The sequence below is a fragment of the Lytechinus pictus genome, chromosome 11 (assembly GCF_037042905.1).
Source record: "Lytechinus pictus isolate F3 Inbred chromosome 11, Lp3.0, whole genome shotgun sequence".
Classification (NCBI taxonomy): domain Eukaryota; kingdom Metazoa; phylum Echinodermata; class Echinoidea; order Temnopleuroida; family Toxopneustidae; genus Lytechinus; species Lytechinus pictus.
The window spans coordinates 21,507,880-21,796,237 of NC_087255.1; the positions used below are offsets into that span (position 1 = coordinate 21,507,880).

At 35.5% G+C, this 288,358-nt stretch overlaps 10 protein-coding genes across 17 annotated transcripts; 6 read left to right on the forward strand and 4 right to left on the reverse strand.

Moving 5' to 3' along the window:
* Positions 1-12,953: 12,953 nt before the first annotated feature.
* Positions 12,954-31,141, forward strand: LOC129265305 (uncharacterized). Of its 4 annotated transcripts, none has more exons than XM_064107004.1 (5): positions 12,954-13,064; positions 26,246-26,908; positions 27,553-27,658; positions 28,123-28,347; positions 28,707-31,141. In XM_064107004.1, exons 2-5 carry the CDS (start codon positions 26,343-26,345, stop codon positions 28,896-28,898), a joined length of 1,089 nt encoding a protein of 362 aa, XP_063963074.1. In that variant the 5' UTR covers positions 12,954-13,064; positions 26,246-26,342; the 3' UTR covers positions 28,899-31,141. The 4 variants fall into 4 exon arrangements, with proteins under 4 accessions (XP_063963074.1, XP_063963076.1, XP_054759288.2 ...); XM_064107005.1 differs by lacking the exon at positions 12,954-13,064 and adding an exon at positions 25,739-25,931; XM_064107006.1 differs by lacking the exons at positions 12,954-13,064; positions 26,246-26,908 and adding an exon at positions 22,610-22,755.
* Positions 31,142-32,472: 1,331 nt separating this feature from the next.
* LOC129265306 (activating signal cointegrator 1 complex subunit 2 homolog) lies at positions 32,473-34,168 on the reverse strand. Its single transcript, XM_064107057.1, has 2 exons — positions 34,162-34,168; positions 32,473-33,453 (listed from the first exon to the last, which is right to left on the reverse strand). Exons 1-2 carry the CDS (start codon positions 34,166-34,168, stop codon positions 32,642-32,644), a joined length of 819 nt encoding a protein of 272 aa, XP_063963127.1. The 3' UTR covers positions 32,473-32,641.
* Positions 34,169-55,900: 21,732 nt separating this feature from the next.
* On the forward strand, positions 55,901-84,329 carry LOC129270989 (KN motif and ankyrin repeat domain-containing protein 1-like). Its single transcript, XM_054908334.2, has 12 exons — positions 55,901-56,100; positions 58,395-61,823; positions 65,219-65,383; positions 70,643-70,760; positions 71,308-71,638; positions 72,084-72,236; positions 76,571-76,783; positions 77,185-77,283; positions 78,033-78,134; positions 78,526-78,627; positions 79,075-79,100; positions 79,651-84,329. The coding sequence occupies exons 1-12, from the start codon at positions 56,016-56,018 to the stop codon at positions 80,321-80,323; spliced, it is 5,496 nt and encodes a 1,831-aa protein (XP_054764309.2). The 5' UTR covers positions 55,901-56,015; the 3' UTR covers positions 80,324-84,329.
* Positions 84,330-88,607: 4,278 nt separating this feature from the next.
* LOC129270990 (titin homolog) lies at positions 88,608-129,272 on the reverse strand. Of its 2 annotated transcripts, none has more exons than XM_064107008.1 (13): positions 129,081-129,272; positions 105,987-106,071; positions 101,709-105,261; positions 100,889-100,991; positions 98,930-99,273; positions 97,376-97,512; positions 95,193-95,261; positions 94,429-94,485; positions 93,802-93,831; positions 92,645-92,764; positions 90,336-90,532; positions 89,211-89,332; positions 88,608-89,171 (listed from the first exon to the last, which is right to left on the reverse strand). In XM_064107008.1, the coding sequence occupies exons 3-13, from the start codon at positions 105,220-105,222 to the stop codon at positions 89,089-89,091; spliced, it is 4,776 nt and encodes a 1,591-aa protein (XP_063963078.1). In that variant the 5' UTR covers positions 105,223-105,261; positions 105,987-106,071; positions 129,081-129,272; the 3' UTR covers positions 88,608-89,088. The 2 variants fall into 2 exon arrangements, with proteins under 2 accessions (XP_063963078.1, XP_063963077.1); XM_064107007.1 differs by lacking the exon at positions 129,081-129,272 and adding an exon at positions 114,562-114,719.
* A 2,379-nt stretch (positions 129,273-131,651) lies between these two features.
* On the reverse strand, positions 131,652-172,810 carry LOC129270991 (sodium-coupled neutral amino acid transporter 9 homolog). Of its 4 annotated transcripts, none has more exons than XR_010295181.1 (15): positions 172,572-172,810; positions 170,062-170,145; positions 166,016-166,160; positions 164,092-164,195; positions 161,325-161,482; positions 160,008-160,175; positions 156,162-156,290; positions 150,536-150,679; positions 148,675-148,779; positions 147,142-147,248; positions 142,356-142,460; positions 141,437-141,585; positions 136,408-136,497; positions 134,719-135,335; positions 132,570-134,337 (listed from the first exon to the last, which is right to left on the reverse strand). XR_010295181.1 is itself a non-coding variant. In XM_064107010.1 (14 exons), the coding sequence occupies exons 1-14, from the start codon at positions 172,655-172,657 to the stop codon at positions 135,164-135,166; spliced, it is 1,746 nt and encodes a 581-aa protein (XP_063963080.1). In that variant the 5' UTR covers positions 172,658-172,781; the 3' UTR covers positions 131,652-135,163. The 4 variants fall into 4 exon arrangements, 2 of the variants coding, with proteins under 2 accessions (XP_063963080.1, XP_063963081.1); XR_010295182.1 differs by lacking the exon at positions 147,142-147,248 and adding an exon at positions 143,189-143,295 and having other exon boundaries at positions 172,572-172,777; XM_064107010.1 differs by having other exon boundaries at positions 131,652-135,335; positions 172,572-172,781.
* Positions 172,528-179,468, forward strand: LOC129271564 (cyanocobalamin reductase / alkylcobalamin dealkylase-like). Its single transcript, XM_054908886.2, has 4 exons — positions 172,528-173,055; positions 177,323-177,526; positions 178,320-178,481; positions 179,006-179,468. The coding sequence occupies exons 1-4, from the start codon at positions 172,981-172,983 to the stop codon at positions 179,339-179,341; spliced, it is 777 nt and encodes a 258-aa protein (XP_054764861.2). The 5' UTR covers positions 172,528-172,980; the 3' UTR covers positions 179,342-179,468.
* An 8,516-nt stretch (positions 179,469-187,984) lies between these two features.
* Positions 187,985-200,388, reverse strand: LOC129270992 (phosphoglucomutase-1-like). The gene is made up of 9 exons (XM_064107012.1): positions 200,050-200,388; positions 198,805-198,967; positions 197,955-198,100; positions 196,934-197,048; positions 194,856-195,046; positions 194,041-194,195; positions 193,079-193,330; positions 192,451-192,643; positions 187,985-191,350 (listed from the first exon to the last, which is right to left on the reverse strand). Exons 1-9 carry the CDS (start codon positions 200,290-200,292, stop codon positions 191,126-191,128), a joined length of 1,683 nt encoding a protein of 560 aa, XP_063963082.1. The 5' UTR covers positions 200,293-200,388; the 3' UTR covers positions 187,985-191,125.
* Positions 200,389-201,574: 1,186 nt separating this feature from the next.
* Positions 201,575-211,881, forward strand: LOC129271565 (ubiquitin-conjugating enzyme E2 U-like). The gene is made up of 10 exons (XM_064107013.1): positions 201,575-201,744; positions 202,609-202,711; positions 203,244-203,328; positions 203,746-203,838; positions 204,738-204,835; positions 206,376-206,502; positions 207,149-207,340; positions 208,364-208,460; positions 208,915-209,036; positions 209,691-211,881. Exons 2-10 carry the CDS (start codon positions 202,646-202,648, stop codon positions 209,795-209,797), a joined length of 987 nt encoding a protein of 328 aa, XP_063963083.1. The 5' UTR covers positions 201,575-201,744; positions 202,609-202,645; the 3' UTR covers positions 209,798-211,881.
* Positions 211,882-217,950: 6,069 nt separating this feature from the next.
* LOC129271567 (keratin-associated protein 5-4-like) lies at positions 217,951-224,450 on the forward strand. The gene is made up of 4 exons (XM_054908891.2): positions 217,951-218,350; positions 219,936-220,045; positions 220,933-221,028; positions 222,172-224,450. Exons 1-4 carry the CDS (start codon positions 218,108-218,110, stop codon positions 222,482-222,484), a joined length of 762 nt encoding a protein of 253 aa, XP_054764866.2. The 5' UTR covers positions 217,951-218,107; the 3' UTR covers positions 222,485-224,450.
* Positions 224,451-253,651: 29,201 nt separating this feature from the next.
* Positions 253,652-280,724, forward strand: LOC129271966 (latrophilin-like protein LAT-2). The gene is made up of 26 exons (XM_064107014.1): positions 253,652-253,738; positions 255,208-255,396; positions 256,448-256,633; positions 259,320-259,406; positions 260,510-260,702; positions 262,149-262,255; positions 262,589-262,738; positions 263,872-263,972; positions 264,572-264,775; positions 265,089-265,160; positions 266,009-266,111; positions 266,781-266,924; positions 267,902-267,968; positions 268,568-268,703; positions 269,644-269,693; positions 270,185-270,299; positions 271,468-271,571; positions 272,020-272,122; positions 272,754-272,904; positions 273,505-273,574; positions 273,965-274,031; positions 274,745-274,836; positions 275,428-275,554; positions 276,412-276,585; positions 277,489-277,507; positions 278,257-280,724. Exons 1-26 carry the CDS (start codon positions 253,726-253,728, stop codon positions 278,418-278,420), a joined length of 2,988 nt encoding a protein of 995 aa, XP_063963084.1. The 5' UTR covers positions 253,652-253,725; the 3' UTR covers positions 278,421-280,724.
* Positions 280,725-288,358: the final 7,634 nt, after the last annotated feature.

The following is a 288,358-nucleotide window of genomic DNA, read 5'->3' on the forward strand; positions in this document are numbered from 1 at the left end:
TAGTGGTTGGGGGACCTAGTGATTGGGTGTAGGGTTCAAACTGACATGAGGGAATTTCCTGATTCATCCATGTTAGTGACAAAGCAGAGATGATAAAATATAAGAGAGGTGAGAGAATACTTTGGTGTAGTGGTCAATCTGACAGGCATGTTGTAAATGTGTGCATGGGGGGGGGGGGGGGGCAGCTGATATGTGGGAGGCATGACTCAAGATATCTAAAGTATCCTTTGGAGTTTGAAAAAAGGGTAGAATGGGTTAATTAAGTGTATAGTTTGTGAATCCAGTAAATAACTGCATAATGTTGGCAATTAATCTATCGAATAACATTAAGCAAACAAATCCTACCATTTAACATAATTTTACAGATTAACATGCATACACTAATATGCTACATTATGTTGGGAGTGTCGTTAAAACTCAGTCATACTATGCTGTTTATAGGTTTAGAATGAATATTGATACAAAATTTTGTACCCACTGTGCGTGAAGGTACCGTTGTCTTAAAGCTCCATAGTATCAAGTGACATTTCCCATGAACTTTCAGGTTATTGGAAATTGCAAACTGAGGCTTTGTGAGATTTCAGACCATATTTCCTGTGTTTGGACAAAGGGATAGTCCAGCTTTCAAGGCCAGCTGATGACATGTTAACTTGATTCTATGGAGGAAAATCCACAAGGTCATCCTCAAGACTATATTGCTAATCATACCAGTGAAAACGAAGGTGACATGCCTTACCTTAATCTGAAGAATAGGTTGATTATTGTGCGGTCATCTTGTCACAGGATTGATGGGAGATTAACCTGTCATGGCTAGCTCACACTCCTTATTCTTATGAGGTGTATTTAGACTGTCTTGACGTTTATGAGTTCAGGTATTCTAAATACCAGATAATTTTGCCAATGTGAAAGCAAAATACCTGTAATAACCCTGAAAGGAAATACTGGCTAAACGGTAGGTACTTGCCAAAATTGCGAGAACTTTCGCAAGGACTTTTCCAAGGTTGCAGGTATTTTGGCAGTGTGAAAGCAAATTATGAGAACTTTCTTAACACAGCGAGCAGTTGGGTACAAGGGCGCCGTGGCCTTGCTTGCTAATCATACAATACTCCTTGTACCTTTGAGAACTTACCCAGAAGCAGTGTACTTCGGATCGGGATGAATGCGAAAAATAATCATCGGGTATTTTCGAGCCTGAACAAGTTTTTGTAATTTAACGTGTACTCGGGTGATGGAGGCGGTCTGATTATACCCATAGTGATTTTTAAACCTTCGATGTGTATCTCTCAATGTTCAAGCTTAAGAGCCATTTATCAATCCCAGATTTTGTCCAGATTGCTACGTTTTTATTCCTGTCCACCATCTCAGTTTGTAAGCATGATTAGTCTGTGGATTTATTTTTAAAGTACAAATAACAACAAAGAGTTGAAGGTTAATCAGCACACTTGTTTATTTTTCCACATTTGGAAGTAAAATGGTATTTATAAATGTATCAAAAACAACAATTCATGGCAGCCCAATGGCTGAATTCCATAAAATTTATATTGATAGTGATTCGAATTTGATTATTTTCTATGAATAAATATGATTTTTTTTTATTCAATGCACAAAAGCAAACAGAAACTTCAATGGTGTATTAAAGATCATATACTCTCACATTTTCTCAACATTGTATTCCATATTTGTCAATTTCTGGCTGATGAGTACGTTTTAGCACTCCTGCTTATATCCCATTGATTATCATTGTATGGTTACTTTTAGTCCTCTTTGGAAATTCAAAGTTTCTATATGATGATTATTTTTCTGTTGATGAGTCTTGCTCTCATAGTCAGTTCTACTGCCCATGTTTTTAGTCCTGATTTCTCTCTCAATCCTCTATCTCCACCATCTTGGAACATCTTCCTTAAATGTCAGAACCTGGTAGCTGGCGAAGGAGGATGGATTTGGTGTCGCAAGAGAGATTCCGTTTGAAATCTCGTTTATTAATTGCATCCTGGATTAGCCTCAGAGAAAATCGCATTCAGAAGCGCTACTTTGCTCCGTAACACGCCGTCTTGTCCCTGTTGAAGATTATGTTGTCTCCTCCTTCTCAGTGGCTGATCAAGATTTTTTAAAGTCATATCTCGTAGAGAATGGTTGGTTGACCTTTAGAAACGTGAAGTAGACCGTCTTTTGAAATTATCTGCCAGGTTTTGACCTTGTAATGAGGTAGTTGAAGTTGTTACATACGCATATCATATGGGAATTAAGTCAAATTGATTAGGCACAGAATGAATGCATGTCGTAATATATGAATGCTTTTAAGAAAACTTGCAAAAACTAATTTTTTTAAATTTTTTTTTTAAATTTTGTCAGATTAGTTATCTTGACTTTTGCAGAGGTATTTTTAAAATGTAAGAATTTCAGTCTAAAAAGTATTTAGCAGTTGGCTATTTAGTAGGCCTATGATCTGTAATAGGTCCATGGCTATTCTAAATATACAAGAGCCCGCTACCTTAAACAGCCATATTATCTGCATGCTATCAATGGTAAATATATAGTTATCTTTACCATAGCTGGTAGTTAAAACTTAAAAAGTATTATGTGTTAGTCCTGTTTTGAAATATTTTTCTGTGTAAGAGAAAAGTATCAAGTATTTTGTTTTAATTACAGGGATTATTTCAAAGAAAACTTGTGATTTATAATTCCTCTCAACATTGTGTTTCGTTATTTTCTGTGTCATGTCCAAAATTTCGCTACTGAATAACATAGTGCTGATTATTAAATGGCCGCACTGGGGTTTTCTCTCTGTATTTGGCATGTTCATTTTCTGAATTCCGAGAAGAATATAATGCTCCCTTATTTTGGAATGATAAAACCCCAGACATGTTTACAATTGAATGTTATTCTCTGAAACCACGGTGCCAAATGATTTCAAAATGTGAGAAATACATGTATGTGAATTAATGTGCCCCCAACAGGATTAGAAGTCCCGAAGATGAACTTTTGATTGCAAATATGAAGAAGAATGTTTGACTGGCATGTTTTGGAAAGAATCTGAGGCTCGGCTAGACGCAGTTGACAAGTAAATAAGTGTGACTGATGGATCATGTAGACGACTTTTAAATGATTTGTTTTGAAGTTGTCAAGTGTGAATCTGACAGAGATGGATTGTAATGTCAGGTCGCTGGTTCATTTTGAGTTTGGAGTAACTCCTCTGAAAATCATTTTGTAAAGTACATGATTTCTCAGTCAAAGATTAAATACAGTGATCAGGGACGTTGCTCTGTTTCTGGAGAATATATTTTGGGGAATTATGTTTTTGTTTATGTTAAAGATGTTGGTAAGAAGTTAAATTTTGTTTCAGTGTTGCAAGCTGTTCAACTGATTAAGTGGATTTGTGAATGAAGGATTAGAAGATGCATCTTCATCATAAACTATTTTTAAAGATATTTTCTGTGATTTTTTGTTCTTATTGCAGCGCATTCTATTGATTTCGAGCAACACAAGAAGGGGGTAAATTGACTTCTGGAAATACTGTGTGGTAAGTGATAACCTGCATGTGTTTGTAAAACATGATTCTTCTTTCAAGTCTTGTTCCTTTGAACCTAAGAAATCCATTGACCCTTTGACAGATATCGCATTTGACTTCTGTTGTATTAGCATGGCATAACTGATCAGTGGCCTTTGGGTGAAGTGTATGTAACACCAGAGAAAAGGCGCCAGAAAATGGGCGCCAACTGAAAGGAATCATAGATGACACTGACATTCAGTCCTGGTTGCCCATTGACTACCAAACCCTTCAGCACCCATAGACATACTACAGGACACAGTAGTCTTTGGATGAAGCGTATGGAACACCCAAGAGATGGAGCCAGGAAGTAGGTGCCATCTTCAAGAAATCATGGATAATACTGTCACTGATCCATGGTAACCCATTGACTACCAGTCCAGACCAAGTCTTTTAGATGAAGCCATTGAAACAGCAGAGAGATGGAGTCAGGAAATAGAGATATAGTGCATTTGACTTCTGTTATATTAGCATGGCATAACAAATCAATGGCCATTGGGTGAATCAAATGAAACACCAGAGAGATGGTGCCAGGAAGTAGGTGCCATCTTCAAGGAATCATGGATGACACTGCCATTAATTCTTGGTAACCCATTGACTACCAAACCCTTAGACATAGTGCAGGAATCTATAGTCTCTTGGCCATATGAAATACCAGATATGTTATGAAATGGTTGTTATCTCCCAGGAGTCCAAGGATGACACTGTCACTGATCCTCGACAACCCCTGGACTCTTAAACCTTTAACAAGTGAAATCCTTAGACAAAGTGTAAGATTCATTGTGTTCCCACAGTCAAAAGGTTAATACATGTCACTGAGCGATGATGGCTCTGGAAATTAGCAACACTCTCTGTGGGAGCCTAGAAAGTACACTCATTTGATTTCAATTATAATATTGACCATTCCAATACATTTCAACCCTACGTCTCTCCTTGCCCTTCCATCACCAGGCAAGCACACAGCCATTCTGTCGATCAGTCCCTAAGTCACCCTGTCATAATCAAACTCTCCTGGTAGCGCCGAAATCCTCATTGACAGTTCTCGCAATCCAGCGCCTTAGAAATTCTGTCCTTCGATCTGTCCGAAGCCCCCATGCTCAAGATTCACTCCTCTGATTTTATCCAGATTTCTGGTGCATGCGGTTGAAAAAAATCTCATGAATCACTCTTCCTGTCACTTAGATGCCCCCTTTCCCTTTCTCGTCTTTGACCCCACGTTATGAAAATGATACTTCTTATACATCTCCGTTAAAGAAGAAAATGCTTTCTTTGCACCACCATCTTTTTATTTTACTGCAATGTATAATGTTAGAAATTGCTCCCAGACAGAGCAACACATATTTTCATATTTGGATGAATATAGTTGAAAGAAATAACTGCTTTACTGGTTGTAGCTTCTCTTTCCTCTTTAACAAACCAAGCTTTCGATATAGATTACCCTGATGAAGATAATGTATACTGTAGGCCTATATCGAAAGCTTGGTCTGTTAAAGAAGCACAGAGAAGCTCTGACCATTCTCATGTAGCAATTATTTTTACTAGGGAAATGTCTTCTAGACTTTTGGTATTAAGGTGCATAAAGGACAACCTGATTCCTCTTGTAATGGCAATCACATTGGGAAAACTTTTTGTTCCTCTAATCAAGTTTTTTGGAAGAGAATCCTTTCTCATTGCCATCGGCTAGACGGAGGAAATCTGCCCCTTCCTCTGTTTCATTGATCATTGTTACCCCTCCCAGTTTGTTCTCGACGCTTCCTGTCTCCTTCATAAAGTGCATGCTCATCTGCATAAACTGTAGGAGTGAGAGGGAAGGCTTGTGAATGAGATTAGACATCGACATTCAAAATTCACAAAGTGTCTTTTGTGGAGGCTGACTCTTCAAAGTTGCCCATAAGCTGGTACACCATGAGGATCTTTCTTTTTCAAACTCTGAAGGAGCTAGAGATACCATAATATCTAAGAACTCTGGATGTAATTGATTAATCTGAATTACATTTTCTTTATTCTGTATTCTTCGTTATTTTCTTGATACATCACATGTAATTAAACAAGAAAGTGAAAAGAGATCACAAAAACGATACAAAAAGATAATATTTATTTGAAAGGAGAGGGCCAGTTGATATTAACGAAACTCAAATCTTGTGGTTAATTGACCCCAAACAGTCATAAAGAGTTGAGGTATTTCTTTTAAAGGATTCACCTGATTCCAATAACCAGTGATTTATCAATAAGAGATATGCTTTTGGTTATCCTCAATTGAGTTTTTTGGCTTTTGCAAGAAAAGAAGAGAAGACAAACACATAACTTTCTTAAATTTCTACTTTTCAGTAGAAAAGGTTAGTCACCAATTTTTTTCTCATATATTCTCCTGAGATAATGGTATATTCATTCTGATACTGAGGTAGGGGCTTTTCAGTCTATCATATCAGTTTATGAATAAAATTTTGATTTATCAAGAGAAAACCAGTCACCAATCACCAATTTTCACAGATTGATACAAGGATTTCTTTCAAAATGGATTGAATAGAAATCAGAGTGAAAAGTCATCCTTTTAGATAATTTTACAGGTGATCATGATTCACAGGTAAACTCTGAAGTAATGGATTTTTTTTTTCCATTTCCACAAAACATTATAAAAATTTGTTTGTTACATTGCTTGATGGTACCAACATTGATATCACAAATCACAATTCTCATCAGTCATGTCAGTATAATATGTTTCCATTGGTTTTGTTTGAAATCGACCGGAACATGGTGGCTCAATGGTAGAGCGTCTGCCCCATGAACGGGAAGTTGTGGGTTCAATCCCTGGCTGAGTCATACCAAATACTTTAAAACTTTGACCTTCTGCCTTCTTGCCAGGCGCTCGATGATTCAGAACGAGGGAAGAGTAATAATAACATTAAATTATGCAGGGCCCGCTGAGAGAACAGTTGGTTACAGCTCAAGTGGTTACGCTGGGTGAATAAGAAGTATTATTTTCATTAAATTCAATAAATTGCCCAGCATAGCAACATCTTGTTTTCAAGATGTGTTTCATCCTCAATGCAAAAGTCACACCTTTGAAACCGACTCCAAGTTGTCCAATAGTATCTTATTGGTAAAAACGTAATAGCTTTGTCAACCAGGGGCCCGTAACACAAAGTTTAGCAAGCATCATAGAACATTTTTTGCGATTGCTTTCATTGATTACAATGTACAATAAATCGCTGATGTGGTTTACGGTACACCATGTGGGGTGTTATAGAAACAGTGGATAGAAGAAGAAAGGGAATGGATAGGCGAGAAAGTGGAGATTTGAGAGTAGAGTATTCTTTTTCTTGAATGTAGTCCTGAAAAGGACTGTAAACCAGAAGAGATTGATGAGTTGAAAGACAGCTTGAGTAGTAGGATGGATGAAGAGATGCTGGCTTGAGTCGGCGAGTAGAGATGATGAGTAGAAGCAGTAGAGAATACTCTACTCTCAAATCTCCACTTTCTCGCCTATCCATTCCCTTTCTTCTTCTATCCACTTTTTCTATAACACCCCACATGGTGTACCGTAAACCACATCAGCGATTGTACATGCCACCATGCAAACCTTCAAACAACAAATGTACAGTCAATCATGAAAATCAAATGTATGATTAATTGCTAACCTATTTGTGCCAGTGTAACTGTATCATTAGATGCTCAGTCATCAAACCTCTTTAAAATGGCTAGATCATCAGCAGAACAGCACCAGAAGTCTCCGGAAGTATCATCCATAAAATTGAGGACATTACTTGATGGCTCTCTTCAGCCATAGGAAACGAGCTACCTCATACATCATTGATAGTTATGGTCTTGTGCATGCAAAAAGGGCATTATCTGTATGTACACCATGACATTAATGTCTTTATGTTTCTCAGCGTATGATATCACAGAGAGGTACTATCCAGACCATGACATCATCCATGGACAATGTAGCATCGCTTGGGGATGAGATTCTGATGGCTTCTTCCTGCATAGACATTGTTGATGTATCCCTCATTTCCTGAACCTTTATGATCTAAATTATTATTATTGTTTTCATGACAGTAAGGAGGGGATGGAGAGAGAGAGAGAGGGGGGGGGGGGAGAAAAGAAAAAAAGAAAGATGGAAACAGTGTCAGACTTGTCAATACATGAAAAGTCATGTCCGATCTGAAAAGCATCTTCAAAATTTGACCAGAGACTCAGACCTACAAATGGACGAGTAATGTTCTTCATATTTCTATTATATCTCGAGGCCTTTATCCCACTTCTATTTTTCATATATTATTTGTATATTAGACATACAATGTTGCTTTTGATGTCCCCATGCTTCAAAAAGGCTGAAAGTAATGTAAGCATCATAAATTTTATTACATTTATTGACCTATTTCATGTGCTATTTTAATAATAATTTATAAAAACACTCCATGAGGCAGTTCCATGATAAAAATCATGCATTGTAATACATCTTTTTATTTTTGCAGGGCTGAGGGGAAATGAGAGTTCATATTTTTCTGGGTGACATTATGGTTTTATTTGCAATTCAACTGGTTGGTTTTACACCAAAGTTGGCTGTAACCTAGGCCTACATAATTATACAGAATGTCTCTAGAATTCCCCAAATGAATCCACGGAAATCATGAATGTTAAAGGAGTGGGGTGCCTTGGGCCTTCTTTATTGTAATCATGGCTAGACATCAACCTCTTCATGCATTTCATTTATAAACGAACCATTATAACGGTAAGTGAGTCCGCTGTGCACTAAATTGGCAACATGCCTTATTTCAGTTTTTTCGTTAATTTTGAGGAGAATTTTGTGACTTGAAAGACCATTAGATACAGCAGAAGATTGTTGAATATCAATGAAAAACTCTGCTTGAAGTTCAGTGGTATATAGGATATGAAGATATAAATTAGTTTGTATGTTGAAATTATTAATTCTCCAAAAAGATGATTACAGGGAAAAAATACACTGAGTTTTGAAATGATTGGACTTCTATTTCCACAAATGTTAGGTGGATCATATTAATGAACTTTGGCACACAGTCAGTCTGTGTTTTAGTCTGCATTTCTCTACTGTAATGCCACAAGTATGTGGTTTTATTCCACGATGGCTAAATTTTGTGTTGGTTACATAAATATTCATTTTGCCAGTGCCTTGACAAAGTTGGCCTGGGAATGTAGTGGTTCCTCTTTTCCTTTGTTGGCTTGTTGCAGTGTGTATGTCCAGGAAATACTGTCATGATACAAAAATAGGAAGAGCTGAAATGTTTCTGGTTTTTTTTGGAAATACATCAAGGTTGTCATTATGTCCACTCCTATTAAAGTAGGACTATAGTTCAATATTTAAAGTATACCTGGATATATCTAGTGTTTTTTTTGTTGTAATTACTGTAAACGACAAGTTCACACATGAAAATTTGTATATCTGACCAGATTTTGAGCATTGCAGCTAAGAACAATATGAGGTTAATAGGCATTTCTTTCTTTTTAGTGCTGGAAAGGGGGGGGGGGGCTTAATCAAGAAAACTTTCTTCTACCTTTTTCCCATTGTTCTTGAACAAGTGTGTACGGGGGGGGGGGCTTAATCATGAACAGTTTCTTCTCCTTTTATCCCTCATTGTTATTAAACAAGTAGATACTTGATAAAACAGGATATGATGTGGTATATAAAACCTTTTAGCACCACTTGGAGTTTCATCATAAGGTGATGAAGAAAATAAGTTTTCAAACTGCAATTCTTTGTTCTGGGTAAATGTCTATTGTTCCTGCTGTTACCAAGTGGATGAGGAATATTCATTCTCTTTCAGAAGAAAGGGTTTGACAGAAGACTTTTATTGCTTTCTTGCATTTGGTAAGCAAAATTCTTTTTTGGAGCATATTTTATATGAATATTTTGAAGCATATTTCACATTGGTTATGTTTGTAAGTTGCCAAATATCTGTATATTTCATTTATTTAATATGGAACTGACTAGTTTCTACTGTAACTCCCACCCCATAATAGATTCAAGCTTTTGCTAATATCATTGACACTGGTCGATGATGAACTAAGTTACATTCTATTTCAGGTGACACTCTCTTGAAACTCTCCCAGAAATCATTCATTTTTTCTTAGCATTATCGTAATATCATATCAATTTACCAGAATATTCTGTATCAATTTCCAAACATCATATGTGTTTTTTCTGTAAAAAAGTCAACATCTTATGAAGATAGTGGATATCAGAAACATATAGAAACATCAATCTTTTATCTAAAAACCAAATGCCATTTTTTTTTCAGGACGCAGTTGAGTAGATGATTGCCAGTGTAAATGCAGAGAATTTGGTTTCTGCTTTTCAATTACATCATACCTTTAATATTTACAATAACTTACAAGAAAGACCCCCTCCTTTTTAGTCCTTTTTATAACTGGTTTGGAAGGCTCTAAGCTTGAACATAGCTGTACATCATATAAAAATAAACCTCACAATCACAACTTAAGGATTGTAGATTCTTTTAGGTTTTCTCTTGGAGTACAATGCTTCATTCATTTGATTTGTTAATTTAATCTTACAGAACAAATTGTTTGAAAAAAATATATTTGATTATTTGAACTAGTTTGTAATGCAGATCTCACAGGTGTTTGATGATGATCACTTTGTAACTTCTAATTTGAGCATTTGTAATGCAATGTGTTAATTAATGCAAGCGACAGAATTGATGACAATTTGCAGGTCATTTCGATAATCAAGCACTCCTATTTCAATGAAACTCTTACTAATTACATAATTACCAACTGTTTTATTTAACACTTCTTTAATGAACACATTACGTGTACAATGCAAGCACACGCAAGTGGGTGCAGCTTTATTCTGTGTGTAAAGGGGGGCAAACTGCCAGAATCACATTCCTTTATGAAAGACAAATTATGGCTCGTAAAGTATAAATTGTTGAATAAAATAGACAAGTGAGGTTCTAGAAAGGGTGAGTGGAAAGGCCAATGGGGTGATTAATAGTCATGTATCGGTTGATAAATTGGCATGAAGTGAAACAGTCATAGCTGAATTGTAATAGGTACACCTGCCGTGTCATGTGATATGAGCTTACGAAATAGCAAGGAAGGGTCAGTGGGATAGGGTGAAATAATGACGTACTGGTGGGGTGAAGGGGGGGGGTGGGGGTTGGCTGTAGACCCCCCTCCCCCATTAAAAAAAAATTAATGAAGCAACCCTACTTCTTTCTTTTCAGTGCCATAATTCATAATAAATGTTGGATTAAGTTAATATGCTTACTGGAGCATACATTTTTAGACTTAGCCCATCTTTTTCTTCTTTTTCGGGGATAACTTCACTATGCCACTGAAAGATAAAGAGAGAGAGAGAGAGAGAAAGGGATAGAAGCATGAAAAATGAAAATGAGGGGGGGGGGATTGAATAAAATATTGACTCATAATTTAAGAAGAGAGACAACAGAACATTGGAGCTCTATTTAATAAAGTACATATGAAGTGTTCAATATGTGAGAGTTTTTAATAAATCTTCAATGCTACGTAACCGTCAGAGTAATTTCTGGGGCAGAAAAAAGTTTATGGAACAAAGTTGGAGAGAGAAAGAGAGAGTTGTGAGAGACATGTCTTGGAAAATTTGCAATGAAGGCCGACTTCCTGAGCTGAAAGCTGAGAGCACGTTGCCCTTGCGTAGCTCTCTCTCTCCACGCAACTCTAGCATTGCGTGACATGACGTAAGCTTGCCCCTTCTCTCTCTCTCCCAAGCTCACTCTCACCCTATGCACAGAACTCCCGCTGGCTCGCAAGGGGTAACTGTTACCCGATTCTTGGCACCGATTCAGTTTGATCTCAGGCTCTCGATCGCGTAGGTCGTTAAGTAACCTTAATCCGTTAGAAAGTCTCTTCCATTGGACAGTGGATTTTGTTAGTCGCAGCTCGGCCTGAACTATTGCAAGAGACAATGGCTGAGGATGGCTAGATTGGAATGGACAGTGGAATGATTTCATGATATTTATGAATGGATCTTCAAGTGGATACTGGCTAATAAAGGATTAATGGAGACAGTTATGGCGGGCAGAGAAGGTAATTCTTGGAATCCTCTTCTTTTAGAAAGAAATCGAAATCAATTAACTTTGTGTAAACAGGTTGTTTGTATGCGATTTCTCATTGAGTATAGACAGGATGTGGAATTTTTATCATGAATGATTGATAATAAAATAAAATGATTTTATTCAATGTGTGAAATTTATTTTATGATCTGCTTGCAGACATTGCATTGTCTTATACCTCTGAGAAGTTAATTAATTTTGTAGGAAAAGAAAAAAAAACTTTTGAATGCTGTAAAGTGGAATACTGTTTTGTATTAAGTTGTGTAGTTAATTAATAAGGCCCAAGTTCTTTCATACAACTTGTCATTAGAATGTCTATCTGTCTATAGTGACCACCTAGGGGAAACGCAAAATATGTCTGCTATAGACAGGTGGCCACTAACACAGGGTTGACTGTTCAGAAACCAGGGGGTGTTTCACAGATAGTTACTCTAAGCGTGACTCAAATGGCTCAAATGCAATTGTGCACATAATTTGTAACTCGCAAAGTTATTGATGAATTCACAGAAGCGCACGTCCACAAAGCATGATTTGACCAATGTACTGATGCCTTTTATACCTCATGAAACTGGGAATTTAAGTGCCACTCTAAGTCACACTTAATTAGTTGTGACACCCCCCAAGACCTTTGGATACTATATGACCAGATACTGTATACCCATTGAAGAAGATCACATTTTCCAATCATCAAAAGCCGGTCAGTCTTTATCAACGTCCAGTTTTAGCCAGTTGTCATAAGCTCCATTTCACGATTGTCTCGACAGGATTTAATCAACCTCTGTTTGGGGTTTTCATAGCAATAATCATGAAGTCCACCCCTCAGATAGTGTCACTTTGCCATAGATTACAGCGATAAAGGGCTCATAAAAGTCCACTCATATCAATCTCTGTCAATATTTGTCAAAGGGATTTCAGGATTGTCCTAGTAACATTTACATTTTCTATGATGTAATTAAAAGAGAGAAAGAGAGAGATTAAGGCCCTGTAACATCAAGTGATACAATTGATAAGTAATGATGGTAACTTTTTAAAAATGATTTGCATCAGACCTACAGATATACTCAATTGTGCAAAAAGAGAGAAAGAGAAAGAGAGGGAGGGGGAAAGGGATAGATTAAGACCCAATAACATCAAGCGACGTAATTGATGATAACTAATGATGGTAACTTTTTATACACAGTTTGCTATAGACAGACAATTATGATTGATTGTATCTTCTTCTTGGTCAACATGACAACAGGACCCAGTTCTCGTAATCTTTTCATTATATACCATGTTTGAAGTCTGTGACGTGATAGGTGTGCTGTATTTCTATAACTTGCTTGAACTGGACATGATATAAACAGGTCTTTGACCTGTTTAAATTGGAAGATTCTCACTTGGCATTTATTATTGATACTTAACACTATTCCTGAAGGAACTCAGTTGAGTATATGTTTCTTTTTTAATTTTAAGTGAGAAATAGATTGATAAACCAATCTTGCTTTAATTTGAATAGTTATTTTTTTTAATATACAACATTAAAAGATTTAATAGGGCATTTTCAGTTCAAACCACATTCTAAAGATCATCAAGTTCTTTTAAAAGGAAAATTTGTACACTTGATATATTATGTAGAAGCTTATGTGTAGTGTTTGATAGAGGGAGAATGAACTTCCTAACTTTTGGCAGTGCATTTGTTGAATAATAATAAAACACCTGTTGATTTATTGATTATGGATCAGTTGCATTGAGAGCATTTCCGCTCATGAGCGGAAATGCATATATGAATATGTATTGGAAAATTATTTCAGGGTAAAGGTTTTAAAAAAATTTCAGTATCAATATTGAACTCAATATCTACTCAGAGTAATAAACTTTTATGATATTTAAGAAGGTCAAAGTCTGTGGAAATTATGGATGTTGAATAATTTCTCTCTCAGATTTTAGTTGATACTGACTTTACAAATACAATATTATGCAACATTGTGGCTGAAACTCATAATTGCAGTGGATTTGAGATTGAGAGCTTCTAGTTGAAATTTCGAAAAGAGAGAGTTAAAAGTTGGATCTGTGCCATTTAAACCACAGAATAGTTCAGACAGCAATCTGGTGCTACTGTGGTTATATCTTTAATCGTTAAAAGCGCTAGGTCATCTCTATTGTCTAACCATTAAAGAAAGGTCATCTTGTATTGGCAATAGCAATTTCTTGTATGAAGGAAAGGCCGATTTCTTATAATGTTCACAATGATCTGTAGCCCAGGATAGAAGGATTTGTTGCATGAGTGTTGTAAATTCATTGAAAGTGAAACTATTCCTTTGAAACTATTCCATTCTTGTTGAAATATTTTCAGAGAGAAAATCTAATTGGGTTCTTTACTTTTTGTGTGAAATTCATTGAACTTAGTATTTAATTACCAAACAGAATTCATGTTTTTGCTGCTAGCATTTTCTATGACAGAACAGAATTTATTTCCATTTTAGATCAAATTTGAAAGAAAATTGAGTTTCAGATATGGAAATTGTCTTTTTTTTTAATCACTGTCCCTAAATATGGAGTGGGGAATCATTGTTCAGGTCATCTTACGATTCCTCATTGGCTCTACATTGATGAACCAACTAAGGGTGCGTTTATCCGCCACTTTTTTACCCTAGAATCATGATTTGAATCATGATTCAAATCATGATTCTGCAGAATCACGATTGCGTTTAGTCGAAATTGAATATAATCATGATTAGAATCACAAACATGAAACACGAAAAAAGGGGCGTTTGGAAAGACGTTTCTGCAGAATCACGTACGAAAATGTTCGAATAAACGATATCGTGATTACAATCATGATTATATGACCTCACTGTTGTGTCGGGCTACTTTCGGTTTGACTCTTGCCAAGCTCAAGGCGCTCTATATGCTCATTGTATGTACATGACTATGTACTATGAATTCATTTCTTGTCATGTTCAAGTTCTGTGTTGGTCATCGCATCGTCCACTACTTTTCATTTTTTGGTCATGTCTTCAACTTCAAGTTCTAGTCAATGAATTAACTGGACAGACAATGATAACAGTTGTTGTTGAGTATACAGTATCAATATCAAATTGGATCTACGCTGAAATTCACTTCCGAACACCATTTTGGATAAACTAACAAGATGAATAGAAGCATATGGACCCTTTATGATAGAAGTAAACAAAATGAGGTATAGACTGAATTCTGATGGAAGCAAAATAATTTTCGAGAGCCGAAACACGTGCGAAAAAACTTCCTCTGTCAAACTGCGCACTAGTGATGCGCACTGGATTGGCCCGAATCTGAGGAGAAACAGCATTGGAATGAAGGTCGTCTAAACGCTGATTCTGTGATATTGTGATTCATGTTTGTGTTTTGAATCATGATTCAAATCATGATTCAAATCATGATTCTGGCTTGAGGTCGCATAAACGCAGCCTAAACCAATTCACCTGTCCAGACTTTTGATCCCAGAGATTAGTGCTGTTGCCCTTGCTATACCTGGTTTATCCACCGTTCTCCTCCAGCTGACACCAATTTAATCCAGTGACAATTGGTCATCCAAAACTTTCAATCGTAATTTCAATCAGCATTAACATTTGGTAGAGTAATAGTGTGGATTAACTCATTCTGAATTACAAAATGGTATGTTATTGAAAATTGTGTTCTTTATGCATATTCTTACACAGTGTAATAATATCAATATCATGAGTGGCAAAGAATTTGATAATCAATACTAATTATGTATGCAGTCTTCAGTGAAACAGCTCAATTTTTACTCTGGAAGTCCAATAAAATTATCACTTATACCTAAATATACAGTGGTGTTCAAAAGTTAGTGAACCCCACCAGAAAATGCACTCCTTCATGCTGAGTGTTGAATTTAGACAACGACACTACAATGTCTGTTGAGCCCAGAGAAACAAACTATATTGAATGTAATATTTCATCACCTAAATTCATAATTGAATATTTAAAACAAGACAGAACTTGAACAGTTGAAAATTATGTTCATTTTCTGGTGTGGTTCACCAACTTTTGAGGTTCACTAACTTTTTAGCACCAAGTATTTGTGTGTATGTTCTTGGTATTATTGTGAGCTATATGTTGAAGACTTGTCAGTTGTTAACCAGACTTTCAATTTGTAATGGATTTACCCATTACTCGATGATGCTCAGAAGATAGATTAGGAATAGAAAGAAAGAATCAATATTTCATTCTCATGTATTTGACAATGTACAGAAATGCTGTGTTAGAATTATGGAAGTATCTTTTCATAGTGTCGCCATAATTAGAAACGGCCCATCTACTGTTCCAAGGTGTTTGATGTATATGGAGAATAACAAGAGGGGACATTAATGCAATGAATGCCACAAATCTAAACTATCTTTGTCGCATCTGCTCTGCTACTTCCCGACCAGACCAGCTGAGCATTTGCGCAGTTCAAAGTCACAACTCAGATGGCGTCAATACCTTAAATATAGCCACTTCCAAGGGAAGACCTGATGCAAAGAGGGTTCCGCCAGCGTTGGTAACGAGCAATCCCAGAATTTCATCCATCAGCCAAGGCGGGCCTGTGGGGAGCAGTTGCCAACCAATTAAAAGCCAATCCCCGTCATCACTGAGCAGCACAGGGAGAACATATCCAGCAGTTTTTGCAATAAATGATTTGTGATTCCAAATGATTTGATTCCTAGATTCGTCTCTCCACACATGTACAATTGTGGGAGTGAGAAAGGAAACGATTGGTCTTCTGTTGCTTAGAAGCCACTGTTGCCATAGCGCAAATGACTCTTCCTTTTCTTGATTTTGATCTTGATGAGATCATCATGGGAGAGGATGCCCTTTTTGTCTTGTAGGAGTCATCTATTTGTCATTGTCCTGATGCTAAAGCTTTGTTCCCTCTGTTAAGCACCAAAGTAGCAACATCTTTGTTGTTTCAACACCTCTTCTGGAAGTGTAAGATTAGAGCTTGAACGTTAAATCCTCAGATTTATCATGAAATGCACTTCCTACAAAAGATGAATCCATTAATGATTCTCGTACTGAAATGATTGTTGATTAAGTGCATATCCAATTTTCCATCATATATATTTTAGTCTTGCTGTGTATAGCAGAGCGCAGTGAAGAGTGTAAATGTTTTCTGAACACAATAGCTACTGATCGTCTAGATCTGCACTGGTATGCATCATATAATTACAGTGCTGTTATCAATCAGTAAATCCCTTATATCATTCATCTATTAAAACATGATAAATCTGGCGGACAAGTTGCAAATGTCTTTATACTAGGTGCGTGATAATTATTGTAATATTTATATTAATATTAATTCATTAATATGGATTGAATAACATTTCAATAAAATTACATTGCCTTGACTGGGATCCTGCATGGTTGGGGCAGAGCAATTTTCATTTGGTTTTTTAAATCCTTTATTTCAGCCCTACCCATTATGATAATACATCATAAATATTTCAGTGCTTACAATAATAATTTTTAAAATCATTATTGATACCCCTCCTGTGTCTGAATCTTTGACATTATGTACATGAGAATGTTTATCAGATGCAAGAACTGAAAATGATATCCATTGACTTAGATGTACTTCTTAAATGCAGCTTAAGTCAGTGTTACTCACAAGAAGTCAAAGATTCTTAGGGCGATTCCGCAAGTTTGTCCTTTCACAAAATATGAATCAGAATTCAGGATTGTTTTTTATGTTGGTCAAATCAGTTTTAAGATGGAGAAGAAAACAGAAAGAGAAGGGTGGGTGATATAGAGAGAGTTCAATGTGTACCATCAGATATTTCATTTCTGCTTTAGGGAGTGGTCATTATCGTGATTTTTTTATTTGCTGAGCATTTTCAGTATGTTTATTTATGATGGGTGCTTAATCTCAAGTCGAGAACTAAAGCAAATATACTTCAGTGCAAGTGTTCTTGAAACTCACACACCTTTCAATTGACATTTTATTTGTTGAACCAGGCATCTACGTTTCATTATTCCTTTGAAAAAATTATATTTTTATAAAGAAATTTCTAGGATGATTGATGAATGCTTCTACAACGATTGCACAAATAATGCAGGCTGTAATTCAATGTTGCTCAAATCTTTATATTCATTATACAATTACAACTGCAAAAGAATACATATTTCATGCTTTCATCACCTTGTAAAACGCTAGGTCTGTGATTGTGTTCATCTAAAATGCAAGTACATTGCTTTACCTTGTGTACGCTTTTCGTTACTACAAAACAAAACGAATCCCATGTTCATAAAAATTCAGACAAACAAATCTATGATATTGAAATTTACAAAAATAAAATTGTGTTATCAATATATTAATAACTACTGTACATTTGAAATTGGAAACATCTTATGAAAGATATTGTTGGATTCATTTGAAATAGACACTTATGAATCATTTCCTTTTTCATATGATTTTTTTTCATTGTTCCACATACAGCGTATTAAAGAAATAGAGTGTCAACTATATTATGGCTGCTGTCTTCTTTCAAGCATTCTGTTCATGATACCATTTCTAAATTAATATTTTCAGTATAACATGTGTTTTATATATGCCAGTGTCTTAAACCCACTATAGACTAAACTGTAAGGACTAATGCCGTCAACAAACTTGTACCCACACACAGATGACAGTCAAACAGGATTTGTAGGACTGTTTAGATTTCATCTATTAAATCCTATTTCACACCAAACTAGGTTTGTTTTGGTATCTATCCTTTCCGAATCTTGTAATTGGTTTAAGGATTGTGGTCACCGAGTGCTAGGTTTGTGGCTTAGGTATGTAGGTGTGTATTTGCATTGAACTTGTGGTTTTGAGTGGGTTTCTTGCATTCTAGAAAGAAGTGTTGGGCAGCAGTATCTCTGAACTTTAGGCCTATCTTTCCATTCCTTGCTTTAATCATGGACCTATTAGGTCCATGCTTTAATACACTGTTTCCCTCCCCTCTCCCCCTCTCCCTTCCCCTGCCCCCCTGCCCCCTCACCCTCCACTCTCCTCTCTTTTCTTGCCCCCTCTCTCATATCTTCATTCTCTCTCCCCTTCTCTCTGCCCTCTTTTTCCCTTTGTTTCCCCCTCTCCCCCTCTCACCCACCCTACCCCCTCCTGCCCCCCTCACCCTCCACTCTCCTCTCCTTGCTCTCTCATATCCCAATTCTCTCCCCCCTTCTCTCTGTCCTTTAATTTTCTTTCTACTGTTTCCCCTCTTTTCCCTGTCCCCCTCTCACCCACTCTCCCCTCTTATTCCCTCTTTACTCTGTCCCCTCTATCCCCTTCTCTCCCTCCCCTTTCCCTCTCCCCTCTCCCCTCTCTCTTTTCTTCACTCATCTTTCTAAAAATCATGAATCAACAAAAGATGAAAAATAACTTATGAAAATCAATCAGCGTATCAATTTAATTAGTGAATATCAATAAGAATCTTCATATACAACATGTTACATAATTATTTAAAAACCTTAGTCTCCGCTGCTCTAATTAAAACACAATCTCTCTTTAATTGACACCTATTGTTTACCTGCCATTTTCATCACATTGGTACTACATTCCTACAGAGTGTGAGATGGGTTATCATTAAATACACCTGTGACATGATCTTTATGAGTGGATCTATTTCTAGATCACATACAAAGCATATTAAATGTTTGATGAGTTAGGAAGTCTTATAACTTGATTAAGGATTATTACATTTTATTGCCTCAACCATATGGCCATTTTCACATTTTGCTTTAAGTTTAAATTAGATTCCTATGCTTTTTGACTGAAGTGTTGCTTGAAAGCAGCATTTAAACTTTTAATCTGATATATGTAGACCCCATTCTTTTCCTTAATTAAATTCAGGGAGGTTTATGATGTTGATTAGTTTTAGTGGATGTTATGATAGCAAGTCTTATTTATTAGTTTCTAAAGCATGAATTAGAAATTGATATAATTGATAATATTACTGGTTATTGTAAGTGGTTAAGGTAAAGGGGCCAACATGCTTTTTCCTAATACCAAGTAACATCTGTAAAGAATTAGTAATCAAAAGGTTATTAGATTACTTTGCCAGTATATTCATACAATGAAATATCACCACAAAACAGAATATCCTAGTAACTTAGGGCCTTTTCACATGTGAATCTTGAATCATCATTGTAATGATGATTGCTATTGTAATTGTGACTGTTATTAGCGTTCATGATTCTATTATAATCATGTTCTAGTTTGGTTTCACACGTGCTAAATATTCGTCATTAGCCTTATTTTTCACTGGAATCATGCAAATTACAATTTTTTTACTGTGTGAAAGGGCGGTTAGAAACTGGTCTCTTGTATTGAAAAATTGTTGAAAAATCAGATATTGAATGCATTTTATTGTTTGCCCCTGAAGTGAGATTTTGAGAATCCAAAATGATATGAAATTTAATGGTCATTGTCAATATAAGTTGAAGAGTTGCAATATTATATATTGCCCTCATAAATTTGTTCATGCATTCATTTTTAGTCAGATACTGGCAAGTTCATTGGTTCTCTTAATAACTAGCCACTTCAGTTATATATTGTTATACCTGCAGTAAATCATGTTTTTCCTTAATTTATTACTTGCTCTTGAGGTGAAGCTCCTGGAATCCAAACTGATATGCAATGTAATGGCCCATATCAATACAGTGTCTAGTTTAATATTATGTTGTCCTCATAAATTTGTATATACCTTAATTTTCATTTCAATCCTGGCAAGTTCATCAGTTCCGCTAATAACTATGACTTCCTGAATTGGCCGCTTTCCCCCGAAGGATCGTAGAAGCGATGCCAAGCCGCACTTTTTTGCTCCCTCAGTCCTCTCTCCGGAAATACCCTCCACACTTCCAAAACAAATCTTCTTGACCTTAAAATGATTTGAATCATAATAGGTGGTTTCAAACCGCCTCGATCACAAGAATCCCCGTTAAATTACGAGAACATTTTTAGGCTAAAAAATACCCATTAATTATTCCTGCATTCAGACCGCCCCGAAACATACACTTCGGGATAAATTCCTGAAGTTAGGAGCATGCGCAGTATGGTCTAATAAGCAGGCAAGGCGCGATATTCAAAACTACTAGCCCAGCAGCCACCCACGGCGCCGCACCCAACGACACGCTGGGCTAAAAGTTCCCGTAATTTGCTTTCACATCGCCAAAATACCTGCGACCTTGGAAAAATCCCCGCGAAAGTTCTCGTAATTTCGCCAAGTACCTACTATTTAGCGGGTATTTTCTTTCGGGGAAATTACGCGTAGTTTGCTTTCACATTACCAAAATACCTGGTATTTTCTGATCGGGGTAAATTTCCCGATCAGAGAATACCTGGAACTGACGAACTTCGACGCGGTCTGAAACCACCTATAATAATCACAATGGAAACCCCATTGGATGTCGATTTTAGGGATTTAGGCAGGATTTGGGACTTTTTGTTTGTGAAAGGTCGCTTTAAGGCTTTTATTTCTTGCATTATTTGATCAGCAAAAACCAAATTCATTGTTAAGCTTTTCGATTATAAACTCAATGTAATAATATAGTTTGCAGGTTTATGATGTGATAAACAGCGGCTAATCTTTAAACTTGGCAGTGACATGATTATTTAATGAGATCTGTGTATAATATTGAATCAGATTAATCATCAGAATCTTGTATGTCATCGACTCTGATAAATTATTTGTTGAATCTTAAAAGTGCAAATAGATCTTGAAGATGAAAATTTAACTTTTACCCTCTTAAAGTGGTGCCATGATAAAAGGTATCCTTATGTTTTATTTTGTGAAATACAGCATGAGAATTCTTGAGTCATGTGCTCAATTCTCTTATAAAAACCTCCCTTTAATTCGTAAAATAATTTATTCAAATTCAAAAAAAAAAATCATTTAACTTTCTATTAAATAAATATGGAGGTAGTCAGTGTTATATGGGCCTATATAAAAATATAAGCACCTTTTCTAAATTTGCTTTATTTCTAAATTACTAAATGATTCTTTATAATGTCGTTTCATTCTCATTCACGATTTTGTGCTACTGCTGTCTTAGGAGGGAAAAAAATTATATAAAATGTTTCATCAAATTTAGGATATTTCAATGGTTTCTGCAAAATACAGTCTACTCCTCAACAAGTAATAATTCATTTTTTATTTTTAGTTTTATTGGAAAAGCAATACAAAAATGAGTGTAATTGGAGATCAGTGATTGTTGGTCTGGAATATTAGAGGATAATTATTTCGGGCTAGGCCATGTCGGGCAGTGCCTCCGGATGTGTGTACATCAGAATCTTGTAGATTTACAAGAGAACTTTCCCCTTTAATTCTTTGTGTCAACCAATGAAAAAGGGTCCACTTCTGTACCATTGTCATGGCTAGGGCCAGATCACATTGGAAAGATAAATCAGATAATTATTGATTACTTTAGCAGTATTATCAATTATTAATATCTAGAAAAATTGAATTAGAAAGAAAGTTTATTTGCAGACTAATTGGGAAATTTTGTAATATTAATTGAAATTCAGGGAATTCGTTTAACATTAAAATATGGAGAAATAAGCTGGTCATTTATGCCTAAAAATGAAACCTTTAAAAGATTTATAACTCTGTTATGCTTATTATGTGTTGTTTTCAAGCGTACATTAGATTACTTCCATTTTTATCAGCATAAAAGACACTATCGGATTTTATCTTGATATTTGACATCAGGGGAGCGTTTCATGAAAGGACTTGTCGGACGTTTTATCCGACAAGTCCTGTTTTATCCGACAGTTACCATAGTAACAGTGCCTCACAGCCAATCAAAATCAAGGAAAGATGTCAGATCTGACAACTTGTCGGACAAAAATCTTGATGAAACGCTCCCCAGATCATCATTCAAGTGTGAACTGTGCCTTCCTCATTGTGTGGGTGGGATTTATCCCTGGTCAAGTGTGTCAACACTGGATATCAATTCAACCTGTCCAGTTATGTTTGACCACAGAAGAACGATTTGTATTGCTGTCAGTACCTTCAGGTGAATGGAACCTGCTGAAAGGCTTCCTAGACCCATTCTGAGGGCAAGAACTGGTGTGGTGATGACTGCTTCGCTTGGAGAGTTCCTTGAGAGACAAGAGTAGGTTCTTTATGCCTGTATCGTCTGAAACTTTGAAGACATATTTTGGAATCCATGCTTGATGATTGGGCAGTTGCTCTAGAGACAAGCATGGTCTCTATGCACCTGTATCATCTGAAACTTTGAAGACATATTCTGGAATCCATACTTGGACTTGGTCATTGGGCAGTTCCTCAAGAGACAAGAATAGTCTCTATATGTGCCTGTATAGTCTGACACTTTGAAGGAATCCATAGTTGATGATGGTTGCCCAAAGTTTTGTTGGGAACTTGTCATTTTCAAAATAGCTATTGCCTTTTACAACAGGAATTTGGATTAGACAGGTAAGTTCTTTTTGTTGGACTTATGAGGGAAATTACTTGGAGCAGGGAATTGTGAGTGATGTTTGGTTGAATGAAGCAAGGTGTGGATTATTAGCTACAAACAGCTTCCAGAGAAAGATGATTCAATTATATGTAGGCCAAGGCCTATGTCTTTGCTTCAAATCAATATTGAGTTCTCTGTTAAGATATATATGTATAAAGAGACAAATAAACATTTGAAAAACAACAAGCTTTTTTGTGAAGGTGGGGTTGAGGGATGGGATATGTTTTTATATTTCTAAAAGAAAGTTTGGTTAGGAGGCCTATTATAATAAAGCTCACCTCGTAGTTCTCATACACTCCCAGAAAATTATGAAATTTCTTCTGGAGACCATGAAATGATCTTTGAATGCAATGAAACAATAAACTTTCTACCCAAACACCCAATCTCCTATTTCCTCTCAAATAAAATCTTTTATTTTCTTTTTGGTCTAAAAGGACTATAAGTCTTATTTGATTGGCTACAAGTTTCTTATCTCTCTTCGACAATGCAGCTAGTGGTTAAAGTCCTTTGTTATCAGTTTCCAGATATAAGACTGTCTAGACTTTCACCAGTCTCTTGTCTGTGTTCCATAAAATTTCAACGGAAGAGAGGGGTGGAAAATTAAAATATAAACAGATTTCTGGTCGTATGAGTCATTTCAAGATAAAAATTGTTGATAGTTACTAGATTTTTACATTGGTAATTGTGTTTTACCATTATGTGGGAACAATTTGTATCCAGGAAAAGACCTGGATGCTGAAAAGATTTTTGATTCTCACCTAGCTTGGCTTGAGTTGCATTTGTCATTCATGGTAGAAATTTGGAAGGCTTCTGAAGGTCTGAAGAAAAAATATTTGTATTCCATGTTTACAGGGATTTTTTTTTAAATCTCAGTGAAGTTGTTAACATTTTTGTTTTACTTTATTTGTAATTTAACCCATAGATCACATAAGTAACATTAAGAAAGAAAATCCCACCATTTTATATAACTTTACAGATTAATATTGAGACATTATATGACACATTGTGTTGGTAATGTCATTAAACTTCCATCAATCTACTTTCAATTTGCATTATTTCTGTTTTTTTTTCTTCATCTTTTCCTCCATCTTTTTCTTCATCTCAAATATTTCATAATGTATCATTTCTTTTGTCTTTCTCAACTTCATTTTTTCTCCCCCCCCCCCTCTTTTCACCACACTCTTTTTGTTCATACAGACCCATTGCATCTCATGACTCTTTACTCATGGAGCTATTGCTCTATGCTTTACTGAGTGCTTCGCAGCAATCAGTTCTTCTGTCTTTTTCTGTCTCAGGTCAAATCTCTCTACTGATATAACTGTCCAGAGGATTAGGTAATCCTATAATTGATCCATCTCTATTATAGTGGCTGTGAAAAGCCTGTGATGGTGTATGCTGATGGTGTATGCTTTTGGTGTCTACCAGAACCAGGTGGTCCCTGTTAAAAAAAAACATTTGGTTTATTGTCGAATTCAACAATGAGAGGTTATGTCACCACAATTGCTGTTTGGTCAGTTTCCGAATAGGAGAAATAATAGAATCCAATCATTGGAAGTAGACAATTTTGAGGTATTTTCTGATTCACTACGTCCTATCGCTAGATCAATCACCTGCTCTAGGACTATGATCAACCAATAAAATTCTTCCAGATTTCCACTCTCAAGATCACTGTCTCCAGTACTGCAATATCCCTGTCTCCTGCAATTACCACCACTCATGAACTGATTGAACCTTGCAGTGCCTCGATCTGACTGTTTGCTAATCTTATAATTGATATGATGATTCTTAATGACCATTGCTTGGCCTGATGACTGCACAGCCATACTGATAACACATCATTGCTTCCTCAATGGTCATTGTACTTCTTCATACTGTAGTGTAGGCCTACTTTACTTATAAAATGCATGTTTTTTATCATTTACCATGGTATGGGGTGAGATCTTATAGGAAACAATATTGGAATAAAACGCTCTGTGTGATAATTGATATGCAATCGCTAAATTTGTAATTGTGGTTAAACCATTAATGAGAGAGGTTGTTGAATTTGATTAATGGAGAAAATTAAAATTTTAACTAAGAACCATTAAAGAAAAATGAATGATACAAAGGTCTCTACACTATTTGTAATATTGGAATGGTTGACTGATAGTTCAAAGACCTTTACTAAAGCTGTAGACCGGCTTTTGATACATGGACCACTTTATTTTTAATGTGAATATCTTTTTTGGCCTTTCTCAAAACCTGTGATTTTTTTTCTGACAGCAGGTAGGCTTAGATGATTTTTTTTGGTCATTAATCTGTAATAGATAAAACTTAAGTTTATTCCATTATCATGCGATCAACTCAGTGATTTTAAATTACACTATTACAAAATGATCAAATATGAAATAAGTGGAAGATTTTTTTTTTTAAATCTCGGTAGAACATTGGAGTATCCTAATTTGAACTTTAAATCATTGTTAAAACAGTTCAATTCAACCCAAACTTCAGTTTTTCCTTGACAAAATTAAGTCTGGATCAACGAGCTTAATGATCTAGTGTTAAGAACAATTGATTTCATTGCAAACACTAGTAATGTTATTGTAAGCTGATAAGCTTTGAGACAATGATCAATACCACAGCTAGGCTGCGTTTATCCGACCTCAAGCCAGAATCGTGATTTGAATCATGATTGGAATCATGATTCAAATCACAAACATGAATCACGATTACTACAGAATCAGGGTTTAGACGACCTTCGTTCCAACGCTGTTTCTCCTCGGATTCGGACCGATCCAGTGCGCATCACAGTGCGCAGTTTGACCCAGGAAGTATAGGTCAACTTATACGCGCGTTTTCTAAATGTAGCATCGGCTGCTGTTTTTTTTTTTACCGTGACCGACAGTGCTAATAATATGTTGCAGCCACAGTCGTATTTACAAGTAACGTTCGCTCGGCTCTCGCACAATTACAATCGATTATTTTTGTTTTGCTTCCAGAATTCGGTGTGTTATATATCATTTTGTTTTTATTTACCGTACTTGTATTCAACCTTCTTATTGAAAATGGTGCTGGGAAATGAATTATTGGCACTGTTAGCTCAACAGCAGCTGATGGTGATGGTCACGTTGTTCCTTCTCGACAGCGAAGGTGAAGCGACCGGGACCGGGGGTCAACGGCAGCTGCGTCTGAGAAGGATCCGTCGCCAACGTCGGGTGCACTTGCTAAAATTTTGTAAAAGAATGACATTTACTCTTGCCATGAATATTGACGCCCTAACGCAACACCGTAATGGTGCAAGACTTGAACGGCCTGGGTTATGGTGGATGCATGCATCAACCAATTTCTCACCGCAGGAGTGGAAGGAGAACTTCCGAATGTCAAGGGAGACATTTTCACTCATTGTGGAAGCTCTGAGGGGAGAAATTGAGAAAATGGAGACTGGGCTTGGCTGCCACTCAGTTGAGAAGCGTGTTGCCATTACAATTTGGAGATTGGCAACTCCCAATGCTTACCGCTGCATTAGTCAGCTCTTTGGGGTGGGGAAGGCTACAGCGTGGGGAATTACGCATGATGTATGCAGGGCCATCGTGCGGACACTTCTCCCACGCTACGTAAAATTCCCAGAAGGTGAAGAGTTGCAGCGAGTAAAGAGGGGCTTTGCAGCGATTGGAATGCCACAGGCTGTGGGGGCGATTGATGGAACCCACATCCAAATCAAAGCCCCCAAGGATTGCCCCCACGATTATTTTAACCGAAAGGGATTTTACTCTACAATTATGCAAGCAGTTGTAGATCACAAATGCCGGTAAATATAATTGTATATTTTCCTAATCTAAAATCAAAACATATTCTAGATAATAATATCTAACATTTTCAAGCCTAGTAATACTCCATATGGGGGGGGGGGGGGGGGGTCCATAATCCCCCCTCCCGAACAAGAATCGAAATGCCCAGGGACTATTAGGGGTTAACTCGTAAAAATGAACAAACACAATGAATGTAAGTTAGGTTAAACTGTCCCGCTTACCTATCCTATCTTTTCCCTTTTACCACACATTTTATTTGCGATTCGTAGTATTAATCGATTGTAAAATTTGAAAGTTATCCGGCATTGTTGATTGGTCTCATACACAGATGTACGTTTTGTGCAAAATACATGGCCTAATAGAATATAGCGTTAGTGTTAATAGGAGAAAGGTACATCTTAAAGTAGAAAAAAATATCAACCATTTTAAATTTTAAGTTAACAATGCATTTATTTAATATCGTGTATTTTTTTCTTTGGGGGGGGGGGGTGATTTAATGTGAAGCAAAATTGTAACTAACGAAATTAAAAGAGAAAGCTTATGGTAGCTATGGATTCATATCATACCATGTCAGAATTATGTAAGTGTAATGTTCAAACAGCAAGCATAAAGCTTAACATATTCCTTGCCTCATAACTAACAGGTTCACTGACATCTACATTGGCTGGCCAGGGTGTGTACATGATGCACGGGTTCTGGTGAATTCATCTGTGTACCGTAAAGGAGAAAATGGTACCCTCCTTCCACAGGTATGTCTAGTTTCCTTTCCAATTGTACTGAACTGCTGGCCTGTAAATGCATTTTTTCGGGGGGGGGGGGGGTGGGGGGTTGATTTGTTTCTTGAATGCATTTCCTACCTTAGAAATTTTACTATCACCAAAACTATTTGATTAAAAATGGAACAATTTTTTTTACTCAAAATTGGTATTCTCCAAAATTTATCACAAGAAATAACTAAATAAATAATAAAAAAATTAATTAATAAATTTTATGAAAAATCAAACCCAAGATATCCTTTCTGGGTATCTTCTTTCCAAGAAAGGGAGGGGAGGGGGATTGCGTGAACCACCAAAACACCTAGTCTGTATGGCCCTAAAATCTTGTTCAAACTGAAAGTGAACCCACTGCAGCGATATATATTCAAGGTAAATTCCAATGATGAAGTATTCCCCTCTACTTAATAATTATTATCTTTCTTTGGTCTAATCTTCAGGAGAGGCAGCTGATGTCTGGGGTTGAAGTACCACTCTTCATTATTGGAGATGCAGCTTATCCGCTACGCACCTGGCTCATGAAGGCATATCCAGAGACTGGAAGGCTAACTCCACGCCAAGTCAGGTTCAATCATCAATTGAGCCGTGTTAGGATGGTCGTGGAAAGAGCTTTTGGTCTTCTGAAAGCTAGATGGCGCTCACTTTCACGTATAAATGAAAGCAAGGTAGTGTCCTTATCTCCTGTATAGATAAATCCAACTTCAGATCACTGTAAATTATGACAACCATAACTGGGGGCTTCCAAAGAAGAACAAAAGCACTTTCAATAGGTTATGCAGTCAGCCAGGTTTTATCAAGTTTTGAAATAAATATTTTTGTATTTTATCCCTTTTTTTATTGCCAAATGTGAGAATTTATTAGATAAATGAGAGTCATCAATGACAAAAAAAATGAAAATTTCGTCTTGCCAATTACAATATAATACTAAATCAACCCCACTGTTAACTAAGTTTTACCCAGCAGAAGACATTTTGTTAACAGCTTATATACAAGTTAAAGCAAAATTTGTTCCTCTCTTTTTCAGGTTGAAAATATGACCCATCTCATTGCAGCTTGCTGTGTTCTGCATAACATTTGTCAGGACTCTAATCAAGATGTTGACATGGAAGCAGATATTCATCAGGAGCCTATTGTTCAACATCCTGATCCTGGTCTTGATGCAGGTCCTACTCCTCTGCAGTGCCGGGATGCCTTGGCACAGTTTCTTGATCAGTAGCACAGTCCTACTTAGCTTTTCATTTGAAACTCAAACCTGATCGCATTTAAAGGAAATGTGATTTATGTAAATCCAATCAGATACTTTTTGCGAAATGTACTTTAATTTCTAGAAGCAAAAGAAAGAGCTGTTACTATTTATACCTTTTTTCTGTTTTTATCTACAACATAGTACATATATGCATATTGTGTTTTGGCTCAATTGTTTTCAACAAATAACACAATTTAAATGAGAATGCTCGAATTGACTTTGCACAATAGTAAATTAATGACTGTTCTGTTCTAGTGCCCCTTTTCCAAAATATCTAAGTGCATCACTTATTGTGAGATTCTGTGATATGCCTATGGATATTTTTTTAATCCCCATAATTAAATGTTATTTAATACATTAATATTTTAAACAAAGTTCTTTAAAAACAAAGTACCGGTATGTACATTCCTTTGTTTGGATCATAATAGCATTAATTTGAGAGAATATGAACTTCCTCTTGCAGAGATTTTTTGTATTATTATTGTTCCTATTTTCTTTTGTGGAAGTTAAAAAATGAAGAAAAAAAAACCCTGATAGAATGAGAACAGTCAAATACTGAAAAATCAATGCATAACACAAAACGTTCATCAAATTTGGATTAAAAAAATAAGAGGTTTCACTAATTTTACAATGTAGTTATAATGCATATCCTGGTCGGTATGTATATGAGGGGAGCGATGACATTACCCATTCACTATTTCTTTTGTATTTAATTATGTATTTAAATTTTCTCATTACCATGTGAAACAATGTTTTATTCCTCCCATTAATATGGGGAATTACCATTGAACATTTTGTGTTCAACCATCAAATCTGTAAAGAAAGTAAATTAGGTGTAATTAAAAAAAAATCATGAGTGAATGACATCATCGAATCTAAATAAGCAAAAACTTAAAATGTTGTAACTTTATCATTTTAAATCTGATTTTGATGAAATTTTCAACTATGCTAGTTTGATTTTTCTCAGTAATAACCTTTAATATATTCATTCAGTTTTTCTCAAATTTGTTTTTTTTTAATACAATTCACCTGGTTTAAGGGTTTCATTCATATTTTGTACATGGTTTATACCTTATAGAAGTACTTGTTAGCATCGGTTGAAAACAATTGTCATGATGATTGTAAGGGGACAAGACCCCCCCCCCCCCTCTTAAAAAACACATGAAAATTGGTTATTATTTCGGCTTTTGTGGGGGGTGAGTTCAGTGGATAACCATGATGACACTTGTACCATTTTCAAGACAATAATGTATTCCAATAGTTTTCATTTCATTGTAAATGTCTGTAAAATTGATGCAAGATCATCATAACAGCACATCTAAGCCTTCAATCTCAGTAAAATACACAAAATGATAGAAAATTTATGGTGTAAATTGTATAACAAATTTATTTAATGAACACAAAACATGGCAAGCTGACTGACCCTTTTCCCCATGAGGTAGTAATCAACTTTTTTATATATGTATATATACAATTAGTCCTTACATGACTATGGACTGAAATTTTATCGGAAAATCCAGCCCATGATATAGTTGGCTCTAAAGGCAGTAACGAGCAGTATAGATGAAAGTTTGGAGTCTTTTAAACCATAAATTTATGAGTAAATAAGTAAGTTACCCCTACGCTTTAGACTGAAGAAAGTATAAATAGACAAGATGAGAAACAACTTCATCTTTCTGTTTTAAGTAACTTCACACACAATGTATAAAAATGTCAAGGTATTTACAACGAGGCAATGTACATTGTTGCTTATATTTGACATGCCCATTTCTTAACATGAAGGTCAATCGATATTGCAAAATCTTTGGTTATGATTCATGTAGTTGAAAGACCCTGTTGAAATACGGGGTTAATGGCACCTGCTTTAGGCAAGAATATACACAACGTTTAAGTTTTATTTTGTTCATATGTACTTTGAAAAATATTTACATATTTACAAATGCATTGTCCAAGATGGACAACCGCTTTATATTACATGCTTACATTTCATGCTAAATATATTGTTATACTTTCTTTGAAATCGCTTTTTTTGAACTATTTTTCTTCTCAAATTACTGTTACTCAAATTTTATATGCGTTTTGTATCTGTTATCCCAAGGAAATGTTCTGCTTCAGCAAGATTATTTGGAAAAGCTTTGCAAAGTGGATTGAATCATGTTTCTTCTCATATGAAGCATACTGGAATGCAATAAAAAAAAATAGTAGTTCAGACAGATGTACATGTATGTTTGCTTTTCTTTTCACTATTTAAAAAAAAATGGGATTCAATGAGGTTTGACATTTCCAAATCGCACCCATGATGCAGTTAGCTCACAAGGCAGTAAGGAGCAGCATAGACGAAAGTGGGGAGTCTTTTAAACCATAAATTCATGAGGAAATAAGTTACCTCTACGCTTTAGACTGAAGAAAGTATAAATACAAGATGAGAAACAACTTTATCTTTCTGTTTTAAGTAACTTCACACACAATGTATAAAAATATCAAGGTATTTACAACGAGGCAAGGTACATCTTTGTTTTAAGTAACTTCACAATGTATAAAAATATCAAGGTAATAACTATGAGGCAAGGTAAATTTGTGCTTACATGTATATTTGACATACCCATACCTTAACATGAAGGTCAATAGATACAAAAAACTTTGGTTATGATTATGATTTCTCAGTCTAATAGAGTTGTAGTTATTGTTTAATGACAGCTGCGTTCGGCAAGATTATACACATTATCTGATGCATTGATACTGGGTTCCAAAGTAACAAAGTATGACTTTAATATGTTCCTTAAATACTAGAAACTAATAAAACTGTTATATTCAACACTTAAGACATATTTACATGTTTCAGACCATTTGCTAACCTTACAGTACAATAATGCATACCTCCTACTATTTACACGTGTTTAGTAATTATGCACACAAGATTTGTTAGGGAAATGCTTGGAGAAACATAAGAAAAAACAAATGGTGAAAGTTGGAACAAAACTGACAAGCAAAAAAAAGTTCTGATTAAAAAATGAGATCATAAGACTATGTAAATTAAACAAGTGGAACACCTGGCAGTCTCGCATGCAATATGCAATTCAATATAGCAGTGCTGAAAAAAAAAACATGTACTATGAATAATTTTTCAAAAAAAGAAGGAAAAAAGTACACAAAGAAATACATAAAAAATAAAAAAACAATAAAATACATAAGAAATCGGTCTGGGTACCAGAATTATGTTCATTCACAATTGTTAGGAATGCTCTAAAGAATATTTTCACCAAAGATTAGCATTCAAGGAGCTTTATTTAGAGAATCAGAGCAAAAAGTATGATTTCAGGAATAGATTAGCATATATATAAAATATATGAATTCAGTGAAATTTACTAATGCGACTGCATAGATTGAGTCATTCTCACCCGTCATGCAAATTTCCGTTGTGATCACGCGATCAGCGGCTGTGAACTCATTTTGCCCCCCCCCCCCTCCCCAGAATGACAAGAATCAAAATACCCCGGGAGTCTTGGGGTTAAGTAGGCATACCTATTCTGTTCCATTGGGACAATAATCAAAATATAACACAGATACTATTTCAAATATTTAAAGGTTTTTAACTTTCTCATGTTCTGATGATTTTCAAACTTTCATTTATATACTAGTCTGATTTTTGTTCTAAAAAAAAGTTTTATTTGAGTTGGATTCCCTTTAACATGTGCACAAAATGCGAAACCGAGCTAAAGATGCATGTAATCTCTATCCTCCCTTTCAGGCTGATGTGGTTCCTGACTAGGGTGTTGCTGGTGTGGTTCTGGATGTTGGTGTTGCTGGTGTGGTTCTGGACGTTGGTGTTGCTGGTGTGGTTCTGGACGCTGGTGTGGTTCTGGACGCTGGTGTTGCTGGAGTGGTTCTGGACGCTGGTGTTGCTGGAGTGGTTCTGGACGCTGGTGTTGCTGGAGTGGTTCTGGACGCTGGTGTTGCTGGAGTGGTTCTGGACGCTGGTGTTGCTGGAGTGGTTCTGGACGCTGGTGTTGCTGGTGTGGTTCTGGACGCTGGTGTTGTTCTGGAGGTTGGTGTTGCTGTTGTGGTTCTGGACGCTGGTGTTGCTGGTGTGGTTCTGGACGCTGGTGTTGCTGGTGTGGTTCTGGATGCCATTGAGGTAGGAAAGGATGAGGCTGCTGAAAATTATACGGTTGATAATGGGGTTGTTGTGCCTGCTTGTTATATACTCCTGCATGTGGTGGTGCGCTGTATGACTGTGATGGACGATCACCCATCACTCTTGCCAACATGTTTGTTTGTCGTTCCAACATGGACATCATCGCCATCTTAAACTCTCTGTCCTCTCTCCTTCTCTGATCTTCTACAGCCATCCTCCTCTGCCAATCTCTCTCCATTATTGCCTCGTCTGCTTTTCTTTGCCTCTCCTCCTGCTCTTGAGTATCTCTCTTCATCTCTTTGTAAGACGTGTCTAAGGCAGCCTGAAGTTTGGAAGCACCTGTGACCTTGTCTCTCTTCCTTTTGGTAGCCTTTTTTCCTTTCTTCTTATCTGAAAAAGATTTTAATAAATAAATGTATAATTTTAGAAACATAAAAATGTAAATTTAAACAAGAAACAATCCAACAAAAACCCAAACCAAATGTAATTTGGATCAACATGATTCCAAATTTTGGAATGATAGCTGGAATTCCCTTCAATACTCTCCAATAGAGACAAAATGATAGAAAATCAATTTCAAAGATGGAACTCTTACAGTGTCAAAGGACAAATTATTGGGCATCATTATTATGTAAGTGCTACATTCACAAGTATTTTATTGAAACAAGGTGGTTCATGAACCACAAGCTTTAACCTGATTTCACGATTTTGATCCCTAAATGATTCCACTTTACTAACAAGTTGCCAGAAATGTCCCCTTTTTTGCACATTTTGTTTCTATGTGTTTTGGGGAATATATATTAATTGATTTTGATCAGTGCCAGTGTGAGCCGAGAACTTTGGGGAGCCCAACATGGCATGTGTGGGGGAAATTACTAAAAAAATGTGAGTGCATGAAGCAAGCAAATAAAACCTGTGGCTCCTTCAAAATATGGACAATTACATGTAATTTGGGGTTTGATTTTTGAGAAATGTTAAAAAATGTACATCACCCTTCACCCCTACTCACTTATCTTTTGATGAAGTAGGGGGAAACGGGTGGTAGGACTCCCCAGCCAGCCTAGCCAAAAGTTTTTATGTCTGGGATTTTTACACTACTTGACATTTTGGCTGAACTAATAAACCTGTTCACCAATTTGGGTGGTACTATACTCTGATAATAACCAATGTTTCAGACCACACATCTATGGAATGCTGGGTTTCATTGATTAAATATCTTATATCTTCCTATTCTTTGAATTTCATACCAATACACTTTTTTTGGCGACTTTTTCCGCAGGCTAGAAAATGTAATAGCTGAATAGGGGGGTGGGGTGGGGAAGGGTGGATATACTTAAGGACGGGTTGTTTTGTCTAGATACCAAACTATATTTTTCGATAACTTCGTATTTATTTTGTGAGTATTATTTCTCTCTCATTTATTTATTTTTTTTTTCTCATTTGATTACATATATCTGTATTTGTACTTTGTTATTTTGTTATTTGTTGAGGGGCCACATTGTACAAGCATTGCTTTTTAGTGGGTACCTACTTTTCCATCTTAATTTAATTTCTATTGAAAAATAGTATACATATTTAAAACCTACAATGTGTTGCCCAAATTGTCTAAGTGTTTTTTTTTCACAACATATGTATTATCATTTCTTTTTTGCAATTGATACAAATATTAATGTTTATATATGGTAAACAATTTTTTTTTTATGGAATTAAAATAAATAAAGTTGACATTTGATACTTCATAAAATTGTGGTCTAGAGATTAACACAGGTTTAAAGACCCTGACCAGTGTAAAAACAATCATGTATCAAAAGAAAGGTAATGAGTCATAGAATACAAATATACCAAAAATATTACACATATGTCCTTCCATATCTTTAAAATATTAAATAAAAATCAAAGAAACTGCTCCTCCCAAGTACGCTTCGATTGAGCACCCCCACGTTGCCTGGAAATAACAACGTCGCGTTGTGTCTGGAGGGTTACGATTCCATAGGTTTGTGTACAAAAGGACTGGATATTTTTTTATTTCCAGATTATGAATTCAATTTTTATTTCGTTTTCAGATGAAAATGGCACTCACAATTATTCAGGGTTCAAATGGATGGAAACCTACAACTATTCACTACCTTTTCTGTGATTTTTTTGTTCGGCTCTTATTGGGCCTAAATTGCTGTCAGAAAAGTTGTTATACATTAATTGACATCTGCACCAAATAAGCAGGAAATAAAATATGGCAAAAACTAGTTCAAAAATGTAGATTTCATAAATTCAAGCTTGCGGGAAAATGTGATATCACTCGGTGATAGAAGTGAAGAAAATGAAATTCTTAATCCGGAAAAAACAAATCACCCAGTTTTTCTGTGTACAAACCTATGGAATCACGAAGTTTCTTACACAACGCGACGTCACGGTCTCAAGGCAGGTGAAAAGCACAATAAAGCCTATTTTCTAAGCCGGGTTTGAAGCCCGATAATTGGAATATTCTTAAGCAAAATACTCAGCTGGGAAGCAGAGAAAATGCATAAAGCTTACATTGCTGTATTTAGTAGCTTATAAGCTTTCGATTGGTATATAATTTGTCAATTTCATTTTTGGGTCCGGTCTGGGTACAATGACTACCATAATAAAACCAAACATCATGTTACCTTCAGGCACGACCCTGTCATCTTGTTCATCGACCCTGTCATCTTGTTCATCGGTGTCAGCAGTATCCAAATCAGCTTTACCTGCAGTAAATGATCAAAAATTAACTGATAATATATATGTACAGACTATGGGTTGTAGTTCAATTTGGTTCGATTTGGTCGTTGGTCAGAATTTCAAGAATGTCAAATGATTTTTAGAGGTATCCTTTCTTTTAAAGAAGATGAAAAAAGCAACAATTACCAAATGACCCCACCCCCTTCCAAAAAAAAAGGTAGTAAGGCATGAATGTCTTTCCTCTTTGTGCCTCATTTTTGTATTAACAAAATATCTGTACAAGGGTAATGCAGAACATGTAAACTATTAAAGTGGTCATCAAAGTCAAATGGATTTAATTGAATTCTCACTTGAATTAAACAATAGGTTCTTTTGTCTAGCACATGAAACATTCCTGTATACTCACAATAGTTCAGGCTCAAGTCTACTCACCATTGCTATGTGTGCTAGATATATCATCGACATCGTCAAATGATCCATCCACAACAGAATCCTCATTAGGATTGCTTACAACTGAGAGAGGGGATGAAGTGGAAAGAAAAGTGAATTATTCTTTTAACAATGTTCACCTCTGAAAATCCAGAAGTTTTCAATGAAATGATTTAGAAAATTATTTTCCTCACAGAGCGATCGCATGCGATGTTATGAAATCGGCCGTGAATAATACGTGTGGGGAAATTGATACTGGCCCAAAATCACCAATTATGAGGATAACTGGAGGATGGAAACAGAGTGTAGAGTAAGATATTAAGCCATTCATCTTTCTCGTTATATTTTTTTCTATAATTTTTACGATAAACATGATTTCCATCCCACCTTTGTGACTCGGTATATCCAAAATGGTTCACGGTCCCGAAGTTCGGGTAGGTGGAGTGTAGTGTAGCGGTAGTGAAGTCGAGTGGAGACTGCACGAACTTTGCCCGAGGTAGATCTGACTCATGATATAGGCTTAACCATGCGTACTCATACTTTTTGCTCCCAGTTATATTACTAGCTAGATTCGCTCCAGCTCCAGTGCATTTTATGAAAACATTTTTTTTTAAATAAAGAAAGCAATGAGTGTCATTCATGTTAATTATTCCTACTGTAATGCTTCTAATCCTATGCCCTATCATAATCATGCCTAACGTTTAGATACTTAATTACTGGTCCTCCACTAACCTTCGTTGTCGACAGTCAGGAATAGCTCATCATCAGCGGAGCTTTCATTCACCGTGTCATCAACAGCCCCGGCACCCCCCGAGTCCAGGCTTGCAACGGGGTTCGTCGCAGGGTCCTTCGCTAGAACATCATCGACGATCGGGAACCAGAAGGGATCATCATCTTCCCTCCCGGTTCCCGATCGATGTCGCTTGTCCATGAGACTTCGATACTGGCTGCGTATTCTATTCACCTTATCCCGACAACTTGTACTTGATCTCCTGGGGAAGCCTTCCCCGGCTAGCTTCTCCGACAATTTCTCGTAGACCGTTTTGTTTCGATGCATCCCGTGTAGGGATGCTTGTGCTTCGGGCTGAGCCCATAGCACAAGCAGAGCCCTCAGTTCCTCGTCCGTCCAATTTGATCCTTTATATGAATTGGAAGTTGAGGACATGGTGATGATGAGCAGGAGAATGATAGTACTGGATGACGATGATGATGGTGATGAATGATGATATGAATTCGAATAAAGCTAGCTCTATTATTTCGATCACGTTGGACACTTAATTGGAGGTCGGCGACGTACATGTGATGTGACAACGTGGGGCGCGCGCCTTGGCAAGAACCGGAAATAGCTCGACACAATGACGTCATATAATCATGATTCAAATCACGATATCGTTTATCCGAACATTTTCGTACGTGATTCTGCAGAAACGTCTTTCCAAACGCCCTTTTTTTCGTAGTTCATGTTTGTGATTCTAATCATGATTATATTCAATTTCGACTAAACGCAATCGTGATTCTGCAGGATCGTGATTTGAATCATGATTGGAATCATGATTATAGGGTAAAAAAGTGGCGGATAAACGCACCCCTAGAGAGAAGCATGATAGGATGACCTTAAAAACCAATTGTCTCAACGACTCTGGGATGAAAAACTTGAATTTGGATTAGAGCAGATGCTTCTGTTTTGTCTCTAGACTTGTAGAGGCGATTTAGGATGCAGTTTTCCACTTTGTAGTCCATGGTGTTGGGATTATGGGTATTATTTTTTTAAACCCGCATATTTGTGATATGTGATACAGATGCCCTTGTGTGGTAATGTGAATATGGCTGAAGTTAATTATTTGGGTTTGGGGAAAATCAATTAATCATGCTGACTAATGATAGTTATTTTTCTCATTAATTCCTTGTTATTAATTCATTTCTTTACTTCTTGTTTACCGAAAAATGTAAAATTGCCTCTAAATTGCCTCGTACCCGACTGCCTATTTTTTGAGAGAGGGATGTGGGTGAAGGTTATATTTTATCAACCATTTGGTGATAATTTTGAAGGTTTTCAAGTCACAAAACTGATTTTTTTTTTCTGGTTGATATCAATATTTGACTAATTTCTTTCTATGCTTTTTATCTATTCCTTAGTATTTGGATTATTTCTCAGAACTTGAAATTATTTCATCCAATTAAAGTTACTGTAGGATATAGTCTGTACAATATATTTGGATATGCCATGGTAAGCATAAATTTGTATCCATATATTCATGTCAGGGAAGGTGGCAGTTGTTTCATACTAAAAATTACTAATGCTGTAGTCTCTGATATCAAATCCACCTGTATTAGGGGCATTACCTGACCCCCATTGGATTAAATTGGGGTACAGGTCACTACCCCCAGTGGAGGGCAGCACCCTTTGTGTCAGGAACAATCTAAAAACCGGTAAAACTTGGGAATAGGTGAACCTGAATGGCTTTAGCGGAAGGAAGTCACTTGTTGGGCTTTGTTGACCCAATTTTTCTATTCACATCGATCAAACATATGGTAAAATTATGATTAATTACCTTTGTACTGCATGGCATGTCACAGCACTAAAATCCACAAAGAGGTGTCTTTGATCTTAAAAGGATCATCCACACTGCCAGTCTATGTTCGTCTTTACCAAGGAGTTACTTGTCTTTACATATTACTTGCGTATGCATACATTATAAGTGATCTATTTCCACATTGCTACTGCCCACATTGAGGTGCTGTTGATGTTAAAGGGACCTTCGACATTGCCAAGATTTCTGATGATGTGTTAATGCATTTATGTTGTGTCCAGACCACTAGCGTACCTACGGGGGGGGGGGGGGGGGGGGGAGGGGCAGTCTGCCCCCCCCCTGACGAGCCACTACCCATGCATGTATCCCTGCCCCCCCCCCTGACGAAAATCCTGGAAAATCCTAGGTACGCCAGTGACTTGTGCCCATGTCGTGAGTGACCTATTAACGTGTCAGTACTAAAATTTACATGGCAGTGCCTTTGATCCTATAGGATCATCCACATTGCCAGTCTATCTCGAGCACATTCAGTCTATTTTAAACTTCTGGTGCCCAGCCCCTTTTATGCATTGATCAATTCATTTATTTTCTCTTTCAATCTTTTTACATTTACAATGATAGTTCAATATACATATTTACAAAATATAACATTTAAATCATTTCTATAATACAATAATACTCTGAAATCAACGATCTATTGACACATATCATACTATCTACATGTACATTGAGGCTCCTTTTATGTTGTTGGGATGAAAGACATCGACTTCTGCCGATTTGTAAATATGTTTATGTACAACCCAACCCTTTTAACTTCTTGAAGAAGAATTGATTTCACTAAAACATGCATTTTCCATAGACTTCAACAAAGAGATATCTCGTTCTTAGAACTTCTAGGTATTCGTTAGATCCCATTCGACCCTGTTTACAAGGTATTGTATAGATTTTGTCATTCATCTAAAGGGCATTGTAATTTTGTGATCTATTTTGTGTAACAATGTCCAATTTGTCAGACTTTGCACTTTGTCAATAGGTAAACTAGATGAGATTCATGACAATAAAGAATTAAATTTGATGTCGGTGTCTTCTTTTTGCTCAAAGAGTGCTGTAGTAATAAGGAGAAGATGTAACTTTGAAGGATTTCATATACCGCCAGAATTTATATGCCCACCACAAAGACATTGAAGGTAGGGAAACATTGATATGTATTTTATAGAGTGAAATGAAACAGAAAGGATAGAATGTAAATGTAGGCATGTATACTAAAAATATGTAAATATAGATTTACAAAGAGTAGAGAGTGTGGAAGAGATATTGATATACAAAATGGCAGATGTAAAAGGAATGAGAGAAATGTTAAGAGAGAGAGAGAAAGGGGGAGGGGTCGGAGCTATTTTCAAAATATCAATATTGTATGTGGGAGGTAGTACATGCAGGGGACCAGTTTACCAAATCCCTTCTATTTAAAGCTAAATCCCTGTGCCTAATCCTCAAATTTGTCAATAGATTCCTGATACTAGTAGAATATTCATATCAGTATAAAAAATATTTTCTTTTTGAAAATTTATTTGTATTAGAAGTAAATAAATAATAGAAAAGCACCTGGGGTGACAGCTGAAAAATGTTTAGACTGGTGAATAAGAAATATATGATGTGCTGACAAAACTCATGCAGTATAAAACATATAGGCCTATGTACACATATGTCATATATACACCGGGGGGGGGGGGGGGGGGTGTCATATGCCTCATTATCATTCAGTTTGTGCACAGTGCAGAAAGTAATCATTGTCCATTTGTATAATTTTCGTATGAACCGAAAGACTAGAATATGGGTAGTCTTTGTTTTTATGAATGTTTAAACATACATTTATGTTTGATTTTTACATCATTTTAAATGCTCTTCATTTTACGAAAAGAGGAAATAGAAACCTTATGGTGGAGTATGGACCTACTATGGGCAGAGAGAATACATCTGAAAATTTCATTGTTTAATATTGATTTGAGGAAATATTGCATATTTTGTGGTTGCCATGGTGAATTATATTTGATCAAAATGCTTTCTTCCAATATTTGTTCATTCTTTTGTTGCAGCTTGCGATTGTTTGATCGTTAGAAATGATGTCAACACACACCATAGGCAAGCTAATATGAGATAAATATTCTGGATGAATGAAAAAAAAACTTTCAAACATTACATTACTACTCGGCTTAGAGTCGGCCAATAGATTAATATTAAATCGGGAAAAAACACTCTATAGAAGTGATTGTGGTACATATGTCTGTTTAATCAAATGGAAGTTGTTGAAAATGATTTCTTGATAAATTATTTAATAAACATCATCATGACGTCAGTGAATGGATCATTAGTATTTCTTTTATATCACTGATACAGGTTTTCTGCTTTGTCGAGAAAATAACCTTCATTATAGTGGATCACTGAACATGTTTTTGGCCACTCATTTGAACTGCATGCAGGTCCATTTAACTCAACAAGCTATAACCCCTTGTAAACAATTAACTAGTGCACAAACGATGAGAAAATTATTATGTTTTGACAATTGTCAGATCACAGAACAGATAACTCCAAAACTAAATGTAGCATGGAAATCTGTTTCAATAGTCCGGTGTTTTTGTCTACTGCACTTTAAATCTAATTTTGCCTGTTGTGATATTTACTTGGTCATGATATAATGAAATCGACACTCAGTCCAACAAAAAATAATAATTAGGAGTTTGGCTTAGATATTTCTGAGTCTGTTTTTAAAATTTCTTTTGTGAGTTTTGATTTATTTTGAGTCACCTGAGAAGAATCCCAATTTGTTTCTGATTTCAATTTGGTTGTTATTGTTTTTTGTATAATTTTTATTTGTATGTTTGGAGTTAGTTTGTCAGTCAGTTTTGTGGGTCAATTTTGAGTAATAAATTTTGTTAATCTGTTGGTTTTGAGTATATTTTTTAATTAATCCTTGTAGCATTTGTCCCTCCTCCCCCGTCTTTTCTGTCCCTCTCTTTCTCTGTCTGCCTCTCTCTTTCTCTTGTTCTCTCTCTTGTTCTCTCTCTTGTTCTCTCTATCTATCCCCCTCTTTTTTGTTTATCACTGACATACACCCACCTGACTCCAATGTTTGTTGTATTTTATAAACTGAACACAATAGGGACTGGAGTGGAAGATTAAAAAAGGGAGACACATACAAATTGCCACTCTATAGTTTAGAGAGGTAAAACACACTTTGGAGTGCAATGGTGCTTATCCAAGCCTGATTTACAATTTACATGCACACTGGTGGCGAGCCTCCTATTCAATGAAATAATAGGCTGGCTAAACCTACATGTTATAATAGAAACCAGCAATCAGTCTTTGAATTTAGGATTCTGGCCCATTTTCACAGTACTAGTTGGGACCCATGTAATAGACCAGTTCGTATTTACACATGGGCAATTTTGGTCAAATGACCCTTCATTTCTTTCATTATGATAGGCAGATTTCAAAGCAAGATATTATGTAAGAATGCCTTACATAGCAGGATGAAGAAATTGAATAGACCAGGTGACTAGAATAGCACACCATTCAACACTCTATGAAGGTATTTGTTGCATTTCTAATTTGAATGCATATTAGCATGTTATACAATGTACTTTTCAAACTGTGAGATACCAGTCGTCCGTGGACGCATTGTTGTTTTTTGTGGATGTAAATGAAAAACACAATTCAAAAGAATACATGAATAATCAAAAATCAAAGTTGGTGCTTATCTCATTAAATTTTCAACCACCATGTCACTTTTGTACAAATGACCTTCGTCTGATCATGCGTAGAATCTTCCGATCATGCGCAGGGTGGAACTACGAACTGGCTTATTCCTTGTTACTTAAAGATTTGCTACAAATCACAATATGAATATGATAAACAAAATGATCAGAAATATAGTTTACATTAAAAATTCGAAGAAATAAATGAATTGATGAAAAGTTTTAGAAGAGCAAGTAGGATAATATGGAATAATTGATATGTTATTTTCCACCATGTTATTCATAATCAAAGCCTCTAAAAATAATTTCATTAATATGCTTCATTAAATCTGGCACAAACAGATATGAAATAGATTAGCCTCAGGCTGGCACGTTATCTGGTTTATCTCTTCCTTTTGTGAGGAAAAACCCAAATGCCTATGATATCAGTAGTCAAGTCTTGTTATTTCCTTCAAACTTTCAACACCTTTCTGTGGAAAATTCTTCAGGATGTGTTAAGTGAGCTGAAGTGTACCTTGTACACCTCTGTTTTACCTCATCCTTCCCCTTGAGTGGGAATCTGGGTCTGAAGATATGAGACTATTAAGCTTTTAGTTTGTGTGGCTCTGTGCACACTCCACCTACCCACCCTCTCCAATCTTGCGTTGAATGGACTCAATTTACATTGGATTGGCTTTGTGGAATCACTTTGTACTCCGTCCTTTGTCCGAGACGGATGGCTTCGCCACACATTGGACGCCAGTGCTAGCTTGATTCCACACCACTACCATCAGCATCGCTCCACCCCTCCAGCGGGCTGAGGATAGGGGGACGAGGGTCCCTCTTTCAGAGCACTGGATGGTGTAATAGGAATGCTTATCTCAAGGTCTTCATACCTCTCAGGATATCTTATATTGAAGGAATACTTTACCCAACTCTTTCACGAGCCACTGGAACGTCCTTTAACTGCTTCATCATTTTCGATTTATCTTCCTGCTCCGATCATCATCAGGTTGTCTGGCGGAAAAAAGGTACTGCTGATTGAGTAAGGTCTAGACTTGATTTGCTTTCAATTAATGTCAAAGCTTAGCCTCAGGCTTTTACCTTTTGGTTGTGGCAGATAATTTGTCCAAGTTGGTCATTTTTGCTGATTCATTGTTGAAAAGCCAGGCACGTGAAGATCCTTAACCTGAGCAAAATTGTAACTGAAATTTTTCAAAATTTCTGAGTGAAGTATGTTTTTTTTTTCATTTTTCTTCCTCCCTTTTTTTAAAGTGTTCTTTCTTTCAGACATTACAATATTTTACTTGGATTTGATATGATTTAAACACCTTGAAACGTGTTACTTGTACTATAAAGCGCAGAATGCAATTTCTTTTTTAAAAGTAATATCAAAGGTGCATTAAATACTCCCTACTTTTTGCTCAAGAAAATTGTAGGCCTATTTGAAAAAAAAAACCTGTAAATGAGGACAGATTCTGTTTGAATTGTGATTTTTTATTACCTCTGCTAAAGCCAGGGTAATACTATCAAAGTCCTTTGGAAACACATAGAGACGTTATAATCATTATGTGATATGCGCTATACAATAACTGTGTATAATTATTATTACTATTTTATTCGAGGATTTCTTGATCTGAATAGATGCATGTAATACTTCATATGTGAAATGTTTTGAAACAGAAACAAAATAGAAAGATTTTAACGTTAGTCTGGAATTCAGAAAAGTGTCATTCTGTTTTGATTCCTTAATATTCTTTCAGAGATTGATGAAAAAATAATAAGTTTGATTAATTACACAAGAAGGGAATTATAACTGCCCAATATTTGCATTCTTGCACTTTATTTTCCTTTTAATAGATAAGAATGAATGTTTATAAATCAGTTTTTGGATCATGTTGAACATTCTCAATATAATGTCATACATTCAATTTAGTATTGTTGCACATTTAAACATATCCCAGGGGTGAGATTATTTTTCTGTATTTATTGGACTTTAACCTCATGAAATCTGCAGTGATTTATATGTCACTCAAAAATTTGGACAATCATTTGCGGCTTATCAGATCGAAATTACTCCTTTTCCATCTCCCCTTTGAAGTTTCGTACTACTTCTTTGGCCAAGGGTGGAACTTTGAAGTGTTTAAATTATGATATTGTTGGAATTCAACATGCAGAATGCAAACATGGGAAGGTTTTTTTATTTGATTTGTTTTGTGATCGTAACAAGGCATCAATATTTACCTTATCGATGGGACTGCCTTATCCTGGAAGACTTGGACTCTGCTTTGGATTTTTAGAATAGAACTTTTCACCAGGACTATTTACAAACACCAATGTGAAGTGACGTTTTTAAAAGTTTGTACTCTGGACTACAAATTCAAAGGTTACTGTTGGCATGCACTTTGGGTAAAGAGGCCTGTGTTCATATGACTCTGTATAAGGTCTGCAGCACAATCATAGAAGCGTACTTATTTGCTTCATCAGTGTCTTTTGATCTGTAAGTTTTGCGTAAGCACAATATTCCTCATAAATTGTATATATTGTATGGCCCTGTATATTGCAGGGCCCTCAGTAAGAGCAGTTTGTCAACTGAAGAGGCTACCCTGTTGAAATAAAGCTGGAAGTAAAGGAATAAATAAATGATATGTAAAAAGGTGGAAATATACCTTGGATCCTCAAATCCAGACATGTATCTAAAACTGAACAGTCTGATGAGCATTTCTAAGGCCCCCCTCTCAAATGAAAAAAAAAAAACAATGAAGCAAACAAAACAATCCAACTATCATTTGTCTTCTGCAAGAAAAATTCCAAATTATGCACTTCCATAGCACTTTTGCCCACTCTGTATCTAACAAACACCAAGAGAAAATAATAAATGAAAATTACTCTGATCTTTTTGATGAATTCTATTCTGATTTCCATTATAAAAAAGGAAATGGAATCGAATTGACTGTCAATCAAAATAGGTGAATGTTCGGTTGATTTACAACTACAAAGTAGAGCAAAAGTTTACAAAAAGTTCCCCTTATTTGCAAGCGGAAGGCGAGGCAGAAGGACAGCTAAAATTCTATTCAAATGATTTTTTTCCCTCTCTTCTCTTGATATCAGTAGAACGCTTCATTCATGCTGATGAAAACAAGCAAATAAAACCCGTCACGCAACTTTTGAAAAGACATTGTGCGTGACTCTTTCTTTGGTTGGGAAGTTTTTTAAAACCCACCCTTTCAGCCTGAAAACCCCTATTTTTGCCAAAAGATCAAGCCAGATAGATCCAGGGGCCGGATTCACACTGGGGGAGAGAGAGTTGCGTAACAGTAAGCCCAGACTCTGTCAGGCTTTAGAAATATCTGATGTCTTTATTCATAGAGTGCTACATAAAATGGCTTCTTGTTACGCATGGTAACAATTAGAGTGGGAGTATAAGATGGTTTGACCGTTTGAATGAAATCATATGACTGCTCTTGCATTGCATGGATAGGGAAGGAGGTTATAGATGAATTTGGTTTTAAAACGTCACTGTAACCGGTACCAGTCTGTGGGGGTGGGGTGAGGGGGGGGGTTCCTAAAGAAAAACAAAACTTAAGTGGGTTTTGCAATCAGTTTAATAGGGGTCTTGCTTTTTTTATTTGGTGCTTATTTTTTTATGCTAGCATATAGGCCCATTATATAGCTCGGAAATGTATAAGAGTTTGAAGGGCCATGTCCTATAAAGAATGATCTATTAATTACACAATTGAGATTGATCTTATTTTGAGTTTGAATCAATCTCAACTCAATTTTAACTCTTGTAATATGGTCTGATGCCTTCCCCTGGTGGTCGATCAGCAAAGTCAATGATTATTTAACAAGCATCAGAACAGCAGTCTTTCTTTATGTAATGTGGACACAGCAGCCGATTAAGCTGTCTGGTTATTATGGCTCAGTTTAGATGGACCAATAATAATTTCATTAAGAAAGGGGTCTGTCGTGCTTTTGGTCCCTCCTTTCTGCATGTAAATTTCAGGCCATTGTAAGTTGTCCATGACTCACAGGTTTTATGATCATTGCTCAGATTGTTAGCGATCATTCATGTCATTAATCTTCAAGTGCAAATATTTTCTGAACTTCTGTAAAAATATTCTCATTATTCATTTGTATTTATCATCGGAACATGCATTTTCAGGTTTGCAGGGAGAACTGGTTTCAAGATAGTATCGACATTCTTTGATAAGAATTTATGAAACAAAATACTTTTGTCGCAAAAACAACTTTGCAGACAAGGACAAGATTGTGAATAGCCCCTCATATTGTTGGGCTATATTTTCTGTATTCATTTTGATATTAATTACAAAATTCTAAACAGCTTGTCTATGTCTATTCATGCCCATGTGCTCTGGTATGAAATCTGTTCTGTTTACATTCTGACATATGTGTGGGCCTATAGGTATATGTATATAAGGAATTAAGTCCACAAAGTCATATTCTCTTTGAGATAAGATACATGCAGGCCTATATATCTTATCTCTAGTTATTCATTGTTGAGCATACATGAACTGATGACCTATTAGATGTATAGACAACATAAATGATATCAAATCTAGATAGCATACAAGCATACAAGCACACAATGCATATGTACTTGAAGGGTGACCCATACATAGACAACATAATTGATGAAAAATCTATTCTAATAACCATACAACCACACAAATGACACAATCCATGTATACTTGCTTGGAAGTTTGTTGACAATATGCTCTTCAATAAACAGACATTCTGCAAACTTGATCATATGAGTTTGGCATCATTGTCTGGTAAAAGATTGTTCAGTATAGAGCACAGTTATTGTTCATCTGTTAAATTACAGTGTATTCTGAGAGACTTAAAACATTTATTTGCAAACATTCTGTGAATCACCCAGATGGACTTTGCTATTTTGATTGCTGTGCATTGTTCGGCACTTTCTATACAAACGATGATAAGATTTTAACACGAAAGTCAGAGTCAATTTGAAGTGCAATGTTAAATTCATAGACAAATTAACCCTGAAACATGTATTTTTGAAATAGAACATTTTTTTTGTAAAATTGTCTAAAAAAATTTACAATTGATTTTCACATAAAAAGTTTTTGTTTCTGAATAATTTTCTTTTCATTCTCTTTTGATATTATTTTACAATGTAAAGGTATTTGCGTCAAATGATTCAAAGTTAAGCTGTATCTCCGTGGACAATCTAAAAGCACATTTAAAAATACAGAAAAAAATTGCCTGTAAATACTAATTTATAATTAAAAAAATACATGTAACACAATTGTGATTTAAATTCATTAGAAATCATGATTTTGGCCTTATAATACTAACACCACTCTATTCGGAACAAACAATATTTTCCACTTATAACCTAGGCTACAGGCAGAATTGAGGAGTATCAAAAGAATAGATACAAATCAGGGATTCATATTAAATATCTTGGTTCATAATCGGTGACCAGTTACCAGGAAAGAAACAGAAGAAGAGAGCTCCTTCCCTCCAGTAAGCTCTAAGATTCTCTTTTTCCTTGGCTTTGATGTGATGAAAGATTATGGAAGTATCATTTTGCTTAGAAGGGAGAAGTATAGCCTAGATCTTTGATGTATAGGCCTTTGTATTCCAAATTCAGAGTAAAATCTTTTTATCAGCAGTAAGGCCTCCCCACAAATATTTGTTTGTTGTAACAGGAATAAAATGAATGCACGTCAGTTCGTATTCTAAGAAATATGTTTAGATATGATATATTAAAGCTCCTGGTTTGTCTACGAAGATTTAGGGCCAGTCAGACACAAATGTCCTCTAATCGGAATATTGATGATGTTCTACCAGCTTTATTCTTTTGAAAAAACATAGGAATTTTTTTTAAATTTGTACTTTCTTTTTCTTTCAAATTTCAATCAAAAGCTTTTGGGTTTTACTACAGTTGGTTGGGATACGACAATGAAAGTTATTTCCTCTTCTAAGGGATCGTTTTATCATTTTTTTTTTTTGGGGGGGGGGCTGGTACATTTTTTTTTTAATTGTTAGATGAGAGGTCAATACCATATAACTGTAGATATTGGTTTTCTACCAAGAAATATCAGCAAGGAGATATGTTGGTAATCCTGAATTCCTGTACACATCCTTTCACCTATTCTTTGCAGGAAGTTATTTAAAGGAAATTGAAAACATTAAATTCTTTATATCTTTACTTTGCCATGTTCAAATCATTTGATACGTTAAATGGTGCAGTGGGTCATTTCATGAGGTTAATGTTTCGAAATCTTTTCCTGTTTGGTCACATTTTAAAATGAATCAATACAAGTCGTTATCCTGAAAATGTGCAAGTAGAAAACATCCTGCAATCCGTGTCCTTATTTTATCCTTTTATTTTCTAGAGTAGGAAGGAACACAGAGAACAAGTTTCAGGAAATAATCATTCGTTTGTACCACCGCGACCAATGACCCTGTTAAACGGCATAATTGGTTTAATTGCTTCCCCATTTGCCAAATGAGTTTGGACTATATTTGACCCTGGGGAAAAAAACTGTTGCATCTACTCTCATAAATATTGGACAATGATATTGTATTTAATCAATCTAGAATCTCACAAGCGGTATCGTACTTGTTGGGAGTTGCAGTCATTGTTTGGAAATTAGCAAATGCTTGCAGGAATTCATTATTAGGAATGGGAAGTGATATGGCAGTCTTTTGTTTCTGGTTTTGGTTCAGTGCTTATTTAATTTCAGGAGAATGTAGTTTCAACCTTTGGTAGTGCAGTTCCATTGTCAATTTAGTTATTCTTTTTAATCCAATTATGCCATTTTACAGGGTCATCGGTTGCAGTGGTTCAAAAGAATGATTATTTCCTGAAACTTGTTCTCTTTGTTCCTTAGTACTCTAGAAAATAAAAGGATAAAATACATGTATGGACAAGTATCACAGGATGTTAGCTAGTTTCACATTTTCAGGATAACAACTTGTATCGATTCAGTTTAAAATGTGACCAAACAGGAATAGGTTTTGAAACATTAATATCATGCAATGACCTACTGCACCATTCAACGTATGAAGCAATTTAAACACTGCAAAGTGAAGAAATCAAGAATTTAATGTTTTCAATTTGACCAGTCCACTATGTTGCTGACCCATGTAAATTGTCAACACATATCCCTTGACTACAGTATTTTTTAAATTTTGTATTGTTATTATATGATTTAAAATAGACAAACCATGATTAGTAATAGGAATAGTCATTTATATTTCAATAGATGTAAATCTCTCTCACAGATAATATCACTTCTCTTTATCTGTATTTCTTTCTCTGTCTGCCTCCCCCCCCTCTCTCTCGTTAGTTTTCATGTACTTCCTAATGCCTTTAGTAACACTGGTGAAAATATCCCCAAGCTTCAGTAAACTGTTTATTATTTGGAGAACGTCAGTTATATGTTTTCTCCTTCGTGTTGCAAGGTCTATGTTTATTCCCACTTCTTAGATACAAACCTCTTTCTATTCTTTCATTTGAATTTCAAAGGATTCTTTTGGGATTGTCTCATGTTTCTTGCCCGGTATCCTTGCCTCCGATCCTGCACAGATCCTACCCTTTCTGTGTATCCGAACTCCACCTCTTTCTTGCTTCACCCCCTTCTTTTGTAAACATCTGCCCAGTCCTGGTGGGTGTAGACCCACGTGCAATTTTATCTATGCTGTTTTGTGTCATTCATCATCTACTCTAAAGTGCTAATTTAATGATCTTCTGCCGAGAAACATAATCCTGCTGCATTGTCCGAGGGACAATAGACCCCCTCCCCATCCAATGGGCCTATTAAGCGGAAGCAGCCCCCCTCAGGGTGGCAATATCCTCCCCACCAGCCCCTCCCATTGTTCCTCTGGTTGTGGTAATTGTCTTCTCAGACACTCACGTAATTTCCTTTGATCAAGGGGGAATGTTCCCATATCCAGAGAATTGTTTGATTGATCAGATCTCTCTTGATTCTTGATTAGTCTAGGATACTAAACATTTTCCCTGAATAGAATTTCACCCTTCTTGCTGCCTAATTGGTTTTTCAGAACTCTTAGTCTTATTGTATACCTGAATTATTTTTTAGCCCACATTCTCTATAAACTCCAAACAATATATGCAGGGCATAGCAAACTATGTAGGCCACAACAAATACACACATCTTGCAATTTGTTGGTGTTTTTTTAAATTATGCTAATGTTTTTGTTCTTGCTTACAAATATTTTGAAAATATACCTACCATTTTCTGGGTCATCAACAATTCTGATTCTAGAGAATTGAATGTCAATTGAAACAGAGAACTGGGATTATTCTCTGATTGACAAATTATAATTTTTGTCAGCAAAACAGTAACTGCTGGACAAACTACCGTACTACTTTACGAGTGCAAATTTGGAAGCCAATTCTGTTATGTCAACATATTACTGAGTACATGATATCCAGTGTTAGGTTGAAGAAAATGAATAAATTGTCTATGTACATGTAGTTTCTTTGGATCAATATTAGGATTAATGGATAAGGATGAATGGATAAGGATTATCTCATCAGGCAAATCAAAAGCCTGTTTGTTCATGACTAACTGTGTGGGTTGGTATTGTTTTGTCTTTTTTTTATTTGGATATGAATAAGAAGTAGTTAATGTGTACCTCTGTGGTTTTTCCCTTGCTTTTTTCAAGCTGTCAATTTGAAAAGAAACATTTTAATCCAGTCATGAATTGATAACTAGCCTTGATCTGAATTCTATATATTTTTTTTCTTTAAGAAAAGGCTTATGTGCTGTGTCCTTACTTTCACTGGTGATGTTTTTATGAATTGGATATAATTAACAAGAAAGGGGATTATAACATCTTACCTTCAGACAGGGATATATTCAGAAGGAAGGACAGACAGACAGACAGACAGACAGACAGACAGACAGACAGACAGACAGACAGACAGACAGACAGACAGACAGACAGACAGACAGACAGACAGACAGACAGACAGACAGACAGACAGACAGACAGACAGACAGACAGACAGACAGACAGACAGATAGATAGATAGATAGATAGATAGATAGATAGATAGATAGATAGATAGATAGATAGATAGATAGATAGATAGATAGATAGATAGATAGATAGAGGGAAGGGGTGAGGGAGAGAGAAGGAGAGATAAAGAAAGATAGAGAGAAGGGAGAGGGGAGGGATATGATCCCAGTAGTCAAATCAATAGTAATTAGTAATCATTCCTATATGTGTATACAGAGAAATAAAAAGAAAAGATTTTGACATTCAGTGACACTCTTTATGGGAGACAAATGGTAGAAACTCTGGAAGATACAATGAGGAAAGTGTTTTGAATTTCCATCTGATAATGCTATACGTAACTGATGCATTCAAATATTCCAATAAGGCAGTACTGAAATTCAGCAATGTTTCCACAATGTTGGTCTATTTCATAAATTCATAATGACAAAGTTTAAGTAGGGAAGTTGAATTGGGATTTTCTTCTCTGATAACTTATTCGTTTGTTTTTTTTTATCAGTAAACAGTCACTTTCATTTACCATATCAGCTATGATTATTTTGTTTTTTATCAAATGGAAACCGAACTCTGGTCAGAACCTCAAGGTTGGGGAGACCCTGTTGCCGCCAGTCAACAAAACATTTCAACGACAGGAGCAGAAAAACAGTTCCAACTTCGGAAATGAGTCTATCATAAACTACTTAATATCTGATGGTACTACAGATGGTAACATAAAAAGATATGGAATGGCGACGCGAATTCTCAGCATAGCACAGAATCAAAAGTAGACAATTGAAGTTTATGTGCTGGCTAGACTGCCGGACTTGGTCCCACATGTGCGTTTCCGTTAGGGGGTTGAGGAAAGCCTTTTCTGCCCAATAATTCAATTTTGTCTGTCATTAGTCTCAATTATCAAATTATGAAGCTGAATTTGCGAGGTGATAGGAATTCAGCCTTAGCCTTGCTGCATGATATATATGACTATATTTGAAGTTTATCTTCCATGCTTTTTTTTATTTGTTACATCTTGTAAATCATTACTATACCTGGCAATGGTATGGTAAGTTTAATACATATCAATTTTTTTTTTTTTTTCATTTTATTTTCATTGATGCATAGGCCTATAATAAATTGCACATTTATATACATTAGTTACGTTGATACATACTAAAATTGCAAAAGTTTTGGTTCCATATTCCTCTTTAGTTATTATGCCTTCAATATTTATGCTACCATTGTTGGAATTAAGAGCTCTCTCTCTTATCCATTTATCAAGGAAAGAAGGAACAGGTCATGGACCTGCTTGGCTGAATTATAACTTTTTAAGCGATATGAAAAAATAATGGATGCAACTTTTAAGTCAAGAACCTGAGGATAACTTCGATTTTGCAATCTTTATCACTTGAGTTTATACTACCTTGGAATTGACCATTCCTCTGACCATGTGCTTGACCATAATCAGTGACCTTATCTAAGGTCAGAGTCCAGGGATGCTCTGGTCTGACTCATTCAAAACCAGAGGAAATTGGAGAAATGAAGATGATTCCACGGAGCTTTATAACTCTAGTGTCATAAAGATTGTAATGCATTTAGTTTAGACAAGGAGTTACTATCACCCCTTGGTCTAGAGATCTTATTAGTAGCACCTACATGTAGCACAATACCAGTCTATTGAAAACGATCTTTGGTTTTTAATTGGTATTCAAGAAAGTAATTTAGTATAGGAAATCATGGACCTACTACAGTAGGTCCATGAGGAAATCAATGTATGGACTGGAGTATCATCGTCTGTTCAAGTGATGGGAATACAATATCCTTTCTGAAGCATTTTTGAAGAATTTTATTTTGGAATGCTGGTTGGATACATACTTTATGCTCTGATTATTGAGGGTAAGTGTTTTAGATCTGTGATTAGGAAGTGGATTTGCAGTGATTATGCTTTTAAATTATTGTTACACTATACATATATCTGCAATATGAGGAAATTAAATGATTTACAATATCCCTTGCACCATTTAGCATTTGAAAAAAAAAATTATTTCTGTAGTTATGTATATTTAAAAGTTTAATTAATAAACATTTTAAGTACGAACCATATGCCTTTGGCTAAATCATTATAATGTTGATATTAAAAGGAAGCGGACCAAGCAAATGAATATCACTATAATGAGGATGTGATCTTGTCCATTATTTTGAAAGGAAATACTGGCTACTGCTATGCATTTATCTGTTATCTCTCAAAATACTTGGTCAGTTAAAGTGACCATTGAATGGCAAATGTCCAATAACACTTCCTCTGATGGACAATACATGATTACATCTTGAGGTATTATGTTAGGCGAGATGAACTGTACGAAAATCCAGCAAATTCCAGCGATAATTCAACCCTGTAATTTTGATACTGTTGTGTTAGTCATGGGTCAAAAGCAATCAAAAGTTAGACGTACAGATGGATTAGTGATAGTAGACAAACTCTTGAAAGATGGATTGCAATAAAATCATACTGAGGGATGTGGCTTATATGATTGAAAAAAACATGAGAGTTACAAAAGAAGAAATTAAAAGGAAAACAAAGGACACATAGGGGAGGGGGAGGGGGGAGAGGAATGATAATAATGATGATGATAATAAAAACAATAAAATTAATAATAATTATTATAATAATAATGATAGTGATGATGATAATGATGATAGTAATTATAATAATGATAATAATAAATAGTACTAATAATAATTATAATTATAAGAGAGTGAGAGAAAGGAGGAGGTGAATATAGAAGATGAGGAATGATAAAGTAAAGTAGGAACCCACAGAAAAATATTAAAAAAAACTTTCAAGTAACAAAACCTACAAAAAACTTACGAAACTCAACTGAACAAGTTCAGCTGCAAAGCAGATGATCATCTATCCATCTTCTAATCTTTGAGCAGAGATCTAAGATGCTGGAACTTGAGATCGGGAGATTAACTGGAGAAAATCTCCGGCAGCCAACATACATGTATGACCCTTTAAATTTGAGCCAATATCTTTTATTTTCTGTCATGAAAGGTTCTAAGAACTTAATTGCGATTTCCTTTGTAAGAAGATCATTTCTGCATAGACCTGGACAAGTGAATGAAAATAATTGTTCTTTGATATGATACAATGTTTATCTGAGGGTATATGATATTAGTGATTAGGACAGGAAGTTATAAATGTACCTACTGACAAACCGCTTTAAAGTTTTGGGGTATTGTTTTCATTTTGATGTCCTTACAAGTACGGGTAGCCTTACTTGAATTCAGATTTATAATCTTCATCACATTATTTGAAATTATTTTTTTCAAAAATAAAATGCAACACCAACAGCAACAACATGATTGCATTACTTTTTATTGGACAACCATGACAGAATTTTTATCCTTTTTATGTGACTATCATTTGCTTTATATGAAGAGAGAAATAAAAAGATGGAGTAAAGAAAAAGATGGATTGAAGAAAGAGAGAGGATGGAACAAAAGATTAGTAGAATAATTGTAATAAGTAAGAAAAAAGGAGTGGGAATGTCGATATAGTTGAACGAGATGAAACTGTATTTTCTTGGGGGGCTGCTGTTGGATATAATGATATTTCATGTTGTATTATCATCATTATGTCTTTAAGAAACATGTTTATGCCTTTGCCGCAAGCATTTCGTTCTTGCAACAGGAATTCCCATTAATATTTTGATGGCCAGTCCAATGTCGATAAACACAGGTGCTTTGCCTTCCTGTGAGGAGTCATCTGTGCTTCAGGGAAACGATTTGACATTTTAAGGATCTGTCCACTCCCATCTTGCTTTCTACAGCAAGCCAGGGTTTATCAGTAAGGATTAAGATAACTGAAATCATCGGTTAGAAGAACCATCTTGTTTTTTGTAGACATATTGATCGATTGGTATTGAATTCGAACAAGGCAATTGGAAGAACAGGAGTAAAATTTTCAGTTGTTGAGAAAGTGTTTGCCTGGGACATGTTGAAAGAACAATTTGTCTCTGGAGTTCTGGTGTATGAGAAACTCTTTAAGAGCAAATAATTGCATCTTTCTGACTATCAACACATGATCCATAAGAGAGATGGTGATCAATATATCGCTGCTATCTCTATGTCTATGTTTCTGCTTTAATGATTGAGATTCTTTCCCTTTATATCAGAATTTTCATTCTTGGACAGCTCATAATTTCTACCCTGGTGCAATTTGCGTGCAGTTGAGAAGGAAACAATGTCTTTGACATTTATATTCATATGTATTTATTCTTGTCATTTATGTTTATATCTATCAAAATGTAATATTTTCTGTTTTATATTCTCCAGATGCAGATGCAATGATATTCTTCTTCTCTTCTTTTCAATTCCACATGATATTAATCATAATTTCTTTCTTGTTCTTATCCCTGTATCATTATTAGATGAGTATGCCGAGAGTAGACGCTGACTGGCCTATCACCAGTGTGTAGAGAGAGAGAGAGAGACAAGCCGGTATCACTCCATCTAGATCCAGCTCCACCCGGAGACGGTTACCATGGCGCAGGCAATGATGCGGGGGATGGCCGATGGTGGACCGAGGGAGGGGTACACCATTGAGAACTACTATGCACAGGCTCCAGGTGAGGAGAGAGAATATACTACCGTATTATCTGCCGTCAAATGATAAAAGGAAGTAACTCCGTGGAATGAGTAAATGAGGAAAATGTGTCATGCCTTATTTGGGAAAATGTCAAGTTTCTTGCTTATGAAACGTCTATATTTCAGAAATTGAGGTCTATGTGGCCCACAATTCCTTTAGCATCATGGAGAGCATATAGAAATTAACCCAAATCTAGAAAAAGTTGATTTTGAAAAAAATTTAGAGGTACTTTCTTTTGTCATGTGATGGCTATTATAATTGCCTACTGGAGCTAGTAGGCTTCTATATGAAGCCTTTGGGAATGACTAATTACGGTTGTTAATTGCGTAAGTAATGTTGGTTCTTCTTTATAGAGGTATGGATAGTGAAACGGTAATGATAGGGATGATAAGGTGGGTCGGGGAGGGGGGGGGGGCAAGGGAGAATTGGGAAACCATACAGGATATAGGGAGATAATAGGTGGTGGTTGAAGAATAAAGGATCGAGGGTAAGGCTAGGAATAGGATGTGAATTTTCAGTTCTTCACCACTTTACCACTTATTGAACTGATTGGATGAAAGACATGTATGTTATACTGCAAAAAAGCAAAATAGACATGGTGATGTTCATTGTTTGACATCATAAATCTCTATCACCATGTCTGATTATTTGTTAGAAAAGACCTCACAATTCTTTATCCATATCATATAAGGGGCTAAGAATTATGATTCATCTATTAATTGCAGGGGTCGGCTGGTGACCTTTTATGAAAAGAAAACAAAAAAGTCACGCCCATCGTTAATTCACTCTACCCCGGACCTTGTCACAATAATGTTCGTGCCAAAATAAGGTCACATGTTTGGAAAATTATGCTAATCCCCTGCTTGTCCACTATGACGTAGGCCTGGTCATGTTACTCATGCACAAATCTTTCTTGTCCCATTCCACCAAGAGATAAAGGGAAAGTAAGAAAAAGGAGATAATTAAATCCACTTGGTCACCGACGGGATGAAATTAGCTTAACCGTGAACCCACTAATCTAATTCATTCAAACACACAACTTGTAGCGTTATCCAAATTGCGTTTGCAGGAAATGTAGCCATAGAATCATATTCAAACCAAATTAGTCCCGTAGCTCCTGGCATTTTCCAGAGTGCTTTCGCCCGCGATCATCCTCATCTGTACGTGGATCAGTGAGTATTCCTCACTCAGAAACGCATCACAATTTTTGGAAAGCATTGGCTGATCATAGATTAAACAATCAGAGATTTTGGCTGAGGAAGTTTTAAGCGTGTGGGAGTTTCTCCGACTCCTTTAGTTTCAAGTAGTGTGGACATTTTATCTTGTGGTCGGTGACTGTAAGGGTCTGTAGGGCTTTCCTGCTCTTGTAAGGATTGGTTAATTTTGGGCGGAGAGGTTTGTGCAAGTGATCTTTCCCCATGGGTGCCATTCACCAATTCATTACTTAACTGTCGAGGAGTGCTGACAGGCCTGGAGAATAATGATATTTGTCAGTGTGTTTTAGAGTTTATTTATCCATGTCACATAGGAATACTATTACTCTGGTGAGTTTGAAATTTTGACTTGAGCTATCTTGTGTACGCATATTCAGTGTGAAATATAAACACAAAAATTGTGTTTGTGTAAAATCAAGTGGTGATGGTGTTTATTCCTCGCACAAGAGTCTAATTTTTAAAAAATGGAATGTGTTTTTAAAATGCACATGCGCTATCTTTTTATTTTCCTTCATTTGGATAATTACTTTTCGATTTGGTTGTAAGCATGTCTGTTCATCAAAATGTAACTTTTATATTAATTTATTTCAGAGAAGCCAGTCTTCAGGTATTTGCAATAATTTCAGGCCCTGACATAATCCCATTACAGGTTTTATATTGTACGTTATTAGACCCCACCATGGAATGGAATTGCATCCCTTTTTAATTTTATTACAAATGACTGATGTGTTATACTGATAGAGATTATGATTTTGAATGATAAATCCTGTTTTATCATGAATTAAAACTGTTTTATATTTATATTTGAAGTTTTCATTTCAGTACCAGGTTAAAAATCCACTCTTTATTGGAAACTTTATATAATTATATGTAATATTCAAAAATTTTAATTATATTTTTTATTCAATGATTTTATCACATGGGAAAATGAGTTGAGAGAATGAACATAATTTGAGAAAGTTGTAAATGTCCTATGCACATGTTTGATCTGGATTCATTTTATTATCAATACTTATCAACTTAATTTCTGTTTGTTTTTTCTTTTGTCATTCATATACAGGCCACCATCGCTCTCGCATACCAGTTCGTTATGGTTATGCCAACACCAACTCCAGCAATAGCAACAGTCTTGAGGTGAATGGAACCTCGGATGTTGATCTGTCTCAAGTCCAGCGGTGTGAATGCTGTCCGTACGGCTACCACATTGATCTTGACTTTGTCAACTTCTGCGAAGACATCTCTTCTGGTGCCAACTTGAAGAAGATTAAGAAGACAAAGCGATCTCGGTCACGCAATGCAGTGAAAAGCATTCGCCCCCCACCACCGCTCATTCCACCGCGGAGTAGCTCCCTGCCCCCCAAGAGGCCCAAGAAATCGAAGGAGAAGTTAGAACCAGAGAAGATCCTTGAAAAGGAAAATGCAGCATTTTGGAAGATCTACCAGCAGTTTGCAAAGCTGCTGCGGAAAGAGTCCAAGTTTGGGGATTTGAACCTGCCAGCAGTGGAAGCAAGTTTTCTGGATACCCAAAGTTTGCCACCCGAGGGTTATGACCAAAGCTTGAGTGATCTTGAGACGGAGAGTGTCACATCGCTCCCTCAGGGGTATCCTCCTGAGATGGAGCGCAGGAGTAGTCTTCCAAGCTATCAGATTCTTCAGGATGCTCTCAATAACAAGATGGACATCTACAATAGCAACATCAATGGTCCTCTTTCTATCTCCAACCTGATTTCCATGTCCCATCAGAGTGGCTCCACCAGTTCTCTCTCCTCTACGGGAAGTTCAAGTGCTTTCTCCCCCATTCCCAATGGAGGTTCTTACACAGATATTGACTACATGAAGCGGCCGTTGAGTAGCGCTTCCAGCATAGGGGAACTGTCTACAGCATCAGGGCGATCCACGCCGTCATCTGTCAGCACAAATGCATTGTCAGCTGTTAGACAGCAAATGGCTACAGCCCTGTTACGCCTAAAGCAGCTTGAAGAACAGGTCAAGGCTATCCCAGTCCTCCAGGTCAAGATCTCTGTTTTGAAGGAAGAAAAGCGGTTACTTATGTTGCAGCTGAAATCAAAGAGCAAGGAGAGGCACCTTCGACATGTTGGTGTCTGTGATGGTGTCGTTGAGGTCGATGGGGTGATAACAATCAATGGAGATTCGTCCACCCCATATTATGAACTTCCCAATACCGATATGATTCCTACAAGTGTAAGGTCACCTAAACCCACCCGCCCCTTCAGTCCTGGTAGCCCAGGTAGATCACCCTCTCCAAGGTTTGGCTTCCATGGTGGAAGGGCTAGTAGCCCTGGACCAGCGTCCCCTGGGGTAACACGTCGCACCAGTAGCCCCGGTCCTCTAAGCCCCACACCATCTTCCCCTCAACATAGACTCATGTCCCCTTTGAAATCACCACAGCACAGAACGCAGGGACCTCCCACATCCCCCAAGCCATCAATCCCAAAAGGGAAACCCAACCCACCCCCTGTCCCACCAAAGAAAGCCTATGTAACACCTGTTCCGAGGGCCAAGGCAGAAACTAGATCAGTGGGTGTGGATGCTAACATGATCACCGCATTGAAATCTCCCGAGACAAAATCCATCGGGATCAACGTGGATTTAATTTCAGAAGCGGAGAAACCAAATACTGCAAAGGTCATTGAGAGGAAAAGCAAGATGCAGCCGGTGAAATTGTCAAGCGTTCATTTACGCACCGTTCGCAGCCTGTCAGCCTGGGATAATAAACGGAGCGTGAATGGCTCAGGGGGCGGTGCCGATCCTAAGAAGGCTGGGAGCGAGGGAAATGGTTCATCAGCTGATGGAGAGGCAGGGGGGAAGGGGGTAATCAGGGAGGGTCTGATTACACCAATCAGGGTTAATAATGTCTCCTCCCCCTCACCTGGTTCTAACGCTGACTCAACCAGTGAACACCCAACTTCAACATTAACCAGCTTCACAACCTTGTTACCTCAATCACCCTCCACAGCTAATTCATTGCAGCAGGACTGCAATGAAAGACTTATTTCTCCCGCCACGCTAAATACACAAACCTACACAGCACCCCCTTCACACCATCAAGCCGTTGCCAAGAATGTTTGTGAACGTGGCACAGTGACGGACAATATCCAAACCAGGATTATGGGAACTAACACCAAACCACCTGTTTCAGCCAAGCGTTCGGATGCGAACGTCGGTACCGACCTGCAAGGCAGCTCAACATCGAAGACCGATGCGTCAGTTACTGCAAGGATACAACCAAGCAATATGCAATCTACTGAAACAGAAGTGATCGAGATGGTCGAGTTTGGAGCCAATACGTCGGTCAAATGTGAGGAAAGCGGAGTCAATACGGTCGGCATCTTGACCGAGGAGAGGGGAACGTGTCCTGGATTGTCTTTTGACAATGTCCGGTATTTTAAATCGGTTGTGGGTATAGACTCTGGGTTCAGTACTGCTGAGAAAGGTGTGGAAGCTCTCCCTGAAAGAAGCCCATGCCAAGATTCCTTTACCAGTACTGAAATCACCCAGGCCAAGGATAGTGATACAAACACTGAAAACGCTAAACTTGTGACAAGCTCATCCAATACAGACAGGCAAGCTGAATATGTGGATAGTTGCGTTGGGGATGATATTGACTTGAATGACATTATCTGCTGCCGGAAAGTAGATACACACACCATCGGTACTAATACCAGCCAAATGTTGGAGTCGAGGTTGCGTACAGTCGGCGTAGGATCATGCTCGGTGGCTGATAGCTATTGCGTTAAGTGTGATAACATCCAGACAAGAACAATTGGAATCGGGGGAGGGAGAATATCTGAGAGTAGCACAAGAACACGTACAATAGGGACGAATCACAGCGTGCTCTCAAAGACAATCGGCGTCGGATCCGACATCGTTTGTGATCCTAAATCACTGCTTGGTTCTGTCAATGTGGCAGTGGGAGACCGTGATGTGAATGATGCAATGTGTAATCTTTGTGATAAAAAACAGCAAAGGACAATCGGCTTGGGGATAAGGATACCCACTCGTGATGCTGCCATCGGAGACGGACCCGTCCCTGACCAAAGGAACATTGGTATTGGACTCTGCACTGTCATGGATAGAATCTGTGACAGGTGCGACAACCTAAAAACCGTTTCTGTCGGTATCGGTAGTTCCGATGTCAACCGATACACGCATTCGCGTTCCATCCAAGTCGACGAGGTTTCTCCAGACTCTGCAATAGTAGCTCCTCTGTGCTCAAGCCCAACCAAGTTCGGGCTTACCACGTTTGCGAGGCTCTACAGCGATGATAATGACTCTGTATTTTTGACGGAAACATCGTTGGACACGACTGTTGATGTTGTGACTGTGGAATCTAGTGTTGAAGATGTCGATGATGCTCCTCTAACGACAACCCTTGCGGAGATGATGGGTGAGGAGATAAAACCAGCTGACTTCCAACAACTTCACCATGCTTTTACACCAGTGTTCTCTAAATCTACACAATTGCAAGGTGAGTGGAATGTATGTTCGAATTTGAAGTAGTAGAGTGATCAAAATCAGAGAAAAATTAATGGCTAATGTTTATCTCGTTCCCTGTTTTCCTTCAAAATTGTACACTTTCAAGTAGACCTTTAAAGGAGAAATATATTGATTATGAATATGGCCTTATTATATATCAGTGGAGAGGTAAGGATGTGAGGATTACCATTAGGTCATTCAAAAATAACGAAAATAATACATAAGGTGGAAATCGCCAATTAAAAAGCGCTAAAATGCCTCTCCGAAATATGCCTCGCATCGGTCTCTGAATTGACTCGAATTTGATGACGTCACTGTCTGTACGAGAGGCGTGATTGGCTCTCCCACGTCAAGCTCCACTTGCATGCAAAACCTGTTGCGAGGGTACGTTTTCTCCACACTGACACTGAATACTTCCATCATGAAATGAAAGAAAACCCAGAAGTTTATCTAGATTTGGATTCTCAAATTGATGATTATGCAGATGAAGAGAATGATGATAAAGTTTCTAACTCTAGAAAAACAAAGTGACGTGGATGGTGGTAAATTAAGGGAATTACGCCGGTGATGATGAGTAGGACAATTCAACTTGCAAGCCGATTCGCTACCAACGCATGCAGCTGCTAGCTGCACCGCGGGTCAAATCCATGAAAATTAATTCCATGCAGCATGACCACATCCAGACAGAGTCTCTTTCCTCTATCAACAACATAATGAGAAGGAAAATAATAAAATAACTGTACTTACAAATAAGTAAATATATCCGAACCTAGGCTGAAGGTAAATCAACTCAAGGAATAGCAGCAGACGATATGCACCGACGATGAATTTCACGTGGCTGGAATAGATTGTCACTCGTTCTGTTAGATAAAATGTATATCTCATTATTTTGACTAAATTACGAAACTCGGAGAATTAGTATTCTACATAAAAATTAAGTAACACCTGGTACTATTTTTTGAATTACGATAAAATATTTTTGAAGCAAAGAAATTGAGGTAAATTAAAATAAGATATAAAGGATCATCCACTTAGCCGCATGCGATTGTAAACAAACAATCAAAAGCACATGGCCAGCTTGCTCCACTGAACTGAAAATACGTATTTTCAGTTCAGTGGCTTGCTCGCCCATAGAGTTGGATAAAGCGTAGCTTTATCCAACTCTATGTGCTCGCCTTGCTGATTGTTTACAATCGAATGCGAGCTAGGCGGATGATCTTTTATATCTAATTTTAATTTACCTCATTTTCTTTGCTTCAAAAAGGTTTTATCGTAATTCAAAAAATATAGTACCAGGTGTTACTTAATTTTTATGTAGAATACTAATTCTCTGAGTTTCGTAATTTAGTCAAAATAATGAGATATACATTTTATCTAACAGAACGAGTGACAATCTCCCAGCCACGTGAAATTTATCGTCGGTGCATATCGTCTGCTGTTATTCCTTGAGTTGATTTACCTTCAGCCTAGGTTCGGATATATTCACTTGTTTGTAAGTACAGTTATATCATTATTTTCATTCTCATTATGTTGTTGATAGAAGAAAGAGACTCTGTCTGGATGTGGTCGTGATGGAATTCATTTTCATGGATTTGCATGACCCGCGGAGCAGCTATCAGCTGCATGTGTTGGTAGCGAATCGGCATGCAAGTTGAATTGTCCGACTCATAATCACTGGCGTAATTCCCCTAATGTATACCTCTATCCACGTCACTTTGTTTTTCTAGAGCTAGAAACTTCATCATCATTCTCTTCATCTTCATAATCATCAATTTGAAAATCCAAATCTAGTTAAAATTCTGGGTTTTCTTTCATTTCGGGATCGAAGTATTCAGTGACAATGTGGAGAAAACGTACCCTCGCAACAGGTTTTGCATGCAAGTGGAGCTTCACGTTGGAGAGCCAATCACGCCTCTCGTACAGAAAGTGACGTCATAAAAAATCCCCAATTTCACGGACGTAATTCTGCGTGTTTGAAGCATTCAGAGAGAGAACTTTAAACTTTCAATTAACTGAGTTCCATCGGTCTCCATGATAAATGATTTACACTATCGTGTTCTCCTTATTTTCTCCTTTAATTTGATATATGATTCTCCATTTTTACGATTTTCAATATAGTTCTACTTTAATGGAGATGGACCATTCATTCTTCAAAAAAATTGTTGTTGGAGTGTTTATATATGTGTATTTATGAAAATTAAGTTATGTATTTGTGAAAATTATGTTCTAATTTGGGTATTCACACCATAAATTGTAAGAAGTCCCCTTTTTTTTTCCTTCACATATTTCTTCTCTTAATAACTTTTATAAGTGTCCAAGAATAGGATTGTTAATTTCTTTATTTTTCGTCAGAAAATCAAAATGATGTCTTTGTTTAATCAAGAAGGGACCCATCTTAAGATTACAAGTTAATAGCATGGCTTACATTCTTGGCAGGTCCTACCATATATTTACACCACACTCTTAAAATAGAAGCCACTACTGTTTAAGAATGCGGTTTAAAGTTGTCTTTGTTTCATCAATCCTATTCACGTCCCTTCCAATAGGCAGTATAGAGCAATAGAGGAAGTGGACAATTTGGACCAGGCTCGAGGCAGCTTCCAGGCATGGAAAGCCGCTCGCAGCTCTTTGCCTTCTGAGCATTAATCACAAGCGTGTTAATTAAAATACTTGCCTATATCCTTCACCACCTTCGTCATAAGTTTGGGATGGGTCCACTTAGTGGGCTTGCTCAAGTTGAATGATCGGCTGATACAGAGAGCGAGAGGCATTTAGTTCTTTGTTGTGAAGAGAGGCAAACAGGAATCCAGTATTGGACAACGAATTGGGAGGAGAGGAAAAGGCAGTTTGGGTTTTTGTTTCTGTAAGAGTGGTTTTAGTATTGAATGGTGTTTGTCCTGATAGCCAGTGTCCTGTCGGAGTTTTATCGCCACATTGTTCTTTTTGTTATGCCTCTGGTTTCTGTTGGTAAGAAGATTACTGTTTTTTTGTCAAAATGATTGGATTGTCCTCGTTTAGTTTTGTTATTAGACATAACATGTTCGAGCATAATGTTAGTTTGGTATTTAATGTGTTTTTAATTACCGCTGTGGCTCATTTTAACCATGCCATCCAGTATTGTTTTGCTTGAGATAAATTTTTGAAGTGTGAAGTTGTTCACAACTGAATACAGCTTTTAAAAACTTCAGAGGTATGTTTTTAACATTTGTTCATCAACGAAAACACTCAGTATGTTTATTCTAGCATATTTTGTGAGTGTACTTTGATACGTTTTTCAAGAGAGGATAAATTACCGGTAGTGAATATTTTGAACAATTTTATTTTCCTCTTCTGATTTTTTTTTCATGAAGTTTTGTCAAATATTTCTTCCATCTTGATGTCATACAGAATCTGAAGATCTTCCAAGAAACATGGCACCCCATCGTGAGAATGGATCCTCCCCGCCCGACGGTACTGTCTCCACAGGATCACTGGACTATGAGATTCACGTTACCATGGATGAGCAAAGCATGCTGGGAAATGGATTTAGTAATCCCCACGCTATACTAGCCGGTAAGAATTAATTTACGGGGATAAATATCATACCATTACCCAAAGCTTACTCATAATTTTTTTTCCAATTACTATTTGTAAGTTAAAGTTTTTTAATTTTCTTCAGGGGCCTTGATGTAAGACTATGTTTTATGTTGATTCTTATGTTTTCCTGAATAAATATATTCCAATAAACAAGTAGATGAATAAATAAATAAAGTTCAGTTTCCCATATATTATAGGAACCTGCTCATAAAAATGGCTTGCTAGATGTCTTAATAGACAGGTTTGACTCTGCCCTTGGACATAGATTACCATTGCTTACAACGCTCATAAGTATGTTTTCCTTTGTTTAGAATTAAAAAGTGTTAAATATACATATAACACACTATCATAAGATCTGGTATGGAATGACACATACACGCACCAAGCTTATGACCTGAATTGAATCCATATGGTTTTAAGTACCATGAGATATATATATATAAACCACATAATCATGGATACAGGCTTGGCACATACAGCTTAGTCATGCAACTTATACTCTCCATATGTGCGAATACATTTTATTTAGCACTTATAGACTTAACTGAATTTTGAAATACCTAGATTTTATTTTATTATTCCTTTTTTTAATAAACCAGACATTGATTTTAATATATTTTGAACACTAGCATCATGCAGACTACAATGATTTTAACATAGTCTGCTAAATTGAATGATATATTGCTAAAGTGTCCTGTTTGCCTATTAAGTTTGCATTGTACTCATTATACTCAGCTACCCCAGGAATTCCAAAGTTTTATAGCTATCTATTTTTGCTTTTATGAATCACCTCTTGGTAAAGATAAATTATATAAACAAAGGTGATAGAACATATGCACCCAAGATGTATGTTCTTAATGAACAATGCAAACATAACAAATAAATGCAAGAAACATAAATGTTAGGTACAGATACAATGCAAGAAACTTCATATCTTAAGAAAAAATAACACACATGTTTTTAAATGGTAGTGGAGAAGTACAAAGTTTCTTCAGAACAGCATTAATCATCATGGGATGTCTTTGTTAATTAGTCGTACTCAAGAAGAAAATATTTACTGGATATATTTCTTTGCTTTGCAATTATTTATTTTTAAATCTGACATCCATGCATGTTTAACATTTTGTGGTTCTCAAATATTTATGTAGCATTGTTCATGGGAAACAGGAAAATGTCATGGAACATGCATGCCCTTGTTATGAACAATCAAGCTGGTCGAATCAATTAAATTCAACCATATGTAATACATTATGGTACAGTTATTAAGGTAACTCAAGGTTCAGACTTTGTTCAGGCACATAAATATCTTCAAGAATGCAGTGGGATATACAACATGGTATAGGAGAAACTCATGCCAATCATAATTACAGTCGATCATTACTAGCTCTTGCATTCCTTATCTTCAAGAAACATGACATAATAATTACCATGGCAACGATTTCTGCGATCGTAAATATTCAATCATGAATCAGAGTCCAGAGCCATTTTGCAAAGTGCAAATTTGGCAGAGGTAATCTAGCCTGTCAGCCGACACCTACGGGTTTGCGAGATACGGCCCAACCCCAGTTGGTGAGAGGTGCTATTTTAGATCAAGCCGTAAGCTAGACTGCAGGCTCACTGAACAGCAGTGCTCAGTCTAGTTTCCTTGTAACACATGGCCGTGAAGTTCTATTTCTTGAGGGAACGGGAAGTCAAGTATTGAGATAATCAAAAAGTTTGGTTAAACTGTTTTGAAGAAGTTGTAGTATGTGTAAATGGGATAACTTGTTGACGTTGACTATTAATTGCATTTCCATGTTTATTTGTAGGTCACCATAGAAGACCATACTGCTCTCTCTGTCAATACCTGTAGATAAATATGGGTCTGAATTAAAGAGAACCAATTCTGTAGCTTTGGTTTGGTTGGTGGGATTTTCTAAAATAGATATACTTGGGTAAAGTTAAAGTAAAGTTACATGTAGGTGTTGACTTATTTCTATGACAACAACCTTGAGAATGATTGATACCTGTTTTTGGTCAGGTTCTATGATTATGATATTTTTGTCCATGATTTAATTGTAGTATATGCACAAAATTTTGTTCATTTCAACTATGAATAGTATGGCAATGTTTAGCCTAGAATTCTTATTACATACGTTTAAATTTTTGTGGACTATCTTCCAATGGTCAGATTCGGTAATTAATTTTTTTTTTCCAGGTTAAATGAGGTGCATGATATATAATACTAACCTGCCGATGAAAGATATTCTTTCATATTACATTTTATAAGGATCTGTTAGTGCTAGAGGTTTAGCTGTGTGTTCATACAATATCATGCAAGGGATCAAGTTCAAATCATAACTTGAGTCTAGACCTCCCTTTCCGTGTGAAATCCTTGGTGCCAAAAACGTAGGCTTATGGAAACCAGAGCTTTTGGGCAGCTTAGAGATTGGCGATGATGTCATGCGCATTAAAAAAAGAGGGCTCAACTTTGCTGATACTGCAGCTGCTTACATACATGTAGCAATGCTGTCTTTTACTCATTGGATATATTTTCAGTTTCGGATTCCATTGTGATCAAAGTAATCTATGTTTTTTTATATGTTTTTCTGTTTATATTTAAAGGAAGTTGTATTCAACTTGCAGTTATTGTAAAAATCGTTTTGGTTCACAATCTCTTTTTTTTTCATCTTACACTTTGCAATAAATGTGATGAATATTCAATCACAATGTGATGAATATGCAAAATCACAGTGTGATGAATATTCAATCACAAGTTCTCATGCTTCAATGTTGATTTAGCTCTAATAAAGCAAGGTTACATAAAAGTAGAGTGACATTTTTCTTAGTATTATAGATTATGTTACACATCCATATAAAATTTCTAAGAATGTCCATTTATTGAGATTTAAACTTTCATAAAAGTCTAATCTTAATCTCCTTAAGGTGTGGGCTTATGGAAATTTGATATACACAGTTGTATATATTTAGGATTTTAGAAACATTAAATCTACTAAATGCATCCATTCTTGATTTCAAGATAAAAATCTATAGGGAAAGAGATATCAAGGATAAGGCTTTAAGTTCTTGGTAGGAAGGTGTTGATTCAGTATGTTTTCATATATACATACAAAATACTTTAAAACTACTAAAATAATACATTATTCATATTGAATGAATAGGGATATACATATACATATATACATGGTGGTATGCAAAATTGGCAAAGCTGATCTCCTAATAATTATAGCTGAAAAATAGGAAAGATTGTGTCCTACCTTAATACGCCTGAAAGATATAGTCAAGTCACTACATTATCATTATATACATATATATTTCCAAAAGATCATTATTGCACATAATCATAGATGTGAAATAATATTCCTTTTAGAAATGAAAACTTCAATGTCTTTTGTTATCATATCTCCAAAGTACCTTAAAGACCACACATTTATAATGAGAACTATACTACAATATCATAAATTTCAACACGTACTTTCATCAATAAGTCATTTTATTTTTATGCATGTATGGGTATATGTAAAGAGAATGTTATTGTATATAAACTAAGCTTTGTAATCTGGACCAACTTTTAAGCGTTTAACTATTTAGAGTGCACTTAAATGCATTCGCTAAAGATACAGGAATAATATTTGCACCTATTATACCACAGAAATCAATTCATATCATATATGATACATGCATATATTTTTTTACCCTCATTTAAAAAAGAAATTCAATCACAAGCAGTCATATCTCTATATCCTTGGTCTTGAAGGATACACGTATATGCCCCGCCTGGTCCCCATGATGTGATAGACACACAGCTCAAAATTCTTTTGTGTCTCTTCTTTAATACTTCATTGAGCGCTAATCCCCATCCCTAATCTACCCCCTCTCTGGCTAATCCACAACCCCCTCCAAAAAAAGAGGGTGACTCCTCTGGTGTAGATTAGGGTTGGATTACCGAAAACGAAACGTGATCATGTTACGGTCTTTCCAACGAACAGGAAAAAAAAGTTAAAAAGAGGGGGAAAAAGCAGCACATGTGCGGGGTGAGTCAGGAAGCATGTTTAGGAAATAATTATTCATGCTATAAACACCTGAACATGTGCATCAAACAAATGTGACCTGGTGATCACTTGCTCATAATTAAGAGCGTCAGTGGTATATTGCCACAACTCTTGATCTTGCTGATGGCAATTAGGAATGCAAAATAAGTTCTTCATTGTTTGGTATATAGGAAAGGATGGAAGAAAACTTCTTTTAAATATTTAGCAAATGTATCCACTGTATGTGTTCTTTCCTTCCTTGTTTTTTGTTTTCCAAATTTTTTTCATTTTGTTGTTGTTGCATTTTTCATTTTTCTTCTTTTTCATTTTCCATTTTTTTTATGGGGGGAGACTAACATGCACACCTAGGGTCAATTGCATAAAACTACTAAATGGAAACTTTGCAGTCTTATGGTAACTTCGATACCTGAAATTCTGGATTGGGATTGGCTGTTGAGCATGCATGAAAACATAATATTGTCTAATAATTACTTTTATGCAACTGGGCCCAGGTCTGCTATACAAAACAGCCTTGTGCAGGTCTCTAGAAAAAATTATTGAATATAATTTTCTTGTGGTGATTGTGGTTTGAGGAGGTTTGTCTATGAGTTACAACTCTGGGTTCATGAGCAAAACATGTTAATGAGATAAGCTGCTACTTCCATGGTAGCCCCTTGTATTTGTAGCAACCAATAAGCTGCATTTTTCTCATAATTGTTGTATCATTCTCTAGAAATGAGAGTCATACATGTAGTAGCCATTACAAAATGGAAGAAACAATGATAAAATTTGCAATCATTTCACACTTTCTTTTACTCAAAACATACCAGCAATCAATTTATAATTGATTATAAGTCTTATAATTTATATTTTTGCGATTGGTTACAAGTTTCTCGGAACATCCAAAGATATAGTTTTAATAAAAATGTTCACATGAAACCTTTTTTATTGATGAATGATTTATGAGATGGTATGTTTTGCAATATGTAATTTAGTATTTTGCAAGGATGAGGTGCAAATTAATAATGGGTAAACATTCTTACAGTATTATCTATTATGATAATTGCCTCTGATATATTAGTGAAAAAGGAAAGAGATTGCTAAACTTCTTTCTTATTCTCATTTTAATTATTTCATGATGCAAAATGCCTAGATCTTTATGATCATTTTAATATCATACCAAATTCTTGTTTCTTTTTATTAGATGAGAGTCCAGGTGCTACTGCTCCCAAGACTACTCTGGCAGCTACCATTATGAAGAGGGGAAGTCAAGACTCTGGAACGGAGGGACATCTGAGTGAGACAGAGCACCCAGAATTGAAGTAGGTTTTTTTTTTTATTTTTGGGTTTCCTGTATTTGAAAAAAGAAGTTAATACCATGTTTAGATGTTTTTGTCTTTATACAGTCATGATCAATAGTAGAGTGGGAGATGTGGTCAGTAGGTCATGTATTTAAAAACATTTTCTTGATGCTTGTAAGAAGCGGAAAACATTCTATACTCCATTACATAATAAGTTTTGATAAAGAGTTTAAGTTTTCCTGTGACACCATTTTCACAAGGGAACAACTTGCTCTTAATATGGATGATGGCCGCATTACTCACATAGTTTTGTAGTATCAATAATTGAGCTCTACAGCATTTGCCTAGTCCTCCTTACACATTATTACAATGCAGTTTACCTGGAAAATCAATGTTATTAAAAAGAACTTTTGTATGATGCTACCACAGATTGAAATGCATGAACTGCATTTGGGAAAGAGGTTTTACCTTGGCGCTTCAACTGTGGTTGCATGATACAGGAGGTATACGTAAAATAATCCTTAAATTTACGTAAGTTGTAATTTTTATTTGATTCATTTATTTCCAGGGTTTTAAACAGCTCAGTGGTGAGCTCCAGTAGCTCCAGCAGCGACTCCTCTGAGACGGACTCTGACAGCTCCAACACCACCAGCTCCACCTCCTCCAGTGAGGACCTCGGCTCCTTGCCTGGATCCCCTCCCAAGAGCTCCTCCTCCACCAGGAGCAGCAGGAGCAGTGGGAAGAGGAAGGGAAAGAAGGAGGTGGAGGGACAGGAGAATGCAGGAGTGAAGAAGAACGGGGCGATGGAGACGATGGTTGGAGAGGAGACGAGGCTTGCTTGTATCTCGTTGGGGAAACTGATGCTGAAACCAGGAGACAGTCACACCAAGGATCGACTGGTGAGACTCAAAGTCATTTTATTCAGTTTTCTCTCGTAGACGACGGATTAGATTTTATTCATCAAGTTATAGTACTAAAAGCTAGTACTTAAAATTATGCATAAGTTTGTGTTACCAACTTGCAAGTATTAAAGCTATGTTGGTTTCTGGCTTCAAATCAAATATGGATAAAATACAAATGTACAACAAGTAATGATTTTTTGTTAAAGTTGAAGCATCCAGGAAAATTATTTACAATAAATTGTGAGCTTTCTCTGAGTGAATAAGGATTCAGGTCAGCAGTCTTCATACACAATATCTGTACGGTTTGGTCTTAAAGTTGAAATTTGAATAAATTAATTTTCCTCATGATTTCAGATTTAATATTTGTCTTCCCTGTAATGTTTCTATTGAAAACACAAATTCTCTTATTTTAACATTCTGTTTGTTTCATATATGTGCATAGACATCTTGCATGGCGACGGTCACAAAGGACTGGTTCCGCATCACAAGCCAGAAGTCATCTGACCCACAGCAGGTCAAGGGTTTCCTAGAGGTCATCGCAAAGGATGCTGGGAAGGCTGTCCTGGAGAGAATTGTCAACATTGCTGACAGCAATGTAAGTTTAGAGATTGGAACTTATGATTTGGATACTGAATTTGTCCATGTATGTTGCATCTGGGCAATCCCATAAAATAATCTACTTTTTTTACATGCACCCCTACCTCCCCCTTTGTCACCTTTCTTCGAAGTCAGACCTACCAAGTTTAGGCGTGAGACTCCCACCTTTAATTGGGACTCTTGCTCATCCCCTCAAATCCCTTTCTCTCTTTCCTATCAACGTAATTATACACAATGTCTGTGATCTCTTTGAACTTTGTATCTCTGCATAAGTAATACAAATCTAGACAAATCATTTTAGGTAGGTTTCACACATAGGGTGTTGGACATACTGTACTTATCTTCTGGAGTTGCCTTTCTATGTCCCCATTTTTAAAGTATTCAAACCATTGAAGTTGTATTATAAAGTTTTGAGGAAGTATGCAGCGATTTCAGTTTCATCACATGTGCAACATCAATTTTCTGTGAGAGATGAAACTGCACTGCTTCTAAACTCTCAACGAGGCATGAACTTCGGTCATAATCTCCATTGGCCATTAGTCACTATGTCCATGACTACCAAACCAAACAAAGTCTTTGAAAATATCTCCAAGTCATTGCCCAGTTAACTCAAACCGTGGTCATGCTCTGATCTATCATATTCTTTTAGTCAGGCTGTTGCCGTGCTTATGTCATAGTTATGGCTGAGGCCCCTGTAAAGTTGAATCAGAAATGTGCTTTGGTTGTCACGAGGAAATGGAGAGTTCATACAGATGTTCAGTGTAATGTGCATAAGTTATTGAACCCCTGTACCTTGGTTTGACTAGTAAGCATATTTAGGATTTTCTGCCTTGTCAGGAAAAAAAATCCCAAACATAGTGATCCGGTATGAATGACCCCCTGCTCGTCATTAATCTATATATAATGAGAATAAGGTATGTTCACATTATGCAAATTCAGTCAGGTTTCTGTTTGGACCACACTGCCTCACAAAAAGCACATTGGCTAGGAAACCTGGGTATAAGCCTCTGGAATAAAAATCAATTCAGTTTTAGACAAAGTAAAGGCAAACTTTGATGGTTAGATGTGTAGTAGATATGTGTTTGTAATACTGAAATTGAAAATTTGTACACCAACTATTAGGGCACCCTATACAGTTGTTTTAAGTGAGAAATAGCTTTGTTGAAGAACCTTTGTTGAACAATTTATGAATACATAACACAGTGTGATACCGAAAAGTGTTGAAACAGAATCTTCCAATTAAGTTGAAAATGCAAAAGTATATTTAATGAATTCATATTCTAATCTTACACACTAACAAAACCTTCCCCAAATCCAACAAACAAACAGAACTGATCAACTCTTTAGTAGCAAACATTTGGTTTATTGAGTGCACCTAAATAAAGGACCTCCATTATTTGCTTGAAGCTTTGGAGAATTGGAAATGTCCATAAAATTATGTTGAAAATATCCCCACAAATATTGAGAATCTGTAAAAATATATTCTTCTGGGGATATCCAAGATGTTGAACCAGGTAGGAAATAATCTTTATTTTTTAGGGACCATCTTTTTTACCACATTGGGGCGATTGCAGAAGTTTGGGGACTATTTCTTTCATTTTAAGGGCTACTTTGGAGGGGCAATTAGCAATTATGCAGTAAAAACAAATATCACTACTCTGCCATAGTTAGAATATTGAATCTTAAATATTGTTTGTAACAGATCTTGCGGGGAATGGTCGCCCAAAAGCATGCATTTTGGGGGACATTTACTGACAATTTGGGCTGTCATGAGGCTGAAATCGCCTGTCGCCTTCATATATTTCCTACACTTTGTTGAACCAGGAGCTGATGATGATGTATAATCACGCATGAATTTATGACCTGCAAAGTGCAGGTGGAGTCATCGAAGTATCTTGAAATCCCAGCTCCTTTTTACGTCACTCCATCATTGATACTTGATCCTCAACCAAGGTTAGAGAGTGACTCAATGACAGGGTTGAGCTAGGATTCACCTTTTAAAAAAATCTCAAAAAGAACCAGAAAAAGAAAGAAAATCATGGTTATATATAGAATCTGGATTTATGTGAACGGTCGTGAGTCAGGGTGCTCTAAAAGAAGTAGAGTTCGTCAGAATCAGTGATGTCGAGGAATAATGAAATGTGAAGAGAGATTATAAAAATTAGGTGATTCGATGGTAAGAAGTAAATATGTTCATGGTCTTCCCATTTGGTTGTTCATGTATGGAAGCAACTCTATTCTTCTTTTCTTTTCCTAGCAAATATTTGATTAGCAAAGAAGGAAATTGTGATTGAATGTTTATTTACAACCTACCCTTTGTTGACTTAAATAATACAAACATTCTAAACCATGCACATTCAGACATATGTGTATTTGCAGAAAAATACAAATTTACATATGTTTAGATTAAGGAATGAGAAAGTTGAAGCACAGGACGCTGTAGTTTGAACTTGTGAGTAGGAAGCAAAATAAGGGAATGTTTGATAAACTAATTATGACTTGGAAATCGAAAGAATTCAATGCCTTGAAAAGTTTTGAATCAGTTTAGTTCAGATATTTGTGGAAATTAACAGAAGGGAACACAATACATTTTAAGGTTAACAAACACTTGCCTTGAGTGAAGATAAACTATACATTGAATTGATTATGAGAATGAGACACTATAATCATATGTAATAATTGAATCACTTTTTGGTAACACAACATGTTCATCTTGGGAACAGCAATGTGTATACAGCATTGATCAGATTAGCTAATCTTCTAATGTTAGCCTTGTTAGAAAGTACACTCTTTTGATAAAGGATAGAGGAGCGAGGGTGAAGATACTTGTAGGGGATGGAGGGATGTTTTTTTAGAGAGGAAAGATATGTTATGGAAGAAAAACAAAACTTATGAAAATGATCAGGGGAAATTGACATAAGAAAACAGAAGATAGGGGATGGAGGGATTGGAGGGATATGTTTGAAAGAGAGGAAAGCAATGGAAGAAAAACTTTTGAAAATTGATATAAAAAGCAGAATGATTTCTATCCAGAGCTTTGTTACATGTAAATTCATGTTTTATGGTTGAATGAAGAGGATAAGCTAAGGATGTCTTATAACGTACAGCTAAAAATATTCTGTTTCTGTATATTTTTCAAAATTAAAACAGAGTGTGATAAATGAAAGGGGGGGATACATGTAATTACACCGTAGGGCAGGGCTTGTTCAATGCAGTGATACTTGCTCAGGAAACTTTCACAAATTGGCAACTCTTTCACACTAAAGTGATGATGAACGTTCATTGGGCCTGGTTATGATGACCAGCTATAGGACTTGGACCAAGCCCTGATCTCAGGGACGATGGAGTTCAGGAAATTCGATATCTGGCTGACTCACTCCTAGTAAAACAAACTTCAAGGGCATGACGTACATAAAGATTGGGATTCTCTGTCAACAACTATATTATAAAATTGAGATATGGGGAGAGATAATGAGAGAGAGAGAGACAGGGACAGAAAGAAAATGAGAGAAGAGAGCAAGAAAGAGAGAAAAAAAGAGAAAACAAGTAAAAGCAAAAAGAAAGGCGAAAATTAAAAGAAATGAAATAAAAAAGAGAAGAGAAGAACTAAAAAAAGCAAAAACAACAAATAAAGAGAAGAAATAGTAAAGAGATATACAGTGGTGCTAAAAAATTAGTGAACCCCACCAGAAAATAAACATATTTAAAAGTATTCAAGTTCTGCCATCTTTGAGAATATTGAATTGTTAAGTCAGGTATACATTCAATAAAGTATGTTTCTCTGGGCTTGCCGGACATTGTAGTGTTGTTGTCTACATGCAACACTCTGCATGAGGGAGTGCATCTACTGGTGGGGTTCATTAACTTTTTAGGACCACTGTAATAATGAGGTGGATTTACCCTGCAGTAGGCATATGTAGCCCACTATGTATATGAAAAGTATACATGTAATATGGATTGAGAGAAATGAGAAGATTTCTTCATTGTTTTTGATAGTTTGGAGGACTAATAGTGCACCTGACCATTTCATCCCACGGTATATTTAGTTTGCTATTGTTATAATGTTTTATATTTTTGTTTCTGCTATATTTTTGGTGCACAATACTTCACAAAGTTGCCTCAAGTTGAGAAATTCATTCAAGTGATTTTGCCTGTTGCCATCTGGAACCAGGTATTGCTTGTACAAATTCTATTGGAATTTAAACTGAAATAGCTGATGCATTATTGTTATTAGAAATTTATGAAATTAAGTTTGTTTACTAATTTTGAGTCATCAGAATCATTTGGAAACTATAAAAAGTTCATTTTTTCTTGTCTTCTCTCATCATGTAGGGTAACACGGCTCTCCACTACTCCGTCTCCCACGGCAACTTCGACATCGTCCTCCTCCTCCTCGACACCGAGGTGTGTCAGACAGACAAGCCCAACAGGGCGGGGTATACCACCATCATGCTGGCGTCCTTGGTTCCTATCCAGAATGAGAAACACGCCAATGTGGTCTCCAGGCTCTTCAGAGAAGGCGATGTCAATCAGCGGGCTAGCCAGGTATGGGCAACCATTTTGAAAATGATGATAAAAATGGGAAATGATGATGATGGTGGTGATGATAATTATGATGATGATGATGAAGATGGAGATTACAATGATGATGATGATGATGATGATGATGATGATGATGAAGATGAAGATGACAATGATGATGATCATGAATTCATGATGACGATGATGATGATGATAAAAGTTATCTTGGAGTTGCATATTTAAACCAAAGAAAATGTCATCCCATTTGAGTCAAACTCTGATCAATGGGTGTTTTTCATTTCATTCAAGTTAATGCACTTATTACCTCATCTGGTTAATTTGATCAGTAGTATTTAATCCAACTTTAGGGCTGCGATGCTTATTTTCTCCAGTTAAAACTTATCATCTTTCTCTTCCTTCATTAGGCTGGTCAAACTGCTCTGATGTTAGCAGTCAGTAAAGGTAGACTGGACATGGTCAAGCTTCTGTTGACCTCTGGTAGTGATGTCAATACACAAGATGAGGTAAGAAATGGATAAAGATTAATTGAAAAAATGAGTTTCTAATGATAAATGTTTTCTTGAATGAATGATTTTAGGATAAATTCTAATCTCCTCCATGAATGAACAATCTTTACAAGGACCATGTTTATTTCTAGAATGGTACTGGCTCCAGCTGTTTCATGATAGTTACATAATTACATAAAATTAACCTCAGACTTCTATTTTTCTCCATTCTTACATCACTTCATGAAATTCCAAATCAATGCAATGCTATGACAACTTTTCATATGGAGTAGAAAACAGACAAAAAAAATGATTTCAGGATTTTATGTCCCACATATAGAAATTTTGAAGTACATATTCTATGGAATTACAATGAATTGAAATTAACATCGAATTTACAACTGCAAAATCAATTTGCCTGACTTCAGATACTTCAGTGATAACAGGCTTTAAATTGAATCAGGACTGTTCATGAGCATTTATATGGCATCCATATTGGAGCTATATACAAAATTAATACAGGTGCATGTATGCTAAATAGGGATCTCTTGCTTAATACATGTCGATTTCTATGTTCTCTCCACCGTCTCCTCTGCATCATTCTTATGAAAACAACAAAAACATACTTGTCAAAATAAAGAGTTATAGTGGCCCACAAAAGAATACATGATGTACTGTGAAGCTTCTACACTGATTCATATTTATTTAACTGTGAAAACCCTTGGAAGTTATTAAATTCTATTTTCATTGATGTTTAATTTTGTCAGGATGGTTCTACAGCCTTGATGTGTGCCAGTGAACATGGTCATCTTGATATTGTTAAAGTTCTACTCGCTCATCCACAGTGTGACCCACACCTAGAAGATAATGTAAGTACAACGCAGTTCTTTATGCTTGGGTCCATTCAAGTGCTACTTCATGGAATCTACAGACAAGGCTACATATTTATGGCTTGGCATAGTATGAGCTGTTACCATACGATAATTGTTTCTTGTTTGTTTCTTGCATTTGGATGTTGTTAACTGTATATACATGTATTAAGCTCACTTATTATCTCGTCTTGATGACAGATTTCATGATAATGCAATCCCTTTAAGTTTGAGCTACTGAACAATTGATGTAGAAACTATAAAAAAGGCACGATAATAAAAATAACAATTATAGCAGTAGGAAGAATTACGTTTTATGCACAGAGGATGATTATTTTGTGATTTACAAATGATTTGTGAGGTTAAAGTTTATTTTTTTCCTCTTTTTCAGGATGGAAGCAATGCCTTTTCTATCGCTATGGAGGCTGGGCATAAAGACATTGGTGTCTTACTTTATGCTCATATGAATTTTGGCAAGCAATCCAGCTCATCGGTAAGAATTTTATCATCCTTAAGTGTTTAAAATAGATATGAGTAAAAACAATATTGAACGATAAACAGCATGAGAGACTATTAGAAAACTATATGCACTGGAATAAAAACTGTTTTATGATATTAAGATTATCTTAGGAGATTCAATGTAATAAAATAACTATAATAATGATGATGATGATGATGATTTATAATACTGATTTATGATGATGATATTGATAATAATAATAATAATACACATTTATTTGGTGCATTACAGATATCATACTTGGTAGTTGGTACTTACTGTTTATTCCTCTTCAGTATTCCAAAATACTCCTGTTGTGATTTTGACTGGAGGTTGTAGTAGTAAACAATTTTTATACATTGTTAGATTAAATTATGTACTTCTTAAAGTGACAAATGCATTTAATACCTTTTTTTCTTCTGTCTCGTTTGTCTTTTACAGAAAAAGAAATCACCTGGACCTTCAAGGTGTGTATCTAGTATTTTTTTTTATTATATGATGATATTAGCAATAATGAGATGGGTCATGTATAATGAATATTCTGTAAAACATTAAAAAAAATCATTTCTAAGAACCAGTTTATGTGGGTCAGAGGATACTCCGGTAGGCATCTTGTTAAAAGTCCATGCTGCAACTTCCCTGCGGTGAACTAGCAAGCAACATTTCATCACCAATTCTCACATATTCATCATAGATACAACAATGGGGTATCGAGAAAAGCATCTGCAATGCAGGATTCCTGCTATAAAAAGGTGTTTCACAGACTTGTAACAAGGTGCCTATTGTTTCAAGTCCATACTTACAAATGCATATTTATAACATGAGTGGAGCAAAAAGAATCAATATGAAATGCATCTGTTGACTACAACCCAGAGGAGATGAATTGCAATTTACAATCGTATTCAAGTACTAAGATGGATAGATATGACTTCAGATTATTTTGAACGATGCATGTAATTGAATCTCACTTTGTAGTTGGAGGTTTACAATTTCAACTTTGTTATATTCCATGTGCAGCCCTCAGCGCCACATGTCATCAAGTGCTATGAATCACCCTCGCAGTCACTCCATCAGCTTATCACAAGGCCCTTCAAGAAGCACATCTTCCTCCAGTATTTCAAGCCTACCAGCACAACCTACCACCAGTCATCAAGAAACATCCTCCACCATGAACAAGAGAGGGCGCTCCATGTTAAACCTCAACACGGTTGCCAGCTCCTCCAGTCCGGCAAGCGGGGGCACGAATGGGTCGAGCGCCACGACGACGAGCCGATCGCAGACCACCTCACCTACTACCGAAGATCTTCCACCCGCGCAGCTCTTCCGAAGTCGATCGCTGAGCCCGTCGTCCCGCACCCCATCGTTCAAAGCACTCCAACTCCCAAAGGGACCGAACGCCGGCCACTCGAGTCGCATTCCTACCCCACCGAGTGGTTCGCCGAAGCGCGTCGCCGCGATCCTGGCAGCCCAGCGATCGTCGTCTGCACACTCCGCTCACCGCAACTGTGGCTCGCCTGCCAATGGTGGGGAGAGTCCTGCTGCCCAGCGCAGGACGTCTCCCACCAAGAAGACGTATGGTGCACAAGGTAAAGCCAACAGCACAGGGTCTAGCAGTGCAAGGAGTAGCCCAAGACAAACTCCATTACAGAAGAAAGGCATCAAACCAGCCAGTAAATATTCAACTGTCTGAGAACGGGAATTGTTGATTATTGACTTTCGTGCAACATGAAGCAATGATAATGATGATAATACTACAACAAATAAGGGTATGGGAATTTTTTGTAATGATGTCAACTGCAATACTCTTTTGATAAAATGAGTATTCTTGAACTGTTTGTCCAGAACATTAGAGCAGCATTCTAATACATGAAAACCTCTGGTGCTATCTCTCTTTAAAGTAATGACTATTTGAAAAAAAAAAGGATAATACTATTGTATAGAATCTTCAAACTTAAGGTGCTATAACCTACTTGAACAAAGAATTTCCATGAAAAATTGCTATGCAAGATGTATTTAAAAAAAATCATTTTTCAACAAAAATGATTCAAGACTTCAAGAGATTTGTGAAGAAAGTACATAAATGAATTAGTTTTTTCCCATTAAAATGAGTTGAAGATGTGGAAGCAAGATTGAAAGAAGGCATATCAGTAAAAAAAAAAACAAGAATTTTATGGATACTGCTATGATCTTGAGGGTAAAAGAATTAATTAGGAACAAGATTGAAAGTATCAATCAAAGAATTGAAATAAAGATTGGATACTATCTTGTAATTAAAGACAATGGAGCAAAATTCAAATACTCTCTTGAAAAAAAGGGGAAAAAAGACAGAAGTATAGAAGCAAGATTCAAAGTATCAATCAAGAAATCAAAATATAGATTGGATACTATCTTGTAATTAAAGTAAATGGAGCAAAATTCAAATACTGTCTTGGAAAAAAGAAAGAAAAAAAGACAGAAGTATAGAAGCAAGATTCAAAGTATCAATCAAGAAATCAAAATATAGATTGGATACTATCTTGTAATAAAAGTAAATGGAGCAAGATTCAAATACTGTCTTGAAAAGAAAAAAGGCAGAAGTATAAAAGCAAGATTCAAAGTATCAATCCAGAAATTGAAATATAGATTGGATACTATCTTGTATTAACTTAAATTTGAGCAAGTTTTGGATTGTCTTGGAAAAAAGGAAAAAGAAAGAAGTAAAGCAAGATTTAAAGTATCAATCAAGAAAATGAAATACAGATTGGATACTATCTTGTATGTTAAATAAGATTTAAATACTTTCTTGGAATAAAAAGAAGAACAAAATTGACATATGTAAAACAAGATTCAAAGTATCAATCAAGAAATTGAAACATAGATTGGATACTATCTTGTATAGTAACTTAAATTTGAGCAAGATTAAAGTTCTGTCTTCGAAAAATAGGAAAAGAGAAACAAGTAAAGCAAGATTCAAAGTATCAATCAAGAATTAGAATATAGATTGGATACTATCTTGTAACAAAGGCAGAATTTAATCGTTTTTTAGAATGAAAAAGTAATAAGATGATATTATGAAGTTACATGAAGTAGACCAAAGTGAAAATCTGCCAATTAAAAAATGAAGAATATATCAAATCAAGATTCAAAGTATCAATCAAGAAAAAACATGTAAAATTTGATTGGATACAATCTTGAAATTAAGTTGAAAATGGAGGATTGCACTTCAGATTTTGTAAATTACTAAAGAGGAGCATGAAAATGGCAGTCTTGTTCTGAAATAGAATAATTACAGTATGTGAAACGAATGTGTAGTGGTTCCTTGAAGATGTGCTCCAGAATTGGGCTTTAATGCCTAATTATAGTTTAATCATGAAAACCTGAAAATGAAATTCTTGTTGGCTGTTTTGTGAAATATGTAAGAACAGATGATCATGGTTATTCAGAGAATTTACATGTACACACCGGATTTCCATTTATATTGTTTAGCTCCTAAGAAAGGATCACCAGTCATTCGTAAAGTTGCTCATAACTTATGAACAGCTTTATGTTCTTTTAATTAACAATTATGAATAAAATGGAAGATGAAAAAGAAAAATGTTTTAAAATCAAGATGACTGAGGGAAATCACCAAACGTTTATAATAGAAGTCAGAGTTTGAAGAGAGAAATATAATTATTCATGATTTAAGGATGCTGCCATATGTTCTGGACTTTGAATAAGAGTATATGTTCACTGAATCATGCAGCATTTTTCATCAAGGGATAATACTGAAAAGTGTACAAACAAAATATGTATTCTTCACCATAAACTTTCAATTTTAGATTAAAAAATATACCGGTAAGCAGCTGTGACTGGAAAGGATTACTGGTAATAAGGTCACAAAGTGTTCATTTTGTCACCAACAAGGGATGTATATTTTTGTAAGAAAGACGATTTTGTAATTCCATATATTTCAAAAATAAAAGTTGTATAATAGATTGATCTTGAATGTTATTTATGTAGTATTTGCTGGTCATATACAGATTTATTGCATGCACATTTTTGTTATGGTCATCATTCATGACATTTTTATACAATGAGCTCATGAATATGTTTTTTGATCAAACGGAAAGATTAATGAATTGAAAAAGAGTGAAGGATTGCAGAAAGATCACTGTAGTGAGATAATTGATGGATTTGTAAATAAGAAGTTAATGATTTGGTAAAATTTTGGTATTGAATACAAGAGTGTGAATACATTTACTATGTTATGTGTAAGGTTATGTTGTGGTGCAATAGTAACCTAGTTTTTATTTCTTCATGGATAAATAATGTTCATTGGGTAGGAGTTATTTTAACAAAATTTGTTTTCAGCACTTTTTTGGATACAAATCCTCATAAATTCTTATCCTATGAAACACAAACATATTCAATACAAAATATGGAAGATTTATGTCAATTTTTATATCTTACTGAATGTATAAGGAGATGTATATGATATGTTTTTGCAGGCATAAATATATTAGTTTCTTTTTAGCTACAATGTATTTGTCTCAATATACTGCAATGTATTATTTCATGCTTTGTGATTTCATGATGTATAATGTGGAAGCGTGTAGATTTATTAATTTATTGCGTGATAATTTATATATTTGTGTGTTAGTGATTATGAGTGCAAAACGTTGAATATTTTCTTTTTAACCCCAAAGCAGCAACACTTATGCAGTTTTATTGTATATAGTCCGTATATGTTATATTTTCTGTAGATTCAAACAATTAATCATATGATTTACAGAATAGATTGAAGTTCATTATGTGTTTGAAATTTATTGGTATATCAATGTTTTGAATTGTTTTCCCCATGTTTATATGACTGTATTAAAAGATACTAGCGTTACATGTATATCTGAATATTATATGCAAACAGAAAGTTAACATTATTCTGTGTTGCGTAATATATCAAACAAGAAACAATGTCAAAACAAATATTACTTTGTTGGAATAGTAGCAAAACATCAACTCGTACTGGTAAAATACATTGGCATTTTGATATGTTAAATATCTGTTTACTATTTCATTTATTTATATTTCATTCATTTTATCGTTAGTTTATTATATTCAGTGTGCTGCATATTATGTATGTTTATAACGGGTCACTAAAATATTAATATATTTCTTTGAAGCATTATACACTATGTTACAAGAGATATTATTACCTTTCTGTTTTCTGCAATGATGCATGTTATGTATCCACCCCAATATCATTTTGATATGAAGATGAAATAACAAAAAAATGATTACAATATATACCTGCACTGACTACAAGGCCTAAATTTCTTTAGAATCCATGGCCATTGATGTCTATTTTAATTTTTGTCATTTGAGAAAGATAAGTTTGGTATAGAAAAGTGGCCTTGCCCCTACTTTTTTTTTAATTTAAGGCCTATGAATTGTCGAAAGCAAGTTGATTATGTTTAAGAACTCATACCTTTGTCATGATCACTGCCATGTAAAACAACATAAATCTTTCCTCACACATGTTGCGAATTATGTTTTTAGTATTTCAAAGAGTTATAATTGCAGAAAGTTTCTATTTTAAAATTGCCATTTTACTCCTACCAGAATAATATTAATTTTTCCTGATGTGGATTGATTTTTGGAAAAGGAACGGTTTCTTCCCATGTGTGTAATGATGTTGAAAGGGAATAAAAAGTGACAAATTTTGTATACAAAGTAAAGTGCCTGTGATGTTGCAATATTTTGTATAACTGTAGATGTATCAAGTGTTTGATGAGCTAAATGGAAATAGGGCAGAGTTGGGGGGGGGGGGGGGAGAAAGGAAGACAGAAGGGGGGGGGGTAAAGTGAATGTATATATATGTGAAAGAGAGATAGAGAAAGAAGGGAGGGTGAGGAATAGAACAGAGGGAGAGAGAGAGGAGGATAAAAAGGACAAAGAGAGAGTGAGAGATGGAAAGCAAAAGTGAAGGGGTGAAGAGAATGTGTGTGCACATGAGCGAGAAAGAGAGGGGGGACAGCCTGGGGTGACGGGCGATTTTGTCCTCGTGACAGCCCAAATCGCCCCTAAATTCACCCAAACGCATGCTTTGGGACAACCATTCTTGATAGAGTCGCCCTGAGATCCGTCACAAAAAATAAGACTATTTAGAAAACCATTATCCTGACTGGCAGAATGACATTTGCTTTGCCTTTTACTGAATAATTGCTTGTTACCCCTAAAAAAAAATTTTGCATTCAAATTCATAAATGACAAGGACCTACATGTATTTTTTAGGTGTCAGAAAAATAATGAATGTCTTTTTCATTCGTGCAATGGACAAAATACTTCAATTCAGTGAAAGATGAAATGAGTGAACCATTCAACTTGGCTACGCTTTGTTGAATGGATCATTTCATCTTTCACCTCGTGAAGAATTCTGTCCATTGCACGAATGAAAAAAACATTCATTATTTGTATAATATATGGGGGAGCTGCTTGCATACGACGTAACCAATCAATATTTTTGAAATTTCATAATTCACTTATTCTTTTATGAATTTTCATCAAACTTTCACCAACATTTTTCTCTGATTTTTCTGCTTTTAATAGGACCAACTTGGTGTCAGGGTGAATTTCCACTTTTAATGGAGAAACTGACACATAGAGAAATGGAAAAAGTAAATTTACGAAAAATGATAAACTCTTTTACAATCCATCTGACCTGTACATTATTTCATATGTACAACTTGAAAATTCCTTTTGGTTCCACATGACACCGTATAAACCTCAAAATTCACAGAATAATGTCTATACCAAACTTGTATTTATTTCTTTATCTCACAAAGATTTCTTGATATCTTTCTTCCTTTACAACATATCTCATTTACATGCACAATGATTCCTTTCATTTTTTTCTTTCTTTTTTTCTTCATTTTTTAATACAAAAACATACACATTAACTACTGAACTTAATCTCTAGATTAATCTCTAGATTGCAAAGAGAGAGAGAGAAAGAAAGGCTTTGATCACTTTTTAATACAAACAGACATTAACTACTAATCTATAGATTGCAGAGAGAGAGAGAGAGCTAGGGGGATAATGAAAAACATGATTAACTAGAAATATCACTTAAAATACCATGATACTTAACATCATCCTTCACCTAAAAGAAATCTACGTAATTTGTGAACTTTGATTTTAAAGAATATTGTTTATTCCTCAAGTTTCAAAGACTTTGCATCTCACCTTTCCCCATAGAACTTCCATCAACTTAGTTATTATGCATACAGTATCTGCACTACAATTTACCTAAATGTATAAATTGTTGATCACCCCTCAAAAAGCTATTTCAAAATCATGCAAATAATCATGTCACTGATTAATGTTCACATGTTATTTAAGTAGAACATGGTTTAGACTCACATCTTTACCATCACAAGCATGATACCACACATGTATGTTTCTTACAACGAATTTGGTGATGAAACCATAAACTACATGTATCTAAAAAAATATGTCACTTAATATGAAATCACCATTGCTTACAATACATGTGAAAACAAAATCAAGATTGTGAAAAAAAAAGGACAGACACAAAATTGTGAACGTTACCTGTATGCTATAAGGCAACAGCTTCCAGTTGATACACTGACATCCAAAATGTCTTTAAATATTGTAGTTTCCTAACTGATGTTGCTTTCATTCACTGATCCAATAGACCAGTTCGTAGTTACTTCATGGACAATTTTGTCCAAATGACCTTTCATTTATTTCATTGATAGGCAGATTTCAAAGCAAGATATTATGTATGCATGCCTTACATAGCAAGATGAAGAAATTGAATAGACCAGATAACTAGAATAGCACACCAATGAACACTACATGAAAGTATTTGTTGCATTTCTACTTTGGATGCATATTAGAGCATGCTGTACAATGTACTTGGCAAACTGTGAAATACCAGTCGTTCGTGGACGCATTGTTGAACTTTGTGGATGTAAATGAAAAACACAATTCAAAAGAATATATGAATAATTAAAGAAATCAAAGTTGGTGCTTATCTCAATAAATTTTAAACCACCATTTCACTTTAATACCAATGACCTTCCTCTGATCATGCGAAGAATGGAACTACAAACTGGCTTATTAGAGCTTAAGTTCAGTTATCACTTCAGTAGCTTCTAAAATCAGCTAATAACTTGTCATTGAAAGGAAGTTCAATGAAACAGAGCCCAATGATGAAAATGTCAGACAACTCAGAAACTGAACTTGGGTCCCGTTTTATACAAAAATTAGTGTCTAATTTCTATAGCAAATTTACTATCAGCCAATCAGATTGAAGGATTTCAGTAGCTTTTAACTGTTACTGCAATTTCGCTATCATAACAAGTTTTATGAAACGGGTCCCAGAAATGACTTTTCACTGAATGAATATGAAAATGGACCTTGATTGTACCAAAACCTAAAATCATAAGTACATATTGAATTACAATTCTGAATGAATCAGACCGACATCCCTGATAGTTAAGTAGGTTTCACAAGCATATATGATACCACACATATGTTTCCAAAATAACATTATCTTGTAGTGTATTATGTATGTATGACAGGATGAACCCTATGCAGATATACATGCACACAGTAGAAAGGTAACATATTAAAGGGGAATGAAACCTTTGGATCAAGTAGGCTTGTGTCAAAACAGAAAAATCAAAGAATAAGGAGGAAGAAGTTTGAGAAAAATCGGACAAAATAATGAGAAAGTTATAAGCATTTGAATATTGCAATCACTAATGCCATGGAGATCCTCCCATTGGCAATGCGAGAAGGATGTGTGATGTCACATGTGAACAACTTTCCCTTTGATGGACTATAAAATACCCCCAAAATGTCTCTTTTAGCTTTTTCTTATGGTGATACAAACTCTTTATCCATGATGTATTCTTTGAAAATCTGTATTACATGCCCTCCTATAGAAAGAATACATGATCTACTGATAGATGTGATAAAAGAGGCAGTTTAAGTGAAATATATACTAAAGTAATGGGGTGAGTTGTTCACAAGTGGCATCACACATCTTTGTCGCATTGCCAATGTGAGGATCTCCATAGCATTAGTGATCGCAATATTCAAATGCTCATAATTTTCTCATTATTTGTCTGATTTTTCTTAAACTTTTGTTGATCTGTTTCTTTGATTTTTCTGTTTTCACACAAGCTATCTTGTTCCAAAGGTTTCATTCTCCTTTACAGAAATGAAGGTTCAATCTGATGGTGACAAGACATTTGCTCCGGCGACAATTACTCGGAGCTTTATTTTAATCTAAGGTTAGGGTTGTAATAGGGTTTTATGTTAGGTTCATGGTTAGGTTTGGGATAGGGTATAGTGCTAAATCCAGAGTTGAAGTTGGACATTCCATTAATGTGTGGAATTAATTTACAGCGGAGCAATTGTCGCCGGAGCGAATGTCATGCAACCCAATCGGATACCCATTACTCTTGTTTAAAGGCTACATCATATAATATCATAAAATATTGCCAAGAAAGTGTTGAGGTATTGAAATACCAAACAAGCTGTAAGCATTCTAAATTTTCAAATTGAATTTGTGACCACCTGAAAAAAAAATGTTGGATAGAGGCAATGTCATGAGATGCCAGTATGTGACCTTTAGGTCCCCCCCCAAAAAAAAAAAAATTAACATATTTAACACAATGTGTTTGAACACATAAACGACATAGCTACAACATACATGTAAATTAGTATACTGTACATGTACACACAATATACTGGTAAGTAACTGGTAAGTTAGAAACGAAAGCTTAACAAAAATTCACATTGAGTAGCATGCATGTCATTGAGGTTATTAGTCGAGAATTATTGGTAGACAAATATTCCATCCGAAATACAGAGAAAAGCAAATGAAAATGATATGAGAGGAACATCGAATACCACAACACATTTGGGCACACTCTACACAAAGAATTTCTATAGGTTTCTCAAATATATGCACCCCCCAAAAAAAAAGATTTACCAGAGGTGAGTTGCATTAATAATCTCTGTAATGTACAACAGTACAATATGAAAAAAAAAAGAAAAATAAGAAAACATGACATGGTACATGTATACTAAATTGCACTTCGAAAATGTATATTGTTTTCTGAAAAACTCAAGTTGTGTTTGAAGAAGGTACGTAATATTTTTTTGTTTTGTGAAAATATCTTGAAATACTATGTTCAGTCTAGTAAAAGGTAGCATAGTCTATACAAGATTTAGTATAGAGACCTGTAAACCCTGCGTAGCCAGAATGTCAATGCAATGCCTATTCAGGCGGTATGTATATATTCAATTATAAGGCATATAACCACGATGCTATTTGTGTACCTCATAATGACACATAAAAAATCTCAACATGTACACGAAAGCTCCAATGTTAAATGGGTTACACTGTGACCACATGTACAGTGACCAACTCGATACACATGCAAAGACTAAATGAATCTACTTCTTCTTCTTGCGAGACTTTTTCATGCCCTTGTTACGGCCTCCTCCTCCTTGCTGCCCATGGCTGTGACCACCACCACCTCCTCCTCCTCCACCACCTCCTCCTCCTCCTCCACCACCACCTCCTCCTCCACCCCCGTTGCCATGGTGACTGTGTCCATGGTGACCTTGTTGATTGGCTGAATTCTGGAATTGACGGAAAGCCCCGGATCCAAATATATCATCAAACACACCTTCGCATCTAAGCATACAGAGGAAAGAATGAAGATATAATCATTAAATGGGTAAATTTACTTGCTATATTTTTCTTTATCGTCTCTATTTTATCAATCATCTAACGTTACAAATCATCAGCATTTGGTTTGCTAAAACATTCATCAGTATACTGCAAGATCATCCCAATTATAATAAGTACAATTATATCCTCCATCATTGACAGTACTACCAAAATATACACCATCACCACCACCAAAATAACCACAAGTACCACATATCATCACCACCACCACCACCATCACCAAAATTACCATTACCACAATCACTACCAACTCCACCACTACCACTATTATGACAACCTCAGTCTCATCTCACCATCAACATCACTTTCAACACCAACAACACCATCACTACCACTACCCTCCCCATTACCACAAACCCCACCTCTTTGTCACCATTACTTTCAACACCACCATCACCATCATCACCACCACCAGAATTATCATCACCATGTTCACACCACAATCTTTATCCCCAACCTCAATTACTGCTTTCAAAATAACTAAATCCACCACCATCATTATCCTCATCAACACAATGGCAACAAGTACCATCACCACAACCACAACCACAATCAACACCATCATCACCTCCACCTTTTACAGGTACATCACTGCGATTACCATCATCAATACCATTGCAACCACCACCATCACTACCACCCCCACCATAGTAATCAAGACCAAACTATCATTCATTAATCATTCATTAGGCACCAATATTCAGAGCTGAATGATATGTGTTGCATAAACTAAAACAACAATTAATTTCATCTTTATTCACTCATTTGAAAAGGTACCATGGAAATATCACTACCACTAACAACTTCACCATCATCACATCACCACCATCAAATTAATAAAACAAATAATAATCATGAACATTCACAATCATCCACCATCAAAACAACCATCAATTATCACAACCATGATCTGCATCTTCATCATCTCTATCCCTATCAGTATTACCCCGCCGACTGGTGTTGTCTTTGTCGATTTCCTTGACTGCCTCTCATGACTTTACATAGCAGACGGCATGAGTTAGCCTCCACCCAATCAAGATTCTGACATGCTGCCCACTCTGTCACATCGTATACAGTCTGATCATCACATAGAAACACATAGATCTTGAATCCCAGGCTTGCTGTTTCCTTCCAAAGATCCCCCTATGGTCACATAAAGAGATATAATAATATTAATAACAATAATAGTGTCCTATTTTATCAAGAGTAGCCACTTCAGTTCCAAAAACTGTTCTCCCAGCTTAACATGATAATGTTATTATTACCCCAGGCTTAGCACAGCAACGTTGATCAGGCGCTCGAGCATTCGAGGAGTTTCTTCCTACCAGGTACCCATTCACCTCACCTGGGTTGAGTGCAGCACAATATGGATAAATTTCTTTCTGAAGGAAAACACGCCATGGCTGGGAATCGAACCCATGCCCCTCGGATTGAAAGACGAGTCTTAACCACGACACCACGACGTCCCAACTATCACAAAATTATTGTATCATTAGTAGATGGTGAACAAATATGTATGGCCGCCATAGGAGGTAGTTGGTACTCTGGTTCCCGAAGTGACGCTGGAATGCAACTATTTTCCTGAGGGGGTTAGCCCTGAAGGAAAATGATTGCATTTGCGTTACTAAGGGTACCATAGTTTCACCAAACCTCCGATCAAAGGACAGATATATTTGATATACATCTATCATTGGCATAGAATAAGGCAGACCAATCTTTACTTAATTTGATAATGGGGGCATTGTGGTCTAGTGGTTATGAATCCTGTCTTTCAATCTGAGGGACGTGGGTAAGATTCCCAGCCATGGTATGTTTTCCTTCAGCAAGAAATTTATCCTCTTTGTGCTGCAATCAACCCAGGTGAAGTGAATGGGTACCCTGTAGGAAGAATATCCTCGAATATGCCAGAGCGCCTGTAAGCAGCACGGCTATAGCCAGAGTAATAATAATAATATCAACATTGTAATGCACAGTTGAGAATAAACACATAGAAATTGCGCAATATAAATGTACAATTATTATTATTATAAAGGGGACTGATCACTGTTATCAAATATAAACTCAACATCCCAGAGTTTGTTTGAATCCGTCATCAAGCCATAGATAGTTTTTGTGCGACTGACAACTCAGAAATTATTACCAGCTTTTGACGTCATATTTCAGGATTCACTGCATTTTTGCCCAAATTCATCATGACGTAGCTTGGAACTATTTTTGGTCACATGATGGAGTTTACACCAATCACCTGTTCAGATTTTTTTTTATGGATATAATTTGCCATAGCCCTGGCATGATTGAACATTTGACAAAGTAGTTTGTGTTTATATTTATTGGGAAAGAGTTTGGGATTGGAATGGATTTGGTGGGGCAGTGTGGTGTATATAACGACAAGCTTAAAGGAAACCAAAACCTAAGAAGACAAGCAATCTTATTGGAAAGAGTAAAACAAGAGGAACAATAATAGGCAAGTTATGGACGTTTAAAAAGTCTTGTTGTACATTCTATGGGGATCCTCAAATTGGCAAACATGCTTCAAAATGGCTGATTTTGTGGACAACCCTCCATTTGTTTTGTTAACAAATTTTCAGATTTCCCCCTTTATTTTACATATTTCACATCATCTCCTCCTGACCTTGACATATGTGGTGTTAATTAAATTTTCCCATCACATATGTTATGCTCATACTGAGGCAATACGCAATTTTAAAGATAATAGGGAAAATCTGAAAACTTGTGAACAAAACAAATGGAGGGTTGTCCACAAAATCAGCCATTTTGAAGCATGTTTGCCAATTTGAGGATCCGCATCTAGAAAGTACAACAAGACTTTTTAAACAGCCATAACTTGCCTATTTCATAACCGATTTTGATGAAACTTTTTTTTGAATTGTTCCTCTTATTTTACTCTTTCCAATAAGATTGCTTCTCTTCTAGGTTTTGGTTTCCTTTAATGGCAAGGATGGTACTACAGTGTGACAGGGAGTCACCCCTGTGATTTTTCAAGTTTTGAACAAAGGGGGATAGAGGGGGGGGGGAGGGTGATGAAGAAAATGGAAGAAGTAAGAAGAGTACAATAAGAGGTTTATGTTGAGTATATCTATCATACCACTACCATTAATTTGAGAGAAATAAATGTCACCTTTTGACTCGTTAAGAATGACCCCTGGCAAACAGTACATGAACCGGCATGTGCATATAGAAATAAAATAATTTTTACTGGACATCAAGAATCATTTATTCAGTGAATCCACTTACATCTTTGACGGGATGTCTAGAATTATGAGTAGCACAGTATCTTGCTGCATGGATTGGTAGATCAGTTTCATAACGTTTATGAGATCCTTTACATATGGCACATGGCATTATATTCTGCATCTGAAACAAAACAAAAACACACCCTAATATGTTATAAACCCCATTTACACATGGGCCGGTTTCATCGATTCTGCCTCGGGCCAGCGTCAAACCGTCTCCAAAAACTAAAGAAAGTGTGTTTATACATAGCAGAAAGGTCGGGGCTTGACGCCGCCTTGAAGGTGGCTTGGCAACCCCCTGTTTACACATACGGTACGGCAGCCATCGGCAGGGCCACTAGAAAGCGCGTGATACAGAGGCCAACACAAGACAGCTAGATCAACTTTTGCGCAAGACAATGATCATGTCACTCCCGAAAACAGACCTTAGTCCACTTTGTGTTTACACATACAAGAAGGTGGCTTCACCCCACCTCAAAGGCGACCTCCACCACCTCCAGAGATGGACCGAATGTGCGTTTACATTTACGTTCAAGGTGGCGTGAGGCCGGCCTCAAGTTGCCTTCACTCATATGTGTAAATGGGGTCATAGATTCAAATCAAATGATAACCAAAAACTCAAGAAATGTTTTACATAATTATAATTTACTACTGTTATCAATTGTAAGTCAATGTTCAGTCCTAAAATCAGTAAAGGTCTTGAAATAGAGTATTGGTATACTTCTTATAGCAGAATGCACAAATTTATTTATTATCAAAACTGATAAATGTCAAATGTCATTTGAATTGTGTAAATGATTTCAAATAAGTTTCTTGCAATGTCTCCTAGGCTTAGCAAAATACAAATAAATTATTAAAGGCAGGATTTGACTATTGATACATCGGTCAGTTGTCCTCTTGGCAATATCACAAAATACAACATGAATCTACTGGACTTAGAATAATCCTCCAATACATCATCATATAAACACCATAATCACCATAATCACCATATAAATGATAGTGATAAAAAGAGACTGAATGAAAGAATTACAGTGTGCACAGACAACTCATTAGAAAATAAGTGCTGTTATTATAATTTTCTTATAAAACTTATATTCTTCTCCAGTTTTTAATTGGTTGCTTGAATAATTGATAAAAAGATGATTGATTCCTTACCTCTGACATTTTCTTGAATAAATCGTTGACCTGTTGAAAAGTAAAATAAGTAAAGGATGGGGATATATTTTTTTTTTACACAGAAATATGGTGCAATATAAATGCAGTGGATCCTCCTCCTCCTCACCACCATCATCATCAAAACACTGACCTGCTTCCCTAATAGTGTATGTACATTCTCCACAATATATCTCATCAAATGATCTTGATGTGATCATATACTCCTATCACATAGACTGGGTTACCATTTTCCTGTTTTGCCTACTCCATTAATATCAGAAAGGTCAACGTCTCCCAAGCAGAAATTTACCAACATAAACAATCAAAACAATGTGAGCACCTTTAACAAGATTTTTGAATAGACAACTATTTATTATACATTTTTCACCTTTTATATGTATTCTTTTCACAGAAAAGATCAAATCGAGTCTTCTCATATTGCAAATTTTTAAAACTTCTGGTATTTCCTGTAAATTCATTTGATACAGATTCCACTAGATATTGTGGATTCTGAATACACTACAACTATTAACCCATTGCCTACTAGAACCAGGCAGTCCTGTACAAAGCTAATGGGAATTACAAAATAAAGTACCCAACAGTAAAATACTCCGAATGATCACTTACCTTATCTTCAAAATGCTCCTTATAATTAAGCTCCATGTCATATTCACCTCTTTTAGTCTAAGCAAAATAAAGATTACATCATGAAAAGTGATTTGAGAATAAGAATATTTCAATAAATCAAAGATTAAGTTTTGGTACTAATATTTCTTGTTGATAAATAGGTGCAGGGCGAATGAGCATTTATTCATTAATTCTAAACAAAATGTATGACAAATTAAAAGAGGGCATATTGCTGAATGCAATTGCTGTATTATACTGTTTCACACTAGTAAAAAATGTCTCCATTATAACCACCATAATCATCATGGCCTTCATCTTCAACATTGTCACCATCATCCTCATCCTTATCATCTCCATTTTCATTACTCAAATTATGAACTTTTTTATTATTTCAAAAATATACCCTTGTTTTCTAAATGTATTATGAGCTTGAGTCTCTTATATTTTTTCCCAAGCAATCAGCCTATGATGACAATCCTACTCCTGCTAATTGTAAATGTTATAATTTGGAAGTAGATCATTTTGTTTGGAACATTTTTTTAAATACACTTTATTTATGATTCATGCCAAAAACAGTATTCAATTGATTTTTGTTATTTCATGAAAAATCTATTACATAAATAATATAAATCCAGAAGAAAACAATCAATCAAATCACATCGAATAAAATTAAAGCATACCTATCTCGTACCATAACATAAGGGAAAAAGATACAGTATTTTTCTAATCATTTTATTTCATAGTATATTTCAATATAATCTTACCTCATCACTTAGTATTGCATAGGCTTTTTGTAAAATCTGGAAGGCCTCATTGGCTTGAGGCTGATCAGTCTGTTATGAATAAAAATAAATGAAGTCCAAGCTTTATAATTGTGTTTATATTAAAGGAGAATGAAACCCTTGAAACCAGCTGAATCCATATCAAAGAGAAAAATCAAAGAAACATATTGTTGAAAGTTTGAGGAAGATTGAATGAATAATAAGAAAGTTATGAGCATTTGAATATTGAGATCACTAATGCCATGTAGATCCTCCAATTGGCAATGCGACCAAGATCTGTGATGTCACACACGTACAACTCCCTCATTACTTTAGTACTTATTTCACTTATATTCTCACTTTTATAGAGTCTATCACAAGATGAGGTGTTCTCTTTATGAGAGGACAAGTACAGAGGTTTCACTACAACATTATATCATTGATGAATCGTTTGTCATATGATTAGAATGATCAAAAAGAGATGTTTTGGGGTATATTTTCAGTGTCCAAAAGGGGAGAGTTGTTCATCTGTGACATCATAGATCTTGGTCGCATTGCCAATGGGAGGATCTCCATAGCATTAGTGATCTCGACATTCAAATGCTCATAACTCTTCTATTGCTTGTCCTATTTTACTCAAACTTTTGTTGATCTTATTCTTTGATTTTTCTGCTTTCACAAAAGCTAACTTGCTCCAAGAGTTTCATTCTCCTTTAAGGAATGTGTGTGCTTGAGTTTTAACAGACGTGTATCAATCAGATATGATTATTTATGTCTGGGACAAACATTTAACGCCACCATCAGAAAGACATGACCGGGTGGGTGTTTCATAAAGCCGTTCGTAAGTTAAGAACGACTGGTGATCCTTTCTTGTAGTAAATGGTATATTGAATTGGCGATGGTTTAGCAAATAAGAAGGGTTCACTAGTCGTTCTTAAAGTCGCTCTTAACTTACGAATAGCTTTATGAAACGGCCCCCAGGGCTCAAACCTCTGCATCAATTTGTAACTTACCCAATGTAGCTTGGATTACAGGCGCAAAAAACAGCATTCAGGAATAACTTGATATAGATGATTTAAATGGCAAATTCCTCAACTTTAAACAGCTTATGGATAAACAGTCTCTAAACTGTATTAAAAGGCAACACATTTTCAACTGAACACAAAAGATATTGTACACATCTTCATTCATTTGTTCACCTATATAACAAACACATTAAAATATATATATATATATATATATATATATATATATATATATATATATATATTGTAAAGAAATGGATGAAGAGAACAGTGTATACAGTGTATCGAAGCAATAGTATCTGTATCGAAGCAATAGCTTTGATCCAGCTGAGGCATGGCGGCTTGTCATTGTTCAAAACCCACCTTCACCCAACAAAGGAAATTATAATTGGCATGGTGTCGAAAATCTGTCTATCTGACGGTCAGTCGGATCTGGGTCGCCCTAGCCACTAACCCGTCTCTGTGGTCTAGTGGTTAAGGCACCGGCGTTCAAAGCTGGGGGCCCGGGTTCGATTCCCGGCAGAGACATTTTTTCGGCATCACCAATTTTTCCAAAGGGTAGATAGCTCTGTGGAACCTTGACTTAAGCTACGCCTACCTTTGTTCTCTTCATCCATTTCTTTACAATATTTAAATAAAAAAGAGTTGCCAAAAGCTGTTGTACATGTATAACTTTACACACACACATATATATATATATATATATATTTTACCAATGGAAGAGAGAGAATAATATGATTTTAGATAGTGAGCAAGTAAATCCTTTTTTCTGTATTTTGTTATACTTTACAATATTAACAGGGTCAAATAGGATTCCTGTAATTTGTCAAATTGGAGCTGCGCCAGTAAGATCCCCCAAAAACCTTAATTCAACAGTGACAAGACATATACTCCTGCAACACTTGATCCAGTCTTAATATCTAATAGGGTTAGAATTAGGATTGTAATAGAGTTTTTGGTTCAGAATAATGTAAAGATAAGTAGTAGGGTTTATTTAGTTTTGGAGGTCAGGTTTTATATTTGACTTAACATGCAGATTTTCGATCAAAGCATTTGTCGACAGAGCAAATGTTGCCAGAGCAATTGTAATGGAACCTTATAAACATCACTCCTCCCAAAGTGTAGATATTCAATAGATTTTTTTAATATCTTACTACTTACTTTATCAGGATGAACAAGCATACACTGCTTGCGGTAGAATCTCTTGATATCTTCTTCTGAACTATCCTCCGCTACTCCTACTACCTCATAATAACTACCAGGATCACAGCTAAGGAGACGACGAATCGCTGCTTGCTCTGAGGAAAGTCAAGAAATACAAAACAGCAGCGTTAAAATAACATCAAAATGAAATAACAAGAAAATGTTAGGGGTAGAATCTTCTTCTGTACTATCCTCCGCAACTACTACCTCATAATAACTACCAGGATCACAGCTAAGGATACGACGAATCGCTGCTTGCTCTGAGGAAAGTCAAGAAACACAAAACAGCAGCATTAAAATTACATCAAAATGATATAACAAGAAAATGTTAGGGGTAGAATCTTCTTCTGAACTATCCTCGCTACTACTACCTCATCACAGGATCACAGCTAAGGATACGACGAATCGCTGCTTGCTCTGAGGAAAAGTCAAGAAATACAAAACAGCAGCGTTAAAATCACATCAAAATGAAATAACATAAAATGTTAGGGGTAGAATTTCTTAGTATCTTCTTTTGAACTATCCTCCGCTTCTCCTACCTCATAATAACTACCAGGATCACAGCTAAGGATATGACGAATCGCTGCTTGCTCTGGAGAAAAGTCAAGAAATACAAATCAGCATCAAAATGAAACAGAAAATGTTAGGGGTAGAATTTCTGAGTATCTTCTTCTGAACTATCCTCCGCTACTACTACCTTATAATAACTACCAGGATCACAGCTAAGGATACGATAAATCGCTGCTTGCGCTGGAGGAAAGTCAATTAATGCAAAACAGTAGCATTAACATTTATAAAATTTAAATGAAACAACATAAACCGCTAGAGGAAGAACTACTTTGATACCTTCTGGAGGTAGAATCCTCTACAACTCCTACTACATAAAGGCAACTATGACTACTAGAACACAGCTAAGGATGTAGTGAACAGATGCTTACTCTAAGTCAATAATTAGAACAATATTCAGCATGAGCTTGAGAGGTTTCCATAGAGGCTTCTCCTCATGGGACCTACAAGAATCAGCATGCCTAGTGACCTGAAATTACACTAATCACTTTGCTGATACTTGATAACCATTATATCAATATTTTAAGGAATAGGGGCTTATACTTTCAAAATGATCTTTAAAAAACTCAAAATATTAACTTTGGTCAAGTTTTTGATAATGATATTACAATATAGTCAAAATTCATGGACCCTAAATGACCTTTGACCTGGATCATGTGACCTGCAACTCATGCCAGCTGATCAGTGTCACTTGATTACCCTTGTTATTTTTTTTATGATATAGATCCATATATACTTTCTATTAAAGTTATGAAGACATTTCAAAAACTTAATCATGGTTGATGTTAATGACGATGCTGCCATTTTCAGAAAAGTGTTGCCTATAGTTTCACTCTGCTGTACAGTCTAGACAAAAATGATTTCAAAATCTATAATGCTGTTGCTGATAATAAGTCCAATGGCAAAACATACGATAATGAATGACCCAACTCTCCGACAACTTACCAGTGATGGGAAGGTCTACATTCTGAGTGAGTTTCTTTCGTGGTTTCTTTGCTCTGGCTCCTTGCTCCTGCTGTCGACCACTACCCCAGAACCCCTGGGAGGACGATGACGACGATGCTCCTGTATGGCTCCAGCTCCCTGCACCTCCTCCTGTATGGCTCCTGCTCCCTGTACCTGCTCCCGTTTCTCTCTGCTGGCCGGAGCCAAAGAACCAGCCCCCATTGTTGCTGGATTCTCTCTGATGAGAGTTGAAGAAATCATCATCAGCTTTAGAGGGTCTCTCCCTGTACCAATACCACAGGTCCCATCCCCGGTGGTATGCAAACTTGCAAGCGTCTCTCAAGCTAGAAAAAAAAATAGCGGAAAGAGATAAGGAGATATTTTTGTACTATACAGGGTTCCCAAGGAGCTATGTTGGGAGGACTAACAAGAAAATCCTCTGCATCAAATCATGATCAATGATTGATTTTATTGTGTCATGCAAAGATTTACTATTGTTATATCCTTGGTGTTGACATCATGTGGGAACACTTTATACTGGTAACTCTTTAATTTTATAGATATAGACCACTGTCAATATAGCCGACATTTTGGCAGGAGTATTACTTTTTGCCAATATGGAGGGTAAAAAAATATCAAAATTTCTTCTTCGTTATATTGCCATTGCTGCATATGAAAGCAAAATAGAAAAAAGGTGAAAATAACAAATGCGATTATCAATGAGTGAATATCATAAAAGTATATGTATTCAATGTGCAATGTGCTATTTCATTAAAGGACATCATTGACTCTCTCATCTGCATGTCACACCCTTGTTCATATAGCTATTTTGTGAAAAATAAGCAAAACTTGAAAATGGCATAACTTTCTTATTTTACATCCGATTTTGATGAAATTTTCGGCGTTAAACTTGTTGGATTTTTCTCTATTGATTCAAACCAACACTTTTCTGGAGTGGACTTGACCTTAAAGCTAGAACACATTATACAAATCATCTCCATCACTGTGCATACTGTCTGGCTGAAAATATGGATTTTAATTTAACGATCTGTATTATATGTTGACAGACATTTATTTGACCTGGGGATGGCCTGGATTGTCTGATATGAAGGTATCCAACAGGCGAACAATGGAACTCAGTGATACTTGGAATAACAGCTGTTATTTTCACTAGTTCCATATGGGAACCCCTCCAAAATCAATATTTTCTTTATAGCCCAAACCAGATACATGTATGTCAAAAATGCAAACTGATGCAGCTAAAACAAATGTACACAATCATGCAAAATGCTGATAGACTGGTAGAATGGTTTATGCTCGCTGGATATTCTTGTATTTTTCTTGCTATGAACTGATTTATAAAGCTTTCTAAATCAATAGAATTTTTCCAGCCTTGATAAAATTGAGTCTGGATACTTGTTCATTCAGGCAATCCTGAGCTAAGCTTTTACCTTGTCAAAGGAAGAAATTTGCCCACATTGTGCTGCACTCAACCCAGGTGAAGTGAATGGGTACCCGGTAGGAAGAAATTCCTTGAATGCTTCAGTGCCTATATGGCAGCACAGCTAAAGCTGGTGTAATAATAGTAGCTCTTTGTATCCTCAGGCATAACGCGCTTAAATCCAGCTATTATTACTACCACTTTTATACCAGTCTTCATTAAACAATCTGGCCCGTATTCTGAAGTCAGGTTTAATTAGACCATGGTCTAACTCTGTGCTAAAATTATGGGAAGCCTAATGTTTCAAAATTTTGTTTATAGTGAATGCTTCTCATGTTAACTGTGCTCTTCACTAATTATTTAATGGTGAAGACAATATACATTGAACCTCTACTGTTAAAGATTTATGTAACAACTGGCTTTCCATAGTTAAACCACAACTTAAAACCAGAGTTTAAATTAAAGCCGACTTCAGAATACGGGCCTCTATTATTATTCCAAATTATCTGATTACTTACAATGCTAACAGGAATGATAATATGACAAGGCAGAGGAGAACAGTAAAGAGAACAAACCAAGCAACTCCATTGCAAAGTTTCTTGCCAAGTATAAACCACCATTCTGTGGAATAAAACAAAATGAAAAAATTAGTTCAATATTTATTTAAAAATCATTTTACAAATTCAAAATAGAAGGGTCATTAATGAGATGCACATCAGGGTCTCGCGCTGCACCTGGGGTAACCTTTTTTTTCCACTTAATATAAACCCCTTTTAGTTGTTCAGAAAAAAAAAAGAAAACTTCAATCAATATCCAAACTCCAATATTGAACAAATGTGTATGGCTGCCAGAGGAAGCGGTCGGAACTACATGTATGGTTCTCGAAGCAACGCTGGAATGCGACTATCTTGGTCACATTCGCATCACTGAAGGGACCATAGTTTCACCAAACTTCTGATTGAAGGACGTATACATTTGGTGTATATCTGTCATCAATATAAAATACAAGATAGGAAACGTAACTGAATGAATAATAGTAAGGAATCTTGGTCTCCGAGTGAGAATTTAATAACAAAATTTGATAAAGGTGACTGATCATTGCATGTACGTGCATTCTCATCAAATACATTGATTAAAGCTCCTTCCATCAAGTCATAAATACTTTTTGTACTATTTACAACTCAGGTACTTCTCTTGGCTTGTGAGTTCAGATGTCAGGATTCATGGAATATTTTCCCAATTTCGTGACATTGGTTGGCATTATCTTTGGTCACATGACAGGGTTTAGACCAATCAAATGTTCAGATTATTATAATGATGGATATATAAGGTACTCACCATCAGTGAATCCCCTTGCCAAGTCTTCCTCTAGGTCACTATCTTCGGTTCTACCCTCCTGGGAGGGTGTCCTTGGTCTCTCACCAGATTGGCCAGGCCAAGGTCTTCTTGGATGTTGAGTACTAGATCCTGGTCCTTCCCTGTCTGTTGCTGCTCCTGATCTCTTGTCCTTGGACCCATGCTCTGCAAACTTTGGCGTACTGTAGGTTGCTCTGGTAGGACGCTTTGGATGTGAGGCACTTGATTGTGTTTCTTCCTGCCTTTTCTTCTGCTCCTGCTTCTCCTTCTGTCTCATCTGCTCCAGTTTCTCCTGCTGCTTCCTTTTTTCCTGCATCTCCTCACGCCTTTTCTGTTCATGAGCTTCTTGCTGCTTAACTTTCTCCAGGTGTTCTTTCTTGGCTTTCTCCTGCCTTTTCTTCTCATCCTCCCTTTGTTTTTCTTTCTCCTTTGACAACCAGGAGTTCCTAAGACCCTCTCTAAGTTCTTCGAAGGCACTAGCATCAAAGACTTTTTCTGAAGTGCTTCTTCCATTCTGGGGGGAAGCATTTTGTTGCTCCATTTGAGGAAATGACTTCTTTTCTGCTGATGCAGATCCTGCATTCTGGTTGACACCAGAAGCAGTTGACCTGCTGTTTGAGCTTGATCGAGAACTACTTGGAGATGAAGATCTTCTACTGTAGCATTGTGCTGAACAACCAAAGGGATGGTGGAAACCGTCCATGTGAGAGTCACCACTGCATCTCCTCTCCCCTTTGCCTTCATCTGAAGAACTCTGAGTTCCACTAGAATCCCTCCTCTGGGATTGGTTCTTTGTTGTTTCTTCCACTTTTGGATCTGATGACCTCCTCAAAAGGCCAGTTTTATCATCCTTCTTATAGCTGTACATCCTGGAAGGTCGTGGATCTGCTGGTGAAGTAGGCTGCTTGGGAGGTTCTCCAAGATGCTGGGAAGCTGTAGAATCTGTCTTCATGGCAGAGGCTTTGCTAGCTAATGCATCTTTTGCACTGGATGAAGGCACTGTTTGGACAGGGGGTGGAGGTAGATCTTTGCTTGGGACCGTTCCATTTGCCATTCCTTCATTTGTATTATTTCTCACAGATTCCTTCGGATTGACTGATTCAGTTGGAGAAACATGCAGCTTACTACACTGTTCTGATTCTGCCCTATGAGCAAGATCAGTTCTTTTAGATTGGGAATTCAAACTGTCATTAGAATGGCTATTTTTAGGGATTGTCGATGCCGACATTGGAAGTGTTGACTTTTCTGCTTCCTTGTCCTGTTTCTTTGTTTCTGTTTTGACAGATTTTTGACCTCTAAATATCCTTTTGGGGTCAAAGAATAGATTGCTCTCTTTTGAACTTGCTTTTTCTTGTCCACATGGTATCCCTGAGCTTGGTGAAGGACAGGCATTTGATATACTTGTAGATGAGTTGTCTGTTGTTGGAACTTTGCTACTTTTGCCCGATTTCAATTCATCAGTTTGTTTCAAATTTTTCAATGAGCCATTCCTGTCTGGTTTACAACTTGGTTTTTGATTGTGCACTGGGGTTGAGCCCATTCCCAGATCTCCAACATCTGTCCTGATATTTTTGGATTTACCAACAGCGGAATCTTTCACTTCCCTGGTACAGTCTGAGCTGTTGTTCTTTACTTCTTTGGGAAGAGGTGGTTGAGTAATCTGTTCCTGGATGTTCTCAGTTCCTGCAGACATAGTTCCTTGTCCAATTCCATTGGACACATTCTTATTACCAGAAGAGGGATCATCCACACAAGCACTTGAGACGTTCTTAGCCAATGACGTTGATGACTTATGGTTTATTTTCAAGGTGTTGTTTGCCTTAGTTTTACCACACGAAAGATCGCATGATGTACTATCCTTTGTTCCAAGGTCTTCTTCGACTTGTGCAGATTGGAAAACTTTTGAAGAGGGAGCAGATTTATTGTCACTAGTTGCCCTATCACAATCGTCACGTATACTGCACTCGAGGCAAGATGACTGACTGACTAAAGTACACTTCTCAGATTGCACTTGTTGAGATGAAGATTTCACTGTGTGTGCTTTGGATGCAGAAAGAGAACTTTCTCCAGTGCTGTCTTGTATACATTTGCTTTTTGGTGATTTCTTCTCTGCAGATTTGGACGATTGCACAATATGTTCAGATGACTTGTTTTTGAGAGATTTGGAAGATGACTGTTTTGGGAGTGAACCTGCTACTTTGGTGATCAAGTCTGCCTTTTTATCGACAGGTATACCAGCAGACTGTTCTTGAGTTTTATTCTGGATTGTCTGTCTTGGGGAAGATACACTTTCAGATTTTTCAGCTTGAGCAATGATCCTCCGTTTGTCCCGAGGCAACTTGGGTTTCCGCTTCCCTGGTCTGATCTTGCCATTACTCAGTGCCTTCCTTGACCCTGATCCATTTTTAACACTATTACTCTGCTGCACCTCCTGCACAGTGACTGGATCCGAGAGAGACCTCACTTCTCGACCCCCAATCTGATCTACCAAGTCTGATGAGTCAATGTTAGATGTTGTTTCTTGATGATCACCTGTGGGATCACATCTTTCAGGATCTGGTAAGGGAACATCTGTGGGTGTATGGCTCTCTCCACCGGTTCCTTGAGCACTCACAGAAGGCTGACCAACCAGTGTTTGTTGACTGTCCCCACATGCAGGACCAAATTCTTCAGCCACCTGTGTTACATAGCAAGGGTCTCTAACCTCATCCACTGTACAGGCCTCGATGTATTCATTTGAATCTATGCTACTTTGTGAAGTTAGAGATTCAGGGTCCTTGTCACGGTACTTCTCAAGGAATGACGCAACTACTTTCTCATTACAAGCTTTGGTTTGATCATTGGAATGTGTCCTCTGTTTATGAACACTTTTACCTGGAACAAACTCGTGATAGTTCAACCCTTTCTTCTTCCATTTCCTTCGCTCTTCCCTGCCTTTCATGTCCTCTTCTTGGTTTTTCCTAGCCAATTCATCATCCTGAAGCTCCCATTCATTGACTGCAGGATTCATCATGTTCCCAACCATCTCTGGTCCACCAGGTTGCCAGTACTTTCCCTGGTTCCAATGCCAGTCTGGCAATCCCGAGTTGTTGCCATCGTTTACACCATCGCAAGGTGACCAGGGGTAACCAGGTCTGTTGACTCCACCAACATCACCATGGAAACCAACATCATCATTTCCATGCACCTGCTGGTCATATCCTCCAAAGGGTAGCCCATTCGTTGTTGGAACCCGAGCTTGAGTATTGTGGTATTCTGAAGCTGCAGTGTTCTCCGAAGACCAGTCACTTGCTTTTTTCTGGCGCTGGCCTCCTTCACCTGCACCCGCCATCTCATTGGACTTCATTGACCAGATACTATTAAATGGACCTATAGAGTACGGCTCCTTTGAGTGTTGAGGAGGCATCGCCGAGGGTCTTGAAGAATTCCATTTGTCTGTGGAATGGGATGGGTAAGACAGTCCATTTAGAGTTTGACCAAGACCAGCGGAGTGCATCTGGTGCTGTTGGTATGGTGATGAGGGATACAGAGATTCCTGCAAAATATTAGAAACGTCAGGGAAAAACGGGTTAAAAGTGCATTGGTTAGAAGGAACAACAAATTTGTCTCTAAATTCTATTCAAATTTTTTAACCAACTCAATAGGCTAGCAAGACAAAAGACAACACTAATAATTCTTTTTGCTGCCAATACTCAACATGACCTTCATGTGACGGTGCTTTCAGAAGGTTCCATGAAATTTGCTCCGGCGACAATTGCTACGCTCTAAATTCCACACACTACTCAAATGACCTACTTCAACCCTGTGTTTAACATTATACCCTATTAAACCTAAACCCAACATAAAATCCTACTGCAACCCTAATAAAGCCAGCAGGAGCAAATGTTGTGTCACCTTTCAGAATGAGTTTGATATACTTTTACTGTTCCACTCTCATGATAAATATAAACCAAATTCAGTAATTCAATATAGTGGCTTCATTCAAGTATGAATTAAAGTTGTTGTGCCAGACCAGTTTGAACAGTTTCAGCTCAAAACAAACACAGGTCTTTATCATCTTACAATGCAATTGAACTGTACTTTCACATGTATCTATCTTTGACCAATTCTGAATGCTTGGAATGAATTCATGAAGAATTCAAGGAGCTCAAGCTGAATGATATATGGGTTGAAAATGTGTGATTTAAGTCAAAATGGAGAAATATTATTATTTCATGCAAGATGTAAACAGCATTGTGAACAGATCTTATCAAAACTTACATTTGCAGAGGGTGTGGAAGTGGAATTCCCATTGAAATTCTGTCTGTCACTTGACCCAAACAGATTGGTATAGAGGCTGTCAAAACTGAAAAGTAAAACAAAGACACAAATTTAATAATAAACTTCTTAATTTAATTTAAATCATGAATTATAGATGATAGTTTTACTCTGTGCATGTACATGTATGTAATATACAGGGATATCAAGGTCAATTTTGCATTTAACGGGGGGGGGGGGGGGGGGGGAGGTTCGATTGTTTTGGTTCTCAATGATAAAAAAACAGTCAATCGAAGGAGTAGAAGTGCCCTATCAAAAGATTGACTCGAAAAAATGAAAAAAAAGCCATTTACTCCAAAACAGTCAAACATAGCTATTTTTCGTATAATATACCAGTTGGGGGAGGGCTATATTATCATTCTTTTATTTTCTTGCCTGCGTCAGAATAGGGTTTATTCTGTCAAAGAATACACTTGATGAATATGGTCGACCTGATATACCTAAAATGAAAGACCTACACGTACATGTATATAAATAGCTGCATGAGCACAGGAAGCACATATAAATTGGTATGATGTGATCCAACATGTACAGCATGAAATGCATAGTATGGTTGTACTGTACAATGTGCAGAGTGTCAAATTCAATCTTACTGGATTCATGAAAATGAGCGACAATGTTGACAATTTCCTCCCTGTCAGAGAGCTAGCGTACATGTATGAAGCCCTACTGTACCTATCTAGGCCCAATTACTCTGTACTGCAAATGCAACTGTACCAATTTTAAGGACAAATCAAATTCTTGTTAATTTCTTTTTATTTCCTTGGAAAATGTATCTCTACATGCAGAATAGATGATAAGTCCGTTCCTATATTTTCTTGCATGGATTGAATAAACAACATACAGTTAATCATAAACCCACACGCATTCCACTGTCAATGTCAATGCGCATGCATACACTATCCATGTTTCATAATGTGTACATGTACGATGAACATGTAGGTTTACATACATGTATATATATGCACTTCCTACACATTTCACTGAGGAATGATCAATGTACATGTATACATTCCCTGATTACATTAGAAACTGACCTCCAATGCATGAATGCAATTGATTTTGTAGTGTAGCATATACAGTCAGTCCGCAGCCCGTCCGAAAGTGCTCTATTTTATTCAGCGGTATGCATAGCCGTCCGTGGTTATGCATACGTAATGAGCTGTGAAGACGAACTTTCCGATCGGTGTTTTTTGCTCTTAGAATCGTTTATTCCTCACAAACTTGGTCTCATTTTATAGATAAGGCTTTGAAATTCCTGATCAGTTAAATAAAATGCACATTTAACGTATTTTGAAGACCGATATTTAGCTTAGAAAAAAAGATTTTTTTCAAGAAATATATGTGAATAAACGGAGCGTATTTTTGCATAGAAATCACACTTGCGTCAAATTGATATTATAATCAATGTAAAGCGTAGACATTCTTCTTTACGATTGAAAAAGAATTATGAAATTTTATGATGTAGCAAAGTCAGGAACCACAAAAAACCACGGCAATGTCCAACGCAAAATGATTGGAATTGCAGTAGAATTGCCGACGCGTTCTGATTGGTCAACAGCAGCGCACAGACTTACAACATTTCATATAGCATTAAAAACCCGAAAGTTGTGCGAAAGTGATCTCTGGCGACATGCGTAAGCACATTGTTTTGACGTGTGCAGGGACCCTGGTTCGAACCCGCCGATATATATATATTTTTTTTTGGGGGGGGGTGATGGGGATATATTTTGGATTTTTCTCTAAATCATATTTCTTCCCCGTTCATACCCAACTTTATTCTCTTTTTACTTTCATGTGAATTTCTATTTAGGCCTGTATTATTAAATCGTGGAGCTATTAATAACTCTATGATTAAATCTTACTTCTTCTTAATCACTTTTGATTTTCAATTTCTTGACTACACTTATTTTGGCAGAGGTGGGAAGGGAAGTGAGTTAAAGGTCAAGTGCACATCAACAAAAAATTCTTTGAATAAATAGAGAAATTTCCCTTTTTTAACACAAAACAGTTATATACACAAAACAATGGTATGCAAATAGAGTTGATTATGTCACTCGCATCACATTACTTTCTAAATTTTGGTTGCATTTTATTATATCAATTTTAGCAAATTTGATATAAAAACTCTTCATCGAATCACAAAAGGTTACATTCATGGAAACTACGAACGTTAATCGAGGAATTAAAATCCCTCTCAAAATTTGTCAAAGAAAATGAGAAAATCAAAATAAAATATACATGTCATGAACAAAAAAATACAAACAAAAAATACACAAGAAATTAGAGTGCGTGTGACATAATCAGTTCTGTAATTTGCACATTGACCAAGATGAGCATATAATTGTTTAATAAAATCAGGCAAATTTCTCAATGTCAAAATAGTAATTTTTTAAATTTTGAATCATAGTTTTTATTAAATTTTCTGCAATACTTTATTTTTCTTCAATTCAAATTAATTTTTTTGTGGGGTGGACTTCTCCTTTACTCTTTGCATGGAATGTAGGGAATGCACATTAATATTTATCCACAAACAAAATTGTCTAAACATATGCAAATCAGTAATTGGACACATGTTCACTTTCCTTTCATCCAGGCCACTCCCTCACATCCACCAGGATTACAGTCTTATAACAAAAATGATGAATTAATTATAATACCATCACACCATAGCTCCATGATCACAAAACATTCACAGTGCTTCACAACAAATATTTCACTTCTGTTCATACATGCAATAATTACTGTGAAAACAAAAACAAAGCGTAACCACATTCAAATACCGATTAAAAGGACAAATATATTATACCTTTCGAGAAAATTAAATTGTGAACATACATAAACACTTAACCTTCAGCACATTAGATAAGATTTAACAGAGTTGATTGAGAACAAAATATAATTATGGGGCATTGCAAGAAATTATGTTCAATTGCAAATCAACTACATGTTTGTGTTTAATCAAATGACTTACCCTTGATTTTGGAATGTGTGAATGAGTAGAAAGTTTCTTGCAATGCACCATTAGTAACATTAAAAATGTTCATTGGTTTTAAATTGTGTATTCTTATTTTTGTCAAGCTGTATTCCTGTCCTAGTCAGTATTCTTAGTCCTCCCCAAAACTGTGCTGTAATTTTTTTGTTTCCAATATCGATAAAGATCAATTTTTTGTTTAATTATCGGTTCAAAATTTGCAAACGAAAAATGGCTTTGTCCAAATCAGTCCGACCGTCATGCCGACTGTTATAGTACATGATGGAATCTCCCAGAATGAAGTAGCGAGTAGAGACCAGAGTCAGCAAGTGTGCAGATCTGTGTGTAGAAGAGACAAAAAAAAGAAAGTCTAAATTACTAAATAATCATTCAAAGTACATGTATGAATTATTTTAAATGCAAGTCAAGAGACTAATACTGTCTGTCTGCGACAGCCACAATTTTTTTATTTGAACAAAATGGTTTATAAATCATACATTAGTACCGGACTTTTAAGTTGACTTTAAACTGTTTATAGTCTATAGAGTAGACTGTCTAAGTTAATCATCATATTTTCATTCTTAACCGCAGCCTGGGGCAAAAATCATCATGATGGGACTCAACTTCGACTAATTAAGAAAAAAGGTTAACTTTTTTTCAACATAAATCAAGAAATATCTCAATCTATAAAAACTTGATGGAATTCGGAAACCTGATAATCATTAAATAAAACTTTAGAAGAGATCTACTTATTGAGCTTCGTTTGTATTAAGTCTTAACTACAAAAAAAAACAGGTCCACTGTCCACACTCACATAAATAATGCGAGCCATCTGTCATCAATACAGAAGTTTCAACGTATGGGACCAAAGGCGAAATCCTACCAACCCGCGACGAACGTAATTTTAGCATTATTTCGCGCCATCGTAGAGTGAACGAGAAGGTTACTTCCGGGTAAAACGTGAATTTCTTGATTTTTAGGGTATAAATTTCTCTAAATTAAAAATATAAGGCGAGTTTGCGTCAAATTGGTTCTGACATATTTTGAACAGTGACTTTTCTTCTTCATAAAAAAACCTGATCGAAACAATTTGGTTATGTAGCAAAGTCAGGAACCAAAAGTGAAATTCCGACTACAAAATCGCAGTTAAAATATTACTAAAATAAGCATCAATTAAAGAGGAAAAAATGGTAGGTTGAAAATGTCGAAATATGAAAAATTATATATCAAAATGTAGATGAAGGCCTTGACAATAACTTACCACAATTCGTTTCGACATAAACTGAAGTTAGCGACCAGTACAGAGCTATAACTTCAGCCCCTCCAATTCACTGGGAAAATCAAGCCAAATTGATCGCACGTTTTCCTTCGTAGACCGCTAGAGGGCTGCTGAATAAATCTTCGTGAATATGCTCATTATCGCGCGAGCTGCGGTCTGACTGTATATGGGGAGGGAGAGGCTGTAAAAATTCAAGAGAACACTCTTACTGAATATTATCTACTGGTAAATCATTTCAAAGTGTAAAATTGTTAACCTAAAACCAAATATTCATGAAACTAAAAGTGTTTTAAGTATCATACATGTAGATATTCTTAAAAACACGATTATCCTATCCCAAAGTGGGGACGTCGTGGCGGTAATGACTCTTGTCTTTTAATCAGAGGGTCGTGGGTTCGATCCCAGCGATGGCGTGTTTTCCTTCAGCAAGAAATTTACCCGCATTGTTCAGCACTCAACCCAGGTAAAAGGTGAATGGGTAGGAAGAAATTCTTTGAATGCTGAAGCGACTAGGCAGCCCAGCTAAAGCAGGGCCTGTTAGGAGAACAGTTTTCAGAACTGAAGTGGGTGCGTCATGGTCTAGTGATTCTGACTCTCGCCTTTGAAACAGAGGGTCGTGGGTTCGATCCCAGCGATGGCGTGTTTTCCTTCAGCAAGAAATTTACCCACATTATTTCAGCACTCAACCCAGGTAAGGTGAATGGGTACCGGGTAGGAAGAAATTCCTTGAATGCTGAAGCGACTAGGCAACCCAGCTAAAGCAGGGCCCGTTAGGAGAACAGTTTTCAGAACTGAAGTGGGTGCATCATGGTCTAGTGGTTCTGACCATCGCCTTTGAAACAGAGGGTCGTGGGTTCGATCCCAGCGATGGCGTGTTTTCCTTCAGCAAGAAATTTACCCACATTATTTCAGCACTCAACCCAGGTAAGGTGAATGGGTACCCGGTAGGAAGAAATTCCTTGAATGCTGAAGCGACTAGGCAACCCAGCTAAAGCAGGGCCCGTTAGGAGAACAGTTTTCAGAACTGAAGTGGGTGCATCATGGTCTAGTGGTTCTGACTCTCACCTTTGAAACAGAGGGTCATGGGTTCGATCCCAGCGATGGCATGTTTTCCTTCAGCAAGAAATTTACCCACATTGTTCAGCACTCAACCCAGGTAAGGTGAATGGGTTCCCGGTAGGAAGAAATTTCTTGAATGCTGGAGCAACTAGGCAGCCCAGCTAAAGCCCGGTAATAATAATAGCAGGGCCCGCTAGGAGAACAGTTTTCAGAACTGAAGTGGCTACTTTGGGTACATATACCATTATTATTATTATTACAAGGGCCGCAGAAACACGGGGGCTGGGTGAGCCTTAAAACCAATGTAAATGGATGTGTACCATGCACTGAAAATGCCATGGTTACGCAGAATTAACCAAGATGCTCAACTTTACTGCCCAAAGATAATACAGAATTTTGATCTACATGTATATAGTAGGTGGCAATTAGCCTGGGGGGGGGGGGCACTCAAATTATATTTTGATGGGGGTGTGCCTCACGAAACCCTGAAATGGGGGTCTAAGGAACTTATTGCAAGGGTAAAATACGGGTCTTGGGAACTATATATACCAGGCGGTGTGAAAAACAGGGTATACGGGATCGCGGTACTGTAGGTACTGTGCATGTGCATGTATTATTTGGGCGCTAGCTATACATGGAGCTGCTAGCGGCTTCTGATGGAGGAAGTTGTGAAGCTGTGCGTGCAGATCTTGCATGCGGTGCTCGCGCTGGACAATTTTGGCAGGGCTGGGGAACGGAGATGTTTCGTTACTGGGGTCTTGCGAGAGGGGCGGTGCAGCTTCTGAATGGAACTTTTGTCATTCAGAGTATCTAGAGAACTGAAAATTAGGTCTGAAAATTGAAAAAGGGGGTCGTCAAAGCGGCACGTCCCTGTACCATCAATATATGTGAATGCCCCTGCCGCCCCCCCAGGCAATTAGTAAGAATTCCGACCTATTTTCTGTAGAAGCTGATTTTTATCCCCTTTGTTTTTGTTTATCCCCTTAGGCCTATGTCTACATGTATGGGGTGCTGAATATGAATCTGCTTGTTAACAAATGGGCAATTCCATAGGTTGGTGGACATGAGCTCAATAGGCGGTGCTGCACCATCCCGAGTTTGCTCAATCTCGAGATTTTAGCCCGATCGGCCCACTTCGCGATTAATCTCGAGATTCAAGAAACCCCGTCTCCACCATCGCAAGAAGAGCGATTCCTGCTCGAGCGAGGCAACAAGACCGATATTACGAGCATGCGCACTTTCGGATCTTGGAGTTTCAACGGCCCGCGCTTTTGAATAACTTTTCCGCGATATGCAAGCAATGTACTCCTTTCACTAGCACTTTCGCCGAATTCGACCGGTGTTATGCAACAATCCTCTCAGCTCAGCGAGTGAAGAAGTGATGTATTCTTCGTTAAATATGATGGCGGAGTAGGAGGCAACGACAGAGAGAGAGAGAGAGGGAGAGAAGGAGGAAAGAAATGCTATTTGCTCACATTTTGCGAAGGAATAAGACAACACTGCTGTCAGTGTTGTTATTGAATATGACCATCGTCGATGAGCGCCTCCCCCTTCGGTCTGGTCTCTCCCAAAATCCATTCACTGGTGGGACACCATCGTTGCTGATTAGGCAATTGATGAACGCTATTCGCGATAATATCTATTCGCATGTATAAAGTTGACTTTCCCACGTGTTTATGTTTTGACCAAGGCGGAAGTGGAACGTGAATTGCATTATGGACTGACGTCATGAATAAATTACCCCGAGTCAAATCTCGAGTGCGTCTGCACCGACGAATTAGCGGGATAATTCGTAAAATAGCGCGCTATTTTGCAAATAAACCCGAGTTGACTTGGGATTGCAATCTCGGGATTAATCCTACGAACTAGCGCGATAATTGCGTCTCCACCGCAAACTATCTCGAGATTTTTCAGATCGGGATAATTTGCCGGATCAGAAATAGCGCGCTAATTTGAAAACTCGGGATGGTGCAGACGGCCCTAATGTGTCTTTGTACATATAGCCCATCTGAACTGTAACATGAGTAACCACATTATCTGCACCCCTAGTAAAAACCCTGTGTTCTTTATTTTTTGAATTATATACAAATTTGTCTCCTTAATATACTTCTTTGAAATGGATATAATCAACTTTCATAAAAGCCTTTTATGAGGACACTTTTCGCTTATGTCCACTTTTCATTTTATGCATGTCCAAATCATGTAACATGAGTAACCGACACATTTCAAAGATTTGCCTGGAGCATAATGAAATTTCCCAAGTTTTGTTTTTATACAAAGGATAGTCAGACTGCATACTATGTTGTGATAAAGAGATGTTTAGTTCCTATCAATAATAATGGAGTTACAGCTCCAAGTATGAGTCAAGGTGTCTCCAAATGTAACGTGGGTAACCGTGGAATAGCCCAAATGTATAAATGCTGTCAAGATTTAGCCTTTGCCATGGCACATGATGAATTTCTTAAAAGTAACAAATATTCCTCAGCTTATGGTAGATAAACATAGTATAAATAACTCAATTGATCAATTTCAAGCTTCCAATTAAAAACAAATGCAAAAAATTTACATGTAGATATTCAAGGTCATCAAAATAGTTCCAACTGTGCCGTTGCCATGGTAACAACCGAAGACAGCATTTATGAATTTGGCAACAGCAGATTCATGTTCCGCACTCTGAAAATAGGGGAAGTAGCACAGAAATTATAATTCTACAGAAAGCTTTTTGTATCAAGTTTAGAATTAGGACGAGTAGCTGTGTACTAACGCATAAATGACATTGCAAATTTGTTTGTAATTGTATCATTTAAACACTTGATTAAAAAGAAGCACACAAACACGTGTACATACAATGCAGATCACCAACTACATGTACATGTAGTATGGATCTGCCCTCCACCTTTACCAACTAAACATTTCAAATTACACAGGTTGCATAGCCATAGTTCTAAAAAGGGAAGCGAGTAATGTATCCAAGTAGTTTTACTCCCGACTTTGCACTTTATTACAAAGTGAGGGAAGGCAAATACAGATGTTTACCTTTGCGGTTAACACTGTGCGCTATTATTTTATCATCAATCTGTTTCTTCAACAATTGATGCTGATAAAAAATAAATGTATCCGAGCATTTGCCTACAAAACTACAGTAAGACAAAAATCAGACAAAATTAATATACATGTATAAAGTAAAATGGTTGCACGACACAGACCTCTGTAAACACTGCGTCTCTGTATCCCCATCATGACTCCCACATGATCTCTCACGTCTTCTACCATTGCGTTGCATCTTGAGAAATAATTGTGAAGTCTCAAGAGTAGACACACAAACTCTAGAAGTACCAAAGTAAGCCACATGTACATAACGAGCAATGGGGAATCCCCAGACTGGACAGAATGCAGAAAGCTCAAATCAATTTCGCAAGACACAAATCAGGTATGACTACAGCATGCAATCTCGTCTGCATTTTCCCACCAACTCGCACAATGTTTTGAAACCACTGCATTTTGCAATTCTTTCACCTAGGGGACACCAAAATCAGTGTACTATTATTAAAGGACAAGACCATCCCAAGAAAAAGTTGATTTGAATAAAAAGAGAAATATCTAACATGCATAACACTGAATATTTCATCGACATCGGACATAAAACAAGAGAGTTACGACATTTTAAAGTTTCGCTTATTTTTCACAAATCAGTTATGTGCACGACTCAGTCATATGCAAACGAAAGAGTTAAAGGGGAATCCAGCCTTGGCCATAAAATGTCGTGTTGGGAAGGAGAACAATAAATTAAACAGAATTGTGAAAGTTTGAAAGAAATCGAACAAGCAATAAGAAAGTTATAGCTGCTTTAAAATTGAGATCACCAATACTATGTAGATTTCAAATTGGCAACTGGGTAAGTAAATTATGACAAGGGGCAAGGACAACTTTCCCATAGGCCATGTACTTTATTATCAGGGATTTGTGGTTATCTCCTATAAAGTACCCATTCCCCTGGGGCAGTAATCTAAATATAACACAGGTAGTATATTGTTTCATGAAAGAAAAATATTATTTGAAATAAACCTTTTGGGAAAAATGACATTTTAGCCATAATATGTATTCAGTACATGGAAGAGTAGTCCTTGCCTTACATGTACATCACTACATGACATCCCATATGCGGCCAATTTGAAGTCTCCATGGGTATAGTGATTACCAATATTTACAACTTTTAAAAATTCATAACTTTCTTGTTGTTTGTCCAATATTGTTCAAACTTTCTTTTGCTTATAAAATTAAGTTTTTCTTTGGGTTGGATTCCCCTTTAATGATGGCCCTCACTAATTTCTTTTGCTTTTTATTGTTTGCATTGTACAATAATTCAATTTTTACAAATATGACAATATTGACAATCTTGAATTAACCACATAACGATAAACAATATTTATTCCACATTTTCAGGAAGGAATAAAATTTCATTCACATGACAATGAAAAAATAAAATATTTCATAGAATAAAATACAAAAGAATTTAGTGAGTTGATGTCATCAGTTCCCTTGTTTGCAAACCAACCAGGATGTGCAAGGCCATGCGTTTTGAGTTGGTCACATTTCTGTTGCAACTCAAATTTACCCCCAAAATCGCACCGTCTTTAAAGGACAAGTCCACCCCAGCAAAAAAGTTGATTTGAATAAAAAGAGAAAAATCCAACAAACATAACACTGGAACTTTCATAAAAATCGGATGTAAAATAAGAAAGTTATGACATTTTAAAGTTTCGCTTTTAATAATTTCACAAAATATTTATATGCACATCTGAGTCGGTATGCAAATGAGGAGACTGATGACGTCATCCACTCACTATTTCTTTTGTATTTTATTATGTGAAATATGAAATATTCTAATTTTCTCCCCATTGTCAAGGGAAACAAATATTAATTCCTCCCTGAACATGTGGAATTAGCATTGTTTAATATTATATGGTTTAGTCAAGTTGATCCTTATTGTCAAATCTGTAGAAAAAAAATGAAATATAGTATAATTCAAACAATAAAAAACAAAAGAAATAGTGAGTGAGGGACATCATCGACTGTCTCATTTGCATGTCAATGGGTTGTGCATATCACTGTTTTGTGAAAAATAAACGAAACTTTCAAATGTAATAACTTTCTTATTTTACATCCGATTTTGATGAAATTTTCAGCGTTATTCTAGTTTGATTTTTCTCTATATATTCAAATCTGCATTTTTCTGGGATGGAATTAACCTTTAACTTAATATATTTCTTATGTTTCACATCCTATACCCTTAAAAGTATATTCTGAAAGGAAATTGTCTGAGCCTCTGAGGAATTAAAAAATGCAATCAGAAAAGGCATAGGGTAATGTCATAAGTTAAAGATCAAAATATGTGGAAAACTGTGAAAAAATTTACTTCCCAGGAAAACTGTACACCCTATAGGAAAATAACATGCATATTTCAACTCTTCAAATTGAGACCTTTCCAATTACTGTAAAAGTGGAAATTTTCGCGGCAAGATCGGCGAGCGCGAATTTATGAGCATCTATTTTAATGCAAGTTTTGAACCGCGGTTCAATTGCGTGTATCGTCTTGGCAAAGAGATTGCATAATTTTACCTATAGAGGGCGGCATCTAAGCAAGCAAGCTTGAGCTCCAAAATCATATGCATCGCGAGAATTTGTTCCAAAGCAGTGCGATCATTTTTTTAACAGTCGCAGATCGGTATTTAAATTATGATTTTGGTTGAAATATAAATTGCTTTTGCTGTTTGATTAGTGAGTGTTTATAGTTCTGTTTAGATTTTAAGAAGATGTTGGGTCAATCGCCCATGTTTGTTAATTGATCCCATGCACTTTGAATAGCCGTAATCCCCCCGGTCCTTACCCGATGCTCGGCCGTCCATACCAGGCCAGCAGCGCCTCCGTTTTGCCTTCCCCGATGTCCGCCCCACAAAGAAAAGTTGCGCTATATGTCACAAAAGCTCATGATTGGATCAAAACAATGCTGAATTATGCTGCTTTAGAGCTAGAATTATGATCAGAAAATACAATTTTGTTGCTGAAATGTTAATTAAAACCATTCACAGATGGGCGAGAAGTGACTTTGTGATTATGGAGTGTGCAGTGCGAATTCAAGAACCCGTGAATATGTTTTGAAGCTGCCAAGCGCCAAAAATTAATCCCGCGAAAATAACGGCGTTTACAGTATATATTACTTGTTTGGGATAACTCTTACTAAAATAAATTTGTGCAATCATCTTTTGAAACAAAATTTCATGACATTTTTTTTTGAAAAATATGTACATGTAACCTTGCCTGATTTCCCACAAAAATTACACATCAAAGTCATCACTGTCAGACTGTTAAACTTGATACCATGAGGTCATACTTAAAGGTCAAGTCCACCCCAGAAAAATATTGATTTGAATAAATAGACAAAAATCAAACTAGTACAACGCTGAAAATTTCTTTAAAATCGGATGTAAAATAAGAAAGTTATGACATTTTAAAGTTTTGCTTATTTTTCGCAAAACAGTGATATACACAACTCGGTGACATGCAAATGAGACAGTCGATGATGTCCCTCACTCACTATTTCTTTTGTTTTTTATTGTTTGAATTATACAATTTTTCATATTTTACAGATTTGACAATAAGTGCCAACTTGACTGAACCATATAGTATTAAACAATGCTAATTCCACATGTTCAGGGAGGAATTAATGATTGTTGTTTCACTAGGCAATGAGAAAATTAGTATATTTCATATAATAAAATGCAAAAGAAATAGTGAGTGGATGACGTCATCAGTCTCCTCATTTGCATACCGACCAGGAAGTGCATATAACTATTTTGTGAAATTAAGTGAAACTTAAAAATGTCATAACTCTCTTTAATATTTTACATCCGATTTTGATGAAATTTTCAGTGTTATCCTTGTTGGATTTTTCTCTTTTTATTCAAATCATCTTTTAGGGTGGACTTGTCCTTTAACAACAGATTGATTTCTCTCTCAAGTCTTTAATTAGTCTGTGCTTTTCTTTTCAAAATGTTTGCGATTCTAAAGTGTATTGTGTAAGTTAACCCACAACTATATTTTTCTCTCCTCATTTTTTTCCACATCTGACAGCCACAATACATTTCAAATCGTGTGAACTTCATGATTTACATTTATAAACTAATTATACTAATTAGCTTAATTAGTACCGTATTCTTCAAACTTAAAATTTGAATCACTTTTAATTAAAGAATAAGCCAATGAACCCAAAACTCTTACATAATAGTGTACTGTGATATTCAATATTAAGTTTCTAATAAAAATTCATGCTACACTCTTCTACCACCATGCAAAAATGGCCAATTGATATTATATAATTCCTAATTAGTGGTAAACAAAGTAACCTTAGGTTTTTTTTTCATTTAAAGACCCTGACCGGTGTAAAAACAATCATATATCAAAATAAAGGTAATGATTCATACAATACAAATATACCAAAAATATTACATATATCTCCATCCAATAGTTAAAAATATTAAATAAAAATCAAAGAAACTGCTCCTCCAAGGTACGCTCCGATTGAGCACCCCCACGTCGCCTGGAAATGATGACGTCACGTTGTGTCAGGAGGGTTGTGATTCCATACGTTTGTGTACAAAAGCATTGGGTATTTTCTTTCATTTCCATGTTATGAATCCATTTTTTTTTTGTTTTCAGATGAAAATGGCACTCAAAATTATTCACTGTTCAAATTGTTGTAAACCTACAACTATTCACTATCTTTTTTGTGATTTCTTTGATTGGCTCTTATTGGGCCTAAATTGCTATGTCAGGAAAAGTTGTTGTACATAATCTAAATGCAGATATAATTGAAATCTGCGCCAAATAAGCAGGAAATAAAATATGGCAAAAATTAGTTCAAAACTGTAGATTTCATAAATTCAAGCTTGTGGGTAAAAATATATGTGATATCCCTCTGTGATAGAAGTTAAGAGAATGAAATGCGTTATCTGGAAAGCAAAAAAAATCACCCAGTTTTTCTGTGTACAAACCTATGGAATCACGACGCTTCTTACACAACGTGACGTCACGGTCTCGAGGCAGGTGAAAAGCACAATAAACCCTATTTTCTAAGCGGGGTTCGAAGCCCGATAATTGGAATATTCTTAAGCAAAATACTCAGCTGGGAAGCGGTGAAAATGCATAAAGCATACCTTGCTGTATTAAGTAGCTTATAAGCTTTCGATTGGTATATAATTTATCAATTTAATTTTCGGGTCCGGTCTGGATCTTTAAGTAATTAGTATAGGCTAAAGATTCCCTTTCACATGATACCAAATATGCCCATGTAGCACATGTCTTTAAAGTTTTAAACCATTAATCATTTCTGTGCTTGTCGCACAAAAAAAAAAAAACACATGGCCGCATATAACTTTCGTGATGATTGAGTGAAACTATAAAATGTCATATTAAACTTTGATATTTTACATCCAATTTTGATGAAATTTTCAGTGTAAAGCCTATGACAACGGAATGTTCATTATGGATGGAATACTTGTGAAAGACGGGAGATGATAAAGCACTGTGAAAAGGGTCTCTTTGATATATAAAATACATGTGATATGAAAAAAGTAATTATAATCTGTTTTATCTTGCTAAATTTTAACTTTCATACCTTTTAATTATCATAAAGGATCATGTACGAGGTGGTAAAAAGAAAAAAAAAAAGAAAAAAAAAATCATCTTGTTCACCCCAGGACTCAAACCTGCGCCCCTGAGAACGCAAGTCAAGTGCGTTATCCATTGAACCACGATATTCCCCATAGAGATTACACGTAAGCAAATTTGAGAATTGCAAATCCAATTTTGCAAGCAAAAAACGGGCATGATCCCGGCATCTGATCAAAAATTCCGAAAGCTTCCGAAAGCTAAGAATCTCAGCTACAACATACTAAAAGTTCAGGGAAAACTGACAAGAAAAAATGGAGATATGGCTCACGAAATACAGGAATGTAGAATCTAGTTTTGAGAAAAAGTCATGTCCCATATGGATTACACGCAAAATGAGGAAAAATGACATGCCTCTTTTCATCGCTGTTTTACGCCATGATGCGTTTCTCAAAATGAAAATTCATGTTAACTCAGGAGAAAGAGTACATTCTAAACTACAACATATCAAAATCTGGGCGAAAGACAATCAACATTTACGGAGTTATTATCAAATTTGCATAAATTTCATGACGTCATTTTCGAAAAAAATGAAATTTTCAGTTTAGGCGCAATTTTGATGATGTCATGATCAAATTGAGGGACAATGATGACATGAAATCAAATCTACAACTCATACTCTATCGATATATGAAAAAAAAAATTGGGGTCAACTGACTATTTAAAGAGCTACAGAGAATTTTCAATAGGCAGGTTTTTGCCCGTATATGGCCTGTAGTGAGAGCTCGCGCGCACACGTGCTGCAAACTTTAACGGGTGTTAATTTCGTTATTAATGGTTGTAGAAGGTTGATCAAGCTATCAAATTGCTCAGAATTATATTATCAATGCAATGGTATTAAAAAAAAGGTGTTTCTGCGTTGCGTTAAGGAGTTACGCGCGGAAACGCGCGCGCGCAAAATTTTGAAATGCTTAAAGTGACCTGAAACGTACCCAAAAATTTTTATAGGCCATTCGGATAATTTTTTTGGCTTTGACGCGCGCGTCATGACCTTTACATGACCTTTGATGACCATGACAGATGGACTTTGACGTAAATATTATTTGATGTGAATATGGTTGATTATTGTTGATCCGTTATGTTGATATGATCAAATTGAGAATTTTACAAAATGGCGCGTAGATGACGTCATCATGACCAGATGACCTTGACAAGCTTAGTATGCCGTCTCTATGATAGACTCTATATATGACAGAAAAATCAGCCAAATTGATTCAGCCAATTCGGAAAAAAGTTGGCGACAAACATAGGTGTTAAAATAAATAAATAAATAATAAAGAAAATTGTGACGAAATTAAGAGGTGATCTGTCATAGACAGACCACCTAATAATACTAATAGGCATTTATATAGCACCATCTATCTGGAAATAATCTGAGGTATATTTAGAAAATAACAATTTTGCTCGAGCTGCCTTCCAGCCCTCAGTGCATTCAAGGAATGATTCCTGCCAGGTACCAATTCATCTCACCCGGGTTGAGTGCAGCACAAAGCGGGTAAATTTCTTGCTGAGGGAAAACACATCATAGCCGGGAAACTTTTTCTCTTCAGTTTTGAAATGGCATTGCCATTTTATGCATGATTGCATGTAGCAAGATTACTTACTGGCAGGGTGATTATCTAAATGTAAAATGTTTTAAGTACCGTACTATGAAAGAACTGAAAAAGAAATTAGATCAACAAAATTCTTGATATTTTGTCACACCCCTTGGACCTACATTGTACTATCAATAACTTTTTATCAGTAGCAACCAAGGGCATGTTTCAGGGAATTAGTATCAATGTAACATGTCTTTAGACCCCCTTTTTCAGCCTCAATTTCCATTTATAGATAGCATCACCAATTCAGAAAGCCAAAGAAATCCCTATTTTTTCCTGTTGCAGAGACCCTCAAATTTGTGATATATCGTTCCAGTGCACGCTGATCATGAACTAATCAGCCGGTAGGAGCAGCGAGCTCGATTGGTGCAGATCCATAGCGCTGGGCCACCAAAGCACCCTGCGCCCGATATTAATCTAGCAAACGCACGCTTTATGAACATAGCCGCTAGGGCCTACCAATGACGCCTACATCCTACAATCAATTATGAGGCTGTTCTCACTCAGTTCCTTAAACTAGTTTAGTGGAAACTAGTTTAGTGGAAACTAGTTTAACGCTAAGTGAGAACGGTCGAAGCGCTCTTGGAAGCGCTCTTCCAAACCAGTTTGGAAGACCACCTCGCGATGTAGTTTTCAAGATCGCTTCGCATCGGAAAAGTGGTTTTAGCGTAAGTGAGGACACAACCGTTCTTCGGGAAGCGATCTTCGCACATTTTGAGCGCGCTACTCCACACGACAGGTGTAGAATGCCTATGCTGCGGTTTCGAATTTCGCGCGAAACGTGTCTCCCCACTGAGAGCGTTTCCATAGCAACAAGAGCGCTATATGTGAAGTGATTTTGAAAACCACTTTCGTGTGATCAAGTGAGAACGCTAGCAAAGCGATCTTCCAAACTGGCTTTCTGAACCGGTTCCCAGTAAACTAGTTTTAGGAACGTAGTGAGAACAGCCTCTATGACTATGAGTTCCGGAGACCCCCTTTTTTGATGTGGTCGACCAAAGCATTGCATTTTTAGCAATCGTTGATCCAAAATAAAAGCCTTTCCGGAGACCCCAGTTTTAAGACCAGGATTTAGTTCCAGAGCCCAAGCCTGACCCCTGACTTTGGCACGTGCGGCACATAGGTATCATGTTCGAGTACCCCCCCCCCCCCCCCCCCCCACCGGGATTCAGTTTCACTCAGCTCAGTCGTTTTGTCTCGGTCAGATTAATCACCAACTGCATATTTAGACTAAAAATAAAAGTTAAAAAGTAGTGCCAACAATCACTTAACATTCTACATGATGTCCCCCAAATTCCATAGGCACAGTCCTTTCATGTTTCATGCATTTTTCTCAATATAATTCAACTTGGGGGAACCAGAATGCAGCAACAGCACTGAATGAATGTCAATACCGGAACGGTACACAGTCCACACACACCAATTAGGCCTGCATGCATGCGCTCAGTTCTTACCCGGGAGGCACAGTCGACATGTTCGAGGCAGCTGATGAGGGATTCTTGTTAGATTTCGGATTAGCTCTGTATCTTTCCATCCTCAACAAAACCTCTCAGGTTCTAAAACAAACTCTATTAATTTATTTTCATCTTTAAAAACATATATCCGTCTCTGAAAAGTAAGGCCAAACAGTCAGACAAGCAGATCATGATCACAGTTCGCACAGGATATATGGAAATAATCGTGAACGTTAATAAATATTATTTCAGACGTTTTTGTGAATTAATTTGTAAAGAGTCATACAAAATCATATTTATGATACGTAGTACGGTTTTATATTGAATTATTTTCGTAGATCAGGTTTTGAAGGAATTTATATTTTTCTTTTGATTAAATATAATTAAAATGATACGTCGATTTGTTGCAAATCATGATATCACCAGCTTGAAATTTAGACTACAATTGCACTTGCAGAATTATTATGGAAATCTATACAGAAAATATATTTTCATGGATATAATTCAGAAATAGGGTCTATTTTATCATATTTCATATGATTTTGAGCAAAATATCAATTATGATTAATTTCTAAACAAAATTGTATTAACAAGAAGAGGTTATTATCGATTATCAATCAAAAATAGCATGCTAATTAACTTTAGGACTGGGGCACATGCCGCGGGGGCACATGGGCGGGCATATAGGTTTGCAAATGATTGCCGTCGGGAAGCAGATTTTCATGATTTTCAAAACTTGAAGTAATAAATCTATAGTTGCATAGTTATGAATTACTTCCCTCTGGAAAATATATCACATAGGCTTATATACTTGAGTCAACCATTAATTGTGTTTCATATGATACTGAAAGATCAAATAATTGCTTCATATGAACTGTAGTTATACCATCTCTCAATATAGCTTGGGATATATAAGCATTTAAGAATTAGTAACGAAAGAAAGAAAGACAGAATTAAGAAAGAAAGAAAGAATTAAGAAAGAAAGAAGAGAGAAAGAAAGATCGAAAGAAAGAAATAGAAATAAAAGAAGAAAGAAAGGAATTTAGCAATGATTATATACTGATGCAGAGAGTAGCTAGGGGTAAGAGTAGGCTAAAGGTAATTAGATGAAGAGAATTAAGAGGAAGAGTGAAATAATATAGGGTGAATCAGAAAAAGAAGGGAAAGACAAAAAAATGGTAAATCAATGATTTTGCCCATATTATCATTGTCAGTCATCATTATCATCATAATCATCAATATTTGTACAGACCTCTTCTGCTAACCACTGATGCACATACAAGTCAATATTTTTTTTCTTGAAAAGCTTCATAATAAATCATCATCATCATCCTCATCACCATCATATTCACCATAATCATCATTCTTCATCTCACCATCACTATCATTAATTAATAGCAATTAATTGATACCCAGTACTGTTGCTTATATATGGAAGTGAAAATTTGTTCGAAACCTATGAAACCTGAGGTGTTACATTACACACATTAATTCGATTGGGGGCTACTTTTAACAAAACCTCAACCAAAACTATGAATTTTTCATGAACATGCATAGGATCAATCTTAAATTTAACAAAGAAAAATATACACATACCTCCACTAATTTCTCTACCTTTGTCTGGCATTGCAAACAAACAAACAAGTAAATGTTTATATCAGGAAAGGATCTATTAAATGGCAACCAGGCCAAGGTCCTCTTAGGATAATACCGATGCCTTATTTGATCAACATTTATTCCCCTAATTGGCAATATTGTATCTACTTTTTTTCCTAGCCTTTTTTTTATTAGGAATTACTCAATATCAATTGAGAATATATTTAGAAATTGGGAGTTTGCCAGTTTCAGGGGTATAGGGGTTGGGGGGGGGGGGGGCTGGCAATTCAAACATTTCTATTGCAAAGTTTGATTTTCTATTCAACACTTTCTACCAGAGAAAAAAAAGATATCGATGAATTTATATGGGCAATACTAAGTGTAGGCTTGTTTTGATTCTTTGGTGTGAATTATCCTGTATGACTGTTATATATATAATGCTGCATGAAAATTATTTATTGGGTCAGCTCACAAAACATGGTCATTATGTTCTGGATGGGAATTGGATTTAAAGGAGAATGAAACTCTTGGAGCAAGTTAGCTTTTGTGAAAGCAGAAAAATCAAAGAATAAGATCAACAAAAGTTTGAGTAAAATAGGACTAGCAATAAAAGAGTTATGAGCATTTGAATGTCGAGATCACTAATGCTATGGAGATCTTCCTATTGGCAATGCGACCAAGATCTGTGATGTCACACACGTACAACTCTCCCATTTGGACACTGAAAATATACCCCAAAACATCTCTTTTTGCTCATTCTAATCATATGACAAACGATTCATCAATGATATAATGTTGTGAAACCTCTGTACTTGTCATCTCATAAAGAGAACACCTCACCTTGTGATAGACTCTATAAAAGTGAGAATATAAGTGAAATAAGTACTAAAGTAATGAGGGAGTTGTACGTGTGTGATATCACAGATCTTGGTCGCATTGCCGATGGGAGGATCTACATGGCACTAGTGATCTCAATATTCAAGTGCTCATAACTTTCTTATTATTCATTCAATCTTCCTCAAACTTTCAACAATGTGTTTCTTTGATTTTTCTCTTTGATATGGATTCAGCTGGTTTCAAGGGTTTCATTCTCCTTTAAACTCCAGGGGTGGGATTCCAATAGCCATGATTCAGTTAAACCTGAGCTTAGAACTCACATTTATGGAGTGCCAGTTGCCAACCCATTCATCAGTAATTTTTTTTTATCCTGCTTCAAAAAGTTATCAAAGAAATAACTGAGTTGTGAAATAGGAAAATATTATGAATTTCAATGAAGTAATTCGTACATAATAATTTTCAGGAATATGGAACAAATAATACAAAAGTCTAGCATTCTATAAAAGTGTGGTTTAAAATTCTAGTTTGGAATAGCTTAAACCGAGATTTAATTATCAGTATGCCATCCAAGGTGTTAAGAGTTTTATATACTATCCAAGGTTCTAAATAGGTTCATTATTGCGGACTGAAATAATCGCTAGAGGGTATTCATAGCGGATCAGTACCCACCTATTGTTCCCGCGTTCGCACGTACGGTCCTGGGGATTGGTATAAATACACTTCGTTATCAGATAATTTTCGTCACTTGATAAAGAGTTGCAGCGGCACTCGAAAGCTCGTGAACTTGTAAGCTAGTGAACACTTTTTGCGAGAGTGATCACGAATTTCCTAGAAAGCTAGTGAACACTTTTTGCGAGAGTGATTACGAATTTCCTTGTTGACCATAGTAGATTGCGAGACAAATGAATACCCTCTAGCGACTATCCAAGGTGTTTAGAGTTTTGTATACCATCCCAGGTGTTTAGAGTTTTGTATACCATCCAAGGTGTTTAGAATTCTGTATACCATCCAAGGTGTTTAGAGTTTTGTATACCATCCAAGGTGTTTAGAATTCTGTATACCATCCAAGGTTTAGAGTTTTGTATACCATCCAAGGTGTTTAGAGTTTTGTATACCATCCAAGGTGTTTAGAGTTTTGTATACTTATTTTTTAGAGTTTTGTAGGCCTATAATCTTGTTGTATAATTCATTGGTTGTAATATTCAATAATTTGTATTTATGTTAATGGTTTATGTCCATGTATTTTCTGTAAAATTTATGTTTTCATCTTTCGAGTTGTATGTTGCTTTTTATTGTAAATAAAACTTGAATTGAATTGGAAAAAAATACATGTCCTTGATTACCTGGGATATTGGAATGTAAGAATGAAGACTAACTTTTCGTTATAATTTTATTTTCAATAGCCATATTTATTGCATTATAGTGATACATAAGGAAATTCAAGATACTTTATATAAATACATAATGATGTAAGAGAGAATCAATTACAATGAAAGCGACATTCATGTCTCAGTTTACTTGAGTTGTAGAAGAGTTAAAAACAATGCAGAATTGAACACCTCGAGCACATATATGACAAGTCAAGATTAAATCATTTCCTCATACGAAGCTCTGATTTTCAGCAAGTCCTCATTTGAATATTCCACATAGCTGGATTATAATTTTTATGTTCTTTGTTTATTATCTTACTTTCCGTGATAATCTCTGACTTGTAGACAGAATGTTCTAAAAGCCACATAAGATTTTGAACCTATGATGTATGTCAATGCAATGCATTGTACTACGGACACCTCATTTGTCAATTAAGTCCTGTGTATATATTATTTCTGAAGGAAAATAGTACAGTACAAGAATTGAAATGGTGCACTCATCGGCAAAATAATGTAGTCCATACACTCTTCATATAGCCACAGCTTAATTTGAAACAAATATCATGTCACCCATGAAATAACTTCCTTTGATGAGGGCAATGACAAACTAATATCCTGTGACGAGTGATTTACTGGTCAAATTTTAATGATTAACCTCTCTAGATTAATACACTAAAGTTATGTTTTTTCTCATCAGAAAAGATGGGAACTTATGCTTTATGCTGCAGTCACATTTCCCCTATGGTGTCCATGATGTCCACACTCTGCCAGGAAAACAGCTGTTATTACAGATTTCTATGCAATCCACATACAGAAATTGGTACAAAAATGATACCTTACGGTCATCATAAGTTAAATGTGACTGCGTCATTAAAGAGGAGCACATGTCCATTTAAGAGGGGAAAAAAAAGGTTGTTGTTGCCAAGTAAAGATTAAACCATCAATAATGATATGCAATACATATACATGTATATCTATACATGATTTAAGCACACGTTTTGTCGATAAATAATAGTATTAAAGAGTTAAGGAAGAAAATTATTAAGATCACTTTGATTGAATGATTTATTACATGTCCATGTATATGGATATAAAACATGGACTACATGAGTGAATCTCACACAATATGAACATAATTTATTTTACAATTAACTACAAAGTTGATTGTCTGGCCAACACAGAACTCCAGAGGGGGAAAAAAGAGGACAAAATGGGTTCAGAAATGCACTTTTATATACCAACAACAGCTACATGGGATTGTTTGCGCATACGTGTATGTATTGGTTCCATGTCATCTGCTCCGACGACAATTGCTCCGCTGTAAATTCTACACACCAATGGAATGACCAACTTAAACCCTTGATTTAGCATTATACCCTATCCTTAAAGGAGAATGAAACTCTTGGAGCAAGTTAGCTTTTGTGAAAGCAGAAAAATCAAAGAATAAGATCAACAAAAGTTTGAGTAAAATAGGACTAGCAATAGAAGAGTTATGAGCATTTGAATGTTGAGATCACTAATGCTATGGAGATCCCCCCATTGGCAATGCGACCAAGATCTATGATGTCACAGATGAACAACTCTCCCCTTTTGGACACTGAAAATATACCCCAAAACATCTCTTTTTGCTCATTCTAATCATATGACAAACGATTCATCAATGATATGTTGTGAAACCTCTGTACTTGTCCTCTCATAAAGGGAACACCTCACCTTGTGATAGACTCTATAAAAGTGAGAATATAAGTGAAATAAGTACTAAAGTAATGAGGGAGTTGTACGTGTGTGACATCACAGATCTTGGTCGCATTGCCAAAGGGAGGATCTATACATGGCATTAGTGATCTCAATATTCAAATGCTCATAACTTTCTTATTATTCATTCAATCTTCCTCAAACTTTCAACAATATGTTTCTTTGATTTTTCTCTTTGATATGGATTCAGCTGGTTTCACGGGTTTCATTCTCCTTTAACCTAACTCTAGCAAAAAAAACTTATTGCAAGCCCTGCATGAGTAATTGTCGCCGTGGCAAATGTTGTGTCACCAAATGTAATACCCACAAACATGGAAAAGTGGAATTAACCAAAGATATGCAATAGTTGACATTATCAGGCATAGACATATGATTTCAAGATACTTACATAATTAAGTCTGGAGAATTGAAATAGTATTCTATTACATCTTCCTGGATTCAGTACAACTTATCCATATAAATTCAAACAACATTCTAAAGCTCCAAGTCTATGTTGCACACCTTGTGCACGACAATGATAAAGAAACATTATAATGAAACATTAAATACAAAGCCACCTACACGTTCCTCTACATACAATACATTTGAACTTTGCATCCTGATCTTTGATCGTATGATGGGAGATTAAATCCCATTCTCACATGATATTATGTGACCGTCAACTACAGACATCCAAAGTACAAAGTTTATAACAAACCATGCAAAATGAAAGGGGGGGGGGGGGGGCAAGTAGGATGACATTTAAAGGAGAATGAAACCCTTGAAACCAGCTGAATCCATATCAAAGAGAAAAATCAAAGAAACATATTGTTGAAAGTTTGAGGAAGATTGAATGAATAATAAGAAAGTTATGAGCATTTGAATATTGAGATCACTAATGCCATGTAGATCCTCCCATTGGCAATGCGACCAAGATCTGTGATGTCACACCCGTACAACTCCCTCATTACTTTAGTACTTATTTCACTTATATTCTCACTTTTATAGAGTCTATCACAAGGTGAGGTGTTCTCTTTATGAGTGGACAAGTACAGAGGTTTCACTACAACATTATATCATTGATGAATCGTTTGTCATATGATTAGAATGAGCAAAGAGAGATGTTTTGGGGTATATTTTCAGTGTCCAAAAGGGGAGAGTTGTTCATCCGTGACATCATAGATCTTGGTCGCATTGCCAATGGGAGGATCTCCATAGCATTAGTGATCTCGACATTCAAATGCTCATAACTCTTCTATTTCTAGTCCTATTTTACTCAAACTTTTGTTGATCTTGTTCTTTGATTTTTCTGCTTTCACAAAAGCTAACTTGCTCCAAGAGTTTCATTCTCCTTTAAAGCCTGTCTAAAGTTTTGGTACAGGATTAGAAATGTGAGGCATACTCAAGGATCGTCAAACATTGCAATATTACAGGTAGTCATCGAACGCCTTTGCCCATTAGAATTTAAATTAAGCATTAGTTTTCCGGCCGTTAGGATTTCAATCTAAATCTACCACCCATTTTCAGTAATGTTTTTATTCTTATATATACATGTATAACCAAGACAAAATATGCAGATATTTAACTTTGATCAGGCACCCGATGAAATAAAATTGTGATGTAAAATCAGTAAATTAACTGATAAAAACACATTTTTAGTTTATATCCTTCACACCACAACTCTTTCGGGGCACATGCATTCCGGGGGGGGGGGGGGGGGGGGGGGTGGGTGGGGGGCAGTCAAATATATTGCTGTACACATGCGTGACCAAAAATACGTGTTTAAAGGTTTTTTTTTCAGTTTTGGACGTGGGCCACGCGTGCACTCGTTAAAGGTATCAAAAACACAGATTTAAAAAGAAAATGGTGGTTTTGAGAGACTCAGACTGGTCAATGGTACAATCGAGGGGTCAAACGCATTTCAGGTATTTTTTTTTTAAGACCAGCCAAACGTGTTTAGGGTATGTTTTTCCCCAAGCTTTTTCCTCCTCATTTCTGAAAAGTGTGCAGGCCAAGACAAAACTTGTTTAGGGGTCATATTTTGCGACAACTTTGGGGTTATTTTGCATACAGAGAAAAACTCGTTTAGGGGGTGTTTGGAAATAATTTGGTCTCGCATGTGTACAGCAATACAATCGACTGGCCCCCGACTCCCCCCCCCCCCCCCCCGGACATGCATTAATATGATCAAGTAATGAAATGGAATACATGTAGTAAAATGCACTTTTTAGGGGATTTTCCATGACTAAAGATAGGATTTAAGAAAGTACATAATCATAAAAGGAAATAACTTCTACTTATAATGTTGAGATGAATTCCAAAAGTAGATTATATTTCTTGACATAAATATAGGCAAGGGAATGAGAGAAAAACTATATGAGAAGTATAACTCAAGCAAAAATAGTGGTGACCAAATAAGGAAGAGTTTGCATAAGCCAACATAAGCAGAATAATCACTTAAAACTGGAGCACCTTTTCAGACCAGAATATGCAAAACATTGCAGAGGTCTTTTAAGTGTTTTATATCAGGGATTTTTCCAAGCAATATTAACAGTACGCTGTCTCACGAAACCTTTTTGTGTTAGTGATCATAAGCGTTCACTTTTTAGCTAAGATTTCATAATTTCAAGAAAGGTTTTTGGAAATGTACCAAATCTAGATCTATGATCATAATAGGGTGACAGTTTAACTTGATTTTAAAGTTTTTCTCATGAAATAATTTTTGCTGCAAATACATTTTTTACCTTTAAAGTTTATACCACAATAGTTTCATTTTAATGTTTGATCGTCAAAAGTTTCTTGATTGCAAATTTATCAGATAGCATTAACATATTAGATGAACTGTTTATCATTTAAAATAATTGGGAATTCCAACCTGATAGAGTATTTGTATTAGAGTGATAATGGGGAATTCCATCCTGATCAAGTTATTCTTTAAGAGTACTGAAGACTAATAAAATTTATGCTCTATTTTGTTACAACATCTGTTTCATTATTCAACATGAAAATGATAATATTCATATAATACTAGCACTAGTAGATGAACATACTCCAGGATAAATTACATTTATACTATTTTATAAGCATAAAAGCAACAAGCAATTAGACATCTTGATGCATCGTACATGCTCACAGTAAACGCCATGAGTACTGAAAGATGGGCCTGTACGCTATATAACTTAAGGCCACCGCACATTTTACCATTGATCTGCGACCCGAATTTGGAACAAAACGTATTAGAATTCGAGGTTAATATTGAGACATGGAATATATTACTGTGAAATGTTCTAAATAATCATAAAAATACCTTTGTTCAAATCTGTGACTATGCTATCATCCTTATCAGAATAAAAGCGGATTATAATACAATCGTACAATTGGCTACGCTTTAAAACTAATTTGGCCTTCAGTCCAAAATAAAAGCTTGCAATCATCTGAAATCGTTATATTAGTATTGTTTCAGTTCACTTCAACCTCATACATGTATAAAAACATACTTTTCATTCACATTTTCAGAAAATGAGCAAAATGCAATTTGTTCCAAAATGGGATCATGGCCCAGTTGTAAGGTGTGCGGTGGCCTTTACATTCCCCTATAGAATGCTAGATGAATTCATTGAGATTTTTTTTTCTATTTTATAGCAAAAAAAAAAATTATTGAGTAGACACACACTTCCACATCTCAGTAACAAATTATAAGCCCTAATATACAAGTATGTTATTCAGGGAAATTGTTGTGTTTCAATGCATACTAGCAATTGCATATGAGAGACGAGTCAAATAATAATTCTTTGAAAATGATTAAACCATCAAAATGTGTTATGCGCTCGTCCTGATAATGAGTTATCTATCATTAAACACAGTGTAATATGACAATTCAATAAGGATATGTTATCACAACTATTTACTTTCGAAATCAACACTTCACGATACCACTTAGTGCTTAATTTGTTTAATCTTTTACACTTAATCAATTCATAACAAGGGAATAAATAAAAAATTTGTTTATGTGGGTTTAAAAGTACATTAGATTATTCAATATTTCTTCAAAGAATATTATTAGCGCATGAAAAATTAAATTTTCCATTCTACAACAGATTTATAAATTTATTCCCAAACAAAGTTACTTTACTGATGAAAGCCTGCTAAAAAGAAAAAAAAAATGTAATTCTATATAGCTGTTTAATTTTTGTTATGGTATACATAATATTAATTTTTTATTGCACTTTGTTTTTTTTCTATACATGTATTAGTAAACACACAATCTGAGCACCTTATTATAATATTATACATTTTTAAACAAAAGGAAATTATTTACACTGTTAAAGATATCATGGGAGCTGCTCGCAAGAGCCAACACAAAATATCAACTTTGAAAATTGATAATCTGTTTTTCTGTAATGGATTTTTGTCAACCTTCGTAATATCTTTCTCCCATTTTCTACTTTTTTTTATTAAGACCAAGATGACATCAGTGCTATTAAACTTTCCTAACACTTGAAAATAATAGGTTATTCAAATATCAAAATTTATTCTTACATCCTAACTATGGAAGACCCTTTTGCATGTATACAAAATCATGCAATTGTTAAGCTTACAAAGAACTCAAATATCCCGCATACCAGACTAAAATATTAAACTAAAGAATGGTACCCATACAAATATAAGGCAAAAGATATGGCAAAAACATATATACAGGCATTTGGGATTCGATAAAGAGAGTTTAGAACAATCAAAAGTCCTTGCTTAGTTGAACAGTGTGAATATATCAGTGATACATCATAATATACACAACAGGGTGAAATATCCCATTATATCATTGACACTCTAAAATTTGTGCAAAGTATTGTGATAATTTTAAAGTTTTCTCTTTCTAATGTAATAAAATAAAATGAGAGTAAACGTACAAATTCACAGGAAATCATCAAGAGGTTATTCTCAAAATATTTAAGAAAAATAAAATCTCTTCAAGTTGGTTTAGTATGTATTTATGTCTACATGTCTACACTGTATAAATTGATAGACTTTTTTTCTCTGAATACCAGGTTCATGTAATACTGGTTTGGAATCTGAGAACACACTTATTCAATTTACCAATATCATGTACACCTGATGCAGAAAATAAGAACACATTAATATGTAATTTAGGTAATCTAGAAGAGATTGTTGTCATAAAATTTCATTGTCAGCATTATCATTATGTAACAAAAATTTATATCTAAAGCAAGTTGCCATTATTGGCTTTGTGAATAAAAAACCCCCCAGAAATATAGCTTATGAGGACCTCGGTTAAAAAAGTACCCCATTAAACCTTTAACATAAAACAAAATTATTTTCTTAACCATATTTTCTGAAGGTGTGGTGGTGGTGATTATTTTACCTGATTGCTAAGAAAACATGAATGCTTGTAAGCAAGAGGACCAACGGCTTAAGGTCCTCTTTGAGGGACCTGGTAATGAGGATCAATGCCTTGCCAAAGGGCACTAGCACAATGAAAAGTTATATTAGAAAATGTATATTTGCCTGGTTGCTTTCAAAAGTGAAGTAAGGAGTTTTTGTTCAGAGACAAGTGCCTCTTGTAACTAATCTCTTAATATTTCAACTACTTGTGGTAACATTGCATGATTTAATATCTAATTAGCTTTCATATCAGCATTGTATTTGCACTTAAAGTGATTGGTTAACATTGGTTTGACTTTTTAAAAATCTGAGCTAGAAGGTCACACTTGTCACCTGTGTCTGTGATATGTTACAAAAATGAAGCCCAGAAAAAATTGCGTTCGAAAATAATTATTTAGTGCTTCAAAAGTTGAAATATAAAGTGACCGAAAACACCATCTTAACTTCATCCCATACACTTATGTGTACTATTTAGGCGTCTATAAGACGCCTATTTACAAAATCGGGGTTTGCCTTGTAGTTTTAGCTTTTCATTCTCAATAATGGTTGTTTTCAGGGTTTATTAGTTCTAATACATGCACTTGTACACATGTTTCATCTTGGTTTGAGAATTTTTTAAATCTGCTGCTCACAAAGTTAAACAATACCTTTAAGTCATAAATCCACAGTATGTAGTGAAGATCATGACATAACTTGTATTACATAAGCATAAAAGACACTGGAAGACAGAGTTACAAATGATTTGTTTTTTTACAAATTAAGTACATGCCACTAGGTTGATGAATCTTTGTACTGGACCTGTGTGCATGCACAGTTTAATGCTGTGCTGCAGTGGTATGTGATGCTCTAAAAGAAACTAGGTGCAAGTATGCAACCTTGTGGAACTCCAACAGCACTTGATTTCCTGCACATCTCATTTTAAGTGATCAAGAGAGGCAATATGTCTGTTTTCTTTTACATGTACATTATATGTACACACAGGCGATAAAAATCCGGTCAATAGATTACTTTTCTCATGTTACCAATTTAAGTACATACATGTTGATTTAACTTCATAGATTAAACTCCTCTGGGAAGTACACTTTGCAATCGTCAATCTTCAACAAGAAATTGGGAGATGAAATTGGCAACCCCTACGACGACGAAGAGAGAATGGAATGCTATGTGATACCAGCGTAGGTTACCCTGTCTCTTGGTATACAGAAGATAGACGACCACTGGTAGAGTGAAAACGTAGGCCATGCCACAGAATGCCCCTGAGTACCTTGGGGGGGGGGGGTGAAAAAGATAAATAATATAATTATATGGTAGCCACTTAAGTTATAAAACTGCTATACCAGTGAGCCCTGCATAACATAATATGCTATTGTTACCCTTCTCGCAACTTAATGCTGAGCACTAAGCTAAAAGGCAGAATGTTTCTATTAACAATGCTGTCTTTTATGTGTATAACTCTTATTTATGCGATAGAAATTTATCATTATGTTGTGTATCATCATATTTATACATATTTGATTATAATTTTGAACAAAATAAATACATATATGAATAAATAAATAAATGAATAAATAGATAAATAAATAAATAAATAAACAAAACACAAAGACCACCTTTTAAAAATTCTTTTAAATGCCCACTGTAAACAGGCTTAACTGTATTTCATTTGTCAAACAAGTATGTCAGCTGACTTGCATTGGCTGAGGCTATTCAACTTGGGATAATTATCAAAGTAAGTCAACTCAACAAATCTCATAATCGTTATCTGTATAAGGATATGGTGAAACAAAAAGTTGAAGAGAGGCACACTATTTTATGCCTGGCTACAAATATAGCCAAGAAACAATCAAGTCTGAAGATAATTAAAGCATAAAAGAGGATGTCTTGAGTTTGTCAGTCCAACTTTGAGTAAAATTTCTTGATCTTCAGCAATGAATATGTATTGGCATGTCTGAATAAAGCTTAGCTTTTTTTTGCATCATGTTTGTCATATTGGCCCATATTATCATCTCTGGTCTTTAGTTATGGTTTAACAATGGATAGCCATATACAATGTAAACAACATTTTGACATTTTCGGCTTACCATAATTATAACACAGTGTTAAAACATGGACTAAGTTAACTTCAGAATATGGGCCATTATGTCTGAACAAGCCATAAACGTTTCTACTGGTCACCATCATTGCATGGGAGTAACTTGATCATTATAAGATAATTAAGAAAAAGAAGTCTTTTGACATGCGAATTGCTCAATTAATTTCTTTTTAATTAGATTTAATACAGCTCGCTCTTAGTAAAAAGTCTTTATGTAAAGGATCATATTTGGATCTCATCTTACCTGATAATTTTTCCAATATGAGGCATAAAGATTGCAAAGAGACAACATATGCACACCAGGATGAGATTATATACTACCATGTGCTTCCAGCTGAAGAGATAAACCAAGAAAAGAAAGATGGAGTCAAGCACTGTATAAGCCAATACTTTGGACAGGGATGTATAGCCGAGGCTGACCTCAACACATTTATGCCGGCCTTGGAAGTGGCCTCAGGCCGACTCACACGTACAAAGTCTATGGGATGTTTTCTAGAGCGGCCTCCTGACTCGGAAGTACCAGCCTCGACTACAATTTGACATATTGGAGTATATAAACTTAATTTATTTACAGATTATCAACTATAAAATGGATATATGGATCTTCCTCAAATGATGAGTTGTGAGCCAGTCAGGTGACATGGATTATGTCAACTTTTGCGTCCACCATTCATCCCCTCCAAGCACGTGTACAATGACATTCATGTACCCAATGCATGTGTTACCTATAGTATAAAGTTTGGTTGCGATTGCAGCAATTTTTACCAAGTTATTTGTCTTCCCCAAATTGACCTCAAATGACCTTCAACCTACATGTAGGCATGTGACCTCTGACACCACCACCATGTGATTGAAAGATGCTATTTATTAGATACCTTAGTCTCACCTTTACATCTGGTGTGTGAGATTAAAAAGTGTTTATAGATGGGTGATCACCATAATAAATCAGGTATAATCATAGACAACGTGATATTTTTTATGATGATCACCAACCTGCATATACATGTAATACCGTTAGCTTTAATTTCCTATTGGTCTGTGATTGCTTTGCCTACTTTCTGATTTGTATCATTCTGCAAGGTCTACTCCAATTTTTTTTTTTTTACAACCAGTTTGTCTTCCAATCATTTGGTCTAAATGCCACTTAACCCATTTTGTCTAATCTAAAAAAAAAAAAAAAAAATTGGCAATCCCCTCAACCATTACGCATAAAGCAAACAAGCATGAGTGCGATGGGGCAAGATTTTGCATAAGGTGATAGAAAGATGCTCTATTTAACATTCAAATGTCTGATATCCACTTGGCCTAAAACCCATTCGTCTACATGGTTTATAGATGAACAGTTTGTGACCCAAATTTTCATTTGAAAAATAAAAGATGTTAAAGTAGAAGTGGAAATTAGACCACTCAAGCATTGCACTAAATGAGAATTAGAACAAATGGCAATTAGGCCAAATTGACAGTAGACCAAACAGAATTACCGGCAGCCTATGTGGTATTAGACTATCTGGGAAAAAGACCAACTGCTGGTAGACCAAGTGAAGACATACCTGAATAACAATGCTTTTTGACAAACAACCAATTATGCAGGGTGCTACATAAGCACTTGCCCGATTGCCCGGGGCAAGTAAAAGTTAGTCGGGCAAGTGTTTCGAGGTAAAGACCAAAACTACTTGCCCGAATTGGGCAAGCAAATTCACACAGTAGAAAGCAAAATTCTCACAGTAGAATGACCAAAATTAGGGTCGATATGATATGATATTGACCCTAATTTTGGTCATGGCAGGCAAGATAAAATCACTTTCGAAAAAGAAATGCAATAACAAGGTAGATCAGTTCATGTCAAAAGAGAGAAAAAGGCCAATGGTTTATAAAACTGCAAAACTTTCTTTTCAAGAGGTAAAACTTTTTTTCAAGGATTTTTTTGGGCAAGTGCAATAGATTTTTAGGCAAGTATATTCCAACTATTTAAAAGTTTACTTGCGCAATCGGGCAAACACTTCTGAAAAGTTCTGTAGCACCTTGCAAATTGTGTATTCATTGTTACAGTTTGAACCTTTTTTTTGTCTTATTTACTCTGAAGCACCTTGAGCATCTAATAAATTCAATTTATATTTCAATTTAATATTTATTTCCAAAGCATTCAAGCATTAATACATTTCTAAAAGTGACAATATAATGGGGGTGACAACTCAGTAGACAAAGCTTGTAATGAGTGCACCGTAAAAACATAAAAACAATTAAAAAAAACTTTAAAAGGACTGGGAAGAAAAAAAAATCCATACAAAGTACAGTACGTTACAAAAGAAAAGCCCCCCAAAAAGGCAACTTTATCTCTTTAAGAGCCATTGGCAGCTATAGTTGCCCAAGTAACTTTTTTTTGTTTAACCAATATTACAGCCAGAAAATCAACACCATATTTTGTGTTTTTTATGTTGTTATATTGGCAAGGAATTCACAATTGATTTTGTCATATAAAAAATAGTGGTTTACATAGACATTTTTTGAGTAAAATGGCATTTTTGCATCATTTTTTGAAGAGTTGATTTCGGATATTGCCGCGATCTGAATCAAGGTTTCCCTATGGACACGTGTGATATAAAGGTTGTGTGTAGCAATACACGTAATTCTATGGGCAGAGCAAAGGCGAGTGTGCGAAGGCATTCAGCTCGGAATTGACCAATGACAGAGCGGTACAATGTCTCTCACCCAACGCTACTCGCCCATTCGCTATTGTTTTATGAATATTCATGCGCTATCGATCGGGTCTTTTGCATGCCGGTATGGTAGTATTCTTGTGTCAAGTCTTTTTTCTGCCTGCAAATGTGCAAGGTTTGGGGGAGATTTTTTTGGGGGAGGGGGGGGGCAGGGGGAAAGGTCTCATACTTTATTTTTTAGCATTCTCACAAAATTGTTCTCGTTATAAATATATGAGTAAAGAAGTCTGTCATTTCCAACTCTCGTCGCACTGCAGTCATCACACTCATTATTTATTTATTAATTTATTATTGTTATTATTATTATCATAATTAGTATTACTATTATCGTAATCATTATTATCATTATTGTTATTGTTATTGTTATTATCATTAGTATCATTATTCTTCTCCTTCACCTTCTTCTTATTAGTATTAATGTTATTGCCATCAGAATCGTCATCATCATCATTATGATTATTATTAAAAAATAATTGTTGTAATCATATCAATTGCATTCCTTCTGCAGCCAAACTCTCTCTTCATAAATTTAAGATCAGGTAAATAACGGTTCATAATCGTTTGTGTTTTTATAGCCCAAACCATTAAAAAAAAGAATGACTGACATTGTTATGCTTATCAATATCATATTCAAACTTCTCACAAAAATATTGATCGTTCAATATTGTCCTCTAATAAAATAGGAAGAAGCAAAACAAAATGTGATGATTAAAACAGCCGATAATACCGCTTTATTCGTCTCAAGATTTATTTTTTTTCAAGGTGGATGTTTTTCCTTTGCTAAATCAAACCATTGGTCAGAGAAAAAGTAAACGGAGTATATACAGTAATATCAGATGTTTTGAGGAAAAGAAAGAAAGGGATACATTAACAAAACCGATCAGACCAACCTGTTAGTTGCTGCATCATTGACGTCACTATCAAGGGGATTTTAAAACGACTTTAGAGAGTAGAAATGAAAATGGTAACGATGATAACGGGTTGAATATTACATTTCTTTACACCACGCATATTATTGTACACTATGTTATCTGAACAAATTATTTCTTTTACCACGGATAGTGCTACGAGCTGGGGAGGCCCTGTGCGGATGCAGGATTTTTCTGTAGGGGGGCAAAATGTTTTCTCTTTACCTGGGTCACCCATAAGAAATCAATACCGGAACCTTTGAAAGTATTCAAAAGTCAAATCAAAAGACGCGCGTGAGCCCCAATTTCTATGAACATCCTGCGCTAAATTACTCTCCTAGATAATAGGTCAGGAGGGAGCGCGGATTAGAGATTCCTCATGAAAGAGAGTCTGGGCATCTATTGTTCATGACTTGGTGGCATGAACAAAAGAATGTAGTCGCGTAGAATGCTAACAGGTGGCTACTTTGGTCAGACCAGTAATACAGAACAAATAGGCCTATTTTCTTTTTGAAAATTTGTATTGATTTTTTTTGTTTGTAACTGATCTGCATTCCCTCTTCTTTGATTCACGAAAACTAAACTTCTCTTTCTTACTTCTGTGCACTTTGCCAAGAACGCCCATATTATTTTGTGGGATTTTATACCCCAAACTTGTAAGTATTGAATATGTCCGACCCCTCTTTATCTTTATTTCAATATATCATCTTTAGTTCTTTTATATTTTGTCTCCTTCTGACTGGCAATGACTTTGTTTGTTACACTACGAATAAAAAAATTACAGAGTCTTATTTTGAAGACTACACGAATGAAAGGGTACGGTTGGCCGCACTTTGAAGATACATGGCTCTAATATATTATTGTATGTGTTTGCGTGGGGATCGCAGCTGTGCTGTGATTGGTCACTTGATCGACGACAATGCCCTTTTTTGGAAAAGGTCGCTTTCAATTGCGTGTGTATATACATACTCTCTCGTACTTCAGAGGAAATAACTTGAAAGCAAAATAGTATATAATTCAAAAGAGCATTATTTTTCGTTATTTCTGTTTGTTCAATTTCATCAATAGATACGTCATTTGAAAGGGTAAACATTGAACTTTCATTGTATCTTCTTAATTTCTTGGTATCTCTACAATTCCTCAGGTTATTTACTCTTTGAAATGTTCATGAAATCATAATTTTCTAGGTTTTACTTATTGAAAAAAAAACGATGTAAAATATTACATCTTTTCTCCATTTTTCCAGACGCGAATATGAAAGATAATAACACGACCATAAAGCCCATGAACCATGCACCATTTCATGTGTAGAAGGTTTTATTATACAACGTACGGGTAAAGAATTATGACCGTTTTAAAATCAGTCACTGCTCACGTTTCGGTCAATTTAGGATTCCCTCGAATATCCCTGGCAGTAGAGGGGTATTGGGCCTGGCAGAGTAAGAGTTATATGCAATAAGTCAAGTGAAACAGTTTATTAATCGTCAAACCAATCATCCCTCACTGAAACTAGGCAAATCGCTCAATCTAGGGACCAGATATATGAAGTTTTTTCTTAAGTTTTGTCTAAATAAAATTAAGATTAAGATGAAAGTGCACTATATAAATCATATGTACTATTATTGTTATGTAGGCTGTCTATACAAACCTTGGATAAGCATTGCCAAAGAGCTGATCCATCAGCTGGACCCTGGTGATGTAAACTAACAGAGGGAAGAGGGTCACCATCTGGAACAGCAGGAACAGCCTGGCCGTGAAGGCAAAGACATCCCCTTGCTTGAAGTTCTTCAAGAAATTCTAAAACATTAAATGAGTTTGACATAATCATAGTAATAATGGTACTTTCACAGCATGCATTATCCAAATATTTGATGTTATGTTTATGTTTAACACATAAATTAATGCAAAATATTATTGTGATGTAATGCTTGATATAGGTTTTAATGGGAAGGGGGGGGGGAGGAAGAAAGTAAATGGAATAGCCTAGCTATAAAATCAAATACATCCCATCAGTGCAATAATAAATTTGTGTAGAATATCAATAACTACGGCTAGCCAAACATTAAGACATTGTCTGGACTCTTACAGACCCTTTGGCCCGTATTCCCAAAAGAGGTTTCAATTGTACCATGGTGCAAAACCATGAACTATGCAGATTTATTGTACATAATTAATCTTATTTCAACACATACACTGTACACTAAGAATAGGCCAATTACAAATGTGCACTTTGGAAAAGGGTGCTAAATGTATGATTGAATGAAGTGCAATAATAGGAGAAATCTACATAATCCATTGTTTTGTACCACAATTGAAGCCTCTTGAGTACACAGGCCTTTATGTTAAGTCTAATGTTTTCATGGTAAAGAAATTACTGCCAGTTAAAATCAATTTGTTAATACTTATGACACCAAACTATGTTCAGTCATAAAAGATCTTGTCTTAAACCCCTGATTTCCTTCAAAGTTAAGAATAGAACCTCTTTCAGCCTAAGACTGCTTAAACGCAGGTTAAGAAACTTATTACAGTTGCTTCTTTAAAACTGAGAGTGTAATCCGAATACTTACATCTGAAATGCAGAACTTTTGGCAGGGAAAAGTTATGTAGAATATAACAGCCACAAAGGTATAGGTTCCTGCCACAAGACAGTAAGCTATCGTTAGGTCACGACCCTGAAATAAACCAACCAAGTAAGAGTTGAACTTGTTCATACTATCTACAATATACAACGTACTCATCCATCTTTGCTTTTGAAGATACCATACCCCAACCATATCAAGGTATTCACGGGCAGGCAATGGCCCGCACATTTCAATTGGAATTTGTACCTTTGGTAAACTCATTTTACATCCTCAATATCATTTACTTAATTTACTCAAGGAGCTCGAAGAGATGGAAACCAAACTGGAAATCAATTTAAAAAGCAGATCCTTTCTAACTATACAAAAATGGAATCTACAGAGGTGCTTATAAAATGTATTTTGATGGTGATATTGATGCTGCTAATTTCATGGGAGTATGTAGTATTGACTTTGGGGGCAAATAACTCATATGGAATTGAAATATTTCACTTTTTATTTGAATAAACAGCATGAAAACTTAAAGAACACAATATGAACCCAAAATTGTCGCTGTGACTATGAAAGAGGCTACATTGCATGATCTAAATATTTTTTTCTTGACAGTAACAAACCCGATTACAAGGAAATACATGTCATGTGACCTCATCTCTTGAAGCTCCTTTATTACATCACAAAAATGTATTCTGGCATCATTTTAAAACATTACCCAGAAAGGCAACTAAACTATGACATATCTTTATGTCATTTGTGTTTCCAGACGTGGCCAATCAAATATCATCCAGTTATTTCTGAGGATTTAAAAGAGGACGCCCACTTACGTTGTTCTCTGGCCGACTCTGATTCCTTAAAATCGACGAGACGCAATTGTGAATGAAAAATCCCAATGCTAACATCCCACTCAGTGCAGGAAAGTTCCAGCTAAACACTGCGTATTCCATCATTGAAAGGGAGGAAGGAGAGAAGGAACAAGGGAAGAATACATGCAGATGAATAACAGACGGACAGAAAGCAAAGGGGTGAGAACGAACAATAGGTTAGCCACAAAGAGAACACATGGGAAGGATCATATTCATGCAATAACAGTTATTTTCTCCTCATTTTATTATTAAATACATGAAGCTATACATGTACTTCATATTGGGGTTTAATACACAATATCACAAAGTTGTGATTCATGTCAATCTGTAGCATTTGTGTTGTCTGAAAGGAAGTAACATTAATTGCATATATTTCTTTGCAGCATGATAAATGATTTTCCTATCATTTCACACCCACTACCTTTTATACCCTATAATTTTTGTATCATAAATTTCAGATATCATAAGGATTAAAAAAGATGTTATATAGAGTCTTTCAAAAAGTGGTTTCTATGTGTACCAAAGTGATTGGGGGAGAGGGATGGGGCAGGTTCTTAGAAAATTATTCCGTGTACTTGTGTAGTCATGAATTGATTTTTTTCAGTATAAAATAACCCCAACACTTGGAATGAGGTACTGGCAGCTGCTCATGCGTGACATCTAACCATGCATCTATTGTATGTACTCTATCTTGCCTTTAATAGCAAGATATATTGGGCAGTACATTGTGCTATCAGAACCAAGTCAGATTTGTTGACTATTAGTCCACTAGCACAATGTATTCACAATTTTGCAGGCGTTTTTCCCTGAGCTTGATCTTATTAAAAGAATTCTACAGATGTTTTTCCCATAAAATAATTTAAATGATCAATGTAAATGCCTCATAACATTATACATTTCTTTTCTGCAATTTCAAAAGCGGCAAGTGACATATCAAACCAAATGCTAGTTTATAACAATATTTCAATATTTTGACCAACATGTAGCTTACACGTTGTCTGGGCAAAATATTACCCATGAACATCCATTCTCCTTACAGATATGTTAGACACGACACTGTAGCATTGTGTTAAAATTTTTAAATGATGGATCTTGCTCTTTTTATTAAGAAATATCACATGCTTTCACTTTGCCACTAGAGGGCAGAATAGCTGGGTAACGAACACACATGTGTAGTATGAAATCCGATATTCTCATACACGCATGGCTTAAATGACCAATGCTTTTATTGACTAAAGGAAACTCCCTTTACTTTGATAATATCTTCATTGATCTTATGAATAACTTTAATTGTGCACAAAATATCCAATTATTTTATGAAAAATATGAATGGTTTAATCATAGAGAACATTTATATATTGTAAATTAAACATACATTTGATTTATATTTTAAATTATACATTATCAAAATCTAAGGCGCAATGTGAAAAAGTAAGATTATTATTTTATATTTGATTAACAGTGTTGTATATCAGCTTGTGATTATAAAAAAATATGCAGCATTTATCTTAACATACATGTAGTCAAGCTGAACTAAGACATTGTAAAAGCGAATAAAACTACAACTTGCACCACAATGAAATTGCAACAGATAAAAAAGAGAAATTCAGTGCAAATTGGCAGATGGATAATGCTCATGATTTGATTGTAATTGTTAACAGAAATATCCTTGGTCGTGACTATAAATGCAGCATAAAATTAAAATACAATTATCAAATCAATATACAATAACATGTGCTGTAAGTGGTGTTCTTGATTTATATTAACAAAGGCAATTAAAAGATGAATTAATAATTGCTGAAATAGAAATGTTGCTTGATGATATAAATAAGTGACGAGTACTTAGCTTCAAATAATAATTAAATAGCTATTGATGAATGCTTCTTTAATATTGTTTTTACAAAAATATTCCATTTAACAAAGTTGTGTAAAAAGCATAGCATGACGGGTGAAAGAAATTCTAAATATACTCTCACCACCATATTGTAATCATGAAGAGATGAAAATAGGGATGCAATAAAACATTTTGACTCATTGAGTCCATTTCCAAAGATAACTTGTTCTACAGCCTATGGGAAATGCAGCTTATATTGAAATGAAATTGTGCTACACTAGCTTTTAAAAAAGCAAAAGAAGTTGGTTGCTGTATGCATGTGAAATATTTTGGAATAAAATTAGCGAAATATATCACTTTTGCTGGAAAATGAGGAGAAATGAGCAAAACAAATAATGCAAGAAATATAAAAGCATAAGTGGAGAAAATGGAACAGAATACACAGATTATGAAGAAATACAAGAGAGAAAAGTGGAATGGCAGTGCAACCTGAACCCTCTGCAGCTGAAAATGTGACTTATCCTTTTTCCTAGGAAACTTAAAGAAACACCACGAAAGACCATGATAGACCATCAATAAAATACTCTAAAACAAAATTTACAATCCATTATCAATAAACGAATTGAAAAGAAATCTAGTACTTGAATTGACCTGATGGTACTTGTAATGGCACAAACTCGCCAAGGAATAATTTCTGGGAAATGCCAACCTACTGCAACTTGATTTTCTAGGATTTTCCTTTTTTTTTTTACTTATCAAAAAACAGTCAAAACATTTCAACAATTTATGCTATCAAAATTAAAACAGAGCTGTGTGGTGATCAAAAGATGTTCCTGTGATTTAGGAAATTTTTTAGTAATGTTGTAAACTGATTATAATTTAAAACGCAAAGTTTTTTTGATTTTAATGTTGAACCACAATTCTAAGATCTCGACTCTATGAAAATAAGTTTTATTACACTATGTGTTGCCCAGAATAAGACCCCATAAATAGAGTTTCTCTAAATTGAGAGAAAAATATCCCCAATTTTGATCCAAGTTCAAATCCCATCAGTCTTATTTAAAAAAACCAAATCAGATGTATCCAGATTCTTCTTTTAACAAACCACATCTCCTCAACATCTTCCCTCTAATATTCTTTATCCAGTTAGTCTAAAACCTACATTTTCTAATTAAAAAAGAAACTTGCAGATATACCACCTAGATAAAATAGTCCTGGGGATTCATGAAAGAATCTGTCAGATGTTTGACCTGACAGTTACAACGGTACCTAAGCCAACCAAATCAAGGAAAGTTTTCATATTTGTCAGACGACGACTGTTGATGAAAAGCTTTCCGAAATGTTTTTGTTGGGTAATCTTTCCTTTCAATCACTTTTTATCATATATACAGAGATAGAAACAATTGATTAGCAACAAACATGGCACCAACAAAATATTATCTTATTTTGAAAATGGGCCCTATATCCTATAAATGTTTTCCCACTACATTAATTTTGTATCCAGCCATATCCTTCATTTCGATTAGCACTGATCCTGAAACGGCCAGATAAACGAGGTGGGAGTCAGAACTTTTGAGGAAACAGTTGCGTTTAAAGATAAATGCCAGTTGTTGTAACGATCTCAAACAGAGTTAAAACAGAATCCAATAAAATGACCACCCAAGTGTTTGTACGTATGAATAAAAAAATATGTGCCAAATGGCTATGGGAAAAAATGTGTAATTGCTGAGAAATGAGCAAAATAAGTACAGAATTCCATAAAATGTCGGGTATTTTTCCAAGCAATATTAATGCACTGTCCCACATATGCCTGTTTGAGTTAGTGATCATCAAAATTATTTCATGATTTCACAAAGATAGGTTTGTTTCAATATACCAGAAAGAGATCTATTACAATGTGGTGGCAATTAAATTTGATTTTAAAAACTTTTTCATGAAATAATTATTTGCTGCAACTACTTTCTTTTAGCATTAAACGCAACTTTAAAAATCAAGTTGAAGACCCATATACGCAAATTTCATTGGTTGAATGTCAAGTTGCATTTGATCGCAATTCTTTCATTATGGAATCAACCCTTACATTATTCTCAGGGCGAGCCTGATTGCGCATGATGGAAGATACAGCGTTGTGAATGAAATACCCGAGCGCCAGCATACCAGACATAGAGGGGAAACTCCAATGAAATACTGCAGAAAACAGAAAATGCATGTTATAATCATACAGGGGGCAGTTTCACAAGAGGTAAAGTGTACTTTCATTAAGATATTTTGAGGATATTCAGGGCTCGACATTAGCAGTGGCCCGGGGCAACCAAAAATGAGAGTTGGGCCACAAATATTCTGTAAAAGCCAACACTTGGTGGCCTGGTTGGGCTACCAAATTTTTGATAAATTCTATTATTTTCTATTGTTTTAGGGCCACTAAATTTGCTTTACGGGCCACCAAAAATATGAAATTGATGATTTTGGTGGACCGATCGGGCCACCAAGAAAAAAGTTAGTGTGGAGCCTTGGGATATTGTTTAAGAAATTTCCAAGCAAAGATGTTTGTTTGATAATAACTCCCAAACCCTGAAACCAACAACAAAACTATAAAAAAAAAAATAATGAAATATGTCGCGTAAGTATGACTTTTTAAAGTAATTTGACTTTTTTGTGAAACAGCCCCCAGGGTACGAAAGCTAAAAGCATTCAATGCAGATAAAAAAGAGGAGTGACAATGGTTACTCATATGAATGTTAATAAATAGATAATTCCTTGAAGAATGTTATTGACTGATTATTTTTCAATGAAAAGAGTGTTGTGGTGATAAGAAACATAATTTCAGCAATATATAAAATAACTTTCAAAACATAATATCAAATAACTTTTGAAATTGATGCAGTTGAAATGCATGTGAATATAGATCCATCATCCTCCCTCTCTCTTTCTCCCCCTAACGTCTTCCCTTTCTCCCCAAACTCCTATTTTCTCTCGTATCAGGGAATTTTAAACAACAAATAATAAGATTAGATAGTGCACTGATTTAACAAAATTGTGAAATAATTATCAGAAGCATTTCTAAAAGCAAAATAAAATTTTTTTGTTTTGTTAGACAGCACATGAACTTATATAAATTCTATGAGATTTGATCAACCATCACCTCTGAAGTTGTGGATAAATAAAAAAAATAATGCATGAGCAAATCAGCATAAATTTGAAATTAAATAATTCAATTCAAATGATAATTTAATCTAAATAATAAATAACTTAGGTATAAAGTATAATGAATGACAGCAAGTAAATTGTATAAAAGAATGTGACTTGCTATTGCTTTTGCAATAAATAATGTAGACAGAAATATTAATATATAATGAAGGAAAGCAAGTATAAAATTTAATAAAATACATGGTTTATTACATGTATATGCTTTTAGTGATTAGGAGGCTGCACAAACTCCGCTTTTTAGCAGCCTCCTCCATTTTCAACCTGATATATGTAATAATCTTGAATATAATTTTTGTACAGGGATACTTGAAATGTGTTTTGTTATTTGTATGTAAGAATGTACAAAACAAACTGTAATTGTTGAAAATGGAAATTAACAAAATGAAATGAAATTAAATGAACTTACATTCTACGTAATTCTGGTGATCAGAAGAATCAAAATTGACATTGATTTTCCAATGGCTGGCTGTAACACAGATATATATGAGTAGGAAAGCTACAGACAATGTTCCTGTTGGAGTAAAAAAATAAAAATAACTGTTGAAAAAAGAAAAAAAAAAAACATGAAAATCCATATTCTATTGTTCGAAAGAGAAATCAGAAATAGAAATCCTCTGAAAATTCAGTATGCACAAGTGATCATGGGCCAAGCAGCTAGATTTAGAGTAAACTATGTTTAAATTACTGACGCATTTATATTTACATGTAATTACAGTAAAACCTGTATGTAGAGATAATAGAAGGGAGACAAAAAGTGGTCTTTATGGAGAGATTCCTTTCATTTATGGGGGCATTGTGGTCTAGTGGTTATGACTCTTGTCTTTCAATCTGAGGAACATGGGTTCGATTCTTAGCCATGTCGTTTTCCTTCAGCATGAAATTTACCCACATAGTGCTCCACTCAACCCAGGTGAGGTGAATTAGTACCCAGTAGGAAGAAATTCCTTGAATGCTTGAGCGCCTAGGTAGCCCAGCTAATGCCAAGTTAATAATAATAGCAGGGCCCGCTGGGAGAACAGTTTTCGGAGCTTAAGTATCTATCCTAGGTAAATATGCCGTTATTATAATTAACAGGGGGAAAAATTTCAAGAAATACTATTATTGTGGTCTTTATAGACATTCAGTCACTTAAACAAGATTATAAATCTGAGGAAAGGAACCATTTTTTTAAAGGAAATGAATTAAGAAAGAGTTTTATCAGAAAATATTTAAAAGTTAATTTCACAATAATTTGTTTCACATTCATTCATCACTTCTTTATCATATTTCATCAAACTTTCCATGTTTTGAAACTTTCAGTTGCTGCATAATTTCATGACAAGAATGTAAAAACATGAATAACTTTACAAATTATCACTTTGTGAGGGGGAGGGGTAATAATGTAGCAGAAAAATAGGATGGAATAAATATCAAAATATAATAGAAATAAAAGAGAAAAGTGATTACTATAAAATGAAAGAAAAATATAAGGGAAATTAATAGAAGAATTAAAAAAAATCAACAACAACAAAATTATGGCATGTAAACAATGGGAAAACTTGTAACAGGTAAAGAAATAACTACCTGCATTTATCTTAATAGAAACGTTTACACTTATGTAGTGCATTACATTAACATTTCAATGTGCTCAATTTTTCACTGCAAGCGTGACACGTAAAGGGGAATCCAGCCTTGGTCATAAAATGTTTCGTTGGAAAGGAGAAAAATAAATACAACAGAATGGTGAAAGTTTGAAAGAAATCAACCAAGCAATTAGAAAGTTGTGGCTACTTTAAAATTGATATCCCAAAGACTATGTAGATTTCAACTTGGTAACTGGTTAAGTAAATTATGACAAGGGGCAAGGACAACTTTCCCATAAGCCATGTACTTAATTCATGAGGGATTTGTGGTTTTCGGCCTAAGTACCCATTCCCCTGGGGCAGTGATGTAAATATAACCCAGGTAGTATATTGTTTTATGTCCTCAAGGAAGAAATATATAATTTGAAGCAAAACTTTTATGTATTCGAGTACATGGAAGAGTACATGTAGTCCTTGCCTTACATCACTATGACATCACATACATGTATGCGGCCAATTTGAAGTCTCCATGGGCATAGTGATTACCTATTTTTACAACTTTTAAAAATTCATAACTTTCCTATTGTTTGTCAAATAATGTTGAAATTTTCACCTTTCAACTTGTCTGAGTTTTCTTTTTCCTCTAAAAACAAGTTTTTACTTGGGTTGGATTCCCCCTAACGCACAACAAAATTAAATACTTACCAAGTGAATTGAATTTAGTAAAGAATGTTGGTGACTTTATGTGAATAAGAGGTATGATGAGAATGCAGAGAAAAAGAGGCACCGTTCCAGTCTCTGTCCAGACTTTGTGAAATAATATCACTTCTGATGGTGTGAAATTGGACGCTGAAATTAGAAAATATGAAATCATGAAAATGTACCAATCGATCATACAACATTAAATTGATGATGTAAAGACTAAACCCTAATAAGACTACGAGGGGAAAGGTGGTTCGGCCCCCATCCCCCGACATTGTTTGCGATAAACCTGTAACACGAAAAGCTGGCAACGCTTCGTTCCATGACTTTTTTTCTTCAAATCTCGCCCATCTTTAGGGACCAGATTTGTGAGCCCTCGAGTACGCAGATCTGAAAGTACGCACCCTTTTAAGGACGTTCCACAGTTATGTTTGTGCGCATCATGATCTGCGCATATTTTACACTCTGCGCGCTGACGTCACAATGATGAACTGGTGATTAATCAGCTGTAGGTATTAGGTATTGTGAGCTGATTTTTCTCCTTACTGTACTAACTGCAGATCCGGTGTGTTATTTTATGAAGCTAATAAACTGGAATTATTCCATGGACCATTTTTTTTTTATTCCTCTACAATTTCAAAATACTTTTCTCTGTAGTGCTGCAAAGTATGATGAATATGACCCCGAGTTTGAATAAATGATAGAGTGGTTCAGAGTTTTTCCTCACATAGATATAAAGCTTTTGGCGCGTTTTGAGGTGTTTAAAGAAGAACATTTGCTCTAATAAGAGTGCTGATAGTTTGAAAACAAGCGCATGAACCCATATTTTTTAAGGTATACCTTCCTCTACAACTTTGCAAAGTTTGGTGAAAATGACATGGATTTTGAATAAAGTGCAGCAGTTCTTTTTCTTCTTAAGTTTGCTATTGAAATTTGAAATTTTTGAGGTTGAGTATTTGTTATCTTTCCCGCAATTTTTAAGAACTGAGAGTGCTGTTAAACTTAAATGAGCAAACGATTGAAAGCACTATCTAAAGATTATCCATCTTACGGATACAATAATCATATTGCAAAATTTGATGAAATTTTCAAGGTTTTCGACTGAGTAATAGAGCTTTAAACTCATTGTTGTGATCTCATGAGGTCTAAAAATGCCAAATTCTTTTGAATGCGCAATTCTTAAGAACATCCATTTGGGTTATTAAACTTTGAAGCTCTATATAAGAAAATCAAGCACATAGACCCATATTATTTTTTGCATATTTGGAATATTCAGGTGCTAAAGTATCTATGTGCAGAGAATGATGAAAATTACATGGATTTTCAATGTTTGGGAGCAAGACTACGGAACCATTCGCATTTTAGACGGTATTAACAGACTTTTGCTTGTTTTCGGCGTATTTTGGGCTGTTTCAAGCCAACTCGCAATATTTTGGACACTGATAATTTGAAAACAAGCACATGGACCCCAAAGTTTAAATGTCTTAACTTCTTCAGAATATATTCCTCTACAGATCTAGAGAGTATGATGAAAATTACATGCAATTTGAATGTTTGGGAGCAGGACTAAGGAACAATTCGTATTTAAGACATTTTGGACGGTATTAGACTTTTGCCCGTTGTAGGCGCATTATAGACTGTTTCAAGCCAACTCGCAACACTTTAGACAAACTGATAGTTTGATAACGAGCACATGGACCCCATATTTTTAATATTTTAACGTCTTCAGAATATATTCCTCTACAAATCTATAGATTATGATGAAAATGACATGGATTTCGAATGTTTGGGAGCAGAACTAAGGAACCATTCGTATTATAGACATTTTAGAGGGAACTATTATAGACTTTTGCATGTTTTCTGCGCATTTAGGCGATTTTCAAGCCAACTCGCAACACTTTGGACACTGATAACTAAAAAACGAGCACTTGGACCCCATATTTTTTATATTCAAACGGCTTCAGAATATATTCCTCTACAAATTTAGAGATTATGATGAAAATGACATGGATTGTGAATGCTTGGGAGCAAAACTTCGGAACCATTCGCATTATAGATGGTATTATTAGACTTTTGCACGTTTTCGGCGCACTTTAGGAGGATTTCAATATTTTCAAGCCAACTCGCAACACTTTGGACACTGATAACTAAAACACGAGCACATGGACCCCATATTTTTAATATTCTAACGCCTTCAGAATATATTCCTCTACAAATCTAGAGAGTATGATGAAAATGACATGGATTTTGAATGTTTGGGAGCAAAACTTCGGAACCGTTCGCATTTTAGACGGTATTATTAGACTTTTGCACGTTTTTGGCGCACTTTAGGAGGATTTCAATATTTTTGAAGCCAACTCACAACATTTTGGACACTGATAACTAAAAATCGAGCACATGGACCCCATATTTCAAATATTTTAACGAATTTAGAATATATTCCTCTACAAATCTCGAGAGAATGATGACAATGACATGGATTTTGAATGTTTGGGAGCGAAATACGGGAACCATTCGCAATTTAGACGGTATCAATTAGACTTTTGCATGATTTCGGCGCATTTATGCGATTTTCAAGCCAACTCGCAACACTTTGGACACTGATAACTAAAAAACAAGCACATGGACCCTATATTTTTAATATTTTAACGGCTTTAAAATATATTCCTCTACAAATTTAGAGAGAATGACGAAAATGACATGGATTTTCAATGTTTGGGAGCGAAATACGGGAACTATTCGCATTTTAGACGGTATTATTAGACTTTGGCACGTTTTCGGCGCATTTAGGTGATTTTCAAGCCATTCCCAACACTTTAGACACTGATAACTAAAAAACAAGCACATGGACCCCATATTTTTAATATTTTAATGGCTTCAAAATATATTCCTCTACAAATCTAGAGAGTATGATGAAAATGAAATGGATTTTGAATGTTTGGGAGCAAAAGTACAGAACCATTCGCATTTTAGACGATGTTATTAGACATCTATACGTTTTCGGCGCATTTTAGGCGATTTTCAAGCCAACTCGCAACACTTTGGACACTGATATCTAAAAAACGAGCACATGTACCCTATATTTTTAACTTCCCTACATCTTTCATATACATTCCTCTACAGTTTAGCCGAATTTGATGAAAATTACATGGATTTTGAATAAAGTGCATGCTTAAACTATACTTTTTTAATTTTTGAGTAGATTCACGTCTTTGAAGATTTGGTTTTTTTTCGAGTTTTTGCACCATTCTTGCCAAATGAGGGTGCTGCTGACTCCAATTAGATATAGTTTTACCAATTAAAAGACTTTCTCCTACTTTGGTATCTACTAAGTTACACATTCTGAAAGTTTGATGAAGTTTGATGGGATATCGAGAGAGTAAAAATGATTTAAACTCATTTCGTGAATTCTCATGATTGCGCAGCATTTCATATCATTCAAATACGGCGACTTTGAAGTCCCGTAGAAAAAAAATAAGCACATGAACCTATATTATTTTTTGCATTTTCATAATGCATAGATACCAAAGTAACTCTCTGCAAAATTTGGTGAAAATGACATGGACTTCATTTTAACCGTGGAACGTCCTTAAAGGGATCGTTTAACTTTGTGAGCAGCTGATTTAAAAAATTCTCACACTGAGACGAAACATGTGTATGAGTGCCTGTATTTGTCCTCAAAAACCCTGAAACAGACCACAATATAGGAGGAAAAAATCTAATTTAGATACAAGTAGCAATTTATTAGCTTGATTTTGAGAACCGTCTAGTAGATGGGTTCCAGCTTAAGACCAGTTTTCTCCAATTCAAAAAGTCTGTTGGCTATGTTGACTGCCTTCTGCTCTGTGTATCTCCTATACACATGCTATTATTAGCTGTACATTCAGTGTATACCTTATACACACTGTGTGTAGGTCATGCTGGTTTCATCTAGAGTTGATGTGTTGTGTTGCACAGATTCGCTTTATACACATACATGAAGTCATTGAAACCAACTCCCGATTATATTCAAACATTGGTTTACATCTCCAAGGTTTTAAAGTTGATCCTGTAGATAAAATACTTTGAAACTTTTGGGATGGTATTTGTACACTATAAGCCTAATGTTTAGCCCATTTTCAAGAACCAAAATGAGAATTTTTTAAATCAGAACAAAGTGAAATGATCACTTTAAGTGTATTATATGTCAGACCCAAAATTGCTCAATAACATGAATTCATGTACAAATCCAATGCTAAAAAGTGTTTTATGTGAAAATTCATTTAGGTATCATCATTTCTACTTATACTGATTAAACTTAGTTAATTTCATCTTTTTTATGATCATGATAAAGAAAAAAAGTTTAAAAACAAAGAAATACATAAGAAACATAACAAAACATAAAATGCCTAAGTAAAAAGTGGGATATCCATTTTTTTTATGGCACATTTGATCAGTATTCTACAAAGAGTATGTGAATAAGTCTTTAGCAGTTTGGGAGCCTTATTCGTTTAATTAAAGCCAATCTTTGATTTTATGTATAAATTAGCATAATCAAGTAGCTGTGAGATTTTTTTAAAGAGAAAATTTGATCAGACAGATTTTAAGATTATGCCATAGGTAATGTGCATGCCGATATTTGTTGCAATCGCACGGTCGACGGCCAAGCCCATACGGCATCAAATAGCCCAATCTTTTTGGGAGGTTTGGCGCGAAAACAAGAAAATATGGGTATACATAGGCCTACTACTTTAATTTTTCATTTACATTTATCAAGCTTAAAGCTCTAACAAATATGTATGAAAACACAGATCATTGTTGCTTCTAAGTGCATATACTAGCCTTTATGGCCCATATCCTGATTCAAGTCAGGTTTAACTTAGACCATGGTCTAACTCTGTGCTAAAGTTATGGGGAGCCAAAATTCGAAATTTCTGTCTATATTGTATATTTGTATGTTTACTATTTTGTTTTCTTTTGCCTTCATAACGAAGAATGATACTTCAAAATACTTCAGTTATCATTCCCATACAAGTATGAACAACTTATAAAGTGTCAAATGAGTTAATAAATTGATGGATTTGTGTCCCAATTGGCTATCCATAGTTAAACCACAACTTTAAACCAGGGTTTAATTTAAACCTGAGTTCAGAATATGGGCCATTATTGTTTGGAATTGATGTTTATCAAATGTTCTTTAGTTATCATTGGTGTTGTGGCTCAGTGGATAAGTCTCCGGACTGTGAACCACAAGGTCTGGGGTTCAAATCCCACCACAGCACTAGCGTCCTTTGGCAAGGCGTTTATCTACATTTGCCACTCTCGACCCAGGTGTAGTAAATGGGTACCTGGTAGGAAGGAATTCCTTGAATGCTCGATGCACCCGATCAGGGTAGCCGTGCTAAAGCCGGGGTAATAGTATGCAGCGCTTAGAAACATTTGTATTAAGCGCTATATAAATGTTGCATATTATTATTATCATATCAGAAGAGTGAAAACGAAAAGGACAGAGTAATTCTTATGGCAATAATCTATTATTGATGGATGTATGAATACTATTTTGTCCAGTGATAATGGCTCCCAGAAAGAATATCCAAACTGCATAAAACAAAAGCGATCTGAAATATTTCAATTAATGCATGTAGCTTACGTTTGTCGTCGATTTCTCCAAGCGTGAGGTATCCCGTGTCATTAATGTGGTGGCCGGGACAGAGCACTGAAGGGTAGCCGGGGCAGTGGTTTGTGCCATTTGATGTAGGTGCTACATTTTTAATCTCCTCTGCAAAAGGCAAACACAAGATAAAAGACGGAAAAAGGAAATATATATAAAATCAGTCAGATTTTGAGAACGACAATTTGAAATAGTTGAATGAAATACACCATTAGAAATATCAAGTGAAAATATATTTGGGATTTTATTTAGAAGGCCAATTTAATCTCGATCATGGCCTACATATACTTCTGTATTACAATAAAAGGAAGCTGAAAATGCAAAAAGTTTATTCATATTATATTTCTCTTTTTACTCTGTGAATTGCTCAATCTTCAATGGTAGAGAAAAGGTATGCTACTTATTATTCCCAGATAGATACTAATGATTTGAGTGTCAATTATTTTAATATCAACTGAACCTCTACTGTTGAGAGATTGTTTCACATTTGGCTACGCATGGTTAACCCACGACATAAAGGTCAAGTCCACCCAAGAAAATGTTGATTTGAATCAACAGAGAAAACTCATACAAACATAGCACTGGTAATTTCATCAAAATCGGATGTAGAGTAGGAAAGTGTTGCTTATTTTTCACATTTTCGCAAAACATGTATATGTACAACTCAGTGAGATTGAAATGAGAGAGTCAATCAGTCAATGATATCCCACACTCACTATATCTTTTGTTTCTTATTGTTGGAATTATATTTAGATTACTAAATAGGTTCATTATTGCGGACTGAAATAATCGCTAGAGGGTATTCATTTGTCTCGCAATCTACTATGGTCAACAAGGAAATTCGTGATCACTCTCGCAAAAAGTGTTCACTGGCTTTCTAGGAAATTCGTGATCACTCTCGCAAAAAGTGTTCACTAGCTTACAAGTTCACGAGCTTTCGAGTGCCGCTGCAACTCTTTATCAAGTGACGAAAATTATCTGATGACGTATTCTATTTATACTAATCTCCGGGACCGTACGCACGAACGCGAGAACAATAGGTGGGCATTGATCCGTTGCGTCGGATGCGGTACGGCTGGTAATCTGTGTATGCAAATACGCCGTGGGTCGGCAATATGCAAATTAGACAAAATTGGCGGGCTCGCTAGTTTTCCGTGGGCGGGGGCTGACTAGCTGAGCGGTCCCTCGTTCGGGGCCGGGAACGATCGGGTCGGCGTGCACTGCCAGGTAAGGGGGTATTGTGCTGTCGGATGGTTCGCATCCAGAAGTCGGGGATGTCGATCCCGCTGTCTCTGTTGAAGTTGTTAGGACAAAGACGTATACTAATAGCCTCCTTAATCCTGCGTGTATACCAATGTCTCTCTTTGGCAATGCATTGTACACCCTCCCAATCTGGGTGGTGTTGCTTCTCCCAAGCATGTTCTGCCACCGCGGATGTGTCGGTTCGCTGTAACCGAACATCGCGCTTGTGTTCAGAAATGCGTTCAACTATCGGTCGGGCTGTTTCTGTTTTATCAAGAACACTTTCAAGAAAAAACAACCACCAAGGGATCAGAAGGTTTTCAAGACTTGCACAGTCTTGCCATACATAGATGGCCTCTCACAACAACTTAAACGCCGATTAGAAGGTCACGGTATCCGAACGGTTTTCCGCTCGGACACCACCTTACGCAAACAGCTTGTACACCCCAAAGACCCTGTCCCTGATCACAGACGTGATGGCGTAGTATACAACATTCCTTGCCAGGGATGTGACGGGTCTTACATCGGAGAAACAGCCCGACCGATAGTTGAACGCATTTCTGAACACAAGCGCGATGTTCGGTTACAGCGAACCGACACATCCGCGGTGGCAGAACATGCTTGGGAGAAGCAACACCACCCAGATTGGGAGGGTGTACAATGCATTGCCAAAGAGAGACATTGGTATACACGCAGGATTAAGGAGGCTATTAGTATACGTCTTTGTCCTAACAACTTCAACAGAGACAGCGGGATCGACATCCCCGACTTCTGGATGCGAACCATCCGACAGCACAATACCCCCTTACCTGGCAGTGCACGCCGACCCGATCGTTCCCGGCCCCGAACGAGGGACCGCTCAGCTAGTCAGCCCCCGCCCACGGAAAACTAGCGAGCCCGCCAATTTTGTCTAATTTGCATATTGCCGACCCACGGCGTATTTGCATACCCCCGGCTTATTTGCATACACAGATTACCAGCCGTACCGCATCCGACGCAACGGATCAATGCCCACCTATTGTTCTCGCGTTCGTGCGTACGGTCCCGGAGATTAGTATAAATAGAATACGTCATCAGATAATTTTCGTCACTTGATAAAGAGTTGCAGCGGCACTCGAAAGCTCGTGAACTTGTAAGCTAGTGAACACTTTTTGCGAGAGTGATCACGAATTTCCTAGAAAGCCAGTGAACACTTTTTGCGAGAGTGATCACGAATTTCCTTGTTGACCATAGTAGATTGCGAGACAAATGAATACCCTCTAGCGATTATATTTAGATTTTTTACAGATTTGACAATAATAACCAACTTGACTGAACCACAAATTTTTTAAAACAATTATGGTAATTTCACATGTTCAGGGAGTCTAAATCTTTGTTTCACATGACAATGAGAAAATCATTAAAGTATTTCATATAAAGAAATAGAAAAGAAATAGTGAGTGATGTCACCAGTCCCCTCATTTCCATACAGACCAGGATGTGCATATAACTGTTTGGGGAAAAAAGCAAAACTGCAAAATGATTTAACTTTCTTATTTTACATTCGATTTTGATGAAATTTTCAGTGTTATGCTTGTTGGAAATTTCTCCTTTTATTCAAAGCAATATTTTGTTGGGGTGGACTTGTCCTTCAAGTCCAGAGTTTGAACTAAACCCAAGTTCAGATTAAGAGCCTGGAAGTTTTACATTGAAAAAACTAACAGATTGTACTTTTGGAATGAATTTTTGATATTCAGTCTGCTAAGACAGTGGACATTACATGCAGGTGCTGCAGGGGACCGTGCCATGCGTGACAATGTCTCGTCCCTCTCTGGTTTTATTATAACACCGGACGGGATAACACTAAGGATTGTTTAAAAGAGCACCAGTGGAAGTGTTCAGCTTGCGCCATGCCGTGTCCTCTTGCGGCAACGGCTGGTGTTCTTAAAGCACCACCGTTATTGCAGGGTTTTTTTTTCTCTCACTATGAGATATCTAGATAATTATTACTATAGGGCTATTCCACGGTTACCCACGTTACATTTGGAGACACCTTGACTCATACTTGGAGCTGTAACTCCATTATTATTGATAGGAACTAAACATCTCTTTATCACAACATAGTACGCAGTCTGACTATCCTTTGTATAAAAACAAAACTTGGGAAATTTCATTATGCTCCTGGCAAATCTTTGAAATGTGTCGGTTATTCATGTTACATGATTTGGACATGCATAAAATGAAAAGTGGACATAAGTGAAAAGTGTCCTCATACAAGGCTTTTATGAAAGTTGATTATATCCATTTCAAAGAAGTATATTAGGGAGAAAAATTTGTATATAATAAAAAAAATAAAGAACACATGGTTTTTACTAGGGGTGCAGATAAAGTGGTTAATCACATTACGGTTCAGATGGGCTATACAGTACAAAGACACATTGAGCTCATGTCCACCAACCTATGGAATTGCCCTATATCTTTTTTGCATTGAATTTCATTGCCCTACATTTTCTCCTCACAAGGGGAATGTTTTGGGTGTATTGCATCATTAATGTGCAGATTCGCCAATAAAGTAATGGATAAAAGAAAAATGGCAGAACTTACCAAATATAAATGTGACAGTACTGTACAAGAAGTTTGACATGAGGACCCAGTACACGATCATGGCGCCGAGGAGAGCTGAGAGGGAGAAGAAGACACTAATGTACTCTCCCCATCTACCAAGGTAATCACGGCACACATCAGAAAACTCTATCAGTTTACCTGAGGATTCTGTGGAGAGAAAATGAAGCATTTAATGTGATTTTTTTAAAGTTTAGATTTAAAAATGTTCATTGTGCTCATAAAAAAGGCTCATTGTAATGCCTGAAAATATTCAAAATATATGAGGTATAGTGTAAAATCAATAACCTGACAGTCTTATACTCATATTTTTCAATTTGCATAGTTTAAAAAAATTGAATAGTGAAAAATTTAAATCAGTATCTGAAAACAAGACCACATTTAGCTCCTTTCTTAAGTCTATGTATATGATCACAGTATTTTTTAAAATGTATTTTAATATTGTTATCAGTTATGTATTTAAAAAAAGGAGGAACAAAGACCTAATTCTCGAATCTCTCCTCCTGGATCCCAATATCATATCATCATCTTTTCATTTTGAAATTCATATTCATCAATAAATTGAACAGGAGTCTAACTCAATTGGAAAAGTAATATAAAATACCAGAGAAGAATATTGGTAAAAGTTGAAACAAAATTGGACAAACAATACAAAAGTTGTGAACTTTAAATGTTGAAGAGGAGGGGAGGGGAGAGGAGAAGAGGAAGGGGGAGGAGGAGAGAGCTGAGGGAAGAGGGCATGAGGGAAGGGGGAGGGGAGAAGGAGATGGAGAAGAAGGAAGTGAGGAGGAGGGGGAAGAGGAGGGGAGGGGGAGAGAAGGAAGAGGGGGGAGGAGAGAGACGAGGCGAAAAGGGCATGAGGAGGGAAGAAGGGGGAGGAGAGGGAGAAGAAGGTAGTGAGAAGGAGGAGGAGGGGGAAGGGGGAGAAGAAGAAAGAAAGGAGGAGGAGGAGAAGAAGGAGGAAAGGAAGAGAACGGGAAGGAGAAGGGAGGAAGAGAAGATAAAGCGAAGGAGTGAGAGAGGGTGAAGGAGGAGAAAGAGAGGAGGATGAAGAAAGATGGGGAAGGAGAGAGAAGAGGAAATGGGAGGAAAGCGGGGTGGAGAGGGAAGAGATTGAGAGGAGGAAACGAAGGGAGGAGAGAGAAAAGAAAAGAAGAGGGCAAAGATGAACTTTGGAAATAAAGATTTAATTAGACTTTTATAGGTAGAGTACGGTGGGAGTCCATATCAATTATCATACATGTACATGTATATGCCGACTGCTTAAATCCAACTAAATTCATTTTCAACTGAACTTACCGAGTCTCTCTACAGACTGGATGACCCTGTAGCATGTGTACATAGCCAGTGCAGCCATGGTCAGCATTAGAACTAGACCCATAGCAAAGCCAGCTTGCTGTAAGGCCCATGGCATGCTGAGTAGTGATGTACCCATCATTGTATTCCATATTGAAAATCTGAAATGGCAACGTTTGAAAGGGAATACTGTCAATATAAGTACACTTAACATTCTGACAATATTTGTCAGTATAGAATTGATGAACTTTTCATATAATTCAGTGAAAAAAAAGTATGAGTGGAGAGAATTTTAAAAATGTAAAACATGTCCATATCCAAACTCTATTCAGTCTTTAATAATTTCCAGGTTTAAAAAAAGGAAAAAGCTTACAGCATGCTCACATTACTCACAATAAACTGTATAAAAACACAACCGTAATGGAATACATTTCATAAGTTTTCATAGTGGTCTATAAACACTAGCTGGCTTATGACATTACAATATCCAACAATTACAATGATAATAAAAAAGACACAGAGCAGTATGTTGGTATTGAAAGTTCACATGAAATTTGACAGATAATAGAAAAGCTTAAAAACTTTAAGAAGGAGAGGAAGGGGAGATGAGGAGGAGGATGGAAGAGGCGAGGAGAGAGGCGAGGGAAGAGGAGGAGGGGGAGGGGAGAGAGAGGGGGAGGAGGAGAGAGAAGAGGGAGGGGAGTGTAATCTTTCTATTTCCAACAAATAAAACACTGATTATGATTTATGAATTAATGTAAAAGAAATCCACTCAGTTTCACTCTCACAATCTTATCTGAAGTAGTTTACTTGTAATTGTTGATCTAACAATGAGTATAACTTGTTATCTTAATGAGTGAAATAAGGCTCTCCAGCCTTAAATAAAACTATGAGACCATAACAGCTGTTATGGCAATAGAAAGATAAGAAAGGAGATAAGGACTCTTGAAAATTAAGTTTCTAAACGCTGTGTAATAGTCTGATTACTGTTTATCAATCTAGTGTCAATAAGAAGCAGATTAAATCCTACAAACAAATGTCACAGAGTTTACAAAATATGTATTAAAAAAACCCATTGAACCTGTACTATGAGTTTTTTATATTTATCTCATTATTTACTTATTTTTCTTTTTTAATTTATTGTTTTGTCTACTTAAGTATTCATTTATTTGATTATATATGCAGTGTATTTTCTAATTCTTCATTATAACTTTTCTTTATTCTTTTCATTAACTTGTTTTATTAATTTTATTTCATTTATCTACAATTAATTTTTTACTGGGGAGTGTATATGTACACGTATCTGATACTTCAACTACATTACTCCGTAAATAAAGAGGCTTTTTTTAATAGGAGGTAATAATAATTTGTGAACAAATTTTCGGCATTACTCCTGTGTTTAAGATCGCATGCTCGATCTGTAATGAAAATCATAAGTCAGAAAAAATTGGAACCGGTGGGATTCGAACCTGTCATCTAATGCTTGCCGGGCAGCGACTCAACCACCAGGTTATTCTGGTTCACGGCTAAGTCACGATGAACTGGAATACGAATACCCTCGATCCTCTTCTTTCTGACTCATTAATATGCAAATGCAGTCCGCCGTGGACAATAGATAGTAAATAAAGAGGCTTTAATAGGAGGTAATAATAATTTGTGAACAAATTTTCGGCATTACTCCTATGTGTAATTTCGGCATTACTCCTATTGGAGGGGAAACTCTAATGAAATACTGCAAAAACAGAAAATGCATGTTATAATCATATAGGGGGCAGTTTCAAACTTGATACTATGATAGAATAAAACTACCGGTAAACATATTCAGTTTGCACAAATTTCCAGATAAAAAAACCAACAAATTATTTGATAATGATTGCAAAAGACTCTTAAAAAATCCAATCTTTTTTATGAGGTCAACAACAAGAGAGCCTTCTCCAATGGTATTAAAAACTTGTAGCATGTCTAACTTTCTCACAATTTAAGCATCATTTCAAAGGGATATCTTTAAAGGCCAAGTCCACCCCAGAAAATTGTTGATTTGAATCGATAGAGAAAAATAAAACAAACATAACGCTACAAATTTCATCAAAATCGGATGTAAAATAAGAAAGTTATGACGTTTTTAAGTTTTGCTTATTTTTCATAAAACAGTTAAACGCACAACTCGGCGATATGCAAATGAGAGAGTCGATGATGTCCATCACTCACTATTTCTTTTGTTTTTTATTGTTTGAATTATACAATATTTCAATTTTTACAGATTTGACAATAAGGACCAACTTGACTTAACCATAAACTGTTAAAATAATGGTAATTCCACATGTTCAGGGAGTAATAAAATCTTGTTTCACAAGACAATGGGGAGAAAATTAGAATTGTTCATATTTCATATAATAAAATACAAAAGAAATAGTGAGTGGGTGACGTCATCAGTCTGCCAATTTGCATACCGTCCAGGATGTGTATATAACTGTTTTTGTGAAATTAAGCAAAATTTTAAAATGTCATAACTTTCTTATTTTACATCCGATTTTGATGAAATTTTCAGTGTATTGCTTGTTGGATTTTTCTCCTTTTATTAAAATTAACTTTTTGGTGGGGTGGACTTGTCCTTTAACAAGACATAGCAAGTTGTATATCATTCAAAAAGTTGTTAAAAAATGTGTCACTTTCTAATCCAGATACAAACAAAAACCTGATTTACTGATCATTATGAGATAGAGAGTGGATCACATACATGTAGATACAGATTTGATGGACCAATACTTACATTGTAATTATGCTGCTCTGTTTAGCACCGGGATCTTTCTTTACAAGGTTGAAAGGAACGATGAGAAGAAACAAATCGGAAGGAAGCACGTGATCTGGGATTCTCTGTAGGAAGTAAAGGAGAAGCAATGCGATGATGAATTCCTAAACAATAAGACCCGTATTCTGAAGTCAGGTTTAACTAAAACTTTGTGGTTTAAATATGGATAGCCAATTGTTACATAAATCACTAACGGTACAGATATCATGTTTCAGCTCATTTGGCTCTCAAATCATTCATAATTGTCTAGGAAGTATATAAATAGATGATTGTCTTCACCACCCATGAATCAGGAAAGAGCACAGTAAACATAATAAACATAAAACTTAATAAAAATTCTGACACTTTTGGCTTCCCATAATTCAGCACAGAGTTAGACCCTGGTCTATTAAAGTTAAACCAGACTTCAGAATACGGGCCTAACTATTTTAATTATTGACTGGCAATGCAAGTTATAAGGAATTCAAATACCAAATACATGTACCAATATTTTCCCTCTGGTCAGCAAAACAAAAATTCGATCCAGGAGTTCAATAAATACATTAACTATTCAAGGTTCAACTGTCTTTACTTCACAATGTAATTCAAAAAGCTATTGTTCTTTTTAAATGTGCCTCTATCCCTGCTACTGGAAAAAAAAGAAATAAAGATATATTCAGAAATGTTTCAGTATTACTGGCAATCAAATACAGATTGTCTTGTATCAGTCATAAAGAGCATACACTCTACATCACAGCAAAATGCACATACATGTAAATAAGTTCTGCCATGTATATAATGTAATTGTGAAGTCAGGGGATAAAATATTACATTCAATAAAGCTTGTTTCTCTGGGCTTGCCAAACATTGTAGTTTTTTGTCTACATTCAAGTTCAACACTCAACAACAAGGAAAGCATTTTGTGGTGGGGTTCACTAACATTTTAGCACCACTAAATTTATACATGTAAATTACAAGAAAAGTACTTAAAAAATAAAATTCATGTACAGATACCAAAGAAAAGATGCAAATTATCATGGTACATCATGGGAAACCAACAACATACACTGTTAACCATACAATAAAACCATAATTCACTCCCTTATATTAAAAAAACATGGGGGCAGATCATTAGTCATAAGAACCCATTGTCTTCAATGTCAAAGTTAAAGTTCTTGTACGTAATAGATTCTTTTGTTTTTTCTCCACATGTTGATAAAAGGTATTGTACTTGACTCAAAGTCCAATGAGACAGCTGATCAACATTGCAATGCTCTGACAGAGAAAACACAATGGGAACAGTTCCATGATGTTCTTATCTGCAGAGTTCAGAGTAGTGTACAATCAATAAAGGTAAAAAATGGTTTGCACAACATAGTGTTAAATTCTTCTTCTATAGTGTACATGTATTTCTTCTTCCAGACACAAGGAAGCTTCAATGAAAAAAAAATTATTGAATCTATTAGAGCAGACCAAGTGTTTAATACCATATTCACAAAATACACAGATTTATAATCAACTCTAAGGAAAGAAGAAAAAAAGTTTCCCCTAGAAGACAAATTTGTTTTTCTTCAGGGAAGCCCAAATGTTGAATTTTAGAATTTATTCAATTATAAAAATTTATGACATATAAATTCATGCTAATTTGAGGCATGTAATTTGCATAATTGGTAAAATAAGCATCACATGGGACAAAAAATAAAATTTACTGAAAATAAAAATTATAAAATTGTTTGATTTTTCTCACTACATTCAAAGCAACTTACACAAATTGTTTGGTGTACTTGATTTTTAAGGAAACATTATGAAGTACAGAATTTCTTATTTTCCCTTCAAGTTTAGCAGACCCACCTACATTGTACAAAAAAAAAGTTTTTAACTTGAATTTACTACTGAAACAACTTACAAAATGGTCAGTATTATTTTGTCCCAGCCTGCTGTAGTAACGATATCTTTGGTAAGTAGCAGCTACTTTTTCTTCCTCGGGTTCCTGGGCTTGTATGTTGCCTTGCTGAGTGATCGACGACCGAGACGTGTGGTGGAACGGTTTCCTACAAAGAAAAAGAAATTGATGATCCGACTTCAAATAAATCATGAAATTTATAGCACGAATTCCGCAAAATAATTGGAAATTTTATTTTCAGTTCCACCATAAATGTAATATTACATAAATACAGTTTAGCATTTTTCTCAAAAATGAAAAATGACAACAATATAACAAAAGAAATTATGTAATGTAAGTTGCATAAATTCTACCAAAGATAGATATCAGAATATTTTTTGAATGGTGAGCATATTCTTCTCTTGATGTGGACAGGGGGTACAGATATGCCAGGGGCTCCTAACACAAAGCATAGCAATCACCGGCGAACATTTCTTTTAAGGATTGATTGCATGGACTTCAATGAACAATTAATCATGAAAATCAACAGAACGATTGATTGCTAACCTTTGTGTTACGGGACCCAGGCCTTAATTCTTGAAAGCAAAAGTATGAATCTGATACTCAAAATCTCTTCTCTCATCTCTTTCTCACACAAATTGTCTCACAGCCTCCCCCATGCACACGAGCGAAAAACAACATTACTTTCAATACAACCGTAACAGTTGAATCTCACTTGAAAATACAAATGTCAAATGGGAATAAGATTGATGGAAATCTAGTATAGTATAAAATACAAAATTACTTAAGCGCTACTTATTTATCATAGCACGGCTACCCCGATTATGTGCTCGGGCATTCGAGGAATTCCTTCCTCTCAGATATCCGTTCATTACACCTGGGTGGAGAGAGGCAAATGTAGATTTATAAACTTACACCTTGCAATTAAGGGACACCTTTTTGAAAATTTGAATACATATACCGTATACCAATTGGCATTTTAAGGGAAATTAGCATCAACTTTTTCATTTTTAAATTCATTAAAAAAAATTAGGAGAATCCTAATCCTGTACATTTTCCATACATATTTTTCTCCCCAGCAATATACATGTACATGTTCATGCACACATGATGCAACTTGTTGAAAAGAATGTTGACACCAACAAAGTACAAACCAAGTCTGGAGTTAGTATGACAATACACATATACAGAGCAATAACAAGTCTGAATCACATTTTAAAGACTCTGTACTATGGGTGTGTTCAATGTCGGTTTCAAAATTTTAAACGGCAACATGAAATGTGATTGAAAACGTGGTTACAAAACGCAGATATAATGAGAATCAAAGGCTGTGTTCAATGTCCACTATTCCCGGTAGTAAAAGTAAACGTCTTTTAAATCACGATTCGGAGGAAAAGTAAAAAAAGATGCGTTTGTAAATGCGATCAGCTCTAATTTACAACCTTGAGCATCTTTGAATTTGCTCTGGCAGTGGAAGCCTACACAAACAGGTGCCAGAACTAACCTTTCTTGTGATGGGTCAAACTGAACACTAAAGCTGCGCTCACAAAAGCGGGAAATTTTAAGACGATCAACATATAAACGGCTATACATTTTTCGACACTGAACGGTGCACCGCTGATCGTGTTTGTGTTCGGTGTTTTGGAATTGAATTTTCAATCATGATTCATGTTGCTGTTTAAATTAAAAAATCAACATTGAACACACCCTATGATTGCAGTAGGTGTTTTATTGTGAGTAATATACTTTCAACCCCTTTCCTGTTAAGTAGATAATACTTATTGCCTTCAATTTCCTGAATGGGATTCAACTGCAGGTCATTCCCACTCCTACTGCAGAATGCAGACACTGGACATTTTTTTCTTTTTCATGACTTTAAAGGGGTACTCCGGGCTGAAGATATTTATATCTAAATAAATATAGTAAAATTCACAGAGCAAAATGCTGAAAATTTCATCAAAATCTGATAACATATTTCTTGAATTTTAAAGTTGAGCAATATTTTGTGAAAACAGTTGTATGCACATTGTCATGATATTCATTAGGTGGGCTGATGAAGTCACATCCCCACTTTCCTTTTTCTTATGTTATTACATGAAATTATAATTGTTTCATTGTTTCATACATGTGTGAATGATATATCTGCCTTATAATGAAATAAATTGCAGCAATGAATATCTAATGCACTAAATCAGTTTATCAATCCGACTTTTTTTAGTGGGGATATGACATCATCAGTTTGCTCACTGAATATATTAATGTAGACAAACCTAGAACTGTTTCACCGAAATAATGCAAAACTTTAAAGTGTCATAAACTTTGTTATTCCTTGTCTGATTTCAATCAAATTTTCAGTGTTTTGTTTGTCTGATTTTTCTTTATCTGTTCAATGATAATTATAATCAAAATTATAATTATAATAAAAAAATTAATAATTATTACATATGTACATTTTGGCCTTTTAATAGCTTTTCTGTGCAAAAAGTTTTTCTTTCTTTCAAGATTTTTCAGAACCCCTTCTCCTGAATTACAAGCTTTTTTACAAGCTAGATTTCCATCCTACAAACACATCATTACAGTTTATAATAAACTAGAATACAAAATGATTGATGACATTTGCAAAATATTGGTGTACACTGTTAGGTAGGAACAGTATTTTAGTTTATAAACAAGAACAAATACTTGAAATTAAATAAATAAAATAAAAACTGAATCCTTCCCCTTCCCATTTTGCAACAACTTTGAAAAATAAAACCGGAAACTTGAATGAAGGAACAAGATAAGAATGATTGATGGAATAAAGAACAAAGAACAAGGAAAAAGAATTATTTAGAATAGGCTATTATAGACAGAAAGGGAGGGAATGAATTCATCCATAAAATCGCCACCTCCTCTAACACAAAATTACATACAGAAAATGTGGTAAAAATGAAGAAAGCAAAGAAAGAAATGAAAGAATCATAACAGTAATATCATGAAGAAACCTTGAATATATGAAGGAAGGAAGGAAGGAAGGAAGGAAGGAAGGAAGGAAGGAAGGAAGGAAGGAAGAAAGGAAGGAAGGAAGGAAGGAAGGAAGGAAGAAAGAAATAAATAAAGAAAGATACAGTATGGAAACAGATGCAAACATAAATACTTATAAATAATACTTTCAACATAGAAATATAGATTTTTTTCAAAGGTCAAGTCCACCCCAGCAAAATATTGATTTGAAACTAGCATAACACTGAAAATTTCATCAAAATCGGATGTAAAATAAGTAAGTTATGGCATTTTAAAGTTTCGCTTATTTTTCTCAATACAGTGATATGCACAACTCGGTGACATGCAAATGAGTCAGTCGATGATGTCCATCACTCACTATTTCTTTTGTTTTTTATTGTTTGAATTATACAATATTTCATTTTTTACAGATTGGACCATAGGGACCGACTTGCCTGAACCATATAGTATTAAACAATGCTAACTCCATATGTTCAGGGAGGAATTAATCACTGTTTCACTTGACAATGAGGAGAAAATTAGAATATTTCATATCTCATATAATAAAATACAAAAGAAATAATGAGTGGATGACGTCATCAGTCTCCTCATTTGCATACCGACCAGGATGTGCATATAATTGTTTTGTGAAATTAAGCGAAACTTTAAAATGTCATAACTCTCTTATTTTACATCCGATTTTGATGAAATTTTCAGTGTTATGCTTGTTTGATTTATCTCTTTTTATTCAAATCAATTTTTTGTCGGGGTAGACTTGTCCTTTAAATAAAAATAAATATACAGGTACTTTAAAAATATGAATAAAAACACTCTTTAGATTTCAATAAATATAATTATAGGAAAAATCCATTCATTTATTGGTTTGTTGGTTTTGATGAGTTGAAGAATGAGATGGGCAAAGTAGCCCACTTCAGTTCAGTTTATTTGCATCTACTCCAGTTTCTTTTTTAATCCCCTTTGATTGATGCTTGATTGACAATTTTAGTTGAACATAATTTTCTACCCCTAAATTCACATTTACACACCCTTTTGGTGTTTGGACTCACCTTCTTTTCTTCTCTGTCCCAGTCAAACTAGCTCCACTGAGATTACTACTCCCAGAGATGGGACTCTCTCGTAGTAAACTCACACTAGAAAGAACAAATCGACATATAAAAATATCAGCAAAATAATTCATTAACAAATAAAAGCAGATGTAGAGCTTTACAGAACTGAAGTGAAAGGGCAGGTCATAATTATAAAGGGCATCCAAAACAAACAAAACTGAAAACCATCAATGATTTATCATAACTTAATCACAAATAAAATTTAGACAAATTCAAAAAAAGTTAGAATTTTTTTTTTCACCTGGTATAAAGTTTAGATTCCTAATTCATGCACGAGTGAGTAAAAACAATATGAAGAAAGGATTCCCAAAGAAGTCACTTGGTGGGTAGCATCTGAATTACAAGAGAAAATCACTGAAAGCTTAATGTATTTGTTCTTTAATCTTTGATGAAAGGAAAAAAATCATGGCATGCAACGATCATATTTTAAAAACGTCTAGAACTATGTGAACTATATTGTACACGATATCGTCGGCTGGTAGGCTAGCGTTTGCATGGTCGCATCCGAACAATACATGTACGTGTACGTACATGTACGACGCTATTTGCCCCCTTTTCGATCCCATGATCCTTTGCATGAAGCTAATTACGTTTAGGTCTTGGATTATCCGATTAGATTAGACTTTGTCATTTAAATTTTGCATTTTTGCTCTTAAGTTTTTGTGCCTTGTGGTACATTTTGACATTTCAGTTTTTTCAGACAGAAAATAACAGTAGAGGCGCTGGTCAAAAAAGTGGGATTGTCCCAGTTTTCAAAGATTTCTCCACACAAGAAATCTATGAAAGTTCATTTACCTGTCAAGTGCTGACATCAACTAAGTGCGTTAGTCAATGTAAACATACTATTGTTAGGTTTCATAACAAGATTGGCAAGTCGTGAAAAAAAGATGGTGAACTGGAGGGAATTGAGGTCATTGAATCCATTTTTAGCACTCTCAATCCCGGTAATTGCCGTCTATGTCCCGCAGGGGTAAGTGAAAAAAAAAACGTCCCCATAAATCATGTCTTGAGAAACTGAGATTGTCCTTGTTTATGGGGCCCCATAAACAAGGACATTCCAGTTTCTCAAGACATGATTTGTCCTGGTTTATGAGGATATGTTTTCTGGGACAATCACAATTTTTGGACCAGCACCTCTAGCCTACTAGCCAGGAGGCTCCGAGAGAGTAAAAATCACTCACTAATGTATGCTTTCTCTCACGGAGCCAGGAATTGCGTCCCATTCAAGTGCGTGTACCGCAAAAAAAATGAAAATTTTGCCTCCGAGATTTCTACTTTCCTTCCAAAAGATAAATCATGTATGTAAATGGCTACTTCGTCTTTGTTTCATACATTTCTACAATATTGATTTAATTTTTAAACAAGAATTCATTTAAAAAAAAGAGAAAAATATGAAAGAGACAGGGAAAAATTGCCGCGATGTTTATGTCGCCATCTTTCTTTGTTTTTCGCCAAAGCAAAAGCTTTGGCGAGATATACCGGTACGGTATGATGGGGTGTCCAAACTTCGCTCACTTTTCAAAAATATTCATCAGGCTTAAATTTTTTCACAAAATATTCATAATTTATACAAAACCAATTTAAAAAATAGTTACCACATTGACGGCAAGATCGTAAACTATAAAATCATGGACGAAAACGTAAAGTAGGTCAAGGGGATTCGCCGGTATCGCGATCTCAAAATTCTATTCCGATCGGCGAATGCGCGCTGTGCTGGATAACCGTTCAGAAAAAGTGTGACCTAACTTCGCGGACCAAAGTTTTTGTGGACATTTAAGCAAAAACTCAAGCTCAAAAAGTGAAATATTTATATCAGATTGATGGCAAAATGCTATAGAATCGGTTAGTACCACATTTTAACTCAAATTTTTGATGATTTCTGCTTGCAAAATAGTGATATCGTGATGCTTGTTGAGAATATCAGATTTCTTCAAAACGGGCGCTAAACGTGACAAATTTGCCGATCTTTTGCCAATATTTTCATGAATACTGAACTCATCCTAAAGAAACTTACACCAAAGGGTAATTTTAGGTCGCTTTTCACGTTGATGATGTCAGATTTTAAGGATATTGGCTAGTTTTTTAGATAATGACCGTCCGCGAAGTATGGACACGCGCGAAGTTTGGACTCACTGCCATACAAGTCATAGCCTACTTGGCTACTGTCTCAGTGTCTGAATATAGATAAACTATTTCACATTTTCAGTGTTTTCACCCTTCTCTTCTTTTCATTACATGTAGCCTATAACGTTTGCTTTCTTGCATCGTCGCTTGCTTTGAGTTGGAGTCTATTGCCTGCCTAACAAGGCCAGCATTGCCATACTTGACTGGGCGTCTGGTCGGTCGGGCGCCGCTCGCGCTCCCGATCCCGTACGTACCGTACGCGTTAGGCTGGAATTCTACTCTATCTAAATTGGGTTCTCTGACGAGATCGCGAGATCTTGACTCACCTTCCTTTTCTACCCTCTGTTCCATTTAAAAGTGGTGCCTTCTCGCCGGTTTCATTATCCCTCGGAGTACCTGATCGAAAAGACATCCTTTCTTCTTTTGAAAATACAACCAGAATCAATAAGACACGGCAATATTCCGATTTATTTATCAAACATTTCTCCCTTGACTCGGACTTCGTCTTGACTTTGGTTTGACGGCTCTCGCAATAGTCGCATCACCCGACTTGCTTTTATCACATGACCTGTCACATGACGTGTTCATACAGTCAGTCCCATAGGCATAGCTATACTCTATAGAGATATATCTCTATGGTCAGTCCTCACCATAGAGATACCGTACGAGGTCCTGCACCCCATATAGATATCTCTATGACTTTATGCCTACTATGGTCCTCGCTCGCATACAGTCATGTCAGCGGACTTTATTTCCGAAAAACTCCGAAATGTTCTGGAACCAAATGGTTTTGAGATTCACCCTTTCAAGGTAACTTAGGCTTAAATATTCCTCGGAATTCGACACAAAAGTATCGACTAAGAGTAAGACCTAAGTAATTGTATTGTATTCATGGTATTGGAATAATGTCTGAAGCTTGCTAAACTAAGATTAAGAAGTTAGTAAACTTTTTAATTTTAGTTAGGCCTAGACCGATGCCGGGGACCGATGACATGTGCATCGGTTGCTGTTTGGTCTTTGGCCGGTCTTTGGATAATTCACTCTGCTGCTCAAATTGTATCTGATTCGTGTATATTACTGTCTGACTGTTGTGTAATTTTATCCTTGTACACCCCATTATAAAATATTGGGGTTTGGGAAGGATCGTTGATTCGTTAATCGTTGATAAACTGAACTGAAACTCAAAAACTATAGTCTATACATCCCAAGACCACTACTTACTTTTGTTTGGAAAAAAGTGTTTGTGTGGGCTTTGGCTCAAGTCTAAGACTAAACTTAAGTATTGTAATTCTTGCATGCGCATGAAAAAAGATGAAAAAGGACCAATCTCTCTTTCTTTTGTGTCCTTCCTCTGTTAAGGTCGGAGATTGTTGATAACAGCTAACTGAAGACAAATCTATCTGTGATTTGATTTTAATTTCTAATTTTAGGAGAAACATTTTTAATCAATTTTTTTTTAGATAAGAAAAATTTGCAATTTTTCTTGTATTTATTGAGGATTGAACAATGGTGACTTATGTTATATGATGTGTAGGACAGAGATCTATACTTTAATCAATTTTTTATATTACAAAATAAGAAAATGGACAATCAGCCTGTCCAACATTAATTAGTTACATGTACCCTTATAATATAGATGGGCTGGATGCTGATCGGTATTTTATAGATGGCAAATATAGCGATCTTCAACGCTTATATATAAGCGTCGAAATTTGTAGCCATCTCCTTGTATTAGTCTATAATATACGACGTGTCAAATTGTAGCGAACTAGTTCGCTATTTCCAGATCTCCTCTATATATATATACGAGGGGGAATTGTAGCGAACTAGTTCGCTATTTTCTAGATCTCCTCTATATACAAACGACGAGAAATTGTAGCGAACTAGTTCGCTATTTTTCGGATCTCCTCGATATATATACACGAGGGGGAATTGTAGCGAACTAGTTCGCTATTTTCCAGATCTCCTCTAGATACATACTACGGGATTTGTAGCGAACTAGTTCGCTATTTTTCGGATTTCCTCTATATATATATATACGACGGGAAATTGTAGCGAACTAGTTCGCTATTTTCCAGATCTCCTCTATATATATATACGACGGGAAATTGTAGCGAACAAGTTCGCTATTTTTCGGATCTCTTCTTTTGTAGCGAACTAGTTCGCTATTTTTCGGATCTCCTCTATATACGACGGAAAATTGTAGCGAACTAGTTCGCTATTTTTCGGATCTCCTCGATATATACACGAGGGGGAATTGTAGCGAACTAGTTCGCTATTTTCCAGATCTCCTCTAGATACATACTACGGGATTTGTTCGCTATTTTTCAAATTTCCTCTATATATATATACGACGGGAAATTGTAGTGAACTAGTTCGCTATTTCCAGATATCCTCTATATATATATACGAGGGGGAATTGTAGCGAACTAGTTCGCTATTTTCTAGATCTCCTCTATATACAAACGACGGGAAATTGTAGCGAACTAGTTCGCTTTTTTTCGGATCTCCTCGATATATACACGAGGAGGAATTGTAGCGAACTAGTTCGCTATTTTCCAGATCTCCTCTATATATATATACGACGGGAAATTGTAGCGAACTAGTTCGCTATTTTCCAGATCTCCTCTATATATATATACGACGGGAAATTGTAGCGAACTAGTTCGCTATTTTTCGGATCTCTTCTTTTGTAGCGAACTAGTTCGCTATTTTTCGGATCTCCTCTATATACGACGGAAAATTGTAGCGAACTAGTTCGCTATTTTTCGGATCTCCTCGATATATACACGAGGGGGAATTGTAGCGAACTAGTTCGCTATTTTCCAGATCTCCTCTAGATACATACTACGGGATTTGTTCGCTATTTTTCAAATTTCCTCTATATATATATACGACGGGAAATTGTAGCGAACTAGTTCGCTATTTCCAGATATCCTCTATATATATATACGAGGGGGAATTGTAGCGAACTAGTTCGCTATTTTCTAGATCTCCTCTATATACAAACGACGGGAAATTGTAGCGAACTAGTTCGCTATTTTTCGGATCTCCTCGATATATACACGAGGGGGAATTGTAGCGAACTAGTTCGCTATTTTCCAGATCTCCTCTATATATATATACGACGGGAAATTGTAGCGAACTAGTTCGCTATTTTCCAGATCTCCTCTATATATATATACGACGGGAAATTGTAGCGAACTAGTTCGCTATTTTCCAGATCTCCTCTAGATACATACTACGGGATTTGTAGCGAACTAGTTCGCTATTTTTCGGATTTCCTCTATATATACACGAGGGGGAATTGTAGCGAACTAGTTCGCTATTTTCCAGATCTCCTCTATATATATATACGACGGAAAATTGTAGCGAACTAGTTCGCTATTTTTCGGATCTTCTTTATAAAATTTTATACACGAGGAGGAATTGTAGTGAACTAGTTCGCTATTTTTCTAATCTTTATATATACAAGAGACGGAATTGTAGCGAACTAGTTCGCTACAATTCCCCCTCGTGTATATAATTTTATAGAGGAGATCCGAAAAGTAGCGAACTAGTTCGCTACAAAGCCCGTCGTATGGATATAGAGGAGATCTGGAAAATAGCGAACTAGTCTGCTACAATTTGACAATATGGCATCAATATATACAGCCAAAACCTGCAGATTTTCACTTTGAAGCCTTCACAATAATGTAAGCTTTGGAAAAAATGACAACTAGTTCGCTACAATTTCCCCCTCGTGTATATGAAGAGATCAGAAAAATTGCCATCTAGTTCGCTACAGTTTGCCATGTTTATATTTTAGAGAGGAGATGAGAAATGGCGAACAAGTTTGCAACAATTTCCTGTCGTATACATGTGGAGGAGATCCGAAAAATAGCGAACTACATGTAGTTTGCTACAATTCCCCCCTGGTGTATATATAGAGGAGATCCAAAAAAATAGCGAACTAGTTCGCTACAATGCCCCCTCATATATAGTTCGCTACAAATCCCGTCGTATGTATATAGAGGGGATCTGGAAAAATAAAAAAATAGCGAACTAGTTCGCTACAATTCCCCCTCGTGTACATATCGAGGAGATCCGAAAAATAGCGAACTAGTTCGCTACAAATCCCGTAGTATGTATATAGAGGAGATCTGGAAAATAGCGAACTAGTTCGCTACAATTCCCCTCGTGTATATATCGAGGAGATCCGAAAAATAGCGAACTAGTTCGCTACAATTTCCCGTCGTTTGTATATAGAGGAGATCTGGAAAATAGCGAACTAGTTCGCTACAATTCCCCCTCGTATATATATATATATATATAGAGGAGATCTGGAAATAGCGAACTAGTTCGCTACAATTTGACACGTCGTATATTATAGACTAATACAAGGAGATGGCTACAAATTTCGACGCTTATATATAAGCGTTGAAGATCGCTATATTTGCCATCTTATTATTTCCCGATGCTGATTCTTCATCTTTTTTTTTTTTTTGATAACTTTGTTAGAGTATGGTAGTGGATCGTATTACCGAACACTTTTCATGAATTCAATCATATCAAGCACATTATTCTCATAAAATTCACCAAACTTTCACCATAAATACACAATTACCTACAAAATATAAATATGTAAAATTTTTGCCGAAATAGTTTTTCCTTTTTACGATTTTTGCTTCCAATCGGACCCCTCTTCGCATGTGAAATATTTTGGTCACTTGAAAAAGGTATCGTATTACCGAACGTGTGTTTTCAATGGGAAAAGTTGAGAAAACATCAAAATCACTGATGAGCTATTTTGACCATATTTTATTGTTTTTAGAATAATAAGACTTTGAAAATGTGTTTTAGACCATTTTTCATCATCTTTCTATTAAAGTTCTCTTTGGAAGGATGTTGCGAAATTTAGAATGTATGATTTTTTTTTCTGATGCGTATGATGCGCGCGTTCGGTAATACAAGGCCAGTCGGTAATACAATCACTCACTATACCCATCTTTTGTCATGTTTGTTCAGATACTTAACAGTGCAGGCCTAGGAATGGATCTAAATTGGACATTCATAGTTTTGTTTATTTTCTTTACAGATCGGATGGTACAATGAGAAGGTAAAACCTGTCTTCCATCTGTCCTATCCACAGGACACTTTATCCTTCTGCGTGCTTAGCACTCCCTCAATGTTTGACAAGGCCTTTTTACCGTTTGTTGAAAGACTAAAGACTCAAAGTGAAATTGAAAACAGAGACCCGATCGACTCATGTGTAGCAGAGCAACTCCAAAAGGCAAAAGAGGTACAAACAAAATAAGTTTGGTTTTAGGAATATTTAGTGTAAGCCTATTCTTGTTCTGTAAAATTTAATAGTCTCTCACATATCTGTTTCGGCTTCATGATTATCCTGTTTATTCAAATTTGAAAAAACAGTGTCTACAGTTATGATAATTAAAGCAATATGCTATAATTAATCCATGCATCAAATTATGAAATTGATTTTCTGATTGTTTATCTTATGATATCTCAACTGTGTATCAATAAGTGATGATGCCGAAAGTGAATAAAATGAAACAAAATCAAATTGATTTATATTGATAAAAAAAAGAAATGCATATTTTTAGCCTAATTTCATGAAAAGATTGAAGAAAATTAGATTACCTCCCTCTTGCTTCACCAGAACAAGCATTATGTTGTAATTAAACTCAAATTTGTTTCAGCATGATGTTGAATGTGTGAAAACTGTTTTTTTTTTTGGGGGGGGGGGTGGTGTTCACATGTATCTTAGCACTCCTTGCTAATAGAGTAAATATTTGTAATTTAGCATCTCATGGATTTCTTCCTTTTAATCCCTTTAAAAAAATCTTTCATTCCACCCTAGTCTGCAAACAGACTCCAATTTGACACTTCAACCAAACCATGTCTAGAGTGAAGACTAGATTCCATACTCATTCATAGAAACAGCCACAGTACATAGTAGATCCAGTCTCACCACTTCAGACTCTTCATAATGCACTACCGGTATGCAAATTGCAAAATCCAAGGGTCTGTGTCTGGAGACTAATTCCACTTATCTTCATATTTCTTGTACATAGGCTTTACAACCAGACCATGAAGTTAACATAATCCAAGACTTTGAGGTGCACCCAGTGACTAGGAGACCCAAGCTCTTAGTCCAGACTGCAGGCCATGTGTCAGGAGCGGCATTCTACTACAAGAGAGATAGCATCACCAATGACCCTTGGGATGAAAAGAAGGTCTGTTTGTCCGATTCTAACTTTATTTCCAAGAAAGAGTGATTTTAATTATGGAATGTCAGTTATGAAATAATTTGAGTACAGTTAAGATTGTCAACAATTGTATGGGGGGGGGGGGGCTGGGAGGAGAACTCAGCTTGTTAAATTTATGATTTCAGCTATTTTTGCTTTTGATTTTCAGCTCGATTTCAGCTTCTTTTAACTATCCTCTTTACAAAAGTATGGGAGCTCTTTTAATTTTAGCTTTTCAATACTTTTCAGCTCTTTCAGCTATTTTTATTTTGAATGTCTGATCATTGTGTGTAAAAAGACCTGTCTAGCGATATAAGTTTTTTAAAAAGGTTTTTGCTCCACACCATCTGTAAAAGAATTGCTCCCTCAGGGCTGAGTTTGTGACTTAGAGGAATCCACTGCATTTGATTCCTTGAATACCATGAACCAATAGAACTTTAAAGTTGACTTTTGTAGATTAGAATGTATGTACTGGATTCCTTTTCATCATGAAACAATCATTTTCTTGGCAGAAAGTCTATGGAGTCAGTATCCACCCCAAGTACGGCGGTTGGTTCGCCTTCCGAGGTGCCATCATCATAAAGGACACCTTCTGCAGTGACCTTCAACAAACCGCACCTCCCAAAACACTCTCAACAGATCAAGAAATCGTTGACCTTTTAGAGAAATTCAACTTCCATTGGAAAGAAAATACATTCAGGGACGTGGTGCCCGTTCAGGAGAAGTATTCGGCAGAGCAGATTTGCTACTGGAACACAGCACCGTCAAAACGTTTTGCCTTGCTAGGAATCAAGGATAAGTTGAAATCCATGTCCAGCTTCCAGGACCCTCATGAAAATATCTTTTAAACCTGCGATGTATTCTATTTTATTTTTTTAAGGATGCATTTTCATTTTGGGTATAGTCATTCAGTTGAGCATTATCTCATTGGATATTATGTGCAATAAAATGTATTCATGATGTACAGCTAACAAGTAACAAGTGCCTTTTTGCATATGTCTTTTTTTACAAGTATCATATATATAAATATATATACACTCGGCAAAAAAAGTTCTTGGACACTTATAAAAGTTAAAATATTCCATTTCGATATTTGATTAAAGGCAAATTATTGTTTGTCAACATGACCAGACAATATTCCTCTTCCAGTTTGACATGACATTTTCATGTTAACAGTCATGCATGGGTGGTTAAATGCTTTAAACAATAGCAATGTCAGTAAAAGAAAACTGCAAGAAATGGACCCTTCAAATGCTAATGATCATGGCCATCCTGTAGGCATACATTCAACAATTTCAACAGACTGTGGTTATCATTTGAATTGAATGCTTAGGGATGCATAATGAGATGGATCATTTGGACACTCACTTTCAAGATGAAGCTTTCCAACCAAGAGTGTGCAAGAACAATAGGAATGATGCAGTCTGGGCAGTCATTAAGACAAGTGGCTCGATATTTCCAAGTTTCACCAACAATTTCAAATTTGAACCAGTGGTATTTGGCTACTGATAAAGTTAGAGACTGCCCTAGGAGTGGTCGACCTAGGGCCACCACCCCTGCAGAAGATAGGAGGATAAGGATAATTTTCTTTTGCTTATGCCAAGATACTGAAATTTGACATTTTTTTCATCGACTAACTTTGACTTAAAATTCCAGTGCAATAGTGATGCATCCAAGGTGGATAACTTTCTCTTCACTTTTAGAGTGGTATTTGCCTTTAAGTTTGCTTTCATCGTTTAATGGATATTTATGCCACACAAACTTTCACAACTGAAAGAATGACTGATCGTTTTCCTGCAATTTTCTTTTACTGACATTGCTATTGTTTAATGCCTGTAACCAGCCATGCACTGACTGATCCATTTCTTGCAATTTTCTTTTACTGACATTGCTATTGTTTAAAGCATTTAACCACCCATGTATGACTGTTCACATGAAAATGTCATGTCATACTGGAAGAGGAATATTGTCTGGTCATGTTGACATACAATAATTTGCCCTTAATCAAATATCTATATGGAATATTTTAACTTTTATAAGTTTCCAAGAACTTTTTTTGCCGAGTGTATATATAAATCAGGAAATAGTGATGGAAAGAGACTTGATATACAGTGAACATAAAAAGGTAATCCAATTTTCGAGGCCTAATATTTAGAAATTATTGAATATAATATTCAAATTTTAGCAACTCCTCAGCTTTTTATTGATACATTTCTTGCAACTCTTACACCCCTCATGACTCCACTATTTGATGTTCAAGACATCAGGTACCAATTCCATTATGCCAAGTTTTGGTTAGTGAGGCTGAAATGAAATTTTCACTGATGCCTCAGCAGAGTGACTTCATTGTTGATGGGCATGATACTTTCAATATCCCTTTTGTAGGCTATGCGATTGAATGTCAGTTTGAAAGGCTGCAATTCCTTAATGACATTTCAGTTTTCATTTACTTTACCCATTTATCAACATTGACCTCTCGTCTTCCAAACTGATTTATTTAGTAATGCATGGTGTCAGTGGTACAAAAGCTGTATCAATGCAGGGAATAATTTTCCTGGTATCGCATCGCACTTTGCTCCACATTTTTGAAAGACTGCTATGCATTAAGTCGTTTGTATAGGCTATAGCATTTTTTTACATAGGACTGTACATTACTTAGTCGATAGCATTTGAAATGCTATCAAATTTGTAAAGCAAAATTATTCCCTGCAAGAACACACGTGTGGTATTGCCCAAAGATCATTTGTACAGAATATGAACCAATTGATGCAGATCTAAAGATATGAGAGGAATTTGAACAAAAACTTGAAAAAAGGAAGGGCATGACCTCATAACATTTGACCTTTTAATCCCTAGATGACCTTTGACCCAATCATCCCCATTAACACACATACCCAAAGATCATTTTAATCTTATGTGATCAAAACAGATGCAGAAATAAAGAAATGAGAGCAAGCTGACAAAAAAACCTTAAGAGGATATGACCTCATATCATGTGACCCCTAGATGACCTTTGACCCCATCATTATCATATGTTAAATGTGGTATTACCCAAGGATGGTATGTACCACCTATGAACAAAATTGATGCAAAAATAAAGAAATGAGAGCAAGTTGAACAAAAACTTTAACATTTACGAATAGACCAACAGACTAATGAACTTAACAGACTAACAGGAAAAGTGATCACTACGTCTCTAGTGAGAATTATGCTTCAAGTCATAACAGGTTCATAGAATGCAGAATCCTGTGACTTGATAGACAAGAAAGAAATACCCATTTCAGAGAAACTGAATACAAAAAATGGTTTACTTGTTGATAACTTGATGTAAGATTGTACAGGATAAAAATAAAATATTTCATATTCAGATAATTATATCTTACATTATTCATACCAGTGAATCAAAACCAAATATCCCCCCCCCCCAAAAAAAAAATCTCCATACATATTTTCAATACCTAGTGAAAAATACACAGTATAGTAGAGCGGATTAGCTCCAAAAATCACAACAATTGTGCAAATTTTGACTAAAGCATAAAACTTTCACAAGTATTAGTATATGCCATAATATTTATTTTAAAGATGGGAGGTAAATTTATAAATGCCATTTTCGGCCGTTGCCATGGTAACGGATTAATTTCTCCAAAACAACATACATTCCCATATAAATGGTAAATAAACATGATATAGATGACCAAAATGATCATTTTCAGGCTCCCAATTGAAAACATATGAAATTTAGAAATATTCAAGATCAACAAGAAAGTTCCAATTGGTCCGTTGCCATGGCAACGGCTTGTTTTTCCCCAGAAAAATAAAAATTTTGATTAAAAAAAGTTGTAGAATATGATATATCTTTAATTTCCCCTAATTTTACAGTGCTTAACAAAGATATTTTGGTGGCTAAATGTGTAAATTACATCTCAAGTCATTGCCATGGCAACCAAATAACATCTAATTTACAAAAATAACATGGTTGTCAAGACAATGGATAGGTGGAAAATACAATTGGAATTGACTTAATCTGTATGCTTAAGTTTTGACCCCCTCATTTGAACAAAAAATACAAAATTGTTCTGCAGGAGTTCTTTATAAAGATAAAATATTATGTTGCTTTGGAAATGCTTGAATTGAATTTAAAAAGGAACAATTTTACAAAGGGCCCGTTGCCATGGCAACAGCTTATTTCCCTCTAGAAAGGTAAAAATATTGATAAAAATGTAGAATACATGTACGGTATGATCATCATTCCATTTTCCCTAATTTCAAGGTACTAATCGAGATATGTTTGTGACTAAATTTATAAATATAACATCTTAAGCCATTGCCATGGCAACTAAATAACATCTAATTTTTTTAAAAAGTGGATGATAAGGTTAAAAACAGGTGAAAGATACAATGAATATTAACTTAATGTGCATTCGTAAGGCCTGACCTACTCAACTAATTTAGGGGAAAATAATACAGTCAGTGTTCTGCATGAACTAATTAAAATAATAAACATTGATGTTGCCTTGGTAATACTTGAATTCAACGATAAATATCAATGTTCCAAATGGCCTGTTGCCATAGCAACGGATCATTTACCCAAGAACAGTAGCAGTTTTGATTTTTAAAAAGGACTGTATAATCTGATTTTTCTTTCATTTCCCTTAACTTTAGGGTAAGAATAGATATGTTTGCTGTTAACATGCAAATAACATATAAATCCATTGTCATGGCAACCAAGTAACATCTAATTTGAAAAAATATATAACATGGTTGACATGATAATGGACAGGTGGAAAATGCAATTTATAACAATTAACTCAAGGTTTGACCCAGTCATTTAATTTTGACTCTTTTTTCCCAAGAAAAGCACCAAATTTGATCGAAAAACAGTTTAAAATCTGCATTTTGTCATAAATTTCCCCTAATTTTAGGATGCAAAGCATAGATATGTTTGCTGTTGATGTACAAATAACTTCAGCCATTGCCATGACAACCAAATAACATCTAATTTCAGTGGCTAGTTACAAGGACAGCCAGTGGCCTGACGTGTCCAAAACCCTAAGACGGCTTCCAAAAATGGAGTTTGAAATGGCTGTTGATATATAAATGGACATATAGGTCATTTCCTATCAATCTGAGATATATGATTTTGGTGTCTAGACCATGGTTTCAATGGTCAAATAATACACTATCACAAGTTGAATGGACAGTCAGTTGTCCATTATATAAAAAAATCCAAGATGGCTTCCAAAAATGGAGTCTAAAATTGCTGTTGCTGCATTAAAAAAGTAGTTTGTTTGATATCCTGGAATATGTTTATGTCATGGTTAAATGGGTCAAATAATACATTAGGACAAGTAACAAGGACAGTCAGTGGTCAAGTTTGTCCAAAAATCCAAGGTGGCTTCCAAAAATGGAATAGCTCCTGTAACTAACAAATGGACATATTTCGTGTAATATGTCAGTAAATACATCATGTACATTTGAACAAGTTACAAGGACAGTCCGTAATCCAGTGTGTCTAAAAATCCAAGATGGCTTCCGACAATTGGAGTCTAATCGGAGTCTGTTACTTAAAAATTGACATAGTTCATTTAAAATCCACCAAGAAAAAATTATTTTGGTGTTCACACTTTGGTTTCAAGGTTTTAAAAATATGTTTAGACTGGTTACAATGATATCCAGTTGTCCATTTTTTCCTAAAAATCCAAGAGGATTTTCAAAATGGCATCTAAAATGACTTATATCACTCAGAAATTATCTGAGTTCATACAACATCAACAGGTGAGAAACATTTTTGGTGTCTACACTGTGGTATGAAGGGTCCACTATTACATTAGGACAAGTAACAAGGATGGTTAGTTATCAATTTTGTCCAAAATCCAAGGTAGATTCTAAAATTACATCAATGGGTGCTGTTGCCAACTCTTACCTGCTTGCATTTTGTATCATAGTGTAGGCACCAAAATTATTTCTCACAAGTGGATATTACATCCACTTCAAAGTAACAGTTGTTATTTTAGAACCCATTTATGGAAGCCATCTTGGATTTTCAGGCAAAATGGACAATTGTAACCAGTCCCAAAGTATAATTTGATCCTTGAAACCCTAGTGTAGACACCAAAATAATATCACCAGGTGTATTTTTGATGTACTATGTCCATTTTTTAGTAACATTATAACCCCCATTTTTCAAGCCATCTTTGAATTTTTTGACACAATAATGACACCTGACTGTCCTTTCAACTTGACCAAATGTACAGTATTACTTGACCCTTTAAATACTAGTGTAGACACCAAAATCATATCCCCAATGTATATTATTAATGAACTATATTATGTCCATATTGAAGTACCAACAGTCAATTTAGACCCCATTTTGGAGGCCATCTTGGATTTTTTAACATACCAGTCCACTGACTGTCCTCGTAACTTGTTCTAATGCATTAAACTATGGTTTTATGATTATGGTTTAGACATCAAAATCATATTCCCCAGACAGATATTGAACAAACTATGTCCTAATTTATTATTTGACTCTTGAAAATATGGTTTAGACACCAGAATCACATCTCACAGGCGGATATAGAATGAGCTCTGCCAATTTTTAAGTAACAACAGTCAATTTTAGACCCCATTTTGTAAGCCATCTTGCGTTTTTTAACATACCAAACCACCGACTGTCCTTGTAACTTGTCCTAATGCATTACTTGACCCTTTAAAATATGGTTTAGACACCAAAATCATATTCCCCAGACAGATATTGAACAAACTATGTTTATTTGTAAGCAACATTAGACATTGTTTTATATCTTTTTTTGAAGCCATCTTGGAATTTTGGACATACAAGACCACCGACTGTCCGTGTAGCTTGTCCTAATGTATTATTCGCCTTTGAAATCATAGTTTAGACACCAAAATCATATCTCACATGTGAATATAAAATGAGCTATTCCACTTTTAAGTATCAGCAGCCATTTTATAATTATTTTCGGAAGCCATATTGGATTTTCGGACATACTTGACTGTCGTTGTAACTTGTCCTAATATTATTAGACTCTTGAAACCGATGATTTAAAGTCAAAATCACTTCCCCTAGGCCAATATGAAATGAGCTACGTCCACTTTAGGTATCAGCAACCATTTTAGATTCAATTTGTTGAAGCCAACTTATGTTTTTGGACATTCCAGACCACTGGCTGTCCCTGTAACTTGGCCCTATGTACTATTGATCCTTAATAACCAATGAATAAAAAACAAATTAAAGCCATTTTATCAAGTAATGGATGAGTTGTGGATTTTTAGCCTACGGCAGCCAGTGAGGGCACCATCTTGGATTTTCCTGTTACCCTGGAGTACTTAAATTTTCTTTTCAACCTTTCAACCAGTAAGGGTATTTTTAAAAATTTAAATATTTTAATAAGTCTACTTATCATGCAAAATTAGCAGTGAATAGATTATACTTCATGTTGATTAGATTCATAATTATGTTAATTTAAAAATTATCACAGTATTTCAAAATCTTCTTCGTCAAAAGCTGTAGTGTAATTTTGAGGGGTCCAGATATGATGTATTGAGTAAAATTTATTTTTAAAAGTTGTCAGCTAGCCCAGCGAAAGAGTAAAACTTTCGAAATTTTTCATTTTTTTTACAAAAATAAAATTTTGTAAAAGACTTTGGGTATAGTATTCGTAAAATAATCATATTTTATCCATCTCTCTTTCAGGTTCTCTTTATTTTTTTCTTGGTAATGATTTTTTTTGGGGGGAGTAGGGTTGCAGAATTTCCGGGTTTTTTCTTGATGGAATCTTTTCATGGGAATAAACGGGAAATTGGTGGGAATTTTTTGAATTTTCGGCAATTTTCAAGAAATGATGGGAATTTTCAAAAAGTAACAATTTTCTGATATATGCAGAAATTAAAATGCGTACTAGCAGATGATACTTGATAATTCTTTGTCATCAAATTTCGAGCCAAGTATTATGCTAAAACAGTCAGACAAAGCAAAATTTTAATGATTTCCATGTAAAAGTTGATTTACTGTATTTACATTGATTAGGAGCTCAAGACCATGTCAACTCCTCAGATAGACTTTTGATTTTGATTTATCAACGCCTATTATCCCCTTATATATTGATATGATGAACGGCCTTAAAGCACAAATCACACCAAGACGCTTTCTTCAAAATGGCAGCCTGCGAATACTTTGAACGAAATTGACCAGCCTCGAAATTAGAGTTTCGGGAATTAATTGAGCCCAAAAAAGTCTGATATGATTTTTGTAGGTCTTATTTCGATGCCATGTATAATGAAATAAGATGGTGCTAATCATTTAGCATATTTATGTTCAGCACCCTCAAATAAGGGACAAGGAAATAAAATAAACATATTATTTTTATCAAAATTTGTACTTTTAAGGGACCATTGGCAACATTGATATTTATCATTATGTTCAAGCATTACCAAATCAACATATCGTAAGAAATCATGCATAACACTTAATGTGATTTTAAAATTAAAAGAGTATGTCAAACCTTACGCATATTAAGTTAATTTTATTGTATTTTCCACCTGTCCATTATCTTGTCAGCCATGTTATTTTTTGGTAAATTAAATGTTATTTTATTGCCATGGTAATGCCTTAAGATGTTATTTATACATTAAACAACAGACATATACGTGTATGTTTGGCACCCTAAATTTAGTAGAATTGAATGAAAAATAAGATTCTACAAGGTATTTTTTATCAAAGATGGTATTTTAGGGGGAATAAAATGACCTGTTGCCATGGGAACAGAACATACATTTGTAAACATTGATATCAATAAATTCAAGCATTACCAAGGCAACATCAGTTTTTATCATGCTAATGAACTCATGCGGAACACTTACTGTATTTATTTTTTGTTCAAAACTTAATGACTGGTCAAAGTCAAACCTTATGTAGATTAAGTAAATCTTTACTTTACATTCCACCTGTCCATTATCATTACAACTGTGTTAGTTTGTTTTAAAAATTATATCTTAATTGGTTGCCATGGCAATGGCTGAAGATGTTATTTATTTATTAACAGCAAGCATATATATGCTTAGCTCCCTAAAATTGGGGCAAATGAAATAAAAATCAGATTTTACAATTTTTTTGTTTATCAAACATGATACTTTTCTGGGGGGAATTTTCATATTTCATATGTATTCAATTGGGAGCCTGAAAATTATCATTTTGGTCATCTATATCATGTTTATTTACCATTTACATGGGAATGCATGTTATTTTGGAGAAATTAATCCGTTGCCATGGCAACGGCCCAAAATGGCATTTATAAATTTACCTCCCATCTTTAAAATAAATCTTACGGCATATACTAATACTTGTGAAAGTTTCATGCTTTAGTCATAATTTGCACAATTGTTCGGCTAATCCGCTCTACTAGTAGTAGTTCATGCATGATAACATTCACTCAAAACAAAAAATGAAACAACTCTAATTGCTATTCATCTTCAATGATTATCATCATTTTCTATTTCAAGAGAAATCGTCACATAGCACAAATTATATAAAAAAAGCATGTTTAATGACCATAATTTGTTATTGTAAATGAGGACAGAAGAGAAGGGCAGTACAATGTACTGGTTACCGTGCTGGGTAGTGTAACATATGTCGTATGGTGATGAAGTTCTTTCTGCTGTGGAGAGTAAAGTTTCACCCCATAAGTATAAGGGCAGTATTCTCAAATCCATGGTTTAGCCAATCCCAGGTAATAACTTACACCACAATTTTATAAAGTGCAAATGATCAACTCATTTGAGTAAAATCTCTAGTTCCGTGGCACACAGCTGTTCAAAAATTGTGTTGTAAAATGAGAATACATATTAATGATATGAGTATACAAACTCATTTGGCACAATATCTTTGCCATGAATATGAAGAACAAGATGAAACTCCGTAAAAGTGTGGACTAAAATGTTTGTTTACTGTGGGGATAAACCTATGTTTGATTACAAAAATACCACCCTATGGGTTGACTATTACTTAGAATACTTGCATAAACTGACTGAAATTGACCAAACATTCTTCATGATATATACATTATACAAAGAGAGTTGCCTCTAGTATTAGCCATGCTACTTTATATTCTTCTCATACACATTTCCATTCAGTAAATATATTGCACAGTGTAAAGTATTTATTTGATAACAGGGCCCCGTCTTACAAAGAGTTACCATTGATCCGCTCAATCTCAAGTATGGAAGTCCATCCATACCACAAGTTTTTCTCCAGGAAATTTGCACAATCTCCATGATAAACAAAGAGAATCACACAAAAATTTTCAGAGAACAATGAATGCATGCATATACATCATATCTAGAAAATATTTTAAACAAACATATTTTTTATGTTGATGTGGCTGGCTGTCCATAGTTATGGTTGATTGGATCAATCGCAACTCTTTGTAATACAGGGACCAGGATTCAATGTCTTCAGGTCATGACCTGGCGGCAGGAATATTTTGTCAGATATTTTGACAAATAAAACCAATTAACTGAATACATGTATCAAGAGCCGGGCACACATCCCTGCATATTACAAGGGTTTGAGTGATCACAAATAAAAAGATCTGGAAAAAGATGAAGAGTGTTGAAAAAGTCTGAAATAGAAAGAGCTCCCATACTTTTTGTACAGAGGAAAGCCAAAAATAAGCTGAAATTAAGCTGAAAATCAAAAACCAAAAAATCTGAAATCAGATAAAAATCTGAACTCTCACACCCCTGATATTACCTCATTACATATCATATGGAATATCTTAATCCGTAATACTGAAATCCAATGGGACAGTGACCAATGCATATTTCATCCTGTATCAGCTTGCATCCATTTACTAATATTGCTTTATGTGAATAATGATGAGTTTGATGATGTATCGAACCCGAATAGATTGTTTACTACTTGGGGCAACCCGAGGTTTACCAGACACAAGAGTATGATACTGTATTCCAATATATGGCTGAGGTCTATAGAAAAGCATGTTATAGCCAGTGTTATAGCTACGATGGTCGACAGTGATTTGGCCTAACTGGCAAATAAGATTTCTGACCACCATTTATCATGATAAACACTAACTCGGCTTAAAATAATTGTTTTGTCTTGAGATTGCCAGCACCACTAATAAGTCTCAAGCTAGAACACAGGTTATAAGATAATCAGCCAGCCTCTACACGGGTTAAAATATATTCTCATGTCTTCAGATTGAAACATGAAATAACTTTTTACCTTAAATCTTGATAAAACATTTAAAAATGTGTATTTTCATAAAAAAAGTTTGAAAAGGAATATTGAAGGGGACGTGATCAAAGTATGTTACAATGTTACATGAAAAGAGACATGGGCATGGATGGTAGGTATTGAAAATCTACATATTACAGAGTACCACAATCATATTTCTGGTGAAAAATCAATGATTTGGAAAAAAGTGATCTTGTCTTTGTACAAATATCAAGAATACTTCATAGAAGCAGCACTAGGGAAGAACTAATGACTTTCAGAAAATCAGTACTGTTCGAAGAAATTGAAGGTTTTAAACCACATGTGCTCTGTAACACAAGATATTGTATACTCTACAATAAAAATCAAACCTACAATTAATTTCAACTCTTTAGTAAATGGTTTGCTGCATAATCAAAACTGAGTGCTCTCCCCTCCATCTCCACTCCTTTTGTAAAAAGCACTTAGAGACGTGCAACTTTGCTTATGTATTTTGCGCTATACAAAACAGTTTCATTATAAGTATTATTATTATGTCAATTCTCCCTATTGCATAGAGCTGTTGGAATCTAGCCACCTGTGGCGTACCTTCAACTCTTGGGAGGTAAACTTCCAGTTCTGAAGGTGCGCTTTCTTTACTTGTGTTGTACGCTAGAAAAAGTTATCACTTCCTTACTGTTACAATCTCACAAATAATAAAATTTACGAGGTACATGTACGGAGCATCAGTGATATCGCGTCATTCCGTTAAAACTGTAGTGTGAATCCCAAATGCAATCAATCAGATATTAGTATGGTAGGTTGATATCACTTGACATCGGCTACATGCAATAGGGAATATTGCAGTGCAAATGATTTATTGTTTTGGGGTTTTTTAACACTTTTTTTTTACCAGGGCACTGGTCTATAATGATGAAAGTGCTCTAATAACTGTATTTTGATAATAAATGCAACATATGAGTGTATCAATGTAAGAATGAGTATATTAAAAGATAACAAAATGCTATGAATTTGGAAGAATTTAATTACCAGTAATTACAGTTATAAAATAAAAATATACTGAAATAATTTTGTAGAAATATATAACCTCTTTATATCCCTATCCAGGGAAACACTGCAAATTTGAATCCACTATACCAGAGAGGTGATAGGGTCTCCCTAATTGTTGTATGTTTTAACATTAGTTCACTTTCACAAACATAATAAAATGAAATGATTTTGCTAAGCAAAGGGAAAATATAATGAAAATACAAAACAGAAATAACCTCGGTGGTGCCATGCACTATCAAAAATTTCAAACAAGATTTCATTTTGAGCTGGAAAACAGACTAGTACAGTAATTTAAAAAAGATCTATATAATTATATATCTATATATATTCATGTGATAACAGTGGGCTTGTCAATGCCAATAAACTCTTTAAATTGCGAGACCTCTAATGCTATCTCCACAAGAGGGCGCAATGCATCCTGGGAATCCAAGCCGTACTTAGACTGGTCAGACTCGAAGCTGTCGATGTACATGCGAATGGTCTTGCCCGAGCTACTCGTCCCACTCAGCCTGAATATTGCACGGGAGCCGTCGTCAAAGATTACTCGAATGCCCTATATTGGATAACCCCCCAAAAAGCAATATAAATAACAAGAGTAAGGTAAATTGTTAGAGTATAATCAACATGTTGCAACAGCTTTTGATTGGAATGATGTAAACTGTCTTTTCCCATTCTATTTTATAGCATGGCAACCATGCATAAGTAATTACCGAAGCATATCCAGCCATGCATCCGCTAAAATTGCAATGCAATGGCAAATTTACCGGATGCATGGCTAGCTATGCATCTGTAAATACTTATGCATGGTTGTAAACAAAACTGATTTTTTGCCAAAAATTCCACCATTCTATAAAACAAATGATGCACAGGTTTGTTCATGCATCGGTAGGACTGGTGAGCATGCGGTAACTATGGAATATAGTCTGAACCCCCTTTATATGCTCACAAAACCTACAGATGCACTCACATCTGTGCATCATTTCTATACTTATGAACAACGGGGAATCAGGAAAGTTGCTTTGACAAAGCACTGTGTGTCATATTGGATGTTGGTCTATCCTTCCCCACAATACACAGAAAAAGTTATTTCATTTTTGGATGTGTTCTACAACACTTTCTTTCCAAGGAGAATTTTTTGGTATTTATTATTATTTCAATATATCATGGCCTTTGTCTAATTATGCTACTTTTAAAGCTACTGAATTGTGCCATTCGATTGGCTTTCAACCATTTTGAGCCATTGTCACAAAACTTGTTATCAATAGCAAGTGATAAGCTACTGTTAAAAGCTACTAAACAGCACCATTTGATTGGCTTTGAGCAAATTTTGAACTTTTTTTTAATGAAGATCAAGTGATAAGCTTCTGTTAAAAGCTACTGAATGTCACTATTTGATTGGCTTTTAACCAATGTGGGCACTTGTCCTAAACTTGTTATCAAGTGATAAGGTACTCTTTAAAAGCTATAGAATAGCACTATATGATCATATTTCTGCCTTTGTGATATAACTTGTCATGAATAGCATGTGATAAGCTACTGAATAGCAACATCTGATTAGCTTTGAGCAAACTGTCATAGAATTCTAGCACTTCTCTCTAATTCAACATGTTTTATGAAACTGGATCTCAAATAGAAAAGATTTAGTATTTGTACCTGTTTGAGAGTAAGCCTGTTTTCAATAGGGTCAGTGTATCTGAAGTCATCTGCCTGGGCTATCCTGAATGTCTTTGATCCCTTGGTGAATGACCTTCCTATTAATTCCTTGACCTTGTCCTTGGATACCATGTCCCTTAGGTTGTCCATCCACTTAGTCCCTGGTTCATCAGGTACACCTTCAAAGTCCCATCTGAAGATGAAAGTACATTGAGTATTCTCTCTCATCTTGTTGATTAAAGATAATTGCCAGTTGTGGTAATGATCTCAAAATAAGTTCAAACTGAATTTAATAAAATTACCACCCAAGTAAACAAAAGCATATGTGCCAAATGGCTATGGAAGAAAATGTGTAATTTTAAGTTCTGTGACAGGCTAAAAATTATCAAAAATTGCAAGTGGGCAGTGCTCATTCAATCATGAAAGGTTTTTCCAAATGTTTGCTGTCATTTGAAAGCTGGGTTTATTGGCTTTTCATATATATACAGTATATTAGCCTCTCCTCCAATAGCAATATATTTATTATTCAGCCGCCATTTTAAATAGCGTATACTTTTTTATGAGATGCACTGTATATCATTGAAATCTTGCTATCAAGATGCCTGTACATCATCTCGAGGACACTCACCTTGTGAAGAAGTTGCGTCCGTATTTCTTCCAGTGTTCCTGCAGGACCTGCTCCATAGTCTGTCCCCTGGAGGCCAGGATTGAGAGCCAGGCTAGGACCGCCCACAGACCATCCTTCTCCCTGATGTGATTGGACCCTGTCCCAAAGCTCTCTTCGCCACAGATGGACAGCCGTCCCGCATCCATGAGGTTGCCAAAGAACTTCCAGCCGGTAGGAACCTCGAAGAGGGTCATACCGTCGATAGAGGCTACCCTGTATCAAGAGACAGTCACATGATAAGTTATCATGGTGTAAAACTAAAATGGATGTGAATACTTTAATAGATCCTGTCCCAAAGCTCTCTTCGCCACAGATGGACAGTCGTCCCGCATCCATGAGGTTACCAAAGAACATCCAGCCGGTAGGAACCTCAAAGAGGGTCATACCGTCGAAAGAGGCTACCCTGTATCAAGAGACAGTCACATGATAAGTTATCATAGTGTAAAACTAAAATGGATGTGAATACTTTGATAGACCCTGTCCCAAAGCTTCTTTTGCCACAGATAGAGAGACGGCCAGCATCCATGAGGTTACCAAAGAACTTCCAGCCGGTAGGAACCTCAAAGAGGGTCATACCGTCGATAGAGGCTACCCTGTATCAAGAGACAGTCACATGATAAGTTATCATAGTGTAAAACTAAAATGGATGTGAATACTTTAATAGAACCTGTCCCACAGCTTCTTTTGCCACAGATAGAGAGACGGCCAGTATCCATGAATTTACCGAAGAAATTTCTGCAAAGAGGAACCTCAATAAATAAATAAGTACAGTCAATAAATGCTACCTTTAATATATCAAGAAAAATTACATGACAAGTAAGGTATTATGGTGTAGATCTAAATTGGATGTGATAGACCCTGCCCCAAAGCTTTCTTCACTAAAGAAAGTCAGTTGATAGGACTGAAAGGATAAAAACCCTTACCTATCCATAGCACCACTTGTTGGCATACTCCTAGCCAAGCCTTGAACAGGGTTCTTCTTGAAGTAAGGTATACAGCAAGCATTGGCTGCAATAACTGCTACCGAGTCACTGGGATTGACAAAGAACGCATTCTCACCGAGCAACATGTTACGATCCTGAACAAACAAAGGAGGAAAAAAAAAGAAGAAAATACACATTAATTCTACCAAAAGCTATGTGCAAAGATCATTGTCAAATTGATCGACTATTACACATATTTATCAGTAATTCAGATTGAATATTTAGCTGTGGGTCATATATATCATATAACATATCCTACTATTAATTAGTGTTCCTAATAATGTCATGCAACACTTGAGTTCAATAGAGAGGTGAAGAATAGATGCCTGGCCAGTGCCATGGATCTATATAATTAGAAAATTGTAAGGGAAATAAGGATTAATTTTTAATAATGATAATTCATTTCCTTCATAACAGATCAAGAAAGAAATGAAAACATACAAGTAGGGGCTTGATTATCAAGGAGTTCTAGAAAAATGCAGAGAATGAAAAGAAAAGAGGTACATTCTTTCCATGGGTTCGATGACATTTGCTCCGGTGACAATTGTTCTGATGGAAAATCTGTATGTTAAGCCAAACATAAAACCTAACCTCCAAAACTAAATAAACCCTAATCCTCATCTTTACATTATTCTGAATCCTTACTCTAACCCTACGCCCTCTGGGATATTAAGACTGGAGCAAATGTCATGTCACCCTTTCCATGAGTATTTGCTTGAATACCCTGAAATATAGATGTATGTCTGCATTCTTACCCCATCGCCATCAAAAGCAGCCCCAAAGCCATAAGTCCCTTTCTTCATGAGCTCTACAAGGTCAGCTGCGTAGGTCAAGTTGGGGTCAGGATGATGACCTCCAAAGTCCTCACTGGGGTCGCAGTTCAGGCAGCAGTCCAGAGGTACCTGTAACTCCTGGTGAAACGTACGCTTCACGTAGGGCCCCATGACTGCGAGAGAGTTCAACAACATTAACATCATAGGCTTCGTACATTGATGAACACACAGGATTCAATAGTTTCCTTTTCAGCATATGCACCATAAGAATTTCAGTGGGAATTCAAAAGAGACTTTAACCCATTGTCTAATGGAACAATGTCACAATGTCATCCCTGTGAAAATCCAATGGGAATTACGGATTTTTATATTCAAAAGTTTGGTAAATTGCCAATTCGTCTACTGCCAACTCGTCCACTCCCCACATGGTCTACCTTCATTTGGTCAAATGCCATTCCGTCCATCAAAATTTTGTCTAACAACCATTTGGTCCAATAACCATTTGGTCCGATCATCACTTCGTCTAATCACCAGTTCATCTATGACCATTTCATCTCATAACCAGTTGGTCTAGTATCCATTCTATATTCATTAATTTCACCCAATTAACACGAAGTCCAATTAGACCAAGTGGTATATGGACTAATTGGCAAATAGACCATGTGGATATAGTGGACGAATTAATGGGAGGTCAAATGATAGTAGACGAGCTTGCATTTGGACAAATTGGCAGTAGACCAATTGAAAATAGACCAAAAAGTTTTTCACTATTATCTCTAAGTAAACAATTCACAGACCTCTAGAATTAGTCCATCCTCATATATGAATTTGTATAAGTCCTTAATATTTTTGTTGGGAATTTTGGTATTAAAGTGAGGAACAAGGTAAAACTCACATCCATACAGACCATTCACTATATCACTAGGGAGTTCTACCCCTACAAAAAGTTACAATTGTCTCTTTGTGAAAAAAGTGTGCAGACCTTTAACAAATAATCTATCCACTAAAAGACTTTGCAGGCCCCATATATTTTGTAGGGATTTCTACCCAGTGAGCAGCACAAGCCGAAATTCTCTGACATAAAGATCATTTATTTTATTACATAATTAATCTTACAGTTTTTTTTTCTGTTTGCAACTATAGAGAACCTACAGCTGATAATTAATTGAATTTTGAACGGACAGTGAGTTTTGGATTGATCGGGCTTTGAAAACATTGAAGAAAAAAATAAAAGGTAATGAAAGTGGAAAACATATCCTTCATAATCCCTCTCAAGAAATAACTTTTTAGGATCTTAAAGGGCCTATCTATCTTCCTGAATCTCAGAACAAAAAAAAAATGAATTGAACTAATCTAAATAGAATTTCAAGTACAGAAATAGATACTGTACTGATGGTGAAAGGGATAGTGAATTTAACTGTGACTATGTTGCATCTCAAACCATACCGTTTCTAAACATTGGAGTTCAGTGCAACCAGGGCCCTGTACCATAAAGCTACACGATTGATTGTTGGGTTGATTTTCACGATAGATCAAACACAGTAATCTTTGCAATTGATTGTAGCAATCGGCTTTATGTTCAATCGCTAAGCTTTATGTTACAGGGACCAGGATGGTTTGATAGCTACAAATGAGAAGGCTCTGTTATGTACTAGGTCAAGACCTAGGCCCATATTCTGAAGTCGGGTTTAATTTAACCTCTGGTTTTAAGTTGTGGTTTAACTATGGAAAGCCAGTTGTTACATAAATCTATAACAATAGAGGTTCAATGTATCAGCTCATTTGACTCCCAAAGCATTACACTGCCGGGGAAGGATAAGTATGACAGTTGTCTTCACCATTAAAGAATTAGTAAAGAGCACAGTAAACATTAGAAGCATTTACTGTAAACAAAATTGGAAACGTTTGGCTTCCCATAATTTTAGCACAGAGTTAGACCATGGTCTAAATTAAACCAGACTTTAGAAAAGGGCCATTGTGTCTGATCAATTTTTGTGTAGACGTTAAAGAAAAAAAAAAGTGATTACATGTAGGTGCTTAACATATCAATGAAAGCTTACCTCCGTGCATTGCATTGATGACAACTTTCAGGCCACTATCCAAAAACTTCTTGATGGCTCCAAAATCAAAGATCTCCTTCATCAATGCTAGATAATCTTCTACAGAATCTATGACCTGTATCAAGGGTAAAATTACAATATGGTCAGAGGTTCAACTGTTATTAAGAAGCAACATTTGCCAAGATGCTGGACTATCAAGGATCTAAATCGGAGTTAATTTTATTTTTGTTTAATGATAAATTATAATAATAAAAAGATGCGAGATGATGTGGAAGAGGTTCATCCTGGTGAACGATTGAGTAGAAGAAATAACCAGTTGTCTCACGATGTATCAAACGTAGTTGGAAAGCACAGTTGATACATCATGAGACAACTGGTTATTTCTTCTACTCAATAATAACTGCATATTTATAAAGCACTTTTTTCCCCGAGTCTGATACAAAACGCTGCTATTATTACCTTGGTTTTTAATAGCTGTACTGCCCATATAAGTGCTAAAGCATTCAAGGAATTCCTTCCTATCGGGTACCCATTAACCTTTCTTGGCTTGAGTGCAACACAATGGACCGAATTCACAAAGGTGGTTTTGAAAACTATCGGTTGAACCCATGGTTTATGCAGATTTCCTGTATAAATTATGCCTCTTTACCGCATACATAAAAAAATGTCCAATGCTGATGTGCGCTTTTGTCACAGTGCGCCAGATTGATGCCTTTTGCCATGGTTAATTATGCTATTTTATTCAGGAGTCCACTGTTTTTAATTAATGAGTCCACTCTTCAAACTGTGGACTCATGAATAAAATAGCATATTATGCTAATTTATTCATGAGTCCACTGTTTGAACAGTGGACTCACTTTGACAAAAGCACGCATCAGCATTGGGCATTTTTTAAATATACGTGGTAAAGAGGCATAATTTTATCGACTGAGCCTACTTGATCCCCAAATCCCATTTGTGCTTTAACAAAGTAATGTGCCCATATCGTGTCTTTTTCAAAAAAATTATTGAAATCACTTACCTCAACAGTAAAAGGTTTTCCATCTACTTGAAATTCTGATATCTTGATCTGGCCAAGATCAACTTCTAGACCTTGACATATTTTATATTCAGTGATCTTCTCACTGATCTCGTAGATTTTATTGGTGATGTTTTCTGGAGCAGGACCTAATATGAATGAAAAATATTTTTATAAACCAGCAGGTAGACAGAAAATGAAGACTTGGAATTTGCATTGAAGTTATTTTAGTTTTGATTTACAGGGAAGGGCCATTTACAATTGAGAAGTTATTCCAGTCATTTATCCGGGGGGGGGGGGGGGGCAGTCAAATATATTGCTGTACACATGCATGAACAAAAACGTGTTTAAAGGGGTGTTTTTTCAGTTTTGGACACAGGCCTCGTTAAGGGTATCAAAAACAGATTTTCAAAAAAAAAGGGTGGTTTTGAAAGACTGGTCAATGTTCAATCGCAGGGTCAACCATATTTAGGGTATTTTTTTATTCAAAGCTTTTTTTTTTCAAGGCTAGCCAAACGACGTGTATAGGGTATGTTTTTTTCCCTAAGCCTTTTCTCCAGGGCTTTTTCCTCCTCGTTTCTGACTAGTGTTCTTGTTCTTCCCGATTCTACAAAACTTGTTTAGGGGGCATTCTGGCAACAACTTGTTTAGGGGCCAAAATGTGTAAATGAAGCCTGCGAAAAACTTGTTTAGCGGGTTATTTTGCACACAGAGAAAAACTTGTTTAGGGGGTGTTTGGAAATAATTTGGTCACGCATGTGTACAGCGATACATTTGACTGGCTCCCCCGGATCATTTATATAGGGAGACATAGAGTGAGACAGAGAAAGAAAATGTTAGGTCTTTTCCATACCTCCATTACTTGTATTATATTTGATGCCAAAATCACCATTGGGTCCACCAGGGTTGTGGCTGGCCGTCAAAATGATTCCACCGCAGGCTTGTCGTTTACGGATAAGACAAGACACGGCAGGAGTCGAAAGAATACCATTCTGACCAATGATTAGCTTCCTTACCTAAAGAAAAAAAAAAAAATATGGTAGTGAATCCGAACACTTTTCATGAGTTCAATCATATCAAACACATTTTCATAAAGTTCATCAACCTTTAACCATTAATACACGAATACCTTCAAAATATAAATATGTAAAAATTTCGCCAAAATCATTTTTCTTTTTTATGACATCAGCTTCTAATCGCACCCCTCTTCGCATGTGAATATTTTGGTCACTTGAAAATGGTATTGTATTACGGAACGTGCGTTTTCTGTGAGAAAATTTTAGAATAACAACAAAATTACCGATGAGCTATTTTATAATTTTAAGAATAAGGATTTTGAAAATGTTTTTGACCATTTTACATCATCTTTCTTTTCAAGTTCCCTTTAGAAGGATGTTGCAAAGTTTAGAGTGTGTAAAATTATTTTCTGATGCATATGATGCGCACGAAGGACGGTTGGTCGGTACTACAATCACTCACTAAACTGTAAGCCTGTGACCTTCCTGAGTGTAGTTGATCCTCAGTTTGGATTTTAAAACACAAACAACTAAAAACATAGATATGGGACCAATCAACCAATCAATTTTCTTATGTGTGCCACTTGTACTGTGCAGAAGGGAGTGGAAAGCAATTACGAGCAAAAAGAAAAAATAATAATAAAACTAAATGCCTCAACTTCTCAAAGACAAGGACTGATGACTTATTAAATAACTTGTCTTTTTTCATCATGTTAATAAAGACTTAAAGTTTCCTCACAGATAAATTAATTGCAAAAATATTTAACAAAAACTAAAGTTTATAGTGACCTTACTAGTTACTAGTTGCTTACAGTTTACACTAAAGCAAGTTTGACATCAATTTGATCATTTCCAATTCAACCTCTCTCTCTCTTCTCTCTTTCTAGATCTTACTCTAACTTGGCTAGTGAGTTAGAAAATAATTCATCAAAGCAAACCAAAAGTTAGTTACTGTTCGCAAATGAATTGTGATACTGTATCAGTGTATGCATATCAACAAACTATAAATAAAATAAAAAAACAGGAAAGAGTTAAGGCAAGAGTTTAAGGTGTCTGGGCTGAAAGCACTGCGGAATTCCTACCCCATTGGCTGCTGCAACTTGAATAATTATGTTAACTGCTTGCCGCATGAAATACCGACCGTCACCGCCCACTACCAGGTCAGCACCGGCTAACTTGTCGCCGATCGCAGCGAGTGTGCTCTGGACGAAATTCTCTGTATACTTCGGCGTTAAAAATGTGCTTGTTGGCTTGCGGAGACCACTAGTACCAGGCTTTTGCCCTGGAAACGGTGAAGTAGACACGACTTCTGATTGAAGAGCCATTTTACAAAGATTTTTCTCTTCAAAAGTAATGTTTTCATGAAAAAGTAATCGAGAGCCGAAATTTCGAACATCAAATTTGTTCTGCTTCAACTGTGTACGTGCAATTTTACAAATGTGATGTCTCCCTCTATTGTTAGTAAGCTTCTCGAATTAGAAATTTCACTTTTACGTTGGGCCAGGGTGGAAAATAATTCTCATTAGGTTATTATATCTCAATTAACTAGACCTAATTATCCGTGTTACGTTATTCAAAACGCTATACATAAACCACAGGTAACGAGGATGGAAAGATAAAAATATACTGAAAATATAATTTTTTACTTTTCTTGCAACAAGCATGCACTGTGATTTTTATTGTTTAATGATTCCAAATAAGATGGACCATTTATCAGAAAAAAAAGGTGATGGATCAATGAACACAGGGGACTCAAATATTTTCTAGTTATCCCCGCTGATATCATTTTCTTTCAGAGACCTACAAAGAAATATATGATTCTCTACTCAAATACATATGTCACTAAATAATGTTTTGAATACATATCTTTAAATGTTGTATATAGTTGTGTATGTGTTGGGTTTACTTTATTCCTTACTTTTTTTTTTGGGGGGGGGGTAGGATGAGGGTCTGGGGGGTCTAGCGCACTGAGAAGGAAGAGCATATGCAACAACACTGTCTCAAATTAAGCACATCATGCAGGGAGAAGAGCCTGGCCTTTTTAAAAATGGAATATGTAAAAAAAAAAAAAATGTCTGTTCCAATATCACCCACTAAAAATTCACTATAGGGACGGATCTGGAGAGTGGGGGGGGGGGGGGATCTTGTGGTTGTTGCAGTAATTGCAGTTGTTGCTATTCGGGGTGGGGCGGGTTGGAGCAAAACAAAAAATGGTGTAGACCACTGAGCAATTTGGTGTGTGTGTCGGTGTGTGAATTATTTTTGTGTGGCAGAATATTTTGGGAAAAAGCACAATTGCTGCCCCCGTTCAATTTTAGTATGAGACATGGGCCATCATGACTTTCATTAAAGGAAGATGTCGCACGGCTTAATTTAATTGCCCTCTATAATACGCATCAAATCCAATGGTTCAGAAGTACCTAGCAGACGACGTTTTGACATTGCAAAAAATAGAAAAAGTGCAAATATTTTTGAAAATTTATTAAAATTGTATTACATTATACGAATGATAATTTTCACTTAATTCTAAATAAATATAATTTATGCTATAATTACTTTATTATTATTGATATTTTTAGTTAATTAAATAGTTTGATCTGAAGCTTTAATGAACGAGCCTATATGGTTACGGGTGTAAACAACCTATAGTTTTCCGAAAATTTGTCTGAAAAAATGGAATAGCTTGGCAAAAATAGAAAATTTGATGCATTTCCAGTGAGCTGAGTTAAAAATGTAGACAATTTAAAGGAGTCGCAACGATACCCTGAATATTACAGGTAAGATTTGACGTGCACAATCCGATTTCTCGACTCAAGACAGTGTTTACCTTCAGCCCCACATGTTGCAATATATGTGTGGTTGAAAATGTTTTGAATTAGCATGATGACATTCGTTGACATTGTCATTGGACAATCGTCAACCTTCTTCTTCTGTGTTGAATTCCTCCGTTCACCGGAGAACTGCAAGCCTTTAGTTGCAGTACAGCATAAACCAAAGGCCAAGTCCCAGATGCAGGTGGCGATGGGCAGTGGGCTCGACTCCGACTCCGTCTCCGAGCCCACCTGGCTTTAGATGATCGTATGATCTAAAAATAGCTCTTTGTCATTCCTTGGCTTACTACATTCCCTACAAAACTATGGAACATTCCCGTAAATTCATGAAATTTATTTTAATTTCTTAGCCTTGGCTGCTTAATTTAGCTTTGTCGTTGTTGTTGATGTTGTAAAGAATGACAAATCTGTCTGGAGTTAAGTTGATGCTGAGCCTTGGCTTGAATAACTGACTATGTTGTGTCTGTACTGCCTGGTGACTAGTGATGAGTATACTATCCTATGATCAACAGTCAAATATTTTTCTTCTAAAAGAATTCACTTATTCAATGAACAAGGTTATGATAAAGTTAGAATTCAGCCTGTAACCTTAAGTCAATATATTTAAAAACATCCACTAAATGAAGCAATATTATTGAAGAAGATACTGCACTCGATATAATTCATATATTTTTGGTAATTTCTATTGATTGTTGTGTTCTGTCTCGGCTTAGAGTTTCTGTAATCAATTTTTGGTTATCATTCTTGTCTTGAATTGAATTCTGTGTAATAAATTTTCTTTTTTGTGTGTTTGTTCTGGCTCTACTCTAGATTGACAGAAGATTTAGGACAACTTGGGCAATACAATATGCATTCTAGGGCTTATTTACTTTTGGACAGAGAATATTTCATGCTGCAAAGAGATCCTGTATGGGTGAGTGGATTTTTTTTTTTTATTAATAAACAAACAGAAAACAATGATAGCTATGGTGTTGATAATATGAATGATATCAATAAAGTACTTACATACAAATAATAATATTACTGATGATATGATGATGGTGATGTACTGTACATGTAGCTAGTGACTAAGTCTAATAACTGACACAAAAATTCAGTGGGAAAAAAATGAAACAAAACTTTCACCAATGTGGTGATGAGAGTCAAGAAGTTCACAAATTAGTAAGATATTTCAGAGGAAATTTATGTGATGAATACACATGGAAATAACTTTTTAAAATATTGGAATTGGTGTGGTTTTTGTTCCTTTCTAAATATGGCCCAAGTACATGTAATTGAAATTGAAATAAAGAGGTTGGTGTTGTTAGCAAAATGATTTTCCCAAAATCAGATTAATATCAAATGAAAATTTGATAATTCTGATTGACCAACATGGAAAATAAAAAAGAAGAAATGTTCAAATGCATTTCTAGCAAAAATGAATAAGTCATTTCTTCATCTCACAGGGAATAAATGCCCACCCACTCTCAGAGGACAATATGATGGAATGGACGGCTACAATACGAGGACTGAAGGGCACGATATGGGAAGGTAGATATGATTTCCAGATAGTAGAAGCAAGACAATGAATATTGTGTGAATGTATTTATAAAGAAGTATGCCAAGAATAAACGTTTTCCAATATTTTGCATTTCACTTTTGTCAAATAATGAAAACTATAAAATATGTTTTAACAAATGATTACTCTAGAAGTTTGCAAAATAAGAATCCAAATTCACATATTTTGTAAAATACATTTATGTACTGCTTACATGAAAATGTAAAGATACTTTTACTGAACATATCCCCATTATACCTTTTAATTTATGACTAAGAACAAGCAATTTGATACTAAATAAATTAGCAATGGAATATTCCTTTTCACTAGTAACACCCTACCACATGCTCTCTCATTTTTTTTTCTCTCTCTCTCTTTCTCTTTCTCCTATTCTCTCTCTCTCTTGTTAGGTGGAATTTTTGTTCTCAGTTTGAAATTTGATGAAAATTTCAATTACAGGCCTCCTGATATCCGTTTTCATACAATTCCATTTCATCCAAATAGTAAGTGATTCATGTATTCTTGAATCTTTAATCTCTCATTGGTAATAATAATATAGGGTATTTATATTGCGCACATATCCACCTTGTTAGGTGCTCAAGGCGCTCCTATATTACCCGGCTAAGCTAGGCGTTCATAGCGCACACAGCTTTTTAAGGAATTACTTCCTACCGGTACCCATTTATCTCACCTGGGTTGAGTGCAGCACATTGTGGATCAGTTTCTTGCTGAAGGAAATTACGCCATGGCTGGGATTCGAACCCACGACCCTCTGTTTCAAAGTCCGAAGACTAATCCACTGGGCCACAACGCTCCACAATGTAATGTCTAGTTTAATAGGAATTGAATCTCACAAGAGAAAAACAATAGAGCTGATGTACAAGTAACTTGTAATCCATCAGCATCTCATTAAGTGACAAAATTTATGAAACAATATAATTTATTAAAACTACATTTTTATTTTCCCTGGTATAGTTGATAGGCAGAAAACTGAGCAGTTAGAAACACCTGTATTAAGCGCCCTACAGCTGTAATTATTATCATTAATATACATATTTAATTTGCTTGTGTTATAAGGACTAAACTTTATGCAATCATTTGAAGGTGAAACAATATGAAGTGATTTTGCCACTGAAATTATATGTTTCAGTTCACTCTCATTGTAGGTATTTATTATCTATGTTTATCAGTACCTTCAGATCATTTAATCTATAGCTTTGTTAGATCATTAATGAATTTGTTAATAGTGTGTAGGCCTACATGTATATATAAATATAATCATTCCTATGGTAACAAGAAACTTTCTAGTGATATGATATATTTCAAATATGTTTAGTTAATACTAATAGTTTTATAAATCTTTGTTTAACCTGTACACTTGTTCTTTTTCTGAATTCAATAGTTGACATGCAGACTGGCCGTCCATGTGTGGAATTTCTTGATAATGTAAATTACTGGAAAGATACGTACAGTTTACAAAGCATTCTGTTAGCTATTCAGGTAGGTATTTTTTTAATATGAAATTACAATTTTTAAAAACCTTAAAATACAAGAAAAAGAAAATAAAAAGGAGATGAAAAGGACGAAGAAGGACTAAGAAGAAGAAAAAGAAGGAGAGGAAGAAAAGGATAGGGAGACAGAGGAGGAAGAGGAGAAGAAGGAGACAAAGGAGAAGAAAGAGGAAGGGAGAAAAGGGTGAAGAATGAGGAAATAAAAATGGTTGAGGTTGAGGAGACGTTGAAGAAGAGTAATTGAGGACGGAAAGGAAACTGCATTATTAATCAACTTTCAAAACAATATTTTGCAAAATGTAAATGAAACATGTAATAAATAAGTGTGTAAACACACACACACACACAAAAATAGTCATGTTGGAATTCAGAAATACAGATTAAGGCCACCTTGCAACTTACAATTGATCTGCAACCTGATTTCAGAGTAATTTGTAGTAGAATTTGATGCTAAATATTGAGACATGGAATATCTTTAATACTGTGTAATCGTACAGATACCTATGTTCAAATCTGTGAATATGCCATCATCCTCATTACGTCAAACCCCCGTTTGGAGAAAGACCGCAGTTCAGATTGCAAACTGCGGTGTTATACCCCATTTTTCATTTGGATCTCCCAAAAATCATTTCCAAGCCCATATCAACCGCGCTTGGCCAGGTAATCCAGGGGTAATCCCCGCTGTCTCAATTTCACCTCCACAGGCCAGTATATGAGCGTTGAGCAAAGGACGAAAAGATAAACAACAGCTGTGCTATTACGTAAGACTTCTCTGCCTGTAGCAGGACCCTCGGAATGAAATTATTGTATTTGATATTTAATCACGTTTTCAAAGGCATATTGTATTCAGTAATCCAATGTTAGTCCATTTTCAATTTCGAACGAAGAAAATCGACCTCGAAATAAGGAAAGTAAGCGAATAAAAATGACGGCATGTTTTGGAGGGACCGAGGTCAGCGCTGCGCACGCATCCCATCGTGTGTGGCCCCCTGCTGTGACTGTATATGCCGGGCTGTTGTGTTTTCTTCGGACCGACGTCAAGAAACAGGTGTTTTGATACTTAAATTGCTTGCTTGGGGCAGTTAGGGTTTGTCGTACTTGGAGAAGAGAATTGATGAGAAGGGTATAGTGTTCTCAAATGGAAGTTTTTCATCATGCTTATTAGAATAAAAGCGATTTTAATATCTAGTCGTAATGACGTCATTGCAATTGTACAATTGGCTATGATTTTAAACTAATTTGGCCTTTACTCCAAAATAAAGGCTGATAATTATCCAAAATTGTTATATTACTATCCTTTCAGTTAATTTTAACCTCAAATAAAAAGACACTTTTCATGCACATTTTCAGAAAATGAGCAAAATGGGAATTGCTCCAAAATTGAATCGTGGACCAGTCATAAGCTGTACGGTGGCATTTAGAGGGTACTAGTGGACTATTGGACTTGGAAACTTTTTCTTTCTTTCGAAAAATTAATCATTCAAAATATCAAAGAGTTTACATTTGTTTATCTTTCTCAATCCATTCAGTGTATGTTGTCAAATCCGGTAGTAGCCAGAGCAGTAAATGAAGAAGCAGTTAATATATTTCAGAACTCACACAGTCTTTACAAGCAGATGGTCATAGATTGTGTCAATGCCAGCCAGAAGGTCTTTGGTGAGTATTTTTTTCATTATCAAATCAGCTTTATTTCATAATTTCTTTAGACCATAACAAAATATAACATATAAAATACTATATATATTATGTAACATAAACAATAATATGGGGAAAAAGTATAGTTAGAGTATAATTAGATCCTAGATCATAGTAAATTGAATAAATTTGCAGCAGAATATTTTCTTCCATCTGCTATCAGATTTGTACGTTTTGATACAAATGTAATGTTCAACGGAGTATTTGGTGAGTATTACTCTACATTGCAATAGAAGTTGCTGGTATAAGCAAAATTATGAAAGAATGATGTGATAATTCATTATATAATATGTTTTGTTATTAGTACTCACTGATGATCTTGCTTGAAAATTCTCATAGACAAAGCAAGGAGTTGTATAACATCAGACTAGTCTGCAAGCACATACTCAAATTTGACACTTTAAACCAACTATACCATGTCTAGAATGAAGACTAGACTCCAAACTCTCTGTCTGTATCAAACAGAGGCAGACACAGTACATAGTGCATCTAGTCTCACTGCTTCAGACTCTGTATTATGTGACTGTGCGAATTAAAAAAAAACAAAGGTCTGTGCCTGCAGACTAATATCAGGGATTTTCTCATGTTTTTTTTATTACTGATGTAGCTGGTGAAACGATTGCATCAGAAGGATCAAGGGTTCACTTTGAGAGCGGAACCGGAGAGAAGGAAGACCCTGAGAGCGGGGCTAACTCGGGTCTGAGCATTCTGAAGATGGCCAGAATATCGTTTGATGAATACCTTACAACGTGGACTGGAATAGCAACGTCGAAAGCTCGGGCTGAAATGAAGAATCCTTGTAAGTGTTTTGATAGTGATGCTTTTAACTGATGTGCAGCAACTTCCCCTTTAAAGCAGCAATGAACCAGCAGCCTAAATGGCGCCACCTCAAGTCCTCGACTACTCACATCTGGCCAGCATAATGCAGTATTCTGAGCTGTGTAGTCTTATAATATAGGCCCATTTGAATAACAACATAATAATTCACCACTCAATATTACATTCATACCACACTCGTAAGGTGGTTTCAGACCGCCTCGAAGTTCGCCAGTTCCAGGTATTCTCTGATCGGGAAATTTACCCCGATCAGAAAATACCAGGTATTTTGGCGGTCTGAAAGCAAACTACGCGTAATATCCCCGAAAGAAAATACCCGATAAATAGTAGGTACTTGGCGAAATTACGAGAACTTTCGCGGGGATTTTTCCAAGGTCGTGGGTATTTTGGCGGTCTGAAAGCAAATTACGGGAACTTTTAGCCCAGCGTGTCGTTGGGTGCGGCGCCGTGCATGGGTTGCTGCTGGGTTAGTGATTTTGAATTTCGCGCCTTGCTGCTTATCAGACCATACTGCGCATGCTCGTAACTTCAGGAACTTATCCCGAAGGGTATGTTTCAGGGCGGTGTGAATGCAGGAATAATTAATGGGTATTTTTCAGCCTAAAAAAGTTCTCGTAATTTAACGGGGATTCTTGTGATCGAGGCGGTTTGAAACCACCTATTGCGTTACCAAGTAGCAAAACAAGTACTTTCCTTTCAATCTGCTGGTTCATACTTTCTTTAAGTCTTATTGTATCACCCCCCCCCCCCCCTTCAGTTTCACAGTTATGTTATCTACGAGCATGATTGGTACTGAAATATAAAATTTCTATATTGTTATGCAGAAAGTTTGGCCTGTGCAAACAGGAAAAATTATAAAATGGGATCAGGGATAGTATAGGGATAACGATAGTGTGGGGGGTTAAGAAACCGTCGTGAGAAAAATGTATAAGTTCGCTCTATTGTGAGTACAATCAAAGTTTCATAATTCTGTTTTTTGTTTCAGTACTGGAGGCAATTAGTAATGATCCTAAGCTTCAAACGGCTCACTTTGGCCTGGATATGGAGGAACTACAGAATCATATGAAACATCAGCTAGAAACGTAAGTCAGAAAACATTATCAATGTTTAAAATTCCGGGAATAATTGAGCCACTTCTTCTCTTACCATTTTACTTTGTATTTTGTAATGATGACAGGCTGAAAGCTGAAATTTAATGATGATGATGATGATATTAATTATCATAATTCTGATAATGATGAACAATGATATTGATATTAATGTTCATGATAATAATGATAGTAATTATGATATTAATGATAATGTTAATAATACTAATAATGATAATAATGATAATAATAATAATAATAATGATAATTATAATAATAATATAGGTATATTTACCCAGGGTATCCACTTCAGTTCTGAAAACTGTTCTTCTAGTAGGCCCTGCTATTATTACCCCGGCTTTAGCTGGGCTGCATAGGTGCTCAAGCATTAAATGGTAATAATAATGAATCATTGACAGTCTCCAGCTTTCTGTTTTCTTGTTTTCAGGCACAATTCTCTGATGTACGGCAAGTTAGGCCCCAAGCAACCCAACAAAGAGCCTGATGGGAAGGAAAAGCGACTGGATCATATTAATAAAATGAGAAAGATATACCTCCCAAAACGAACAGGTCAGGATTGCTTTAATTCATGATGCAATTCATAGGGATTTGTAATTTAATTTTTATAATTTGGAAAAGTTGTTGGGTTCCATATGTCTTTCAAATTACATGTTAATTGTTTAGCAATATAAAACAATAAATAGTGAATGAGGGACATTATCGACTCTCATTTGAAAATCATTGTGATGTGATATAGCTGTTTTGTGAAAATATGCAAAGCTTTAAATGTCTTAACTTTCTTATTTTACATCAAATTTTGATGAGATTTTCAGCATTGTGCGCTTTTGATTTTTCTCTATTGTTTACAAATCAACATTTTCCTGGGTGGACTTGACCAATTTTCTTTGAGGAATCATCTTGTTTTCTTTGGTTTAATTCATTGATTTCATGAAAATCACTTGACTTGAAACATCAGAAGTGTGAGAAATGAACACTTTAGAAAGCCAGTGGCCTGCCGGAAATTAAGGGGTATGTTTACTGTGAAAGTATCCTACAACGTGTACCAGATATACAATTAAAATGAAAAACAATAAACTAAGTAATAATAAGATTTAAAAGCATAACTAAATTTGGCCTATAATACAAATAACATAGTTATAATAATGATAATACAATTACAATAAGATTTTTTTCATTTGGTTTTGTTTCATTTGACATCAACAGTTCCCCCTCCATCTACGGCCCCAAGCGAAGCAGAGGATGCCTGGGAGAAGGAGGTCGATGACCTGGTAGCATGGACCAACGACCTCAGTGATGATCTCCTAAAGTGATGTTCAGGTCAAAATATGAAAGAGACTTACCTAGTAAAAGACTCATTCAGCTAAGTTATTGAGACTGAATAAGTTAGCTCAGAAGTCTCAGTGCACTTCAGTATAAAGAGAGAGATTAGTGAAAAAAGTGTATTCAGTTCTATATGTGTAGACCCTGAAACTGGAATGTTTTGATCTTAAAAGAGAGAGCGAGAGAGAGAGAGAGGGGAAAAAACGAGGAGACATAACAAGAGAGCAAGAGAGAGAGAAGGGAAGGGAAAATAAGGTTGGAGAGTAGCATGGCGTAAATCTGTGATGTCATACAATTCAAGTGGGGGATGAAACCAGAGTTCATACCCCCTGAGCAATAGGTTCGCCGATCGGATTTCCGCCAGTGGAGAGCAGAAAGAATTTGACAGTTGACATTTAAAGTTTTGCATGTTTTCTAGTGAAAGAATCTTGTGTATCGGTTAAAATCAATGAGGAAGAACAGAAGATATTCGAAGGAAAGAAGGAAGAGATAGAGAATGATTAATTTTGCTTAATGAATAACTTGCTAAAGGGAAATTTTACCCTGACAAAAAGTTTATTGTAAAAATAGCAGAAAAAATAATGAAACATATTGGTGAAGGTTTGAGGAAAATCCATCAAAGAATAAAAAACTATTAGAATTTTAATTATTTGATTTGTGACGTCATATGCAATCAGCTTTCCTACATATTGTATGGTAAAAAAAATCAATGAAATGACATTTTGTCAGAAATTTGGAAATGATTTTTATTGTACCTTCAGTATATCAATACACAGATGATTTCACACCTCCTCCTAAAAATAAAATCAAAATCAAGTCATCACTAACCATTAAAAAATGAAATTTATGCATTTTATGTTACATAACATATGGGGCAGCTGCTCATTTATGACGCACAAATAAAAAACTTGAAATTCTAATAACATTCTTAATCTTTAATGGATTTTCCTCAAACCTTCACCAATATTTCTTATCATTTTCCTGCTATCTGTACAATGAAATTTTGTCAGGGTGAACTTCCCCTTTAAGTCTGGTGTGAAATCATTGGTCCTTTCTATACTTGATGATCAAACATCAAAAGCTATGTTGGTTATTATTATGTAGTGGGTTTGTATTTTACTAGTGGCTACTCGTGCCAGATAACAAAAGAGAAACTTTGATTCGTTTCTGGTGAGAAAAAAAACAGTCATTTGAAGGCATTGATATCACTGCAGCTGCCCCGTCTATTTTCAAAGAAGGATTTCCAGATATTTCGTGTTCTGCAATGCCATGGGAACCGCACCAATTAATGTAAGAAAGCCTCAAGAATCATAGTGGAGTTTACTTTCGGATTTTTGAACTCCAGTCATTTTGATAGTTTTGAATCGTGTTGAGGAAATGCTCAAGGGCTGTTACTTGCTACGAATAAAGAGACATTTTAATGCAGATATATGAATTGATTGAGCATTTTTTTTCATTTAGAGTATTATTCTGTATCCAGAATGAACTTGTTGATCAAATCTATATATAGGCCTGCTTAATGATTACCCTAGGAACAACACTTGTTTGAGCACAGAAAATAAAGAAACTGTAGAGCAAATGGTATCATTTAATGTAAAAGATCTGTTTTTATTAACTTCGGTCTAAAACTGCAGGATATCGAGGAGCCATTTCTTAAAAGGTGTCAGTTAACAATTTTGTCAACACTGTACATGTTAATAATCTGAGACAATTTTATGAAAGTTGTCAGCATTGACAACTTATTGTTTTCGGACAGTTACCATAGTAACAGACACTGATGCTGCTCAGTCAATCACAAGCAAGGAAAGTTGTCAGGTGTGCCTAGTATCCCTCCCCACCTTTACAACCTGATTTTATATTGTTGCTAATCCCCCCAATAATATTATGATTTTTAAATATGTGACCTCTATTCCTAATGCTTGTATCTCTCCATGATAATGTATATAAAATAGAAAGCAATTTGCAATATATCTGTTTGAGATTACCGGTATGTTATTTATGATGTATGTGTGTACATGTATATAATTTTTGTAATAGCAAAGTTCAAAATGAATAATCAAGTTAACAAAAAATCATGCCTTGTACGTTTCTTTTCTGTAACTCTTATCCATGAAAATGAAAGCTTGCAATGTATTATTATCACTCATTATTTCATTTTGCATTATCAATTGAATTCAAACTTAATGTGTTCATATTTCATGTATTGGAAAATGTTTTTCTGATCATTGTCAAAGTATGCAAATAGGAGTAAGGAGTAACTTTGGGTACAAAGGTTGAATGTCACAGAAGTCATTTGAAGACATTGGAATTCATGTATTTCTTTCTCGGATAACTCTAAAGAATCGTGTGATAGATCTGCTTCAAACTTGGCTCATGTGTGCATCTAGGGGATTGACAATCTGATTCGATTCAAAGGTCAATATATTCATGAAAATATCTTATTCTCATGATTACTAAAGAGATTTTGAAGGATTAACTTCAAACTTGCAGACCCATGTAGAACCCTACGCAGATTGAGGTGATGATAATCTGGGCCCCGTGTCATAAAACTTGTTGCAGTAACAAATTTGCAATATCAGTTTAAAGCTTCTGAAATCTGCCAATTTGATTGGCTGAAAGTAAATTTGATATAGAAATTGTGCATTTGTTAATATAACAGGTCTTTATGAAACGTGACCCTGATTTAGATTTGGAGTGCAAATTCAATTCAATTCAAGTATTTATCTCCTAATTCATTAAAAAGGACACAATGATAACAAAATTATATACACACAAACAAAATATAAATAACAAAAACAAAAGCAAAGGTTTCAACAGAACATAACCGGAACAAATAGTGGTCAAGAGGTCTTTATTCTCAAAATGTTATTTTTGCGTTAATGAAGGAACTGAGCCATGCTATAACTTTGCTGGATGTGTTTGGATACGGAATTTTGATGACCTGATCAGATTTCGGGTCCCGACTTGGTCAAATGTCATAGATATCATGGCTAATTATCGCAATTAATTTTTGATAAAATGAATAAATCAGAATAAGTATGGTTCATGTATTACTTTGGCCGGGACTATGGGTATGACGATCTGATATAAGTTGAAGTGTGTACATTCCTGAGTTAGCCTTTGGGAAGGCATTGATATTAAATATATGTAGTTTACGAGAATGCTTCTCGTATAAAATAATCTAAATTTTCCTTCAAAACAATTCATATTTATGAATTAGATTAAAAAGGCTTCTTCAGAGTAATGTTAGGTTATATATAATAAAGTGTCTGCAATCAGTATTATTACACACTTTTCCCTCTTTTCCCCTATATGTCATCGATAGACATCGCTTCTAAACTTTGTTCCTGTTGGTATAGCATCAAACATCTCTTTTATTGCTACAGTGTATGTCTCGGAACTTCGACTTTAAACTTTCACATCAGATTTTAACAATATGGTATTGACTTTATTTTCAATTGGAAGTACTTGCAACGTAATATTCCAAGTAAACGACAGTTACTTTATTATCATTACCTTGTTATTTCCTTGACTTTAAACCGTTAAGTGGGAACGATATCAAGGATTTCCCTTTAGCTGTCAAGCTTGCAGCACATAGCATAACAAACATTCAATAAGAATTATTATATAGGTAAAGCGAAACGCAAAAAAGGAGAGAAATTCTTTTTGAACAAAAAGGAAGAATAATATAGTCGGCACAATGAAATTAGTATTTTGGATAATGAGGAAATTAAAGAGTTTTTTTTAAATCTTGCGTTATTGAATTAATCAGATTTCAACAACACAGGTGAAGTAGATTATGCAACCAATAACATTTATTTGCTGCGATTCAACTTGTTTAAGTTGGAGAAAAGTAGAAGGTAATAATAAATATTAGAATGTAAAATTGACAATGAAAATTAAGAAGGAAAAAGGAAGAAGAAAAATTACACGAAGATGAAGAAGAAGAAAAATGGAGAAAGAGATAGAGATAAAAAAAAACCAGAGAGAAAGAAATGGAAAACAAAGAAAAAGGAAGGAGAAGACGAAGAAAAGGGAGGAAAGGAGAAAAGAAGAAGAAGAAATAGATTAAGAAAAAAAAGATAACTATCATAGTTAGTGCCTATCATTGGTGATTTAGTTGATGACTTTCAGTCTGATGTTTGAAGTCCAATCCAGAAACTTTAAACACTTATGAAACGACTATCCTAATATATGTTTTAAAAATCGAGAGATTCTCTATTTGTATCATCGTATAAGTCATTATTAGTCAAACAAACATATATGTAAATAAATATAAAACTATATGTCTATTAGTCAAATGGATGACTTTTCAAACAAAAACAAAACACATTCATAAGGACCTATAAAATTGAAGGAAGGAAAAGGGCATAAGTAATATTCAACTTTTGTAAACTCACTTCCTTTCATTTTATGACATGAGCAATATCCTCAGTGATATTTTCCAGGTCAAATATTCACCGGTTGAACCAATTGTAGGAAGATCCAAATATCCATGTTAGAATGTGGATGCTATTTGAGGCTGGTCAAATAAAGTTATGAACGTCTTTGTCGGGCATGGCAAAACCCATACACGGAGCCCCAAATTTACAGAGCTATCTGAATTTCTAGGTAGCGGGAGCAATCTCATATTAGTTTGTGAAATAATCGCGCGTAACCATTTTCTTGCACATATACAGTGCGTATCAAAAAAAAATTACACTTAGGAAAAATCCTGTAAAATTATACATTTGTAATATCCTGAAGATTTTTCCACATTTTATCATTGGTACAGATCCATTTAAGCATATGACGATATAACTGTCGAAAAATATTTCCGCTTGAGTGAGCACCACTTACTTTTGAAAAGTAGGTGAAAAATGATTTGTGCAGAACTTTGAAATAGTTATGCGAATAAAAGCAGACCTTAATCATGAAGAACATGTGGAATTATCTAGTAAAATTGATTTGAAGATATCTTATACCCCTTTTAACTTGTTTCCTTGCCCAAAACACTTCGAAGAGTGCATTGCGCCCCACCCAACTCCCCCACACACCGAGGCCATCGTGACGATATTTGCTTTACATTGAGCTGCGATTTACATAAAATGGCTTAGGCTTGATTTTCATTTTGTTATTCATTGTCAAGCTCGGGAAAAGTGTGGAGAAACAAGTATTAAATGAAAAATGAAATGTAAACCCACTTTAAATGATAAAAACTTAGTGAAAAAATGCTGGAGATGTCAGACATAAACTTTTTCAGATTCAGTTATGTCTTCAGATCCAGCTGGCACAAAAAGGGTAAAGGTTGCGCCTATTAAGTGTTGAAATTTCAATTTGGGTGGCAAAATTGTTGCAAAATACTTGAATGTATCCGTTTTATTTCAATTGACTAAAAGTGCAAGGGAAATGTATGAGAAATGTTCCGCAGGGTAAGTTTGATTTTGCCCTTTCCCTTTGACACAGCGTGAAAATGAGCATTTCTGCGCAAACAGATTTCTGCGAGGTTTACAAAAATGGACAGTGCTCACTCAAGTGTAACATTCTGTCAAAACTTTTACTTTCATTGGATAGATGAGACCCAAATCCAAGATTATATGTGAAAAAATTACCCACATGTTGTATATTTTCAAATTCCCAGGGCTTTTTCAAAGTGTAAACTTTTTTTTGATACGCACTGTATATTGTTTTTCAGTTAGAATGAAATAACACATTATTATGCTGTAATAGTATATTAATTTGACCATAATGTTGCAGTTTTAAGGCTAATGTAATAATTTTGCACATTCTTATAATTGATTTTATATAGTTTTCTCCGTATCATATGCGTAACTACGGGGGGGGGGGGGCATGGGGGGCACGTGCCCCCCCCCCCCCCCATCGGCTGACAAAAAAAAACGGGGAAAAGGTTATATTATAATTATGTTATGTTTCATTAAACAAGAAACATTTTTATCATAACTTTATGAAACATAATTTGCTCAGGGCCTACGTCTTTATTGTTCCTGGTGCTCGCATTGTCTGTTTAACGAGATATATAATCCTGTTGTACTAAAACCTCCCGTTTTCAAGTCAATATAAACCAAATATATTTCCTAGCACTTGAGTTATCATTGTTTTATCATTGTTTTATGTAGTGACATATGCTTCTTTTTCATGACTCAAAAAGTGGTTGCCCCATGTTAAGGTCGTCATATATATGAAACATTTCCTGTCCGTGATTACGTTCGCATTAGTGGATTGGTGAGATATGTCTGCTCTTCATGAATTCCTAAAATCAGTCCTTAAAATGTCCCTTCTGATGATCTAAATATCAAAAAATTTCAGTCCGCGCTTCGCGCGCGCATCATTTGGTTAATGAAATACGTATGGTCCTAGTTAATTCCTACAAATAAACCTTAGAATGCCCCACTTATGCAATATTTGATAAGTGAGATGCGTATGATAATCATGATTGCAATGACTACAAAAAGTGTTTCATGTGTTCAGATGTAATTCTAATGAAATCAGCAAGCGCTTGGCACTCGCATTAGATGACTATGGTGAGATATGCATATACTCTTGATGGATTCCTAAAATATATTCCTTAGAATCTCGCTGTTTGGGGTCAATATATACAAAAATTTCAGCTCCCGCTCGTATTGTTTAGCGAGACAGGTACCTATCATGATTACACAAATTTGATTATAATGTCCCTTTTTAGGTGTGAATATAAAAAAAATTCAGCTCGCGCTTGCATTATTTGATCAGTGAGATACATATCCATTTAATGACATTGTCCTTAAAATGTCTCTATTAGGTCAGTATAACTGGCAACTGAGCTATTCAAAAATTTTGCTGGTGCCCCCCCCCAATGCCGTGACCCACGGTACGCCACTACTACATATAACCTTTGTATAGAGAAGTTACTAAGTGACTATAGAATTGGGGTAACATTTGTACAATATGGAAAGCCAGATTTAAAGAAAAAAAATCACAAGAGCAATTGTCATTGCATGTCATCCCCCGAATTCAGCGTGCATACAGTTAAACGGCTGAACACGCCCTTCGTATAAAACTGAAAACAAAAATACTGCATTACAACTTATTTGTTCTAACCAAATTCAGAATGATCTTTTTTGTGAGAATGTCTACCTTATATCTATTCAAAGTATATTTTGGTTTTATATGATCTACTATTCTATCTTGGAAATGGGAAATTCAAAAACACATTTTTGAGTGAATTTTTCCTCAAAATTGTGGAGAAAATGAAAAAATCTTGCCAATTGTTTCAGTCATTCCCCATAAAAGTAAGTACTTTTTATCATCCATGAATGACTTTGCACTTACGATGAAAAATTCCATTATTCATTTGTACTTTTTCACACATGATGAAAAATCTCAATTAATCTCTATACATCTGATATGTTTAAATTCATTTTGGTTGTATGATTAAGTCGACTGATATATTTCGCGATATTTAGATTACTTACATGACTTGTATAACGACTGGATACCCAAGATCAAGTGGTTTTTTATTTCTCATATGTTTCAAAACAAAAATAGAATACAATGCAACAAAATATCGAGGTTCAATATAGTCCTACATATTTTAACATGATAATAAGGAGATAAAAATATGAGAAATGAGGAACCAAACGAGCTTGTCCCTCGAGGATTAAATACGGTCTATGAATTATGAAGTCAAACTAAGATTGTAAATATGACAAATTGACATTACTCCATCTATATTGATCTAATTTATGCAGAATTGTTCAAAAATCTATATGATGTATAGACATTTGACTTCTCTGTGGACATTGAGTTTTTTATACTTATTTTTGGATACTGATTTTGCCTAGTACAAATTTGGTTTCCGTATTAAAGTTGAAAAATAAATAACTTCCATTGAACGGACATTCGATATAGCCCAGTAAATTCACTTTATTCATGTATATGAGGATATTGGTCTTTATGACTACCTAATATGACGCTTGCTGCGACACGGTGGACATTTTCCTAAAACAATGCTCGCTGATTGGTTCAATCAGTTTGTTATTTTTTTTCGGGAAATTCACTGAGGACGAATTTTTACCATACTCATAGCATAAAACGATATAAATACACATTCAGATGGCCCAGATATCATTTTAAGAAGAATCTGATCAAAACAAGTTCAAGGATATGATCTGCAACTCTTTCACAGAAAATTTTGAACGAAACTCATTCCGAAATTCAGATGAAGACTTACTTTAGGCCTAGATAGCAGCATTCATCACTCGATCTAGGATTCATTTTTTTAAACATTCTGTATTCATAATTTGATCTGTCACTGTGTAACAATGTTGATTTGGAACGAGTACGTAACGAGGGCTTTGGTATTCATAATCTACCATGTTGGACTTTTGCACGCGATGGAACAAGGAGCTGTTGTGAGAAAACGAGACCTTGTTGTTGCTACGACAGGAAAACCCGCACCTTCAACTCCAGCTACCCCTACTTGTAAAATATCATCTTTAACACTTATCGGAGATGATACAGAATATTTTGCCTGTTGCGAGGGGACGACTCTTTCTGGATCACAAGTAAGTATAATATAACGTCGCGCGCATATTTTTTTCTTCATTTTGTGCTTCGGGTAAAAAATAAAGAAAAAAGTTGTGGACAACGAGAAAGCGAAGTGAGTGAGGTAATTACCAATGCGATTTTAGCTTTTGATAGTTAATTTAAATTGTTTGAATTGAAGAATCTAGAATTCACACAGATTTTCTAAATATATTTTGAGATAGGCCGCTGTAAAAAGGTAGGTAATGAAAAATAAGTGAGATGATGGATGAGATAGAGGATGCACGGCCGTAAGCAGTAGGGAGTGGGGGGCGAGGGGGAAGCTACCCCACATACATTTTGAAAACGTAAATATTTATTGAAAATTTCACAAAATCAACCCAAAGGTTGCACGGAATTCTTCAATTTTAGTTTAGAAAATGCAAAAGCGCCCCGTGCGACAAGCTTAGTCGCTTGACTCCCTCGCCTGAGGAATTTCTTAGGGAATTTATTCTCAGGACTTTTAAACAGAGGGCCGTGGGTTCGAATCCCAGCCAAGATCTTCAGCAAGAAACTGATGCACACTGCGCTACACTCAATCCAGATGAGCAGGTATTTATTACATGATACGCTTGAGCGCGTAACAGTATCTCGGCGAAATCCATCAGGGAAAATTTGCAGCATATTGGGAAGAGAGTGCTTATAGACTTAAGGCGCTATATAAGCAAGTATATAATTGTTATCAATCATTATTCAATTAAGATACAAATAATTTTCTTTAAAAACGATTTGGCTGCCCCACCAATACAACTGTAGGGGGCGGGGTCAGAATGAATTCTTTTTATTGTATTTTCGTCACTTTAGGCATGTCAGGACATGTATATAGACAAAAATGAAGAAAAAAAAACAGAAATGCAGGGGAAAGTGGATTGAACAACAGCGAAATAGTACGAGAGAATGAAATTTAAAATTCCGATGTAGGCCTTATATACGGTTTCCAGCATGTTTTCATAACAAATCATTACATCATACGCCAAAAATATACGACCATGCAACTGTATTAAATTACATGGTTTTTTTTTTGTATTTCCTAACGTCAACCACATTTCCGGCACAACAGAAAAGTATGATTATTCATCATGACCCAAAATGAATCAAAGTCCTTTGCAGCCCAATGACTTCACAAAAATAATCACAAACTTCTAATTTCAATTTTATATCTCAATATATGAAGAGCTTGATTCCAAAAGGAGCTAAATCCACTTTTGACCAAAATTGATTTTTTGACACAAATATAATCCTAAACGTGGGAATCAAATGCAACATATCGCATTTGAAAAAAAAAAAATGTAAAGGTTGGTTAAAATTGATTGCAAATTTGAGTTTTGTTCCAAAAGGAGCTAAATCCAAAATAGTTTTGTTCCAAAAGGAGCTTAATCCACCATACGGTTATTTTCCCCATTTTACATAAATTTATGCATTCAATTATATATATTCTTTGAACTGTTAAAATATTATTATACAAAAAACCCTAACAATTCCATTTAACTGGACAATCACTTTCACTCTTTACGATATATACAGAAAAGATTAAATCGTGGATTTTTTTTCCTCTCGTGTTTATAGGAAGTCATAAACTGGGAATGCAATCCGCTGCGTTTGACCTACGCCAGACTAAACCAGAGTGAAGCCTTCTACTGTGGGGGAATCAGCGGTGAAGAAAATGCCAGGAAAAGGTAAGTAACATAACCGTATTATTATTTTCCTGTTATTGTTATCAATATTTGATCATGTTTTTGTTGTATTTTACTATATGTGATGTGATTTCCTACCAATTCAGCTTTGGGTTGCCATGTGCTTGTACCTATTCAAGTTCAAGTTCAAAATATTAAACAGATGAGTGTCAACTTGACAATAATCGGTGCATTGCGGCGGGTTTACAAGATATAGGCCTACATTACAACTTAAAAATGAGCGCACCTTTATCAGTATATCTTTATGATTGTCTTGCTTGTACGCTTCGGCGATTCTGAATTTATGTCATTTAATATATATATATTCACCTTATTTGATTTAATTGACTATACTTAACAACAATATTCACATGTTTACAGGTAATTAACGAAACATATCACAGGAAAGTTATACATACATTACAAAATGAAGCCTTAATGTAGATAGTAAATAGGACCAGGAAATAGCACAATTGCTAGTTATGCTCGGCCCCACCTGCCAACTATAAAACTAAAGCAAGATCAAAAACATAAACAAAACAAAAAGTCAGTCGCGATGTAACTTATTCAATAAAACATAACAAAATTACAGTATGTAATACATTACTTTTTTAAAGAATCGATTAGAATTTTATCAATTTAATTTCAAATGGTACTTTACTTAAGAAACATTTCCTAGAAAAGAAATGCATAATTATACTACCACTACGCTATCAGAGCCTTGTGGAAGACCAGTGATTTTTATGAACATTTTTATTGTACATAATATTGTATAATTTGACATATTTTTTGTATAAAGCTGGACAGGAATCTCTGGATAAAGATTTGCAATAAATAAAATAAATAAATCATTGTTTTTATAATTTTTTTCCTGTGATATGACTCAACAGATGCGATGCAAGATGGGGATGGCTCACGGATAAAAAGTGCTTCCAGTGGACCGAATGTTTCAAGGAAGTTTGCCAATTCGAAGCAGAAATGAGAGGGTATGTTTTATCTCTTTAACATTTTTCTTCTAAATTTCTCGCCAAGCGCCCCCTCCTCTCCCCCTCTCTCTCTCTCTCTCTCTCTCTCTCTTTCCACCCCCTTCTCTGTCTTCCTCGTGATGTACCATAGATACACCAGAAAACGAATTCGATTTTTTTTCTTTAAGTGCAGAATTCGATTAATCAAAATGTCTTTGAATTCAAATTTATGTACATTTATGTACATCTAAATCTTCATCTTCTCAATCTCAGTCTCAATCTTTTGTATTCATTTTATTACTGTATTTTGTACACTCTTTGGTTTTTTCGAAAGCTCTTTTATCAATTGAAACTTTTTATAATAATAATAATAATATAGGGTATTTATATTGCGCACATATCCACCTTGTTAGGTGCTCAAGGCGCTCTTATATTACCCGGCTAAGCTAGGCGTTCATAGCGCACACAGCTTTTTAAGGAATTACTTCCTACCGGTACCCATTTACCTCACCTAGGTTGAGTGCAGCACATTGTGGATCCGTTTCTTGCTGAAGGAAATTACGCCATGGCTGGGATTCGAACCCACGACCCTCTGTTTCAAAGTCCGGAGACTAATCCACTGGGCCACAGCGCTCCACATTATTATTAGTATGAGTGAGGCTCCATGACTTGTGCGCACTTACAGATCATGACTTGTGTGAGGGAGTTAACTGAGCCGAGTGTGATGGTTTCATGACATGTGCTCTGGCCACAATTGCCCGCTCTAAATTAATCTGTCTAATAATAACGAAGTCAATATTTTTTTATACGTGACGTCATATATGCGATCAGCTCCCCCTTATCATGTAATAATTTATGAATATTACAAATTTTATTCCTCAAATGTAACATGATGACTAAAATGTTTTTCGTTTAGAAATGGGTGTGAAATAATGGTTTGATGATTATATTATCCAACCCACAAATAAAATCAACTTCATTTTCAAAAGGAAATTACATGTCTAAAAATTTCCTCTGTAACGTCACAAAATCAAAAGTTAATGATTCATCACTTCGTCATTCTTTGGAAGATTTTCATCAAACCTTTACCGATATTTTTCTCAAATTTTCATCGTCAAATGATCAAATCTTGATGACACTCAAACTTCTCTTGTCCTCCCGCAGGTCATCGGCCGATGCCTCTTTCTGTGGCGATGGTCGCTGCGACCCCGCAACCGAGTCGCACGAGGATTGCCCCACGGATTGCTGCCCAACGATCAACGATGAATGCTTGGTCCGTAACAACACCTGTCCCGAGCCGTGTTGCTCCACGTCATCCTGCTGCATGGCACCGTACAGCGTCTCCAACATCTGGTTCATCATCATAGGCTCTGTCGTCGGGGTTATCTTTCTAATAACCGTCTGTTGTTGCTGCTGCTGCTTCTGTTGCGTTAGGAAATGCTTACGACACGCCAGGTCGTCTTCAGAAGTTGTATGAATCAAAGCCTGCCGTGGATACTGCATGATTGAACTTTATACAGAACAGTTTAATATGACGTCACAGTGGAGGGCATAACAATGGAAACCTAAGCATTAGACCATTATGAACAATGATTTATCAAGGTTTAATAGACTGGTTTTTTAATTTTAATGTTTGCCCTCCAACACGTCTGCTTCTGAGAAAGGTCGATATTCGAGTAATAGTATCGAGTTTTTGCATTTGAAACGGGGACGGATTTCACAACATAGTAAATCTATTGAAAATACCCGCCAAATCAAAATGAACGGCTTAGGGGTCTTTGTCGAAAAGTGGTGAACCGGGACCGCGGATCGTCCAAAGATTCGGAGCTGACGAAAAATTGCAAAAATATGTCGTTTGTAAAGAGTCACGGACGACACTGCTGTTTTGATTCACCAATTGTCGACAAAGGCTGCTTTGTCATGAAGGGCTTTGGGAAATAGATTCTCAGCGTTCCAGAAAGTGTCCGCGTAGTGTTGCGAAAACTCCCCATTGAAATTCATTCACTACCTCATTTCTGATATATAGGTCATGGAAGGCAAGTTCATACCCACCCGTAACTAGGCCATTCTAATAAATGGATGTTTCATGGAATCAGACCTATATAGGTACATGGAATTCCATTGTTATTATTGGGATATTAACGAGTTATTGTTGAATAAACTACAAAACAGTACATAGGCTAGTTGTTTCGTACGCATCTGACAGGCTTCCAGGTGATCAAGGACAAATTTATTAAATATATTCTACATGTATAACAAGTATGTTGGTTATAGGTTGTCGTTTTAACAAGTATGTTGCTTGTTGGGTGTACTTTGTGGTTTAAAAAGTATGTTGGTTATTTGTTGTTGGTTGTAAGTTGTTTTGATGGGAATGTGGAGGCAGAATCAGGATTTCATTGGAGGGGTCACACAAATATGTTTTTACTGATAATCATAAAAGAATAAAGAGGTATTTTCACTAAACAAAAAGCTTCATTTCTAGTGAAAAATGTAATGAAAAAATATATAATAACAACAACTATGAACTGGAGCGTTGTGGCCCTATGGATTAGTCTCCGGACTTTGAATCAGAGGGTCGTGGGTTCAAATCCCAGCCATGGCGTTGTTTTCTTCAGCAAGAAATTAATCCACATTGTGCTGCACTCAACCCAGGTGAGGTGAATGTGTGTGTGCATTTGAGTTTTGTCAGACGTGTTTCAATCAGATATGATTACGTCTGGGACCGACCTTTAACGTCACCATCCGAAAGACGTGACCAGGGCTCGAACCTCGAACCTCTGCATCAATTTGTAACTTCCCCACATAGCTTGGATTACAGGCGCACGCCACAACGCCCAGTTGAGGCGAATGGGTACCTGGCATCATTATTTATTCCTTGAAATGCCGAGCGCTGTAAAGGCTGCTTGAGCTACAGCCTCTATAGGAGCTTCCAAAGGACTTTGATAATAACACTGGGTTTAGCCTGGTGGCCTGTTACAGTGCACACGTACTTCAAGTAACTAATTCCTACCAGGTACTCATTTACCTCACCTGGGTTGAGTGCGGCACATAATTGTGTTTTTCTTGAATTTCTTGCTGAAGAGAATTACGCCATGGCTGGGATTCGAACCATGATCCCCTGATGCAAAGTCCGAAGACTAATCCACTGGGCCATAGCGCTCTGGTAAATCACACCAAAAGGGAAGGAAATCTTCAACCATTTCTTTCATTTTCTAAAGTTTGTTTTATATATGGGAGGGGGCGGCTGGATCGGTCCCTGTATGGAATTTTTGTGCCTTTTGAGCTACCACTGGACGTCAACAGATTACATTTGATTACCTAACAACAATTGTCAGAAATAGAAAATATGAAACTTCTAAATATAATATGAAATTGAGAGTAAATGTTGATTGTACATTGTAACATTGTAACATAATAAAGATGAATATTGTATTTATATTTTCATTATGATCTAGGTCTAAACGGCTCATTTTTTATTTATTTTAGTAATGCCGAAAACACACACAAAAAGTAATCATGCGCTTTGAACGACACTTTATCACAATCAATAGTTCATTTTACAACGATCCCAAGACAAAACAAACATAAATCATTTTAAGTTAATTGGTTATTTAACAACGAATTCAATGCGAATAAGTATAAATACGATTATAAAATGGGAACCATGTAGTTTATAAAACTATTAAAATAGAGCAGGCAACATGTTGTCACATGTATATTTTGCTACAATATACATATATATATCTGATGTAATAGGGTCGATACATAGACACGAGTACGAAACTAGAAACAACAGACTTTTCTCTATAATCTAGCATTTACATGATTTAGTCGCTGAACATTAAAAGGAGCGGGCAAAAAAATGATAAATATCCACGAACATAATATTATATTAATCATCTGACAACAATGCACGATTTTATGCTTTACTAATTCCATAGTCATGATAGGCTGACATGATCGATGTGCATTTCATTCTTTTACCACGAAGTCATTACTTAATCATGTTAATGGCTATATCTTTAAAGATGACTGCGTCCCTTGTTACCAGGGTCACGTGACTCTCATTGGTGGAAGTATGAACGTTCATGGTTGGTTGGATGACGAGAAGAGGATAAACAGTGTAAATGTTCACTTACATTTGACGTACATGTATCAATAAAAGAGAGGCCAATGTAAGGAGGTGTAGAGTTGTACGGTATAGAGGTGTGGCTCAGTGGATAAGTCTCCGGACTCTGAACCATAAGGTCCGGGATTCGAATCTCATGGCAGCACTTGCATCCTTTGACAATGCGCATATCTTCATTTGCCCCCCTCCACCCAGGTGTAGTAAATGGGTACATGGTAGGAAGAAATTCCTTGGATGCTCGAGCGCCCGATAATGATAGCCGTGTTAAAGCCGGGTTAATAGTATGTAACACTTATTGTATAAAGTGCTATATAATGTCGACTATTATTACTATTATTAAAGAGAGAGGGGGAGGGGGCAAGGGGGTACAGGGGAGTATAGTTGATAGATAAAGAGGAAAGTGAGACACATTGGGAGTTAGATAGAGAGAGAGGGGTGGGGGTGGGAGCAGGATAAAAGTTTTGAGTTTTGAGAGATATAAAAAGGTAAATAGGTAGTTAAATAGATATATATACACAGAGAAAGAGACAGAAAATGGGAGGGACTCAGGTAAGAGAGGGAGAGCGAGGTAGTGGATAATAAAGGTGAAGGCTGATGGAGGGAGGGATATAGTGAGCTGCTGATGAGAAAAGCTGCTGAGCTCGCTGAAACATCCTGAGCGAATTCGACGCGGGATGAGAAATAGCTAATGCCCGCCCAAACGCCAATTGACGGGACCGTAAAACTTCAGCGATCGTCTGCTTCACTATTGCTCACATTTCTCGAATGAAGTCATCCAGGGCACTACGCCTCTCTTCATATTTTGTCCTCCATGGCAATACCAACTGACGCAGCTTCAACTTGGACGTCAGTTTTGTTGGATGACATTCATCGATCGACTTCTCCCTCCAAACTTGACGGCGGAGCAAAATTGATTTTTCCTCTGGCCTTTGACGTGAATGCATTATCGAAGTATCTCGTGGACAGTCATGCAAGCGTCTGAAACCAAAATGTGTTTTTCATTCCTCCAGTTCGTGTAATCAAACAATTTATTCTTGAATATTCCGATCCGTAATGTGACAGACTTAGTAATTTGGAATTCGCATTGACATTAAAACTCACATTTTTATCCTACCTACTGCGGAAAATGGGCAATCCGGTTCTTGTTCTACTGCTTATTTTGGGTAAGTAAATTAATCATTATTTCATGTTCTAAACAATACTTTACCGGACTTCTTGAACATGTCACACTGGTTTTTACAATTCACATTTAGATAGTCTGAGAATGAATATTTCGTTCATTTTCACTCATTAGATTCCTAAGGATTATGAGCTTACGCAAACATAAATAACCAGAATTTTGCCTGTCTTTGGCTTAAACTATTGTATCTATTTTGTTGTGAAATAGCACAATTCTCCTACCTACAGTAATAAATATCTAAAAGTAGATTCAACATAATAAACAAATGCATATTAGTCCCTTGAACATTATCTTCTTAATGAAAATCAATATATCTTTGTTACATAATCACAACAACAAACTTTTGAAAGTTCTGATATAAATGATTATCTTGACTTCATTCACATGAATCCATTTATCTTCAATAATCGATCCTTTTTTATATATATATATATGCGCGAAAAAGTAAGATTTTTTAATACATGGTTCTTATAGCAGTCTAGACAAAAAATAGATACAGATTTTGTTAAAAAGAAATGGTTGAATATGAGGGGACTTTATGATAGAACCTTTAAGAACGGCATTGACTGTAAACCTAACATGGGGCCCGTTTCATAAAGCAAAATTACAACAATAAACTTGCAATAACAGTTAAAAGTTATTATACTGATATTTTTCAATCGGATTGGCTGATATAAAACTTGTATCACAATATTGTCATGATCAATTTATGAAAACGGACCCTTGTATTAAGCATTCCTTCATGCTCGTTTCCGAGCAACCACGGATATGTTGCTGGATAAAATGACGTCATAACCGAAATTGCAAAGTTTGTACTTCCTTATATACTCTACTTGAATACATAAACCAATCAAGACTTGACTTTACTAGACGACACGAAACCGTTAAAGAAAGATGAAGTTTCTTGAAGAAAAAAATGTACTGGATGTGCTTCTTTGAACACTTTTTAAATCATAAATCATTGCAACGGCCAGCAACGACAACATCTATAACGCAAGTTTGTTCAAAATATTTTCTAGATAATATGTATATTCATACATTCATCGTTCTCTAGAATATTCAGTGTGGTTCTTTTTGTTTACTTAGGAGATTGTGCAAATTTCCTGTAGAAAAAATTGTATGGATGGATTTCCATACAGTTGAGATTGATTGGATCAATCGTAACTCCTTGTAAGACAGGGCCCAGAAATCCGGTTCATTTTAAAAAATGGTCTAAAGTTGTGTTTGAGTATGCGTAGCCAAATTTGACATTGATCTCTAAAACTGGACGATCAATATTATCATCATATCCGGCATTCAAATCAGTAAAATTGTCTTGAAATGATAAATATGATAGTTGTCTTTACTATTGAACATGGGAAATATTCCCAGTAAACACGTGAAACCTAAAGTGTAAACAAATTCTTGATACTTTTCGCTTCCCATGAGTTTAGCCCATACATTGACCATGCGGTGTAGGGTCATTCTCAAAAAAACGTTACAATTCACAAAAAACGTGTCCCGACTATCTTATGGCCGCTAGCTTCACACCCCTGAACATTTTCTACAAAAATATTATCAAGACAATGACATTAATAGATTAGCTCCACAAAGCATTTGCGACCAGTGGCTAGTAAAGCACTAATTTTGTTACAAAAGCCTTTTATTTTTGCATTTAGTCAGAATCGACACTGTCTCCGGTCAGTTTTAGATTTTACTATCATTCCCCTTCCTAAGTAGTCTGTATTTCTTACTTCCATTAATGTCTGGTGAGGGCAGCTTGGTGTAATAGTCTAGGTGATTGGTGAAATTTTTTTTCAAAAATGGTACAAGCATAACAATGGGCACAAAGGTAGAGTAAGTTATTCTAAACATTTTTAGCAGGGGGTGCCAACGTGAGTTCACCAAACATAGCAACGGTTGCTAGGTAACATATTTACCTTAGTAAGTGAGCTTAATTGGGCTTGAGTTACATTTTCACAGGCGATATGTCATTCAAATTTTAATCTAAAGCATGTTCCTTTGTATCACAATAGTTTTGATCCATTTATTCATAACAACGGTTGCTAAGTGACCCTCTTCCGTAGCAACAAATTCTTTGTCTTAGTTCTTATCATCATAATTTACTCAGAATAGCTCAGAAATTAAATCTGGCCCATAGATTCCTCATGTGATGAATGTTTCCATAGGTAGACAAAATGAGCACCATAGCAACCGTTGCTAAGTAACATTTTCCACAGTAACCAATTATTATAGGGTATCTTTTTTATGATTATAATTTCTATGAATCGCATCTTTTTTATTAGCGCATTAATACATTAATCACAACAACCCAAGAACAATTATACCATGTATACAAGCGCATGCGAAGTACCAGTTGGTAATATGTTTTCTGTAACAACCAATGTTCGAAGGCCGTAAGGTAAGATCATTGATGTGTGTAAATCATAGAGGTACTAATATATGCTTAAAAAATAAAACCTTGCACAACTTCCAAAGACGATGTCTTTGGGTTCCATATTATTGGTATAATAATATCTATTGCATGTGAAAAGAATCTCACCCATATTTATCCATTTGGAAACCATATTTATTCTAGATTAATTTAAACATTATGTAAAATATCGACCCAAGGAAATTATTCCACTATATCAACATTTAGCAAGAGGTCACTCTTGTAGAAGAAGGGTTACAAGAGCTCCCCGGGAGGTCATGGGCAATTACAACCTTAATATGTCTGATCTTGGAGAGATTAAAGAATGACCACCAAAAATTGATTGAGTCAACTAAGTTTAGAATTATTTCAAACACCAAGAACTTGCCAGAAGTTAATTTTCAATTGAGTGCTTGAATACCACTTTATCCCTTGCTAACAGTAGTCGGCCTCTTGAAAGCCAACACACTTTGCCTTGGTTTACACACTCCCTTCCGTAGCCTCCGATGAAGATCATATTAGTTCTCCATGCCGTTCCCAAACCGGATGCCACGGGCAGGAGTTCATTTTGACCGGGCGTTTTGACTTAGATCAATCCTGCGCAGCTGCGGGATCTATCATGACGTAAAAGATCTGTTAGAATCGATTGGGACCATTCAGTGCCATTCCTTGCCTGCTAGCTGGCCTGGTTCCTGCAGCTACATGATCTATCATGACTTCTGCAGAAGTTGATTTGGACCTGTTAGTTCAGATTCCATGGTGTTTTGACCTGGAACAATCCTGCAGCTCCACGTACGATATATCATGACGTGACAGATCTTGCTAGAGTTGATTTGGACCCGTCAGTTCCGTTTCTATATATATATGGGCATGCTGGCCTGGATTCTGGAGCTAAATGACTTGATCTTGCTGAAGTGGATTTGGACCTGTCCATTCTTTTTCAGGTGTTTTGACATGGAACAATCCTGCAGCTCTAGGATTTGTCATCACGTGAAAGATTTTGCAACTGTTGATTTGGACCAGCAAGTTCTGTTTTCAGGCGTGCTGGCCTGGATCCTGCAGCTCGGGGATCTATCATGACCTGAAAGCTTGTGCAGAAGTTGATTTGGACCTGTCCATTATTTTTCTAGGTGTTTTGACCTGGATCAATCCTGCAGCTCCAGGACTTAGCATCACTTGAAAAATATGTTAGATTCGATTTAAACCATTTCATTTCCGTTTCCAGGCATGTCGGTCTGGATCCTGCAGCTACATGATCCATTGTGACTTCTGCAGAGGTTGATTTGGACCTGTCAGTTCCTATTCCAAGTGTTTTGACCTGGATTAGTAATGTAGCTCTGGGATCTATCATGACGTGAAAGATCTTACTAGAGTTGATTTGGACCTGTCAGTTCCGTTTCTAGGCATGTTGGCCTGGATCCTGCAGCTATGTAATTGATCTAACATGACTCGATCCTGCAGAAGTTGATTTGGACCTGTTTCCATGTGTTTTGACCTGGAACAATCATGCAGCTCCAGGATACATGACTTGAAAGCTCTCGCAGAAGTTGACTTGACCTGTTAGTTCCAATTGTATGTATTTTGGCCAGGATCCTGCAGCTTCAAGATCGATCATCACTTGATAGATCTATGCGCATCTGACTTTCTCACCTACGTATGTAAATCACTTGTGATATCAGGTTTGCTGGACGCGATCCATACTCGGCCACAGAACAGTAGCATTAAGTTCTGATATGCTTCTTCCTTCCATATACCTCCAATACTTCTTGGCATGTCCAACTCAGATGGAAATGATTCTGCTGATGGCACTACCACCTTGTCTCGCAATATAATTTCCTTATGGACAGAAATGTTTCTTACACCTTGATTGATGAACAATCAATTGTCCCACCGAAGAGGATGATGACTGTAACTTTGTTGATGTATTCCTCTGTTGCCTCTGATATTCTTTGTCGAGCATACTGCATGCTTCACAGTAGTCTTGCATTCCCGTATTAATGATTAACCCAGTCTTAACTTAAATTTTGGAATAAATATATGCCCTACTTTGAGAAGGCATGTGCGACAAATGAAATGTACGTTCGACTAATTCGCTAGAATTGTACCCAAGCTATTGGAAACTTACAGTGTAAATATTTTCCTTCATCATTTAGAAACTATTGCAAAATATCATGTAAATTATATAAATGACTCAAGTGCCCAGCATTATGATCAAATAAAAGAGATACATACAGTGGCAATTGCTTCTAGTAAACTTGGGATTATAATAATTTTTTTTAAGATGCTCAAATATAATGGGCAAGAATGATGAATGAAGTCATTTCAAGCAGGTTGCAAAGCTCTGTACCAACACCTTTACATTGCTTTCCATTTTCCAACCATACTTTTTGATGACCTGGTACAACATACAATATCTTGTATTTTACCGCTTCATCTTCATTGCTTGATATGTGATTGTAAATCTGGCGCTTAGAAGTCAAAATATAGTTTTTAAAATGAAGATAACACCCCCAAAATGGTGGTTGCTAGAGTAAATAAGTTACCTAGCAACTGTTGCTATACGAAGAGAGATCAGGTTGGCACCCCCTGTTAAAAATGTTTAGCACTGTTTACTCTACCTGTCAGCCAAATTTCATGCTTGTACCATAATCTGAACAATTCTTGCTTTTTTTTGCACCGATCATCCAGACTAAACTGTCTGACATATTTCGCTAATCCCATTATTTGATGATCATTTTGTGATTATTTTCACTTTTAACTTTGTCCCGAATTCATTTTAACCTCCGTAACGAGTACTGCCACAAGTTTTTTCTCCCTTTCAAACTGACCGATTTTATATGATAATGTGTCTGCACGTAGAGTGATATTTATTAATGAATAATTGATAGGGAATTATCATATGTGTTTCCTGTATTATACGGAAATGAAGGACTATTCTAAAAAAATGAAATGTATGACTAAACAGCTTTAACATCCGTAATGCTCCTTTAAAAAATATGCACTTTGTCAGTTCTGTTAAGGATTCAGTATTATATAGGATAAGAGACACATTTCATAATAAATACAGTTGTCAAAGGTAAGGCTTCTAAATAAGGACTGCGTTGGGCCATAAAGCATAAAGACATTAACTTCCGTAACATTTTTTTCTTGAATATGCTACAAATTTGTGCTTTACTGAATCACTCCGGATCATACAGATATAAGTCATATAAGATACCCTCCACCTAGTTACCCATGAAAATCATAGCTTTTCATCCATGTCGAATTATTATTACACAACTTATTTTCAACATCACTTTGAACAGAGGGAAAATTACCAACGAAAACAATTTCCCGAGAATTATATACGATATTAAATGCTTTTAGAGTTTTAAATAATTCATACTACAAATGTTAAGTATAGGCATCTTATTTTGAACTTAAAATTGATAATTTCCTTTGCTATATAAGTTCTTTCAGTAATTGTTACGGAAGTTAATACACTTCTCTGCTGTAATTTGCTGAGATTGATAGTACGAATCTAGTTTCAGAACAGGTGTCATGGCTTTTTCTAATGCTTAATTCGGCAGAAACGATGGAGAGAAAGGGGGAGGGGGAGAAACAAGGAAGCTTTCATGGCCAAAGAAAGAGAAATGAAACACCGCTCACATAACACTGGTCTGCATGCTTTCCAAGAAAGAACTAAAATTCAAGAGAAGGGAGAAGGGCCGTTTTGAAGAGAGAAAAGAATTGGCATTAAAAGCATAAAAAGGAATAGATCGAAACTAAACCCATCACAACAAAATGAAGAAGATAAATGAATTTTGACAAAGCCCTTGTAGTCGCCACTACAACCTGATCATTTAAACATGGAGAAGTGTGTGTGTACAGCGCTTTGTAACCTAAAGTAATAGGTGCTATATCAAAATAATGTCTAATGGATTGAATAGGAAAATTAAATGACTGTGACATAACGGAATTAAATGCAAGCTGAAACTCGTAATATACTTACCTGAAAACATTAAAAAGTACATCTTTTCGGACTATTTGTGCAATGACTCATGGGGAGGAACAATCAAAAATGCGAGCGCGAGCTAAAACTTTTGTATACTGTAACCTGAAAACTTGACATTCTCAGCATTTTTTTTTCAGTGTAAAAAAAATGATCAGGATATTGTCTGAATAAACTATTATTGCGAGTGCAAAGTGCGAGCTGATTTTTTTTGTATTCTGACTGAAAGCTTAACATTCGAAACACTCTTTTTACCAATTTTAGGCCTTAGGGATGGGTATCTTAATTGATAAGACTGATTTTTTTAATATTTGATCTGAAAAAATAATTTATGGACGTTTTAATTTGAGAACAAGATATATATCCAATAAACAATTATTGCAAATGTGAACGCGCGCTTTTGAAGGTTTATACCCCAAAACGGTTCATTCTATTAACTTTTTGTAATTATAAAAAAGGATGGATGTCTTGCTAAGGAAATGATCCGAGCGCGAAGCGCGAGCTGAAAATATGCGTAATTCCAATATGAAAACCAAACATTTTAAGCACGCTTTTAAATAAAGAGGATATAATTAATTTGAATAAAAAACTAATTCATGCAATTAAATACAAAAGAACAAGTGGGGATTATGTAAACCATCAATTAGCCTTTTAATATTCATGAAGATATGCATAGAACTATATTTCACTAAAACGATGCAAATCTTCAAAATGGCATAACTTCGTTATTCCTAGTCCGATTTTTATCATATTTGCATTATTTCGTTTGTCTGGATGACCCCTTTAATGATCATGAAAAGCGATGAAATAATTGAAATAGGCCTACTGACATGGAAAGGGATATTTCAAACACACATGGTTTGTTGGAATTAGGAATGAAATACGTATCTCACTGATCAAACATTTTGTCTATTCATCATTTTTTTAATCACGAACAGGATGGGTATTTGCCTATCTCGATAAAAAAATAATGAAAAAAAAAATCGCGATTAGATCATATAGATTCTAGTAATAATTTGTGCATATTAACGTATACAAGGGTGAATTCTAAGCCTCTTGTTCCATTCACCTTCCCTTTTTTTATTATTCATTTCCCCATGTCCTTTCCCCCCTTTTTTTTCTCTCTCTATCTTTTTGGCTATTGGCAAGCGGCGGGGTTCCTCGTAAGCCAGAGAACTCATCCTGGTTATGGGCCTGCGATTGTTATATTTTGTTTAGGGCCAGACAATTTTAAGATGAACTACAAATTCTTTGGCCGGGTTATTCGATTTTCTCATTCCGACTATGAACAACAACGACAACAAAAATTTCAGTTGTGCGACTTGTCTGTTTCCTGATCTATTAATTTTTTTCTGGGGGGGGGGTAGGTAGCAAAATTAAGCAATGCATTCCACAGTTAACTTTATTTAGTAAAAACTGCTATATGAATACCTAAATGTGGATTTTTCTAAGCTAACAAAATAAATATTGCAATTTGTAACTTGATTTAACTTCCGTAACGAAGATTGACAAGGGTATATGCTACTCGAGGATTTGATGGTAAAGTATCTTAGGATTACCTGAATTGGTCATGCATTGCTTAGGATCTTGCTTAGGATTACTATGGGCCAGAAAGTTTTAAGATGAAGTACATTTCTGTGGCCCGGTTATTCGGTTTTCTCATTCCAACTATGAACAACAACGACAGCAAAAATACAGTTGTCCGACTTGTCCGTTTCCTGTTTTGTCTTTAACCCTTTTTTTTGGGGGGGGGGGGGTGGCAAAATTAAGCAATGCGTTCTACATTTATCTTTAATTATAAAAAAAATATATACGAATACCTAAATATGTATGTTCCTAAGCTAACAAAATATGCATTGCAATTTTCAAACTTGATTTAACTTCCGTAACGAAGATTGACAAAGGTAAATGCCACTCGAGGATTTGATGGTAAAGCATCTTGGGATTCCCAAAATTGGACATGCATTGCTTAGGATCTCGGGTTATAGATGAACAATTATTTTGAGGTTGCCTCATTCAAATTATGAACATTAAACTAAACGAAAGATATGCAATGATTTTGGGGGTACTTTTTGTCATATGTTATTTGGTAACATACTGCTTCTGAAAAACGATATTGAATATTTTTTTCTATCTTGCAAACATTTTGCCTTCAGTATATTAATTTGTTGATACCACACTTTAACTGAATTGTGTGCATTTCTATTTTATTCATTTAAAAAGTGATATTTTTGAGTAAAATATGTGGACAATTTTAACGATTAACCTCCGTAACGTTGATATACAGTGCTTGAGTTAATCCGGTCAGTACTTCAAACTGACGCAACAGCAACTTGCCCCTTTTCTGTTGCCACTTTCTCATCGATGGTACTTTCACATTGTGCATCTTTCAACCCATTCTGTAGACTTCGTTTTTACGATTTTTACCCCCATCAATTGGTGCATTTTTCTGAGAATGACCCTGTAACCTAAATATAATACGGGTCTACGGGTATCCGTGATACTCTGCAGTAATAATAGTTATATCCTGTCAAGCGTTTTGATTTTTTTTGCATTTATTGTAATTTTCACAGTAGTTAGCAGAGAATAATTATCTGGGATGTTCTGCCCCTTTTCTGCCCTCCCTCGAAAGCTTTGCTCCTATAAGTGCAATTGAAATACGACAGGCATGACAGGGGGTCAGAACGAGAGAGGATTGAGTAAAGATGAATTTTACCGATCACTTCTACTCATCAGGATACTTATCGTTGATATGTGTATGAATGGCAAATTATTTAATAAGGATGTAACTGAATCAGATGTAGTATTAATTCTTAAAGGTCAAGTACACCGTAAAAAAATGTTGATTTAAATCAATAGCGAAAAATCAAACGCTGAAAATTTAATCAAAATCGGATGTAAAATAAGAAAGTCATTACATTTTTAGGTTTCGCTTACTTTTCACAAAACAGTTCAGTGATATGCAAATGAGAGAGTCGATGATGTCCCTCACTCATTATTTCTTTTGTTTGTTATTGTTTGAATTATACAATATTTCGGGTGGTTTCTTTAGCAGATTTGACAATAAGCACCAGCTTGACTAAATTACAAAATGTTAAAACAAATTGGAAATCCACATGTTCATGGAGGATTGAACTTTGTTTCACATGACAATAAGGATAACGTAGTTGATATGATAAAGTACAAAATAAATAGTGAGCGTAATGTAATCAGTCCCCTCGTTTGCATTCCGACGAAGATGTGCTTATAACTATTGTATACAATGAAATGTCATACTTTCTTATTTTGCATCCGATTTTAATGAAATTTTTAGTGTCATGCTTGTGTGATTTTTTTTCTCTATTTATTCAAATCAACTTTTGCCTGGGATGGACTTGTCCTTTAAGAAACACTTCAGAAATACTATTGCCATTTGGTCTTAAAATAAGAATATTATGAGGCAATTTGTAATGCTTTCGGAAGTGATTATTTTTTTTAGTATGATAATTGCAAATAATAATATTGACAACAGGAGCGGTGTCTGGGTAATACGACGCAAAGGTAACGCATTTTTTTCTCAATCTAAAAACCGGGGTATTAGATAGTTAAACGAACAAGAGCTTTCTCTTTGGTGCCCTTTTCCCTCTTTACTTCATTTCCTTTCCGTTTTCTCCGTGTTCTCCTTTTTAATGCTTGAAAACTCGTATAGGCGTACGCACTTTTTGACTTAATATTCTATTGGCGCGCCGCCCCTTGTTCAGCAATAGTTTTCAGCCAGTTGCTGCGATCAACCAGGGGAGGACTCGGGACTGGTGCCTTATAAACGACAAACCACGATCCTTTTGAGCAGCTCTGAGGTTTGTTGAATAAACCTTTCACACTAAAAACTGAAGTGTCGAATTAGCAATTTGAAGGTTGGAGTAGTGAACAACCTTTTTTTTTTAATGTCGTATGTTTACCACTTTTAATTGTTCGATCCATCAGTACTTATTGGATTCAGCTTTATGCAAGGTTGGACATTAGTTCATTTATTTACTTTTTCCTCTGGTAAAAGAAGAACATTGCATTCTTTCATGATTAATTTCAATTAGATTAAAACTTAGCAAGAATATGCTTATGAATAATTTTTTTTTACAAACTTCGTATATGGGAAAGGGGTGTTCTGTAAAAAGCAAGGCTTGTTATGCACAGATCACCTTTGTAATAACAGTATAAAAATGCAAATAAAACAAGTGTCAGACAAAATGAACACAATATTATGAAGACAGAGGAAGATGAGTACACATGTCCATAGAAGGGCGGGGATTGGGGGCGGGGCAAGGAGTACTGATCCAGATGTGTACAGTGAGTATAAAAATGACATCACAGACTTGATACAAAAAAAAACCGCTAATAGTAGTATATCGTGGTTACAACACTCGGTGTCTGGAGTTAAACACTTGTGTATACGGAAGTTACTATATGCACATATAAAAATTGTAAAAGAAAAAGAAACAGCATTAATTTGGAAAAGGTTGTCACTCTTCCAACATTTCAATTGCTGATTTAACATTTATACTTCCCTGGAATACTTGATTCTGATTGGCAGCTAAGTAGCATTGTAACTATGGTAATTATAAACGGATGGTAAAGTTACTATAAAAGTTACTTTTATGCAACGTGCCAAGGTCTCAAGACGTTGCTATTCATGGTTGCGTGGGCATTTTGTCTTTGATGGGGTGAGAATTTATTAAAAAAATGTTAATTATCAGTTTAATTATCACGAAATTTCGTTATTTTCCATCAGTCTCCACGCAAATTCAGACATATACTGCACCATCGACGTAAATGTCACTATAAACATGTGATAAAAGGTAGTATCAACGCAGGATCAGATGAAATATTTTGTTTGTGTATTGCCGATACCATAGAGATTAAAGCCTAATTAAATGTGCGATGGTGCGTGTTTATATCGAGTAAACTGATAATTAACATTTGCTAAAGTATTGCTTTGTATTCCAGAGCAATTTCAAGGACCTAATCAACTTTTCTTTGTAATGACAAAAATGAAATATTACAGAAACCATCAGTTTCATTGCCGTACAAGGAAACTTGTTCCGGTGGTGGAGGGGGGGGGGGGGGGGGGGCAAGACACATGAAATTTTCCCCAAAACCCTGAAAGTGAGGGAGCAAAGAGACCAAACTTGTCATGGGGACACTTTTGTAATTTCTAAAGTGAAACTGAATGATTTAGTGTACACTGGGTGATTTTTGTAAAACAATTTTTCTTCCATTTTTTTGAGGGGCGGGGGGGGGGGGGGGGGCAGGGACGACATTACCAGTTCGCCATTGAGCGGACTCACTGTACTATTCCATTTTTAAAGATTTATTACTCTACCACTCGAAAGCAATGCTATATTTTCTGAAATTGTTTATGAATAAAGAAAACTAAAAGGAGACATTCAGCAGATAATAATAAAAACCTGATATAAACATGATGTGTGAAAAACCAGTACCGATTGAATAAACACTGCAATAGTAGAAAAAGATTCTGTTTTTATACAGTATCACAATTCTGAAAAAAAGGGGGAATTGTTATTGCGTAAGCATCAATCTTGTGGTTGCTTTCTCGGGTTATAAACATTTTAATTTAAAAAAATTAGCTGATAAGCAGAACCAATGACCCGACATGGATTTTGATAAACCAATATCTATTCCATGCCATTTTTTTTACTCAATCGCGTGAACTTAAATGCACTATTCCAAGTATAGCAATGCGGTTAATCTCATTATACACAAGGCGCAGTGCTCTATACGTTCTCGTGTTATCAAATGAAAACAATATGAATTTAAAACTAATGAGTGTTTATTGCATCTACGTCAGAGTCTGACATTGTAGGAAATCAATCCGGCATTGGGAGGGCAGGGGACCAATCAGATAAGGAAAAAGACAAAAACTCAACTTTGTAATCAATGTGTGTATAATTGGCAGGTGGTTTGCCTGTCTGACAGATTTAGCTATTTCATGAATTTGATGAGATAAACTGTGCATGTGTATAACTGGTAGCTATAGTTTACAGTTTGATAAATCTAGCTATATCATGAATTTGATTAGATAGGGTGCGCATATGTATTACGGCACATTCATTCCTGCTACGATTTTTTTTTGAAGAGGGTGTGAAATTGGAATATTTTATTTTGTTAATTCTGATAATAATCATTTAATATAGTATAGTTTTCAAGTTACTTAGCTGGTGACCTAGACCAATAGTTAATCACAATGTGACCGATTTATTTGTTAATTGATTGATCGATTTATATTTCATTGATAAACTTTCAGTATGACATAATTAGCACGATCTGCATTTTTTTAGTCCCGCAGTATAAGCAAAATACAACAATTGAAGAACAAAAAGATCAGACATGAGTAATCAAAACACAGCTGAAGAATAGGTACAAGATCAAGAATAAAAATAAAAACTTTGGTGAAATTACTATTGCAATTAAAAAAAATGATTGAGAGGCTATTCAAGCCCGTTTCAAGCTGTTTTGGATTGTGATAGTCATGTGATGACAAAGATGACGGCGATTGTGATGATGATGATGATAATAATGATGATGATGACGATGATGATGGTGGTGATGATGATGTTGATGATGATGATGTTAACGATGATGAATGATGATGAATGATGATGAATGATGATGATCATTATGATGATGATGATGATGATTAATGATGATGATGATGATGATGGTGATGATGTTGATGAATGATAATGATGATGTTGTTGATGATGATGATGTTGATGACGATGATGATTAATGATGATGGTGATGATGATGATGGTGGTGGTGGTGGTGGTGATGATGATGATGAATGATATTGATGATGATGATGACGATGATGATGATGATTAATGATGATGGTGATGATGATGAAGATGATAATAATGATGAATGATGATGACGGCGATGACGATGTTAATGATAATAGTGACGATAGATGTGGCGGAGGTGATGGTGATGAAGACTTCTTGGAGAACATCAGTCCTCCCTAATCTTGTTGGGAGGTAAAGGAAAAGAAAGAAAATTTGACAATCAAAAATTCAAAATAATAAAGACAGAGCAGATGGGAAAGCTGTCAGTTTGGCCTCCACCTTTTTTGTATTATTTTTCTTTTAAACAAAATTCCAGCATGGTTTTGGGAGGGATATATCATCCAGAGAAAATATTAGGGGTTATAACACCATCAACTGCTCTGTACTCCCAAGTCGAAGCCATACAAGCCCGATCCGAGGAGGAATATTTGGTTAACTCCAATGTCAATACACTGTTCTCTCTTGAAGTGGACCCGAAGCATATAGAGAGCCAAGCCATGCGCGATCCGAAACATTCATCATCATTTAGTGCTCATTGCAGGGGTGATTCCGTCCGGGGCAGTGTGTGGAGAAGGGCGGAAGAAGGGCGGGAAAATGGCAATTAATCAGAACTTGACGCGCGAAGTGATGTTTGCACCTTTGTTTATCCTTCCATCTCAATCGAGTTTTAGAAATTATCGTGGAGGAAATTTCTTAAAGTGTTTGTCATTCATTTTCGAAGAAATGTCAAATGTCTCTATTAGCTTGATTAGGCTTATAGAGTGAATGTGATCGACAAACGTCAGATGTCCCACGATAAATATATATATAAAGGGTTTCAACATATTTGCTCTGGCGACAATTGCTCGGATGGAAAATCAGCACGTCAAGCCAAACCTAAACCCTAACCTCCAAAACTAAATACACCATAATCCCTATCTTTGTGTTGTTCTGAACCAAATATTTTGCCCTCTGAGATATTAAGACCGGAGCAAACGTTGCAGGAGCATATGTCGTGTCACCATAAAAAAACAATTGCACTGCAAAAACTCCGGTGTTGATTTAACACCAGCCCGGAATCTATATGTCCACACCAGAGAAGTATTAAAACAACACCATTTTGGAGTCAAACCGATGCTGTTTCAAAACTAATTGGTGTTGTATAAACACCTATCTGGTGTTAGACTAATACCAAAACCGGTGTTGTTTAACACTTCTCTGATGTGGACATAATAGATTCCGGGCTGGTGTTAAATCAACACCGGAGTTTTTGCAGTGTGGCTTTATGTTATTTCTTCCCTCGCATTAATTTGACTCGTCTTCAATTCTGTTTCTCTTTTTGACTGATTTGGATTGATATATTAGTGTTTAATCCAAATGAAACATATTATAATGATTATGATATTGTAAAATAAAATATTATGTAGACAAAGAAGTTCAGCAGGGGCAGTGTCTTGCTATTTTGATATGGGGGGGGGCAATTTTTTTTTTATTGGATCATAGGGATATTGTAGAGTTGCATGCCTAAACTTCTCCTTTTTATATTCTTCTTAATTCTTTCATTCCTTTTCTCCTCCTTTCCCCCTTTGCTCTATATATTTTTTGTTCCCTTATCATTTCGCTTCTGTAATATCATGTCCCGATTCCATTTGACCCTGTCAACATGTATGGATGTATGCCAATGATTGTTCATCATTATATTATATTAATAATTGTAATACATAATGTGGCATCTCTTCATAATGCACACGTGTTATCTAGGTAAGATATTGAATCACTGCAGTGGATGCACTTTATAGCATTGCCTTACAACTGCGAATTATGACCACTTCATCGCCACCAATTACAATTATCTACAAAATGAACCAGTCTCCTTCTGTTATTTGATTTACATTTTGGAAATAAAATATGTATGATACAAATTTTCTCTTTACGTAAGTTCAATATCTAAATCAATTCTCATTAACGAATGGGGAGAGGTCGACAGCCAACGCTTTGAATCAAAAGCGAACTGAGAGGCTATCGAGCCTTATAAAAGAGCAATCGATTTATATCTTTATCATGAGGTAACCAAGTAACGTGTCCTATACATACATGTTGTTTTGGTTTCTGAACTACTATTATTCAATTCAATGCAATTCAGTTAAGCATTTATTTCTTCCGATTGACTTGTCATTTAATTTCATATGAAATATACAAATCAATGATATAGTCATAAAACAAGATCAGTTATGTATATGGAAGAAGGCATAAGAACCCAGAAAGCAGGCGCTTGTATCGGGATACAAAAGCACACAAGTACTGGATGATATTCAAACATTTTACAATAATAAACAATTAAATGAAAGATAATCAGTTCGAAATCATATTGTGGTGGGAATCATCAATTCACTTGCCTTGGTTAAAGGGTGGATCCAGGATTTAATTAGTGGTACCATGACATTTGCTCCGGCGACTCATTTGCTCCGCTCTAAATTCCACACACCAATCGAACGACTTCAACCCTGGGTTTATTATTCCCTATATACACTAAACCTAACATGAAACCCTGTTGCAACCCTAACCCTATACATCTTAGACGAAATCAAACCCGGAGCTATATCGTTGCAGGGTCGTGTCACCTCATTAATATAGGTGGGGGGGGGGGATAAAAGCGAGCCCATTAGTTAATTAGAGGGGTTCTCACTACTACTACTACTACTACTACTACTAATAATAATAATAATATACTACTATTACTACTACTACTAATACTACTACTAATACTACTACTACTACTACTACTACTACTACTACTACTACTACTACTACTACTACTACTACTACTACTACTACTACTACTACTACTACTTCTTCTTCTTCTACTACTACTACTACTACTACTACTACTACTACTACTACTACTACTACTACTACTACTACTTTTACTACTATTAACAACAACAACAACAACAATCAGTTGTATCTCTGATGCCATATCTATTCATTCACTTATTGATTGATTTATTCGTTATTCATTCATTAACACACTTCTCTGGTCGATGTATTAACTCATTGATTTACTTATTTATTAACTACAGTATTCAATTTATTCATTTCAAATTAATATTTCAACAAGATAAAATAGCAACTTAATGTATACATAATAATGTCAAATCAAACAGTACTTACTTGTATATTTTGATCCATCCTTTTAATTTTAATATCATAACTCTCATCTTTTCCTTTTTCTTTTAGAAAATCTTTACCATTATGAAATACCAGACTTAGTTTCTGTAAATGATATTCAAATATTTACAAAATATTTTTGCGACTAAATTTTCACTTAATCTTGCGAGTAAGAATAGAGTAGTTGGCTTATGTCCTAAATGCTTGCTCTGCTTGCTTTAAAGAAGGATAGTTCTACAAATTAGCTAGAAAATTACAGACACGGAGGTAAAAATAGAATTATCAAATCGGACAGGCGAAAGTTGCTGAGAAAATTAAGTTGATATCAAATTTAAAGAGATAGGAAGTGAGAGGTCAAGGTCTATTTTCGTTTAAAAAGGCCTATAGGCCACTTTTTTCTTTCTTTGGTGCACATATCATTGATTGGAACAAGCAGAGGTTTCTTGTCACGGTATAGCGGGAAGAGTCAACCAGAAGTCCACAAGTCCACAACTCGCCTCCCCCTCCCCCACGATCAAGTCGGTCTCTATCAGTATCATGTCTATATACATACATATTCGAAACTTCTCGAGGTTGCCACGTAAACATGGCAATGATATTCACTTTTGTGGAATACACATTTTTTAACCCGCTTAGTGAAGTTCGTAACACCCAGGCGTACAAAGGGGGGGGGGGGGGGGGGTTGTGGGGTAATTTCCCTCAAAAGTTCCAACACCAAGTAAATAAGGGAGAAAAGGGAAAAAAGGAAAATGAAAAGGATGAAATGTGATATTATTTTCTAAATATATTTTCAAAATCTATCACATAATAGGTTTCCTACTTTAAAGGTATAACATTTTTGCACTCTCGCTTCTCTCGCTCGCGAATTTTTCAAAATTTTGTTCTATATACCATGTTTGTCCTCTCATTTTTTTCGGGCTGATTACGCTACTGCTAACCCACTCTTTAACATGACTATTTTTTTTAAATATTCTCTCTTTACCCCGACTCCCCGAGAGTTCATATTTCACTCTTGTTTCAGCTTCCCGTTGAATGTAAAAATTTGAACATTTCTTTAACGCTTTTTAATGAATTTTTAACGCCTTCTTCTAATCTTCCACATATTGTATCTACATTCATTGTTTTATTTATATATATCATTGATTTGTATATTTTAAATGAAATTGGATGAAATTTCAATCGGAAGAAAATGAATGTTAAATAGATTAAATATTCCTGTTTTCAGCCTAATCTCTCTCTCTCTCTCTCTTAAATAAAAACAAACATACCAATGTTTATGTTTGTGATAATTTGCTTATATAATACATGTAAATACTTTGTTTTACTAATGGAAAAAAAAACTAAATTGTACTTACCTCAATTTATATAGTTTGTTTTAGTTTCATTGCAAATGTCATTGTAATTATATACGACCATGGCACTCCTTTGTTCTGTTGAAAATGAAATAAAACAAATTGGAAAAAAATATAAGGAAGGGATGAAATACTTTTCTATTGCGGCTTCACCCTTTATTGCATGTAATTAAAACAGAATTAGAATAATGCATTGTATATCGCAATCACCTATTTTTAGTCAAATCGATTGTGTATGGGTAAGTCAAAGTCTATGCAACCATTGATTTACACATGAAAGACACCTCGAGACATTGAAACGTAAGCGATCGGCTAGGTTCAGCCTTGACTTCTACGAGACTGACAGCGTGTAATCCAATTGAACTTATCGATCGGAATTGAAATGTCTGTAATTAAATGACAAACCGTATTTGAAGTTGGTTTGATTATTGAATTAACCTCTCTCGTCAAATTGAGCAGGACCGGCCGATAACAGGCGAGTTTTCTAATCATATATGTTGGATGTCCATTAGAGAAACGGGGTGTCAAACATCCGAGAACGTCTGTAAAGATCGAAAAATATAAACAAAACAAAAACGGGATCCCTCTAAATTAGCAAACAATGATATTCGGTATGAGAGAGGCAAAAAATCAAATTGGAAACGGTACAGGGTGGAGCATGTACTGTACGTGTTTGAGTCTGTTTGTATAGTGCCAAGCCTGTATGCATGACTGGACGCTTAATTCATCAATTTATTGCATTTCATGTTCGCATACGAATGTAGAGGGATGAGGGTAGTTACCCCTCCCCAAACGCATTGTAAATAATTTCGTTTCTATAATAATTTCACACCTTTATATATATATATATATAAATAAAATAAATCAACGAGTTCTGCGCCGGCGTCATAATGTAGAAACAAAAGAAGACTTAATAGAAACGCCGTGAGGAGACATAATCTTCCGAATTTTCGGTCAAAGACCTTCTTCAGGGATGATTTTATTATCATATATATATATATATATATATATATATATATATATATATATATATATATATATATATATATATATATATATATATACATATACACCGTAACACACACACACACACACATATATATATATATATTATATATGTTGTGAAAGAAATGGATGAAGAGAACAATAGTAGGCGTAGCTTAAATTAAGGTTCCCCAGAGTTATCTGGCCTTTGGAAAAATTGGTGATGCCGAAAAAATGTCTCTGCCGGGAATCGAACCCGGGCCCCCAGCTTTGAACGCCGGTGCCTTAACCACTAGACCATAGAGACGGGTTAGTGGCAAGGGCGACCCAGATCCGATTGACCGTCAGTTAAACAGATTTTCAATAGTATAACAAATATAATTTCCTTTGTCGGCCCATTCTAATTAAACGCTTTTTTCGGCAAAAATGAACATGAATGTTTTGGCAAAGCGAACCCTTAAAAAAAACTTGTACGGACTTATAACCTACATGTCAACCCTACAAGAATAGGGGTTGATTATTTTGATAAAATGGAAAGTCAGTTAAGGACAAATTTGATGACTTTGCATGTTTTATGGAATCAGTATGAATATCATCAAATTAAACAAAAGGAAGTCAATCGATAAAAAAAAATCAAATGAATATAAAAAAGGATATCGGATGAAAGCAGAAAGCAGATCGTCATCAGCAAAGATGAAGAACCCCATCATTTTATCACGCTAGTAGTCAGATCAAAGAAGACCATACAATTTCATTTGAACTATAAAGTAATTGGACAAATTACCTAATTCTTATCTCGATTATGCCGAAAGGGTTCCAAACGGGTAATTTCATTCACCTTTTCAAAGCTTTAACTGGGGCAATTGCATAAAAAGTATTAAAAACCCATCTACATTCTGACTACCAGTATATACATAAACCTTCGATGATCAACTGAAGTACTGGGACCATTTACGAAGCCATATCGCAGGCTGCAGGGGAATAGAATGTGTCTCATTGTCATTAATTTAATACGATCGATTGTCGTAAAGCTATAAGGTCTGTTGAATGCTTCACTTAGCATTTTAATTTCCGTAATAGGTCCCCGGGCTATAATTTAGCACACTGGGGAATAATTTTGCTTCTACCTGTTTTGACTAATCGCAATGATGGTACCGGGGATACAGTATATGAATATTGTAATATTATATTATTGAAAACGAAATAATAGTGCATATAAATGTATATTTATTAATAAAATCGATGGACAGATTTGGGGTTTACACACCCCGTGGAATTTTAAGGCAAAAAAGAAAACAAGAACACTTTAGAATTAAAGAGCTTTACTGATCACGTCGCCACTTAATGTTTTGTTTTCTTGGAAAAAAACATTGTCCTTTGCACCCCATGTTTCGTTCTGTAAGAATTGCCCGATTGGAACGACGTCTACTTTAAGAGTCGGATTCTGCCTAAAGAAAAGATTTACAGCCTTAAAAAATATAAATAGTACGTAAAGAATGATAAACAACTTAAAACAATTGGTGATAAATTCATTCTATCAGAAACTGTCAATCCGCGGATATTACTTGTATGACACTCTTGCAGACAAATAACCTCTATTTAATGAAAGAAAAAGATCATTCATTCATTCATTCATTGATTTAATTCATTTATTAATTAATTCATTCATTCATACATTCATTCAGCCATTCATTCTCTCTAAAACCCGAAATGTTAAATCAACATTTGAAAGGTTGGAGGTGTGAAAACCTTTTCCAAATGTTCAACCTTGCATAAAGCTGAATCCAACATTGCAAGTGTTGGGTCAAAACATCTAAAAGTGGAAAATGCAACCATCAGAACAGGTTGTCACTCTTCCAACCATTCAAAACATTACAGTTTTTAGAGTGTTCATTCCTTCATTCCTTCCTTCCTTCATTCCTTCCTTCCTTCATTCATTCAATCATCCATCCATCCATTCATTCAATTCCGTGCAACAAAATTACAGATACATTTAATTCAGCATGAGAATTGATTTGTGAAATTTAACAAAATAGGGAAGCTAGCATTCGCAATAATTAGGCAGAAAAAATGCTCCATGATCCTGGATTTTGAAACAATCAATCAAATATACCGTTAGATACTGTGAAAAATGATTACAAATCTTAAATGCTGCAATCGTTGTCATATCGAAACATGAGTGTTAAATATTTCGATTTAAGAGTTGAAATTCATGCAATGGACTCCAGTGGCAAACTCTCACACACAAAAAAAAGTAATAAAGAGAGTAATGAATTTTCCGTTACGAATCTTCGAAGATTCAATAATTATATTACATTTGATGGCCCAGAATTGAATACCAGAAATATTCCAAGAGTTTGGGCATGAATCGCAGATGAGTGGAATATCGGGCCATTAAGACTTATTTCATGTTGAGTTAATCAATCCAGACAAAAATACATGTTTATATCTTGTCGCCAAAACGCTTCATTCAGGTATTAATATTGAAAATAATATTCATTTTACCTATTTTATATTATTGACTCATTCATTAAATTTCATTTTCAGTTCGTTATTTGGTTGTTTATTTGTTTCTTTATTCTATCTATTCATTAATTAACTTCCCCTTTTCAGTCATCTATCTATTTATTTGTGTTTTTCGGGTTTTATTATAATTACCTATTAAATCATCTTGGCCTACCGATATTTATTTTTACGTATCATTTTAATAATGTGTCTATCTGTTCCATTGTATGGTACTTGTGGGTGGATGGAGAAAAACCAACAGGTATTACACCAACACACCTTTAGCTAATAGGACATTGCCCTCCAGATCCCTTGGGTAATTATATTGATACATTACATTCATTCTACTCTGCAATTTATTCTAAAATCTAATTTATTAAAAGGTTCTGCTAATAATTTGTAATCATATGGGTTCAGTATATGCGAGCTCTTAATCATTTTTCATGCAAAACAAAATAAAGAAAACATGACTTGATAAAGCACAAGTGGAAAGTGGTCCCTGAATGTGTTAGGATTCATCGGGGCTACTAATCATTCGATTTTTTCCATCTAGATTTTTTGGGTACTTTAAGTCCCCTATTCTGGAGACGGGTTTGATTCAAAATCTGGTTTAAATCTGTGGTTTAACTGTGGATAGCCAGTAGTGGCATAAAATCTCTAACAGTAGAATTTCAATGTATTAGCTCATCTTCTCTCAAACCATAACTGTTTCAGAAGGATAAATAAGATAGCATTTTCACCTTTGACGAGTTATGTAAGAGCACAGTTAACATAATAAACATACAATGTAAGCAAATTTTTGACATTTTGGCTTTCCATAATTTAAGCACATAGTTAGACCGTGGTCTAAAATAAATCTGACTTCAGAATACGGGCCCAAGTGTTTTTTTTTTCTACGTTGAATTTATTACTGATTTAGTGTTTTATTCATATTGTTATTAATGTTATGTTTACTATGTTTTGGCGATCCAGCATCACAGGTTTCTTATAACCTTCATGGAAAACCACGTTATTAATTTTGCATCAACTCATACAAATTTCGATGTTATTTTGTATAATTTAAAAAATCTTATTTGAATAAAGAAAGATTGAATAGAATTGAATTAATCAATGGCATTGGTGTATATCTAAATTTAGTTGGCAGTCTCATCATAATCAATGAGAGTAAGTACTTCTTGTCGTCTATATCCACTATTTTAACTTTTCGATATCAAATTTCACAATAATAGGGCAAAAGTTCTAAAGAAGGAGAAAAGAAGGAGTTAATTAATGGGACTTCTTGTGAGAGATATGGGAATCAATGTTTTAGCCCTTTTTTCAGATTTTTTTTAATGTGGGTTAAGTAAATATGCCATCTTCTAGATAATTTAATAAATATGAATTTTGAGGTGATATAAATTGATTGCATTGGTTCATAGAATCGCCATTTTAACACAGGTTTATCACTATTTTATTTCAATTAATATGAATCAGCGTAAGGAAAATGATTAAATTTCTCTACGGATATATGTATACTCCAGGGATTTGCAAACGCCAGGTTTACAATTCATCCTATCCAATATGGGGTTATGATAACATTCCTGATATTAAAAGAAAGTACAAGATCGCTTTCCTTGGACACTTGATTGGCACTGTGACCTGGATATTTCTTCAATTATCAATTATTATTTTATATAAGGACTAATTAAGTTAAGTCGATTGCGATATCAATTATGGATATCATTTCACTCCAGGCATGACGATCAATTTGTTCACCAACCACCATACCAACACGATAATGATAAAAAGTCCGTGAAAACGGGGTCAAACGCTTTCGCACCTTCAGCCTTTCCTCTCTCTCTCTCTCGCTCGCCCTCTCTCTCTTACACACACACACACACCCTTTCACACACCCCACCCACTCCCTCTCTCACACACACCCTCACTCTCTTCAGACGATCACGTTAGGTTGTCATAGCAACAGACGCCATATTCTATATTGAAGTGCGATGTACCATGTCGAAGTGTATGCTATTATGAACACGACACTGGAATATAGAGGATCGGGGATTCGAGCTTCGACCAGAAAATATTTTGAGAAGACACTTCTTAACACGATGTGTCCAATTGAAATATGTTTCCTCGCAGTGATTGTACCCAGAAAATGGAAATAGTGAACAACGGTGGAAATTTACAACACAAAGATATGAATGATAAGATAATGTATACTATAAATCACAATTTGATAATAAGCGGCTTCAACATCAGCATTTGAGGCTTTCGGATAAATCGCCGAGTTGGCATTTTCATGAGAAAAGTAGTTAACTCACTTTTTTTTGTAAATTTGTTACTTGCACTTCACTTTATTTTAATATTTAACACGATATGTTGATGCCTGTTGAGCCCAAATTTATTGTAAGGTGATTTGGAGATCACCGTTGATCACTAAATTTGCCTGACTTTTTAAATTTTTATTTATTTATTTATTTTATTTCCAGGCAAAAGACAACAAGAATATATACAAGAGGAAGAAATTACAACCGACTAGTGCCTGAGGATGACTAAAGAAAAACTGGTTTCTGTTATGAAGCTCTTCTCACTAGTCGGGGTTTACAAATATCCAAAATAAAATCGACCAGAAAGGTTTTGGTCGTTTAAAGTTGCGTTTCTTTGAAATAATTGATGATTAGTATCAAGGGTCCCCATATTTTTATGATTCCCAAGCTTCGATCTATTAAAGTATATAGAAAGACTAATGTCAAAGTAACAGCACTTTCTGATAGATAAATGATTATCATAACTTTAATGATAATTGGATGTAATGAATGTTTACACGATCATTATCATGTTAGCAAATATGATGAATTCCATTACTCAAAGTACACGACGTGCCGGGAGGACTACAGTGAGCTGTACATGTGGGACTTATCAGCAAGATGTCCCGAACAACCTTTTTCAAACACAATTAGTTGAAAACCAATCCAATTTATATCAATACAATGGCAATTTTCAGTATGAATGATGACAATAAACTAGCGATTAACGGTTTAATGCTCTTAATATTAAAAGCCTGAAAGTCCTTCACTAAAAGCGTCATTGGATACAAGTCATTAATAATATATCATTAAATTGATTGCCTCCCGCAAGCCGCCTGCTGTGATGATATTAATTAATCACCGGGCAAGTATGCCCTTTGTTATATTTAGGAGATAGAGAGGATGAGACAGAATAACACACTGGCGGATCCAGGGGGGGGGGGGGGGGCACATCCGGCCCCTCCCTCTTTTGAGAGGCATAATCAAAATTTGTAATGTAAATATGCAGTTCTAACAGAAATGTGCCCCCCCCCCCCTTTGAAAGCGAGGACCTCTTTTTTTTTTTTTTTTTTTGCTCGTCAAATTTTCTTTGGACGAAATGACGCTCAACTTTAGGTAAAAACCTTTTGGAAAATCCTGGATCCGCCCCTGGAATAATTACCAGGAAAAAAATTCAGTTTAATAATAATCAATATGTTTATGTACTAACGTATCCCTCCACAAGTTTTTGCTCTCAGGGACTTACGCCTTCCTCTATAAACATAACTTTTATATATCTATAATTCTTTATGACTTGATCACAAATTGAATTTGTATGAATCCATGCTTACACATCGAAGACATTTTTGTAATGGAAGAAAATAAATATGAAATAAAATGAAAGTAATAAAAAAGAAAGATTTCTTATAATTCGGTTAATTGAAAGTCAATCTAATAGATTGTGGTCAGGGACCAATGTAAAATTGGATCAAAAGTTTCAATCGAATAAGATGGAATTCTAAATCTATTAGATTTAAAAGTTTAATCTAACTTTTGATTGGTTCCTGATCGCAATCTATTTCAATGTAAGAAATTTAGAGAGTGAATACATTCAGAAATATTTTTTTATCAACTCCAAAATTTGTTTAGCTATGGGCCCATAACAAGTGTTAATTATAAAACAAAATTGCAAGCAAAATGAATTGATATTTTTCAACCAAAAGTTGGTCGGTTCGTACTTTTAACCAACTTTTGGGTTGGTTGAAAATATTTCTGAGAGAAGTGCAACTGTACACTTTGATAAAGTGGATTTTATTATTTATTATTTAATATCAATGAGGTAATCCAGATTAATTTCTACAATATAGGACAGTCATGAAAGACGAATCTACAGATAGATTGCTAACTTAATATACATAATTTACACCAGTTTTATGAACGAATCCACATTATTATTTTTCGCTTGAAGTTCCCATACTCAGTGTTGTTGCCAAGTTTGCAGGTGTCAATATATGGCTTGGAAGGGCGGAAAATAAGATAGAGAAAATGGAACGAAGGAGTAAGGGGGAGGGGTGGAAGGTAGATGAAGGGTGGGCGAGGGAGAGAGTGAGAGGGAAAGGGAGGTATAAGAGGGTGTGTGTGTGGGTGTGAGGGTGTGTGTGTGTGTAAGAGAGACAGAAAGAAAGGGGGAGAAATGGAGAGAGAGGGAGGGGGCAGGGGGTAAAAGTGGATGTTTAGGTATGATATGGGGAGAGGATAAAAGAGAAAAGGACAAGATATCGCTGCCTGGATAACAGTTCTGTCGACGATTCATTATTATTTCAATATCGAGAAAACAATTATAATCATTTATCTTTTATATATGGATCATTTGCCAAACGTGATATCAAAGACAGACTTACTACCGTGGATGACTCATAATTTAATCAATAATTGTTCGATAAAATAATGTTAGGGTGAGCATATATATTGGTGTGCTTAATGCCAAATTTCAAACCTTTCCAAAGTTTGACCTCTGTTCGCCGTTTCTAAATAAGAAAAAAAAAGATATTATCTTATGATTAATCATCTATTATACTACAATGAGCCCATCGACGAAAACTGACATACGGATATTAGTGTGGCCGTGAATTAGCCGGCGAAAGCCGGTGAAGCAGTGATATCCGAATGTTATGGGACACACAAACGGATATTAAAAATTGAAGCAACGTTAATCAAAATAACGATACAAAATACACCACTGTTTGTATAATGAATGTCTGGATTTCATCATGATTTCATCTATTGCTGTTATTTAACTGACACTTGCTGTTTTTTTTTTCATTATTTTCATTAATGTTAAACCGCACAGTGTCTTGGCCCCATCTTCATCTGATGTGGAACAATTTTTTGGACCGGGAAGGGGAGGGGCTTTGTTTCATAACACTTGCTCTAATTGCTTTGTTTTGATTTCTTTATAATTCGTTGTATATTTTGTTTGATAATTATGAGTTATTTTATTTGTTTCAACAGTGTATTTGTCCCATTATAATGAACATCTGAAATGGGCTTTCAGCCTTTTCATCTAAATTTTTATACTTTTCAATTTGTATGTTTAAAATATATCTTTTGTATCATACGGAAATAAGACAAAAACAACAACAACATGAATAGCGAAATCTATGGTTACAAGGAGAGTGGGGGAAAATTGGCTTTCAGTCAATTAATGGGTAGTTTCAGACAGTAACGTGGTAGCTAGTAACTTTACACCATTTGCAAAATTATGGAACATGTCCGGAAAAGAGATGGCTGCGGTTTGAAGCCCAGTGCAACATCATGCATATAAATTGCTTTCATTTAACCAGACAAATGTAAGCCCACTTTCTAGGCATTACTCTGCGAATGGTGTGAAATGGCTACTGAATAAGTATTCACCATGGTCAAATAAATCTGTGAACATTTGACTGATAAAGTATTGGCTCTAAATATTTTGCTATAGATTTAATGTGTAATAACAGTATAAACAGAATATGTTTAGAATGTGTTCAATCAATTAAAACATGAATACATAAGGCAAGGGCCAACAGATTTTCCCTGATAAATTTCTCTTTTTATTTTATTTTCAGTAATTATTTCAGCTTTGTAGATAATTTTTGTAAAATCGTGTTTAAGAGCCCTGAATGAGCTAAGTTAGATGCATGATTATTGCATCGTTGCTTCACCAAATTGATGAATAATAAAGCCCAATATTTTCATTCTTATCTGATTCAAATAGCACTGATCTTTCTGCATGGTAAGACATGTTTTATATTTATATTCATCTTGACGTATCTGTTATTTTCTCATTTTCAGTAGCTACAATTTGTGATGGAGCGACTCTTAATGAGACTTGTGTATACAACCCTTGTCAGAATGGAGGAACATGCATGAATGTTCTAAGTAAGTATTTTTTATTTTTATTTTTTAAACAAACAAGTGCACACCTAGTTACCAATAATGCATATAGCATTTCCATTTATTTGAAAGCAGGATAAAAGAGCATTGTAGATTAAATGCCTTGCTCACGGACGTAGGTGCCGCGGCCGGGGATCGAACCCCGGACTTTCCATGTAAAGCCAGGTGCCTTAGACCACTCGGCCACGGCACCTCCAAGTATAACATGCTACATCGATATATAAAGAAGAAAAAAATGGATAGAGCATTCACGCGCTCTTTTGAGGCCAACTAAAACACTTAAAAGTATTCCAAAAGACCAAGCGCACATGAAGTTCCAAACATTTTTCTTTTGAGTGTGCGCATTGATTCTTTCTTGTTGATGTGACCCCATATACTGTTGTGTAAGGATTATTTTTCATGTATCTTCAAGGTCGAATGTGCGTCATCATACAACGAGCTCTTTCCATTTTTTTTTATATCTATGGTTTGCCACAGTGATATCACTTAATACCGGCTATTTTGTTCTTAGTGGCTTTTATTTTTCAATAACTGAATTTCTTTGACATAAACAATATATTAAACACATACATTAATGTAGAATGCGGCATATTACATGAGAAAGCTTATTATTTATATTTCATACTTATCGTCATTCATGGCTGTTCAGCTTATTAATTTAATTATAACAATGTTTTGTAACGTCGTGGGTTTGTGGAAATAAAGACCCGATGAGATGAAAAAAAAAATGGCAGATATATTAATAACTCATAAAATGCATAACACTGACACTTTTTTATCTTCATCTCTTTGGAAGCATTTAAATGACAACAAGTCATATTTTTGTTATGGGCTTTTTGCTCATTATTGTTTTATTATTTATAAATCAAGTAATAAATTTTACGTTGGAATCAGTTTAAAAAAAACGTTTGAAAAATAACAATGAAGATGATAATAAGAGAAAACTCTACGAGCGAACTCAACATAAGGAAACTTATTTTCACATTCCTACTTTTTTGAGTGTCAATCATTCAAGATAGAACACAAAAAATGTATTTTCTACACTCCACAAACAAGCATTTATACGATCTTAAGCCATGAACAGTCTTTTTTAAAATAATATTTATTAAAATTCATTCGTTTCAAATCATGCATGCTACCGTGCAAAGACAATATAAATCAACAAAGTCTGAGACAGATAATAAGTTATAAAACAGAAAATTTTATAAAAATCATTAGCAAAGACAATATAAATCAACAAAGTCTGAGACAGATAATAAGTTATAAAACAGAAAATTTTATAAAAATCATTAGCATTTCACATTGTTTAGTGAAATGACTCTCTATCACCGAGCCAACATGTCCGGTTTCAATAGTTTGCTCACTCCCGCTTATTGTCCTCTCTCCCTCTCTCTCCTTGTCATCCATCCTCTTTTTCTGCCCTTTTCCTCATTTTTTTAAATTCTACGTTGTAGGACCAGTTGGCGGGAAAAGCCTACGATATAACGATGTGTACTATTTATACGTCTCTGACACAATGATGACATGGTCTGAAGCGAACGAATATTGCCATCATGAAGGAGGAGGTCTCGTTGGCTTTGAGGACAAGGAAGAGGAAAAATTTGGGGATAACTATGCTGCAAAACAATTCATCGAACAAGATAGTAAGTCTATATACTTCATCATAAGAATAATAATGATAGGGAGTTCTATGTCCACGAAATACGGAGGGGACAAGAACAGACAAAATTTATTGTCGAATGCCCATAATGACAAAGAACAACCGAGCACTCTTGTCGTAATTTGGTGAATCAAAACGTCAGTTTCGTCCAACATACTGGACAAACAACATACCTGCTTTGCTTCGTCAGCTCTGAAATGCAGACGAAACGGCTGTCCCTGTTCACCAAATTATGACAAGACATCCCAGCCGTTCATTGTCATTTTGATGGGCATTTTCAATACATTTACTGTGTTCTTAAATCTTCCGTATGCGGAGCGAATACTTTCTAATAGTATACTGTTCAAACATACCGATTTGGTCGGGAGCGACCGCAAATGAATGGATCATGCACTGCAAAAACTCTGGTGTTGATTTAACACTAGCCCAGAATATATATATGTCCACATCAGAGAAGTGTTAAACAACGACACCAGTTTTGTTTTGGTCTAACACCAGATAGGTGTTTATACAACACCAATTAGTATTAAAACAGCATCGGTTTGATTCCAAACTGGTGTTGTTTCAACACTTCTCTGATGTGGACATATATAGATTCCGGGCTGGTGTTAAATCAACACCGGAGTTTTTGCAGCGTGATTTTCATGAAGTCATAATCCTACACGGGTCGCAGCAAGGTGTTGGGTGCAGTAATTGTCATTGCAAAATACCTTTTCAATAAAATGAACATTATGAAAGGAATACATTTTCCGACATAGAATATATGACTTTGGCCCTGTTACATAAAGGTCTGCGATGAATTGCAAATTTGAACTAATAACTCTGATTCGCCTGATGTGGTCAGTATTTTGAACAAAGTGGCGCGTGCGACGATGATTTTGATTAGTCATTGGCATTTAGCTATTGATTGCAAACCTCTACGTTACGGAGCCCAAGATAATGTTAATAAAAGCCTATATACATAATGAAATGACTGTGTTTTGTTAATATCTATACACTTCACGGAACCCTTAATTTTTTATCATTTGAACCAGCAACCTACTGGGTGAGCGCCCGTTACCACGGGACCAGCTCGCAGTGGAAATGGTATCTATCGAACGAAACTTTTGACATCACCCTAGAAGATAGTGAAGATGGTGATTGCATGACCTATACCAAACGCATTTTCATCAGTGTACCAGAAAGAGAATCATGTAACTCCACCCACAACTTCGTATGTGGTAAGATTTATCTTCAATGATTATCATTCTTCAAGATTTTGATTTGAAATACTACATATTGTTCTAATAAATAATGATTGGACTTAGGGTGCGTTTATCCGCCACTTTTTTACCCTAGAATCATGATCTGAATCATGATTCAAATCATGATTCTGCAGAATCACGATTGCGTTTGGGGTGCGTTTATCCGCCACTTTTTTACCCTAGAATCATGATTTGAATCATGATTCAAATCATGATTCTGCAGAATCACGATTGCGTTTAGTCGAAATTGAATATAATCATGATTAGAATCACAAACATGAAACACGAAAAAAGGGGCGTTTGGAAAGACGTTTCTGCAGAATCACGTACGAAAATGTTCGAATAAACGATATCGTGATTACAATCATGATTCTATGACCTCACTGTTGTGTCAGGCTACTTTCGGTTTGACTCTTGCCAAGCTCAAGGCGCTGTTTGTACATGAATATGTACTACGCATGCATTTCTTGTCATGTTCAAGCTCTGTGTTGGTCATCGCATCGTCCACTACTTTTCATTTTTTGGTCATGTCTTCAACTTCAAGTTCTAGTAAATTAATTAACTGGACAGACAATGATCTCAGTTGTTGAATATACAGTATCAATATTAAATTGGATCTACGCTGAAATTCACTTCCGAACACAATTTTGGATAAACTAACAAGATGAATAGAAGCATATGGACCCTATATGATACAAGTAAACAAAATGAGGTATAGACTGAATTTTGGAAGCAAAAGATTTTTCGAGAGCCGAACACATGCGAAAAACTTCCTCTGTCAAACTGCGCACTAGTGATGTGCACTGGATTGGCCCGAATCTGAGGAGAAACAGCATTGGAATGAAGGTCGTCTAAACGCTGATTCTGTGATTCATGTTTGTATTTTGAATCATGATTCTGGCTTGAGGTCGCATAAACGCAGCCATGTACAGTGCGTATCAAAAAAAAGTTTACACTTTGAAAAAGCCCTGGTAATTAAAAAATATACATGTGGGTAATTTTTTTCACATATAATCTTGGGTTTGGGTCTCACCTATCCAATGAAAGTAAAAGTTTTGACAAAATGTTACACTTAAGAGAGCACTGTCCATTTTTGTAAAGCTCGCAGAAATCTGTTTGCGCAGAAATACTCGTTTTCACACTGTATCAAGGGGAAAGGGCGAAATCAAACTTACCTTGCGAAACATTTCTCATACATTTCCCTTGCACTTTTAGTCAATTGAAATAAAACGGATACATTCAAGCATTTTGTAACAATTTTGCCACCCAAATTGAAATTTCAACACTTAGTAAGCACAACCTTTACCCTTTTTTTGCCAGCTGGATCTGAGGACATAACTGAATCTGAACAAACGTTTATATCAGACATCTCCAGCATTTTTTCACCAAGTTTTTATCATTTAAAGTGGGTTTACATTATATTTTTCATTTAATACTTGTTTTTCTAAGCTTGACAATGATTAACAAAATGAAAATCAAGCCTAAGCCATTTCATGTAAATCACAGCTCAGTGTAAAGCAAATCGTCACGATGGCCTCGGTGTGTGGGGGAGTGGGGTGGGGCGCAATGCACTCTTCGAAGTGTTTTGGGCAAGGAAACGAGTTAAAAAAGGTAAAAGATATCTTCAAATCAATTATACTGGCTAAATTTCATGTGTTCTTCATAATTATGGTCTACTTTTATTCGCATAACTATTTCAAAGTTCTGCGCAAATCTTTTTCCACTAACTTTTCAAAAGTAAGTGGTGCTCACTCAAGCGGAAATATTTTTTGACAGTTATATCGTCATTTGCTTAAATGGATCTGTACCAATGTTAAAATGTGGAAAAATCTTCAGGATATTACAAATGTATAATTTTACGGGATTTTTTCTAAGTGTAAACTTTTTTTTTATACGCACTGTATAGAGATTTTAGCAGAGGATTTAAATTGCTGTTAAAACAAGTTAAAAGTTTATAATGATACGGATGCATTTTTTCCAGATGCTTTTTGAAGAGGTCAAGAAAGGGAATAGAGAGTTCGATTGAGTTTGTTCCAAAGCCGGAGGGGGGGGGGGCAAGGCAAGAAAATTGAGGCCAAGCTGTTTTCTGGATTTAGGAATGATATAGAAAGGAAAAGATGTAGAACAAAAAGAGTATATAATCGTTGTTGCTGAAAGAGTGAAGAAATTTAAGATGGCAGTGATAAACACATTATTTTTCTCATTAGTTTGCCTTTATTTGTTATTCGTACTATGTCTTTATCATTATTACAAACGCTATTGTAACTACGATTATTTTCATACTTGTTGCTATATTAATAATAATAATTATTATTATTGTCATCATTATCATAAAAATATTTATGTCATGATCAAAATCATCAGTCGCGCATTAAAAAAAAGGGGGGGGGGTACGTGTCCCCTATCGGCCGGCAAAAATATAATAAAGAGAATCATAGTGGAAAAAGGCAATATATTTTTTCAGAATTTAATGAAACATAATTTGCTTAGAGCCTACGTGTTCCTACCGGCCCACGTATTAACCCCCTTCCAAGATTATTTGATGGTGCTTAAAACATTCCGTTTTTAAATCAGTTATAACAAATAGTCTCCTATAGCGCTTCGAGCTTTCGTGATTTCATTCAGTGACATCCGCATCTTATTTGTGTCCTTATACCTACAGAGGATTACAATGCCTTGATATCCCAATGCCGGTGTCCACCGGGGTACTCTGGCCCTTTCTGCGAGAACCAAGACGAACCTGGAACATGTAAGTTGATGTACTAATACGATAATTTATAGGTGGATGCAATGTAGAGGTGTCGTGGCTTAGTGGCTAAGTTTCCGAACTTTTAACCACAAGTTCCGAGGTTCGATATTCACGTCCTTTGAGAAGGCGATTATCTACATTTACCTCTCTCCATCCAGGTGTAGAAAAATGGGTACCCGGTTGGAAGGAATTCCTTGAATGCTCGAGCACCCGATCAGGGTAGCCATGCTAAAGCCGGGGTAATAGTGTATGCAGCACTTAGAAACATTGCATTAAGCGCTATATAAATGTTGCATATTATTGTCATCAGTATCATCATGCAATTTATCTTTATTCATTAGACTAGTTAGATTAATTCAAGTTTCTCTTTAAAATGCAATCATATATTTCCGATGACATCATAATCATCACTCTCCGGCGTTTTCATTGTAATGTAAGCCCATTTTTTAACAGCTAGGATATAGTGTTTGTGTGATCATCAGAACAAAAGTGACGCGCAGTCATTGACAGTTTTTAACGTTCTCTTCAGAACAATCTAAGAAAAAGGTTTCGATTATAACATTTCTTTGTCCCATATTGAACCCTTCTCGATTTTTTCGAAGAAGCAGAACATATAGTTCTTTTAACTCCATAATTTACTCCATATTCGTGATGGTGTATTAAAGAACACTACCATTCTAATATAGGGTTCTTCTCACCATTGATAACCCCATGGGTTCTACAGGAAACCCTTAAAGGATCTTTAAACAACAAAAATACGGTTCTAAGAACGTTTGATAATTGATTATAGAGTCCCGATCTGTTTCTTTGAAGAACCTTAATAGCTTGCATTATCGGGTAAAGAGAAAGATTATAATATCTTTACGAGTATATTAACGTCATTGCAGTCATACCAAATACTTAAAATTGTGACATCTTGTCTTCTTGTCAGGCGTTCGATGTTGTAGAATAGAGAAGGGTAATATTAACATAATGTTATTTAGGGTCCGCTGGGAGAACAGTTCATAAGAGCTGAAGTGGCTACCCTAGGTAAATAAGAATTATTATTGATATGATTGTATTGACGTTTATTTTTCTCACTTTACTTATTTTTTACGCAATAGCCAGCAGCAAATCAGTGAAAATTTGCGAGGGAGAAAGCGATCTGCTGACCTGTGCGCTGGAACAGAAGGTGATTCGCGTGGAGTACGCCGCCTACGGTGTATATGACAACACAACGTGCAATAACGGCCATACCTTTCTCTCACCTGGTCAGAAGTGCGTATCAGAGAACTCTGTGCAGAAAACAGTTGATGTGTAAGTCAGAAACAATGGGGAAGTTTTGCATTTGCAACAGGGACGGCTTCAAGGACATTGAAAATGTATTGTCAAAAACCCTTTATGACAATGAAGTCTTTGTCGAAAATAATTGGTGAATCAAAACTGCACTTTCGTTCTTGGCCCTGGTCAAACGATATTTTTGCAATTTGACTACTTAGGACGAAACTGCTCTTCAGAATCACCAATTTTCAACAAAGACCTACCAGCTGTTCTTTGTCCTTTGACGGGCATTTTCAATACCTTTCTATGTTCTTGAATTTTTCCCCGTTACAGGTGCGAAAACTACCTGTTACCGTCTTTGCCAGACGGTCAGATTGAAAATGTCCTGTGGTTTACGTCAGGGATAAAGATGTACTGGTGTAAAATTATTATTTTATTAAATTTTATTGATTTCTGCAAATTTTTCATATAAAAATACCTTAAAGTGTGCCTTATACAATGCGTATCAATAAAAAGTTTACACTTTGAAAAAGTCCTGGGGATTGAAAAATATACATGGGGAAATTTTTTCACACATATTCTTGGGTTTGGGTCTCATCTATCAAATGAAAGTAAAAATTTTGACAGAATGTTACATTTGAGTCAGCACTGTCCATTTTTGTAAAGCTCGCAGAAATCGGTTTGCGCAGAAATGCTCATTTTCACGCTGTGTCAAGAAAAAAAGGCGAAATCAAACTGACCGTGCGGTACATTTCTCATAAATTTCTTTTTCATTTTAAGCCCATTGAAGTAAAACAGATACTTTTAAACATTTCGTAACAACTTTGGCATCAAAATTAACATTTAATCCCTAGGTAAGCACAACCTTACATTCTAGAAAATAGAGAATCTATTGTCAAATAGCAATAATAATAATGATAATAATGATAATAATGATAATAATAATAATGATAATAATAATAACACTAATAATAACAGCAAGCGCTTTGTATCCTCAGGCAAAAGGCGCTATATAAATCCAGCTACCTTTATTATTATCGTTATCATTATTAAAATTCCTTTATGAAAAAGCAGCCTTTGTCGAAATCGGTGAATCAAAGCAGCGGCGTCGTCCCTGCTTCTGGACAAACTACATATTTTCAATATTTCGTCAGCTCCGAATCTTAGGACGATCTGCTGTCCCCGCCGGTTCACCAACTTTCGACAAAGATCTCTCAGCTGTTAATTGTGATTTCTTGAAAGGCATTTTCAATGCATTTACTATGTTCTAGAATCAGTTCCCTTTGTAATTGCAAAAACGAGTCCCGGAAAGGGCCGGGGGGGGGGGGGGGGTAAGGTTCTCTATATTAAGGGGTTAGATACAAGAAACAGACTATCATCTAACGATTGCAATTCGAGATCCGCTTTTCCACTACTATCAATAGAGTCACCCTCACAGCTAACCTCAGGAACTAACTTTTATCATGATTTATTTATTTACAGTTGCCAGGGACAATCCTTCTGCGATATTTCAATAGGTAATGAGTTCTTCCAGAATAACCCATGCATCCCGAAGAAGCATTTGGACTTACGTTACCAATGTGTTGCAAGTAAGTAAGATGACAATATTCGCCGGATACTACACAGTCTGAATGCGGCAGGATTGCGATCACTTTACGAATGAACATAATCTCTATATCAATGACAAAATACTAAACGATCAAAATTATTACTTTTTTGTTTATTCATGTCACACTAACAGAAAGTTGTTTATGGATTTATTGTTTAAACTTTTTGAGATTGTTTAATTTTTAAACAAAAAAAATAGGAAATTTGTTTAAAATAGTTGTTAGAGTGACGTGCTTAGAATGTTATACACCGTTTTAAAGTATAAGTGAATGTTTTAATGGTGTTATTCTACTTCCTATGATTGATATTTTTAGATGACCCGGTCGTTTACAATGCCCCCTACCCTCCTGCCCGACTTGAACCTCCAACCATGTACTGCAAGACGAGGGTTTATGGTAACACAACCTACGAGGTCACTGCAGAAAACACCACAGTCTACAAACGATGCCCTGAAGGATATAGAGGTGCTATCACCATTTCATAATTTTGTCAAGAAATTTTGTTCCACTATTTTGGCATAAAATTACAAATAAAGATACATTTCTCGATAAATAACAGTCGTTAATCCAAATGTCATAAGTTGTCATGGATTACCGATTTGTGTCTCGCCTGCAAAGCAGAGCGAGACTATAGGCGCCGCTTTGCTGACGGCGGCGGCGTCGTCAACATTTAAATCTTAACCAAGGTTAAGTTTTTGAAATGTCGTCACAACTTAGAAAGTATATGAAACTAGTTTATGAAACTTGAATGTAAGGGTGAGTAAGTATCCCTAAACATCCCGCATGAGTTTCAGGTCATATGACCAAGTTCGAAGGTCACTTAGAGTCAACGAACTTTGACCATGTTGGGGGTATTCGTTGAATTGGCATCATAACTTAGATAGTATATGGACCTACACATGTAGTTCATGAAACATAGACATAAGGGGTATCAAGTATGTTTTGCACACGTCTTGGGTCACGTGATCATGGTCAAAGGTCATGTTGGGTCATGGACATAGTATTTTATTGTCATACGAGTGTTTTCTTTTGTGAATAATTTGTTCAACAGTCAGCACTGCTGCTATATCAAATCACGTAATGCAGGCGAGACTGCCAAAGGCGTTCCACTTGTTAGTTATACACATTGTGAGCCTTGATTTAGCCATAAATTTCCTTGATACTGACAATAGGACAGACGCGAAAGCTGATATATTAAAAAACATCTTGAAATAAGTTAATCATGATTACATGTTGGCCTATTTCATGTATCCGACAAAGTAATATTCATCCAACAGTTACCATAGGAACTGGTTTTCTCAGCCAATCAAATTCAAGGAAAATTATCATATCTGACAACTTGTGGGATGAACAATTTTGACAACCTCCTCCCCCTCAAGATTTCTAGAGTTGAGGTCACTGGCTTTAATCCGAGCAGTGAACCTATTGTCCATGAGGAGGGGGGGGGGGGGGGGCTATTGCTTCATCCCCCACTTGAATAGTATGACGTCACGGATTTATGCCAATGATTGAGGTACATTATGAGAATGAGTTAATATCAAGGGTGTGACACTTTATCATCAACATTAAAAAAAAAATATTTCATGTTGTTTATGCAGGACAAGTGAGCTTCTCGTGTTTATTGGGTGGCATGTGGCACGACCATGGCCCCGATGATTCTGGATGTATCAAGATCAGAGCAGTCGATAATCTGAATGACGTAATTATGTAGTTTATTTTGACAATTGAACGTAGATGGCGTCAATACTCAGTGTAAACAGAGTAATCAATAAAAGAAACCAATATCATTTGTTCATTACGCTTTTTGCAGAGTGTTGGTGCCATCTACGTTTGGAAAAGTGTTTGGAATCTTTTAACAAAGTTTAATCTTTTAAATTTAATCTTCATTAATAGCATTTATGAGGCGTCGATAATTTTGTTGCCAATAGCGCACTATATATTACCCCGGCTATATATATCTCCAGCTGCTAAAGGCGCTTGGTGCATTAATCCCACCGGGCACCCATTCTATTTGCCTCACCTGGTTTGAGCGCAGCACAATGTGGGTTAATTTGTTGCTAAAGGAAAATAAGCCATGGTTGGGATTAGAATCCACGTCCCTCTCATTAAAAAACAAGAGAGTCGTAACCACTAGACCACGATGCCCTCACAAATTATATACACTTGTTGGAATGATAAACAACTAATGTAAAGTTTATTGTAGTAAACAGCCTTGTACAAACATTTTAAACATCGCTTTTACTGTGTATGTTATGGAAATATAGTTGAGGTTCGGTTTCTTATCACTCATCCATCTAGGAGATTATGTCGGGGGAGAAGGAGGCGGCGGAAATCGCGGAGACCATTGATGATCTTGTTAAAGATGGAGGGGAGACAACAACCCTGGAGGATACCGAGGTAGTTAAACTCCTAACAGACTTAAATGAACTCCAGAAGAAACAACTCGAAGACACGAACAAGAACACGAGTGAACGTATCAGCACTGTCTCTTCATACGCAGAGGTACGGATATTCGACTAATCGATTATTCGACTATTTTGTTCTGAATAATTTTCGGTTTTATTTGATAAGGTTACATGATTCACTTTTACTTCTTTTCTCACTCGTAATTACATTTTTCAAATTCTTTATTTTTTCATGTTTTTATAACTGATTTACGTTACTTTCTTATGTCAATATTATATTTCTCCTTTGTCGAAAGATTATTTCACAATGGCGATAAAATCCAACACATATTTACGAGATCTTAGATGAATTAGGATTAATTACACTTTGCAATATTTCTAACCCTTATTACTTTGATTTTGTCCCCCAGAAAACACTGAGTATCGCAAGCGTTCTGCTCAATTCAGATGATCAGGATACAGATGAAACGTCTTCACAAAAAGTAAGAATATTAAAGCGGGAAACGGGTTATATATAATTATAATCGATTGATAATACCTCTCTATTCATCGGTCTCATCAGGTTTTCACCATAGTCATGAAAGTGGCTTCTAATAGTAATTTAAAGATCAGTTTTGTAATGTATGGCCCTGTGAGCTATTTCATACAGATAGAATTAGTAATACAGATTGAAGATGTTATATCAATAAAAAACTTACATTTTTAAAAAGCTGTCAAAAGTGCTTAGCTAGACAATATAGGAGTTATTACTAACCCTAAAGTCCTCGCTTTCAGATGACACACAAAAAAGATAAAAGTACATGTATGACCAAACACTATTTGGGGTGTAAATATGGTTTGTAAAAAAAAGGTGGACACGATTAAAACAGTTGTCAGATATTAGTCATCTTGATAAAAATATGTTCTTCTCATAATTCATGATTATATTTGATTCACGTGTCGATTCCTTAACGTTTTTCTTTTTAATTGTCGTATGCACGATTGAAGTTCGGTAATGATTGATAAGTTTTTTTTGAAAGCGAGAACAATCTTGGTATATGAACATTTTAATAATCAACTAAAAGTTTATACAACGATGAATGATAGCCCGATATAACAGAAAGAAGGAAACTTCCCTCCTTACTATCAAAATGTAGAATAAGTGTACATATCCTCTTCCCTTCTTTTAGCAATTTTAAACATGTTCAAAGAAAATTGTAACTCGGATGATTAACCTGATTAGTGTAGGCTCTTTGTAAAATTATTCTAGAACGTGATTCACAAAATTTCGGCTGGAAATTAGACAAAATTTAAAGTTTGTGATATGTCTTGTTTTATTTATCGTATGTAGGGCATTTCAAAGAACATCACCGAGTTTGTTGAAGAGGTAGCCTTTATACTCTCTGGGGAACTCGTCGAAGATACTTCAAAAACAGTATCCACTGATACCATTGGTAAGTGATAGTTACACCTTAAAGTCCAAGGCACATTAGACGATCCGATGAGAAGTGATTTTGTTTCTTTAATAATGATAACATTTTGCATTAAGTGTGAAAGTTCCAAGAAGTAAAATTGTTGTATATGAAGTTCGTCATGATGATAGGAATACCAATAACCCTGCTTTGCTGCAGGCCTTGTGGTTGGAGTAAATTCGTAATCGGCTTCAATTCGGAGCCGATGATGACGTCATTGTGATTCGAAATTGAATATGTTTGTATTACTATATAGAGAGGCTCGAAATAGATTGGATCATCGAGTTAAGTATTCATAGTACTATTCGGAACTTTGATTCTTAAGTTGGAATGCTCATAATGCTATAAAGATTTCTTTGAAATTCGGATGGCAACGGAATGTGCACCGGATCGTCATCTGAGGTAGATGGTAACACACCCTGGTCATGCACTGGTTGACATCATAATTCACCTGCGTCCAAAAATAAAAGTGATTTTGGTCAAATTCCCACATTTTAGCGTCTGGGGTGCTGCCCATACGCAGCACCAAAGAAAAACCTTGTGGGTGCTTCCGCATCCCCAGCGCCCCCGCTTTCTAGGGCCATGCGCACATCCTTATACTAATTTCAACACAATAATTGCTTTAATTTTCATTTGGCGTTACCCCTGCAGATATGACGTGTGGGAGTCTACCGGGTGGTCGGCGGGAACCTCTGTCCTACCCTGCCGATGGGATCTTTGATCGGGAGAGTATGACGAATGTACAAGCTAGAGCCACTCTACCGCCCTCTACGTTCGATGATGATCCCAGCAAAAGTAAGGAAACATCTCAATTACAGGAATTTTTCATTAGTATCATGAACAATTTATGTTCTTTTTCAGTCGAGATTTAGATTCGTATTTTCTTCTAAAGCCTTTTGCAACCACATTTACATCTTTTGAAATAAGTTTGTCAGAATACGCAATTCCGTGTCATGATTATATCCAATCAATGTACAGTATCATGTTCCATGAATGTTTGTTTAGCTAACAATAGTTTCATTGGAAATGTATGGAATATTTTGCACTGTTTAAAACAAATTCCAGACTTTTGCATTTTTTATCTAGCGTCTTTATTAGCGTATAGGCCAAATACTGGAAAGGTGTTTTTTTTTAACTCTAAATATTATTGATTAGATATTACGCCTTCACTCAGGAAAACATTTCGTTTAATCAATTAATGTTAGTCCCAATCAACAGTACACTATTTGTGTTGTATAATTGCCGCCACATGATCGTACAATATTTGACAGTTTTTCATCAGTTCATTTTAATATCTTTTAATGTAGACCGTATATAGAAGAAGATGTAAAATTTTGTACATGATTCATTAAATAGAAATATATTCAGAAAAAACATGGCATCTCCCCCGGAAATATCTCCCCCTGGAGTTGGCCCAACTGAATATCTAACCAATTCTATTAAATTCGCGAAAAAAAGAAAACCGATTTTGACTGATCATTTAAATGGCCAGTCAAATTCGATTTTCTGTTTTTTTTTTTTAATGAGTTACACTTGATGTTGATACTACTACTACTACTACTACTACTAATGATAATAATAATAATAAGAAGAAGAATGATATTAATAATAATATTGATAATAATAATAATAATAATAATGATAGTTATTATTATTATTTTTATTATTATAATTATTTTTATTATTATCATCATTATTATTATAATCATTTTTATCAGTATTATTATTATCATTATTATTATTCTGTCTCCCTTTTTTTTTGCCTTTTACAGAGAATACAATTGCTATAGTTGAATACAAGAAGATCAATAACATTGGAAGTAGGACTATTCAACCAATGTAAGATTTTTTTTTGCTCTTCATCTGAAAACTCCAAACTATTTCAAAACTTACCAGGGAATATTTGGTAAAGTTTTGTTTAAAAATCCGATTTCGAACAACATCATACTCATTTTAAAACAATTTCCCCAGATTAATATTTATATAAAAGTATATAAGTGAAATGAAAGTTGGGTGATTTTTTATTTTCTTGTGAAGCCAAATACATAGGATAAGGATATATAGAACATTATGTTTTATCATCTAGAATATAGCATTGTAATGTTTCTTTATTTAATGTGTCAGACCAATGTTAAATGCATTTACACATATATATTAATGATACATTAGGCTACGCAATTTTCAAAACTGTATGAAAATTGTTATGAATACTCGAAACGTTTTCATACTCTTACAAAATAATCAAAGCTTTTGATAAATTGACATAAAACATTTTTATTTCCTTAAAATTTTAATTGAAATGTATGATATATTGGAAATTAACTGAAGATATTGCCACTAAAGTAAACGAAAAATTTACATTTTAGAGTATATGTTTTTGTTTTGGTGGAATGTCTTTTAATGTAGTTTCCTGATGCTCTTTTGTTCTGTTTTTAAAGGGATAATCCAGATGAATTGGTCAACCAATCGGTAGTGAATTCTCTTCTGCTTGGGGTCTCGGCGATGAAAGGAAATACCCCAGTTAAATCATTTCAAAACGGTCAGACATTCAGCTACATCATGAAACATAAAAATGTAAGACTTTAATACTTAAAAGAATCGAAAGTCTTGTGGGTTTATTTCCAATGGCGGATCTAAGGGGGGGGGGGTAACCCCCCTTGCGCTGCCAGGTAAAAACAATTAATGGCCTACATTTTGGAGCCAACCCCAAAGTACCTATAGTTTATAGTGAACCCAGTATTTTTATTTTTTTGCTTGTAAAAAAAAATCTCGCTGCCAAAATGACCTTCATTTGGTAGTGAAACTGTTTTTTTCTTGTCCAATTTCTCGGTGTTAAAATGACCTTTATTTTGTAGTGAAGCCTTTTAAATTCTTTCTTTTTTGGTTGTCAAAATTTCTCGGTCAAACCCCTCCTTGGAACAAAAGCTAGATCCGCCCCTGATTTTAATCGACTTTATTGAAGTCCTACCCATTTATAAGTATGAATCAGTCATTGTTACAAGGTTCCTCGAAGAGAACGCAAAGCCTTAATTCATCGGTTGCTTTTACGTTTTAATTTGAAAATAAGGCCGATATTTTTCTTGTCATCTGTTAATAATATTGAAACAATTTTTATTCAAATATTCCTGTAAGGTGTGATCAGAATTGTAATGTCATTATTTGCAATGTATTTAGTATTATATACTTTTTGACGGGGAGGGTTTATAAAGAGCTGTATTCTTTACCTTATCAAAATGTCATAAAATAATGATTTTACGGAACCCCCATTTATCTCAAGCAAGTGGCAGTCTAGGGATTTTTACTTTAATGAATGTTTTTTTTTACTGAAATAAAATTGCTATTGATAAATTAATGAATGTGAATTCTAGTAATATATTCTGCGGTCATTTCTTAATGAGATGCAAACAAGACTCCAGTAAGTTAGCAGTTCGTCAAGTTCATCATTTTAAAAAGTATGTAATTTGGTTATGTTACTAAACCGGTTCTTTTTTATTTCAATTTTGTATTATTTTAGCCCAACGTAACAGGAAACGTGTCCTGTGTATTTGTCGACGATACAAACAAGTGAGTTTGGTGTGTCCTTTCCATTGAGAGAGAAAAATACCTTTGACGAGGGGGGGGGGGGATCGTATTTGAATAAAATGAAACCACCGTTTAGCTGTAATCTAACACAATAAAAACATTACGTTTTATTTAGCAGTATTGGTTTTCAAGCAACCATAAAGTAAGAGTGATGAATGATAAGTATGATAATAATTAAAAACGAATAATTTAAGGAAGTCTAATGATTGCAACCTACATGTCGCATAATGCATTCAAGATTTTGCGGCAACTATGTATGTGACAAAGAAGTTTTGAAAGTTTTAATTTAAGCTCGAAATACAAAAATTTGGGAGTTAATTAGTTTAATGCAAATTAGGTGGTGGAAATACAAGAAATCAACTTGAAAACTAGTCCTTTATCACATTCAGCATAGAGAAATTGAGAAATATATTCTTGTTCCCAACTCAAATTGCTTCCAAGTTCACGTTTCCCATCTATATTAATTTGTCCAGATTATCTACGGAAGGCTGTAGGCTTGTCAATACTAATCGAACGCATACTGAATGTACTTGCAACCATCTTACCAACTTTGCTATCCTTCTTGATGTCACAGGTGTCTACGAAGATGTAAGTGATTTGTTTGTTGTTGTTTGCTCTACATGGACTAGAAAGTCTGTCGATTTGTACAGAGGAAGAAGAAGAAGAAGAAGAAGAAGGAGGAGGAGGAAAATAATGATAAAGAAGAAGAATAAGCTTATACAGTGCGTATCAAAAAAAAAAATTACACTTTGAAAAAGCCATGGGAATTAAAAAGTATACAACATGTGGGTAATTTTTTTCACATATAATTTTGGGTTTGGGTCTCATCTATCCAATGTAAGTAAAAGTTTTGACAGAATGCGAGCACTGTCCATTTTTGTAAAGCTCGCAGAAATCTGTTTGCGCAGAAATGCTCGTTTTCACACTGTGTCAAGGGGAAAGGGCGAAATCAAACTTACCCTACGAAACATTTTTCATACATTTCCCTTGTACTTTTAGTCGATTGAAATAAAACGGATACATTCAAGCATTTTGTAACCATTTTGTTAACCAAATTGAAATTTCAACACTTAGTATTACCCTTTTTGTGCCAGCTGGATCTGAGGACATAACTGAATCTGAACAAAAGTTTATATCAGACATCTCCAGCATTTTTCTCTAAGTTTTTATCATTTAAAGTGGGTTTACATTTCATTTTTATTAATTACTTGTTTCTCCACACGTTTTCCAAGCTTGACAATGATTAACAAAATGAAAATCAAGCCTTAGCCATTTCATGTAAATCACAGCTCAGTGTAAAGCATATCGTCACGATGGTCTCGGTGTGTGGGGGAGTGGGGTGGGGCGCTATGCACTCTTCGAAGTGTTTTGGGCAAGGAAACAAGTTAAAAAAGGTAAAATATATCTTCAAATCAATTATACTAGCCCCACTAGCTAAATTCCACGTGTTCTTCATGATGAAGGTCTACTTTTATTCGCATAACTATTTCAAAGTTCTGCGCAAATCATTTTTCACTAACTTTTCAATAGTAAGTGGTGCTCACTCAAGCGGAAATATTTTTCGACAGTTATATCGTCATTTGCTTAAATGTTTCTGTACCAATGTAAAAATGTGGAAAAATCTTCAGGATATTACAAATGTATAATTTTACAGGATTTTTTCTAGTGTAAACTTTGTTTTGATACACACTGTAGTGGTTATTATATCAAGAGATGGGTTACCAATAATTTTTGAGTGTTTCTATGATCATTACAGATATCTGTTGCCCATACAACAGCTCTGGAGCTATTGACTATCATTGGCTGTTCAGTGTCTATTGGTTGTCTTGCTATATGCATCTTTGCATTTAGCTTCTTCAAGTAAGTATTGTTTTATGCATCTTAGCATTGACAAATAGAAGGTTGTGATAGATTTTGATATAACATCATATCTTACCTTTTTCCTTTCCTTTACATTTCCTTTCCTTTTCTCCTTTTCTTTTCTTGGTCGTGGATTAATTGATTATTTTTTTATATTGTTATCATTTTATTTCCACTTTTTAAGGGGGGGCTGGGAGCATAGCACCCCAAGCCCCCAATTCATACGCCAGTGCATGAGATTATTTCCTCACTATTATAAAGACCTTTTAATTCTAATGAAAAAAATCTTATTATTCTGTCATCAAAGTCATTTGTAAAATCACTCGTCAATTTGCGAGTAGCTTTTGTACTAGGTCGAACATTCTGTCTCAAGAATGAACCTAAAATATCAATTCGATTTTATTTGAATTTTTGTTTTATTTTGTTTTATTTTGTTTATTTTATGAAGGTCACTGTGGAATACTCGTACAACAATCCACCGTAATCTATGCATCTCACTCCTAACCGCTCAGCTTCTCTTCTTAGTGGGTGTGGAGAGGACAGAACACGATGTGAGTATAATGATTATGCAATATGCCTGTCAATGCCGTCATCAATACAGGATCGGGATTAAGTGCCATTGATTCTCATGCAATCAAACTTAATTGCGGTGTCGCTAGACTATCATGTAAAATCTTGTTTAATCTAAGAGCACTGTTTGAAAATTAATCTGATACATATATAATATATATATCTAATATAAATATGCAAAAATGTTATAACTAGGACATTAGATATATCTGTACCTATTTTCTTAGATTTAGTATATTATATCTTACAAGAGCTGTGGAACCGGTGGGGGCGCTTCATCATCCTCCCTTTTCTTTAAACGTGTATAAAACATGAAAATGACCATCAACTTGTTATTTCATGCATGTTCACCCCACACAATGTTGGCTCATCTCACCCCCACGACTTTCAAAATTGTTCCGCAACCCAAATCTTATATGAATAGTTCATTTTCGTTCATCACTGCGGTATCCATTGTAAAATATAGTGTGGATCGTTTAACTACAGAACTTATAAAGGCTTTTATAATTTCCATAACTGTGAAAGATGAATCAATTAAATAAATGGCTGAATATAGCCCTTTTCACGCCATTTCTACTTTTTCAATATCAACCTTCAATATTCAAAAAACAGATCGTATGTACCGTGATTGCAGCTATACTACACTACACATTTCTGTGTTCCTTTGCCTGGATGGCATTGGAAGGTATTCAACTATACATCATGCTGGTACACGTGTTTTCAACCAGTGGCAAGGTGTTACCATACTACCTGGCAGGCTATGGTGAGTACAGGTTCGGTGTCATGTGTACACCTGTTCTTGACCTAAAGTGTAGAGTCGAATAATCTTCTCGGAGAGGGAGCAAAACGAGGGAAGGGAGAAAGGGTGCAGGCGTTCAAATATATACTGAGGACTGACTGATCGAAGAAACATAATGTCCCTTGTACATTTGAAACATGGGGGGTGGTGGTGAAAGTATAAAACAGATAGGGGTCACTTGTGGACAGGCGAGCTGCGTTTTTATGTTTAATCTATACCGTCGTCAACAACCTATTTGCATTCGATATTGCCAACATAATACATAGATGACTTTAATGAAATGTAAACATGGTATAGGGGCTTTCTCATTTTAAGTATAAACTCAAGGCATTACAAAAAAAAGTTTCGGCATTTTTTGAGTCTTTAAATCGTGCCAAAACGTGAAATTTGCTAAGAACTAATTGTAATCTTGTCTCGACTTCCTTCATTTGACACCTTCACTTCCTTTTCAACACCTGTATGAGACACTCGTGATTTTGAAATTTGTTTAAAGAGAAAAGCACTACTCATTCTTACACTTATTTGCAAGTATTCACTTCTTCAAAATTTCAATTTGATATTCAGGGTTGCCTGCTATTGTTGTAGCCGTTGCTGGTGGTATAAGTAAAGGTGAAGGTTACGGTCAAGAAGCATAGTAAGCAAGTTTATATTTTCTTCTGGATTTTTATTTTATGTTAATTTCCTTGTTCTTATTTGTTCTCACTCCCCACTACTATCATAATTTCTTTCTTTTTTGTCCCTATATATCAACCTCTTCTCACTCCTCCATTTTCCACTCCTCTTTGCCTTCTCTGCCTTTTATCCTCTTACCATCTCTATGTGAGGATTGACGATGACGTCATTTCTCACAAATGTACTTAATATTCTGAATTTACTTATAATTACATAAATGTTCGACTCATTTATTTCTAACAAATTTTATGACTTTGTAACTGAATATAAAATGACTTTTGACAGTCACATTTGTACTTTTTTGTTGTTAATGTTGTTAATTTCCATAAAATCCTTTATTTTTTATCTTAAGCTGCTGGTTGTCTACTGATCGTGGATTCATCTGGAGTTTTGCTGGCCCCGTTGCCCTTATTATCCTGGTAGGTTTTCACGAAAATACAGTTTTGTTATAAAACCAATAATAATAATTGTACTTATAGCGCTTAACACTCACTTTATCAGAAGTCTCTAAGCGCTCTACAGTAATGCAGCATACTTACCTTGGCTTTAGCAGAGCAGCTGCAACACGCACTGCGTTCCAAGAAATTGATTCATACCAGGTACCCATTTACCTCACCAAGGTCGAGTGCAGCACAATGCGGACAATTTTCTTGCTGAAGGAAAATACGCCATGGCTTGGAATCGAACCCACGTCCCTCAAGCTCAGATTGAAAGACGAGAGTCATAACCACTAGACCACGACAGAAAATCTTTGAAAAACCCTATGAGCTCTCAAAGTTTAGAACATTTTCATATAATTTATTCAGATAAAAAATAGATGAAAGTAATAACACTGAATAAAACAAAAATGCATGTTACTGCATACTGCTTATGTATATTATACGCTTACATTTTCATTTTATATATTTTTCAAAAGTTTAATTATCCCTTTCTTATTTCTTGGGGGCGGTGATCGTGGTCACTCACTGTGCTCCCCTCATCAGCGATTTTAGATATAAAAGCTCTAGCTGAACTGTATGAAGAGAAACGGAAGGGTATAAGACATTAGCCAGAGCATGATGAAGTAAAATGACAGATTAGTGATTATTATATGACTGAATACTATAGCTGTATGTTTTTTTCTCTCTTCCAGGTGAATGTTGTGTTTTTGGTTGTGTCGATCCGCATTGCCTACTCAGGGAGAGCAGCAGTCAGCAAAGATGCAACTAACTCACAGAATATCAAGTAATTTAAAAGATTACATATTTACAATTTATTGATAATTTTGCTGACATGTTTACTCTTAAATTAATTTTATCAACTGGTCCAGGTGCGCCTAAAATGATATTCATGCATCGACTTACGAAGCTGGCTCATGATAGAGCAGGCGCTTTTGAACACTGAAATTAATTGTTTTCAATATCATTATTAATGCTATTCTAATTATCATTTTTGTAATTTCCTATGACTGATGCATATTATTATTATGATTATAAATATAATTGATGTTATTTTGATTGAATCTTTATCATTAGCATATCACTTTCATTATCAATATCATTATCGGTATTATCATTCTTATTATGGCTGTTTTGTTGTTATTATTGTGATAATAATTGTTAATATTGTTATCATTTTTATAATAAAAATGTCAATATAATGATTCTAATTATCGTGACTATCATTATTCATTATCATATCGGTGCACCTTGAGCACCTAACAAGGTGGATATGTGCGCTATGCATCATGAACATCGTCGTCATCACTCATCATCATTATCAGAAACATATTCATCATCATAACGATAATCACAACATGTTCCTCCATTAATGCAGGGTTTGGATCAAAGGTGCAGTGACCTTGACCTTTCTCCTGGGTAGTACCTGGGGTATAGGATTCTTCTTTCTAAGCGGATCATCCATACCCCTGGCGTATGCATTCACCATTCTCAACTCTCTGCAGGTGAGCAACAGTCCCTCGGATAGGTGTCAAATTCTTATTCACTTATAAACTTTGATAAACATGCATGTTCCTGTACATTGTAAACATTAAGTTATCCATCAGACTCTAATATTTTGTTATAATATGATATGTAATTGTATACAAACCTAGTCCCTGAAAGTGACCTACTTTAAAAGTCGAAAATTGAACACAGTCCAACATGACTCTATTCGAGGTTTTATTTATTTCGTTTTAAACTCTAATATGATATCTGCATTTCTTTAGGGGTTTTCTTAAGGTGCAACTTGAATAATAATTATATGACAATTCATGCACTTTCTCTAAAATTTGATTGAACACAGTCCAACAAGACTCTATTCGGGGTTTTATTCATTTCGTTTTAAACTCTAATATGATATCTGCATTTCTTAGGGGTTTTCTTAAGGTGCAACTTGAATAATAATTCCGTGATAATAATTTTCTCTAGAATTTGATTGATTGGATGTACTACTTGTGTATTTTTATATGGCTTTTCAGTAAGTTCACTGAATGATATCGAATTGAAATGGACTGAAAATATCAGAATTGTATGAAGCTTACTCTTAAAATTATATACAAGCCTTGTTTTGTATATGGAAATTTATCACTGCAAAATCCAACAGAATTATTGTCGCATTATGGATGGTAAATTTTAGAATCATTCAACCGCTGGTATAAACTTTGTTGCTGAGTTTACGCGCTAAAACCTGGCTGAAATTAATGCTGAGACGTTACTCTTAAATAAAAAAAAAGTAGTCAATTTTTCAAATAAATGTTGATTTATAGATCATTGAAAAGTAACTTGTTAATATAATATTGTTCCTTTCATATTCTATCAGGGAATGTTCATATTCATATACCACTGTCTTGGTAATGAACGAATCAAGAAAGAGATGGCCAAGTTTCTCCTTCGTCAGCCATGTCTGCCGGCATGTCTCCGGGTGAGACTGGAGGCTGTGGCCCGTGTTGGCAGCAGTGTTTACAGCACAACTCAAAGTTCCACAGCACCTCCCGTAAGTTATATAGATAGGCCTAAGACCAATTTCGCCAAATTTACGTGTTTTTTTTTTAACGAGACTCTGGAATCAAACGTAACTCAACTTTCAGCCAATCAGAAAGAAGCACATGATATCAGGGAATTATGTCTGATTTTTGGAGTTGTGATTAAACATATGTTTTGTCTCAAGAGCTGTAAAGGGCCTACCCCATACACGACACCGTTCCATACCAGGATGCAGCATTGTCATACCTGGTATTTTCTAATACAAATTGATTATGAGCAATATTACCATTAATATCAGGGTTATCTTAATAATATGTTTACCAAAAGAGGGTCATGATCTGCAGAATTTGGAAGGTTCTTCCTTACAAAGATATCACAATTCCCGTTCAATGGAGCATTTATATAATCGGAAATTTATCAATACACATAAAATATATAAGCTCTTTATTAAACGTTTATTGAAGGACTTTTCGAAATTATTACAAAATTCGTAACATTGTACCCATAAAATTAGCTTGATTTATTTTCCTACCTATAATCATCATTTCCAAATATAATTGTGCTATTTCTCATCATCCGCGAATGTGGGGGAGGAGGGTGACAGCCCAGAACTTAAACCTCTTAGACCCCACAAATGATATTATAAAAGAATAAAGAAATAAATCTATATAGTTCTTTATCTACAAGAGCGAATTTAGCTTACCAGTATAGATTTCAAGGTCACAAAATGGTCCATTTTATTTGTCTAAATAAATATTGACTTAAGTGCATTCTAGACGACAATGAGACGAGACAAACTTTTGGTTTGTTTCCTTTTGAATTTTTTTTTATTATCTCATTTCCCTCCAGCTCAGATCTGTTTTATCTATTAAAACTCAATATCTTTTTCTTTCTTCTACCCATCATTTTACAGGTTAACAAGAAACCAGACAGTAAGTTATCTTTATGTAAAAAAAAAATATATTTTTGCAGTCATTGGGTGCCTGAAAATAACCTTAATTATCTTTCTTATATTTCAATTTAATGCATTTATTATTCTCAATATCCAAGCAAATATATTATGAATTGTTTGAAAAATTCCTACTTGCATAATAAATGATGGATGAATTAAACAAATCATTACCATGAACCTGGAAACATGATAGCTTAGCCATATATCAATTCATTTTTTTTATTTTGCTTGAGTTAGGGAGATAAAAACAATGACCGGTCACCGGTATATGTCGTCAAAATAGCCCTTTGTGACCTTTAAAGCCTAATTTTACATTATATTATTATTCAAAATAAACACGATATACTTAGCATAACCAAGTTAGGTTTAAGGTTTCAGTTGTTTAACGTTTCAATCTTTATTGTGTTTATTATAAGACTAGAAATATAAGGTAGTAGTTTTGGAGTTTTACATAACAAACGTATTGAATTGGGCTTGTAATAAAATTTGTGATGAGTTCCGTGTAAGTTTCGGGTAAATTCCGCGTGGATGTCTGAAGCTATCCAGAGAATTTTTCCTATGGTGTCTTTCAAAGAACAAAGATATCAAAGAAATCACATCTTTACAATAGTTCTTTTAAGAACTATATTTACTCTTTCACTTGAGAAACTAAAAGAGAATTTTTCGATAAGGAGTTCCAAACTCAGACTCATTTCCTTAATAATATGATTATATTTCGATTCCTTCCAGCTGTTGCTCTGACGGATAAGAAGAAAGATGTGATCCACCCCGTGGTCTATGTACAGGATGTTGATGAGGACGATGGGAAGCCCAGATCATGGCTCTATAACCGTACTGGAGCTGATGATACCAAAGTGATTCCTTCGGACCATCCGGAACCGGATTACTACTGAGACCCTGACTATTATTTGATATCAGGTTCGGAAATTTATCTTCTGTATAAAAATCGAGGCTCTCAGGACCATTAATCCAGACAAGGAAATGAAGGACATGAGGTTTAATCCGTTCCTTGAACGAAATATTGATGAAGATGGGAGTAAGTAAAGGTCATGGGGCTACCAAGAATATTTTCTTTTGATCTACCCAGATACTGTCTACTTTTTATCTTAAAGCTTTAATTCCTTAATGGCCATTCTTGGAACTGAAAGATCACGTCTTGTACTGACTCTATCGGAATTTAATTTAATTAATTTAAATCTGTAAACGCTGTAATACGCGTTTCTGACTGGGTAAAACTGAAGATGTGTCCGATTTTCTGGATTTGCTTTTCAAAAAATGTTGTGACATGAGGCTTTGGACAAGGACTGATTTTGGTCAGTTTGTCAGTGACTCCGGTGTCTCGGGACCTCAAACACAAGGCAATGAATTTCAAGCACAGTACGATTTATTCTTTGAAAAATACCACCATCACTAACAATACCAGCAACAAATATATAAAAAATATATACACCACCCAGGCTCATCACTGCAACTGGCATAACTTAGAGTATGATTGAAAAATAACTTTGAAGGTGGACTAACTAATGAATTATTTTGAATGGTAAGAGAGACAGATCCACAAAAGCATCAAATTCATCAGCGAAAAATGGAACCAACAGAAGTTATCAGAATATGTTTTTATGTGATATCACTATTAAATTATATCTGACCTACATATTGTGAAATGTTTGGCGAATAATTATGCATCATTTGCCACTTTGTAAAAAATATTTATTGGCTGCCATGTTCAATGAAAGAACTATGTCTGTATATATTCTTGCATAAATAAATCTTTTTCTCTTGAACAATTAACTAATTCAATAATACTATGTATTTCAACATTTGATTGTATCAAAATCACTACTTTTCCAGAAATATCTGTCTGATTAATAATGACTAAAATATTGAGTTGCAGCTATATAGCCGGCAATCATGGCAATTATTTTAGTTTATATAGAGATAAGCACATTTTGTATAGGGTGTATTCAGAATTGGTATCTGTAAGTGTTTGTCTAATTTTTGTGATATTTGGTGGTCGAATTGTACAGCAACACATGAGATGTCTTCGTTTTCAAAGATGCAATATGAATACGATGTATTTTTATATTGCACATTGTAATAAAAACTATCACATACAGTGAACTATTTTTCTGTGGTAACTTGAATGTCATTTACAACCGTATTTGGCATTTCAATTATTGTATATCAGCAATAATTTAGTTAAGTTGAGAAATAAATGTTTGGTATAAAATGAAGACTTTCTGTATCCATAGAACAAACATGCAAGGGAATAGAACTCTCGACTTTTTTTTAATCAATCATTTTTAATCACTTTGGTGACATTTCGTGTGTTTATATGTCACTTAGGCCACCGCTTAGTGCTTTGTTTGTAAAAAAAGTAGAATATTTACACTAACTTTGAAAGAGAGAGATGATAAGACAATATAACTGTAAATATATTTTAATAGTGTATATCTTTATTTATTGTACATTTTTTGATCAACCACAGTTCGTATGAAGAACCTTTGAGGGTTACTTGTAGAAAAAAGAGCGGTTCTAAAGATTTATTTATAACATTTTTCTGTTTCTTTGAAGAAACTTAAAGGTTCCAAATGCAGGATAAAGAAAGGTTCTAAAATTTTGAAGAGTCTGCTGCTGTAAATAAATGACTAGTTTGAAAAAAAAAATCATAAAAATATTGATTAAATGTGAGTGAATGACAAAGATATGCAATAAAAGAACATATTTTTAAATGTTCATGGTTTTTAGGCCAAGCAAGTGAAAATGAAATTCATGAGATAATGAAAGATGAACCGGAATATAATGTTAACTGACTGCAGCAGTCAGTTAACATTATTGAGATATAATTTTGTGGAATCTATTTTTACCAATAAGGATGTTGTTAATTTCTATTCAGATGGTCTTTCAAAATTAATCAGTTTTGCTGTAATGAAAATTAATCATTAGATTAATACTTTTTAGTGAGGGATTGCTTTACAACTGAGATAAATATTTTTCTGTTCAAGATCTACTAATTTACTTCCTTTTAATGTTGTGTTGAAATGAAAACGAATTAATGTTTCTGAAAGACATCATTTTGATGATTTCTTGTACGCTTTGCACTACATGTATTTCAAAAGTCCTACTGGCATGAAGGGTTTTCCTTGTTTATTGATTCGATGTATAGTAATAAATAAATTTATTTCTTGCCTATCTTCATCGCTGTTGGATTTGTCTTTTTTTTTTTTACTTTTGCGGATACGGATGGCGCATGGAAATATTATTTTGATTTGAAAATAGAGTGTCAAACTTATCTCCTTTTTGCGGATGTTTCGTGACCTCTTGCATTATATTGGCGAACGAAATTTCAATTGAAGGTCTTTGATTCGGATTGGATAAAGTTAAGTTAATTTGGCGAAAAGTGACAGATTATATCGTACTTTTATTTTGACCATTCAAAGATATGGTACGTCCTATCTGCGGTCGAAGGGGGTCGAATTTTTGCGTTATTCATGAAAAAAAGAAGTAGTATAATTTCTAACAAGCCGATAATGTCAATATATATGTTTGTATTTCTGATATGTCTGGAGTGTTTTCATATCTAGATAAAAATCTCGTTTAAATATTGAATTTTCTAATAACTATTTTGAATTATACAGTGCGTATTAAAAAAAAAAGTTTACACTTTGAAAAAGCACTGGGAATTAAAAAATATACAACATGTTGGTAATGTTTTCACATATATTCTTGGGTTTGGGTCTCATCTATCAAATGGAAGTAAAAGTTTTGACAGAATGTTACACTTGAGTGAGCACTGTCCAATTTTGTAAAGCTCGCAGAAATCTGTATGCGCAGAAATGATCGTTTTCACGCTGTGTCAAGGGGAAAGGGCGAAATCAAACTTACACTGCGAAACATTTTTATACATTTCCCTTGCACTTTTAGTCAATTGAAATAAAACGAATACATTGAAGCATTTTGTAACAATTTTGCCTCCCAAACTGAAAGTTTCAACACTTAGTAAGCACAACCTTTACCCTTTTTGTGCCAGCAGGATCTGTGGACATAACTGAATCTGAACAAAAGTTTATATCAGATATCTCCAGCATTTTTCACTAACATTTTATCATTTTAAGTGGTTTTACATTTCATTTTTCATTTAATACTCGTTTCTCAACACCTTTCCCAAGCTTGACAATGAATAACAAAATGAAAATCAAGCTAAGCCATTTCATGTAAATCACAGCTCAGTGTAAAGCGAATATCGTCACGATGGCCTGGTGTGTGGCGGAGCGGGGTGGTGCGCAATGCACTCTTCAAAGTGTTTTGGGCAAGGAAACAATTTAAAAAGGTAAAAGATATATTCAAATCAATTTTGCAAGCTAAATTCCAAGTGTTCGTCATGATTAAGGTCTACTTTTATTCGCATAACTATTTCAAAGTTCTGCGCAAATCATTTTTCACTAACTTTTCAAAAGTAAGTGGTGCTCACTCAAGCGGAAATATTTTTCGACAGTTATATCGTCATTTGCTTAAATGGATCTGCACCAATGTTAAAATGTGGAAAAATCACCAGGATATTACCAATGTATAATTTTACAGGATTTTTTCTGTGTGTAAACTTTTTTTTTATACGCACTGTATAACTATGACTCAATATAGCATATTTATACTGTATGGAAGTTTAAATGCCATTGCCTAATTACCGCTGTCTGTGAATAAGAATCAACGTAGTATGCTAGTACATAACAAATTCAGAGGGTATTTCACTTTACAATTATTTCTTGTCATCATAAATAAAGTTTTTGAATCGATTTTATTATTTGTATAAAAACGTTTAATGTCAGTTGAAAAAGTCAAGTAAAGGCAATTCAAATCAAAAATTATATTTTATATAGCTTATATTTGTTGATAAGGGAGAGGTAACTGAAAGTTTTTTAATTTAAAACAACTATGTTGCAACAATGATTCACGAGTTTAATCGTTACAAAAAATTTCTCAATTAGGTATTACATTCTAATAATTTCTAAGAATTACACTGGGTCACAAAATCATATTAAAGAACAGACTAAACTAAATTGAAACCGGTGACAAGGATTACAGGCTTGGGTGCGTTTAGAAATATTCTATATGAAAATGCAGATCATTGCAAAATTCCAAGTGCCAATTTTTATCTTTCACCCTGAAATAAAAGTTCAACCTAACATATTTCAAACTACAATGCCTCTTTTTGATGTGTTTTATGTCATCTAAGTCTTTATTTTTTAAAATAAATAATGATTTAATGCCGCTAAAGCTAAGCCGGGGTAGGTGAGCGAGTTTGAAAAGAATGCAAGGTATAATGAGTAAGGATGTATGAGGGTGTGGGAGGGTGAGTGTGCGTTCGTGTGTACATATGTGTGTGTGCGTGGTGGTGGTGTGTGTGTGGGGTGTGTGCGTATGTGTGTGTGTGTGAGAGACAGGCAATATATATGGATATACCACACTAACACATCCACCCCACATACTCACTATTCACATATTCCTGCATACCACCATAAATCCTAATACGCACTCACACCCCCACACACTCACCCTCACATATTCCTTCCTACCACCTTAACACACAAAAACCTATACACACACGCCATCACATATTCCTGCATACCATAGTAAATACACATACACTCTTACACAGCCACAAGTATACACTCACCATCACCCACACGCACGCACACACACCAAAACCTACACATCAGGGTATGCACATGAAACAAAACGGTTGCTTGTTTTACTAGGAAGTGATGCGGTTGTGTGGGTAATGACGCCCGACGATATGCATGGAAGTCCGGGATTCGAAACCCAACAACAGCAGTCATGACCTTGATCAGGATACGTTAGAAGGCAGAAAAGTATGTTGTTTTACTTTCTCCAATGTTACAACACATCAAAATTGCTGTGCGATAAATGGCTGCTTTCTGGGGGGAGGGTGGGGGGGGGGGGGAATCGGCAGCAAGGAAGGGGGGAATCGTCAGCAAGGGAGGGGTTCGAACCCGTGACCTCTCACCATACCAGCGTCTCACAAATCCTTTCGTTGGAGACAAGTTAAATATGCGTTTGGCCGAGATACACAAGTTATTCTATCATAACTGTGATAAAATGCATTCCATCTTTGAAACAACATTCCTTGGTATCATTTTAAAAATCTATACATTTTTGGATGGTGACGTTTAAGGTCGAACCCACATGAAAATAAGCGTATATGTTAACGCGCATACACAATTAGGCCTATATATGGCGTCGAAGAAAATTTAGAAAAACTACTATCAAACTATTGCAATTTACATCGCCTTCTTACTATTTTCTGACAATTGCGCCGAAATTAAGTTTTCCCTATTTGTGTTTTGTTTCGAAAGAAATAGGAAAATGTAGAAATAGACTTGGGCATATTATATGTATGAAGGTGAAGGCCATGTGTGTTTATTTTGATCGAAACCTCAGGTCACCGGAGTTTAAGTGTGGCCAATATTTTGATGAAAATTACATCAGGAGTAAAATGTTGATATATCCGAGACTGAGAAAACCCATTTCCTTAGAGTGGTTTTATTTTCGTCTACCTTGTTATGTTTGGTCTTCCACAGAGCCAGCTAATCGATTGCCATCTGGATTTTACAAGGACATGTGCAGACAGTCTTTGACAGATAATGTCAGGCAATATGTTAGACTCATGCAACCAAATTAAAAATACACTGGTTTGTTGGTGTGCAATGTATTTAGTATCAAAACCCATAACATGCAAGGCTTTTGATTAATTGTTTTGATTTTTGTTGTGTTTTGGCCCAATGATTTGTTTTCGTGATCATTCTTAAAAACCCTTCGGTATTTAAACGAATGAATGGAATTCATATGCGTAGTTAATATTTTGTTTGTATATAATTCGCATGTAAAAAAAAATATCGAAGGAAAATAGGATCAAGATTGATTTCCCTTTAATGGGACGATAACAATGCTATATCATAAACCGGATATTACCAGGTTCATGAGAAGTGCATTTTCAAACATCAAAAGAAAAATAAACCTTGATGACTCACCTCGTCCACGTCATATATTTAGATCAGTTACATCGAGTCAATTGTTTTAAAAGGTCCATGGTATGCCTACATAACTTTACTGAGAACGTTTGATTTTATTGCGTGATTGGGAAATCCTAGTCCTTATAAGAATTAAATCAAGCTTTGATTGGAAATTGATTGGTGATAATTGATTATCCGAAATCGTAAAAGGGGCAAAAGTGTAAAAAAAAAAAATTGAAGAAATTTGCTGCAGCGATAAGACTGTTTGATTAATCACATTCACTTTTCTCCTAGGAACGTAGTAACAAAACATTCCCTTTACCTGCGGGCCGCTGCGGCCTGTTCTAGAAAAAGTTCTGATATGAAAATTCTGACAAATGAAATTATGCCATTGACACTCACATTTAAAAATATTCTGGCAAAAAAATGCATTTTTTTCTAATGCAACATGACCCAATTAGTAATAACGAAACTATAATACTTGGAACCCATTTTGCATATGTTGCTATGTCAAGAACAAAACTGGTTTTGACATGATTCCAAAATATTCAGTAGCCAGGTCTCTGGCTCCTGGGGACGATATGTCATCCTACTCAGGAAAGCTATTACTGGATAGATAGCGCTTTGGTTATTTAACTAATTTGGTAGCTGGAATGAAACAGATGGTTAAGACTTTATGGGCGTCGATTCGCCTCGATCATAAGAATCCCTGTTAAATTACGAGAACTTTTTAAGGCTAAAAAATACCCATTAATTATTCCTGCATTCACACCGCCCCGAAACATACCCTTCGGGATAAGTTCCTGAAGTTACGAGCATGCGCAGTATGGTCTGTATAAGCAGGCAAGGCGCGAGATTCATAATCACCAGCCCAGCAGCCACCCACGGCGCCCGCGCCCAACGACACGCTGGGCTAAAAGTTCCCGTAAATTGCTTTTACATTGCCAAAATACCTGCGACCTTGGAAAAATCCCCGCGAAAGTTCTCGTAATTTCGCCAAGTACCTACTATTTAGCGGGTATTTTCTCTCGGGGGAAATTACGCGTAGTTTGCTTTCACATTACCAAAATACCTGGTATTTTCTGATCGGGGTAAATTTCCCGATCAGAGAATACCTGGAACTGACGAACTTCGAGGCGGTCTGAAACAAGGGCTAACAATGTTTTGGAAGCTTCGAATCTGACTACAAATCTTGGACTCAATTTTTTCTCCTTCATGAGACCCTCCACGTTTATGCCGACGTATACCCTGGCTTTGGCAAGCCGTTTTCTTCATCCTAATTTCTTGATAATAATGATGAAATGCTTGGTGTAAAGATAATTAAATAAAAACGGCCGACCACACGTAGGCCTACAGCACGTCGACATACGATACCCGAACCGCTGAGGTGTGAATGTGAGCATGGACCTATTACGAATATATTCGTAATAGGTCCATGATGTGAGACAGCCCCTCAAGCCTGTTCACGGTTGTAAACTGCGCACGAGCAGAAAAAGGTCATTTGAGATAAACCATGAAGGTGGCTTTCAAATTCACTGACATAGGCATTTGTGATTTGATGATTATTCATGTATTCCTTTCAAAATATTCATTTTATCACATCCAAGCTGAATAGTCAAATGTGCCAAAGGCAGACAATAAAACAGATTTCAAAACTTTATCCCTGATGTACTATTCTAGTCACCTGATCTATACAATGCCTTTTGTTCTTAGAATTTGAATACTCTACCGGTAAAGCTTACGCAACATCTACATTTGAAAATGATAGTGCTTATCCTAATGAAAATCACAAAGGTCATTTGAGAAAAGTTGATCATGAGCTAACCGTGAACTGGCTTATAAGGCATATTCGCAATCACTTTGCAGACGCTTTCTATAACGCAGATAGTCTTATGTAAAAAGTCCTTCAATGACAAAAACAGCCATTGTTGAAAATCGGTGAATGAAAATAGCAATGTCGTCCAGGACTATGGACAAACGACATATTTGCAATTTTTCGTCCACTGCAAAAACTCTGGTGTTGATTTAAGACCAGCCCGGAATCTATTATGTCCACACCAGAGAAGTATGTAAACAACACCAGTTTGGAATCAAACCGATGCTGTTTTAATACTAATTGGTGTTGTATAAACACCTGTCTGGTGTTAGACCAAAACCAAACTGGTGATGTTTAACTCTGGTGTGGACATAATATATTCCGGGCGGGTGGTAAATCAACACCAGAGTTTTTGCAGTGTCTGGTCCGAATCTTCGGATGATCTGCTGTCCCAGGCCACCAACTTTCGACAAATACCTCTCAGTTGTTCATTGTGATTTGACTTGTATTTCAAATGAATTGGTGCGTTTTGACAAGCGTCTGCTTAGTGATTGCGAAAAGACGCTAATGAAGGCAAAGTACGACCGACTCGGTAAAGCTGTGGGAATGTTAAGACCCTCAGAAAGGGAAGTACTATTGCTCTACTCTTAAATCAACCGGATTCTTGCAAGACCTTTACAAAAATAATCAAAAATCTATGTGAAACTAAAAGTGAAAAGCACTCTTTACATTTACCGACAAACATGATACAGGAAATATAACATTAGAGATTTATGAAGCGATATATTTGTTGTAAGAGATATAAAAGGGAATGGTAACAAAGGAAAGCATACTTGACGAGATGACGAATTCTTCTTCTTTTTTTCAAGTAGACTTAATAGTATTATCATGTTTGGCAGAAGCCTATAGTGTTTATCTTGCCATTACTGCAAAGTAGACTTGGAAAGATCCTTTATGCCGCCAGGGCGACTCTCAAATTAAATCAGTCGAAATGATTAGGACATTAAGTAGACCAAGTAAGATTAAATATATCGCCATCTCGTTACGACGGTAATTTAATAATCATAATGACATTTTGAAGCTCCTGTAAATATCAATGGTAATTACAGATTTTGGCATTGTGTTCATACCCTTGCGCTACGTTGCTTAGTTGATAAAGTTGTCAACATCCTATACAGCGAATAATGCTCATTTATGTGGTCATTTCTAATGCCAATATATTTAAATCATAATGGATGACATTAATCATGATTACATGAATAGATATTCAATTATTCAGTGAACCAGTGTTTACAAAAATAGCATTGTTTTATGCCTTAACCTCATTTTCAGGGTGCAAGGAAGTGATGTCAAAGTTTTGGTACATCGGGACAAGTTGTGAAAGTAGAATAAATTGTGAGCTCGAGACAGAAACGAATGTTTTCTAAATGTGTAATAGGTATATACCATTTATTTACAGTTAATAGACCAGTTCGTAGATACTTCATGGACAATTTTGGTCAAATGACCTTTCATTTCTTTCATTGCGATAGGCAGATTTCAAAGCAAGATATTACGTAAGCATGCCTTACATAGCAGGATGAAGAAATTGAATAGACCAGGTGACTAGAATAGCACACCAATGAACACTATTTGTTGCATTTCTACTTTGAATGCATATTTATAGCATGTTGTACAATGTACTGGCAAACTGTGAAATACCAGTCGTTCGTGGACGCGTTGTTGTTCTTTGTGGATGTTAATGAAAAACACAATTTGAAATAATATAGAATAATCAAGACATCATAGTTGGTGCTTATCTCATTAAATTTTAAACCACCATGTCACTTTAGTACAAATGACCTTCCTCTGATCATGCGCATAATCTCCTGATCATGCGCAGAGTGGAACTACGAACTGGCTTATTCATTCCATCTATTTTATTGTACTTTGCGTTCAATCGTATTTACAACAGATGCATACCTGAGACACAAATGAGATTAAT

Coding starts and splice junctions, on each gene's coding strand:
- LOC129265305 (XM_054903313.2), top strand. CDS start 26,016: ATGTTGCAGCCACAGTCGTATTTACAAGTAACGTTCGCTCGGCTCTCG. Junction 26,909..27,552: donor GTTGTAGATCACAAATGCCG/GTAAATATAATT, acceptor CATAACTAACAG/GTTCACTGACATCTACATTG. Junction 28,348..28,706: donor CACGTATAAATGAAAGCAAG/GTAGTGTCCTTA, acceptor TCTCTTTTTCAG/GTTGAAAATATGACCCATCT.
- LOC129270989 (XM_054908334.2), top strand. CDS start 56,016: ATGGCGCAGGCAATGATGCGGGGGATGGCCGATGGTGGACCGAGGGAG. Junction 65,384..70,642: donor TCCCCACGCTATACTAGCCG/GTAAGAATTAAT, acceptor TCTTTTTATTAG/ATGAGAGTCCAGGTGCTACT. Junction 71,639..72,083: donor GTCACACCAAGGATCGACTG/GTGAGACTCAAA, acceptor ATATGTGCATAG/ACATCTTGCATGGCGACGGT.
- LOC129270990 (XM_064107007.1), bottom strand. CDS start 114,638: ATGCAACGCAATGGTAGAAGACGTGAGAGATCATGTGGGAGTCATGAT. Junction 92,765..93,801: donor TATTCAAGAAAATGTCAGAG/GTAAGGAATCAA, acceptor GTTTTGTTTCAG/ATGCAGAATATAATGCCATG. Junction 89,333..90,335: donor AGACAACACCAGTCGGCGGG/GTAATACTGATA, acceptor CTGTATGCTTAG/ATGCGAAGGTGTGTTTGATG.
- LOC129270991 (XM_064107010.1), bottom strand. CDS start 172,657: ATGTCTTTTCGATCAGGTACTCCGAGGGATAATGAAACCGGCGAGAAG. Junction 156,291..160,007: donor TACTGTCACATTTATATTTG/GTAAGTTCTGCC, acceptor TGCCTTTTGCAG/AGGAGATTAAAAATGTAGCA. Junction 135,336..136,407: donor CATATTGGAAAAATTATCAG/GTAAGATGAGAT, acceptor CCCCCCCCCAAG/GTACTCAGGGGCATTCTGTG.
- LOC129271564 (XM_054908886.2), top strand. CDS start 172,981: ATGTCAGCGGACTTTATTTCCGAAAAACTCCGAAATGTTCTGGAACCA. Junction 177,527..178,319: donor AACTCCAAAAGGCAAAAGAG/GTACAAACAAAA, acceptor TCTTGTACATAG/GCTTTACAACCAGACCATGA. Junction 178,482..179,005: donor ACCCTTGGGATGAAAAGAAG/GTCTGTTTGTCC, acceptor TTTTCTTGGCAG/AAAGTCTATGGAGTCAGTAT.
- LOC129270992 (XM_064107012.1), bottom strand. CDS start 200,292: ATGGCTCTTCAATCAGAAGTCGTGTCTACTTCACCGTTTCCAGGGCAA. Junction 198,968..200,049: donor AAGTTGCAGCAGCCAATGGG/GTAGGAATTCCG, acceptor TTTTTTCTTTAG/GTAAGGAAGCTAATCATTGG. Junction 191,351..192,450: donor ACAGGCTTACTCTCAAACAG/GTACAAATACTA, acceptor TATCCAATATAG/GGCATTCGAGTAATCTTTGA.
- LOC129271565 (XM_064107013.1), top strand. CDS start 202,646: ATGCATTCTAGGGCTTATTTACTTTTGGACAGAGAATATTTCATGCTG. Junction 203,839..204,737: donor AATTCCATTTCATCCAAATA/GTAAGTGATTCA, acceptor TGAATTCAATAG/TTGACATGCAGACTGGCCGT. Junction 209,037..209,690: donor ATACCTCCCAAAACGAACAG/GTCAGGATTGCT, acceptor TGACATCAACAG/TTCCCCCTCCATCTACGGCC.
- LOC129271567 (XM_054908891.2), top strand. CDS start 218,108: ATGTTGATTTGGAACGAGTACGTAACGAGGGCTTTGGTATTCATAATC. Junction 220,046..220,932: donor GAAGAAAATGCCAGGAAAAG/GTAAGTAACATA, acceptor ATGACTCAACAG/ATGCGATGCAAGATGGGGAT. Junction 221,029..222,171: donor TTCGAAGCAGAAATGAGAGG/GTATGTTTTATC, acceptor GTCCTCCCGCAG/GTCATCGGCCGATGCCTCTT.
- LOC129271966 (XM_064107014.1), top strand. Junction 256,634..259,319: donor CACCCACAACTTCGTATGTG/GTAAGATTTATC, acceptor TTATACCTACAG/AGGATTACAATGCCTTGATA. Junction 272,123..272,753: donor TGGAGAGGACAGAACACGAT/GTGAGTATAATG, acceptor TTCAAAAAACAG/ATCGTATGTACCGTGATTGC.